The sequence below is a fragment of the Astyanax mexicanus genome, chromosome 4 (genome assembly GCF_023375975.1).
Source record: "Astyanax mexicanus isolate ESR-SI-001 chromosome 4, AstMex3_surface, whole genome shotgun sequence".
Lineage (NCBI taxonomy): Eukaryota > Metazoa > Chordata > Actinopteri > Characiformes > Acestrorhamphidae > Astyanax > Astyanax mexicanus.
Window position 1 is genome coordinate 55247501 of NC_064411.1, and position 222500 is coordinate 55470000.

Sequence of the window (222500 nt, forward strand, 5' to 3'; positions counted from 1 at the left end):
GCATCAAAGGGAAGATGGTTAAAATTGATGGGAAGATGGTCGGAGTCAAATACAGGAGCATTCTGGAAGAAGAAAACATGTTGGAGTCTGTAAAAGACCTGAGACTGGGGCGGAGATTTACCTTCCAGCAAGACAATGACCCAAGACATAAAGCTAAATCTACAATGGATCGGTTCACAAATAAACGTATCCAGGTGTTCGAATGGTCAAGTCAAAGTTCAGACCTGAATCCAGTGGAGAATCTGTGGAAAGAGCTAAAAAAAAAACTGCTTTTCACAAACCAAAGCTCTCCATCCAACCTTCCTGAGCTCCAGCCTGTTTTATAAGGAAGAATGGGCAAAAAGTTTAGTTTCTTGATGTGCAAAACTGATGGAGACAAACTACAAGCGACTTGCAGCTGTAATCGCAGCAAAAAGTGGCGCTACAAAGTATTACTTGTCACTTTTACCTACCACATGTTAGGGTTAGCTTGTGCTAAAAAGCAAAACACAAACAAACTAGATCATACTCAACTGCAATAGAAACACAAAACTCTCAAATTATTTCAAAGTACTAAAATCTCCCTCATCTGCTGACTTCCTACCAACAGTAGGTACAGATGCCTCCCTCAGACGAAGTCTGCTGGCTAATCCTCCTGTGTACTTTCTGAGGTTCGCATCCAGCAGACTAAAATGGCGTTTTACTATAATTTGACCTTGCCCTTTTTAATACATGTTAATACATGTTTTATTTTACCATAGTTAAAAGTAAAGACCTGCTCCTCCAGAGCAGAGTGAACTTGTTTTTTCACTAATAGCAGAACCTTCAGGCCTGGAAGTAGAAAACACGCTGATCTGACCTCCGCTGATCTTAGTTTGTAGCTCACATGCTCTTTCTGCTTCTTTAACTGGGGCTGCTCACAGCTAAATGGGACAATAATAGTGTGTATTATAAGTGTGCACTCGAGGGTAGCCGACTTTTCCAGCTGTACATTTTATATAAAGAATGATCTAAAAGGACTCATTCATTGTTTTGTGCACTTGAGTTCTGAAGAACAGTCATCCTGTTGGCTTTATATGTTAAATACTAGTGCATCTCAAAAAAATTAAATATCATTAAAACGTTAACTCATATATTATATAGATGTATTTGGAAGGGACTGTAAACTGTATGCTGGAATCTGTAACCACAATTTTATTGACTATATACATTTACCTAAAATATAGTTTCAGCATTACAGATGCAATAAACTACTGTAAGTAATTGAGTAAGTCATGGAAATCTTTACTGATTACCCTTTTATGAAATATGCCACACCAACAAATTGCTTTTCACCACATGTATGAATTATTATGGCCTTTGTAGCCTTTGTAGTAATCTACTTTGCAGTCAGTAGATTAATTGATCAAAACCCTACAAACCAGAGGTTATTTTCATGAGATTCTACACTACTCAAATATGTCTTAAAGGGTAACTACAGTCGAATACATTTTACATAAATTGCTGAAATAAACTGCTCTGTAATAATAAAGTATACCAGCCCTGCTTATAACACCTAATATTAAAGAAATATTAACAGAATTTAGATATCTGGCCATATTTGGATCAACAGTTTGGTCTAAATAATACTAAAAAAGATTTATTTATAATTTTAGTCAATACAATCTTTGATTTAAATGTAAAATATTTTAATGTATATCTGCCCTGGGGTTTTTATTATAAAGCCCAAAACGGTAGGATAGCAATTAAAGCCCATATGTTCTTTACTATTACTTTTTGTTAATACAATCATTGATTTTAGTAAGCATATCATCTGCCCTGGGGGCTTTTATTATGAAGGCCAAAATGGTGGAATAACAATTAGACCTGTATGTTCTTTACTAAAATCAATAACTGTATTGACTAAAATTGTAAACAAATTTTTTTTCATTTATATTTTCTGCCCAGGGGCTTTTATTATGAAGCCCAAAATGGTAAATGCTAACTGTAACTGTGCTGGTTAGAAAACATAAGATAAGTCCGGCTGTTTGATGTGATATGTGTGATATCTGTACATTACTGTACATTATGAGAAGAAATTACACAAATTAGAATATAGCACATTAGACCAACTGGTACTTTTGGCAGTGTGGGCAGTGTGCCAAGTCCTGCTGGAAAATGAAATGAAATGCTGAAAATGATAATATAACACAGTGGATCAACACCAGCAGATGATCTGAAGTAGGTTAACCTGAAACAGTAGCCAAGGGTTGTTTACTGTAATTTATTAAACAGCAAACAGACAGACAGTCAGACAGACAGATGTGTTTATTTATGTATTAATAGAATGATTCATCGAATGAATGGAGCCTCTCAGGTCTGCAGAAAGATCTGGAGATAATGTGACCTGTTTCCTGCTTTAGGTATCTCAGCTGGAGCGGGAGCGCTCTGCCCGGATGGAGGAGCTGAGGAAGAAGGAGGAGGAGGTGGAGGAGGTCCGGCAGGAGGTGCAGAAGAAGCAGAAACAGGCCACTGAATTCTCTTCATCTATAACGTAAGAGTATTTCATACTGTACTGTGGCTTACAGACGTATTCATTAGGGCTGGGGCGGTATTGATTTTTTATAACCGCGGTAAAAAACTGACGCATCACCGCGATATTGCGGTTAACCGCGAGACCCCAAAACAAAAACAAAAACAAAAACAAAAAAAAAAAAAAAAAACACCACAAATTTATTGGTAACAAATCTTTATTCTTCAAACCATACAGCCTACACACAACCTCTACATAAACCATAAATACAGCATAACAAGTGAACATATGCTGCCTGTATAATTCGTCATTGTACAGCTAACCTGTCTTTTTCCGAGCAGACTTTTTGAAGGAGGAGCTTGTCCGCCTCCCCCTTCTCCATCCATAGATCTATTTTAGGGCTGGCCCGAATAGCGGTTTTGAGCTCAGGATATTCGGCAGTAATTGGTAGCGAATATTCTAATATTCGTTTAAAAAAAAAAGACGAATTAATCCACAGCAAAATTTTCCACTGACCCCCGGCCCCGAAAAAAATATATTTCTCACCCCTTTCCTCGGGCCGTTCGGGCTCAAGGCTCAAGAAGTCTGTGATAGGCGTCTGTTTTTTTTTTATTCACACTCTTCTTATTTCTCATTAAATATCTACTAGATACAGATTATATCTGTACAGTATCATTTATTTCACTTCCCTCCTGAATATTTGGAGTGCATTATGTCTCCTTATGTTGTGTAGTTATGTAGTTTTCACCCCAGAATTTCTGCTGCCTCACACCAGGCTTCGGCTGCATCGCAGGGCAGGAGCGCAGCTGCGTTACGGCTATTTCGTTTGAATTGTGCAGTGCAGAGTATTACAGATTTTGTATTTTTGCACTTGGGCTATTAGCTCAATATTAAATATTTCGTTTGTTTATAAATTATTTTATATTCTTAAACCATGTTAAATTATATTCGATTGGAGGAAATTAATTCAGACATCATTTCTTTTTTGTCCCGTTACCGTTCCGCAAAAAAAATCCCGCATCAGCCCGCCACATACACAGTTTTGCCGCACCTGCCCCGCGGTCCTAAATAAATTTAATAAATTACATTTAGTGCTTAAAATTAAAAAAAAATATTTATTAAAACCGCGCTGAATAGTGCGGTCACGTTTCTTACCACATTACAAAAAAAAATCGGTGTGTGTGTGCGCGTGTCGGTCCATTCTCCGCTCCTTTTTTGTGCTTAGGGTTTTTTTGTTGCGTGCATGAGAATCACTGCGTGATTATTACAATTTTCTTAACTATTTATTAATGTGCTCCCACATCCTCTGGATTGATTAAACTCCTGTTCCCGCCAATAACAATTCAGTTCTGTCTGTGCCGCAAGATATCCTGACGGGACCCGCGTCATATAATATGTTGATTAAAATGTCGTGACGTTAAGAAATCGGCTCGCAAGAGACAACCGACCAAAAAAATACATTAGTTCCATTTTAAAATAATAGAAACCTGTCCTTTATGTTTGACAATTTTTGTTTCACTTTACGTGTCCTTACTCATCTGAAGTTTATTTATCTGAACTGAGTTTTATATGGTTATATTTGTAGCGGTTCTGAACTCAGTTCAGCGTGCTGTGAAAGAGACAAGGCGCAGCGCACTTTACCTCAGACTTGGTCAGATAACAACATTTCAGTAAAGATGGTGGTTATAGTTTTATATCATTGCTTTGCTGTTTGAACTACACTTCAACCAACCTTACTATTTTTTACCAAGACTGAGGCGCAATGCCGCGCGTTCTCCGCGGTGCTCACGCAGAACAGCCAGCAGCCAGACAATGAATTAATATATTTTACTTTCTCAAAATGTGACCACGGAACACCTTACATGGCTCTATGGTTTACTTTGAGGTGGGTGAATTAGTTTGATGTGTTGGCGAGAGGTGCAGACACCACTTTCCGGCAAATCTTGCAGATGATTCTCTTCTGTTCTGAGTCTTTTTCTTCCTTTTTTCTCAACTTACTGAGCCTGCCCTGTAGCTTCCATTTCCGAGCCAATATTAGTGCTGCTAATCTTCACTCTCTTCAGCAGCCTCAATGGAGACGAAGTGAGCAGGAGACTCCAGAGCTGTTCTGGCCTCAATGAGTACCACGCACCGCGTTTTGCTTAACCCATTCGCCGCCGCGCCAGTGCAGCGGCAGCACAGATAAATGACAAAAAATTTTATATTCGATATTATGAATTTTGAGATCGTTTGACACCAATATCTATCGCGATCAAAATGTATTTGATATATTGCACAGCCCTATAGTGTAGGACTTACACTTGACATATTAATACTGAATTCACCACAGTTGTGCTTATATGGAGCATTTTACTACCGCTCAAAACGCAGTCAATCAGATTTGACAGCCATAAAAAAATGCGGTAATGACGGTAATGAGCTCATCACCGCGGTGACGTCCCATAACCGCGGTATTGCGGTAATAAAATTATCGTCACAGCCCTAGTATTCATACAACTCTAACTGCTCCAAATGAAGGACCATCCGGCAAGACGATGACCCTATACATACAGCCAGAGCTACAGTGGAATGCCTTAAGATTAAGGAATATTCATGTGTTCATGTGATTTTTTTTGTTTGTTTTTTTTTTTGCTCAAAGTGGCTTAGATCTGATTTTTTTCATGGCTGTGTGAATGTGCCAAATCAGATTTTTTCAAATCATATTTGAAACTCTTTCATATAAATCGGATATGTATCCAATCCATAGACATGCGACATGAATGTGAACGGTCAAATCTGAATTCATGCGTCTTTTTGCTTTTACGCATTAGCATTAGCAATACGTGTTTCTCTCTCGTACCCACACTGTATCTCTTGGTGCAGCTGTGCAGCTATAGCTGCAAAAAAACAGCAAAAGCAAACCGCCTGGCCATTTTTACACCTCCTCAACCTGAGCATGAACTTCAGATCAGCTGTTTACTCTCCACTCCAGCAAAAGATGCTCCACATATGAGCTGCTAACTCATCCATTTATAACCCTTTATAAAGCTACGAGTCTCTCCTCTCTCTAATATGAGGGTTTTTGTTGGTGGTGAAGAAGGAGACGTTTATACAGGTATCAATGTGCAGCATGTGAAACGATTCAGTGACAGATTCGTTCACATTACACACAGATACAGATACAAATCTCATCTGAGCTAACAATAGGATTCAAGCAATGTGGCTTGTAATGTAAACTTAGCCAAAATTATTATCTGGGTTCTTTTGTGAACTCCTGGATGAGTTGTTCATGCCCTTTTGGAGTAATTTCCATTAGTGAATAATAGCTCTTACTGTGGTTCCCTGGAGTCCCAAAGCTTTAGAAATAACTTTATAACCTTTTCCAGACTGAGAGATGATTAATGTCTTTGTTTTCTCATCTGTTATTGAATTTCTTCAGATGAGGGTATAATAATGTGCTGCTTTTTGAGATCTTTTATCTGCTTTATGCTGTCAAACAGGTTCTATTTAAGTGATTTCTTGATTCGACAGGTCTGGTAGCCTGGTTGTGGTTAGTAGTGAAACACACCTTTTCTTGCACAGGGCTACATTGGTTTGGATAGTTTTTCTTCCCTTAATAAATTAAATGGCCGTTCTGTTGGGAATTTGTCCAGTGAAAGGTCAGAATTGTACCAGGGTTCCTGTGGGTCCTTAAAAAGTCTTAAATTGTCTTAAATGTACTGTAAATGTGCTGTAGGAATTACATTTTTGGACTTTAGCAGCGAGTTAGCTAACATACTAACTGTAGCTAGCTTAAACAAGCTAGCTAACATTACTAGGGATAGAACTAAGAAAATAATAACTATTAATAACTAATTAATAACTAATAATACCTAATAAATAATAATAGCTACTAACCCTAGCGGCAAACATTTTAGTGGCGAGTTAGCTAACATATTAACTTTTTGGAGCAAGCTAGCTAACCTACTAAGTTTAGCTAGCTTAAACGAGCTAACTAACATTACCAGGGATAGAACTAAGGCTGGCAAGCTAGCTAACAATAGCAGTGAGTTAGCTAACATACTAGACATACTAGTGTTACCCAGGAGAGAAGTAAAGAAATTATGAGTACATTTTTGGGTCTTAAATGATATTTATTGAGGCATTTAAAGCATTAAATTTGACTTTTTAAAAGTGGTGCAGGAACCCTGTGTAGATTGATTGAGTTCTGAGGGTGAGGATGTTCTGAACCGGACATATTTAGGTCTCTGAGAGTGTGTTTTATCCTCAGGGTGTTCCAGACTGAGTCTTATGACTGTGTGAGAAGATCTGGAGCTGATGACCCTTTGTATCCACAGCCAGTCCCTCCCCTGTTCTCCTTCTTCCTCTGCTGTACTGTGGGCTGCTATAAATACAGAGCTGTTCACTGATGTGCTATGGTATTCTGACTTGTACAGCGCTTGGAGAGGCTTTACAGGTTCCTTTAAGGGTTCTCCACAGGTTCTCCACAGTTTCTGGACCTTCTAACCTGGACTGACTTGTTATACCTTCAGCTGCAAACCTGGAGATCTTTAGAGCCGTGTTCTTTAGGTGCTGAAACTGATCAGCAAAGAGTGAAATATAGTGATTAAATGATTATATTATATATATTATTATATATATGTATATATGTGTGTGTGTGTTCTGCAGGCAGCTGAGCTCGGAGATGAATACGTGTCGAGGGGAGCTCTCGGAGATGGAGAAGGAGCTGCTGAGACTGAGGAGAGACAGCAGTGCTAAAGCCTCTCAGCTCAGCCAGATGGAGGAGGTGCTGCAGGAGACCAGGGGGCTGCTGGACAAGAAGAGCGAAATGGGTATAAATCATTTATTACACAGCTTATAAACATGCTACTTATTACTCACCAGAAGATTTGGAAAGTGTGGGATTGCAGTGATATGCAGAAGGTAGATAAAAGTTTACAGGAACTAATAAATTACCGTATTTATCGCACTTAAAATCGTTTAATTTTCCCAAAAATCATCAGTGCTCCTTATGTAAGAATTCTATCAGTCAGGTATTAAGGAGCAGTAAAGCCACTCCACTGAAGTACAGAGTTATACAGGACTTTCAGTAAAGTTTCTCCAGCACCGAGACTAAAGCAGTATTAGCATTAGCCGCTAACCACGCTAAGCGCTATCTCTTTTGCCGTTAAGAGATGTCACCCTGGCTTACTGTAACACTCAAGATTCCTCAGTGTAGTGCCATTGGGCAGCATTAGCTGCTAACTGTGGCTAGCGCTAGCAGTTAGTTAGCAACGCTAATGCAAATGCGAATGCTGCTGCACCCAGCCTTAGTGTTAATCTGGAAATCTAAGGTTACTGTAAATAAAGAGAAGCACTTTACTCACCCAAATAAATTGTTTAGTTTACCAGCGGCAAGACCTGCTAAATTAGAAGGGAAACATGGTGACACCCTTGTTCCTTACTATTGTCGCTACAATTGACAACTTCATGGAGATGGAGATTTTGTTTTCCAGCAGGAAAATGTTAAATTTCTGCGATCTGAGTGGTCCAGCGATCTAAAGCGTTGCCGCTATGATCGAGAGATCGCTGTTTTTCCTTTAATAAATAAAATAATCATTTAAAAAATGTGGTCAGATAAATTAATTCTGTTGGGAATTTGTCTAGTAAAAGGTCAGAATGGTACCAGGGTTCCTGCGGGTCCTAAATGTCTTAAAAATGTCTTAATTTACCTATAAATTTTCGTTAAATTGCATTAAATTTCATCAGTTGGTGCATTTTTAATGCCAGTGGGAGAAAACATTGGCCCACCGTCAACTTTTATGGAGATCGCATTTTCAATTTCATTTTCCAGCAGAAAAATTTTGAATTCGGAATCCCACATAGTGCAGCGGTCTAAAGCTCTGCGACTACAATTAGTAGATTTCTGGTTCGAATCCCAGTCATGCAGCTTGCCATCATCAGCTACCTGAGCCCTGAGAAAGCATGATGGGTCTTACTCTCTCTGGGTGGGTACAGTAGATGGCGCTCTTTCTTTCCCCTCATCACTCCTAGGGTGATGTGGATCAGCACAAGGCTGCGTCTGTGAGCTGCTGTATCGGAACCTAGTCGCTGCGCTTTGCATTTTACTCTCAAAATCTCTCTAAATCAGATCTTAAAGGTTTAAATCTGGGCTGTAAATGTATCTCCTGTGTGTGTTTGATTGATTGTTTTATATGAATCAGTGAATGATCTGGAGGAGAAGCTCCACCGCAGTGAGATGGACCGGAGGAACTCCCTGCAGAGGGCGCAGCTGCTGGAGGGGCAGCTGCAGACGGTGCGAGGGGAGCTGGTGGACACCATGGATCACCTGCAGGAGCTGCGAGACGTCCTGCAGCGAACCCAGCTGACCTCAGAGCAGCGGCAGACCACCATCGACCAGCTCGCTGCTGAGCTCAGGTGAGGCCCCACCCCTTTAGCATCTGGGGGAGGAGCATGTGAGCCAAGCTGAAATCACTGTGTGAAATAATTTGTGTGAATGGGTGGGGCTAAGCTGTTATTTAAAGTGACATCACAGTCATTATCTTTTTTTTTTATTTGTGGACTGAATGGATTGAATGAAGAGTGGAATAATATTATATAGATATAATAATCATACAGTATTGTGAAAAGGTGTATTTCCCTTTCATGATTTCTTTTTTTTTATATATATATATACATGTTTCTCACTCTTACATCTTTCAGATCATCAAACTAACTTAAATATTAATCGAAAAAAACACAACTACACACAAAATGCAGTTTTTAAATGAAAGTTTTCATTAGTAAGAGAGAAAAACAATCCAAACCTACATCATTCTATGTGAAAAAGTGTTTAAAACATAACTTAACTTTGTTTTTATCACACCTGAGTTAAATTTCTTTAACCGTGCCCACAGACCACAGACCTGATTACTGCCACACCTGTTCTTAATAAAAAAAAAAAATAAAAAAAATATGTTTTCTTCCTTAATAATAATAACCTTCATTGAAAAAAAAATATATATTTACTTCTTTTGTCTTTGATTAATATTTACACTTGTTTGACGAACTGAAACATTTAAAAGACAAATATGTAAAAAAAAAAAAAAAAAAAAGAAATCATGAAGGGACAAACACGTTTTTTAATAATTTTATGATGAGCACTTTATGATTTTAGTAATATAAGCTACAATAATTGATATTTTTCAGTGTTAAGAATCATAGGTGTTTATATAGTGCACTGAAGCAACTGTGGTAATGATGATTATTATTAATATTTTAAATTATGACTGTTATAATACTATTATTGTGTCTTTATTTCTGTGTTTTGTATTTCGTTTGACCTGAACAGATTGTAATAAGTTGTAATATTTCATTTAAAATGCATAAATGTGTATTTTCTATAAATGTGAGGTTTTCTTTTTTATGCTGATGAAGATAAACCATCAGTTATTATTATTTTTTTAACTGTTACTGGATTGTATTTTGAGTTATTTTAGTTGTTTTTTATTACAGCTTTTCCAGCTGCAGCACTGCAATAGTTCTTCACACTGATGTACAAAAAAGCACATTTTCTCACTGATGCCCATAAATATTCCCAATAATACCACTAGCATTGTGGCCTGTTGGGAGCATTGAATAAAAGCACTGTATTTCTGAATGCTGGGGGAGAATGGAGAAAAGCTATTTAACAAAAGTTCATATTCATCATAATATTGAACTACAACCCACCCTTATTTCCCTTCAGTGGACTGTTCATTAATTTAATTCCCATATAAAACAACCAATCAATAATAAAAACGCAGTAGAGACTTCAACAACTAAATCTAATATCAGAAATATTGCTGCTATATATTTTGGTGGCGGAAAAAAACACAGGTGCTCCACTGACTGATTAAAACCCTGACAAGAGTCCATTCTTATATTATTAAACACACACACAAACATGGATGCTCTGCAAACTCAACTATAAACTCAACAATAAACAGAATAAAGAATAAAATAACGTTGCTGTTCCCTTAAATGAGCTGCTGGTGTTTCTTCACAGTGTAAAGCCGCTCAGTATCTGTCTCTGCTGAGACGCACAAAAGCGCCGCGCTGTTAAGATGCAGACGTGCCAAAGTCAGAGCTCACCCGGCTCTTAAAGGGAATGACAACTGGCACACTGATTGGTTTATTATTTTATGTTGCGCATAAAAAATTAACCACACCCATGATGATTAATTAAGAGAATTAGTACATGAGTTTTGCTCATTTTGAGCTGCACAAGGTGTATTTTTTATTTTTTTATTATTATTATTTTTTGTGCCCTCAGGATACCAAAAATGCACCGACACGCCCTAAATCAAGCTGCACGATATGCAATTGACCAGAGCGCTATAGATCACTAAAATAGGACCCCTGATCTTTTCTGGAAGATCTCCTGACAACTTAAAAAAACAGCTTTTTTTTTAAATGGTCGTATTTAGAAGAAAGTAGGGTAATAAGAAGAAATATTGGAAAAAACTGTTAACAAATACAAACATTTTCTTCTAAAATGCAGGATATTTAGGCAGAAATCGGTCTTGAGTCATAATATTAAGAATGCAATCTTTATATATGTGTATATATACTCATTGATTAGAGTATAGAAAATGATACTGGGTGTATACACTTCCTGGCCAAAAAAAAAGGTCACACACTAATATTTGGTTGGACCACCTTTAGCTTTAAGGAAAAAAAAAAACATTAGAATGTAATCATGTAAGATGTAAGTTGGTCACAAGCCATCACACCAATCTGAACTGCTTGAATTTTTGCACCAGGAGTAAAGCAGCATAAAGTCATCCAAAAGCAGTGTGTAAGACTGGTGGAGGAGAACATGATGCCAAGATGCATGAAAAAAAACTGTGATTAAAAACCATCAGGGTTATTCCACCAAATATTTCTGGATTTCTGACTCTTAAAACTTTATGAATATGAACTTGTTTGTTTTTGTTTGCATTATTTGAGGTCTGAAAGCTCTGCATCTTTTTTTGTTTGTTATTTCAGCCATTTCTCATTTTCTGTAAATAAATGCTCTAAATGAGAATATTCTTATGTGGAAATTGGGAGAAATGTTGTTCGTAGTTTATAGAAGAATAATATATATATATATATATATATATATATATATATATATATATATAAAATCGTGTGTGTATGTGTGTTGGCAGGGAGAGTAAGAGGGAGCTGGAGGAGAGGAATAATGAAGTGTTGGATATGGACACTGCACTAAAGGAACGACAGGGGGAGCTGCAGCAGAGAGCACAGCTGGTATCAACACACACACACACACACACACACACACACAACGAGCATGTATAATGCTTAATGTGTAATATGTATACAGAAATAACCATTTTAAGGACATTTCTCAGAGGCACATGCTCACTTTACTGCAAGTTTACTGAAGTTTTTGCACTTTTTTCATATTCCACTGCTGTAGATAATCATGTACTTACTTGTAAGTAATATCCATGACACATTACTCTTATCATGTATATATTTCCATCCTGGATGCAAATTTAACACCAATTTAATATTTATATTTTGTTAGTGTATTTCTTTCTTTATGTATATTTTCTACTTTTATCTTTGTGGTATACTTGACGAGGAGCAAAGAAAGAATTTCATTGTACGAGGAAACTTGTTTCTTACTGTGCACAAGACTCTTTGAATCTTGAATCTTGTACCACTCAAACGTTTGGACACAGCTCCTTCAATTTAGTGTGTTTTCTTTATTTTTATGATTTTTTACATTGTACATTTAATATTGAAGATCTACAGGAACACATGCTGAATTACTTATTACATTACATTACATTACATTACATTACATTACATTACATTACATTACATTTGGCAGACGCTTTTGTCCAAAGCGACTTACAATATTGAAGTGCAAATAATAGAAGAGGTTAAGTACAAAAATAATAGAAGTTAAAAATAAAGCATCTATAGATAGGGCCTTAAGGAGGTCAGAGGGAAATAATAGGATAGAGGAGTGAAGGAGGGGAAGAAGGAAATGAGGTTAGAAGTAGTTAGTGTGTTAGAGGTGTTAGGAGAGTAAGTGCTCTTTGAAGAGCTCTGTCTTCAGGAGTTTATTAAAGATATTGAGAGATTCTCCTGATCTGGTAGTAGAAGGTAGTTAGTTAGAGGTGTTAGGAGAGTAAGTGCTCTTTGAAGAGCTCAGTCTTCAGGAGTTTATTAAAGATAGTGAGAGATTCTCCTGATCTGGTAGTAGAAGGTAGTTAGTTAGAGGTGTTAGGAGAGTAGGTGCTCTTTGAAGAGCTCTGTCTTCAGGAGTTTATTAAAGATAGTGAGAGATTCTCCTGATCTGGTAGTAGAAGGTAGTTAGTTAGAGGTGTTAGGAGAGTAAGAGCTCTTTGAAGAGCTCTGTCTTCAGGAGTTTATTAAAGATAGTGAGAGATTCTCCTGATCTGGTAGTAGAAGGTAGTTAGTTAGAGGTGTTAGGAGAGTAAGTGCTCTTTGAAGAGCTCTGTCTTCAGGAGTTTATTAAAGATAGCGAGAGATTCTCCTGATCTGGTAGTAGAAGGTAGTTTGGAACAAACTACCATTTAACACTGTTTTTAAACAAAGAGTGTTAAATAAACCAGAATCTCTTTTATTCTACTTTAGATTCTTCTAAGTACCACATTAATCTTTGAGGACAGATCTGAAGACTCTTGGTTTTTAATTATTTTAATCTCAGTGCCTTCATGAGGGAGAGTCACCTGGAATAGTTTTCTCAGCATCTTGAAGGAAGGAGTTCCTGGAGGTGCTGAACAATAGTTGCTGCTTTTCCTTCACACTGTGAAAGAAGCTCCAGCTCATCCCAATTAAATCACCTCAAATCACCATCTCAGTTCATCAGGTTTAGATCAGGGGATTAATGTGGAGGAAAAACACACTTTTATTTACTGTTTAATACATAAATCCGTATGTGTCCCTTAACTGTGTCCATGTCTTTAATATTAATCTACAATGTAGAAAATACATTAAATAAAGAAATAGAGAGAAAAACTTTTGTGTGTTTTGTTTGTGTGATCTCCTCCTTTAGCTGGGGCAGCTGGACGTGGCCATTAAGGAGAAAAAGCTGGAGATGGACAGGAAGGTGGAGCATCTGCAGGACATTCTGGAGAAGACGGAGAAAAAGCTTAAAGATAAAGATAAAGAGGTATACTCCCACAAGTCTCCTATGTGTGTAATGTGTTATTCATATAACCCTAGTTGCCTATATGCAATTAAATTCAATTTTTTTCCATGTTTACAGCTGGGAGATATGATAAAAAGTGTGTTTTATTCAGTATATTAAAATGTTTTCACCATACTATATATTTATTGTGATTTTTTAAAGAGGAATCTACTGCCATAGTGACTTTTATACAAAATTTGCTGCTCTAAACTTAATTATGCAATAAATTAACATAACGGGCCCTATCTTACACCCTGCACAAGGTGTGTCATGATGCTCATTGCTAACTTACACCCCACCAACAGTCTATTTTCACACCTTCCACCTGCTTGGTTTAAATAGCAACAGTGCTTCTGAATACCTTTTATTGCACTATAAGGCACACCGGATTATAAGGCGACACTAGTAAGGAACAGGGGTGTCGCATTGTTCCCCTTCTAATTCAGGAACTTATTCAAAGCTAAGCTTAATAAATAAAACCGTAAGTCAAACAAGTGTAGATGTTAATCTACACACATTTCTCTCCTTATTTACAGTAAGCTTAGATTTCCAGATTTACACTAAGGCTGGGTTCAGCAGCATTAGCGTCTAGTCGCGGTTAACGCTAGGAACACTGACCGTTCCGGTAAGCCAGAGCGGTATAAGCTAGCGGTTCGTCCCACGTAGCTTGTTCTAACACTGTAAACGTGCAGACTAAAGTCCGATATACTCTCCTCTGAATGACGAAAGACCTAGACTTTAGCGCAGTTAGTGGGTAATGCTAATGCTGCTCCAGCAGTGCTAGCTGGGGTTAGCAGCAGGCTACAGTCCGATATACTCACCTCCAAACAGCGAAAGAGTAGTGATTTATGTGTGTGTGTGTGTGTGTGTGTGTGTGTGCAGGTGGAGTTCCTGAGCGAGAGTCTGGATGTAGTGAAATCTCAGCTGCAGGGGAAGGAGGATCTGGAGAAGGTTAGTTATGAGCTGGGTGTGATATGTGCACTTTAAAACCTGAAATACAACCCGCTAGTGCTGGGCGGTATACCTGTTCACCTGTTCATCTGTTATACCGGAGGCTAAACTAAAACTGGTATGCATTTTTCACATACCTTCATACCACCATACCACTAGAGGCACTGCGGAGCTCTGCATAGAACAGCACCACCAAAGAAGCAGACGCAGCTCACTAACTAATGCAAGCCAGTTATCGTAACAAGCTAACTCACTGGAGTAAAACACTCATCCCGCTCCGTCCTGCCTGGAAAAAAATTAGAACAGAACTTTATCTGAGGAGCTCCTGCTGCTGTTCCTCACTATATGAGTGTTTTTATCCGAACTGGAAACTTCAAGAGTAGTAACTATAGCCTGAAATCTCAGCTGCACCAAACCACTAGAGGCGCTGCGGAGAACCGTGTAGAACAGTGCCGCCAAAGAAGCAGATACAGCTCACTAGCTAATGCTAGCCAGTTAGAATTACAAGCTAACACACTGGAGTGATCGTAGATCAGCTCTGTCCTGCCTAGAGAAAAATAAGAAGAGCACTTTATCTGAGGAGCTCCTGCTGCTGTTTCTCACTGTATGAGTGTTTTTATCTGAGTAAAATAGAAAATCCACAGCAAACAGCAATTATTTACTTTTTTTTTTAGAGAGAAAGAGAGGAAAGGATTTTTTGCAATCAATCCACAAGCGATAAAACTCCCTAAAACTCTGGATATGAGGTGCAAAAAACTTAAAGAGCAGTAACTATATCCTTGTTTAAATATATTAATACTGTATATATATATTAATAATTGTGGACTCTAATGTTTTTTTCAATAATAAAATATTGTAACTTGATATTAAGATTGTCTTACTTGTGCAGTAGATCTTATGAGAAATATCTCTTTTAAATACTTAAATATTAAGTATTTTAGGTCTATTTATAGTGTTTAAGGAACTATTTAAAGAATATTAGTTTTGTAAAGAAAGTCATGTTAAAGTTGTTAAAGACGTATCTCTTTAAAGTCTATTGTTTACGTTCTTTAGCTGTTTTTATGATAATAAAGTCTGATTTCTTCATATATTGTGTATATATTTTGTGGGACAAAGTAAATCCAATAGTAATAAAAGTCTTAATTTGAAGCCTTAGTGTTTTATATTATATGTTCTTCTAACAGTACAGTAACTCACAAACCTATATTAAAGCCCAGTCATGCAGAAAAAAAAAAGAAAATAAATAAATAAATAAAATAATAAATAAATAAATAATAAAAATACTGTGATATACTGTAAAACCTTCAGAATTAAAAAAAAAATACTGTAATATACATTTTTGGTCGTACCACCCAGCACTACAACCTGCTAAAGGTGAGATGTGGGCGGAGCTACAGTGTTGGGTAACGCTTTTCCTGCAGTATTTCTGTTGTAATCAGTGTGGTTTCTGTATTTAATGTGAGGTTTGAGGAGCAGCAGAGGGTCAGAGGCATTATATTCGTTTTTGATTAATCATTAATAGGGAAATAGGGATTTCTATTTACCTGTGAGGAGGTAGTGTGTGCTGTAGAGGCTGCAAGAAAATTATTAGCTATGTCGTAAGTCAGTGTGTAAATGTTTACTTACCTAGTGCTTCTGTTTTTATAGCTTTTACAGGTGCATCGCAAAATATATATATATATATAATTCTAATATACCTCTTCTCATTTATTGTTTTTTTTTTTATATATTCTTTTCTTACATAGTAAAGGAATAGTAAAATGATGCAGATTATGAAGAAATATATAAGGAATCATGTAAAAACTTAAAACTACTGTTAAACAAACCAAAATACTCTGTGGAGAAGCATTTAGGTGCTCTTATTTATCTGGGGAGCTTTTAACTTGCAGTTTCTGAGGCTGGCAACTCTTGCTCTTCCTTTTCTAAAGCGTTTCTGATGAGTGCCAGTTTCATCATTATAATGATGAAGCTAATACACTGGATTATTATCTGAGGAGCTCCTGCTGCTGTTCCTCACTGTATGAGTGCTGTTGTTTTTCTATTTTGCTTGTATAAAAACAAACAGCAAAACTCCAGATACGTAGCAGAGCAGTAACTATAGGCCTTTTTAAATATATTAATAATGTAGCTTGAAGGACAATTTTGTTGATGGTCTTTGTGGTGACTGCACTTGAAATTCTTCTTTTTCGGATTGACTGACCTTCATTTTTTCTCATAATATGGATTAGAACATTACTCAAATAGAGCTATTCACTGTATACCACAGATTTTAATAATCCACTATGAATTATACAAAATCTATTATAATCTACTATGTATAATTCAAGTTTTACTATGGATTATTCTGTATCTACAATACATTATTCAGTATCTATTTACTTTCAAATATGTATTAGCTTTGCACAATTTAGTGTTGAATATGCATTATTTACTACCCACTGTAAAGTATGTGTGCGTGTGTGGTTCTGTGCGTGTGCGTTCAGGCTGCTGTGGAGTACAGTCAGCAGCTGCGTGTGTGTGGTGAGCAGCTGCAGAAGACTGCGCAGGAGCTGCAGGACGCTCTCGCTCGCTGTGATTGGCTGAGCAGGCAGCTGAATGATGTCACTCAGCAGACCAGGAACAAGGTCAGATACACACAGGCATAAATACACATATATTTTACTGCACATGCTCATTCTGCCATTTATACTGTAGGCTTTTATTCCACCCGCACTGTCTTAAAACTTTTTTAATACTTTATTAAAGTTAATAGTTTATTATTCAGCCTGCTATGAATTCAGTATCTTCTATGGAGTAAATTATTCAGTGTTAAGTTAGTTACTCAATATCTGCTACTGCTTCTGTATCTATGACTGAATGAATTGTTTATTGTCCACTATGAATAATTTATCTACCATTAATTGATTCATTTTTACTATACATTATATAGAATAAACTGAATTTTTAAGGATCTACTATGTATTATTCAGTATCTACTAGAAATGAATAAGTATCCACTATGAATAGTTTAGTATCCATTATGAATTATTCAGTTTCCACTATGAATTGTGCAGTATCTTCCATGAATTATTCAGCATCCGCTATGAATCATTCAGTATGTACTATGCGTTATCCAGCATCCACTATGAATTATCCAGCATACATTGTGGATTATTCAGTATCTACTATAATTTATTCAGTATCCATTATAAATTGTTCAATATCTACTATTAATTATTTTGTATCCACTATACATTATTCAGTATCCACTATGAATTGTCCAGTATCTTCTGTGAATTATTTAGTATCTACTATTAATTTTTCAGTATCCACTATACCATTTCCAGGATCCACCTTGAGTTATTCAATATCCATTATGAATTATCCAGCATCCACCATGAATTATGCAGTATCTACTATAAATAGTTCACCACCCACTATTAACTGCTCAGTATCTGTTATAAATTATTTAGTTTCTACTATGAACTATCCAGCCTCCACTATTAGTTACTCAGTATCTACTCTGAATTATTGAGTATCCACTCGGAATTATTCAACATTCACTATGAATTATTCAGTATCCACTATGAATTATTCAATATCTAGTATAAAATTTTTAGTTTTCTCTTTGAATAATTCAGTATCCAGTATGAAATGTTCAGTATTGCTGTGTTAGTATGTTGTAAGTGTATTTTCTCGCTGTTGAAAGTTAAATTAATATAAAATGTTATTGTGTAGGAAGCTGAGCTGCAGCGTCTGCAGGATCAGGTGAGCGCAGGTGAGCAGCGGCGGCTGCAGGACGAGGCTCGGCTGCAGGCGACGGTCAGCGCTCTACAGCAGCAGCTGCAGCAGCAGAGTGACCAGCACCATACTGAGGTACATCTACAGCTTCTATAGCAGCAGAGTCAAAACTTTATATCTCACCTTGCTGCTTTAGACTGTGGTTTCTCACTTAATATCACACCATCTCTATCATATCTCTATAAACATCATCTCACACCATCTCTCTCTCTTATCTATATAAACTGATATTCTGAGAGCTGTAGAGCATCTTAAAACAGCAGCAGCAGACCCTCCAAACCTACATACCATTAACTGTATATGTTTAGTACATTAATAACAAAATAATAATAAATAAATAAGAGGTTTTGCTTGAATACATGTGGTTTAGTTAAGAGGAAATATGTACTACATATAGTGTCCCATGACTTTTGCCATTCCCCATGGAAGCTAAAGAACCATGCTTATCCAACATCCAGAATATGTTTCATATTTTATGTTCTACAAATCAGCACCTCTTGTTCAGATAGAGACAGTTTTGCACATCTTGGCATTAATTGTCTCAGTCAGTTTTATGAGGTAGAGTCACCTGGAATTCAGGCTTTCAGTTAACAGCTGTGCTGAACTCATCAAGAGTTAATTACTTGAACTACTTGTCTCTTAATAAAGTGTTTAAGAGCATCAGTTCTAAAGTAGTGAAGAGGTAGAGTTTAAGCTCTTTGAAAGTATCCTCAAGTGCAGTCGCCACAAAGACCATCAAAAGCATTATAATGGTGGAACTGGCACTCATCAGGACCGCTCCAGGAAAGGAAGAGCAATAGTATTTTTCATTTTCAGCCAGTCATTTCCACACAGATATAGTATTTCATGCTTTATTTATTATTGAGACCGCACTGCGCTGCTCAGGCTGCAGTACAGAGTGGTGATGGAGGAAGTTAATGCACTTTGAGCTCTATAAGCCTTTGGCCGATTGCCATCTGATGTTTTCTCTGATCAGGGTTCGATCTGACGGGCTGAGGATTAGAGTGCAGCTGCTGTTACAGTTAGACAGTGTTCAGTAGCTTACCGTAAAACTCCCAGCCTCTCTGCTGCTGACCACTCCTTCCTGTCTGCTCTCCGTGATCCTGCTGATCCTTACATCTACTGACAGAGGAAGCGCCATTATGGTCCACATTTGGAGAACCAGATCAGCACAATCTGAGGGTGTTTTCACACCAGCACTATTTGGTCCGGTTTAAACAGACTCTTGTTCGTTTGTACCCTTAGACCATTTTCACCTCTGTAGTTCAGTGAACTGATGCCAGATCCATGAACTTCAATGTGCAGATGACACAGACTCCATGCAGCATGCTTTAGATACCATATCCAGCTTATATCAATCTTTAGGTCTACAAGTTAACATTAAGAAAAGTCATGACTCAATTCTGCACCCAACCTTTCACACCACCCAGCTTTCATATGATGGGAAGTCCACTCAGTCATGTCCACCAGTTCACCTATCTTGGCTCGACACTCTTCTGAACTCTTCTGACTGTTCTCTATATGCCTCAGCGACTTTTGGCCGGCTCCGCAAAACGGTGTTTAACGACAACCATCTAAAAGTCAGCACCAAAATTGCAGTGTACATATATGTGTGTATATATATACCATGACGTGCAGCCCCGGTCTGTCCCAGCTGGCTCGCATTGGACCAGCATAAAGACTTTGCCTCAGCCCTTACTCGAGAGATACGCAAAGGTGAATGAAAGGCTGAAGCAACACGAACCTCATAGACACGAAAGTTAAGCAACTAGAGCCGCACTGGGCCGTTACTATGTTTCTTTAAGTTAGTTTAAATAAAGGTATTAAGTTCATTTACTCCCTGTGTCTGTGTCTCGCTGTGCTTCCGCACTACCAAGTCACTGCAGCCACGCCCTCAGTCACAATATATGTAAATGCATTTTGTAAGTGCAAATACAATAGACGATATCACGATTATTAAAAAGATTGAAGTTAGCAATTTATTGAACGATAAGTCGATAATTTGATTATTGTGACAAGCCTGTACATAATAGACCAGGGGTGTCCAAACTACAGCCCGCGGGCCATTTGCGGCCCGTTTCCTTTTTTGGAGCGGCCCGCGAGGTATTTTAGAAATGGAATGAAAGTTGGCCCGCTGTTAAGCAGGTTTTTATAATGTGAGATTCAAAGTTTGAACGCTAGGTGTCAGAAACGGGCCTAAAAGCGGAGAGAGTGTGCATTTCTAGCGCAGAAAAACGGGCCAAAGAGTCTAAAAGCGGAGAGGGTGCGCATTTCTAGAGCAGAAAAACGGGCCAAAGAGTCTAAAAGCGGAGAGGGTGCGCATTTCTAGAGCAGAAAAACGGGCCAAAGAGTCTAAAAAAAGCGGAGAGAGTGCGCATTTCTAGCGCAGAAAAACGGGCCAAAGAGTCTAAAAGCGGAGAGGGTGCGCATTTCTAGAGCAGAAAAACGGGCCAAAGAGTCTAAAAAAAGCGGAGAGAGTGCGCATTTCTAGCGCAGAAAAACGGGCCAAAGAGTCTAAAAAAAGCGGAGAGAGTGCGCATTTCTAGCGCAGAAAAACGGGCCAAAGAGTCTAAAAGCGGAGAGGGTGCGCATTTCTAGAGCAGAAAAACGGGCCAAAGAGTCTAAAAGCGGAGAGGGTGCGCATTTCTAGAGCAGAAAAACGGGCCAAAGAGTCTAAAAGCGGAGAGAGTGCGCATTTCTAGCACAGAAAAACAGAGTCTAAAAGTTGGCGTAATTAAGGAGTTTAATATTAAGAGACATCATGAAATGAAACATCAATTTGAAAAATCTTAGTTTACACAACGCTGTCAAAGATAAAGATAGTAAGTCAAGTAAAATGGTGTGTAAATGAAATAATCAGGAAAAAAGTGTTATTTAAAGTGGTATATTTCATTATTTGTTTTATTACAGAGTCTGTGGTCCGTGACTTCAAATATATTTCTCCTTCTGGCCCCCAACAAAAAAAGTTTGGACACCCCTTTAATAGACCTTTTCATTCCAACCTTTATAGATTAATACAACCCTACGGCCTCATATAGCCCATGCAGTATATAAGTATATAAGTGTAAATGCTCTGAATGGTGGGGTCTACAAAAGTATACAAACAACGCATATGTACATCTATGTATGCATGTTAATATTTTTTATATATATGCATGTATTGTTCATGTTCATTGTTCCCATCATTGTCAAATTACACAAAAAGTTTATAATACTACTTAAAGTATCCATTATAAATTGTTCAATATCTACTATTAATTATTTTGTATCCACTATACATTATTCAGTATCCACTATGAATTGTTCAGTATCTTCTGTGAATTATTTAGTATCTACTATTAATTATTCAGTATCCACTATACCATTTCCAGGATCCACCTTGAATTATTCAATATCCATTATGAATTATCCAGCATCCACCATGAATTATGCAGTATCTACTATAAATAGTTCACCACCCACTATTAACTGCTCAGTATCTGTTATAAATTATTTAGTTTCTACTATGAACTATCCAGCCTCCACTATTAGTTACTCAGTATCTACTCTGAATTATTGAGTATCCACTCTGAATTATTCAACATTCACTATGAATTATTCAGTATCCACTATGAATTATTCAATATCTAGTATAAAATTTTTAGTTTTCTCTTTGAATAATTCAGTATCCAGTATGAAATGTTCAGTATTGCTGTGTTAGTATGTTGTAAGTGTATTTTCTCGCTGTTGAAAGTTAAATTAATATAAAATGTTATTGTGTAGGAAGCTGAGCTGCAGCGTCTGCAGGATCAGGTGAGCGCAGGTGAGCAGCGGCGGCTGCAGGACGAGGCTCGGCTGCAGGCGACGGTCAGCGCTCTACAGCAGCAGCTGCAGCAGCAGAGTGACCAGCACCATACTGAGGTACATCTACAGCTTCTATAGCAGCAGAGTCAAAACTTTATATCTCACCTTGCTGCTTTAGACTGTGGTTTCTCACTTAATATCACACCATCTCTATCATATCTCTATAAACATCATCTCACACCATCTCTCTCTCTTATCTATATAAACTGATATTCTGAGAGCTGTAGAGCATCTTAAAACAGCAGCAGCAGACCCTCCAAACCTACATACCTACGTACATTAATAACAATATAATAATAAATAAATAAGAGTTTTTGCTTGAATACATGTGGTTTAGTTAAGAGGAAATATGTACTACATATAGTGTCCCATGACTTTTGCCATTTCCCATGGAAGCTAAAGAACCATGCTTATCCAACATCCAGAATATGTTTCATATTTTATGTTCTACAAATCAGCACCTCTTGTTCAACAACTAGTTAAGCAACTAGAGCCGCACTGGGCCGTTACTATCTTTACTTAAGTTAGTTTAAATAAAGGTATTAAGTTCATTTACTCGTAAATGAACGAGTAAACTCGTTCATCAAGTAGTACTACTTACTACTTACTAGTAGTAAGTAGTAAGCATCGTGAAGCATAAGCATAGTGATGTGTGCATGCGCAATAGTCACATTGCAGGACGTGCTACGTCATTTAAGACAAATAAAACAAACACGTCATATTGCAGTGGTTTGATTCTTGATAGAAGTAGTAGATACACATCGCTGTCTCTGTGTCTGTGTGAGTGACAGGCTGCTGCTGCCTGAGAAGTGCAAGGGGGAGGTAACTGCATGGCCTCCACCCACATGGTTGGGCACGTGGCACGTGCTTGTAAACGTGAGCACGTGTGGAAAGCTGTGCACCTCAGTGCAGCCCAGTTTAGCAGCGCAGATATTTCCATTTACAGCTGAATTCACACTTTTAATCCCAGAAAAACCTATTTGCGCTCTTTTTTACCTTTTTAAAAAGCCATTTAAACATCCGATTAAAGGGAAGATTACTGTTGTTTTGCTGTTTGTTTTTCTTGGGTTTTGAGTTGAGCTCGGCGCTGACTCAGCTCTTGATTGGTCCGGATGCGAAACAGTGCACGGTTGGGGGAGGGGCCTGTGACATGAACCCTGCATTGTTTAATATCACGATATATATCATTGTTGCAATGTAAAAATTTGCCAATATCATGCAGCCCTAATATTTACGGTATTACCGAAAACTTAATGCAGTTGTATGGATACAGTATGAATGCATTTTGGGTATAAAAAATAAAAAATGACTATTGTCCTGTGTTCCTCTTGTCCTCCCCCAGCTCTCCGCTCTGCAGCAGACCCGAGGGCAGCTCCTGAAGGTCTCGGATCAGATCTCCAGCAGTCTGCGCAGCTCCCAGGAGCAGCTGACCCAGCGTCTGCAGCTGACCAGAGAACAGCTGGACCAATCCAAAGCTGAAGCTGCTAAACTCAGAGCCCAACTTTCATCCACTGAGCAGCTCCTGCAGGACGCTAACGAGACCCTGCTCATTAAGGTACTGCATAAGTCAATACTAGTCAGTGCTATCTAAAAAAAAATTAATAAATAAAAACAAAATTGAAATTCATATATTATATAGATGTATTTAGATGTATTATGGCTTGCTGCTAATAAAAACCCAAAAATCAGTGTCTCAGAAAATTAGAATATTACATAAGACCAACTGGTAGAGTTTTGGAAGAGTGGGCAGTGTGCCAAGTCCTGCTGGAAAATGAAGTTTCCACAATCAGTGATGGTTTGGAGAGTCGTGTCATCTGCTGGTGTTGGTCTACTGTGTAATATCAAGTCCAAAGTCAGTTGGGAGATGCAGATTTCATTTTCCAGCAGGACTTGGCTTTACACTGCCCACACTGCCAAAAGTACCAATTGATCTTTATATAATATTCACATTTTCTGAGACACTGATTTTTGGATTTTCACATTTTCAACTGAATTACTTAACTACTAATTACTAACTAATATTTTTTTTTTTTTTTTTTTTTGATCCTATAAGGATTCAAATAGCCTTAAAAACAAGGGACACATTAAAAATACAGTGTACTTTTGGAAAAAGTGCATCTAAAGTGCTTAAGAAAAGATATTTAAGTAAATAAAAAGTGCAGTGTTTATAGAGCACATCTCCTCAATAAACTTTCTCCATCCCGAACTTGCATAGATCTGATTGGCTGATGAGCATCTTTGGTAATATTTGCAGGCATGTGATTGGGCTGTGAGTTTCCTGCACTGTAAAGTCTCCATTGTAAAGGCTAGTAAAGTTACGCATCTCCAAATAAATCCTGTGGAAATTAACTTTTTCTTAGTAGTTCCTCAGTCTGGGCAACATCTAGGTCTGGACTCTGATCGATTAGTGACCATCTGCTCAGAACATCTTATTCTGCTTCTCATCTGACACTCTAAATCCCAACCATCTCCATTTAATCGAGCCGTTGGTTTTCTCCATTAGTGCCTGGCTAGTTTACAATCATTGATGAGAAGATGAATTCCCAAGTCTATCAACGTACTCTGCAGAATATTGAGTGTAATGAGTGTCTGTACTGAAGAGCTGTAACTCTGTAGAAGTTGGGTTATGCAACAGGACAATGACCCAAAACACCGGAGCAAGTCTGCACCATAATTTTGTGTAAAGAAAAACTCAGAACCGTAAAATATTCATCCCAACCGTAAAGCATGGTGGAAGGAGCATCATGATTTGGGCCTACTTTGCTGCATTATTGCATGGCCAACTTACAAAAATTTAGGGTAAAATAAGTTCCCAACTTTGCAGAATAATGTGTGTAATGAGTGTCTGTACTGCAGCTAAAACTCTACTGCAGAAGTTGGGTCATGCAACAGGACAATGACCCGAAACAATGGAGCAAGTCTACAGCATAATATTGTGTAAAGAAAAACTAAATCTGACTTTTGGAGTGTCCATATCTTAAAAAAGAGAGAGAGATGTACACTTGATGTCCAAGGAATATGTTTTGTGGACATGTGGCTATAAGATTGAACTATTGCTGCATTACATATAGCATTTAAAAAAAAGACACTGCACATCACCATTAAATCATTATCATCCCAACCGTAAAGCATGGTGGAGGGAGCATCGTGATTTGGGCCCACTTTGCTGCATTATTGCATGGCTTGCTTAAAATCATCGAGGAGAAGATCAATTTTAGACCTACAATAATTAATTTTAATTATAGTTTAAGTTGATTTTTGGTTTTGTTCATTGGTCTGTGCTGAAAATTTGCCTTGAAGGCATGGGAAAGTCATTAAAAAATCATGGAAATTTATTGGTTAAAAGATACCATTTCTGTTTATAATTTAGCTGTAACTCTGCAAAAGTTGGGTCATGCAACAGGACAATGACCCAAACACTGGAGCAAGCTCACACCAGAATGTTGTGTAAACAAATCTGACTTTCTGAGTGGCCAAATCAAAGCCCAGATCATAAATGCTATGAATTGACTTGTAGAAAGAGACCTTCACTTGAGTTTTCAAGTAATAAAACAGAGCTAAAGTAGTTTTGTTCAAGGTCAGAACTCATTATTCCTTCACCTTCGGAACGAACTGGCTGAGACGGTTCCCTCTCCGCAGGCCATAAATTACAGGGTGTGCCCGTGCGGCGTTAACAAACATTTTCTCATTTGTGTTGAGTAAATAAAGCATTATTAATGAGCAGCTGCCAGAGCTACACACCTGAACCTGTTCATCTGGCTGCTTCAGGGGGGCATAGGTTATATTCATTAATGTTAGAGTGAAAGTAGCAGAGGAAAGGTTTTCTATACTAGATTTGCTCACAGCGTTGCTTTATTGCTAATTAAATGGCAAAGTATTATTTTTAAAAGTATTAAAATTTTAGTACCATATTTTTCACACTATAAGATGCACTTAAAAATCCTTTAATTTCCCCAAAAATCATCAGTGCACCTTATAATCCGGTGCTCCTTATGTAAGAATTCTATCAGTCAGGAATTAAGGAGCAGTAAAGCCACTCCACTGAAGTACAGAGTTATACAGGAGATTCAGTTTAGTTCTCCAGCAGTATTAGCATTAGCCGCTAACCGTGCTTAGCGCTAGCTCTTTCGCTGTTCAGTGGCAAGTATATTAGACTGTAGTCTGAGTGTTTACCGTGTTAAAGCAAGCTACATGAGATGAACCGCTAGCTTGTATCACTCTGGCTTACCAGAACACTTAGGGTTCTCTCAGTGTAGCGCTGTCGGGCAGTTTTTAGCTAGCTGCTAATGCTAATGCTGCTGCACCCAGCCTTAATGGAAATCTAAAATTCTAAGCTAAGCAATGAACTAAAGCACTTAACTCACCCAAATAAACAGTTTTCAGAAGAGAAATCTGTGTAGATTAACATCTAGCACTCGTTTGACTTTTAAAGAATTACTGTTTTGTTTCCTTAGCTTGAATATTGTTGCTTTTTTTTCTATCAATTCAAGACATTTCTTCCAAATTCCAAATAAAACTATTGTCATTTAGAGCATGTATTTGTAGAAAATGAAAAATGGATGAAATAACAAAAAAAAAAGATGCAGAGCTTTCAGACCTCAAATAATTCAAAAAAAAAAAAACAAGTTCATTTTTATAAAGTTTTAAGAGTTCAGAAATAATCAATATTTGGTGGAATAACCCTGGTTTTAATCACAGTTTTTTTATGCATCTTGGCATCATGTTCTTCTCCACCAGTCTTACACACTGCTTTTGGATAACTTTATGCTGCTTTACTCCTGGTGCAAAAAATATATATATATGGTACCACTTTAAAATAAGACTACCTTTATAAAGGGTTTATAAATGGTTTACAATTAGTTTATTAATGGTTACTAATTAGGTTGTAAATGCCTTAAAAATCATTGATAATCAGTTATAACACATACTGTACATAGAAAAAGGGCAACAATATAGATGGCTGTGGGTTCACTAATTGCCAAACAACAGGTCATTGTTGCCCTTTCTACGTACAGTATGTGTTATAACTGATTATTAATGATTTTTAAGGCATTTACAACCTAATTAGTAACCATTAATAAACTAATTGTAAACCATTTATAAACCCTTTATAAAGGTAGTCTTATTTTAAAGTGGTACCAAAAATAAATATATATAAAATAGTCCAAGTCCAGGGGTACCGCCCTGAAATACATTTTTACAACTTCTGATGTCTGTTTCTGTGTAAATATATTATGTTATATAATATGGACAACTTATAGTTGTGTGGCCTGTAATTATGGTATATTATAAAGGCATTGTCTAGCAGTCACTGATCTTTCACCAGGAGGTGCACTACCCAACAGTAACCTCCAGAAACCTTTTTATAATGCAGTGTGGAAGCTCTTGTGTCTCTGTAACACCAGTATCTATCTTCTCTTTTCTTTCTCTCTGTCAGGAGTCTGAGATCACACGCCTCCAAGCCAAGATCTCCAGCTTAGAAAGAGCCACCGATCTCCACAACGCCACCCTCCACCACGAGTCCAGCTCCTTTCCCTCCATCTCTTCCTCTTTCAAAGAGCTCCAGCCGTACTTCACCTCCCACAAGCACCACCACGACCACCTCAGCAGCCGCTCCAGCCTCTGCTCCTCCACCTCCTGGAGGAACGCCTCCTCAGACTCCTCCCTGGAGCTCTCGGAGAGCGTGAAGGCCGGCGTACAGGCGGCGCTCAGGTGCCCCAGTTCTGTAGCTGCAGACTGGCAGGGCCTGAGTAACCCTGACCTCAGCGCTACTTCAGATACCACCTTTAACCCCCTCACCTACATGCTGGACGGAGGAGAGGCGGAGGAACCGGATATGGAGACGCTCTCCGGCATGTTGAAGTTCGTTAACCAGACGCTCGCCCTGCAGGAGCAGCACTCGCTCAGCAGCTCACACTTACAGGTGAGTGCACCATCAACCACTGATTTTACAGCCAATGAAAACCCAAACTGTTGCAGTGTTGGCAGTGTGCCAAGTCCTGCTGGAAAATGAAATCCTCATCTCCATAAAAGTTGTTATCAGCAGAGGGAAGCATGAAGTGCTGTAAAACTTTGACTTTGGACTTGATATAACACTGTGGATCAACACCAGCAGACGACATGGATTTCATTTTCCAGCAGGACTTGGCACACTGCCCACACTGCAAAAAGTACCAATTGGTCTAATTATATAATGTTCTAATTTTCTGAGATACTGATTTTTAAGTTTTCATTGGCCGTAAGCCATAATCACAGCTAACCAACTATCAACCACACTTTACAGCAGTGTATGAATATATTGTTATATTGTTCTAATATATTTTTATAACCCTTTGTAGCACTTTTATTTGTAGTTATTTTATTCATCCGTTTGAACCAGGCTTGTTTGTTTTATTTATTATCTAAAAAAAGATGTTTTTTTTTTTCTCTATATAGGACCATAATCAAGACGGATGCCGTTTTAAAGAAGACGTATCTTGACGAGCTAATTTCGAAAGATTTGAAGACTACAGAGTGAACTGTGGACTGTGATTGGTCAACATGTACATATAGTCCTGATAGATACTTGAATATAATCTTAAATTTTCTTTTTATATTTGTTTTTGTGTGTTTTTGTATTTTGTAGCAACATTTTATATGTAAAGTTTTAATAAATTAAATTAGAGTTAATGAATTTTGTTGGTTCTGTTCGTTTATATCAGTACTAACTCTTAGTACTGTATCCAACCCCAAGTCAATAGCATTTTAGCTCCACCCACTGAGCTTTCAGCATTTAAGCTCCACCCACTGAGCTTTCAGCATTTAAGCTCCACCCACTGAGCTTTCAGCATTTAAGCTCCACCCACTGAGCTTTCAGCATTTAAGCTCCACCCACTGAGCTTTCAGCATTTAAGCTCCACCCACTTAGCTTTTAGCATTTGTAGCTCCACCCACTGAGCCTATAGAATTTTAGCCCCACCCACTAAGCCTACAGCATTTTTGGCCCCACCCACTCAGGCTCTGCCAGTTTTGCTCCACCCACTGAGCATATAGCTTTTTAGCTCCACCCACTAAGCCTACAGCATTTTTGCTCCACCCACTGAGCCTGTAGCATTTTAGCTCCACCCACTGAGCCTGTAGCATTTTAGCTCCACCCACTGAGCCTATAGTATTTTAGCTCCACCCACTGTGCCTACAAAGATCTAGCTCCATTCAGCCAATAGCATTTTAGATTCACCATTTTAGCCTACAAAGATTTAGCTCCACCCATTTAGCCTACAAAGATTTAGCTCCACCCATTTAGCCTACAAAGATCTAGTTCTACTCATACTCATTCAGCCTGTGGCATTTTAGCCCCACCCACTGAGGCTATAGCATTTTAGCTCCACCTACTGAGCTTATGGCTGTTTAGCACCATCCATTCTGGCTCTGATAGACTGGATAATAAAACACGGTGGATCAACACCAGCAGATGACATGTCTCTCCTCTAAACCATCACTGATTGGTGGAAACTTCACACTAGACCTCGAGCAGCTTGGACTGTGTGTCTCTCCACTCTTCCTCCAGACTCTGCTCCCTTAATTTACTTAAAATGAAATGTAAAATGTACTGATGATCAGTGATGGTTTGGAGAGACATGTCATCTGCTGGTGTTGATCCACTGTGTTTTATTATCAAGTCTAAAGTCAGTGCAGTTTTGTTTTCCCACAAAATCTTACAGCACTTCATGCTTCTCTCTGCTACTGACAACTTTTATAGAGATGCAGATTTCATTTTCCAGCAGGACTTGGCACACTGCCCACAGTACTGCCAAAAAGTACAAATTAGTCTTATATAACTCTGTGTGTAATACATCTATATAATATATCAGATTCACATTTTAAACTGAATTACTGAAATAAAGTAACTTTTCAATGATACATTTTTTTTAAGATGCACCTGTAGTTTATGAGGTCAGTATGAATTAGTGTAAATATGGATTAGTAAAGATAATATTAGAGATATCAGACAATCCTGTGTGTTTTTACCACACAGAGAATCAACCCGTACATCAGCTGTTCTTCTGCAGAGCAAACAGCACCACCTCCCCCTTTACCTCCACCTCCTCCTCCACCACGCCCTGTTTACTCATCAACCACAATGACCCAGAACAAACAGGCCTGTTTAAACATGAGCTGATACATATACACACACACACACTTATACACACACATTATTAGACAGATGGAAGCCCCGCCCACAGTGTGAGAGACCATGATGTACCTTTTTAAGATGATCAGTCTGATCCAGGCTGCATTATAATACAGTATATTACTGTAATTCTACTATCATTATATTAATAGGTTATCCACAGTATTCACAGTGCTGTGCTCTGATTGGTCGATCTCATTTAGTCTCATGTATTTAAAAGGTGAAAGCCAGGTTTAGAAACAAGGCCAAATTTAGAAGAACACCCTGTAACAGCCTGACTGTAAAACACTGGTGGGATTAAATGCAATGCAGACGCAGTTCTCTGGAATGATGGTCGAGCTCCATCCTATAATTTTCGTAAACTAAACAGATAAATAAAATATAATAAAATAAAGTTCTAACTTGTATCAAAGCAGATTTCTCTTTTCTGCTGTTTAACAACACTGCAAACTGTGCACTGCTCAAAATGTACCCTCTGAAAGCCATTTTATAGGCTAATACCTGCCCTCATAAACTGTTAATATGAGCCCGAACCCGATTTAAACCCCACATTTTTTTTTCTTTAGTAAGTAGACTGTAGTTAAATCTGAGCTTTTTAAAAACATTTTCAGGCTGTTTGAATGAACAAAAATCTGTTCAGAATGATGTAAATTAATTAAGATTGCAACACTGAAGAAGCATAGACCTATTATTTAATACAAATACTTATTAAGAACAAGATCTCTGAAAGATTAAAACACCAACAATGTGAGCAATGATGCCAGGGTTGCCAGAGCTTTTCCGCCAAATTGGGCTTTTTTGAAAATCAAGTCGCGGGTGAAAATTCAATTAAAAAGAGATTTTTTTGCTAATTATGTTATTATTAAATGTTGACTGAAATATAAAACTGTTATAAAGGAACTAAAAGAACACTAATGTTACAATATTATGAATGACTTAAAGAAAAATAGCAATACTGATAATAAATCCCTCATGAACAAAATACTAAATCATACCCTCATAGATGTTTTGCCATTTGCTTTAAACGCGTGACAGACATATATTTTGGGCTAGTTTGAGCTAGTAGCACTTTAGCTCCACCCACTGATACTATAATATTTTAGCTCCACCCACTGAGACTATAGCATTTTAGCTCCATCCATTGAGACTATAGTATTTAAGGCACACCCACTGAGACTATAGTATTTAAGCCACACCCACTGAGACTATAGCATTTTAGCTCCACCCACTGAGACTATAGCATTTTAGCCTCAACCATTTAGCCTTTTGCAGTTTAGCCCCTCCCACTGAACCTGTAGCATTTTAGCTCCACCCACTGAGATTATATCAGTTTAGCTCCACCAACTAGAGCCACCCACTGAGCTTATAGCATTTTAACTCCAACCACTGAGACTATAGCAGTTTAGCTCAACCCACTGAGACTATAGCTGTGTAGCTCCACCCTCTGAAAGTATATCAGTTTAGCTCCACCAACTAGAGCCACCCACTGAGCCTATAGCATTTTAGCTCCACTTTCTGAGACTATAGCAGTTTAGCTCCACCCATTGATCGTATAGCATTTTAGCCTCAACCATTCAGCCTTTCGCATTTTAGCCCCTCCCACTGAGCCTGTAGCATTTTAGCTCCACCCACTGAGATTATAGCTGTTTAGCTCCACCCTCTAAAAAAAAAAAAAAGTATATCAGTTTAGCTCCACCAACTAGAGCCACCCACTGAGCTTATAGCATTTTAGCTCCACCCACTGAGACTATAGCAGTTTAGCTCCACCCACTGAGACTATAGCATTTTAGCCTCAACCATTCAGCCTTTTGCAGTTTAGCTGCACCCACTGAGCCTATAGCATTTTAGCTCCACCCACTGAGACTATAGCATTTTAGCTGCACCCACTGAGCCTATAGCATTTTAGCTCCACCCACTGAGCCTATAGCATTTTAGCTGCACCCACTGAGCCTATAGCATTTTAGCTGCACCCACTGAGCCTATAGCATTTTAGCTGCACCCACTGAGCCTATAGCATTTTAGCTCCACCTTCTGAGACTATAGCAGTTTAGCTCCACCCACTGAGACTAGCATTTTAGCTCCACCCACTGAGACTAGCATTTTAGCTCCACCCACTGAGACTATAGCATTTTAGCTCCACCCACTGAGACTACAATATTTGAGCTCCATCCACTGATCTTATAGCATTTTAGGCTCCACCGTTCAGCCTTTTTCAGTTTAGCCCCTCCCACTGAGCCTGTAGCATTTTAGCTCCACCTTCTGAGACTATAGCATTTTAGCTCCACCTACTGAGATTATAGCTGTGTAGCTCCACCCTCTGAAAGTATAACGATTTAGCTCCACCAACTAGAGCCACCCACTGAGCCTATAGCAGTTTAGCCCCACCAACTCAGGCTATATCAGATTAGCTCTACCCATTCAGTTTACAGCAGTTTAGCTCCACCCACTAAGACTATAGCATTTTAGCCCAGTCATTTGACCTTATGCATCTTAGCCCCACCCACTCAAAAACACAAAAAACAGCAATAACAACACTGAACATTGAACAACTTGCTCATGGCAAGGCCAGAGGTCTGAAAGTGGGTGTGGCCAGATGAATAGGACACTTTTACCATTCTCCGATCCACAGTGTCACATGTGCACCAGGAATACATCATAGAAGGCTAATATTACCACTGGGTGGTAACGATGGTGACCGGCGGCTTCTGGATTGAATTGTCCATGCATACAGACAGTAATTTCTGTATGCATGGCAATTTTCGCATTCACATTAAATGCAGGAGACTCCACAAACATATCCCACATGGTGCGTGACAAAACTCATGGGACGTGACAGTTGATGTTGTGAGAAATGCAGATGTTGCAGTTTCCTCTATTTAATTTAGAAATCTTTAGATTGTGAGAATACTCACTTCTGTTTTCAGTAAAGAGGAAAAGTGTACAGACACAGAGTCGACCTGTAGCAGGAAGCTTTGATTGACATTTTATTATTTTTCATGACATACAGATTGATAGGTGGAATGTATTGAGTCTTTTTAAGTGGGAATATATTGATATATTGGGGGTTTGTTTGGGAAAACTGTTCTGTAATTGAAAGAAGGCTCTAATTTAGAGTTGGTTGTGTATGTTTGAGGTGTACTTTTGTCAAGTCCTGCTGGAAAATGAAATCCGCATCTCTATAAAAGTTGTCAGTAGCAGAGGGAAGCTGTAAGATATGAAGTGCTGTAAGATTTTGTGGGGAAAAAAAACTGCACTGACTTTAGACTTGATAATAAAACACAGTGGATCAACACCAGCAGATGACAGACATGACTCTCCAAACCATCACTGATCATTACGAGAACTCCACATTAAAGCATCACAAAATGATTGCTTTGTCGAGAGCCCGATTTGCTTATGACCCACTTACTGCGTGCCACTCGCGCTAGTTTGCATATGCCCGCTGTCGCGTGTGATGGAGATGATGTGGTTTAGATGTGGGAGTTGATGTTTCGAGCAGGATGTGGGTTTTTGGGCACGCTTTGTACATTTTGTCTGAATCTGTTGTAGCTCAGATCTATAATCTATAGGCACAAGATGTGAATCAACATATAGAATCTACTGTAGGTGGATATAGAAGCAACAAGATGAGCTTGCTTAGTTTGAGTAGAATTTAAAACCATATTTTTTGAGTCATTTTTATTAACTATTAACATTTCTTAATGCATTACACAATAAAACATGTATTATTTTGTTTATTCACATTTCTTTCTGCCAGACGATTAGATTACATTAACATTACATAAATTGCAGTTCTCAGTCAGTATGAAATATCACACTTTGCAGTAAAGAGAATTGTAACTTGCTCTTTCGGCCTACAACACTGTGTTCAGGCCATTGTCAACCATTATAGGGTAGATTCCTAGCCAATCAGCTCACCCTCCTGCCCCGCCCCTAAACCCATACATCACCCAATGCTCCATCAACAGTTTATTTTTCTGCCACACTGTTAGTTCTTGATATTTTTATTTTAATACAGTTTCACTGCTGTACATTTGCCTTTGTTTTAGATTTTAGAATGAATGCAATAAAGAACATCATTCTTGCAAAATGTGTTCAAAATTTATTAAACTTGTCTGTATCAAAAATAACTGCACAATAAGACAAAGAAGTGCAAAATAAAAAAAATAACTTTAAATATAAAAATTAAAAACCATATAAGGCATATTGTACCACAGTTAGTTCTGACCCTGCAATGTGATTGGCTGAAAGGCGGTCTATGTGTGCCGTTATCAGCCGGTAATGCACCATAACTGAAGCTCTCCATGTATTACTCCGCCACATACAGGTAACCTAGCAACGATGCAGCACTTACAAGCCAAACAGCGCAGCTACAAACAGAGCAGCAATGGAAATATTTTAACTGACGGAGTTTTTATAACCAAAAGGATTCCTCCTTACGTTTCTCAGAGGACGTCTGAGAAAATTACAGGCTGAATTATCTACTGTTTTTCTCTGAACTCCGTGCTCCTCCGGTAATTTTAGTCTCTGAGTTTCGTCTCCTCACGTTTAATAAAATAGCTATTTGTCCACCGCCGCGCACCGTAATTACACTTCGGGCACATGTTTCCACAGAGATCCACGTTAAAAACACAACAGCGAGTGGAAATGGAGGAGCTACTGAACTGACCGTGATGTCATGTAACCGAAAACAAAAAAACAAGCCTAAAAATTCACTGGTCCTCCTGTTTTTGTTTTCAATTGCAGTTTGGATGCAGGAGTTTTATCACTCAGGAGTAAAAGTGTGCTAAGCGGTTGCTATGGTATCTGTGGTGGTTGCTATTGTGTTGCTAAGTGGTTGCTGAGGTGTTTCTAAGTGGTTGCTAAGGTGTTGCTAAGGTATCCCTGGTGGTTGCTAAGCAGTTGCTAGGTGGTTGCTAAGCAGTTGCTAGGTGGTCACTAAGGTGTTGCTATGGTGTCTGTGGTGGTTGCTATGGTGTTGATAAGTGGTTGCTAGGTGGCTCCTAGGTAATGTATTTGCATAAATGAGATTGCTAAAGCAATGCGCAACCATAATAATAAGACTTAAGAAGAAGAATACCATATTCCAACCACATTTTAACGTTGAATGTTGGTTGGGTGCCGGCTGGGTTACGATTAATATTAAACACAGTTGATTTTATCTGAACGCAGGACGAGAAAAAGCCTGACTTAAACTTTTAATCCAAAAAAAACACCTTACACTAAACCATTGAGATGACGCAACCGCAATTCAACTGTAGCAAGACTCTCGTGATTTTATCCTGACTCTGGAAAATTGTCTGCAACACATTAGGCGTAAGTTTGTCATTAGTTAAATCCAGTTAGTTACATTTTTTGTGTATTTTTTCTAGTTTTTGCCGATGGATTTAGTAGGAGGTGATACTAGTAATGGGGAAATAAGTGGATTGGGTAATTGGCTTTCAAATTGGGAAGAAAATTAAAATTGGCTAAATTTAAAATTAAATGATTACTTTAAAAAAAAAAACAATGAAACATTAATCACAGAGTAGTTTGGTTAGTTTTGATGTTTAGATACAGAAGATCTGAGGCTCTGTTTTGCTCAATCCCATCCCCCACCCCCCCAAACATTCGAGCATACTGCAGCTCTACATGCTTTACAATTCAAATCTGTCCGGCTCTGAAGCTTATCTCCTGCTGCGGCTGCTCTGTTCAGATTATCACCCTCCGCCCGCGGCTACGCTAATACGCTAATCTACACCTCTGTTTACCTCGTGATTCTTTACTCCTCTTACAGAGAGAGACGCTGCTGCTGTGAAATACGTCTCAATGTATCTGACCTGTCCGTTTCTATAGCAGCGGTTGCCAGGTTGGGCGAGGTGTTGACCTACTGTAAATCCCATTCAGTTAAACTGTGAGAGACTGTTTTCTGTAGTCGACCAAAGGAGGATGGGTCCTTTTGGGTTGCTGTTTTTATATATTAGATTTATTTCTATACATTCGAGCATAGATTGGGCTTAAAGTTAATTCAGTTTAAAATAAATTGAAACTCCTGTGTAACACTAAGCGGTTAGACACTAATGCTAATGCTAAAGCTGCTGAAATGTAAGCTTTACTGTAAATTAACAGAAGCTCTGTACTCATCCAAATAAACAGTGTGTAGATTAACATCCAGCACTCGTTTAACTTTAAAAGAAAATCTTTTATTACAGTTTTGTTTACTTAGCTTAGCTTTAAATAAGTTCCTGAATTAGTAAGGGTTCCTTACTAGTGTCGCCTTATAATCCGGTGTGCCTTATAGTGCATAAAATAAGGTATTCAGAAGCAAAAATAGACTGTTGGTGGGGTGTAAGATTGCAATAAGCATCATGACACACCTTGTGCAGGGTGTAAGATAGAGCTCATTATGCTAATTTATTGCATAATGAGCATTTTATAAATATTGTTAATACTGTTTATTGCGCTGATAACCCAACCGGGGCAGAAAAAATAATTATTAAGCAAAATATGCCTTAATAGAAGTGATATATATAAAAAAATAGAATTGAAATGATATTAAAAAAAAATCATTTTGCCATTTACTTGTTTCAAAAATACAAATATTCTCTTTTTTACCTCCTGCGCTGCATGCAAGATCCGGTGCACCTTAGGCCCAATCCGGTACCACTTTAAAATAAGATTACCTTTATAAAGGGTTTATAAATGGTTTACAATTAGTTTATTAATGGTTACTAATTAGGTTGTAAATGCCTTAAAAATCAATAATAATCAGTTACAACACATAATTAGAAAGGGCAATGATATGGATGGCTGTGGGTTCACTATTTGGCAACCAACAGGTCATTGTTGCCCTTTCTATGTATGTGTTATAACTGATTATTAATGATTTTTAAGGCATTTACAACCTAATTAATAACCATTAATAAACTAATTGTAAACCATTTATAAACGCTTTATGAAGGTAGTCTTATTTTAAAGTGGAACCCCAATCCCCTTTGCTGATTTTTGTTAGGCTAGAGGGGTAGGTTAGGGGAAAGGGATAGCACCATATTACCATAATTTAATGTGTAGTTTCAACGATTTATGGTCAAATTCTTCATAACAAGCATAAAAAATACTGCTAGTAGTTTGTCTCAGTAGCTAGATAGCTAGCTAACTTTCACACTCCACCTTAAATGGTACTAAAGACAGCAGAAGCTGCAGAATTTAAGGTGGAGCGGAAAAATAAAATAAAACAAAAGCTAATCAAAGCTTCATATTTCAGCTCCCCATCAATTAATAATTAATTTTTGCATCATATCACCCCTCCCTTTCTGAAGACATATAATAAAATAAGCCCTAAAGTTAACTAGTTAAACACAGCATCAGCAGCAGCAGTTAGGTTGCTGAACTTTAGCCCTACTCATGATTTCACCCCTTCCTGTTCTAACTCTGTTCTAAGGGGAAGAGTTACACTAATAAACAAGGGGTATGGGTAAGTGCTAGAACCAAGGGGTGAAACAGGACTGGGACTTTTACTGTGAAAAATACAGGAGCACAAATCTAATACCAAGAGTTTCGAGTGTTATGTTGTTCTATTATTTCTGCAAACATAAAAGGGGAGGAATGTTTTCTGTTTGCATACTTCTGCATTATTTTTTTTGGCGTATCTGATACTACTTGTGCTCTGTTCTGGTTTGGGGTTGTAGCTCTGTTTCTAATCTTCAGATTTTAAGGTCAGAGTTACGCGGCGGTGGAAGCAGATGCTCTTATCTGCTGGTGGTCTTTTGTCGTTCTCTACACGTGTTTAACATGTTAAACCAGCCGTTGCAGGAAAGGCATCTCCAGTGGGCGTTGCCGGCGCCGTTCAGAGAGAAGTAGAGAGAAGTGGTCTCACTGACTCGTCTGTCTGCAGGATCAGTGAACTCCTGAATTCCTGAATTACTTTCACTTCTCTACAGACAGACAGAACCGAGAGATAGTTCCTCTAAAACACTACTGTATTAATAATAATAATACACTCAGTTCTGTTCCTCTATTTTATTTTTTTGAAGTGTATCCAGAACAGTATCCAGAGAGAGCCTAACTACACATCACTCTGTGGAACTAAGGACCAGGAAGTGTTTGGTCCATAGTAGCTTGCAAAAGTATTCATACCCCTTGAATACTTTTCACAATTTGTTACCTAACAACCACTGCAAAGGCCATACCTGTCAAGTTTTGGACTTAAAAATAAGGGATTTTTCCGCCGCCCCAACAGCCCAAACGAGGGGGAAAAAAAACAATATATATATATATATATATATATATATATTTTTTTTTATATATATATTTTTAATTATTTTATAGATTTAAAATTGAAATTGAAGGGTGCACAAATTTACAAAAAGGACATGGATCAGATATATTCCATAAGTAAATAATAGTCCTAAGGGGCCTACACAATTAATAATCTTTCATTAATACTTCTTTCTATCGTTCAGTCCACTCCTGATCAGTTCAGTTAATTTCAGCCCTCTCCACATTTTCTCTCTCTCCAGCTCAACCATCTCTTCTACCCCTTCTAAATAATACATTACATTACATTATAATACATTACCACAATACTTGAGATTTAAACAAATTCTAACAAACCCTAAAACTAGCCCTGAACTAATAGAGTTTGGAAATGATAGTTATTGGCTGATCAGGCACATCAGGGCAGGGCATTATATATATATGTAGATTTTTCTCAAACCCTGAATATCTATCTAGCTAATTTTAAAGTTAAGCTAACTGAGTCACAAGCTGGATTTTATTAAACACACAGTGGGTTTAATTTATGTTTTGATTCAGAGAAGAGTCTTTTTAACCAGCTATCAGAAACAATCTCATCACAGTTTACATGGTTAATTACCTTTCTTTTAGAAAAATCTCCGTATATCCAGATTAGTTTTAACGACAGCTGCTCCGACTAGCTGCCTGAGCTCACAGCGAGGGGAGGGGCGGGGCTTCCCGCACACTAAACTGCGCTCCGCAAAACCAGCTAGCTGATTGGCTGTTTCTCCTGAAAGGCGGGACTTTCTCCTTGAACCGGCACCACGATTGGTTAAGAGACACACAGCGGTCAGTGCATTGTCGCCTGTGGCCTATATATTTTTTTATTTAGTATAATACGGGAAATTTACGGGAAAATACTAATACGGGAGGACGGCGGGAAAGAGGAGTAAAATACGGTAGTTTCCCGGCCAAAACGGGAGACTTGACAGGTATGGCAAAGGCTCAATAAGACTGAGAAAGTCTTCAAGACTTTGACTGGGCCATTCTAACACATGAGTATTCTATGATCTAAACCAGGGGTCGGCAATAGGCATAAAAAAACAAACATGAAACATCTGGTCCGTATAATAAACGATAATAAAAAAATATATAAAATAAAATAAAATGCAAAATTAATTGCAGACCCCCGATCTAAACCATTCCACCGTAGCTCCGGCTGTATGTTCAGGGTCATTGTCTTGCCGGAAGGTCCATCTCAATCCTAGTCTCTTACAGTCTTTTACAGCGTCCAACAGGTTTTCTCTTCCAGGATTGCACATAAAACATCTGGCCCGTGAGGTTGTTTAAACTATAATGAATGATAATTAAAATAAATATATAAAATGCTTCTCTGGGGAGCTTTTGTTTACATCCCTCCCCTGTCTTTCTCTCTCTGTCGTGCTCGGCGTGACTTTAGTTTCCGCCTGTTCTCGTTTTTTTCCTTATAAGGGTGTTTTTTTCCCCGGCCGTGTCCCAATTCACTAGCCGGGGCAGCAGTAGTGTATTGGAGCGTGACCCTGAAGACGCGGGTTCGATCCCGCGTGAGGAGCGGTGTGTTTATTTATTTATTTATTTATTAATTAATCTGTAGCACTCCATCCCATTACGCTTAATTTTCCAAAACAGATTTTTTTTTCGTGGCCCGCCATGTAATGGCTTGGAAAATGTCTGGCCCGCGGCCAAACTTAATTGCCAACCCCTGATCTAATCCATTCCACTGTAGCTCTGGCTAGGTATGTTTAGGGTCATCGTCTTGACGGAAGGTCAATGTTAACCCCGGTGTCAAGTCTTCTAAAGCCACAAACAGGTTTTCTCTTCCAGGATTGTCCTGTATTTATCTCCATCCATCTTACATCCATCAACTCTGACCAGCTTCCTAACTAAGGACCAAGAAGCGTTTGGGGAGCTCCCTAAATGCTGGGAGTGTTTGGTCTATAGAAGCTTGCAAAAGTATTCATACCCTTCGAAATTTTTCACAATTTATCACTTTACAACCACTGCAATTTTCACGTCTTTCCACAAAAGCTCAACTGGATTAGGGTCAGGCCATTCTAACATATGAATATTCTCTGATCTAAACCATTCCATTGTAGCTCTGGCTGTATGTTTAGGGTCATCGTCTTGACGGAAGGTCAATGTTAACCCCAGTCTCAAGTTTTTTAAAGCCACAAACAGGTTTTCTTTTCCAGGATTGTCCTGTATTTATCTCCATCCGTCTTACATCCATCAACTCTGTCCAGCTTCCTAACTCTGTCCCTGCTGAAGAAAAGCATTCAAAGAGCATGATGCTGCCACCACCATGTTTCACAGTGCAAATCTGCTTCTCTACATGGAACACCACCAGCAAAGTACAATTGAGGTGTTAAGATGTTTAGAACAGTTCTGTTTACACTAGTTAAAAGTACCTCCGTGTGTAAATAACTATAGGTTTAAATAGGATCTCCGGTGGATTTGGTGTTTTACAGAGACTCTAAGACTAGGCCAGTGGCTGAACTGCACTTAGCAGGGCATTATTACACATGTTATAAAGTAACATATGACATTGCAAAAAACTGCTATAAGTGTAAAAATGCCTCCTGGTGTCGCAGTGCTGTTAACCAATCAGAGGTGATATGTTTGCATGTATAAATATTCATGAGCAAGAGCCGAAATCCTACTGTTTTTTTGTCCCCTCCCGCTCCTCGACCGGACTAAAGCAGTATTATACCGGATCACCGGAGCATTCATACTAGAGATTTAGTTGTAGATTGTCTACAACTAGACATTTTAAAATGAATGAAAAAACGATGATTGAATGATTTCAGAAGGCAGTTGATTGCACTGATACCGCAGCATCAGACCATAGCAACTTCTCAACTTCTTTAGGCCTCCTAAGCTACTAAACCTTTCTACTTGCTATTTTTGGTAAAATATTGACAGTCCAAAGAAGCTCCTGGCTGCTGTAGAGAACAGTTGATTGTATACAGCGAGAATAATGTCCTTGCTGTTGTCCTTCAAAGCCCAGAGGTGGAAATTAGAGAGGTGGTGTAAGTGTTGTGTTTCGACACAGCTGCTGAGGACATTGCCTAGATATTGCTAAATAAAGCCCATATCGTATTCAGTTACGCAGTTACAAAACCTTACGTTTTCTTCTGTGAACATCAAATACTTCTGCTAAACAAAGAAAACATGAAGGTTTTCATTATTTTAAGCAGATGGACGGTGCAGTGGTCCAGCGGTCTAAAGCGCTGCCACTATGATCAGGAGTTTGAATCCCGGTCATGCAGCTTGCCATCAACTGCCGGAGCCCTGAGAGAGCACAGTTGGTCTTGCTCTTTCTCTGGGTGGGTACAGTACAGTAGATGGTGCTCTTTCCCCTCATCACTCCAAAAGGGTGATGTGGATCAGCACAAGGCTGCGTCTGTGAGCTGATGTATCAGAACCGAGTCGCTGCGCTTTCCTCCAAGCGTTAGCGCTGTGATGCTACTCGGTCAGTTCAAAAAGAGGCGGAGTCTGACTTCACATGTATGGGAGGAGGCGTGTGTTAGTCTTCACCCTCCTGGTGTGTTGGGGCATCACTAGTGATAGGGGAAGTCCTAATCAGTGGGTTGGGCAATTGGCCATGTAAGTTGGGAAGAAAATGAGATAAAAATTTACCCCTAAACTCACTCCTAAACCTTGTTACAGCTGTTATAGCTGTAAAGCTTGGGCTGACATTGTATTAAACTCTATGGATTATATATATATATATATATATATATATTATATTTATCCTAAATTAAACATCAAATATCTAAAACAGCTCAGTTAAAGAAAGCCCTGTGTATCTGCTGCCCTGATTCCTGCAAAGATTCCTCGTGAATTAAATTGAGTTAAATGTAAATTTGTGCCAAACGACATTAAACTCTTTCCCAGCTTAATGACTTCCAGTCCTCCACCAGTCGTCATCTGACACCAGTATAAAAGAGCTTTCATGTCTGGAGGATTACTGCAAACATATGGTGCTGCAGTCCAGCAAGAGAGAACCAGAACACTACACCATTTCTGTGCTTTAAAAACCAAAAATCAGTGTACCTTTCTTTTATTTAAAGCACTTATATATTATGAAAATTCTAAAACAATACTTTTGAATTTAAAAGGTTAATAAAAGGTTTTAAATAAAAATATCATAATTTAGAGCATTTATTTACAGAAAATGAGAAATGGCTGAAATAACAAAAAAGAAATGCAGAGCTTTCAGACCTCAAATAATAAATAATAAAAATAATCAATAATACTGTAATACTGTAATTTTCTTTGAATCTTGAGCAGTGGGTCACGCTTCTCCATCTTTCAATCTGATGTATGAGTTTGGTTATGGTGGTTGCCAGTAGAACGGTGGGCTCATTGTCTGACATCATTGTGCCAAGTGTAAAGTTTGGTAGAGGGGGGAATATGGTACGGGGTTGTTTTTCAGTTCCATTAGTTCCAGTGAAACAAACTCTTAATGCTTCATATTACCAAGAGATTTTGTGCACCAGTGCACCTCTGAAAGAATGCTCACACACTAATTCCCATAAACACTCTCCTAAACCTTGTGGAAAGCCTTCCCAGAAGAGCTGAACCTGTTACAATCCGGTTTAACACCCGAACATCCCTTTCAGACAGCTTCCTCTTACAGCGTCCACAGTTAATCCTGTTGGATGTGGTTGGTTCTTCTTGGTGGTATCTCGCTGACATTACCCTGGATACCGTGGCTCTTGATGCATCACAAAGACTTGCTGTCTTGGTCACAGATGCTCCAGCAAGACGTGCACCAACAATTTGTCCTCTTTTGAACTCTGGTATGTCTCCCATAATGTTGTGTGCATTGCAATATTTAGAGCAGAACTGTGCTCTTACCCTGCTAATTGAACCTTCACACTCTTAAAGCTCTTACTGGTGCAATAATGTGCAATTAATGAAGATTGAACACCAGGCTGCTCCAATTTAGACATGAAACCTAAAATCCCACACTAAAATGATGACCGGTGTTTCAGTTTTATTGTCCAGCCCCTTTATATCCAGGGTTTAGCTCAATCAATTTAAACTGTAGAGAATAAAGCACAGCTATAAACAGAACAGCAGATTAATAAGTCATCTATGTATGTCATTTTAAGGGCTAGTTGAACTATGGTCATATAAAGGTAAATTAGTAAGTGACTTTTGGTAAAAAATTAAAGAACAAAGTCACAAGAAGCCTTTTGGATGGAGGTGGAATTGATTGGATGAGTATGATAAGCTCTTTAATGCCATTTAGTCATATTCTGTAGATCTTAAAAAACCTCTGTGAATTTACCAAATTAAACCACTTAAAAATGATGAGTTTCTTTGATTTTACCAAATTGAAAACTTCTGGAATATAATCAAGAGGAAGATGGATGATCACAAGCCATCAAACCACCAAACTGAACTGCTTGAATTTTTTACCAGGAGTAAAGCAGCATAAAGTTATCCAAAAGCAGTGTGTAAGACTGGTGGAGGAGGAGAACATGATGCCAAGATGCATGAAAAAAAAACTGTGATTAAAAACCACCAGGGTTATTCCACCAAATATGGATTTTTGAACTCTTAAATTTTATTAATATGAACTTTTATTTATTTCAACCATTTCTCATTTTCTGTAAATAAATGCTCTAAATCAGAATATTTTTATTTGGAATTTGGGAGAAATGTTGTCTGTAGTTTATAGAATAAAACAACACTGTTCATTTTACTCAAACATAAACCTATAAAAAAAATTTTCATGTTTGCATGAATGCAATGCTCTTTTCTGAATGTCCTGAGGACGTGTAGAACTTGTTAGATCACTAAAACAGTTCTCGGTTCTTTAAGAGAACACTCCCCTCTGTGATTAGAGATTATTCAGCCGCTCTGAGAGAATGCTAACGTTAGAGAAGTGTTCTGCTGTTTGTTTAGAGGTGGAGTGACATAAGTGCCAGGCATACCCGAGCATGATTACCTTTATATGCATTCTGCGTGCCAGCATAAATTACATACACTGGCTGAACACTTCATTATTATATAAACTATATATATATTTATATACAGCTCTGGAAAAAATGAAGAGAGCGCTTCAGTTTCTGAATCAGTTTCTCTGATTTAGCTATTTATAGGTTTATGTTTGAGTAAAATTAAAATGTTGGTTTATTCTATAAACTACAGACAACATTTCTCCCAAATTACAAATAAACATATTTTAGTCATTTAGAGCATTTATTTACATTTTTTATAAAGTTTTAAGAGTTCAGAAATCAATATTTGGTAAAACAACCCAATAATCCAAATTCTTGTCATTTTAACATCAGTTTTACTGGTGAACGCTTGTTTATTGTTTTGCTTTTTTTTGGTTGTTTGTTTCTTTCCACAATATAGTCTATCTATAATATAATCAGCAATGTGTTTATATGCTCTACATCAGGGGTGTACAAACTACGGCCCGCGGGCCATTTGCATCCCGTTTCCTTTTTTGGAGCGGCCCACGAGGTATTTTAGAAATAGAATGAAAGTTGGCCCGCTGTTAAGCAGGTTTTTATAATGTGACATTCAAAGTTTGAACGCTAGGTGTCAGAAACGGGCCAAAGATTCTAAAATCGGAGAGAGTGTGCATTTCTAGCGCAGAAAAACGGGCCAAAGAGTCTAAAAGCGGAGAGAGTGCGCATTTCTAGTGCGGAAAAACGGGCCAAAGAGTCTAAAAGCGGAGAGAGTGCGCATTTCTAGCGCAGAAAAACGGGCCAAAGAGTCTAAAAGCGGAGAGAGTGTGCAGTTGTAGTGCAGAAAAACGGGCCAAAGAGTCTAAAAGCGGAGAGAGTGCGCATTTCTCGCACAGAAAAACGGGCCAAAGAGTCTAAAAGCTGAGAGAGTGTGCAGTTGTAGTGCAGAAAAACGGGCCAAAGAGTCTAAAAGCGGAGAGAGTGCGCATTTCTGGAGCAGAAAAACGGGCCAAAGAGTCTAAAAGCTGAGAGAGTGTGCATTTCTAACGCAGAAAAACACGCTAAAGAGTCAAAAAGCGGAGAGAGTGCGCATTTCTAGCGCAGAAAAACAGACCAAAGAGTCTAAAAGCGGAGAGAGTGCGCATTTCTAGCGCAGAAAAACGGGCCGAAGAGTCTAAAAGTTGCCGTAAGGAGTTTAATATTAAGAGACATCATGAAATAAAACATCAATTTGAAAAATCTTAGTTTACACAACACTGTAAAAGATAAAGATAGTAAGTCAAGTAAAATGGTGTGTAAATGAAAGTAATCAGGAAAATGTATTATTTAAAGTGGTATATTTCATTATTTGTTTTATTACAGAGTCTGTGGCCCGTGACTTCAAATATATTTCTCCTTCTGGCCCCCAACCAAAAAAAGTTTGGACACCGCTGCTCTAAAGAGTATCACCTTGGCCTGCATTAATGATTATTTTGGTAGTCGATTATTCTGACGCTTTTTCTTTTTTTTGAGATTAGTCGATTAGTCGACTATTTGTACCATGCACTTAAAAACCAAAACTAAAGTTGGTATTTAAATGCCATTTAAACACCCAGAAAACATTTAAATGCAAGTAAATCTTTAGTGAGTATATATAAATATATACATTGCATACTGTAGTTAAAAACTAACGTTTAGTCAACACTTTTACTAATACTTTTATTTATGAACACTTTTTATTCAAATTTTATGGACAGTTTTTTCCAAAACTAAAAGCCAACTAAAAGTGATTGTTAAAAAAAAACAAAGAAATAATTGATAAATTCCACTCATTTATTATAAGCTTTCAGACCTCAAATAATGCAAAGAATACAACAAGTTCATATTCATAAAGTTTTAAGAGTTCAGAAATCAATATTTGGTGGAATAACCCTGGTTTTTAATCACAGTTTTTTTCATGCATCTTGGCATCATGTTCTCCTCCACCAGTCTTACACACTGCTTTTGGATAACTTTATGCTGCTTTACTCCTGGTGCAAAAATTCAAGCAGTTCAGTTTGGTGGTTTGATGGTTTGTGATCATCCATCTTCCTCTTGATTATATTCCAGAGGTTTTTAATTTGGTAAAATCAAAGAAACTCATCATTTTTAAGTGCTCACAGTACATGCACTACATACAGTATTGTGCAGTGTGCCAAGTCCTGCTGGAAAATGAAATCTCTGCATCTACATTAAAGTTGTCAGTAGCAGGGGGAAGCATGAAGTTCTGTAAGATTTTTCGAAAAAACAAAAAACAAAACTGCACTGCATGCGGATTTTATTTTCCAGCAGGATTTGGCTTCACGCTGCCCACACTGCGTATACCAAAAGCACTAATTGGTCTTTTATATAATATTTTAATGTTCTGAGACACTGATTTCTGGGTTTTCATTGGCTGAAAGAAATAAACGCTTAAAATAGATCAATCTGTGTGTTTTAAACATCTATATAATATATATTTATATATTTTTTTTCAGCTGAATCACTGAAATAAAGTGACTTTTCAGTGATATTCTCATTTTTCGAGATGCACCAGCATATCAGTGAGATGATGCATGAACCGTGCAGCCAGTTCAAACTGTTTACACACACAGACGCTTAGAAGAAATCCACTTGCATGGGTGAAGTGCAGTAAATCAGATGTTTGGCTGGGCCAGGCTATAGCCCCCCCCCCCCCCCCCCCCTTCTAATGACACATCCAGGCCCAACCCCCTTCATCTGAGCTGGAGAGCTTTAAACAAACACACAGGCTCTGCTCTAGCAGCTTGGGCTGGAGGACTGCTGTACTGCTTTACTGCTTCTGCAACCTTCACAAACATCTACAAGTAAGGGTTTTGATTAGTTTTGGGTTGGTTGGGTTGTGTTTTTGTATTATAGATAGACATATATGTGTTTAAATGAATGGAAATGCTGTAAATATGCTCAATATCTGGCAGCTAGGTGATGTTCTTCTCGTGCAGACGTGAAAACTGTTTGAGTCATTACTTTGTATTCTGTGTCTTTTTTCCAGCTTTGTATGGAATTGTCCGTTCCACCTTAAATGCTGCAGCAGTTGCATTCTGGCGCCTCAGAATGGACAATTCCAAAGTGAAACAAAGATTTTATGCATTTAAACCATTTAAAAAAGCATGCAAACAGTTTTTACACACTAAAGAAAAATCGTTTTATCCCAATTTTAGCCAAATTTGACCTATATTTTCTATATTATTTAATTTTAAGCATAGTTTTTCCTAAACCAAAAGCCATCTAAAAGCTATTTTTACTTTTTTTTAATAATAAATTATTGAAATATTTACTTTTTGTGTCCAATTACAATACAATCAGATATCTTTCCTTAAAAATGTGTTTCTACAGGAAAGCTGCATGAAACGTTTTACATTTTTTTTATTTTATACAAATAAAACATATATGTACAGTTATTTATAAATATATTTTTTGTATGTTTTAGTATTCATTTCTTTTAGTTTTAAGGTGCCAGAATGCAACTGCTGCAGCATTTAAGGTGGAACGGCAATTCCAAATTAAAACTAAGATTTTATGCATTTTACCCACTTTAAAATGCATTTTAACAGATTGTACAGACTAAAAATGATTTTTTAGCCAATTTTAGCCAACATGTTACCTATATTTTCTATATTATTTTTATTTATTTTTTAAATAATAAATTATTGAAATTTTTACTTTTAGTATGTTTTAGTATTCTTTTCTTTTAGTTCTAAGGCTCCAGAATGCAACTTCTGCAGCTTTTAAGGTGGAACGGACAATTCCACTTAAACTGCATTTTGACAGATTTTACAGACTAAAAATTATTTTTTAGCCAATTTTAGACACAATTTTGCCTATATCTACTATATTTTACATAATACATAACATATTACATAATATATTTTATGTTAGGCATAGTTTTTCCTAAACTGAATGCCAACTAAAAGCTATTTTTAAGTTTTTTAAATAATTGATAAATTCTTGAATTTTTTACCTTTTGTGTCTATTGTACAACAATACAATCAGATATCTTCCCTTACAAATGTGTTTCTACAAGAAAGCTGCATGAAACGTATTACAGCCTTTGATTATTATTGCTGTTAATAGACACATAAGTAAAAATTTCAAGAATTTATCAATTATTTCTTTTTTTTTTGTTTTAATAGCTTTTAGTTGGCTTTTTTTAGTTAGAAAAACTATGTCTAAAATTTAATATAAGCATTAATAAATTAAATAAAGTAAAAGTGTCGGCTAATAATTAATTTGTAACTGCAGCAAGCAATGTATATACAGCTCTGAAAAAAAAATAATAATAAGAAAGCACCTAAAAATGGTGAGTTTCTTTGATTTTTCCAAATTGAAATCCTCTGGAATATAATCAAGAGGAAGATGGATGATCACAAACCATCAAACCACCAAACTGAACTGCTTGAATTTTTGCACCAGGAGTAAAGCAGCATAAAGTTATCCAAAAGCAGTGTGTAAGACTGGTGGAGGAGAACATGATGCCAAGATTCATGAAAAAAACTGTGACTAAAAGTGAATATGAACAAAAGTGAATATGATAAAAGTGAATGTTTTTCTTTGCATTATTGGATGTCTGAAAGCCCTGTATCTTTTTTGTTGTTATTTCAGCCATGGAATTTATCAATTATTTCTTTGTTTTTTTATAGCTTTAAGTTGGCTTTTAGTTTTGGAAAAACTGTCCTTAAAATTAATTCTAAGTAGCAGTAAAAGTGTCGACTAATTGTAAATTTGTAACTGCAGCATGCAACATATACATATACATGTATGCTGACAGAAAAAAAAATCTGTAAAAATGATAACTTTTAAGTCTGTAATTTATATTTTCTAATAATATTCCCATTTTATACTGATATTTATAAGATTATCAACAGTGCAGTAAATTTGCCAAACTTCAGGGGCTGCGTGGTTAATTATTTGGTGCAACACTTGTTGGGACATTAAACACTTTCATAAGAACTGAAAACAAGAAGTGGAAGCTGAAACCAAAAAAAAAAAAAAATGAGGCAGTATAAAGTTCTAGTAGCTCTAGTTTAGACCCTGTTTGAGCTTCTATTGTTTGGATACTAGAAGAAGTTTAGATATGGTTGGGTTTGGACTAGGGCTGCACGATATATAGTTTAAGCATCATCATCGTGATGTGTGCATGCACAATATCATATCATGTCACATCAAAGGACGTGTGACGTAACTTAAGACAATTAAATTAAATCAAACACGTCATGTTGCAGTGTTTTTGCTTCTTAACACAAGAAGTAGATACACAGTGCTGTCTCTGTGTCTGTGTGAGTGACAGGCTGCTGCTGCCTGAGAAGTGTTTTTTCACATGGTTGGGCTCGTGCTCGTAAACGTGAGCATGTGTGGAAAGCTGTGTATCTCAGTCCAGCACAGTCCAGTTTGCGGCGCAGATATTTCCAGTTACAGCTGAATTCACACTTTTAATCCTCAAAAAAAAAAACGCTCTTATTTACCTTTTAAAAAGACATTTAAATGCTCACTAAAGGGCCGATTACTGTTGTTTTGCTGTTTGTTTTTCTCAGGTTTTGAGTTGAGCTCAGCGCTGACTCAGCTCTTGATTGGTTCAGACGTGAGACGCTGTGCTGGTGGGGGCGGAACTAGTGATGGCATTTTGTGCGGATGATATATCGTCCCAGAAATTATTGCGATACACGATATTGCCGAATAGCCTTATGAAATAGTCATATGAAAAAGTTTGGGCACCCCTATAAATCTTAATCATTTTTAGTTGTAAATATTTGGTCATTTCAGTTTGATATATCTAATAACTGATAGACACAGTAATATTTCAGGATTGAAATGAGGTTTATTGTACTAACAGAAAATGTGCAATATGCATTAAACCAAAATTTGACCGGTGCAAAAGTATGGGCACCCTTATCATTTTATTGATTTGAATACTCCTAACTACTTTTTACTGACTTACTGAAGCACTAAATTGGTTTGGTAACCTCATTGAGCTTTGAGCTTCATAGCCAGGTGTATCCAATCATGAGAAAAGGTATTTAAGGTGGCCAATTGCAAGTTGTTCTCCTATTTGAATCTCCTCTGAAGAGTGGCATCATGGGCTCATCAAAACAACTCTCAAATGATCTAAAAACAAAGATTGTTCAACATAGTTGTTCAGGGGAAGGATACAAAAAGTTGTCTCAGAGATTTAACCTGTCAGTTTCCACTGTGAGGAACATAGTAAGGAAATGGAAGACCACAGGGACAGTTCTTGTGAAGCCCAGAAGTGGCAGGCCAAGAAAAATATCAGAAAGGCAGAGAAGAAGAATGGTGAGAACAGTCAAGGACAATCCACAGACCACCTCCAAAGAGCTGCAGCATCATCTTGCTGCAGATGGTGTCACTGTGCATCGCTCAACAATACTTAGCACTTAGCACAAGGAGAAGCTGTATGGGAGAGTGATGCGAAAGAAGCCATTTCTGCAAGCACGCCACAAACAGAGTTGCAGAAATGGCTTCTTTCGCATCACTCTCCCATACAGCTGACTGTATCACGATTATCAAAAATGATTGAGGTCATGTACATTTATTGTACGATAAATCGAATTTGCAATTATTGTGACAGGCCTAATCTCCACAAAAAACAGTAGTTTGAATTTGACAAGCATGTTCAGGTGCTTTCACTGCCTTTTAACTGTTTAATACAGTTGTTATTATTACAATTTTACAGCTATTAAAGCTTGATTTCTTTTATTTTCCACCAAATATGATCTAACTAAGAGCTGAAAGGCTTGATGGTGGGTGTTGTTAATGAACCTGTGTTCTCTAAACCAGAGATAAAGCTTTTAAAAAGAGAAAGAGAATCTCTTCTCAGTCTGTAAGTAATGGATATGAATACAGGTCTAACTTTCGTGTTATTTTATTGCTTATTGCAATATTGAGTCTTTATTACACACAGTATTACAAAACACTCTAGGTACCCATTTAGTTTATGATGGGCGAATAGAGGCTCATATTCAATATTAGCTCATTAAAATATCCTCAAATGTACTCTTCATTTTCATACCTAGATTTTTTTCTTGATCAGTTGATCAAACTTTAATTTCACTCAGTAACACATTGAGGCTAACCCTCATTTTCAATGCAGCTGAGCATTTACAACTTAAACGGACTGAAAAATAAAAAAAAATAAAATCAAGTACTTATTTAATCAGGTTAAGCTAAAATAATGAACTTCGTAAACAAAACAAAAAAAAATAAATGGTATGACTATTAGAAAAACAAGCAAACAATATGAGATTTAATCAAGACAAATTAAAATGATTTACAGATAAATATAAATATAAGGAGATAAATAATAAGAATAATAAAATATGAACACAAATAAAGACATAGAGGACTTTAAAAATGAAGTAGCTAAAACAACACCAAGATAAACATAAATAAAGTAAGTAAATAAAAGGATGAAATAAATAAAACAAATAAAAAAAGGCAAAAAGTTAAAACAGGAAATTAGATAAATAAAAAAAACACACCTACACCTTTTTTCAGTTTGGATAAATTAGATGCAGTTAATGTAAACAGTAATACAGTCTCGCTTTGATGACAGTAATATAATTGTAATAAATCTGTAATAAACTGTTGTAAAAAAAGCACCTGAAATTAGTATTAATTATACCACAGTTAGTTCTATTCAGTGTTCTATGAGTGCCGTTATCAGCTGGTAATGCACTGTAACTGAAGCTCTCCATGTGTTACTCCGCCACATACAGCACAGGTAACCTAGCAACGATGCAGCAACACTTACAAGCCAAAGAGTTACAGCGCAGCTACAAACAGAGCAGCAATGGAACTATTTTATAGTTTTTTGAGTTTTTATAACCAAACAGATCCTATTTTCTCCTCCTGTTTAACTAAAAATATTTTTAATAAACAGTGATAATGGAACTATAGTGGTATAATCGCAATAATACACTCCAGGTTTGTGCTATAACCTGTAATATTGGCTCTGCTGTGCTGCGGTCGTAGGCATGAGGCTGCAGGCCAATGCCAATATTATAATTTATAGCACGAACCTCGAGTGTATTATTGCTTAAATAGCTCATTTGCTGGATGTGCCAATATTACACTTTAGAGCACTATTCAGACTAGGTAGGTTGGATTTGCCTGTTTTAACCAGCATATGAATCACAGTTTTAATTGATGGATTGTGAGATTTTTCCTAAGTATTTTGGGATGATAAATGGTATAATGGTATAATCCTCTCTCTCCGTGTTTCAGTCATCATGGTGGCCCATAAGGAGTTTGCTACAGCGGGGAAAGCGCCGGGGCTGCAGGTTTGGCGTATTGAGAACATGGACCTGAAGCCGGTTCCCAAGAACCTCTACGGAAACTTCTACACTGGCGACGCCTACCTGCTGCTGCACACCACCGCCGCCCCCTCCTACAGCATTCACATGTGGCTGGGTGAGTTACTCACTGATTACAGATTCAATTACTGATGTACTGATTGATTTAATTCAATATTACAAAATATCCAGTACACACTATGTATGCATCACAAATTATTCTGAATTAATCACAAAATATCCGACTATTTTGAGTTAGTTGAACATTTGTGAGCACATCTCATACTTACATACAAATGAAGATCTTTGAAGATCTTTCTGTTGCTATTGATCATTGCTCCTTTTCTATTGGCCTCTGGCACAATCTATTTGCATATGTAGCGTGTCCCCCCAGTTTCTGGCACTCACTATCAGTTGAAATGAAATAGTTGGAACTTTTTGCAAATGATTCAGTATTTATTACAAATGATCCAGTATCTACTATGTATTATTTGTTTTTTATTACAAAAAAAAATAATATATATATATATATATATATATACATATACATATATATATATGAACACTGTATTAATAACCAGCGTTTTACACACTTTATACACTGAACCACATAGTAAAATACATTAATGTGTCATATTTATGTCAGGTAATGTAATATCCTCTGTGTTTGTGAGGAAGGATGTGGGTTTTCTCTCTGTACAGAATGTTCTGAGCGCTGAACGCACTTCTGCTTATAGATAATCCTGACTTTATACTGACTGCTGAGACCTGAAACTGACAGATACTGATGACTCACTATACACTCAGTATCCACTATTCAGTATCCACTATGAATTATTCAGTATCTACTACAAAATATTTACTATATACTAAAAAATATTCAGTATCTACTTTGAATTGTTCAGTATGCATTCTGTCTGATTCAGTATCCACTAAGAATTATTTAATATCTTCTATGAAGTGTTTGGTATTCACTATAAATTATTCAGTATCCACTATGAATTATTCAGTATCTACTACAAAATATTTACTATATACTAAAAATATTCAATATCTAATATGAATTGTTCAGTATCCACTTTAAATTACTCTGCGTTATTCAATAGGTACTACAAACCTTTCAGTATCCACTATGATTTATTAGCTATGCACTATGAAAAATTCAGTACCTGCTATGAATTATTCCGTTTCCACTATGAATTATTTAGTTTCCACTATGAATTATTCAGTATCAACTATGAATAGTTCAGTATACACTATGAATTATTCAGTATCTACTATTAATTTTTCAGTATACACTATGAATTATTCAGTATCTACTATGATTTATTCAGTATTCGCTATGAATCATTCTCTATCCACTAAAATATTTGATATCACATATTATTTGTTCAAGTAGTTCAAGTATTTAGTATCTACTTTGAATTATTCAGTATCCACTATAAAGTATTTGGTATCCCCTAAATCACTCAGAATCTACTGTGAATTGTTCAGTATCTACTATGATTTATTCAGTACCCACTATGAATTATTGTGCATTATTCAATAACTACTACAAACCTTTCAGTATCTACCGTGATTTTATTTTTACTATCTACAAATCTAATATGAATTTTTAGAATTATTTAGAATCCACTAAGAATACTTCAGTATCCACAGTGAATCATTTTGAACCCAAAATTGTTTAGAATCCACTATGAATTTTTCAGTATCTATTTTTAAACTTTTCAGTTTATGAAATGCTACTATGTGTCTGTCTGCTTGTGTATCTAGTACGATGTGTGTATGCAGTATGAATTATTCAGGATTTCCTCGTGTTAGTTGTAAGTTTTAAGCTGATCAGCTGAGTGTCAGGGTGAGTTGAGGGCATATATGAACCTGCAGGTTTCTACAGCTCTTCCTGAAAGCCCCGCCCAGACATAATTACCCTGCTCATCATCTGCTCATCTTCATTATCTTCCCACGAGATGAGCTTTAACTGTCTTTTGATGTGCAGAACAGAACTGTCCTCCTGACCACAGCCAGTCTGGTCCAGATGGTCCTGATCTACAGCGCTGCTCATTACTGTAGTCATGTGGCTTCAGTGGTTCTGACTGGATTCCAGACTGTTCTAAACTCTTCAGTGTGTATTTTAATATCTCTGGGTCGTTTTGATGATTTTTTAATTAGAATATTTTAATGTGCTGAGATACAGAGTTAAACTGAGAGCTTTAATAGAACAGATAAGTAAAAGTGTAGCTCCATATTCCACACATTCAACAACCTGCCATCAGCCATGTGTGTGAGAGAAAGTCTTCAGCACAGTGACTATCTATCTATCTATCTATCTATCTATCTATCTATCTATCTATCTATCTGTCTGTCTGTCTGTCTGTCTGTCTGTCTGTCTGTCTGTCTGTCTGTCTGTCTGTCTAGCTATCTATCTGTCTATCTATCTGACTGTCGTTCTACCTGTTTGTCTGTCTATATATGTGTCTATCTGTTTGTGTCTGTGCCTCTATCTATCTATCTATCTATCTATCTATCTATCTATCTATCTATCTATCTATCTATCTATCTATCTATCTATCTATCTATCTATCTATATGTCTGTCTGTCTGTCTATCTATCTATCTATCTATCTATCTATCTGTCCATCTATCTGTCTGTCTATCTATCTGACTGTCGTTCTACCTGTTTGTCTGTCTATCTATCAGTCTAAAAATGTGTGGATGAAAGTAGTGGATGGCTCTATAGGCACGTTGTGGTTGGATAAAAACGAAGCACTCTGATTGGCCGAAAGCACTTTGCTTACTGATCAGCAGAGGAATTGATTAGTGAAAACTTGAATATCTATCTATCTATCTATCTATCTATCTATCTATCTATCTATCTATCTATCTATCTATCTATCTATCTATCTATCTATCTATATAATTATATATATATATATATATATATATATATATATATATATATATATATATATACATATACACCTGTCTGTCTGTCTATATATGTGTCTGTCTGTTTGTGTCTGTGCCTCTCTATCTATCTATCTATCTATCTATCTATCTATCTATCTATCTATCTATCTATCTATCTATCTATCTATCTATCTATCTATCTATCTATCCAGATCTTTCAGACTATCTATCTATCTATCTATCTATCTATCTATCTATCTATCTATCTATCTATCTATCTATCTATCTATCTATCTATCTATCAATCTATCTATCAATCTGACTGTCAACTGCATAATAATGGCAGGTCTGCTTTAGTTACATTTTATCCCTAATTTTTAAGCAAATTATAATTAAAATGGGCTAATGGGGGTTCAGATTTTGTAAAAAAAAGAAAAAAAAAAAATATATATAAAATAAAATGTGGGCCAATCAGTGGGCCTCAGTGATTACATAATATTGATAGAGCTACACATATAGAAGTGTTGTATAAAGTGTGTTTAAGTTGCTGTAATGTAGAAGCGCTGCTCTGGGTTTGGGAGATTCATGCTGGATGCATTACTCTCAGTAAACAGGGGGGTGGATGTGGGGGGAAGACTCTTTGTTTCTCATGGTTTCCCGTTGGTTCTGATGGTTCTATAAACAGATTCAGACTGGGTTCTTTCTCGGGAGCGTGCTGGCAGGAGGTTATAGAGAAGTTTCTGTTTTTACTGTCAGAAGAAAAACGTTCCTGTTTCAACAGAATTACAGAACAACAGTGTTACCCTGTATCCACTGTGAATTTTTCAGTATACACCATAAATCACTTCGTATTCTCCATAAATTATTCTGTATCCAGTATGAACTGTTTAGTATATACTATCAATGATTAGTATCTACTATAAATAATTCTGTAACTAGTATCCACTATGAATGATTCAGAATTTATGATGAATGATTCAGTATTTATTATGAATAATTCAATATCCACTATGTATTATTTAGTATCCACTATGAATGATTCAGTATTTATTATGCATTATTCGATATCCACTATGTATTATTTAGTAACTACTATGAACGATTTAGTATATATCATGGTTCAGTATCCACTATGATTAATTCAGTATCCACTATGAATGATTCAGTATTTATCATGAATGATTTGGTATCCATTATGATTAAATCAGTATTTATTATAAAGGATTTAGTATACACTATGATTGATTCAGTATTTATTATGCATTATTCAATATCCACTATGAATTATTTAGTGTCCACTATGAATGTTTCAGTATTCATTATGAATGATTCAGTATCCACTATGTATTATTTAGTAATTACTTTGAATTAGTATGTATTATGAATGATTCAGTATCCACTATGTATTATTTAGTAACTACTATGAATAATTCAGAATCCACTATTATTGATTCAGTATTTATGATAAATGATTCAGTATGTATTATGAATGATTCAGTATCTGCTGAATAGTTGTTAGCATCCACTATGTATTATTTAGCAGCTACAACAAATGATTTCGTATTTACTGTGAATAAATCAGTATCCATTATGAATTATTGAGTATCCAGTATAAAATAAAGTAAACGTATTGTTTTTCTCTGTAGGGGATGAGTGTTCTCAGGATGAAAGCGGAGCGGCTGCCATATTTTCCACTCAGCTGGACGATTTCCTGGGCGGTTCTCCGGTTCAGTACCGCGAGGTCCAGAACAACGAGTCCGTCTCCTTCCTCGGATACTTCAAATCCGGCATTAAGTACAAGGTCTGTTTAAAATCTATATAGATCTATTGTTTTATTTAACCAGTACATTTAATAATGAAGGGTCAAAGCTGTGAACAGTTTGTGTAGGAGTATTCAGGTACATTTCTGGAGTATTGCTATCTTGGAAACGGAAAACACAGGTGCACCACTGACTGAATACAACCTAGACAGACAAAAATAGTCAGACGTTCATTGCTATCTTGGCAAAACAGAACACAAAACAAAATAGATAAATAAATAAATAAAATAGAGAATCATTGGAGGTAGCTCCAGGTAGCTGCGCCATAAAAATAGCAATCTGCCAAAGTCAGAGCTCACCCGGCTCTTAACGGGAATGATGGGCAAACTACACGCTGATTGGTTTATTTTACATTAAGCCCAAAATTAACCACACCTATGATGGTATGAAAACATACCTTTTGCAAATTTTGAGCTGTGCAACGTGTACTTTTCCCATTGTTACGATAGCAAAGACACACTGCCACGCCCTAAATAAAGCTGCACTGTGCACAACAATTGAAGGCCTAAAGTCTTTATTTTAATCACTAAAATAAAGCCCTGAGAGCTGTAGAGGAAAACCATGCTTTAGAACTAGCATGGGGCATTCATTACCTCAGTCATGCTACATTCTTTCCACTACACACACACACATACACACACTTTTATACACACACACACACACACACACACACACACACACACACACACCGCAGTTCCGTTACCACAGGCTGCTTTTAGACTGTGTCTGTTCTCAATTCTCTGCTGGACTGAATCCGGCTGTTTGTAGCAGCGGTTTGTTTCGTGTATATCTACATTTTCAGACTCAGCGTGCAACTCTAACAAACAGCTCATAATCTGTGGGTGTAGTTAGTGCTTTTATAGAAGAGCTCAAGCAGCACTAAAATGAGTCACAGCATTCCTAAAACTAAAAGCAGAAACTTAAAAGTTAATCTTTGATGAGCTGAAAATATTCTTTAAAAAAATCAAAGCAAAATACAGCAGTCTATCTATCTGTCTATCTATCTATCTGTCTATCTATCTATCTGTCTATCTATCTCTCTGTCCGTCTATCTGTCTGTCTGTCTGTCTCTCTGTCTATGTGTCTGTCTCCTAAAACTGAAAGCAGAAACTTAAAAGTTGGTCTTTAATGAGCTAAAAATATTAAAATCCTAAAACAATAAAATAAAAATACAGCAGCCTATCTATCTATCTATCTATCTATCTATCTATCTATCTATCTATCTATCTATCTGTCTGTCTGTCTGTCTGTCTGTCTGTCTGTCTGTCTGTCTGTCTGTCTGTCTGTCTGTCTGTCTGTCTGTCTGTCGATCTATCTATCTATTTATCTATTTATCTATCTATTTCTCTGTATGCATCTGTCTGTCTAGGCATCTGTCTGTGATTGATTTATGCCCCTAAAAACCACCTAGGGCACCACAACAACCACCTAGCCAACAACTAGTCTGGCAATCCCATAGCAACACCACAGCAACCATCGGAAGAGGCATAGCAACCACCTACCAACAACATTACGACCACCAATTAACTTCTTAGCAACATCTTAGTAAACACTTGGGATTCCAGAGCAGCCACGTACTGTACCAACCAGTTAACAACACCAAAGCAACAACCTAGCAAGTTTACACTTGTTTTATTTGATTAAATTGTTATTTCTTTAGTTAACTGCATTGTGGTACTATATAAATCCATTGTGATAAATGGAGTATCTCAGGATCTCAGTATTCTGTGTTTTCTCTCTGCAGAAAGGAGGTGTAGCTTCTGGGTTCCAACATGTGGTGACTAACGACGCTAATGTGAAGCGTCTGCTGCATGTGAAGGGTAGAAGAGCTATCAGAGCCACGGAGGTGGACTTCTCCTGGGGCAGCTTCAACCAGGGAGACTGCTTCATCGTGGATCTGGGAAAGGTACGTAACCTTGTTGTACATTTCCCGTCGTTACGATAGCAAAGACACACTGACACGCCTTAAATCAAGCTGCACATTGCGCAGTTAATGGCTTGCCTACAGATTACTATAATAGGGCCTCCTTATATCCTTCAGATTAGCTCGAAAACAGTAATGTTTAACTGAATGAATGAATGAATGAATGGTGCCAAATGCAAAGTTTGGTGGAGGGGGGATCATTAGTGCAGGGTTGTTTTTCAGAAGTTGGGCTCATTCTCCTCAGTTCCAGTAAAAGTAATTCCCATTAATACACTCCTAAACCTTGTGGAAAGCCTTTCCAGACAATTTCAAGTGAAAGCTCACCTGACACTTAATGGGAATGATGAGCAAGAGACACTCTGATTGGTTTATTTCACGTTACGCCTAAATTTAACCACAACCATGATTAATTAGTAGAATTTGGTACATGCCTTTTGCATTGCGTTTCGAGACTTTTCCCGTCGTTACAATAGCAAAGACACACTGACACGCCCTAAATCAAGCTGCACAATGCTTAAATAGCTTAAATAACTAAAATAGGTCCCTAATACTCTTAATTATGATCATAAAACCCCTTTTTAACTAAAACCCTGTAGAGGTTTTCATCAGTTCTGAAACAGAAATGCTGGATTTCAGTATTTTTTACTGTTTTTTCAGCTGAAACTGAGCAGAAACTGCACAGAAACCACACAATCCAGTCATTTAGAGATTAGTGAGAAGCTTCGCACTGTGGGAGGGGAGTGTGTGATGGTGTGTAAACATGCAGTTTGATGGTAATTGTTGGGTATAAGCTTTCATTACCTTCAGTCCTTTGTAATAAAGGTTCCTAAATGGTCCTTTAGGTGGTTGTACAATTTAAAAGATATTTACAGTACAAGTTAATAGTTAAAAACTGTTACAAATACCACAATATTTAATAGAATGTTTTATATTTTACATTTTTTCAGTCAGCTTTATGAGGTAGAGTCTCCTGGAATTCAGGCTTTCAGTTAACAGCTGTGCTGAACTCATCAAGAGTTAATTACTTGAATTTCTTGTCTCTTAATAAAGTGTTTGAGAGCATCAGTTAAAGTAAAGTAGTGAAGAGGTAGAGTTACAGGTATACAGTGAATAGTGAATATTTGAGTAATGTTCGAATCCACGTTATAAGAAGCAACAACTACTTAACCAAGTAAAGGGAAAAATACCATTAAAAACCTTATAATGATGAAACTGGCACTCATCAGGTGTTACCTCTGTCCTTGGCTCTGTATATACTGTATATAAATATATATGCAACATCTCTTTATATGTCTGTCTATCCATCTATCAAAAAGCAGAGACAGTTTAAGGTTAAAGTGAGAGAATAAGGTGAAAATAAATGATGGGATTTCATTGCCTATTGAGTTTTAAGTAGAATTCTGGGTTATTTGGGTTCACAGCATTCCTAAAACTCTGATCCTATAATTGTCTCTGTAATCTGCACACAGAAATACATTGTTGTTGTCACGCAAAAAAAAAGTTGCTTTCAAAAGAAGAATAGAAGAAAATCTCAAAATATTTTTTTTACTTATGTCATTTTCACAGTAAAATGTAAAAGCTGTATTAGTCAGCTTTACTCAGAGACCAATAAAACGTACTTCTTAATAGCTTTTTTAAGGTCCAGTTAATTGCAGGGTGAAACAATGCAATTACACACATACAGCTCTGGAAAAAATAAGAGAGCACCTAAAAATGATGAGTTTCTTTGATTTTACCAAATTAAAAACCTCTGGAATATAATCAAGAGGAAGATGGATGATCACAAACCATCAAACCACCAAACTGAACTGCTTGAATTATTTCTGCACCAGGAGTAAAGCAGCATAAAGTTATCCAAAAGCAGTGTGTAAGACTGGTGGAGGAGAACATTGTCTATTGAGTTTTAAGTCAATTTCTGGGTTATTTGGGTTCATAGCATTTCTAAAACTTTAATCCTATATTTGTCTCTGTAATCTGCTCACAGAAATACATTGTTGTTGTCACGCAAAAAAAAGTTGCTTTCAATAGAAGAATAGAAAAAATCTCAAAATATTTTTTTTATTTGTCATTTTCACTGTAAAATGTAAAAGCTTTACTCAGATACCAGTAAAACTCACTTCTCCATTTTTAAGGTCAAGTTAATTGCAGGGTGAAACAATGCAATCACACACATACATACACAATACAGCTCTGGAAAAAAATAAGAGGCCACTTAAAAATGATGAATTTCTTTACATTTTACCAAATTGAAAACCTCTGGAATATAATCAAGAGGAAGATGGATGATCACAAACCATCAAACCACCAAACTGAACTGCTTGAATTATTTCTGCACCAGGAGTAAAGCAGCATAAAGTTATCATCCAAAAGCAGTGTGTAAGACTGGTGGAGGAGAACATGATGCCCAGATGCATGGAAAAAATCAGTGATTAAGGTTTAGGATTTTAGGATTGGTTTTAAAACTGGTTTTACTGGTTTATAAATAAATAAATAATCTTTTAATGGGTTAGCACCTCAGACTACATCTCAGACTGTCTGACAGAATATGCTCCACATCGTGTGTTTAGATCATCAGGAGCTGCACAGTGAATCACAAAAAGACGGGGGAATCAGCTTTTTTTGTTTTTATGCCCCAAAAGTATGGAACTCTTATTTCATTTTTATTTGTATCATTTTTGTTTAAATTTATTGTATTCTATATTTTATGTTAATATTAATGTCTTATTTCCTACTTTTTATTAAATTGTTACTTTTTAATTGTTTTATTTGTTTTATATTACTTTTAAATTTTGCTGTTTTATTTAAATGTATTGTAAAGCACTTTGAGCTGCATTTTTATGTATGAAAGGTGCTATATAAATAAAGTTTATTATTATTATTATTATTACCTTAATAAAACAGGGTTATTTCACCACATATTGATTTCTGAACTCTTAAAACTTAATAAATATAAAATGAATTGCTTATTAATTTTATTGTGAAGTTATTGTTTATTATTAATGATAAAATATATATTTTATATATATGTGTGTGTGTCTGTAGGACGTGTATCAGTGGAGTGGCAGTGGGTGTAACCGCTTTGAGAAGCTGAAGGCGTCTGAGGTAGCGATCGATATCCGGGATAACGAGAGGAACGGCAGGGCCAAGCTGCACATGGTGGATGAGGGGGCGGAGCCACAGGCCATTATTGATGTGAGTTTTGAGTAAATTTGACAAAAAACTGCCAGAAAAAAAAAAATGGCTACTGAGTGCTGCTGGTGAACTGAGCAAATGAATGTTTTGCACAACAGCGCCCTCTAGTGTCTGCACTGAGTTAATGACTTTATCACACTTGTGGATGTTATCATACCCACTACAAATTCTTTACTGAGGTACCAAAAGTGGTTGTTTTAGCCACAGCGTCCAATCAGAAGGTCTATTTTCATACTTAAGGCACACTGGATTATAAGGAACATTATGAGACACTAGTAAGGAACAGGGATGTCGCCATGTTTTCCTTCTAATTCAGCTAAATAAAGCTAAGCTAAGTTAAGTAAAAAAAACATTTTCTTATAATGTTAAACGTTACAAACCGTTAAATATTAATCTACACAGATTTCTCCCCAGAAAATTATTATGTTTATTTGGGTGAGTAAAGTGCTTCTGTTTATTTACAGGAAGCTTAGATTTCCAGATTTCCACTAAGGCTGGGTGCAGCAGCATTAGCATTAGCACTACACTGATGAACCCATGGTGTTTCCGTAACCAAGCGTAACGTAGCTTCTTTTAACACAGTAAATGCACAGGCTACAGTCAAATATACTCACCTCTGAACGGTGAAAGAGCTAGTGCTTAGCGCTGTTAGTGGCTCATGCTAATACTGCTCCAGCCTTGGTGCTGGAGAAACTTTGCTGAAACTCCATTATAACTCTGTACTTCAGTAGAGTGGATTTACTGCTCCTTAATACCTGACTGGTAGAATTCATACATAAGGAGCACTGATGATTTTTGGGAAAATTAAAGAATATTACGCCTTATAGAGCGAAAAATACAGAATTTCTACAGCACAGCAGTTGAGTGAGGGGCTGGTCCTGCATGCTGATCAGTCTGAGGGCATTGTGGGACGTTCTGGTTCAGTGTTGAATGAACTGAACTCTAATGTGATTAATCTTCTCCAGGCTCTGGGCGCGAAGCCCGCCATCGCCCCGGCTACTGCGGACGATGAGCAGGTGGACAAGTCCAACAAGACGAAAGGGGCGCTGTACATGGTGAGACCATACTATAGATTAATGTAAAAGAATCAAATCTGTTGTTTTTTGCGTGTTTTACTTTTTTCTTTTACATTTTGACTGTTGTCAGGGTTTTAATCAGTCAGTGGCGCAGTACCAAAATTGACCTGAACACACCTCTCCAATCTTTAAAACAAGCTGTTTGTACGTTGTGTTTCGAGTTGTATAAGGTGTACTTTTCTAATCGTTACTATAGCAAAGGCACACTGGCATGTTCTAAATCAAATTGCACATTGCACGTTTGACAGCTCTCCTATAGATCACTAAAATAGGGCCCAAAATATTTTATTATAATTTTATAAAATTTTATTTATCCGCCTCTTTTTGAGCTGCTGCTGATGCTGTAGCATTGCCGAATAGCATTACAGCGCTAACACTTGAAGGAAATCGCAGCGACTCGGTTCTGATACACCAGCTCACAGATGCAGCCTTGTGCTGATCCACATCACCCTAGGAGTGATGAGGGGAAAGAGAGAGCGCCATCTACTGTACCCACCCAGAGAGAGAGAACAAGACCAACTGTGCTCTCTCAGGGCTCCAGCAGCTGATGGCGAGCTGCATGAACGGGATTCAAACCAATGATCTCTCATTTATTGTTTCTGGTAGCTTTAATCTTTAAACTTTCTGAACACTGTATCAAATCCTCACCTCCTTCTAGGTGCAACTATATTTTTATGTAACAATTAATTTAGAGATGTATTCTCCGGCTCTCCTGCAGATCTCTGATGCCACTGGTTCCATGAAGACGTCGGTGGTTGCCCAGTCCAGCCCGTTTAAGCAGGCCATGCTCTTGGCCGAGGAGTGCTACATCCTGGATAACGGCGCGGATAACAACGTGTTTGTGTGGAAAGGTGCGGCTGGGCGTCGGTTATGGTGTTAAGGGTGGAGTTCATTACCTGACAGAACTTTCCAGTTAGCCGGGTGGAGGGTGGTTTCTGCAGAACCTGCTCCTTTACATTCTGAAGATTTGGTTATGGCAGCGTCACATTTGGAAGTTTTGGTTATGGCAGCGTCAGCGTATATATATATATATATATATATATATAGGTCAGCAACTAAAAAGCTAACAAAACAACAATGGGCTATGCAAAAAGAGTGGTCAAAAATACAAAAAGGGTTGCAAAAACAAAGGAAACGCAGGGTAGAATAATATAATATAAGATGTAATATAGATTCAATACTGGGCACTGAACATGGGAACACAGGAGGTATTTATACAGGGAAAGACAGGTGATGGTGATCTCAGAAGTCAGGTGAGTCTGAACACCGAATCGTCACGTGATCCGGCATTGGTAGGACTGACATCCAGACATTTGACAGATACTATATATGGACCAAAAACAAGATTAAAACAGAATTGCTAAGTTTTTTTTTTTTTCTTAAATTGAAATCAGTGATAATTCTAAATGGGGAGCGGGCAAAATATTATTATTAATAAATAGCATCAGTGTACTTCTGCTACCACTCCTGCAAAGTCATACAGTATGTTTTAATTCTAAAAACAGTGAGGTGCGTATTTCATTTTCCAGCAGGACTGCCGAAAGTACCAGTTGATCTTATATAATTTTCTAATTTTCTAAATAAAATTTAATATTTTAAAAGAGTGGTCAAAAACTACAAAAAGGGTCGATAACAAAAAGGTAACAGCAAAGGAAACGCGGAGTAGAAGAGCTATGTAATAAACTGTATATTCATTACCCGGCACTGTACATGGGAAAACAGGGGGTATTCATACAGGGGAAGACAGGTGATGGCAATCTTAGAAGTCAGGTGAGCCGGACCGCTGAAGCGTTTCATGACCCAGCATGTCCGGGAGGTTGAGTGCAGGGTGCAGGTGAATTCTGGGAGTTGGAGTCTTTGGTTTGTGAAGTAGAGTCTGTGGTGAATTATTGAATTAAAGTAACGTTTCAATGGTATTGTATTTTTTTGAGGTGCACCTATATTGTTTATTAATACTAAAATATATCAAATTTGATTTATTCTCTCCTCTGTTTCTATTCCAGGCCCGAAGGCGAACCCAGACGAGCGCAAGGCCGCCATGAAGGTTGCCCAGGATTTCATTAAATCCAAAAATTACTCCAACAAAACCCAGGTAAAGCGGCACACACCCTCTAAACACTGTTCAATCAGTACTTAAATCATACAGAGAAATTAATCATTCAGATGCTGCTCTGCCTCTGCAGATCCAGGTGATGCCAGCAGGGGGTGAGACCACCCTGTTTAAGCAGTTCTTCTCTGATTGGAGGGATAAAGATCAGACCACAGGTCCCTCTAAAGCCTTTACCATAGGTAAGATCGCCCAGGTGAAGCAGATCCCCTTCGACGCCTCCACCCTGCACTCCAACAACACCATGGCCGCACAGCACAACATGGTGGACGACGGCTCCGGAAAAGTCCAGGTATCAGTACAGAATCAGCCAATCACAACCATCCATTCATCGCTTAAATCAATAACGGTTATTATTTATCAGTTTTTAATAGTGTAATGTTAATATGTTGTAAAGTTAATGTAATGTTGAGATGGGTTCACACTACTTTAGTAACTTCAATTAACACTTTACACATTAGTTTCATACCGGATACTCAGTAATTCATAATGGATACTAAAGATACATACTAATAGTGCATTATAGAAGATACTGAATATTTTATGTTGCTGGATTTCCAATAATTCATACTGGATACTGAATCGTGCGTAAGTGGGTACTGAAGTGTAGATAACAAGTAATTCATAGTGCATACTGAAAAATTATTAGTGGATAATCAATAATTACTTATTTTCTACTGAATCCTTTTATATTTTATACTGAATTATTTAAGATGTTATGCTGAATCATTTCATACTGGATGCTGAATCATTTCTTATTGGATACGGAATCATTTCATATTGTATACTAAATAATTTCATATTTCATACTGAATAATTTTATATTTCATAAATAATTTAATAATTTCTACTGAATCACTTAATAATAGATACTGAATCATTTCGTATTGAATACTGAATCATTTTATATTGGATACTGAATAATTTCATATTTAATACTGAATCCTTTTATATTGGATACTGGATCAGTATATATTTTATATTGAATCACTTCATAATGGATACTGAATCATTTCTTATTGGATACTAAATCATTTCATAGTGGATACTGAATCATTTTATATTAGATACTGAATCATTTTATATTGAATACTGAATCATTTTATATTAGATACTGAATCATTTTATATTAGATACTGAATCATTTCATATTAGATACTGAATCATTTTATATTAGATACTGAATCATTTTATATTAGATACTGAATCATTTTATATTAGATACTGAATCATTTTATATTAGATACTGAATCATTTTATATTGAATACTGAATCATTTTATATTAGATACTGAATCATTTTATATTGAATACTGAATCATTTATATTAGATACTGAATCATTTTATATTAGATACTGAAACATTTTATATTAGATACTGAATCATTTTATATTAGATACTGAATCATTTTATATTAGATACTGAATCATTTTATATTAGATACTGAATCATTTTATATTAGATACTGAATCATTTTATATTAGATACTGAAACATTTTATATTAGATACTGAATCATTTTATATTAGATACTGAATCATTTCATATTAGATACTGAATCATTTCATATTAGATACTGAATCATTTTATATTAGATACTGAAACATTTTATATTAGATACTGAATCATTTTATATTAGATACTGAATCATTTCATATTAGATACTGAATCATTTCATATTAGATACTGAATCATTTTATATTAGATACTGAATCATTTTATATTAGATACTGAATCATTTTATATTGGATACTGAATCATTTTATATTAGATACTAAATCATTTCATATTAGATACTGAATCATTTTATATTGAATACTGAATCATTTTATATTAGATACTGAATCATTTTATATTGAATACTGAATAATTGTATATTAGATACTGAATCATTTTATATTAGATACTGAAACATTTTATATTAGATACTGAATCATTTTATATTAGATACTGAATCATTTTATATTAGATACTGAATCATTTTATATTAGATACTGAATCATTTTATATTAGATACTGAATCATTTTATATTAGATACTGAATAATTGTATATTAGATACTGAATCATTTTATATTAGATACTGAAACATTTTATATTAGATACTGAATCATTTTATATTAGATACTGAATCATTTTATATTAGATACTGAATCATTTTATATTAGATACTGAATCATTTTATATTAGATACTGAATCATTTTATATTAGATACTGAATCATTTTATATTAGATACTGAATAATTGTATATTAGATACTGAAACATTTTATATTAGATACTGAATCATTTTATATTAGATACTGAATCATTTTATATTAGATACTGAAACATTTTATATTAGATACTGAATCATTTTATATTGAATACTGAATCATTTTATATTGAATACTGAATCATTAAATACTTAATCATTTTATATTAGATACTGAATCATTTTATATTGAATACTGAATCATTAAATACTTAATCATTTTATATTAGATACTGAATCATTTTATATTAGATACTGAATCATTTTATATTGAATACTGAATCATTAAATACTTAATCATTTTATATTAGATACTGAATCATTCCACACTTAATCATTTTATAATGGATACTGATTTGTTCATAGTGGATAAGAATCATTCATATTGGATACTGAATAGTTTAAAGTAAATACTAAATAATTAATAGTAGATATTGAATAACTCATAGTGGATATTTAATTATTTATAGTGGATACTGAATAATTCATAGTGGATACTGAATTCCTTCAATCTGTGGTTTAGATTTGGCGTGTGGAGGGAGGAGCCCGTGTCGCGGTTGACCCCGCCTCCCACGGTCAGTTTTACGGTGGAGACTGTTACCTCATTCTGTACAGCTACAAACTGGGCGGCCGGGAACAGCACATCATCTACACCTGGTGAGAGATCCACAAATTCCAGAAAATATACATTATAGATGATCTGTGAAGCATGGTGGTGGTAGTCAGTCACACGGACAGTTTTAACTATGCTAAAACACTATTTATTGTTCTGTGTTTATCAGGCAGGGATTGAAGAGCACGCAGGATGAACTCGCTGCTTCAGCCTTCCTCACTGTTCAGCTGGACGACTCTATGGGCGGAGCTCCTGTCCAGGTGAGAATAACGAGCAGGAGGATGCTGGTTATTCTCTTTATTCTTGTTCTTTTTCTGCACTGTAGATTAATGCTAAAAATCATACAAACTATGAAGAAAAACATACAGAATATTTTAGATTTTTGTTTCAGAATTCAGGCTTTCAGTTAACAGCTGTGCTCATCAAGAGTTAATTACTTGAATTTCTTGTCTCTTGTGTTTGAGAGCATCAGTTAAAGTAAAGTAGTGAAGAGGTAGAGTTACAGGTATACAGTGAATAATAGTGAATATTTACATTGAGGGTAACCCCTTATTTTCAATGTTGCTGAGCTTACATAAAATTAAAGGGATTAAAAATTAAGTTTCAATTATAAAAAAAAACAAGCAAACAATATAAGATTTAATTAAGAAAAATAAATAATTCAAAATGGAAAGATATGCAAACTAAAATGTAGAGCAATAAAACAAAGAGATAAATACGTAACATAATAAAATATAAAATTAGTAAAAAAAAAGGACTAAAATAACCACAATTTAAAAAAAGTAAATTATAATATATATATATATATATATATATATATATATATATATATATATATATATATATATATATATATATATATAAAGGAAGAAAATAAATAAAATAAAAATGTAAAAAGGCCAAAAGTGAAGACAGTAACAAAACAAATAAAAGGATGGAATTAATAAAATAAATAAAATAAAATGGCTAAATGGTAAAACATAACATTAGATAAATAAAAAGACAAAACAATTAAAATAAATAACAAGGTAAAAGAAAAAATCAACTTAAACAGGTACAGACTGTCTGAAGGTGGTTAGATATTAAAAGTTTTAAATAATTTAGTGACACCAGTGAGCTTTAGTGAGTTTTAGCCTCTACCACATAGGCAGATGAGATTTATTGCGATAAAGGAAGATCATTTATATGTATGTTAATCTATATTATGAGTGGCAAGAACTAATCAACTAAGTAAAGATTTAAAAAATTACTTTAAGAAAAAAATGAAGTCAGTCAATCTGAAAAGAAATATTTCAACAACTTTGAAAGTATCAAGAATGCAGTCACAGCAAAAAACGTCAAAAATGATGGAACTGGCACTCATCAGGACCACTACAGAAAAGGAAGAGCAAGAGTAACCACATTACATGATTCCTTATGTGTTCCTTTATAGTCTTTATCTTTTGACTGCTACTGTATATATGTATATGTATATGTATATATGTATATGTATATGTATATATGTATATGTATATGTGTATATGTATATATGTTTATGTATATATGTATATGTATATGTATATATGTATATATGTATATGTATATGTGTATATGTATATATGTATATGTATATGTGTATATGTATATATGTGTATGTATATATGTATATGTATATATGTATATGTATATGTATATATGTATATGTATATATGTATATATGTATATGTATATATGTAAATATGTATATTTGTACCTGTTCAGGTGCGGGTCACTCAGGGTCAGGAGCCGCCCCACCTGATGAGTCTGTTTAAGGGGAAGCCCATGGTGATCCACAGCGGCGGGACGTCCCGGGCAGGAGGGCAGAGCCAGGCAGGCGGCACCCGACTGTTCCACATCCGGACCAGCAGCACCCGGGCCACCCGCGCCGTGGAGGTGAGTACCACTACACACACCACTACACACACCACTACACACACCACTACACACATCACTAAACACACCACTACACACACCACTACACACATCACTACACACATCATTAAACACACCACTACACACATCACTACACACACCACTACACACACCACTACACACACCACTACACACACCACTACACACATCACTACACACATCACTACACACACCACTACACACACCACTACACACATCACTACACACACCACTACACACACCACTACACACATCACTACACACATCATTAAACACACCACTACACACATCACTACACACACCACTACACACACCACTACACACACCACTACACACACCACTACACACATCACTACACACATCATTAAACACACCACTACACACATCACTACACACACCACTACACACACCACTACACACATCACTGCACACACCACTACACACACCACTACACACATCACTACACACACCACTACACACATCACTACACACACCACTACACACACCACTACACACACCACTACACACATCACTACACACATCATTAAACACACCACTAAACACACCACTACACACATCACTAAACACACCACTAAACACACCACTACACACACCACTACACACACCACTACACACACCACTACACACACCACTACACACACCACTACACACACCACTACACACATCACTACACACACCACTACACACACCACTACACACATCACTGCACACACCACTACACACACCACTACACACATCACTACACACACCACTACACACATCACTACACACACCACTACACACACCACTACACACACCACTACACACACCACTACACACATCACTACACACACCACTACACACACCACTACACACACCACTACACACATCACTACACACATCACTAAACACACCACTACACACACCACTACACACACCACTACACACACCACTGCACACACCATTACACACATCACTACACACACCACTACACACACCACTACACACACCACTACACACACCACTGCACACACCACTGCACACACCATTACACACATCACTACACACATCACTACACACACCACTACACACACCACTACACACACCACTACACACATCACTAAACACACCACTACACACACCACTACACACATCACTACACACATCACTGCACACACCACTACACACACCACTACACACACCACTACACACATCACTACACACATCACTGCACACACCACTACACACACCACTACACACATCACTAAACACACCACTACACACACCACTACACACATCACTACACACATCATTAAACACACCACTACACACATCACTACACACACCACTACACACACCACTACACACACCTTTACACACATCACTACACACACCACTACACACACCACTACACACATCACTACACACATCATTAAACACACCACTACACACATCACTACACACACCACTACACACATCACTGCACACACCACTACACACACCACTACACACACCACTACACACACCACTACACACACCACTGCACACATCACTACACACACCACTACACACACCACTACACACACCACTACACACATCACTACACACACCACTACACACACCACTGCACACACCACTGCACACACCATTACACACATCACTACACACATCACTACACACATCACTACACACACCACTACACACAACTTTACTTCAGTTATTTTTACTGAATCAATCCTTTCTTTTAGTAAACTTTACTTCACTTAATCAGTGCCGAATATCCAGAGCTCAAAAAACGCTAATTGGGCCAGCCCCTAGTTATAAGACCTGAAAGAGGAAGTGAGAAAAACAAAGAGAAAAAACAGCCTAGAGTTCAAAGGGTTAATAATAACACTATCACTATATTCCCTGTAGGTCAATCCTTCTGCCTCCAGCCTGAACACCAACGACGTGTTCGTGCTGAAGACCCCCGACTCGCTGTTTGTCTGGAGGGGCGTCGGTGCCAGCGCCGACGAATCAGACGCCGCCAAGCATGTGGTCTCCTTCCTGGGAGGGAAGCCCACCGATGTGGCCGAGGGCAAAGAGCCGGGTAAACAGTTTCTCTTAGATAATATTTCCACACAATCAGTTTAACCTCTCAAGTGCAAAATCAGGATTGAAGACAAAAGAAAGGATTGAATTCTAAAAACATTGTTGAATTGTAAACACAGACTTGTGGTATAGAGGCAGGCTGGGAATAAAAAGACAGTGTTTAGACATAAAGGCAGGATTGAAATACAGAAGCAGAATTAAAGTATAAAGCCAGCATATAAGTATAAATGCAAGATTAAATAATGAAGCTAGGTTTGAAATATAAATGCAGGATTATAGTATAAAAGCAGGATCGATGTATAAAGTCAGGATTAGAGAATAAAGCGAGGATGGAAGAACATAAGTTGTTGAGACATTGTTGAAGTATAAGGATTGAAATATAAAGGACTGAAGTTTTAAGAAATTTAAAATTAAAGATGGGATGGAAATTTTAAAACAGGATTGAAGTATAAAACAGGATTTACATTTTAAGGCAGGATTGTAGTACATAATCAGAATTTAAGTATAAAAGAAGGATTGAAGTTGGAAACCAGGATTAAAGGATAAAGTCAAGATTGAAGTATAAAAGCAGGATTAAAGTATAAAACCAGGATTGTTTTATAAAGCCAGGATTTAAGTATAAAAGCAGGATTGAATTATAAAGCCATCATTGAAATATAAAAGCAAGATTAAAATACACAGCCAGGATTGGAGAATAAAGGCAGAATTGAAGTATAAATGCAGGATTCAAGTATAAAGCAAAGATTGAAACACAAAAGCAGAGTTGAATAATAACGTTTAGTATACAGCCAGGATTTACATTTTAAGGCAGAATTGTAGAATAAAGCCAGGATTGAAGAAATAAAGCCATGATTCTAGTATGAAGCCAGGTTGAAGTATAAAAGCAGGATTAAATAATAAAGCTAGGATTGAAGTATAAATGCAGGATTGAAGTATAAAGTCAGGATTGATGTATAAATACTAAAGGCACAAATCCAAAATTCAGTTTTGCACTTCCGTATCTACAAAACCTTTTTACAGAAATTTTAAATTGCATACGTTTTTGGATCTTATTGAATACAGACATTTTAATGGTGAAATACTGATTATCTGATTTATCTATTTTATGATGTAATTTTAACTGGTTCTTGTTCTGTGTTCAGCTGGGTTTTGGTCGGCTCTGGGAGGAAAGGCGGAATATCAATCCTCCAAAACCCTGCAGAAAGTAGTAAAAACCCCCCGACTGTTCGGCTGCTCCAATAAGACCGGCCGACTCGTGGTAAAATACTCACTTTTAAACTGGATTCATCTGGATTTCTATAATTGGACTTATAATTGGAATATGTTTAATAAAAGACATAAAATAAGAGTAAAAGCTGATCTCTCCTGTTTTTTTTTCTCTCAGGTGGAGGAGGTGCCCGGAGATTTCACCCAATCAGATCTGGCCACTGATGACGTCATGTTGCTGGACACCTGGGATCAGGTGGGTGGAGCTAGAAAAACAAATTATTACTTTTATTACTACAACAGAAATAAAAGAATACAATAAATAAATAAATACATCAAAGTAATCATAAAGTATATATATATAAAAAAAAAGAAACTTTTGTTTTGCTTTTAGTAAAACAGCATCAAATAAATTAATATAATAATTGTATTTTTTTTTGGTACTAAAAAAAAAAACGAAAAAATTTTACTTTTAGTACCACAACAAAAAAAACTGTACTAGTGAAAAATGTTGGTAATAAAAAATGTTTTAAATAATTTTATTTGAAGTACAATAACTAAAAAATTGTAGTACAAAAAATTTTGGTACTAAAAAAATAAATAAAAGAATTGTACATTTAATACAACAAAAAAAACTGTATTACTAAAAATGTTGGTAATAAAAAATAAATAAAAGAATTGTACTTTTAGTACAACAAAAAAAAATTGTCGTACTGAACATTTGGTACAAAAAAAAAATAAAAAAACTTTAACTTTTAGTACAACAAAAAACTAGTAGTAAAAATCTTTGTGACAAAAGAATTAATAAAATAATTGTACTTTTAGTGCAACAATAAAGAAACTGTAGTACTAAAATGTTTGGTGCTAAAACAATAAATTAAATAACATAGAAAATATTTATTTCTTCTAACAAAAAAAAAATAAAACCTAAAAATAAATACAAAAAAAATGTAAATGAATTATTTTTTACAACATTCTTTGTAGTAATGTAGTAATATTTAGTAATATTGTAACTACTGTCAAATATTACAATAATTAGAATTAGAGACATTACTCACATCTACAACTATTTAAGAACTATGTTTATTTATTACTGTTAAAGGTCCTGTTATTTGTGACACTTATCGTAAAATTTTATATATATATATTTATATATATATATATATATATATATATATATATATATACAACCACACAAAATGCATAATACAGAAATTCATAAAAAAGTTTCAGCTACACTAAGGTATAATTTCAGAGGCTAATTGATGATTAAATGATTATAATATGATCTGCAGATCTTCCTGTGGGTCGGAAACGATGCCAACGAAGTGGAAAAGACAGGAGCACCAAAGATAGGTAAGATACCAAAGACCCTATTTTAGTGATCTGTAATTAAACCATTAACTTTGCACCGTGCAGCTTGATTTAGGGCGTATCAGTGTGTCTTTGCTATCATAACGACAGGAAAAGTACACCTTGCGTATCTTGAAACGCAATGCAAAAGTCATGTACTAATTATCTTAATTAATCATGGGTGTGGTTAATTTTGGCCTGTAGCCTGCTGACAACCACGGCTAGCGCTGCTGGAGCAGCATTAGCATTACCTGCTAATCGTGCTAAGCACTAGTTAGCTCTTTTGCCATTCAAAAGCAAGTATTATCAGCATTTAGCGCTCTGCTAACCCTGGCTAGCACTGCTGGAGCAGCCTTTTGTGTTTTGTATCTGTGCTAAGTGCTAGTTAGCTCTTTTAGCATTCAAAGACAAGTATTATCGCACTGTAGTTTGCGTGTTTGCCGTGTTAAAACAAGCTACATGGGACAAACCGCTAGCTAATATCACCCTCCAGGAACACTTAGGGTTCCTCAGTGTAGTGCTGTCGGGCCCCATTAGCTGCTAGCAGTTAGCCACTAATGCCAATGCTAATGCTTCAGCCTTAGTGCTGGAGAACTTTGGGAGTCTAAGCTAACTGTAAATCAATGGAAGTGCTTTACTCTCCCAAATAAACAGTTTTCTGGAGAGAAATCTGTGTAGATTAAGCATTTTTAAGCACTTGTTTGACTTTAATAAAAAGTTTTTTTTAAGAATTACAGTTTTGTTTACTTAACATAGTTAGCCACCACCACCCAGCGGAGAATCCTGCTGAATTCCTTACTAGTGTCACATAAAATGCGCATTATAATCCAGTGCACCTTATAGTGCGAAAAATACAGTAATTGAACTGGCTAGCAATTCTGGAGCAGCATTAGCATTAACTGCTAACTGTGCTAGGTGCTAGTTAGCTCTTTTTACTGTGGTTTACTGTGTTAAAACAAGCTACATGGGACAAACCGCTCGGTGTTGCGCTGTCCTCAGTGTTGCACTGTTGGGCCCCATTAGCCCTGCTAGCATTTAGCCGCTAATGCTAATGCTAATGCTCCAGCCTTAGTGCTGAAGAAACTTGGGAATCTAAGCTTACTGTAAATAAACGGAAGCACTTTACTCACCAAGGAGAGAAATCTGTGTAGATTAAGCATTTTTAAGCATTTGATAGACTATAAAATAAAGTATTTTTTTAAGAATTATTTTGGAAGTCAACGAATCTGATGATTATTTTTTCGATTAATCGATTAGTCAACGATTATTTTTGCCTTATCCTTCATCTCTAAAAACATAGAAACAGCTGATCATGAGATTTAAAAGGTATTTAAATGACTGGATGTTGCTTAAACATAAAAAATATATATATTTAATAAATTAAATATGTAATAATAATATGTAGTGTTTGGGCACTTTTGGAGACTAAGACAGACTGAGTAAAGTGTAATCTGTGTAATCTGCTCTCGAAAATAAAATTTGTAGTCGACAAATTTAAATAATCAACAATGACGATTATATCGACTAATCGTTTAAGCCCTAATACGGTGCAACTTATAGTGCGAAAAATATAGTAATTAAACTTTTTAATGATCAACAGTGAGTGAATGTTATAAATTAAGGTTATATATCGTTTTCTGTTTTACAGCTAAAGAGTATGTGGACTCGGACCCGTCCGGTCGCCGCGGTATTCCCATCACTACCATTAAGCAGGGGGCGGAGCCTCCCACCTTCACCGGCTGGTTCCAGGCCTGGGACAGTAAGATGTGGGACAGCGATCCGCTGGACCGGATCCGAGCCCGGTTTTAATCCCCGCGCTCGAGCTCGTTTACTTGCGCTTACGTCTTCTTCCTTACGTTTTTACACTTTTACGATTTTATCGTTTCGTACTTTCGTACGCTCCTCAGCAATGCTGCGGTTTATCAGGTTGCACAGAGTGGCTTTATTTTCCAAAAGCACTGACGAGTATAGAGCATTTATAAATGTGCACAAAAAATAACTTACATTTAAAGTACATTTTATTATTAAGCGTAGTGTCTTGTGCTTAATTGACGTAATTGCAAAAGAAAGACATGTAATTAAAAACATGAATAAAAACTACTTATAACACTGAAAAAATAGCATTTGTTACCTGTTGTGTTTCACTCAGTCCTGTTACCATAACACATTGCCCCATCTAAAACATCTGGAACATTCTACAACAGGAAGTCACATCTACAACAGGAAGTGACATCAGCTGGTTCTTCTGAAGATCATGGGAAGACTAAAATTCCCAAAGCTTATTGTAACGATGACTGAGGGGCTCAATTTCAACACTCAGTCCTGTTACCTAAATTAGTTCTTAGATCTTATTGGATTATTGAAAGCTATTTTCATGTTTTTGCTAATTCTATGCTAAAAACTAATTTCTGTTACTTTTATTCCTGTTACTCAAAACATAAAAAGTAACAGGAGTGAGTGCCAGTAACAGGAGTAAGGTTCCAGTAACAGGATTGAGTTCCATTAACAGGAGTGAGTTTCAGTAACAGGAGTAAGTTCCAGTAACAGGAGTGAGTTCCAGTAACAGGAGTCAGTTCCAGTAACAGGAGTAAGTTCCAGTGACAGGAGAGAGTTCCAGTAACAGGATTAAGTTCCAGTAACAGGAATGAGTGCCAGTAACAGGAGTGAGTTTCAGTAACAGGAGTAAGTTCCAGTAACAGGAGTGAGTTTCAGTAACAGGAGTAAGTTCCAGTAACAGGAGTGAGTTTCAGTAACAGGAGTAAGTTCCAGTAACAGGAGTGAGTTCCAGTAACAGGAGTGAGTTTCAGTAACAGGAGTAAGTTCCAGTAACAGGAGTGAGTTCCAGTAACAGGAGTGAGTTCCAGTAACAGGAATGAGTGCCAGTAACAGGAGTGAGTTTCAGTAACAGGAGTAAGTTCCAGTAACAGGAGTGAGTTCCAGTAACAGGAGTGAGTTCCAGTAACAGGAGTGAGTTCCAGTAACAGGAGTGAGTTCCAGTAACAGAAGTAAGTTCCAGTAACAGGAGTGAGTTCCAGTAACAGGAGTGAGTTCCAGTAACAGGAGTGAGTTCCAGTAACAGGAGTGAGTGCTATTAACACGAGTGATTTTGTTTGTCATAATAACTATAAATTATTTGAACATGCAGTCAAACATTTCTTTAAAATAAAGACTTTCTAGTAATTTCCCCACAGTGTCTCTATTAAAACCTATTTTAGTCTGTGATACTTGCCAGCCTTCAATGTTTGAGGCTGTAAGAGCAAGTTACAGGATTACTGGGTAAATTTTCAGAGAGTCTAATCTATATAAGTTTAGTAAGTATCAGCATATTTATAGTCATGCATTAAAAACACACAATTTAGTCCTTATTTTAGTCTAGAAGTAGTTTTTTTACATTGCGTCCAAATGTCATGGTATAGGGACCAGTGGAAATACTCTAAAATACTTTTAAATACATTGATTTTTTTATCATGGTAAAAGTAGCCAGTAGTCACTGCCGATGTATTGATAAGTATTTACGATTAATTGATTTAATCATTACAACCCTACGGTTAAAAGTAATTTTTTAAATGCCTTTTAAATGCAGTGCTTTTGGGAAACTGGCCATTAATTACTATTTTACAATACTGTTGCATTGACTAGAGCTTGAATAATAATAAAAGTTAATAGTTGTAGTAATATTAAAGTGTTTATGCCTTTAATTCACAGTCATATTAATCAGAGAATATATATAATTTTTAGTTTTACCCATCATCAGTCTTAATTTTTGATATATGTTTTATAGGCTGTGTCTTAAACGTAATAAATGCTGTCTACTTAGGCAGTATTCGAAGGCAGGAAGGTATCAAGCCAAGTATGATCGTAAAAAAAAGGTATTTACAAATCTCAAATTTGCATATTATCATTTATAATAGCCAAAAATTGGCTTTTTTGAATTATTTTAATTTTAATTTTAATTAGTTACACAACCAACTGTTCAGGAGTCTTCATATCTTGGCAAGATCATCATCAAGTGCATCTCAAACGCATTTTGGTTGTAGGTAACTTCATCACAATGCTGCCTATCAAGGTATCAAGGCATCAAGGGAGCTGCCTTCCGTTTGGGACACAGCCCATAGCCTAAAAGTGGCCTAAAAATGGACCAAAGCCAAAAACAGAAATGACGAAAATTACCTCCTGTTTATTCTTCATCTGTGCTATCCATATACATTCTTCTTATATAGACACAAACACAAGACCAGATTTAGCATAGCATAGCATATAGCATTTAGCATGTGATTGGTCTGTTCAGTGAGTACTCCAACCAATAGCAGGCCAGGGAACTGTGTAAAAAAAAAAGAAAGAAAGATAAAATTCCTCTGTTTACATACTGCTAGTTTTGTTTACTGCTGTGTTTACCGCTGTTACATCATCTGTATGTACGGATTAATTGATTGGTGGGATTATGGGATGATTTTTTTTTTTTTTAGGCATGTTTTTACACACTGCAATACTGTGTGATTTTTGTTCTGCATTTAATAAAATTCCTCTATTTAAAAACACGAGTGACTCTGATTTAAAGAATTATAAAGTACAATATATTCAGTACCATACACTGATCAAACATAACTTAATGATGATTATGATTCTGCTATTTATAGGTTTATGTTTGAGTAAAATGAACATTGTTGTTTTATTCTATAAACTACAAACAACATTTCTCCCAAATTCCAAATAAAAATACTGTAATTTAGAGCATTTATTTACAGAAAATGAGAAATGGTTGAAATAACAAAAAAAGATTCAGAGGTTTCAGACCTCAAATAATGCAAAGAAAAAAACAAGTTCATATTCATAACGTTCATAGAGTTCAGAAATCAATATTTGGTGGAATAACCCTGGTTTTTAATCACCAGTCTTACACACTGCTTTTGGATAACTTTATTGAGAGAGATACAGAGAAAAAGAGAGATACACAAAGAGAGAGAAAGAGTGAGATACAGAGAAAAAGAAAGAGGGAAAGAAAGAGATAAAAAGAGAGAGAGGGAAAGAGGGAGATATAGAGAAAAATAATTGACTTTTAACAACACTTTATTATAACCACATTGTGTTATAATATCTTAAAAGTCAATTTTAGGCCATCTCGGCCATTAAAATAATCATTTTAAAAACAGAGGATCATAACAGCATACGGGTAAATAAAGAAACAAATAAATAAATAAATAACAGTAAATCATTTTAAAACTGAGGTTTTGATGCATCTTGGCATCATGTTCTCCTCCACCAGTCTTACACACTGCTTTTGGATAACTTTAGAGAGAAAGGGGGAAATAGAGAGATACAGAGGGGAAAAGAGAGATACCGAGAAAGAGAGACAGATGGAAATAAAGAGATACAGAGAAAGAGAGACAGATGGAAAGAGAGATACAGAGAGAGAGAGACAGATGGAAAGAGAGATACAGAGAAAGAGAGACAGATGGAAAGAGAGATACAGAGAGAGAGAGATGAAGAGAAAGAGGGAAAGAGAGAGAAAGAGAGATACAGAGAAAGAGAGAGAGATGAAGAGAAAGAGGGAAAGAGAGAGAAAGAGAGATACAGAGAAAGAGAGAGAGATGAAGAGAAAGAGGGAAAGAGAGAGAAAGAGAGATACAGAGAAAGAGAGAGAGATGAAGAGAAAGAGGGAAAGAGAGAGAAAGAGAGATACAGAGAAAGAGAGAGAGATGAAGAGAAAGAGGGAAAGAGAGAGAAAGAGAGATACAGAGAAAGAGAGAGAGATGAAGAGAAAGAGGGAAAGAGAGAGAAAGAGAGATACAGAGAAAGAGAGAGAGATGGAAAGAGAGATACAGAGAAAGAGAGAGAGATGAAGAGAAAGAGGGAAAGAGAGAGATACAGAGAAAGAGATAAAAAAGAAAGAGAGAGAGAGATGCAGAGAAAGAGAGAGAGATAAAGAGAAAGAAGGAAAGAGAGAGAGAGAAGAAGAGAGAGAGAGTGATGGATGTTGAACTCAAAAGAGCCATCAATTATTCATTGGATTTACACAGAGAATCAATTTCACACACACACACACACACACACACACACACACACACACACACACACACACACACACACTCTAGTGTGAAACCTGCTGTAGAGGTCGGTGAGTACTGAATACGTTTCTTTATCTAATGTATTTTCTACATTATAGATTAATATTAAAGACATAAAAACGATTAAGAGACACATATAGAATCATGTAGTAAAGAGTAAACAGGAACTCCTTCCTTCAAGACGCTGAGAAAACTATTCCAGGTGATTCTCCCTCATGAAGATACTGAGATTAAAATACCAAGAGTGTGCAGATCTGTCCTAAAGTAGCTATAAAGCATATTCTGGTTTGTTTTAACATTAACTTTTAGTTTACAGAAAAAAACTCTGAATGAGAAGAAGAGGTGTGTTCAAACTTGTACTGTATGATATCATTAAGTATTTTGTCCAGCAGGTGGCGAAACAGGTCTAATATTGGAGAGTAAAAGTGTGATTTAATAGAGATTCAGGCTCTGGATCTGGTGGGGTGCTCTCCTGCTCATCCATAAACCAGTACAGCTTCCCATTAAGGAGTGAAGAGGTGATAATGGACCAGTAGAGTCATCCTCAGCTTTATATAGAGCAGCTTTACAGCTGAAACCAGGTGAAACCTGTCAGCCTGGACTCTTACAGCCTTTCAGCCAATGAGAATCTCTGAAATTTATCAGAGCATAGGCCACCAGTTAAAAGTGCTTCCTTGGGTTTGGGGTGAGCTTGGGTTGAGTGGTGGATGACTTTGGGAGGAATTTGGGATGGGTTCAGAATGAGATTGGAATAAGATTGGGATAAGTTTGGGATGAGTTTGGGACCTGGTGGAGATTAGCCAGGGATGAGTTTGGGATGTGGTTAGAATGAGTTTGGAATGAGATAGGGATGAGTTTGAGATGGTTTTTTTCGGTTGTGTGGTGAATGACTTTGAAACAAATTTAGTATGGGTTTTTTTGAGACCAGGTGGAGATTGGCTGGAGATAAGTTTGGTGTGAGTTTGGCATGAGGTGGGGATTAGTTTGGGTTGAGTTGGGGATGAGTTTATGAGTTTAACATGTGAATGGAATTAGTTTGGGATGAGTTTGGCATGATATGGGGGTTAGTTTGGGGTGAGCTGGGAATAAGTTTGGCATGCGATGGGGATTAGTTTGGGTTAAGTTGGGGGTGAGTTTGGGTGAGTTCTGGATGATCTTGGCATGAGATGGGGATTAGATTGGGTTGAGTTGGGGTGAGTTTGGGTGAGTTTTGGGTGAGCTTGGTAGGAGATGGGGATTAGTTTGGGTTAAGTTGGGGATGACTGTGGGGTAAGCTTGGGTTGAGTGTAGGATGAGTGTGGTTTGAATGTGGAATGAGTTCGGGATAAATTTGATATGGATTTAGGGTGTATTTGAGAAGTTTGGGATAAAGTGGAGATTATCTGAGGATTATGTTGGGTTGAGCTGGGAATGAGTTTGGGGATAAATTGGGCCGAGTTGGGGATAAGTTTGGGGTGAGCTTTGGTTGAGTGTGGGATGAGATGGGGATAAATTGGGCCGAGTTGGGGATAAGTTTGGGGTGAGCTTTGGTTGAGTGTGGGATGAGATGGGGATGGGTTTGGACTGAGTTGGGGATAAGTTTGGGGTGAGCCAGGGTTGAGTGTGGGATAAGATGGGAATAAATTTTGGCTGAATATGGGATGACTTTGGGATGGATTTAGGGTGTTTTTGAGATGAGGTGGAGATTATCAGGGGATGAATTTGGGGTGAGTTTGGCATGAGGTGGGGATTCATTTGGGATAAGTTTAGATTGAGTTTGGGGTTGGTTCAGTTAGGGAGTGTTTGGAATGAGTTTGGGGTGTTTGGTATGAATTTGGGTTGAGTTGGGGACCAGGTAGAGATTAGCTAGGGATGAGTTTGGGGTGGGTTTAGCATGAGATTGGGATTCATTTGGGTTGAGTTGGGGATGAGTTTGGTATGCGAGGGGGTTTGTTTGGGTTTTAGGGTGAGCTAGGGTTGAGTGTGGGATGAGTTTGGACTGAATGTGGGATGAATGTGGTATGAATTTTGTGTGTTTTTGAGATGAGTTTGAGTTGAGTTAGGGTGTGTTTGGGATGAGTTTGGAGTGGATTGAGTTTAGGATGAGTTTGGGGTGGGTTCAGTTAGGGTGTGTTTGTGTTATTGTTATGTTTGAGTCACATTTGGGGTGAGTTTGGGATACTTTTGGGATGGGTTGAGTTTAGGGTGTGCTTGGGATGAGTTTTGGGTGGGTTTGGCATGAGTTTGGGGTGGGTTGAGGGATGAATGTGTTTGGGATGAGTTTGTGGTGAGCTTTGGGTCATTTTGGATATGTGAAAATCAGCAACAAGAGCTCATCACCTCTGGCAAAACAGCAAAAAATGCTAATTTAAAGAATCTAAAGTACAAAACTGGTTTCATTCTGATATTTTAACACCTTTTATGGTTGTGTTGTTTTGGCCCAGAGCTGAAGTGAAGGATGTCCCTGACTGGATCGGTGCCAGCTGTCTAACCACCACAGACTCACAGCTAAACAATTTATAGTACAGCATAATTTTAGCCCTGAGTACTAAGCCAGCTTTTTAGCTCTTATGCTGCTTATTTAAGATGGAAAATGTCTATGCAATAAATATCTTTGTGTGTGTGTGTGTGCGTCAGATTTTGGTTTTTAATTCAGCGAAGACGGGATCCACAAGACAGGGAGTAGTGTTGACCACTGCACCACACCAACCATGTAGACCAGATAATTCGAGAAAATCATTAAAAAGTTACCTTATTTCAGTAATTCTGTTCATATGTGAAACTCATATATTATATAGATGTATTAAATACAGAGTGATCTATTTTAAGCCTTTATTTATTTTATTGTTGATGGTTATTATGGCTTAAAGCCAATAAAAAAAAACCCAAAAGTTAGTGTCTCAAAAAATTTAAATATTATATAAGACCAATTGCTACTTTTGTCAGTGTGGGCAGTGTGCCAATCCTGCAGGAAAATGAAATCCACATCTCCTTAAAAGTTGTCAGTAGCAGAGGGAAGCATAAAGTGCTGTATGGATTTCCAGGAAAACAAAACTGCACTGACTTTAGACTTGATAATAAAACACAGTGGATCAACACCAGCAGATGACATGTCTCACTGATCCAGCCATCACTGATTGGTGGAAACTTCACACTAGACCTCGAGCAGTTTGGACTGTGTGTCTCTCCACTCTTCCTCCAGACTCTGCTCCCTAGATTTACAAATGAAATGTAAAATTTACTGATGATCAGTGATGGTTTGGAGAGTCATGTCTGTCATCTGCTGGTGTTGATCCACTGTGTTTTATTATCAAGTCTAAAGTCAGTGCAGTTTTGTTTTCCCACAAAATCTTACAGCACTTCATATCTTACAGCTTCCCTCTGCTGATAACAAATTTTAAAGAGATCCGGATTTCATTTTCCAGCAGGATTTGGCACACTGCCCACACTGCCAAAAAAAGTACCGATTGGTCTTATATACGTAGTATTGCAATTTTCTGAGACACTGATTAAAGTAAGTTTTCAATGATATTCTAATTTACATACACATAGATAGGTGCCCACCGGCTGGTCATGTGTTCCCTCCCCCCTCCTTGATCTCCTCCTCCTCCCCCAGAGCTTGGAGCTCAGAGCTGGGAGAAGAAAGGCACCCCTGCACTCCTCCTTCTCCTCCTCCTCTTTCTATCCTAACTATCACCCAATACCTGGATGCGTACACTTCCATTCCCCCTCCTCCTCTCCTCTCTTCTTTTTCCCTAACTTTCCTCCCTCTTTCTCGGCTGGACTCGACGGATTGAGGAGCAGAACCATGGCTGGGGCTATAATCGAGAACATGAGCACCAAAAAGTTGGTGATCCTGGGAGTTCTGCTGCTTTTATTCCAGGCGTTCTCCTTCATGGTCGGGGGGCTGATCGGTGAGTGTGCGGCTATTTCTGGAGCTTTTGTTCGCGGTTGACCACTGTTTTAGTGCTGTGATAATAGTGAAAATCCAGTCCAGGATTTCCTTCCAACCCACTGGAAGGCTTAATGTGTAGCCCAGCTTCTGTAGAGCCTTTCAGGCGGTTGGAAGGAAATCCTGGAACGGATTTGAAGGTTCTGGACCTGGATTACATTCAACTACCTTCAACTATGGAAAGTTGCGACTTTGTTTCCCAGCTAGTTAGTTGTTAACCAGGTGTTAACCAGGTGATTTCCGCACCAAATAGATACTCTACAGACTTTTCCCAAACCTCTGTCACTTAATTTCCTTTATTTCCTTTCTTTTCTTTCCTTCCTGCTTTCTGCTTTGATTTATCTCCCCACTGTTCTTTTCCTGAACTTCCAGCTCCTGCAGACAAACATGGAAGTTCCCTCAACTCAACCTGGTCATGTTTTTCCCAAATACTGCCGGTTACTGTTGGTTTTGGTTTGGCAGATGTAGGAATTAACAACTTTACAACACATTTAAAATGTGTTTTTTTTCTCCCTAACTTTATATATTTCTAGAATCAACCATGGTGGTGGGTAACTAGCTTGTATTTTTGGTAATGCTGCTCAACTAGCTTGGTCTTTTTGGTCTTGCTAGTTAACCAACTTGGTCTGACCATGTTGGTCTTGTTGGTCAACTAACTGGGTCTTCTTGGTCTTGCTGGTCAACCAGCTTGGTCTTTTTGGTCAACCAGACTGACCATGTTGGTCTTGTTGGTCAACTAACTTGGACTTTTTGGTCTTGCTGGTCAACCAACTTGGTCTTCTTGGTCTTGCTGGTCAACCAGCTTGGTCTTTTTGGTCTTGCTGGTCAACCAGTTTTGCCATATTAGTCTTGCTGGTCAACCAGTTTGGCCATGTTGGTCTTGGTGGTGAACCATCTTGGACTTTTTGGTTAACTAGCTTGGCCCTGTTGGACTTGCTGGTTAATCAGTTTGGTCGTGTTGGTCTTGCTAGTCAACCAGCTTATTTTATTGATCATGTTGGTCAACCAGCTTAGCCTTGTTGGTCTTGCTGGTCAACCAGCTTTGTCATATTGGTCTTTTTATTCAAACAACTTAGTATTTTTGGTCAACCAGTTTGGCCATGTTGGTCTTGCTGGGCAACAAACTTGGCCCAGCTTGGTCATACACGTTATTTAGTTTGGTCAAGCTTGGTCACACTAGTTGTCTAGCTCTATCCAAAATACAAAACGACTTTAACTCAAACAAATGGCTTTCTATCAATTGGCTCACCTGAAGCTAATCTTTTTAACGATATTCCCACTTTATTTAGTGTGATGTTCTTATTCAAAACCAGAAGCATGGGGGCTAATGAGCTAAAAGGATTATTAACTCATGCATAGCTCATATATTCCAAATACTATGTACTTTGTGTTTAATCCAGCACAACCCTGGAAACCGAATAAGTGTTAAATATTAGGGGTGTTAGAAAATATATATAAGTATCGCGATTATGGATCGATTTTTTTTTTCTTTCTTTTTTCAAATACAGTATTGATCCTTAATTGTTGTTATTATTAGCATAGATATAAAGATTGGTGTCAGAAGTGGTTCATTTTGTGTTGTGATTAAACTGTGACCACTATATAGCAGTGTTGTACTCTATTGCTAGTTGGATTCATCCACTGTTCTGACTGGATGGAAAAAGTAAACTCTCCTTTAATTCTTTAATTTATACTATAAGATTTTGCAATAACTGCAATATATTGTGATATATTGAATCGTAACCCCCTGTGTTGTGATACACATCCCATCGCTACATTTTTGCCAATACACAGCCCTGTTAAATATACTTGTTTTATCATTTTTTACTGATATAATGAATGGGTTAAATGCTGGTGATGTTTCAGCAGCTCCACTAAATAGTTAACTACAGAGACCCAGCTCATCTCCAGCCTTCAGTCTGATCTCACCTCAGCCAGACAAAAGCCCCCCTCCCCTCCTTATTCCTCTCCTTTCTGTCTGTTCTGGCCCTGGAGGCAGTTTTCCAGAATCTTCTGCTCTCAGATCTCCAGCCTGTGTTCCTACACCCCTCATTAGCTTTGTTCTGATGGCCAGGGAGCTGTCAGGGAGCTATCTTGTCCTGTGGCTATATCTGCTGCTTCTTCTTCTTCATGTCCTGGGTTTCTCTGAAGCTCTGGAGGATGTAAAGAACTTTTAAAAAACCCTAAAAAAAAGTCTCTTTCTGGGTTTTTGCATGTTGAGTTTTTGTATGGGAGTTCGAGTGCTGCTCGAGTGTATGAAATCTGTTGAATTTATTTCCCCAAATTCAGTATTTTCCTCTATTTAGGGAGGATTTAAAAAAATTATATGAATAATAGCTTAATTAAAACTGATTTGTATTTAATACTAAAATGTAACCAATTATACTAGTTTGTCTAAAAACTGAGCGCAGAAGTATCACTCATAGCTTTTGTGTGCACCCTTTTTAAAAGTGAGTGAAATACACCAAGGGGACTTTGATTTAACTCCTTAATCTAAGAAATTAGAAGTGATTTTCATGTCTTGTCTATGGTGTTTTGGTTAAACTGAGAGGAAAAAGTGTTTACTTGTTTCATAAAATACTTGTTATTCCTAAAATATGATGGTCCTGGTGAACCAGCTTGGTTATGTTGGTCCTGGTGAACCAGCTTGGTTATGTTGGTCATGGTGAACCAGCTTGGTTATGTAGGCCATGGTGAACCAGCTTGGTTATGTTGGTCATGGTGAACAAGCTTGGTTATGTTGGCCATGGTGAACCAGCTTGGTTATGTTGGTCATGGTGAACCAGCTTGGTTATGTTGGTCATGGTGAACAAGTTTGGTTATGTTGGTCATGGTGAACCAGCTTGGTTATGTTGGTCATGGTGAACCAGCTTGGTTATGTTGGCCATGGTGAACCAGCTTGGTTATGTTGGTCATGGTGAACCAGCTTGGTTATGTTGGTCATGGCCAACCAACTTGTTTTTCTTGATCCTAAAGGGTCAAACGGCTTGGTCTTACTGGTCAGGGAAAACCATAAGGGGTAAACCAGCTTGGATTATTGATCTTGTTAGTCAACCAGCTTGATCAAACTATTTACACTGAATTATTATGAACGTGCTGTCTAAACGTGAGGCACTTCCTTTTTTTACCATTGTGGATCTAAAATATGTTTTAAAAGCCATTTGTAGCGGTGGGGGTACATGAAGGGTGAAGGGTGCAATATTCAAGATGCATAAAAACAAGGTAAATGTTTGGCTGGAGGCAGAATGCCAAACATGGATTTTTGCAGGCTTTAAGTAAAAAAAAAAAAAAAAAGCAGAGCTTTTCTAATCAAGCATTTTCCTCAGCAGTAATGCACAAGTCACGTGTGAGTGAAATTTACAATATAAATGTATGCAGCAAGTCTTGTAAATATCCATTTAGAGTAGATAGTAAGTGTTGAGCTTAATGAGTGAAACAGAATGCTAGTAGAGTGTAAACATGAACTTAAACATGCTGTTTGTCTGGTTGCCAAATATTCAGTGCAGCCCATATTCCATATAAAGCTCAGAAGACACGTCAGGACAACTTCCTGACATTTTTAAGGATCTCTTAAGTTCTGTCTTGTTCTGTAAAAGAATGGGGGATGCTGGGCTCTGCAGGAGGAGGGTGGTGTGTGGTTAATGAGCTTGTTGGGTTGGGATTGGTTTAATGAAGAGGGATTGCTTTGTGTTTGGTCGGTGGTCCGGGTGGTCTGGGGGCAGTCGGGGGATAATTGAGTAGAAAGGCTGGACTGGATGATTTTAACAGGGTGTGAGGGCGCTGGCCCTGAGCCCAGAGTGTTTGTTCTGGGGTCTTCGGGTTACTGGGTACGAGACCTCAGCGTGGTTCGGTATGGCTAATTTGGTTGGTTTTGGCTGGGATTGACCATTTTTTTTTTGACAGATTTCATTGATTTTGCCACTTTATCACCAATTTACTGGGCTGAGGTGGTTTAGATCAGGGGTTCTCAACTGGTCTCAGCCTGGAAACCCCTTGTTTTCTCAGGATCATTAAGGCTACGTTCACATTACCAGACTGATGTGGCTCAGATCTGATTTTTTTTCATGGCTGTGTGAACGGATGTTTTCAAATTAGATTTGAGTCACTTTCATATGTGGTCCTAAATCGGATATATATCCGATCCATGGACATGCAACATGAATTTTTCGCTTTTTTTTTGCTTTTACGCATTAGCATTAGCATTAGCATTAGTGCTACGTGCTTCTGTCTCGTACCCACACATCTCTTGGTCCAGCTATAGCAACCCACTTTTGGCTCCCGACCCACCAGTTGAGAATCGCTTGTTAAGACTAAACTATTAAATAATTAAGTTATCAGTATGAGTTATTCTGCCTTTTCACTTATTCTAGCAAATATTTGTAGACTCCAAAATATTTGGCAACCAAAAATTTATTTTATTTTTTGGGGGGGAGGAAATAAATTCTGCCTTTTGATTAGGAAGTGACTTGAATTTTAATTGTCCTAGGGATGCTCCGAATGTTTGGCAACCAAAAATATTTGGCAAAAAAAAAAAAAAAAAGAAAAACCCTACAAAAACAACACATTTGAGTCTGTAGGGATTCAACAAAATTAGATTAAATGCTGGTGATTCTGTATCTACTGTAACTGTAGATTAATTACAGAGCAGTATGGGTACAACAGATTACAGTGCTGGTGATTCTGTATCTACTGTAACTGTAGATTAATTACAGAGCAGTATGGGTACAACAGATTACAGTGCTGGTGATTCTGTATCTACTGTAACTGTAGATTAATTACAGAGCAGTACGGGTACAACAGATTACAGTGCTGGTGATTCTGTATCTACTGTAACTGTAGATTAATTACAGAGCAGTATGGGTACAACAGATTACAGTGCTGGTGATTCTGTATCTACTGTAACTGTAGATTAATTACAGAGCAGTATGGGTACAACAGATTACAGTGCTGGTGATTCTGTATCTACTGTAACTGTAGATTAATTACAGAGCAGTATGGGTACAACAGATTACGGTGCTGGTGATTCTGTATCTACTGTAACTGTAGATTAATTACAGAGCAGTACGGGTACAACAGATTACGGTGCTGGTGATTATGTATCTACTGTAACTGTAGATTAATTACAGAGCAGTACGGGTACAACAGATTACGGTGCTGGTGATTCTGTATCTACTGTAACTGTAGATTAATTACAGAGCAGTACGGGTACAACAGATTACAGTGCTGGTGATTCTGTATCTACTGTAACTGTAGATTAATTACAGAGCAGTACGGGTACAACAGATTACAGTGCTGGTGATTCTGTATCTACTGTAACTGTATATTATCTCGTGCTACCTGCTGATTTATAGACTGTAGGTGTGATGGGAAGAGATCCAGGAGGAGATGTATTATCTGGAACTTCACACCACTGTGTCCTGCTTTATAATGCTAATCACAACATAACTGCTAACAACTCTACTGTCACTGGGGGATTCACTGATTTCCTGTGTAGGAAAATAGTGTTTGTTAAATATTTAATATTTTTTTTACATTTACTGTATTGTACATGTACAATAAGAACAAAAAAGAAAAGCCAATTAATTTTAAGTAATATGTTAAATTAGTTTAAAACCACTCAATGCACGGTTTTAAGGGTTGTTTTGTTTCTTTATTATATCTAAGTAATATGAAGTATATTAAATTTTGATTTGATTTTCAATTTTAGAAATGTCCCAGGTATATTCCACATTTCTTAAAACATATAATACATATAAAAATATGTGTTAGTGATGCATGGAAAATATATATAATTTTAGCTAACTTTTAAAATGTTGGTTTGTTTTTAGCTGTTTTTTTGTTTCATTTCTTTTATAGTAGTAGTTTTATTTTAATTCTTTTATTGTTTGTACCTTATGCTTATTATATATTTTAGACTTGTACATATTTATTTCATTATGTGCTTTAGTTTTATTTATTCACCTGTAGTTGCATTCTTATAGTTTTTGTTTGCAATTTATTTTATTTATTTATTTTATTTTCTAGTTATCTTTTTTATTTTTATTTTATTTTTTTTTTTACCTTTTTTAGAGTTTATTTTATTATTTATGTATATATTTATTTTACTCCTTAGTTGCATTTTTATATTTTTTTTATTTTTAACTTTGATTTTTTTTTTTCTACCTATGATTTTATGATTCTTACTAAATGTTTATTTTTTTCATATTTGTTTTATATCTTTTTTTTAAATCAGTGTGTAGTTAAATTACACTTACATTTTTCTCGTTTTATTCCAAAATCTTTGTATTTATTTCTGACCGCCATCATTTTCTCTCCACCCACAGCTCCCAGTCCCACCACCGCCATCCACTACATGGCGACGAAGTGTGTGGATAACGTGAAGGGCCACCACCAGGCCAAGAAGTGGTTCGTGCCCTGGGGTCCCAAAAAGTGCGATAAGATCCGGGACTTTGAGGAAGCCATGGCCAAGAGGATCGAGGCCAATAACATCGTATTCGCCGTTCACATCCCCATGCCCGACAAAGAGATGAGCCCCTGGTTCCAGTTCATGCTGGTCATCCTCCAGTTCGACATCGCCTTCAAAATGCACAATCAGATCGGTAAGTTCTGCGTTCTTAGTTATGAAACTACCTCCACCATGTTTGAAAGTTGTGTAATTTATTCTGACTGGTTCTCACTGTAAGTTGTAGATGGTTAAACTACCTCCACCATGTTTGAAAGCTGTACTTTATACTGGCTAGCTCTTATTATAGCTCTTATTATGAGTTGTAGATAATGGAGCTACATCCACCATGTTTGGAAGCTGTGTACATTATCCTGGCTAGCTCTTATAGTGAGTTGTAGATGGTTAAAACTACCTCCACCATGTTTGAAAGCTGAACTTTATACTGACTAGCTCTTATTATGAGTTAAAGATAGAACTACCTCCACCTTGTTTGGAAGCTCTGTACTTTAGCCTGTTTAGTTGTAGATGGTTAAATTACCACCACCATGTTTAAAAGCTGTACTTAAATCTGGCTTGCTCTTATTATGAGTTGTAGATTAAGGAGCTATCTCCACCATGTTTGGAAGCTGTACTTTATCCTGGCTAGCTATCACTGTGAGTTGTAGATAAAGAAGCTACCTACACCAAGTTTTGAAGCTGAACTTAAGTCTGGCTAGCTCTTATTGAGAGTTGTAGATGATTAAACTACCTCCACCATGTTTGAAAGCTGTACTGTAACCATCTACAACTCTTAATAAGAGCTAGCCAGGATAAAGTACACAGCTTTTAAGCACGGTGGAGGTAGTTTAACCATCTACAACTCTCACTAGCACTCACTGTGAGTTGTAGATTGTGAAACTACCTCCACCATGCTTAAAAGCTGTTCTTTACTCAGGCTAGCTCAGATTTAAGGTAGTATATGTAGTTTTTGAGTTGTATTGAAACCCCCAGCATGGTCAGAATGAATGGAGGAGGTGGGCGGGTTCTTCGTCTGTGGTTTGGTGTTGGTCAGTTGGATTATCAGAAGGAATGCATGACTGACCAGAAGAATGTCCGTCCTCCAATCAGCTCAGAGCAGATTGAGTTTCTCACCCACTGGGGGACCAGTAACAATGATGGATCTGCTGGTTTCACTGGGATGCAGCAGCTTGGGGTTCCTCAGTTCCTCAGGGGTATTTAAGCCCTGTGAGCTTCAGTGCTGCATCATGTTAGAGCTTAATACTGTTTTATTGCTGTATTTAACTCTAATGAATAACAAAGAGTAAAAATGATTAAACAGGAAATCCTGAAACGGTGTTGGAGTGAATTGAGTGCAGAGATCTTTACAGAAGTGCACAGTAAACTGACCTGTTCTCTGCATCACTGAGTTACAGGAATTTTTAGTTGAGGGCAGTTTTCAGAAATGTAGCAAGATTCTGAGAAACATCCAGTATCACAACATGCTGTTGAATTTTTATTGCCCATATTACCCCATACTACCCTGTATTAGCATATACTACCCCATACTACCCTAAACATCTTATACTCCCTATAATATCTGTATTAGCATATACTATACCATATTACCCTGTACTACCCTATACATCTTATACTCCCTATACCAGTGGTTCCCAACCTATGGGTCGCGACCCAACCTATGGGTCGCCAAAGATCCACGATGGGTCGCGAAGCCCTCTTGATTTTAAGGGGTTTAATTTTAATACTATATATAGTCTAGGGTAAGCAAAATTCGCCGCGCTGCGCTGCGCTCTCTCTGTCTCTCTCTCTCTCTCTCTGGCGCGCGCGCGGGCGCTCTCTCTCCGGCAGCGCGGAGCTGAATTCAGCGCGAGGCTGAATATAATAATATAATAATATAAGAATATAAAACTCAGTTTAGTTAAATAAATGAAAATGAGTGAGGGCCTGTAAAGTTAATCAATTATTGTCCAATATTTGGACAGGTTGAGGTTTTGGTGAGCTGTTTTACTGATTTGAAACTGAAACTGAAACTGATATTATTCTTTTTTTGTTTGTTTGTTTTTATTTTATATAAATTATTTTTTATTCATTTTAAATAGTTGTATTATTTTATTGATCTAATTATTTTTTTCTTCATAAGATAAAAATTCCTTATGTTTTATGTATCAATTTTTCCTTTTTTACGTGTTTATTTTATTAATCTATAGTAAATGCCAGTTTTTATTTGTCATTTCTAACCCCCCCCCCCCCCCTTTTACATTTGGGGGGGGGGGGGGTTATGTTGGGTCACCAAAGCTTACAATGGTTAAAATATGGGTCCCTGAAGAAAAAGGTTGGGAACCACTGCCCTATACTACCCTATATTAGCATATACTATCCTATACTGCCACATACTATCCTATAGTACCTTATATTAACCTATACTGTCGTATACTACCCTATATTACCCTATACATTTTATACTCCCTATACTACCCTATTATAGCATATACTATCCTATACTACTCCATATTACCCTATACATCTTATACTTCATATACTACCCTGTATTAGCATATACTATCCTATACTACCCCATACTACATCTTATACTCCCTATATTACCCTATTTTAGCATATATTACCCCACACTGCCCTATTCATCTTATACTCCCTGTATTAGCATATACTATCCTATACTACCCCAAACTACCATATACATCTTATGCTCCTTATACTACCCAGTATTAGCATAAACCTCCCGATACTACCCTATACTACCCTTTATTAGCATATACTACCCTATACTACCATATATATATATATATATATCTTATATTTACTATACTACCCTATACATGTTATACCCCTATACTACCCAAGGTTAGCATACACTATCCTATACTACCCTATATCTTATACTGCCTATACTACCCTATACTACCCTGTGTATCTTATTTATACTCTTTATCTGTATCTTTAATTTATACTGCTCTGCTTTAGCATATACTATATCTTATACTACCCCATACTACCCTTTACTGCCCTGTATTAACATATACTACCCTATATATCTTTTACTGCCTTAATAATCTTATAATCTGTATAGTACCTTATACACCTTATACTCTCTATATTGCTCTGTATTAGCATATACTATCCTATACTATCCTATTTTAGCATGTTTTACCTTACCCCAAAACTACCCTATACTCCCTATACTTCACCATATTAGCATATACTATCCCCTGTGCTACCCTACCTTACCCCACAACTACGCTATACTACCCCACAACTATCCTATACTACCTTATTCACCTTATACACCCTATACTAAATTATTAGTGTATACTTCTCTGTAGTTCTCTATATACTACCCTACACTACCCTATACCTTTTTTCATTCATTAGTTGCAGAGGTGTTAACATACTTTTACGTGTTAAGTGTACTTTCAGCTCCTGTACACTGTGTGTGTTAGAGCTGCCTTGACTTTGTGTGGGCGGAGTCTTGATTTTGAGCTGAGACGGTCGTGTGAATGGAGGGATTAAAGGGATAACACTGCTCAGTAATGAAGAGTTATTGTTGGATCTGGGAAAGTAACCGGTGAGCTGAGTGCTTTTCTTTTGCTCTGGAAACAAAAAATGTGTATCTACAGTACTGTAAAATATTTTAGACATTGGTGCGGCTGACTCTTTAAAAGCTATTTAGTTATATTTACAGTATTTATGGCATTTAACTGATGCACTTATCCAGCATGAATTACAATCCTTGTTCGTAGAAAAGAAATGGACCAATTTAATGTTCATAAAGCTAAACAGTAAAAATAATATATGTATATCTAAATGTATAAAACAATTACGAAGAAGAGTGTGAAGATTTGCTCATCTCCAACCACACCCTTTAGTAACACTTTGTTAGTGATAGGCCCAGGTGCAGACACTGGTATGACCAAAAATGTATACCACTGTGCGTTTTTCAACTCGTACAGTGAGGAACAGCAGCAGGAGCTCCTCAGATAAAGTGTTGCTCTCATTTTTCTCCAGGCAGGACAGAGAAGGAAAGATTGGAGCAGATCTTCAGGACTTTTTTTTTGTAGAGTTGAGTGTTTGGATGCTTCATCATTTTTTCCAAGAAGCTCCTCCCCTCCAGATGCTGATGTTTACTGAGCGTGTCTGAGTGATGAGAGTGAAGACCTCTGATCTCCTGCCAGATCTTCCCTTCGGAGGTTCAGCTGATGTTTACGGCATGCGTAATTAGTTTGAGGTGGTGGTTCATAAATATGAGATGGTTTGTTCTGAAAATGGGTCAGATTGTGAAATTAGCAGAAAGATTCTGCTTTGGTTTTACATTTTATATATATGTTTTTTGTTAGATTTTTTTCACACTATAAGGTGCACTGGATTATAAGACACGTTATGCGACACTAGTAAGGAACAGGGGTGTCGCCATGTTTTTATTCTAATTCAGCAGGTAAAGCTAAGCTAGTAAAATGCTCTTCTGTTTATTTACAGTTAAGCTTAGATTTCCAGATTTCCACTAAGGCTGGGTGCAGCAGCTAACCACTAGCGCTAGCAGTGGTTAACAGCTAATGCCACCAGACGGTGCTACATTGAGGATTTGAGTGTTAATTTAAATACTAGTATATATTTGTATGTTTGAGGGGAGATAAAGTCCTGCACGTGGGCACTGGAATAAAGAATGCATGATTAATTGTATAGAGGAAACTTTTTTTAATGCTTTATTATAAACATCTCCGCTTGGTTGTAAAGATTTCTGAATTAGAACTTAATTAGCTGAGTATAAAAGAGCGATTTCACTACTGTAGTTGTGAAAGTTTCTATGATCCGGATCAGTTGATGAGTTTGTTATTTGAAGCGTTTCTTCCTCTGTTTGGTTTATTTTCACACAGGCATAAAAAAACTAAACGCACCAAAATGCGCACCAATAAACCATGCGAGCACTTCGTCTCCTCTGATTGGTCAGAGCTGGCTGGTGTGAAAGCAAGAAAGTAAATATAATGAGAAGTTATTATATAATTATTCCAGCTTGTATATCTGTGACGCTGCGCTTTTAAACACAGCGTTTTTAATGGGACGTATAGCACAGATGTGAGCAGTGCAGTGAACGCTGCACGTTACTGTGCTCTTAGTGTGTAAACAGCATGGTGGAGCAGCAGAGACAGTGTTTGATCATAGCAGTATATTATCTAGCTTATATATCAGATTAATCTGCGTCTTATCAGCAGTTTAGCTCAATCAAAAAAGAGTATATTTGATAGCTGGGTAGGATCGGAGGTTCTGTGGTTAGAGTTTTAACAGTTGTTAATGATTAAACTACCTCCACCATGTTTGAAAGCTGTACTTTAGTCTGGCAAGCGCTCATTGTGAATGAGAAAACACAGTGTTTTCAATGGGATGTGCAGCACAGATGTAGTAATAAACGCAGTGTCGTAGCTGCAAGCAGTGAACGCTGCACATTACTGTGCTCTTAGTGTGTAAACAGCATAGTGGAGCAGCAGAGATTTTTATAGCAGTATGTTATCTGGCTAATATATCAGATTAAACTGCATCTCATTAGCAGTTCAGCTCAATTAAAAGAAGAATATCTCGCTGCTAGCTCTCACTGAGCCTTATCAGGAGTTTAGCTCAAATAAAAAAAAGTATATTTAATAGCTGGTTCGAGACCAGGTCATGGGCAGGGCAGATTATGGCAGAAGTTGGGGTCAAACTTGGCGGCGTAATAATTTGCCTAAAAAAATCCAAATTAACGCATAACTGATTCAAAATTACTTTTAAAATGAATATTAAAATTGGATTAAATTATTCTCCATTTTGGGATTGGATCAGTTTCTCATTTTTAACCTCAACCAGCTTGTGGTCACATGATTCATAAGTGCTGGGCGATATGGGAAAAATCATATATCACGATATGGAATTTTTTTAATATATATAATTTTTAATATATATAATTTTTAACAATATATATCATGATATACCACATTTGAGTATGTTTTTAGTTATTCTTCGAAAAATATGACAATAATATTATTGCTTACTTTTTTAAACTTTATTTCAAAGTGACATTAAACCAAACTTTCACAAATGAGAATTACTGCCTTTTAGTGCAGCAATATATATATATATATATATATATATATATATATATATATATATATATGTATCAAAAGAAACTGTAGCCTACTTTATATGTTTGCATGAATAATTGATGAAAATACTGTAGAAACGATAGGGACGATAGAAGGTAAGTAGAATGATAGACACTTTTCTATCATCCTCACGATATTTATCATCATATCGCACAGCACTGTGACTCCTAGATCAGGGGTGTCCAAACTTTTTTTGTTGGGGGCCAGAAGGAGAAATATATTTGAAGTCACACAGACTCTGTAATAAAACAAATAATTAAATATAGCACTTTAAATAATACATTTTCCTGATTATTTCATTTACACACCATTTTGACTTACTATCTTTATCTTTGACAGTGTTGTGTAAACTAAGATTTTTCAAATTGATGTTTAATTTCATGATGTCTCTTAATATTAAACTCCTTAATTATGGCAACTTTTAGACTCTTTGGCCCGTTTTTCTGCTCTAGAAATGTGCACTCTCTCCGCTTTTAGACTCTTTGGCCCGTTTTTCTGCGCTAGAAATGTGCACCCTCTCCGCTTTTAGACTCTTTGGCCCGTTTTTCTGTGCTAGAAATGCGCGCACTCTCCTCTTTTAGACTCTTTAGCCCGTTTTTCTGTGCTAGAAATGCGCACTCTCTCCGCTTTTAGACTCTTTAGCCCGTTTTTCTGTGCTAGAAATGCGCACTCTCTCCGCTTTTAGACTCTTTGGCCTGTTTTTCTGCGCTAGAAATGCGCACTCTCCGCTTTTAGACTCTTTGGCCCGTTTTTCTGCGCTAGAAATGCGCACTCTCTCCGCTTTTAGACTCTTTAGCCCGTTTTTCTGTGCTAGAAATGCGCACTCTCCGCTTTTAGACTCTTTGGCCTGTTTTTCTGCGCTAGAAATGCGCACTCTCCGCTTTTAGACTCTTTGGCCCGTTTTTCTGCGCTAGAAATGCGCACTCTCTCCGCTTTTAGACTCTTTAGCCCGTTTTTCTGTGCTAGAAATGCGCACTCTCCGCTTTTAGACTCTTTGGCCTGTTTTTCTGTGCTAGAAATGCGCACTCTCCGCTTTTAGACTCTTTGGCCTGTTTTTCTGCGCTAGAAATGCGCACTCTCCGCTTTTAGACTCTTTGGCCCGTTTTTCTGTGCTAGAAATGCGCACTCTCTCCGCTTTTAGACTCTTTAGCCCGTTTTTCTGTGCTAGAAATGCGCACTCTCCGCTTTTAGACTCTTTGGCCCGTTTTTCTGCGCTAGAAATGCGCACCCTCTCCACTTTTAGACTCTTTGGCCCGTTTTTCTGCTCTAGAAATGCGCACCCTCTCCGCTTTTAGAATCTTAGTTTAGACACCTCTGTCCTAGAGCATGCCCCTCCCACATTCCCAGTGTTTTATCTCAGTAGTCTAATAAAGTAGGATCTTGCTGTGAACCCACCGCCCCATCCACCCCTCTGGCTGGTCCCGGTGGTCTGGGCTGGCTGGGCTCCAGCAATAACACAGCTGTTGAAAGGGCTTAGTCTCCTGGGTGACGCCAGCGTGTTCGGGGGGAATGTTTGTGTGCGCTAAGCTAATATTCAGAGACGGAGGGGGCAGTGCCAACTCAGAGAGAGAGAGAGAGAAAAAGAGGGAGAGAGAGAGAGAGAAAACACAGTTAATAATGCATCTCGCTCAACCACAGCCCGACTAGAGCTGCAGCATTAGCGTCTGAGCTCTTCAGCTCGTTTCATAACACCACGAGAGGCCTCTTCAGGAGGCCTGAGGAGCTCCGAGAGCCTGCTGACCTGATCTAAACCCAGACTTCACAACTTCAGCCTCAAAAAATATAATAAAATCTCAAAAAACTAGAATATCATTAAAAAAAAAGTTACTTTATTTCAGTAATTCAGTTCAAAATGTAAAACTCCTACAGTTACCACTTTAAAATAAGGCTCCTTCATAAAGGGTTTATAAATAGATTATAAAGGAGTTTATAAATGTTATTAATTAGGTTGTAAATGCTTCCCAAACTATTAATAACCTGTAAATGATTAGATTATTTATATCATTTGTCCAAAAATCATAACCTGCTTTTATATGTATATTAACATATAAAATAACCTTAATTAACTATAATTTAAACTGATTTTCTGTATTATTATTCTATTAGATTTGATATTAATGCTGATTGATTGAAAATAACAAAGCAGGATACGTTTTGTACATGTTGTAACTACTTATTAATGGTTTGTAAAGTATTTACAAACTAATTATTAATCATTAATAAACTCCCTCATAGACTATTTATAAACCCTTTTAAAGGAGCCCTCATATGTTATATAGATGTATAACCTGCAAAGTGATCTTTTCTAAGCGTTTATTTCTTTTAATGTTAAAGATTATGGCAAAATTACAATATTATATAACATTATTATATAAATTGGTACTTTTTTTGGAAGTGTGGTCAGTGTTCCAAGTCCTGCTGGAAAATGAAATCTGCATCTCTATAAAAGTTGTCAGCAGCAGAGGGAAGCTGTAAGATATGAAGTGCTGTAAGATTTTGTGGGAAAACAAAACTGCACTGACTTTAGACTTGATAATAAAACACAGTGGATCAACACCAGCAGATGACAGACATGACTCTCCAAACCATCACTGATTGGTGGAAACTTCACACTAGACACTAGATGTGCGATGTCCCCTAAGGCAGTTAAATTCAACACGGCACAGTTTAGCAGCGCAGATATTTCCACTTACAGCTGAATTCAGGCTTTTAATCCCAGAAAAAACAAACAAACGCACTTATTTACCTTTTAAAAAAGCCATTTAAATGCCTGATTAAAGGGCCGATTACTGTTGTTTTGCTGTTTTCCTTTGGTTTTGAGCTCTCTTGTTGGTCCGGATCTCTGATGCCAGACAGCGTGTGGGTGGGGGCGGGGCTTATATTATAATATTTGTGTTTAGTATTGCGATTATATATATATTGTCGGGGGAAAAAAAATAACATTGCAATATAAATGTTTCCAATATTGTTCAGCCCTAGCTCTCCACTCTTCCTCCATACTCTGGTCCCTTGATCTCCAAATTAAATAAGACGCAAAAGTGTTTTTTTCCCATTTTCCGATTTTAAAAAGCCTCTCAGAAGCTACTCTTGGGTAGTAAACCTCCTTGGTCTTCCTTTTCTGGGGCGATTCTAATGAGTGCCAGTTTCATCATAACATTTTTGATGGTCTTTGTGATTGTGATGTGGATTTAGAACATTACTCAAATAGGGCTATTCTCTGTATACCAGCTCTACCTTTTGGATCACTACACTCACTACCTCATATTCAAATTATTCCATAGAAAAGTATTGGATGGAGCTCCATCATTCCATTAGCATTAGGCTATGTGCTGCCAGGTTCATGTTTACTTATTGATCTGCTTCAGAGTCCTGTAGTGTATACTATACTGTATGACGTATTTTTTATTTTTTTGGACTATACAGCGCATTATAAGAGACACTAGTAAGGAACAGGGGTGTCGCCATGCTTTTCCTCTAATTTAGCAGGACTTGCTGCTTGTTAAAACTAAACTAAGTTAGGTAAAAAATAAAAAATACTAAAGTTAAATGAGGAAAAACATGGCGACACCCCTGTTCCTTACTAGTGTCTCTTATAATGCGCTTTATAGTCCAAAAAATACGTAGTTTAGTTTTAACCAGCAGCAAGACCTGCTAAACTAGAGGAAAAATAGGGCTATTCTCTGTATACCAGCTCTACCTTTTGGATCACTACACTCACTACCTCATATTCAAATTATTCTATAGAAAAGTATTGGATGGAGCTCCATCATTCCATTAGCATTAGGCTTTGTGCTGCCAGGTTCATGTTTACTTATTTATCTGCTCCAGAGTCCTGTAGTGTATACTATACTGTATAATACTGTATTTTTTGGACTATAAAGCGACACTAGTAAGGAACAGGGGTCTCGCCATGTTTTCCCTCTAATTTAGCAGGACTTGCTGCTGGTATAAACTAAACTAAGTTAGGTAAAAAAATAAAAAATACTAAAGTTAAATAAGTGCTGGATGTTAATCTACACAGATTTCTCTCCTGAAAAATAAACTCCTGTTTATTTTGGTGATTAAAGCGCTTCTGTTTATTTTACAGTAAGCTTAGATTTCTACACTTCCACTAAGGCGGTTCGCAGACTACAATCTAGCACGTAGCATAGTTAGCAGGCAATGCTAATGCTGCTCCAGCAGAGCTAGCCAGGGTTAGCAGCCGGCTACAGACTGATTATACTCACCTCTGAACAGCCAAAGAGCTAGCGCTCGGTGCGACTAGCAGCTAATGCTAATGATGCTCCAGTCTTGGTGCTGGAGAAACTTTACTGAAAGGAGCTCTGATGATTTTTGGTGCGAAAAATACGATACTATTCTGTGTATGATGACTCCAGATGACTCCAGGTGACTCTGTTTGATGAATTTGGAGCAGTGATAACTAGGTTTCATCGTGAACGTTTTCTTTCACCGGTTGCTGATCTCTGAAGTCCTCTGAAATTTGTACATCAGTCATCAAATATTCATTATATCTCTCAGATGTTACAGAATTCCTCCAGCATGTTTTTCCTCCTAATCTCAATCTGCCGCAGCTGTGAGGTAAAGTAAGAAACCCTCATTATAGAGGTTCGTGAGCAGGTGCCACGTGAGTACCAGATCAGCAGAACCTAGGAGAGGATTGTTCTGGAAAGTATTGGGACGCAGCCGGCCATCAGCGGCTTTCTCCTCTCTTATTTCTCGTTTTAAGTTCTAGTTTTTAATTTTTATTTAGCCACATTGAAGGGATGCTACAGCATCTCAAATTAAGTGAATATTAAGTTTAAGTTTCTTCATTTTGCAGGTCTGGCAGTAACCAGATCAGCTCTTAAAAAAAATGTAGTTTTTTTTTCCCTTAATAAATGAAATAATTTTAAAAACTGCTTTTTATATTTACTCGGGTTTAGGGCTGCAGCTAAACTTTATTAATCAAGTACTCTATACTAAAAAAAATCAATTCGATTAATCGAGAAACATCGGATAAAACATATATTTGCTTGCTTAAGGAGCAATTAAAAATACACGAGAGAAAACGATATTAGATATTTCACATAATAATGAATGACCAATTGATTTCCTTTTTTTAGATAAAGTTATATTTCTAAATTCACAACATGCATTTCCAAATTGCGAACAAAAATAAAACACAAAATAGAAATAAATACAAGTAATAATTTAATAATTAATAATTTTAAAAAGTAGGTAAAATTATTTTCAACAATAAATTTTAGTAAATTTTATTAATCAATTAATCAATTAATCAAAAATGGCATGAACATTTGGCTTAATTATGTTGTGCATCTCAGCTTCTCAACAGCAGAGACGTTGCCAGATCTGTCAGTGTTGGATAAGCTCGCTTCATCCTTTTCTTTAATCACTGAGTCAGAAGATTCTCCTTCTTGGATATGTTCTCCAAAATACATTTTTACTGACTTACTGAAGCACAAAATTGGTTTGGTAACCTCATTGAGCTTTGAGCTTCATAGCCAGGTGTATCCAATCATGAGAAAAGGTATTTAAGGTGGCCAATTGCAAGTTGTTCTCCTATTTGAATCTCCTCTGAAGAGTGACATCATGGGCTCATCAAAACAACTCTCAAATGATCTAAAAACAAAGATTGTTCAACATAGTTGTTCAGGGGAAGGATAGAAAAAGTTGTCTCAGAGATTTAACCTGTCAGTTTCCACTGTGAGGAACATAGTAAGGAAATGGAAGAGCACAGGGACAGTTCTTGTTAAGCCCAGAAGTGGCAGAACAAGAAAAATATCAGAAAGGCAGAGAAGAAGAATGGTGAGAACAGTCAAGGACAATCCACAGACCACCTCCAAAGAGCTGCAGCATCATCTTGCTGCAGATGGTGTCACTGTGCATCGCTCAACAATACAGCTCACTTTGCACAAGGAGAAGCTGTATGGGAGAGTGATGCAAAAGAAGCAAAAGCATACCTCATGCGACTCAGAAATGGCTTCATACAGCTTCTCCTTGTGCAAAGTGCGCTGTATTGTTGACCGACTCGATTTACTCAAATTACTTAAATAATCATGTCACCCCCTACTCAGATTGTATCTGTTTAATGTAATTTGATAAAGTTTGTTTGATAATCTGAAAAATGTAATTATAACAAAAAAGCATAACATCTAGAAATCTGTACATTTTGCTCTGTATGTATTTACTAAAACAGCATTTCAATTCAACAGTTTCCAGTGAAAACTACTCCAATCAGGGGTATTTTTAAAAGTGTGTTTATGTTTCTATATATGTGTAGAGGACGGAGCGATGGTGACTGTAGACGTGGGTCTGGCGTACAGAGACAGCACTGTGAGCGAGTGGACGGAGATGGCTCACTCTGTGGAGCTGAGGAAGCTCAGCTGCAACTTCACCACAGCCAAGGTAAACTAACACACTTCCAGATTCAGAGCTTACAAACAAGATGTGGATTTCTTTTTCCAGCAGGACTTGGCACACTGCCCACACTGCAGAAAGTACCAATTGGTCTTATATAATATTCTGATTTTCTGAGACACTGATTTTTGGGTTTTTATTGCCTGTAATTCATAATCATCAACAATAAAATAAACACTTAAAATAGATCACTCTGTGTTTAATACATTTACAGACCACTTAAAAATGATGTGTTTCTTTGATTTTACCAAATTGAAAACCTCTGGAATAAAATCAAGAGGAAGATGGATGATCACAAGCCATCAAGCCATCAAACCACCAAACTGAACTGCTTGAATTTTTGCACCAGGAGTAAAGCAGCATAAAGTTATCCAAAAGCAGTGTGTAAGACTGGTGGAGGGAGGAAAAGATGATGCCAAGATGCGTTCAAGGATTCAAGGAGATTTTATTGTCATTCGCATCACGTGGTACATGAGGTGAAACGAAATTGTGATCTCACGATCCAGTTTACACCCAAGAGCTGTTGTTGAAATAGATATATAGATAAAATAGATGACAAAATAAAAGAATACAATTCAAATAGAATGTAACAAAATAGATAAAGATAAATACCCTATAAGTAGACAGGTAGCAGCAACATGAAATCCAAAGTAGGGGTGGGCGATATGGCTCTAAAATAATATCACGATATTTCAGGGTATTTTTGCGATAACGATATACTTGGCGATATAGGAAAACTAAAATAATTAATTCATTTCAGGAATATAGTATAATAGTATAACAGTATAATCATAATGTGGTAAAATAAATAATATAGCATAAAATAATATAATGCAGCAAAAAATATAGCAGAATATTTAGTGCATGCATATAAACTGCAAACTAAAACAATTATACAATAAATACACCTAAAGCTTCACAGTAAATAATAGACTACTTTTAAGACAGAACAGCCCTGTTATCACGATATGGATTTTTAATATCATGATATTTCTGTGTCACAATATATTGTATACGATATAATATTGCCCACCCCTAGTCCAGAGTGCAAGTTTTGCTATAGCAAGGCAAGTTTATTTATATAGCACCTTTCATACACAACGGTCATTCAAAGTGCTTTACAAATTAGAAAATACACAGAGAAGTCAAAATAAAAAACATGTAAAAGAATAACAGTAAAAATGGGAATAAAAAATAAAATAAGAATAAAGCATGCAAACATGATTAAAAACAAAGAGAAGTAAAATTAAAAACATGTAAAAGAACAACAAGGAATTAAAAATAAAAATAAAATAAGAATAAAGCATGAATAAAACATGATATAAAAGTGCCGTTACAGAATAAAAGTGGGTGGAGCTGCAGTGTTTTAAGCTGAGCTAAAGGCCTGATCAAACATGTAGGTTTTTAGTCTGAATTTAAAAGTGTTTAGTGTTGGAGCTCTTCTAATGCTCTCTGTTAACTGGTTCCATTTAAGAACAGCGTAGTAGCTAAACGCTAAACGCTGCCTCTCCATGTTTAGTTTTTACTTTAGGGAGCATGATAATGGAATTAGAGCAGTAAAGATGAAGTGTCTTAGTGCGGTTTAAGAAAAAAAAATTGTGATTAAAAATCAGGGTTATTCCAACAAATATTGCTTTCTGAACTTTTTATGAATATGAACTTTGTTTTCTTTGCATTATTTGAGGTCTGAAAGCTCTGCATCTTTTTTATTTCAGTCATTTCTCATTTTCTGTAAATAAATGTAATCTAAATAATCTAAATTACAATTTTGATTTGGAATTTGGGAGAAATGTTGTCTGTAGTTTATAGAATAAAACAACAATGTTAATTTTATTCAAACATAACTAATAAACTGATTCAGAAACTGAAGTGGTCTCTTAATGTTTTCCAGACCTGAATATTACATTTTGAACTGAATTACTGAAATAAAGTAACTTTTCAATTATATTCAATTTTTTTGAGATGCACTAGTATATTAATATATATGTGAAATAATATATTAATATTATTGTGGCCTTTGAGACCTGCTTTGAGCACAGTTTAATAAAACGAATTGATTTCAGAAATCTGGGCTGCTGAATGTCCTACTGATCTACAGGAAAAATAAACAGATCTGCTCCGTTTTCTCGTTTCTAGACGATTGAGAACGAGGGCAGACATTACGAGTGTGATGTTTTACCCTTCATGGAAATCGGCAGCGTCTTTCACAAGTACTACCTCCTCAACATCCGGCTGCCTGTTAACGAGCGCAAGAAGGTGAACGTGGGAATCGGAGAGATAAAGGACATCCGGCTGGTGGTGAGAAAACCGTGCAATATTTACCGATTTCTGCTGCAGTCTCCTGTCTGTTTCCATTTTAAGCAGATTCTAGTCAAGGCCAAGAAAACCAAGACCAAGATTAAGATTTAAAAATAAAAATTCAAATTCCATTGATTTTTATTCTAAAATGTAAAAAGACAATCACAATTTGCCCTCAAACAGCTTGCCACTAAGGTTGTCTAGCTCATTGCTAGCTTTAGTTCTATTCCTGGTAACATTAGTATGTAATTTAGCTTGTCGCTAAAGTTAGCTAGCTCATAAATAATTGTAGTTCTCTCCCTGGTAGCATTAGTATTTTAGCTAGCTCGTCGCTAAGCTTAGGTAGCTCTTCGCTAGCTTCAGTTCACTTCCTGGTAACATTAGTGTGTAATTTAGCTTGTCGCTAAGGTTAGCTAGCTCTTCACTAGCTTCCGTTTATTTCCCAGTAACATTAGTGTGTAAATTAGCTTGTTGCTAAGGTTAGCTAGCTCTTTGCTAGCTTCAGTTCATTTCCCGGTAACATTAGTGTGTAAATTAGCTTGTTGATAAGGTTAGATAGCTCATTGCTAGCTTCAGTTCATTTCCCGGTAACATTAGTGTGAAATTTAACTTGTTGCTAAGGTTAGCTAGCTATTCACTAATGGTAGTTTTTTTCCCCGGTAGCATTAGTATTTTAGCTAGCTCGTCGCTACGGTTAGGTAGCTCATCGCTAGCTTTAGTTCTATTCCTGGTAACATTAGTGTGTAATTTAGCTCATCGCTAAAGTTAGCTAGCTTCTCACTAGCTTTAGTTCCCCTTCCAGTAACATTAGTGTGTAATTTAACTTGTCGCTAAAGTTAGCTAGCTCATCAATAATTGAAGTTCTCTCCCTGGTAGCATTAGTATTTTAGCTAGCTCATCGCTAAGATTAGGTAGCTCTTTTGCTAGCTTTAGTTCATTTCCTGGTAACATTAGTGTGTAATTTAGCTTGTTGCTAAGGTTAGCTAGCTCTTTGCCATATTTCTTTGTTTTTATCTTCCTGGTAACATTAGTGTGTAATTTAGCTCGTCGCTAAGGTTAGCTAGCTTCTCACTAGCTTCAGTTCCCCTCCCAGTAACATTAGTGTGTAATTTAGCTTGTCGCTAAGTTTAGCTAGCTCTTCAATTGCTTTAATTCTCTCCCTGGTAGCATTAGTATTTTAGCTAGCTCGTCGCTAAGGTTAGGTAGCTCTTTGCTAGCTTTAGTTCTCTTCTTGGTAACATTAGTGTGATTTAGCTTGTCGCTAAGGTAACTGGCTTGTCGCTAAGTTTAGCTAGCTCTTCAATTGCTTTAGTTCTCTCCCTGGTAGCATTAGTATTTTAACTAGCTTGTCGCTAAGGTTAGTTAGCTCATTGCTAAGGTTAGATAGCTTTAACTTGTCAATAATGGTAGTTCTCTACCCAGTCTTTAGTATTTTACCTAGCCCGTCGCTAAGGTTAGCTAGCTCATCACTAAGGTTAGCTAGCTCATTGCTAGCTTTAGTTCTCTTCTCTGTAACATTAGATTGTAATTTAGCTTGTTGCTAAGCTTAGCTAGCTCGTCAATAAAGGTAGTTCTCTCCCCGGTAGCATTAGTATTTTAACTAGCTCGTCACCAAGGTTAGCTAGCTCATTGCTAAGGTTAGATAGCTCATTGCTAAGGTTAGATAGCTCATTGCTAGCTTTAGTTCTGTTCTTGGAAACATTACTGTGTAATTTAGCTTGTCTCTAAGGTAGCTGGCTTGTCGTTAAGGTTAGCTAGCTCGACTATAACGGTAGTTCTCTACCCGGTAACATTAGTATTTTAGCTAGCTTGTCAATAAGGTTGGCTAGCTTGTCGCTAAGGTTAGGTAGCTCTTCAATTGCTTTAGTTCTCTTCCTGGTAGCATTAGAATTTTAGCTCGTCGCTAAGGTTAGCTAGCTCATTGCTAGCTTTAGTTCTGTTCCCGTTAACATTAGTGTGTAATGTAGGCTCTGAGACTGTTCTCTCCTATGACTCTACTTTTTCAGGATATCCATCAGAACGGCGGTTTTACAAAGGTCTGGTTTGCCATGAAGACCTTCCTCACACCCAGCATCCTCATCATCATGATCTGGTACTGGAGGAGGATCACCATGATGTCCAGACCCCCGGTTCTTCTCGAGAAGTAAGACCCTGATTTAGAAATGTCCTAGATAAGCCCTGGATTTAGAGTTAAATTCAGTTATCTTCATCGTGGTGGAGGGTACTGTAAACTGCAAGTGTAATTGCAGTGCTTATTCGTGGCTGGTTGCCATGGTGTTGCTATGGTGTTATCCAAAAGCAGTGTGTAAGACTGGTGGAGGAGAACATGATGCCAAGATGCATGAAAAAAACTTTGATTAAAAACCAAAAAGGGTTGTTCCACCAAATATTGATTTCTGAACTCTTAAAACTTTATGAATATTGAGGTCTGAAAGCTCTGCATCTTTTTTGTTATTTCAGTCATTTCTTATTTTCTGTAAATAAATGCTCTAAATGACAATATTTTTATCTGGAATTTGGGAGAAATGTTGTCCGTAGTTTATAGAATAAAACAATGTTCATTTTACTCAAACATAAACTGAAATGATCTCTTATTTTTTTAGTAGCCTTTCAATGATATTCATTTTTTTTTATATGCACTAGTATATTAATATTTCTGTAAAATAATATATTGATACTTATGTGATACTTGACTCCAGTCTGAGCCTGGTTTTGCTATGGTGTCTCTGCTGGTTGCTTAGCGGTTGCTAAGCTGTTGCTAGGTGGCTGCTAGGGTGTAGCTATGGTGTCCATGGTGGTTGCTATTGTGTTGCTAAGTGGTTGCTAGGTAGTTGCGCAACATAGCAACACATGTCGCAGCTATGGATGCTAGGCTCCTCTGGATGCGTGGGGTGTTCAAACTTTTGACCAGTAGCTGCTTATTTATTTGCTTATTTTATCCAGTAGAGATGCTGTTAAGTATCGTAGAGAATTTAAGTCTTGTGATATATATAGAGTATTGTAGAATCAGAGTATCGTATCTATGAGAAATGAATATTATTTGTTGTCTTTATTTTAAAGTACGATAATTGAGTAACTGTGGAAAGATGTTCCGATATTTCCATCCTATTCTCCACTCCAGCTCTTAACTTTCCTTCTCCTCCACCTGGTCCAGTCTGATCCTGTAGCCGCCGCCGGCGCTCCCGGGGGGCCGGGGGCTCTCAGGCAGTGGCAGCAGAAGCGATAATTATTTTTTCATGTTATAAAAGCTTGGGCGAGCTGACTTGCATGCTATTCTCCTGTGGATTCAGGATGTAAATCGCATCCCTTTTTACACGTACTGTGGGAATGCTGTCAAGGTAATGCCTCGCTTCAGTGGAGCTGACGAAGAACATCCTCCTAAAAATAATCACTAAAAAAGCGAAGAAAACAATTTTTTTTTTTAAATGCCGAGACACATTTATACTTTATACTGGTTCGAATCCTGGACATGCAGCTTGCCCTCAGCTGCCAGAGCCCCGGGAGAGCACAGATGGCCTTGCTCTCTCTGGGTGGGTACAGTAGATGGCACTCTTCTTTCCCCTCATCACTCCTAGGGTGATGTGGATCAGCACAAGGCTGCATCTGTGAGCTGATATGCGCTATGTTAGCGCTATGATGCTACTCAAAAAGAGGCGGAGTCTGACTTCACATGTGTCGGAGGAGGCGTGTGCGAGTCTTCACCCTCCTGGTGTGTTGGGGCATCACTAGTGATGGGGATATAGCTGAATGGGTGGATAGGGAGAAAAAGGGGTGAAAATTAGAAATAAAAAATAAAAATATATGTATTTCTTGAATTATCATGTAATCTGTGTGGCACTTACACTCATCGTTTAAGTTTCTCAAACAGTCTAGAGTCTGTTTAATGCAGAGAATGCATTAAGAGAATCAGTTCACAAATGGATTGCAAATTCGAATCAATGATTCAAGACTCCTAAAAACTTACACTTAGAGTTGCTTGTTTCCTGTCTTCTTTTTGCATTTTCACCAATGTTATTTGATTTAATCTAATCTAGCGAGAGCAAAAGTGTAAAAGCTCCTCAAAGAACCGAATGAGATTGTCTCAGTCCAGATCAATTGAACTGTGGGCCAGTTCCTCACTCTCTAGATGCTTCAAACTTTATTCAGACCAATTACAAGAAAGTTAAAGTCAAGTAATGAAGTACAAATACTCTGTAACGTTACTAACGTTAACGAAATGTAGTTTATCTATAATTCTTCTCATCTTTTAGTAAAACCCCTATCTAGATAAATCTCTCCATCCACTATAGGACTATGTGGGTGTGGCCTAAGCTTTTGTTCTTAATGGCTTTATTAATTTTTTTCACCTTACATTACTTTTACTTTTATACTTTAAATAGTTTTGAAACCAGTACTTTTATAAAACACTTTTACTTAAAGAGTAAAAAGCTTGAGTTGATACTTTTTCAACTTCTACAGAAGTATTTTATTAAACCCTAGTATCTACAATATAATTCTACTTACAGCATATCATTTGTTTTGCTGTGTGTTTTTTGGGTGTGTAACAAGCAGGGGTGTACATACGTTGGGGATGTGCCTGTGTTGCCAAGATAGCGATGAACGTCTGACTGTTGGCTTCTGTCTAGGTTGTATTCAGTCAGTGGTGCACCTGTGTTTTCTGTTACCAAGATAAACAAGCAAAACTCCAGAAATGTACCTCCAGAAAACATGTAAATTCCAGAACGCCACGCCCATCAGTGTAGATATATTCAGAAGCAGGCAGGGGGAAGGTGTGAAAATACACTCTGATTGTGCTTTTGTTCAGCCACCTATTGAATACACACACTTGTGCACTGAGCTCATTCAGAGTCCTACAGCATTCCCTGCATTCCAGCCCGGTGTGGCTCCTCTGTGTTGCCGTAGCCGGAGGTGCCGGGGCTGTTCGGGGGGGGGTGGAGCTGCTGGAATTCACCCCCTTTGCCAGTTTAGCCTTTGATCTAGTCTGGGCATGTGACCGCCCGAGAGACAGGAAGCTCACTATCTAAAATCTGTTCATTTAATTTGAATAAGTCTGCAACTTTCACTGTGTTGAGAGGTTATATATATATAATCTACATTCTTCCTAATGTCAGTATCTATAAATCTGCATATAGTAATTCATCTTTAAGTCTATATTATCATTGTCCAATAGAAAACAAGTATCTCCAAAACAGCAACTTTACAGGAGAGAGATAAAACCTTCTAAACTTTCAGTGGAAGTCAATGTAAAAAGAGTTTATTTCAGGTCATTTTGAAGTATTTCTATTGGTCCGTTCATCAAGAAATTTTTGCAGAGTGTAAGGTACAGTTTGTCTGTTCAAATTATGTAGAAAACTAAAAATCGACAAAAATGGAGATACTTGTTTTTATTTATTGTACAGCGACGATATGTTCTGTACTTGTCAACTTCATGACAAGTAGAACAATAGACATGCTCTCAAAACGGCAATTCACAAAAGGTGGGTTTGGATTAAAAAGTTGTAATATATGCAATAAAAAAGAAAAAATAATTAATGCTCATCTGATTTTGTACTCATATTTTATATTTCTTCTCTGCATATCTCTGCATTTAGAGTACATTAGTAGGAAACTCTCTAATTTTGTGGCCTTATTTACTTAGTGCAGTTTTTGATATTTAATTTTATCGTAGTAACTTTTTTACATGTAGTTGTCAAAAAATGTTATGATGGTGAAACTGGCACTCATCAGGATAGCTTAAGAAAAAGAGAAGCGCTAGTTAACAGCACCACAGCAGAGCTTTTAGACCTCAGATAATGCAAAGAACAAAACAAATTCATATTCATAACGTTTTAAGAGTTCAGAAATCAATATTTGGTGCATCTTGGCATCATGTTCTCCTCCACCAGTCTTACACACTGCTTTTGTATAACTTTATGCTGCTTTACTCCTGGTGCAAAAATTCAAGAAGTTCATTTTGGTTTGATGGTTTGTGATCATCCATCTTCCTCTTGATTATATTCCAGAGGTTTTCAATTCAGTAAAATCAAAGAAACTCATAATTTTTAAGTGTCTAATGCATGTTGATTGATGCTTTATTAGGGTTATCTTTGCACTGGGAATCTCCATGACCTTCATCAACATCCCGGTGGAGTGGTTCTCGGTTGGGTTCGAGTGGACGTGGATGCTGCTCTTCAGTGATATCCGTCAGGGAATCTTTTACGCCATGTTGCTGTCCTTCTGGATCATCTTCTGTGGAGAACATCTAATGGTTAGTTCAGAGTTTTAATTTATTAACAGTTAGAGTTTTAATGGAAGAACTTTGTGTTTAAAAACTGCAGACTGTGTTTATCTATAGGTATTGATCTGTTTAGGATTAAGATGCACTGAATTTTCGACAAAAAGTGTCTTAAAAACTCTTTAATTTTCGCTGGAAATCAGCTTAACAATCTGGCAACCCTGAAAGATTAAAAACGTGTCCATTACACTTGCTATCAGTTTTTTACTTTCTTCACAAATTGTCTGTTTCCCATCTGAAAGATCCGAGCTTTAAAGGACTAGGATAGTAACGTAGCTTAGCGTTTTGATTGACGGTGCTCTCGATACCGCTTTAATAGGATGTAGTAAAATTAAACTAAAAAAAACAAAAACTTAATGTTAGCTAGTTTAATCCACCTTAAGACTCTTTTTTAACTGCTGCTGATGTAGCATTGCTGAGTAGCATCACAGCGCTAACGCTCGGAGGAAAGCTTAGCGACTCGGTTCTGATACATCAGCTCACAGACGCAGCCTTTGCTGATCTACATCACCCTAGGAGTGATGAGGGGAAAGAGAGCCATCTACTGTACCCAAGACCAACTGTGCTCTCTCAGGGCTCCGGCAGCAGATGGCAAGCTGCATGAACTGGATGCGAACCAGCAGACTTCCAATCATAGTGGCATAGTGGCATAGTATATTTCTGTATCATGGGATAACACTGAATATATAAACATAGTGATAGCAGTCGTCTTGTATCAACAGTTCATTCGTTTCTTACATATTCAGAGAGTTCTTTGCCATGAGTTGGCTTGATGAATATCCAGTGAACAGTAGGGGAGAATTGATCCCCAAACACCAAATTTACATTCACAAGACACCAAGGAGGGGAAAAAGGCTTTTTGGGTACTATTTAACCATTTTTACATTTTCCCTGCCACTGGTTTAGACATTAATGGCTGTGTGTTGTTTAAAATCAGTGATGTCAGTAACGCTAATCTGACCATTTTTTTTAGTTATCAGATTAAAGGTAATTATCCAAGTCACTGTGCATTACTATTTTTGTCATTTTTCTTAGTAAAAAGATATTGTAGCATCCGGCTGGACAAGTTGAAAGCATGGACGAGAAAGCCGCTTACAGTCGTTGCTTTATTGCTGGAACGGTCGGCCACAACCATGCCAAAATAACAACAGGCTAGCAAGCTAACAAGCTAACAGGCTAACAGGCAAAAACTAGTATTCGGCAAACAGATGCCATGCAAACAGAGCACCACCTGAACCAAACAAGTTTATCTTGGTCTTGTTAGACCAGAGGAAACAGCTCAAGTAATCCATGAGCGTTTGTGGGATTTATTGTGCGTCAGCTTCAGAAGAGGCTTTAGCCATGCAAACAGAGTTTTGTTAGATACTAGCTGGAAATACAGACACTATTCTGATTTTGTATCAGCTAAAGATGATCAATATCAAGGTTGGTTGTTCACTCTGTGCTGCGACAAAGTGCTTCTAAGCCTCAAAAACATGACGTCAAATTTAAAAAGAAACGTTTGGAGTCCCAAAGATGGAGTGAAGATTCCAGTAAATTAGTTATTTTTTTGGCAAAACTGTTACATTCAAGCGGCAGCAAATTAAATTACTTTTAAAATCAAGTAATCCATAAAGTAAGTAAGTTAATTTTTAAAGAGGTAATTAGTAATCAGATTACTTTTTAAAGTAACTATGCCATCACTGTTTAAAATATAATGTACAATGCATTGTCTACATGTAAAAACTAAAAAATGTACCCAGCTCCAGCATTAAAATCCGTTTATAATCTGATATTCTGTGTCGTTCTGTTTGCTGCCAGGATCAGACGGAGAGGAACCGGTTCTCTATGTACTGGAAGCAGGTTGGACCCATCGTCTTTGGCTCCTTCTGCCTCTTCATCTTCGATATGTGTGAGAGGTGAGCCAAGCGCCCGCTGAGATCTTTCCTGGCACAGAGAGAGACCGTGCCATCCAGCCCTGCCCACGGCCTCGTCCCATTTCACTACTTACCACTGAGTCCTATTCTTGTCAGGCTAGAGGGGTAGGTTAGGGGAAGTGCTAGTGCTCCTTATGTATGAATTCTACCAGGTATTAAAGAGCACTAAAGCCACTCAACTGAAGTACAGAAAGTTATAAGGTCGAGTTTTCAGTGAAGTTTCTCCAGCACTAAGGCTGGAGCAGCATTAGCTACGGCGCAGCTCTTTAGCCGTTCGGAGGTGAGTAAATCGGACTATAGTCTGTGTAGTTGCTGTGTTAAAACAAGCTTTGTGTGACAAACTGCTAGCAAATATCGCGCTGGTTTACCAGGACACTCAGGGCATTTACTAGCATGGCTAAACGCAGGCTAAGCGGCTAGCGCTCACTCTTAGACAAAGCACTGGAAATCTAAGCTAATCTAAACAGTAGTCAACCCAATTCAGCTCAGCTCAACTTTAGTTATAAAGCACTTAAAACATAAAACAAACATTAAAATGATAAGACAAGATAAGACAAATAAAACAATAAGCAAAAAACAAAAACCTACCAAAACAAGATCAAATCTTAGTTTGGGTCAAAAGCCAACATAAATAAGCTGAAGTGCTTTACTCACCCAAATAAACCTAAAGTTTTCAGGTAGAAAATCTGTCTAGATTAATGTGCTTTATAATCTGGTGCTCCTGAAAATAAACCATAAAATAAGAAAAACAATTGCCAATAGTTAAATAAAAAAATAAAAAAAGAATTGCTAGTAGTTTGTCTCAGTTCTTCAGACTTTTTCGCTCCACCTTAACTGATGCAGCAGACGACACAGGCTGCAGCATTTAAGGTGGAATGGGAAAATTTTAAGAAAATAAAAGATAATTTCAGTTTGGAATTGATAATAATAATGAATTGCTGCTCCACCTGCCCCTCCTTTCTGAAGGGGCATATGATAAAATACGCCCTAAAGTTAATATTGAGCTGCAGTTAGGTTGCTGAACTTCAGCGCTCCACAGCTAAAGCTATATCTATATCTGTATCGGGTTTTTGAGGGTTTGTCCCAATTCTTTTATTAAGGGACGGATTTGACCCCTTTCTATTACAACTCTGTTCCAAGGGGAAGGGTACACTCAAAAACAAGGGGTACTGGTAGAAAGGAGAAATTGGATTGGGCCTAAATCTACTCTAAATCTGATTGAGTGTGTGCAATTGAGCTTGAAGTTGGTTTTGTTGATTTGATTGATTGGTTGATTGATTGATTGATTGATTGTTTTTCTCTGGTTTCTAAAAGAGGAGTGCAGTTAACCAATCCGTTCTTCAGTATCTGGGCGTCGGATGTTGGGACTGAGTTGGCTGTATCCTTTACAGTACTGCACAGTGCTGGTCTAGAAGTTTATATCAGCTGATTATCATGAATTATGCCTTTTTTTTTTTTTTTTTTTTTTTTACAGATAATGTCTTTTATTTTCCATGTGGGGAAACTTTGGCTTGTTTTCAATGGTCACACCGCAGATTAATGTGGCCCTTATCTGATCTTTATCATTAAAAAGTAAATTTACTGTATTTTTCGCACTATAAGGTGCACTTAAAATTCTTTAATTTTCCCAAAAATCATCAGTGTTCCTAATAATCCGGTGCTCCTTATGTATAAATTCTATCAGTCAGGTATTAAGGAACACTTTGCTGAAGTACAGAGTTATACAGGAGTTTCAGTTTAGTTCTCTAGAACCGAGACTGGAGCAGTATTAGCATTAGCCGCTAATCGCGCTAAGCACTAGCTCTTTCACTATTCAGAGGTGAGTATATCGGCCTGTAGGCTGAATGTTTACCGTGTTAAAACAAGCTACGCTAGCTAATATCGCCCTGGTTTAGCATTAGCGCTAATCTTCGCTTCCTCCTGTGATTTCTTTCTCTTAATGTAAAGGAAGTTTTTCCTTGCCACTTTTGTCACCACAATTATTATTGTTTTCTCTGTAAAGCTGCTTTGTGACAACTTTTTTTTGTAAAAAAAAAAAATAAATAAATAATGAATTAATGCTAATGCTGCTGCACCTTGCCTTAGTGTAAATCTGTAAATCTAAGCTTACAGTAAATAAACAGAAGCACTTTACTCACCCAAATCAACAGATTTCAAGAAAGAAAAGAAAGTTTCAGTTCATTCTTAATTGATTTTCCTTGATTGATGATGTTCAGATGGCCTTCATCATCGTAGCAGGAATCTGCGCCTGCCTCTACTTCCTGTTCCTGTGCTTCATGGTGTACCAGGTGTTCAGGAACATCAGCGGGAAGAGATCGTCCCTGCCGGCCATGACTAAAGCTCGCCGGCTGCATTACGAGGTGAACAGCTCGTCTGATACTGATATCTAATACTCTAAAAGTTCTTCTTTATGCTGAACTTTATCTGGTTTCCTCTTCAGGGGCTGATCTTCCGCTTTAAGTTCCTGATGCTGGTGACTCTGGCGTGTGCAGCCATGACCGTCATCTTCTTCATCATCAGCCAGGTGAGTTTCTGCAGGTCCTGCAGCCCCTGATCTGGAGGCTATCTGCCCAGGTAGTGTATGTTGAGCTTCTTCATTAGGAAATTCCTGATTAATAAACAGTTCAGTTAGTAAAAAGCCTGTTTCAAAAATGTACCGAGTACAAGAACAGAATTTTTGTGGCAAATATCATAAGTAAAAATACTACATTTTTATGTTAAATATCACAAGTATAGATTTTTTGTGGGAAACAAAAAAAAAAGATTTTTGATGTTAATATTGCTAGTATCAAATTTTTGTGGGTAGTATTGCTAGTACCGAATTTTTTGCCGGAAATGTTGCAAATACAGAATTATTGCGGGAAACGAAACATAAGTGCATACGTAAAAGTACAACGTTTTTGTGGGAAATATCACTAGTACAGAATTTATATCAGAAATATTTTTATTATATAATTTTTATTGGAATTTCTTATACGAAATATTGCTAGTACAGTTTTTTGTGGGAAATATCTCTAGTAAAAGATTTCGTGGAAAATATTGCTAGTACTGAATTGTTGTGGGAAATATTGCTAGTAGAGAAAATTTAGTAGGAATTATTGAGTAAATGCACCAAATTTGTGGGATATATTAGTAAAAATACAGATTTTTATTTTTTATTTTTGTGAAAAACACTGTGAACAGAATTTTCGTGAGAAATATTGTAAGTAAATGTAACAAATGTTTGGCAAATATTGTAAGTAAAAATACACAATTTTTTGTAGGAAATATTGCTAGATGTTTTGTGTGATTGTGTGTTCAGGTGAACGAGGGACACTGGCACTGGGGAGATTACACTGTTCAGGTGAACAGCGCTTTCTTCACTGGGATTTACGGCATGTGGAACCTCTACGTCTTCGCCCTGATGTTCCTCTACGCACCGTCCCACAAACGCTACGGAGACGAGCAGTCCAGCGGTAAGAATCCTCCTAAACACTGTTTTTAAACACAAAACGCACAAAAACTAGCCGAATCAAATTTTGTAATGTGTCAGAATTTTATGAGTTGTAGAGGTTCCTAATGCAGATCCAGTATTCTCATACAGTTTCTGCAGAAATCCTAGTGTTACTTTATTCTCGTAATATTACGACTTTATTCTCAAAATATAACAACTTTACTCTCGTACTGTTACGACTTTATTCTCGTAATATTACGACTTTATTCTCAAAATATAACAACTTTACTCTCGTACTGTTACGACTTTATTCTCGTAATATTGCAACTTTATTCTGGACATATTACGACTTTATTATCATAATACTACAACTTTATTCTCCTAATATTACAACTTTATTCTCAAAGTCAACTAAAAGGGAAATGCAGGCTAACTACTTACTACTTCTACTGTAGTTTAAGAAGCTTGGAGGGAAAGGAGCATTGCTAATGCAATGTAAATTATTTATACATTCTTCAATTGATCAATTTTGAACCTTTAGAGGGCGCACTATCCAGGTTTGGAACAGCAAAATTGTTATTTATGTGCATTAAATGTTTTTTTGCCTGATAAATCACTTTTAACACAATACAAAAAAATAATTTTCCTCATTATTTACCTTAAAAACTTACTTCACAAAAATAACCTGTATTTGATCATTTACGCCCTCTCTGTCCAGTTCTAATAGTCCAGTTCTAATAGTCCAGTTCTGAAGGTCCGGTGTGAGGCGTTCTCTCAGATTGGGCACAGGCAGTGTGTGATGGTGCCAGGAAAGGGCGGGGCTTGTTTTTTCCCATGGGGAAGCTGGGCCTCCTTGGCTGGGGTTTGTGTGTTTAATGGATACCAGGCTTTCTTCCAGGACTGGCGTAATGAAAGCCATCCGTCTCCTGACGTCAGACTTTTAACTTTCTTCTTCTCCTTTTCTTTTTTTAAATAAAGTGGTCACACATTGGTCCCCAGATGTCTCCTTACCATCGACCATTTGACCAACATACTTCCTATTTACTATTGGTCCTTCTCTTAAGTTCACATGTGGGTCATTTGCCCCTATTTACGAAAGAAAAAGTTATTGGAAGCTTATTTGGTGACTAAAGCGAGACTCTGAGCCACTGAGACTCTGGTTAGTCACAATGACCTTTAGAGGACTAATTAGGCTAGATGAGTGATTGTAGAGATAGCAGCCAGTAAAACATCCTGTCTTAATCTGTTATTGTATCTTTTATTACGTACCGTTACAAATGTTATGCAGTTAAATCTTTACAGCAGATATGTAAATGGTAACAGGTGTAGTTTAATTTATGTGAATATAGAATTCTCATGGGAAACATTGCTAGTACAGATAATTATGGTAAATATTGTGTAAGTATTGTGGGATTTTTGTGGGAAAATTGATTGTACAGAATTTTCATGGGAAATATCGCTTGTACAGAATTTCTCTGGTAAATTGCAAGTACTTATATTGCGAGTATTGCTATCACAGGAAATATTTTTGTGGGAAACATCGCTAAAACAGAATTTTCTGAGAAATATTGTGAGTGCAAAACTCTACACGCAGTTATTTCTTTACAGCAGATATGTAAATGGATACAGGTGTAGTTTAATTAACACCAGGTTCTGCCACAAGAGGGTGTAAAAGTGCTTTCAGTAGTTCACTATTTAAAAAAAAAAGGACTCACTGAGACTTTGTTTTGGTAGTGCACCTCCTGGTGAGAGATCGGTAACTGCTAGACAGGTTTTGCGACAGAGAAACCTGGACTACTATGGGCTAGAACTGTGTTTTCTTTAGTAACGAGTCCAGATTATGTTTGGGATCCAATGACCATCAGGGTTTGAGTATGGATGCCTCTTCTTGAGATCCTCAGAATACAGAATAATCATGAGAAATATTGTGAATACAGAATTCTCATAGGAATCATTGCTAGTACAGACTTTTCATGGTAAATATAGTGAGTATAGATTTTTTGTGGTAAATATTGGAAGTAAATGTACACCATTTTCATTAGAAATATTGTGAGAAATGCACAGAAAATCACAAGTACAATGTTTTTTTTGTGGGAAATCTTGCAAGTACAGAATATTTGTTGAAAACATTGTGAGTAAAATTACAGAATTTTCATGGAAAAAATTGCAAGTACTGAATTTTGTGGGGAATATTGTAAGTACAGAATTGCTATGGAAAACATTGCTAATACAGATTTTCATGGGAAATATTGCTAGTACCAATGTTTTTTGTAGTAAATATTGCAAGTACAGGATTTTTGTGGGAAATATTGTGAGAAATATACAGAATGTTTATAAGGAAAATTGCTAGTACAGAATTTTGGTAGGAAATTTAATGAGTACAGAATTTTGTGGGAAATATTGATGGACTGAAATTTGTATTAATTGCAAGTACTAAAATTACAAGTATTGCTACTACAGAAAAACATTGCTAGTGCAGAATTTTATGGGAAATGAAAAAAAAGAGATTAGAAGTAAAAGGTATTAAAGTTATTAAACTAACAGCTCTAAAATATGTGCTCAACATCCTGCGGCCACATGTGTTGCTGCCTCTCATGGCAGGACTTCCAGCTCGCATTTTCCAGCAGATTTTAAAACATTAGTAAAACATCCTGTCATAATCTGTTATTGTATCTTTTGTTACCTACCATTACAAATGTTTGTGAATCTGTACATGCAGTTTTGTCTTTACAGCAGATACATAAATGGTTACAGGTGCAGTTTAATTAATTCTAGGTTCTGCCACAAGAGGGCATAAAAACGTTCCATACTTCACTATAAAAAAGACTCTCTGAGGCATTGTGTGGGTAGTGCACCTCCTGGTGAGAGATCGTTGACTGCTAGACTCAAATTTGTTTGCTCGGTTGATCGTAAAGTCTTTAAAAGGGGCTCATCACTGTACATTTGCCTTTGAATGCAAAGTGTCTTGGTATTGTGACCGAGAAAATTCACTAGTGCAGCATTTCTGTGGAAAACAAACATTTCGTAAGAAGTATTGCGAGTAAAAGTGAGAAATATACAGAATTTTTGGGGGAAAACTGCTAGTTCAGAATTTTCATGGGAAAGATTGCTAGTACAGACATTTCATGGTAAATATTGCGACTACCCAATTTTTGTGGTAAATATTGCAAGTACAAAAATTTTGAGGGAAGTATTGCGAGAAATATACAGCATTTTTTGGGGGAAAAAAGCTAGTTTATAATTTTTGCGGAAAGCAATGTGAGTAAAAGTACAAATTTTATGATGAATATTGCTTGTACTGTATTTCCGTGGGAAATCTTGCGAGTAAACGTACAACATTTTCATGGGAAAATGGGGAAATACACAGATTTTTTGGGGGGTAATTGCTAGTACATAATGTTGTGGGAAACAGAGTGTGTAAAGAATTTTAATGGAAAACTTTGCTCATACAGATTTTCATGATATATATTTCTAGTATAGATTTTTGGTGCTAAATATTGCAAGTACAGAATGTTTGTGGGAAATATTGCGACTAAAGGTTCAACATTTTTGTGGGAAATATGAGTACAATGTGTATTTTGAATACAGAATTTTTATGGAAATCACTGTTTCTGACTTTCATCAGAGCTTCCAACTAGGATTTTTCAGCAGGATAATGCTCACCCACACACAGCAAGAAATGACATTTTTCCAGGAACGTCTCCACCAGATTACTACACTTCTTTGTCCTGGCAGGACTCCATATTCCGCTCCTGGTTTTCTTAATTACATTTTTGCTTTGTTTCCTGTTACAGGAGACCAGGTTGGGAACAGTGGTGAGGACATCCAGCTGACCACCACCATCACCCACGTGGACGGACCCACAGAGGTCTACAAGATGATGGGCAAGGAGGCTCAGGAGTAGCCCCGCCCCCAGAACCATCGCTCTGGAACCAAACCAATGCCTGTACTTCCAATCCACCACACCTCATAGAACCATCATAGAACCAAATCACCACTTTATTAGATACACCTACTTTTATTTCTACTGTTACTGCCAGTTTGATCAGAAACACCCCATAGGTTTGTTAAATAGGAACACCATAGAACTACTGGAGGTTACACTACTACATCATAGAATGTGAGGTTTCTGATAAAGTGGACACCATTTAATGGTTCCAAAAATATATATATATATAGGAGTGCACTGAATATTTGGCAACCAAAATATTACAACTAACAAAAAACTTTTGACTTGAGTATTTTGTGCCCTCACAACTCAAAAGAACAGTTTAACTTAAGTAAATTGTGCCATCACAACTCAAAAGAACCATTTAATTCGAGTATATTGTGCCCTCACAACTCAAAAGAACCATTTAATTCGAGTATATTGTGCCCTCACAACTCAAAAGAACCATTTAATTCGAGTATATTGTGCCCTCACAACTCAAAAGAACCATTTAATTCGAGTATATTGTGCCCTCACAACTCAAAAGAACCATTTAATTCGAGTATATTGTGCCCTCACAACTCAAAAGAACCATTTAATTCGAGTATATTGTGCCCTCACAACTCAAAAGAACCATTTAATTCGAGTATATTGTGCCCTCACAACTCAAAAGAACCATTTAATTCAAGTATATTGTGCCCTCACAACTCAAAAGAACCATTTAATTCGAGTATATTGTGCCCTCACAACTTAAACAAACCATTTGATTTGAGTATTTGTGCCATCACAACTCAAACGATACAAAAGGTACAAAAGAACCCCTTTAACTCAAGTATATTTTGCTATCACAACTCAAAAGAACTATTTATCTTGACTATTTTCTGCCTGCACAACTCAAAAGAACCCTTTAACTTAAGTATTTGTGCCAAAAAGTACAAAAGAACCCCTTGACCTGAGTATATTGTGCTATCAAAACTCAAAAGAACCATTTTATCGGTACTATGTAACATCAGGTACAGTTCCAGTGTTGCTGTAATGAAAAGAACCTTTTTTGCTTGAAGTTTATAGACTGGTATATAATAACAATAATGAATATATTCTTTTTATTCAATGTGCCATACACAAATGGTTCTTCACAATAGGAAAGAACCATTTAAACAGTGAGATAGTTATATTAATAAGGTTCTTTATTTTAGAATCATATAAAATAAGCATTTAAAAACTGTAAATGTCTGTATATCCAGGCAGGCCAGACATGCTTTATTATTTGAGTTAGGAGTGCATAAAGCTCTCGCTTATATGGCAGGTGTTTCCGATAAAGTGGCCAGTGGGTGTAGGTATAAAGAAGTGTACAGATGTTCCTCATCTTGAATATTCTCAATAGAGAAACTGCTTTTACAGAATTTGGGTTTGTATAGTGCGCCACCTAGTGGAGAGTGGTGGATTTAAGGTGGAAATTTGGCATATTATTTATCATAACTATATCTTCTTCTCAGCAGTGTTTCTATATATCTTCAGCTATAACACTAAACATTTATATCCCGTCTGTTACTTTGGTCAGTTTATTTCAGTTTCATTTTTTTTTAATAAAACAAAAAATAAATCAGATGACTTCAACATGACAGATTGTAGCAGATTATAGCAGAAAACATAAGCATTTTGTATATATATTTTTCTTTTTTTTCCTTCAGGATTGTCTGTATGACTACATATATATATATATAGTGTATAGTGCATCTCAAAAATTTGTCAAAGAATATCATTGAAAAGTTACTTTATTTTAGTAATTTAGTTTAAAATGTAAAACTCATATATATTATATAAAATAGATAAATATATCTATTTTAAGCGTTTATTACTTTTATTGTTGATGATTATGAAGAAAATTAGAATATTATATAAGACCAGTTGGTACTTTTGGCAGTGTGGTCAGTGTGAAGCCAAGTCCTGCTGAAAAATGAAATCCACATGTCGTTTGAGAGTCATGTCTGTCATCTGCTGCTGTTGATCCACTGTGTTTTATTATCAAGTCTAAAGTCAGTGCAGTTTTGTTTTCCCACAAAATCTTACAGCACTTCATATCTTACAGCTTCCCTCTGCTACTGACAACTTTTATAGAGATGCAGATTTCATTTTCCAGCAGGACTTGGCACACTGCCAAAATCACCAAATTTTGTTTTTTCATTGGCTGTAATCCATAATAAAAGCTTAAAATAGATCACTCTGTGTTTAATACATCTATATAATACATACGTTTCACATTTGGAAATGAATTACTGACATAAAGTAACATTTCACTGATATATATTTTTATGATGCACTAATATATATTTATATATATATATATCTGACTCTCCTGCTATTTACTTCTATAAACACTCCCTATACCCAGCCTACACACACTTGTATCACACTTTCTTCACTGTAAGTTCTGGGTCGGCTGGGTGTTAAAGACACTAAGTGTGTAATGTGTTATGATGATTATGATGTAGATATATTTTTATAAGGAGCTCATGATCGGCTGTACGGAAGAAGCATTAGATGTGTCACTGCTATGTTTTTCGTTTCTCAGAACGATTGTACTGTTGTATCACGTATGGGTTTTTGTTTTCGTGCTTTTTAATCTAATTTGAATAATAATAAAAGCGACTTTTACATCACTACCTGGTTTAATTTCTTACTGTGTGAAAAGTGAAACGTATTATTCATTCGTTACTCTGTAGGTAGAATTATACTGTAGATACTAGTGTTTAATAAAATACTTCTGTAGAAGCTGAAAAAGTATCAACTCAAGCTTTTTACTCTTTAAGTAAAAGTGTTTTATAAAAGTACTGGTTTTAAAACTACCTAAAATATAAAAGTGAAAGTAATGTAAGAGAAAAAAAATAAAGACATTAACAACAAAAGCTTAGGCCACACCCACAGAGTCCTATAGTGCACTACCCCTCCCCAAAACACATTTTTTAAAAGCCATAATGACTATAATGCTAAAATATTAAAATGTTAATGTTGATAATATAATTTGGAATGCACTAGGCTCCTCCCTAGTGTTTCAGCTGCATATATAATTTTTTTAATTGAATGTATTTTACATACAGAATGCTGTAAATATATTAAAGAAGCTTAGTTGGACTGGAGTTTGGGGGGGGAGCGGAATGGTAAATGTTTATACTTCTCTTCATCCAATCACAATCAGATTCACTCTATCTGGATGGAGAGATTTATCTGGATAGGGGTTTCGTTGAACGACGAGAAGCCGGTGTTGTGCTGAATTCAGCCCCCCCGCCAGGAAAAGCACCCCCTCTTGGGGAACGCGTTTCTAATTAAAGTTAGCTAAAGCAATTATCTCCACTTTTATCAGAAAGATGGGGTGCTTTTCATGGTGGGGTGCAGATCTAGGCACTACTATGGTGCTGAATTCAGCACCCCCGCCAGGAAAAGCACCCCCTCTCAAAAGCGTGCATACATCGTCTTGGCTTTAACTTTTTTTTCTTTTTTAGAAAATGGAATTACCGAAGACTCTAATGGCTCTCATTAAGAAATAAGGAGAAAGAAACATGTCACCTGCGGCCTCTTCTGAGAGAGGGTGCTTTTCCTGGCAGGGGTGCTGAATTCAGCACCGTAGTAGTGCCTAAATCTGCACCCCCCCATGAAAAGCACCTCCTCTTCCTGATAAAATCAGAGATAACTGCTTTAGCTAACTTCAATTAAAACACGCTTTCAAGAGAGGGTGCTTTACATGGCGGGGGTGCTGATTTCGACATGCTTTCAAAATAAAAGTTTATTTTAAAATAAGTTCTACTTTTTCTGCGGCATCATTTTTAGGGGGGACAAATCCACCTATTTCTGATATTAGGTGGGACACCCTCCAGTTCCTACACCAATGACTATGCTCATCAGTATAGACATATATTTAGAAGCACGGTTGCTATTTAAACAGAAGGCAGAAGGTGTAAAAATAGACTGTTGGTAGGGTATAAGATAGCAATGAGCATCTATCTATGACGTTACTACTTTATCTAAAAGGTGAAGAAGTGCTAGGTAGCAATGTCTAATTGATAGAGTGAAATGAGGATAATACTAATTAAGTATGCAGAGAAACAGATACAGGACTACAGTCTGTAATTATAATTATTATAGGACTACAGACCCCAGCACTGCTCTGAGATCAGTATTAAAGGGTGATCATCTCCAGAACCCATGTTGGTATGCTGCTGTCCTCTTCCTCAGACTCATCTCCACAGACACAATCGCTCTTTCATTTTCCATTAAAGGGCTAATCCCCTCAGAAACAGACCCCCGCTGTCTTCTTTCTCCAGGTGCGGGTTGGTGACACACTGCAGCCATTTGTGTGAGCATGCAGCTCTTTTACGGCTGTAGATGTTCCCAAAAGATACGATCTAACGTGCTGCAGAATCACTCTGGAATCACTATGTACCATCTTATTCTGCAGTCGCACCTTTGTAATGTGTGCAGCATGTGGTTTAGCATTGTCTTGTTGGAAAGATGCAGCATAAATGCATTAAAATTACTCTGAAATTAAATCCCACCTACTTAAATTTAAAAAATGTTTTGGAAATATCATAAATGCCAATGGGAAACTCTGATTTTAGATAAGCTCAGTTTCCCAGTTGGGGGAAGTTCTATTTTTAGTTTTATTGCTACAACACTTCAACATCTACAGGTTGTTATTAGCTAACTAATAAAATCACTAGCATTATGTGAAAAAACTTAAAAAAAAAAAAAGTCTAGTATGATTCATGGTTCTAATGGGATTAAAACATCACTCAACTAATAGTAAGACAAAATAAACCTCCGTTTTTTTTTTATAATTATAGACCAAAAGTATAAATAAAAGGATTTTCTTAATGGTGTCCATTTCCACCCGACCAAACCCCTCCTACTTATCAGCTGTTTAAACTGTAATTATGTAACATGTTCTATTATTCTGCAGTCGCACCTTTGTAATGTGTGCAGTGTGTGGTTTAGCATTGTCTTGTTGGAAAGATACAGCATAAATGCATTAAAATCACTCTGAAATTGAACCCCACCTACTTATTAAAAAAATTAATTATTGCTGCATTCAAGTCATTTTGGAAATATCGGATTTACGAGATAAGAGCACATGAACGCCACCACAAACTCGTATTTACCAGTAAGAAATGCAGATGTTTAGATAAGCTCAGTTTCCCAGTTGGGGGAAATTTTATTTTTAATTTTATTGCTACAACACTTCAACATCTACAGGTTGTTATTAGCTAACTAATAAAATCACTAGCATTACGTGAAAAAACGTAAAAAAAAAAAGTCTAGTATGATTCATGGTTCTAATAGGATAAGAACATCACTCAACTAATAGTAGGGCAAAATAAACCTCCTGTTTTTTTTTATAATTATAGACCAAAAGTATAAATAAAAGGATTTTCCTAATTGTGTCCATTTCCACTCGGCCAAAAAACACCCGAACGCATATCAAGTCATAATTACGACCTCCAACTTCATAAGTAAAATTTTCCAAGGAGGACTTAAAGGAAGCATTTGTACCCTTTGTTCTGTTCATCTGCAGTCGCGCCTTTGTAATGTGTGCAGCATATGGATTAGCATTGATTAGTCTTGTTGAAAAAAAAAGACATTTCAAAGGCATGACTGCAGACGAATAAAAGAATATGTCACATAATTACAGTTTAAACTACTGATAAGTAGGCGGGGTTTAATTTCAGAGTGATTTTACTAAATATTTGCTACATCTTTTCAACAAAACAATGCAAAACCACACACTGTACAGATTACAAAGATGCGACCGCAGAAGAATATGCTACATAATTACAGTTTCAACAGCTGACAAGTAGGTTCTGTGGTTTTTACTTTGTCTTGTTGGAAAGACACAGCATATATACATTAAAATCACTCTGAAATTAAACCCCACCTGTAATTACATTCCCAATCCTTCTATTCTATGTAGTTGCGCCTTTGTAATGTGTTTAGCATGTGGTTTAGCATTGTCTTGTTGGAAAGATGTAGCAAATATGCAATAAAATCACTCTGAAAATAAACCCCACCTACTTATAGAAGTTGGAACTGTAATTATGTATCCTATTATTCTGCAGTCGCACCTTTGTAATGTGTGCAGTGTGTGGTTTAGCATAATCTTGCTGAAAAGATGCAGCATACATGCAGTAATATCACTCTGAAATGAAACCCCGTCTACTTATCAGCTGTTGAACCTGTAGAAATGTAACCTCTTCTTCTATTCCTCTGCAGTCGCGCCTTTGTAATGTTGCTGAAAAGATGCAGCAAATGCACTGTAAAATCACTCTGAAATTAAACCTGCCTACTTATTAGAAGTTGGAATTGTAATTATGTTTCCTATTGTTTTGCAGTCGCACCTTTGTAATGTGTGTAGCGTGTGGTTTAGCATCGTCTTGTTGAAAAGATGCAGCATATTTTGCATAAGATTTTAAAGTAGTGTTCTGCAGGCTGTGTGTTTGGAATGAATGTGTAATTGTTGTAAAGTAAGAGAGGAAGAGGCATTATCATCTTCATTGATGCGAGCTCTTGAGAAGCCCATTCACATTCCAGTAGAGAGAAAGCTCTCCAACACTGTTGGAGATGAAGTGAATGAGGGGAGTGGAGCTGCTCAGCTGTTGTACTCGAGGTCACAGGCAGGGGGCGCCAGAACGAGTGTGAGAAAAGACCAAAAATGCTGGAGTTTCATTCCAAAGTGCTTCCTTGCCTGTACCCTACACCCTATTCCCTACGAGACTGAGAGAGAGTGATCAGTTATACCTATAAAAGATCTTCTGCTAGTCTTCTGGAGATTATCACTTGTTTATTCATGAGGTCTTAAACCCTATTTGGACTGCATTAGGTTTTCATGGTGATGTGTAAATTTTTTAATAAACTTTTGAATAAACTTGAAATATTTTACATTACAATTCGTGAATCTGAATTTCAATATTTTATGTTTTGAATTTTGCAAGGCAGTAAAATTTGCTGTTGAAATTTAAAATTATTGTTTCTAGATTTAAGTTTGAGGAGATGTTTTTTTTTATCTTAAAATGTATCAAACAGTTTTTTTTATTGGAAAGCAATGATTTTTAAAAAATCTAATAAAGTTAAATATTTCTTTTTTTAAAAAGCATTTTCATAAGACAATTTATGAAAGTGAATTTTATAAATCTGAAAAATTATGAAAGTTATTTTTTTTATCTACAAATTACAAAAAGTTTTTTTTTTTTTTTTTTTTTTTTTTTTTTTTTTAAAGGGACAGAACAAATCAGAACATTTATGCAAGTGATTTTTGATTTTGATTTTCTAAATTTTTTTCTAAAGTTTGGCCCACTCACAAGTTCAGAACACAAAGGAATCATTGTTAAAATTAAAATATATGTAATTAAATGTTGAATTAATTTGAAAAAAACTATTCTTAAAAAAGCGATTCTTTAAACATTCTTTAATTTTTTTTCCCAAACAAACTCTTTTCACATTTATTGAAAGTCAAGTAAATCTTGAAAAAATTATTGTTACAGTGTTTATATGAAATTTAGACAAGTATGCTCCAACACAAAATACATTATATTAAAAAAGTACCTGTATTATATCACACCACAACTAAAATTCAGAAATACATTACCAGTCTAAAATTTGGACACACTTTCTCATTTAATTATTTTATTTTTATTTTTATCCTACATAGTAAATGAATAGTGAAGTGATCTATCAGATTATGAAGGAGCACATAAGGAATCATGTAGTAACTTAAAAACAGTGTTAAACAAACCAAAAAATACTCTGTACTTTTTATCTTTCTTTTCTGGGGCAGACCTAATGAGTGCCAGTTTCATCATTATAATGTTATTGATAGTATTTGCGGTTACTGCACATGAAGATACTGTCAAAGTTCTTAAAAATTCTGCTTTTCAAATGAATTGATCTTTTTGAAGTCATTTTTAAAGGTATTTTTTTTACTTTGTTGTATATTTTTTTCTTGCAACAATAGGGATTAGAACATTACTCAGATAGGGCTATTTACTGTATACACTTGTTATGCTCCCTTTCGAGTGTCCCTCGGTAGTGCGTATCTCTGCGGATTGGAGCGCGGCCTGGTTTCTGCACTTGGCTGGCTGCGGAAGGTCGCTGGTTTGGTTGGCTGGTGGAAGTGAAACTCTACAGTAATTCTACAGTAAAAGATTCGGTTCTACAGTAAAGCGGATCGCGGATCGGTTCGGAGGCGGTGCCGCTGATTCGGTTCTGTGGTTCTGTGGTTCTGGAGGAGGTTCTGTTCTCGGATCAGTCCGGACTGAAGCTGAATCTACAGGTACTGAAAACTTTACTCTAATAAACTGGAGCAGAGTTCAGCCCAGTTTAAACAGCAGCGCTTCTGTACTGGTTCTGATTCTGATCCGGTTCTGATTCTGGTTCTGATTCTGGTTCTGGTGTAACTTTATGATTTTATCGGTTTATTCTGCTTTAATTTCTCTAGCTGAAAAAGTTCACTTCTTTACTGAACTAGATATCAACAGCTGCACTGAGTTATTTATTCTTATTTATTTTCTAATTAGAGGAAAATATAAATATAGGAAAATATAAAAACATACAAATAGAGTCAAACATGAATAGATAAAGAATACAATGTAGGAAAATATAAATATAAGAAATATAAAAGATAAATAGAGAAAAAAGAAAGAAAGAAAAAACTAAATAGAGAATAATATAAATAGATGAACATATACATTTAAGTAAATGTAAATTTAGGAAAATATGAAAAAAATAGAAATGTAGGAAAATATGAATAGAGAAAGATATAAATATAGGAAAATATAAATATAGCAAAATATTAATATATAGGAACATATAAATATAGCAAAATAGTAATATATAGGAAAATATAAATATAGGAAAATATAAATATAGCAAAATATTAATATATAGGAAAATATAAATATAGCAAAATATAAATATAGCAAAATATTAATATATAGGAAAATATAAATATAGCAAAATATAAATATAGCAAAATATTAATAGAGTAGAATATAAGAATACAGAAGTGATTAGCTGCAAATCAATAAATAGTACATGTTCTTTTCACTTTCTGTTAAAAATCCAAAATTGAAAAAAAATGTTGTTTGAGCTCTTCCACTGATAGATCATATATCTACTATAGGTCACTTTTTAACTTTTAAAAAATAACAAAAAAATCCTTTATTTATACTGTTCTGACTGAAGTGAACTGACTGTTCAATTACTGCCTAATATATCCACAGAAAACGGATCATCAATATTACTTACTTCAGTTATCAGTGGTTTTAATGTTATGGCTGATTGGTAGACACTCTTTTGAATAAAGGGTTTGAAAGTATGAAGAAAAAAAAACAGTATTGATATCGTGTTGTGATATTTTGTTTAGCAACGCTGCATCAATTTTAATCGTATTATAGTTTTAATTATTAGTTAAAATTAGTAAAGATTGGTGTCAGAAGTGGTTTATTTAGTGATGTGTTTAAACCCTGGCCACTAGATCCTGATTGGATAAAAAGTCAACTTTTTTAAATATGATACAAAATTTTGATGTAAGCAATCGGTATGAATCAGATGTGATAAATGGTATTCAATATGATATATTGAATCAGAACGCCTGTACTCAGCTCTGTTCAGTAACCCAGCTCTCTGATATCAGCGTCTCTGTGCTGGACGCTGTTTTTAAAGTGAAATTATTGAAACATGATGGAACAGGTTTCTTTAGATTCCTCAGTAAAAGCTGAACGCTGTTTAGTTTTAATGAAGCTGTAGAAAAAATGAGCTTGGTTTATATAGGAGGTGTAAACTCCAGATTCTGGATCTGATCATCAGGAACTGAACTCTGTATTTGGACTAGGGGTGGGCAATATGGCCCTAAAATAATATCACGATATTTCATGGTATTTTCACGATAACGATACTCTTGGCGATACTCTATGACAAAACACTGAATTCTTTTTTTTTTTTTTTTACAAGAATACACTACTGCAACAAAATGAAAATTAAGTTGTATTACTGCATACAATATGATATATGTATATAAAAAATACAAGAATTTGATCAGAAGTCAATTTTCCAGAATGTCATGATACTAATAATAATAATAAAGCTCTCCAAATATCTCCATATTTCCAGGATTAAAGTAAAATAAATGATACTGGACAGATATAATCTGTCTCTAGTAGATAAATAATGGGAAATGAGAACAGTGTGAATTTTTATTTTACTAAAAACAGTAAAAAAGTAGAACTCTGATGTGATAATTAGGGGTGGTAGGGGTGATATGTCACCATATTTCAAAAATGTTCAAAAATGTGATATTATTGCGTACAATACGATATGGCAGAACCCTTAATTTGGACGAAATGACTTATCCCATCATTATATCTATTATAAAATAATTTGTAATGTAGATTAATACTTAATTCATCCAAACTATAAAGAACAACATATGGAATTATTTGCTAAACAATAAAGTGTTAAATAAACCAGAATATGTTGTATATTTTACATTCTTTAAAAAGTAGCACGTCTCTGCTGGATTTTTCTCAGTCAGTTTTATGAGGTAGAGTCTCCTGGAATTCAGGCTTTCAGTTAACAGCTGTGCTGAACTCATCAAGAGTTATTACTTGAATTTCTTGTCTCTTAATAAAGTGTTTGAGAGCATCAGTTAAAGTAAAGTAGTGAAGAGGTAGAGTTCAAATCAAATCAAATCAAATTTATTTGTATAGAGCTTTTTACAACAGGTGTTGGCACAAAGCAGCTTTACAGAAACATGATTACAGGACAAATAATCAGGCAAAACATTAAACATAGAAAATACAGAATACAGAACCCCCAGTGAGCGCGGAGGCAAGGAAAAACTCCCTCAGAGCTGCAGGAGGAGGAAGAAACCTTGGGGGGACCAAGACTCACATTTGAGGGGGGACCATCCTACCACTGGTCAAACGGCTTTTAAATTAAAATTTAAAAAGTATTTTATACATCTATATAGGTTTTATGTACTCAGGAGTGTAATAGCGCCACTAATGGCTTGGATGTAATCTGTAGTGGAGAATAAACTGGATGATGAGCAGTTGATCTGTGGTGGTGGTGGAGAAGAGCTGACTTCAGAAACTTCCATCAGTCTGGCCGGACAGGAGACGCGAGAGCCTGAGGGTCCAACATCGGTATCGGGTCAGACAGGTGGGCAGTCAGTAACTCGGAGGAAAGCAGAGAGATGGAATTAGTTTTTACTGGATTTATGTAAAACAGAGAATATAAAACATTATCAGAGTGTGGCAAATGACTCCGGCAGAACTGAATAAAACAGCCTAACTAAAGGCAGAGAGCCAGAAGGTAACATAGACATGGAGGCACCCTGAAACACCAGCATCCACCCACTCCACCGTCCACAAACCTGAGTGACCGTGTGCAGTGGGAGAACAACAGCACCAGCATCTCAGTTTACCACAATTTCCTCTGTCCATGAACCCCTGAATCTGCAGCCTTATCTAAAGGGAAAAACATTAATTACCAAAAGCTAAACTAAACAAGTAAGTTTTCAGTCTAGACTTAAAGATTGAGACTGTGTCTGAGTCCCGAACATATTCGGGGAGATTATTCCAGAGTTGAGGCGCTTTATAAGAGAAAGCTCTTCAGTTACAGGTATACAGTGAATAGACTTGCAAAAGAAAACTATATATTTTAAAAAGTATATTTAACATAGAATAATACCTACTTTTAGCATTAAAATGAATACATACTTAAATTCATACTAAATGTACTATTTTTCAATTTCAATTGTAATTAGGCTATATTTAAACACAACATGAAATCATTAGGTTGTGCTTTTGAGAGCTTTTTTCATATATATTCTGTGAACTTAAGTAGACTTAAATTTGTGTTTTTTTTAAACATATTTTTTAATACAATTGAATTATTTTGTATATTGTATATTAAAGTATATTTTATATATATATAATTTTCTTTCTAATTTGTTCCCATTTTCTCCCCAATTTACACGGCCAATTACCCAAACCACTCGTTAGGACTCCTCCCCCTATCACTAGTGATGCCCCCCCAACACACCAGGAGGGTTAAGAAGACTAGCACATGCCTCCTCCGATACATGTGAAGTTAGACTCCGCCTCTTTTTTAACTGCTGCTGATGCTGTAGCATTACCGAGTAGCATCACAGCGCTAACACTCGGAGGAAAGTCCAGGAAGCGACTCGGTTCTGATACATCAGCTCACAGACGCAGCCTTGTGCTGATCCACGTCACCCTAGAAGTGATGAGGGGAAAGAGGAGTGCCATCTACTGTACTGTACCCACCCAGAGAGAGCAAGACCAACTGTGCTCTCTCAGGGCTCCGGCAGCTGATGGCAAGCTTCATGTACGATATTTTTAACAATGATCAAAATGTAGATTTCAGATAAATGAATGAGGCTGAAGCCTGTGTTCTCCACACCGCTGTGGTTAGAAGGGTAAATCTGATCTTCATTGGTGATGATGCACCGCACTGTCGTAATCTCTCTGCTGTTCTGTGGTGATGATTAGTCACAGGAAGTGAGTGATGCTTCAGATCTTCCACAGCCAATCGCACGGTGACCTCAGGGCTGTTCAGTCTTGTCAGATGTTTATACTCTTCCATAGAAGCACTAAAGAACTTTACTACACCCTGTCATCATCACATAAGTGGGCGGAGCCTCCTTTATACTTCACACTGATTGGTTTGTACAGTTTCGTTAGAATCCATCCACCCCCATGCTTAACAGTTGGAGAGGGTTTTTTTTTTTTTACATTTAATTCTACCCCTATATTTATCCAAACCTGCCTTTTTCCTAATAACCAGAAATATATTTTTTTCTTGTGTCACTGGATGCAACACAAACATACAGTAAGCATGATCCATCCACCCCCATGTTTAACAGTTGGAGAGGTGTTCTTTACATTTAATTCTATCTACATGTTTATCCAAACGTTCCAAAATGCACCAGGCTTAGGACAGCACTGTGTAAAGTTAATTGATACCTTAGATCAGGGGTGTCCAAACTTTTTTTGTTGGGGGACAGAAGGAGAAATATATTTGAAGTCACGGGCCACAGACTCTGTAATAAAACAAATAATGAAATATATCACTTTAAATAATACTTTTTACTGATAATTTCATTTACACACCATTTTACTTGACTTACTATCTTTATCTGTCTTTGACAGTGTTGTGTAAACTAAGATTTTTCTAATTGATGTTTAATTTCATGATGTCTCTTAATATTAAACTCCTTAATTACGGCAACTTTTAGACTCTTTGGCCCGTTTTTCTGCGCTAGAAATGCGCACCCTCTCCGCTTTTAGACTCATTGGCCCGTTTTTCTGCGCTAGAAATGCGCACTCTCTCCGCTTTTAGACTCTTTGGCCGTTTTTCTGCGCTAGAAATGCGCACTCTCTCCGCTTTTAGACTCTTTGGCTCGTTTTTCTGCGCTAGAAATGTGCATGCTCTCCACTTTTAGACTCTTTGGTCCGTTTTTCTGCGCTAGAAATGCGCACCCTCTCCGCTTTTAGACTCTTTGGTCTGTTTTTCTGCGCTAGAAATGCACACTCTCTCCGCTTTTAGACTCTTTGGCTCATTTTCTGCTCTAGAAATGCGCATGCTCTCCGCTTTTAGACTCTTTGGCCCGTTTTTCTGCGCTAGAAATGTGCACCCTCTCTGCTTTTAGACTCTTTGGCCCGTTTTTCTGCGCTAGAAATGCGCACTCTCTCCGCTTTTAGACTCTTTGGCCGTTTTTCTGCGCTAGAAATGCGCACTCTCTCCGCTTTTAGACTCTTTGGCTCGTTTTTCTGCGCTAGAAATGTGCATGCTCTCCACTTTTAGACTCTTTGGTCCGTTTTTCTGCGCTAGAAATGCGCACCCTCTCCGCTTTTAGACTCTTTGGTCTGTTTTTCTGCGCTAGAAATGCACACTCTCTCCGCTTTTAGACTCTTTGGCTCATTTTCTGCTCTAGAAATGCGCATGCTCTCCGCTTTTAGACTCTTTGGCCCGTTTTTCTGCGCTAGAAATGTGCACCCTCTCTGCTTTTAGACTCTTTGGCCCGTTTTTCTGCGCTAGAAATGCGCACTCTCTTCGCTTTTAGACTCTTTGGCCCGTTTCTGACACCTAGCGTTCAAACTTTGAATCTCTCATTATAAAAACCTGCTTAACAGCGGGCCAACTTTCATTCTATTTCTAAAATACCTCGCGGGCCGCTCCAAAAAAGGAAACGGGCCGCAAATGACCCGCGGGCCGTAGTTTGGACACCCCTGCCTTAGAGGATGGCTTGGGAATGCCCACTCCTGTGTAAGTTGTGAGGTGCTATCTTGTTATCGAGGCTGATTAAACACTGTTCAGTTGCTGAAACGATGCTGTATCAGATCTTTTGTATCTGATGCAATACTGTGCATCCTCTGAGATTATTGTGAAACTCAGGATTTCACCACAGTCATTTCCCCGAGTTCAGATAGATGTTTGTGCAAGAACTTGTCGCTTTTTAAAAACCAGAATAAACTAAATGTCCTTTAAATCTCAGACTAAAGGTGAGCTACACTATAAAGTATCTGCTACAGAGAGCCCTATAATAGATCACTCTGTGTTTAATACATCTATATAATATATGAGTTTCATATTTTAAACTGAATTTCTTTTTTGTCTCTCTCTTTCTGTCTGTCTGTCTTTCTCTCTCTGTATCTCTCTTCCTGTCATTTTTTATCGCTCTCTCTCTCGCTCTCTCTCTCTCTCTCTCTCTTGTTCTCCCTCTCTCTTTCTGTGTCTCTCTCTCTCCCTCTCTCTGTATCATTTTCCCTCTCACTCTCTTTTTCTGTGTCTCTCTTTGTATCTGTCTCTCTGTTTTTCGCTCTGTTTCTCCCTCTCTCTTTCTGTCTCTCCCCTTCTTTCTTTCTTTCTTTCCCTGTATCTCTCACTCATTCTCCCTCTCGTTTTCTCACTCTCTAGTTCTGTGTTTCTTTCTTTCTGTATATCTCTCTCTCTTTTCCTCTTTCTCCGTCTTTTTTCCCTGTTTCTGTATATTGCTCGCTTTCTCCATCTCTTTTTCTCCCCCTCTCTCTTTCTGTATCTTTCTCTCTCTTTCTTTGTCTCTTACTCCCCTTCTTTCCTTATCTCTCTCTATCTTTCTCTCTCGCTCTTTCTCTATTGCCTCTCTTTCTGTGTCTGTCTCTCTCTTTCTCTCTTCCTCTCTTTAGGGCTTTATTATATGGCTTTATTATAGGGTTTTATTATAGGGTTTTATTATAGGGCTTTATTATAGGGTTTTATTATAGGGTTTTATTATAGGGCTTTATTATAGGGTTTTATTATAGGGTTTTATTATAGGGTTTTATTATAGGGCTTTATTATAGGGTTTTATTATAGGGTTTTATTATAGGGCTTTATTATAGGGTTTTATTATAGGGTTTTATTATAGGGCTTTATTATAGGGTTTTATTATAGGGCTTTATTATAGGGCTTTATTATAGGGTTTTATTATAGGGCTTTATTATAGGGTTTTATTATAGGGTTTTATTATAGGGTTTTATTATAGGGTTTTATTATAGGGCTTTATTATAGGGTTTTATTATAGGGTTTTATTATAGGGCTTTATTATAGGGTTTTATTATAGGGCTTTATTATAGGGCTTTATTATAGGGTTTTATTATAGGGCTTTATTATAGGGTTTTATTATAGGGTTTTATTATAGGGCTTTATTATAGGGTTTTATTATAGGGTTTTATTATAGGGTTTTATTATAGGGTTTTATTATAGGGCTTTATTATAGGGTTTTATTATAGGGTTTTATTATAGGGCTTTATTATAGGGTTTTATTATAGGGTTTTATTATAGGGCTTTATTATAGGGTTTTATTATAGGGCTTTATTATAGGGCTTTATTATAGGGTTTTATTATAGGGTTTTATTATAGGGTTTTATTATAGGGTTTTATTATAGGGCTTTATTATAGGGCTTTATTATAGGGTTTTATTATAGGGTTTTATTATAGGGTTTTATTATAGGGCTTTATTATAGGGTTTTATTATAGGGCTTTATTATAGGGTTTTATTATAGGGTTTTATTATAGGGTTTTATTATAGGGCTTTATTATAGGGCTTTATTATAGGGTTTTATTATAGGGTTTTATTATAGGGTTTTATTATAGGGTTTTATTATAGGGCTTTATTATAGGGTTTTATTATAGGGCTTTATTATAGGGTTTTATTATAGGGCTTTATTATAGGGTTTTATTATAGGGCTTTATTATAGGGCTTTATTATAGGGCTTTACTATAGGGTTTTATTATAGGGCTTTATTATAGGGTTTTATTATAGGGCTTTATTATAGAGTTTTATTATAGGGCTTATTATAGGGCTTTATTATAGGGTTTTATTATAGGGCTTTACTATAGAGTTTTATTATAGGGTTTTATTATAGGGCTTTATTATAGGGCTTTATTATAGGGCTTTATTATAGGGTTTTATTATAGGGCTTTATTATAGGGTTTTATTATAGGGATTTATTATAGGGCTTTATTATAGGGTTTTATTATAGGGTTTTATTATAGGGCTTTATTATAGGGTTTTATTATAGGGTTTTATGTAATGGTGTGGAAATGCATGCTAGTCTTTATTCTCCCAGAGGGAATAGGAAATTAGTGCATCATTGTGAAGAATGGAGGTGATGTGGGCCAGATCGTGTTAATAAAAAGATATAATAAAATAATAAAAAACTGCAAGAATATACTGTATTTTTTGGACTATAAGGCACACCGGAGGTGCAATATCAATGAATGTTTTCTGTTCTGTTTTCAAACATAAAGCACACAGGCAGTATTACCCAGTGGTTTGTCCCATGTAGCTTGTTTTAAAAATGTTAAGTTATCGTAACTAAATGAAAAGGGTCTGGTTTAAAACAGGCTTTAAATTCAGCATTTCTCTCAAACTGTATTATTCTGGTTTTATGTGAAGAATCAGCACATTTAATGTAAATGTAATACACTAGAATTAATATTTTTATTTTATTTATTATTATTTTATATTATTAATAATGAACCTAGATAAATGTGAACCTGTTGGATGTTTTGTTTTGAGATGAGTTCGGTATTACTTTTTCATCACGTTTGATTAAATACAGTCAAATTCTCACAGCAATGCTGCACTTAAATCTAGTAGAAACCCTTTTTAGGTCAGTAGAGACAGTTACTCCAACAAAAGCAGGATACACTCTTTTTAATACCCTTCATTTCAGAAAAAAACAAAGAACCAACAGGTGTCCCAACACTTTTGTCCATGTATTCAGCATTTCTCTGTATTAACTGTATTATTCTGTTTTTATGTGAAAAATCAGCACATTTAATGTAAATGTAATACACTAGAATTAGTATTTTTATTTTATTTATGATTATTTTTATAGTCACCCAAGTGCTTGTACCTCTTTTTCTGTCCAAGAGGTGGCGCCAGAGGATGCTTTATTGGATTATAACAGGGTGAACAAATTAAGTAATGGATGGAAACATTTAATAATTTTAAATTAAAAGAAAATTTAAAATAACAGTGAATAAAATAGAAAAATAGAAAAAAGTAAAACTCTCTCTCTCTCTTTCTGTATCTTTCTCTCTTCCTTTATCTATGTCTCTGTTTTTCTGTCTCTTTCTTTCTGTCTCTTTTGATCACTCTCTCTTTCTCACTCCCTCTTTCTTTCTCTCTCTCTCTCTTTCTCTCTCATTCTCCTATTCTCTTTCTGTATGTGTGTGTGTGAATAAAAAATAAAAATAGAAAAAAGTAAAACTTGAGTTTTAATCGATAGTTACAGTGCAGTACTGTACTGTATTACATAGTACAATAATAAATAATAATAATAATAATAATAATAATACTGATAAAATAATTAAATAAAAATAAGTTAAAAATACAAAACTATTTAAAATATATAAAAAATAATGAAAGAAATAAAGAACTAAGAGAAAATCTAAAATAAGAAGTGTTTGACAACGACTGATTTAAACTATTTAAACTACGTTTCAACACAAAAAAACACATTATATTGAAAATATTGACCCATTTACGATGTATATTTATGCCTGCAGCAATGTATTTTTATTTTTTATTTTGCAATGTGCGATCTCATTTATGCTGTTAACTATTTTTTTTTTATAAATCCATAATATTTTAGTTAAAATGCGCCTTTTATTTATGTTTGGTGGCCTGTGATGACCGTGTGTTTAATAACAGTGAGGTAACTCTGTTATTATGGGATGTCATCATACAGTAACCCTTGCCCTGAATCTGCAGTTCCAGGCTCCTGCAGAAGGTGGCGCTGTGTGATTGGTGCGCTGTGTAACTTGTGGTCTGTATAATTTGTGGACATTGATCTTCAGTCACTCTAGCTGAGGTTAGGATGACTTGCAGTAATTTCAGCACGTGCTGTTCTCCTGCAGAACTGTGGGTAAATCAGTGCTAGTGTTGTGACTGGGATTTTTACTTAAAAATGATGAGTTTCTTTGATTTTACCATTTTTTTTACCTTTTACCAATTAAAAACCTCTGGAATATAATCAAGAGGAACTGCTTGAATTTTTGCACCAGGAGTAAAGCAGCATAAAGTTATCCAAAAGCAGTGTGTAAGACTGGTGGAGGAGAACATGATGCCAAGATGCATAAAAACTGTGATTAAAAAAACAACCAGGGTTTTTCCACCAAATATTTCTGGATTTCTGAACTCTTAAAACTTTATGAATATGAACTTGTTTTCTTTGCATTATTTGAGGTCTGTTATAATGCATTATAGACTATATTTTGAGGCTAATTAAACTATTTTTATTTTTACTACTTGCATGATGTATTGCCATAGAATTAACCTCAATAATAAAATTATGCATTGCACATTTAACACTTTTAAAGATTATTGACATTTTATTGATAAGAACATTTGTGTATTGGGTATTTGGAATATAAAAATGATATTCTAAATAAATGAAAAAAATAAATAAAAGGAAAACACTATCTTAATTTTTTTTTTTTTATTAATGCCAGGACTTTAATTTGGCCCCATTCCAAAACATTAACTTTATTATTATTATTCTTAAACCATTCTTTAGTAGAACAAATTGAGTGTTATGGGTCATTGTCCTGCTGCATGACCCACCCTCTCTACAGATTCATCTCATAGGATGTTTATATAAATATATATATATTTTATATATATTAGGTTTATAGGTTTATATATATATATAATACATTATAAACCTAATTTTGAGGATAATTAGGCTAAAAAAAGTGAGAACTTATTTTTAAGCTATTTTTATTTATTTTTATTTTTTGCGTGATGTATTATCCCAGAATTAACCGCAATAATAAAATAATGTATTTTGGGATTGTATCATAATAATGTTTAAAACTCCTGAATAACTAAAACACGAATAAAATAATAAAAAAAAAAACATTTACACACTATAAATTGTTCAAGAAATAATAAATATATTTATATATAAATATATAAATTATATATAAATAAATTAAATATAAATATAATAGAATCATTATTTATTATTATTTATTAATTATTAATTATAGGACTTTTTGGAGCAGGTCAATTATTATATATAAATCTATTGGATAGAGTAGATGGGTATTAAAAAACTAGTACTTTTAGTTTTGAATGAGTTGAGGATTATTTTTTCATCTCATATCACTGAATACGATCAAATCCTCACAGCAATGCTCCCTTAAATCAAGTAGAAAGTCTTTTTTTTTCAGGTCAGTAGAGTAGGATAAACTCTTTTGTAATAGCCTTCATACAGTGTATATAGCATTTCACAATCCCAGCATGCAACAGTGTTATTGTTTGTTATTGTAACTCTATTATTCTGATCATATCTCACAGTCTTATTGTACGGTTTCTGTGTATCTGTGTCACAATACAGCAAAACAAACACCTCAATCTCAGTTCAACAACTTGTTCCTCGATTACCTGCTGCTGTAATCGATTATTAAATGCCGCTAACGCAACCCGGCACAGGCTGGCAGCGGCGATGACATCCTCACTCGCGTGCCAGCTCACCTAGCGGCTGCCGCCTGGCATCAGTGGCAGCGCGGCATGTTGATTTGTGTCGCTGTGAATGAAAGATTTCTTTGGAAACAGACTGAGAAATCCTGCCGACTATGCCAATCAGCCAAAGAACCAATTAGCATTAGCTAATAAGACGTAAGACATTATCTGATAATATGTTGATGTAAATCGAACGTTAATCGCTATCTGTGCCATTCCCAAACTGCTGGCAGTCCAGAGACAAATTTCAACTGGTCCAGGATCAGATAAACCCTGCACATACTATGTAATATGGCCATGCCTTTGTATGTTAGTCTTGGTGTTCCAATTATTACAGGACACTTTTAGAGGTCTTGTAAAGTCCATGCTTCAGATTAAATCAAGAAGAATAGACCACTGTAGTCGTCTCGTCATTTTGATTTTGTAGTGGGCACCATGTTGTTTATGCCCGTATTTGGGCTTCCGTGTCTAAGAGGTTGAGCAGTGTGAGTCATTATGGTCATTAGTTTATTATAGCACACCTGACACAAATAAACAACTAACAACTAACTAATCAACGAACTATCTGCCCTCGCTAAGAGAAGCTAAGTGATACAGCAGGACATTAGCAGGACAGAGCTACTCCAAAACCAAAGAGTCTTAAGAACCATAGAGTCTAAAATACTTAATGTAAAAAGGCTTAATGTGTGTGTTTTTTCTTCCACAGAAAGCTATCATAAGGACAAATCTTAACGTGGCTTAATGTACTAAATCAACGAGTCAGAAACACCAAACATCTCTAATTCATTTCACTGGATAATAAAGACAGTAATTATTAAAACGTGCTACAGAGTTTAAAGCTGGTTCTCGGGTAATTCTGTGCTGCTGGGTTAGTGAGTTTCTGCTGTAACACTCTCAGCTCTCTTTAGAGAGGGCAGTTAGTTCATTAGTTGGATCAGCTGTGTTTAATACGCTGTAAACTTTCGGCCGGAGTTCTCTGGTGTTGCGCCGAAAAGAGTCCCCTGCCGATCTCTGCAGCTGCGCTGTGAGGTCAGTTCACTGCAGCGCTGTAGCATTAGCTCAAAATTAGCATTTTTCTCATCACGACTCTTAAACGATCTCATAATTCAGAGGATCCAGTGATGTTCAGGAGGTAAATGTACACAGAATAAAACGTACAGAGGTCTGAACAGATTTATTTACCACAGACAGAGGCAGGTTTTTAAAAACCCTATTCATTTTTCTCATAGAGAAAAAACGCTTAAACGTACGAGGACTACAGAATGACGCACGACTTCAGTCGTCTATTTGTGGCACAATAGGAGTATTGACCTGTACCATCTTCTTCCTCTGCAGCCATGCCTTTGTAATGTGTGCAGCATGTGATTTTGCATTGTCTTGTCAAAAAACAATTTTAATGTTACGGCTGGTCGAGGTATTGTGTATCCTCCTAGGTCCTGTGTGGACATCACATTTTGGGTTGTCTAGACACTAAATTTCGCTCTACGAGAGCCTGGTGTCCTCATATGAGGCCATTATACTGTCACCTAGTGGTGGCAGAAGAGTTCAGCACGTTACAGTTTTGATTTTGGTTTAGACATTTAAATGAAGAGTAAATACAGTAAATGTTTATGTTTTCACTTTGTTATGTCTTTGTGTTGAAGCAGCACTTCTTATTAATTCCATACTGCGCGAAGGGGCACAATGGTGGTTTCTATTTTTTTTTTTTGCACTCATTTTTTGCACTAAAGTCCTCAAGTTCTTATATGTGGACAGCATTTTTCTTAGAAACTACATCATGTAAAAAAATATATATTTTTTGTTCTACACTAAAGGCCCTGTCCCACTGCGATTGCGTCTAAATATCCACTAAAGTACGTCCAAATTTATCAGAAAACACTGCGTCCACTGAGTGAACGCGCTGCGTCCAAAATATAGACGTCCATATTCCGTCTAAATTGAAGTTGGACGTCGACGTCCACTCTTTGGACGTCGACTTCCAACTAGATATGGTTGTTTTTTCTAGTGAATCATCGTTTCTTCTTGAGCTACAAGAGAGAGCACATCTATTCTCTTCTACACAACCATGGACCACAGATTCCTTGCAGTGATGGTGCAGCAGCAGAACATACTCCTGCATGGTTCCTCGGGGGCTGGAACTGCCTCCTCGGAAAATCGCTTGGCGGCGGCCGTCTTAGCGGAACCCTTCCTCTTGGCTGGCATCTTGGAAAGTGTGGAAAAGCGATGGACGCCAGAAAAATATTTTTATGGACGTCGACGTCCACCTGTACGTGCCGTCCAAACATCCACTAAAATACGTCCGTACTGCGTCTAAATATCCACTAAATTACGTCCATATTAGTCGCCGTCTATTCCGAAAATTTTGGGAGGTACCAAAACCACTTTTGCGTCTAAAGTGGACGGCAACGTCTAAACTACGTCCACTTGGACGGTGCCGTCCAAATATCCACTAAACTACGTCCAGATTGCATCTAAATATCCACTAAATATCCACTAAACTGCGTCCACTGAAATTTGGACGTACTTTAGTGGATATTTAGACGCAATCGCAGTGGGACAGGGCCTTAATCATTTGCCAATTAACCCAAATAGCATAGTAGAGTAGAGTTATGCAAGAGTTCAGGTCTTAGGAGGATATGATAAAGATCTTGTGTGGAATGAGTGGAATGCTACAGTAGATGTAGGTGTTGGTGATTTATTAGGTTAACAGCATGTTTAAACCTTATTAATTCATATTAAATTAATGTGTAATCAGTGCAGCAGTGATTAGACCGGGTCTGATAAGGATTTCTTCACCTGCCGTCACCCTGCAGCGTTTCATAACCCGATGCTCTAATATGGGCATCGCTTCCTTATTTATACAGGCCGAACCTGCTGCCGCCGCACTTCCTGCCAGCCAGGTACAGCCTGTATCACTTCCTCTGGGAGGAAGGGTGGGCGGGGCCTGGGGGAAGGTGATGTGGGTGTGAACAGGCTGGAGATTGCTTTGGATTTCAGTGCTGAAAATGAGCTGGAAGAATTCCTCATTGTGGGTCAGAAGCTCTCAGGTGGCCCAAATTCAGTAACTACAGTTCCTTTATGATGATCTGTGGGGACTTTCAGGGTTTTCCGGAAGTTCCTGAAGGTTCCTTGCTAAAAAAAATGCATAGAAACAAAGGTTTATAGGAATAGTTTGGCTCTAGAAATGTTATTTCTAGTGTCTAAAGTTAACTTAAGGTTTATTTAGTTTTGCATTAGAGCTTTGAGGGCTAATCTAAAGTACTGTAGATCAGAAAAAGGTTGATATAATTTGGAAATGCAGCATTTATTTCATTTACTATGGCTTTTATTTGATTGTAGACAGTATAAACCCAATATAGTTTTTATTTGTTTTATGCCATTTATACGATTTTAAACCATTTAGCCACCTGATTGGTGGAAACTTCACACTAGACCTCGAGCAGTTTGGACTGTGTGTCTCTCCACTCTTCCTCCAGACTCTGATCCCTTGATTTACTTTAAATGAAATGTAAAATTTACTGATGATCAGTGATGGTTTGTAGAGTCATGTCTGTCATCTGCTGGTGTTGATCCACTGTGTTTTATTATCAAGTCTAAAGTCAGTGCAGTTTTGTTTTCCCACAAAATCTTACAGCACTTCATATCTTACAGCTTCCCTCTGCTACTGACAACTTTTATAGAGATGCAGATTTCATTTTCCAGCAGGATTTGGCACACTGCCCACACTGTAGCCAAAAGTACCAATTGGTCTTATTATATAATATTCTAATTTTCTGAGACACTGATTTTTTTTTTTTTTTTGGCTGATATCCATAACCATCAACAATAAAATAAATAAACACTTAAAATAGATCAATACAGATTAATACATCTATATAATATATGAGTTTCACATTTTCGACTGCTAGTGGATGAAATATAAACTACATTAGCCTTTTTTAAAGAAGCTAACTTAAGACAGCAAACAATTCTTGGTCCATTGACTACATTTAGGGTACAGAGGGGTCTGTGTGAGCTACTCCTATTGGCTCTACTAAAGGATCTGATGTTTGGGTGAGTGTTGTCAGTGTTGGAGTGAAAGAAAGGGATTGTTAAATAAAGAAATAAAGAAATAAAAAGCCCCCTGCCCCTAAAGTCGCCCCCCAGGACCCCCAGAAGTTGTAAGGCTGAGTCTGCAGGTGCTGATGTTCAGCATTGTTGCTGTAGGTCTGAATATTCATGAGCGCTTGTGGATTCAGATGATCTGAAAAGAGTTCGCTTTACACATTTTATTAATGTCTCTTAATGATCACCAGCCTGAGGCACAGGTGTGGTCTGAACAAATACTGCCTGAAAGGTCCAAATTATTTAAATTAATAATTATTTAATTTATGATTTGTACTTTTTTAAATCAAATAAATAGACGTAACTATGTAACTTTTACTCTTGAGTAAAAACTTGAGTACTTTTTTACTTTTTAGATAGGTACTTTTACTTGAGTAGAATTTTAGCCAAGTAAAGGTAATTTTACCTAATTACAATTTTTCAGTACTTTTTCCACATCTGGGATGCATCAGTAGAGAAATTGTGGGCAGATATGCAAATTTATAGGCATTCCTGGTCAAAATGTATGACTTTTAAAAATTACGGCATGAAATTAAAGTGATATTATGTGGACAAATGCATTGGAATACCTAAAGAAGCATGTATATAACATCGTATTCAACACCTTACATTACATTACATTACATTACATTACATTTGGCAGACGCTTTTGTCCAAAGCAACTTACAATATTGAAGTGCAAATAATAGAAGAGGTTAAGTACAAAAATAATAGAAGTTAAAAATAAAGCATCTATAGATAGGGCCTTAAGGAGGTCAGAGGGAAATAATGGGATAGAGGAGTAGAGAAGAGGAAGAAGGGGATGAGGTTATAATTAGTTAGTTTGTTAGAGGTGTTAGGAGAGTAAGTGCTCTTTGAAGAGCTCTGTCTTCAGGAGTTTATTAAAGATAGTGAGAGATTCTCCTGATCTGGTAGTAGAAGGTAGTTAGTTAGAGGTGTTAGGAGAGTAAGTGCTCTTTGAAGAGCTCTGTCTTCAGGAGTTTATTAAAGATAGCGAGAGATTCTCCTGATCTTGTAGTGGAAGGTAGTTTGTTCCACCATTGGGGAACTCTGTATGAGAACAGTCTGGATTGCTTTGTGTGAGTGTTTGGCAAAGCGTTCATTGGAGGAGCGCAGCGGGCGGGAGGTAGCGTAAGCCTTCAGGAGCGAGTGCAGGTAGGAAGGAGCCTGTACTGTCATCACCTTGTAGGCGATTGTAAGCACTTTGAATTTGATGCGAGCAGCAACTGGTAGCCAGTGGAGCTCAATGAGCAGCGGGGTGACATGTGCCCGTTTTGGCTGGTTGAAGACCAGACGTGCTGCTGCATTCTGAATCATCTGTAGTGGTTTTACTACACAGGCCCGGAGGCCAGTTAGTACGGCATTGCAGTAGTCGAGGCGTGAGATTACCACAGCTTGTACCAGGAGTTGGGTGGCCTGTTGCGTCAGAAACGGTCAAATTTTTCCAATGTTGTAAAGCGCAAAGTGGCAGGACCGAGCAACTGAGGCCACATGGTGCGTGAAGAGAAGCTGGTCATCAACCAGAACACCCAGGTTCCTAGCAACCTTTGTCGGTAACACCTATAGTCATTATTGTGGAATCGGTCCCCCTTTGTAGCTATAGTACATTGACAAAAGTATTGGGACACACACAGGAGCTTTTATGGCATCCTGTTGTAAACTTACCGTATTTTTTGCACTATAAGGCTCACCGGATTATAAGGCCGATATTAATAAATGTCTAAGAAACTATAATTCTTAATAAAACATTTTCAGACAAGTCAGACAGGTCAAACTAGCGCTGGATGTTAATCTACACAGATTCCTCTCCTGAAAACTGTTTATTTGGATGAGAAAAGTGCTTCCGTTCATTTACAGTAAGTTTAGATTTCCAGATTTCCCCTAAAGTTGGAGCATTAGCATTAGCAGCTAACCGCTAATGCCACCTAACTGCTGCCCGACAGCGCTACTCTGAGGAACCCGGTGAGCACGGTTAGAGGGTAATGCTAATGCTGCTCCCACAGTGATAGCCATGGCTAGCAGCAGACTACAGTCCAGTCATACTCAGCTCTGAAAGACCAAAAAGCTAGCTTAGCTTAGCAGGTAATGCTAACAATGTTAAACAGAAAGTCCTGTATAACCCTGCACTGTGGAGTTGTGTGTGTGGAGTCTGTCAGGAGAGACAGGAGCTTGTATATAACATTTTAGTTGAAATTCATAGTCATTAGTGTGGAGTCGGTCCCCTTTTGCCACTATACTACATAGGCAAATATATTGGGACACCAACAAAAGCAAATCTGACATCTCATTCCAAATCCATTATTATTAATGTGGAGTCGGTCCCCCTTTCCAGCTACACGATATGGACAGAAGTTTTGGGACACATACATGAGCTTTAATGGCATCCTATTGTAAAACATACCTTATTTTCTCCACTATAAGGCACACTATCAATAAATGTCTATTTTCTGGTCTATTTTCATACGTGAGGCGCAGTGGATAATAAGGCGCATATTAAGCAGCACTTGTTAGGAACAGGGGTGTCGCCATGTTTCCCCACTAATTTAAAGCTAAGCTAAGGTAAGTAAAAAAAACTGTAATTCTTAAAAAAACACTTTCTTTTGAAGATTTCTTTTTTTTTTATTTGTTTATTTAGGTGAAAAAACAGATTAGATTAGATTTCCAGATTTTCGCTAAAGTTGGAGCATTAGCATTAGCATTAGCGGCTAACTGCTACACTGAGGAACCCTGAGTGTTCCGGTATGTCGGGGCAACATTAGCTAGCAGTTTGTCTCACGTAGCTTGTTTTAACATAGTAAACACGCTTAATACAGTCCCATAATACTCTCCTCTGAACAACGAAATGGCTAGCACAGTTAGCGGGAAATGCTAATGCTGCTTCCACAGTGATAGCCATGGCTAGCAGCAGACTACAGTCCGATAATACTCAGCTCTGAAGGGCCAAAAAGTTAGTGCTTAGCGGGTAATGCTAACAATGTTAAACAGAAACACCTGTATAACGCTGCAGTGTGGAGTTGTGTGTGTGGAGTTGGTCCCCTTTTGCAGCTATAATATATGGGCAAAAGTATTGGGACACCTACAGGGGCATGTAAATAACATCTTATTCTAAATCCATAGACATTAGTATGGAGTCAGTCCCCCTTTGTAGCTACACTACATTATTCACAAGTTATTCACAAAATTCACATAGTTAATCACAAAAAAACTAAATGCAATAAATGTCTGTTTATTATTAGTTAAATCCAACTAAAGGGTCACTTTACAACCTAAACGTGTTACTCCACATTACATTTACTATTGTTAGACAAACATTATGCATGCAATGTCTGAATTATATACATATGACACAAACTGATCATTTATCACCTAATATTTAAAATAATATAACAAATTGCATTATTATTATTATTATTATTATTATTATTATTATTATTATTATTATGTATTGACATGTCAATTCTGTTGTATATTTACATTTTCTCCACTCTTTTTCAAAACTCACTTATCAGCTTGTTCTGTGTTTTTTAATTTTTTCTACTGAAAGCACTTTTTACGATTGTGTTTTTATATTTAAAGAATGTAATTTTACGTTTTATAGAGATTTTTGGCTGCAGTTAATATAAATGTTAGCTAACCCAAATCCTCCCATTCTGTTATCAAAACCCGTTTTTATTACAGTATATTGTTATATATTGTGATTTAAAACAATTTCTGCTTTTTCTGCGGTATTTGAATTTTGTTGGGGGGACTGATTCACCTATTTCTAATTTACCCATCTAATACGCCAATGTTTGCAGCTACACTATATGGGCAAAAGTATTGGAACCCATAGACATTAGCATGGAGTCGGTCCCCCTTTCCAGCTACACTATATGGGCAAAAGCATATTCCCCATATAAGAGTTTTTATGCAGTCTGATTCTAAATCCAAAGGCATTAGTAAAATATGTATTCACATGCCAAAAATCATGGGACAGCAGCATGTACATTCAACGTGAAGTGTTACTTTAGGAGATGGCTTGGGGCCGCCCACACCTGTATACGTTGTGAGGTGTTATCTTCTAAGTGAGGTTAAATTCTGGCATTCATTATGATCCACAATGGACAGCTATATATATATATATATATTTTTTTTTTGTATATGCAGTTTGCTTCAGTTGTTTGCTACATTAACCTTCTAGGAATTTTCCCTGGAAATATTGCTCAGAATTCCCCCAGACTGTTCTGGGTGATTCCAGTGTAAAGTACAGGTCTGGGTCAGGTGTTTTTATTCAGCTCTGTGATGAAGAGTTTAGATATTCAGAGTATTTCTCTTTCACTTTCCTCCTCCTCCTCCTCCTCTTCTCTTCACCACACTTTCTCATGAAGTCATGTGATCTGAGGGAGCGTGCCCTTGAACCCAGTGTACGGCTCATGTGCTGTAATATCATGTGATGATCATCACAGCACGGGTTTATTTATAGTCACTAGTGATTACGCTGCGTAATCGAGTAACCTGCCGCCTGTTTGAGGAATGTCTTACTTTCTAGGGTTAAACAATTAAAATAGAATAAAACAGGACAATATTTTTGTTGCTTTTCTTTGAATTTTATTTTAATTTTAATTTTACTTGTTTGATCAGTTTTAGTAGTGTCTATTTACAACTGATATAGAGTGATATTTTTTAATAGTACATATTAATGTAGGATCAACACAATTATATTTTATTTATATTCATATATGTTTGTTTAACTGTATCTTTTAACCCTATATAGCATAGGTTTGCCCTCCGCCAAAAAAGAACACATTTTTAGTTGTTAGTCCATTTTATACCATACTGTATCTTATTTTTTTATGTATTTTTTTTTATATTTATTTTAAATATATTGGTACAAGGCATATCTATGTCCAGTACAATAAGACGTACAAGGCCTGATCTAGATTTTAAACACAACAAAGACTCCAATTCCCAGCATGCACCTACACCGGACTTTCCTGACTCTGCTGATCTTGCTGACTCTATTGCGCTCCCGCTCTCTCAGTTACTGATTGTTTCCACCTGGCCTGTCTAGTATGAATACCCCTTATGTTTCTCTGTTCCTTGCCAAGTATTTTTCTCTAGTTCTCTAGTTATCTAGCTCTTCTAAACATTTTTCCTTTGTTTATTGCTTTTGTTACCGACTTGTTTTTGTTTCCAACTATCGATTGTTGCCTTGCCCTCTCTATTGTTTATTTCCGTTGCCATGCTATTTTTTATTTCTGACTACTCTTTTGAGAACCACGGGTCCAAATCGCATCCCCTGCATTACTCTAGAGGGAGCTGTGAGTGAGTCCTCTATGAATGGGGGGAATGGAGCTAAAAGCTAAAACTTTAAATGAATAATAATAATAAACTACTTGTTCTGAGTATTCCTTTAATTGTAGAAAGTAGAATAATGTATTTTACTAAAAAAAAAAACAAAGAAAGTGTTCCTGTATATTTTAGTTTATCTACAGAAAACAGATTTTACACTGTAAAGCACTAGCATTACTGCTACTGTCCACTCAATATCGAAAATAGTATATAGTATATAGTAACTAACAATATACTGCAATAAAAACTAAAAACTGCTGCCAAAAATCACTATAAAACGTAAAGTTACATTATTTTAACAAAAGGACACCATTGTAAGAAGTGCTTTCAGTAAACAAAATTAAAAACACAGAATACAATGCTACTGAGCTTTTTTTTTATGTAAATATACAACAGAATTGACATGCCAATACATAATAATAATAATAATAATAATAATAATAATAATAATAATAATAATAATTAAAAAATATATATAATAAAATAATAATAATAATAATAATATGTATATATAGTTTTTTATCCAAACATACTTCAATAGCACTTAGTAATGTGTTGTCATAATTAATTGCTGCATTAATGTGTTCATGTGAAGCGTTAGCACCATGCTAATTCACTTTAGCTACACTTTAGCCTTGTAACCCCAGTTAAAAACAGCAGAAATAAGTGGGATAATTCCAGTTTTTGTACAAATTTACTTTAATTTGACTTGTATTTTGTTGTTTTAGAGCATTGCTACATGTATTATTACACAACTTATGTATTCAGAACATAAACTACGCTCTCAAAAAACACAATAATCCTTTGCCTTTCTACCCTTTTGCTGTTTTTATGGTATGCCATTTTTTCTTAGGATGCAGTTTGCAGTAGCTCCAGTGCAGAAATAAACAACTTATACATATTTGGGGGGGAAAAAATCAGTACACTTTTGTCTAAACTTACTCTGATAGCAATTAATAGTTTTTGTCATAGTTAATTGCTGCATTAATGTATTAATGTGAAGCGTTAGCGCCATGCTAATTCACTTTAGCTACATTAGCCTTGCAACCACAGTTTAGAACGGCAAAAGTATTTGGGAAAATTACAGTACATTTTTGTCCAAACATACTTTAATAGCAATTAGTAGTGTGTTGTCATAGTTAATTGCTGCATTAATGTATTATTGTGAAGCATTAGCACCATGCTAATTCACTTTAGCTACATTAGCCTTGTAACCCCAGGCAAAAACAGCAGAAATAAGTGGGATAATTCCATTTTTTGTACAAATTTACTTTAATTTGACTTGATTTTATTGTTTTAGAGCTTTGCTATGTGTGTTATTACACATCGTATGTATTCAGAACCTAAACTATGCTCTCAAAAAACACAATTATCCTTCGCTTTTTGCCCTTTAGCTCATTTTTTGTTTTTACATTACAGGGAATCCTGTAATCAAACCGGCCTTCCTGCAGTTCAGCATTAATGAGGGTATTGTGTAGAAACACAGGGGGCTTGTTTAGCCGGACCACCAGAAAGCGCAGCAGGAGTTAACCAGGGACTTTTAACCCTGCGGAGTGCAGCGCTGTGATGGAGCGATGTGTGGTTAAATGAGCTCTGTGTTGTGGGGTGTTGTGGTGGTTTTAGTGGGGGGGCTGCAGATTGTTTCAGGGGGTGAAGAGTTTTGCACGCCTTGGCTGTGAGATGAATGGGGGTATTTAGTGGGTGACGGACGCTCTGAGCACAATGGCCCCGGGTTTTACTGCACGGCTGTTGGGTTAAATCGTGCGAAAGTGTTGCTGCACTCACAGCTGCATGCTATTAATACTGTAGTGCTCTTACACACTCTCGCGCCAACACACACTCTCACTTTCTCCTCACAGTGCAGTTGCAGCGCAGTCCTGCTTAAATGATATATTTATGTTGTGTTTTAGCAATGATTTATTGGTTTTATTGAACAGAAGTCACATTTTATGCAATTTTTTTTTATGCACTACTAATGCAATACTTTGTTTCTGGTTGCTTGCTGAATTTTGCGTATATTATTGCATGGTATGTTGATACTAGAAAAGTATCTCAGTACTCCAGTAGCTGGTGGGCGATATGGCCCTACAATAGTATCACAATATTTCAGTGTATTTTTGACAAAACATAAAAAAAAATTAAAAAAAATCAGGAAAATACTACTGCAACAAATCAAATTGAAATTAATAGACATGAATATAAATGTTTTATTTAGTAAATAAATGTTATTTTTTCCATATAATGGTTCAAAATACATTTAAAACATATCTCAATACTTCATCATTAAAAACGATACAATAAAATATAATATCACGGTATTTCAGGGTATTTTTGCAATATTAACTATATTCTCTGCAATATGACAAAAACGTTGTTTTTTCCCAGAATTTAAAAAATATACGACTGCAGCAAAATGAATAGAACTGTTTAATAAAGTAAATTAATTTTGCATATATTGATGCAAATACAGCAACAAATATGGCATGAAGTGTTGCACGGTACCAATACTAGAAAAGTATCTCAATACTTTGCCATCACTTTATTTCAGGGTATTTTTGCAATGTGACAAAAAATAATTGTTATTAAACAATAAAATATACAACTACAATAAAACAAATAGCAGTCATTAAAAATGAATAAAATGTTTTTAGTAAATAAATAAATGTTATTAAATAAAACATTTAATGCAAATTGTTTTTAATGCACTACTGTTTGTTTCTGGTTGTTTGCTGAATTTTGCATATATTGGTGCAAATACAGCAACAAATATGGCAAGCAGTGTTGCACGGTACCAAGACTAGAAAAATATCTCAATACTCCATTTAGGGCTGGGCAATATGGCCTTAAAATAATATCACAATATTTCAGTGTATTTATGCGATATATATATATATATATATATCGCAAAAATACACTGATATATTGTTCTTGGTGATATGTGACAAAATATTGATTGAAAAAATATTTACTACTACAACAAAACAATCAAAATGAGTAGAAATAAAAATAATTTCTGCACATTTTAATGCACTACTGTTTGTTACGGGATGTTGGCTTAATTTAGCGTATATTACTATATACACTTTATTTTACATGTGCCTTCAGCCAATCACTGCCGGTATTCCTCATTAACCAGCTTCACTATGTTCCAACTTTTTGCTATTTATAGGTTTATGTTTGAGTAAAATGAACATTGTTGTTTTATTCTATAAACTACAGACAACATTTCTCCCAAATTCCTAATAAAATTGCGTCATTTATTGTCATTTGAGCATTTATTCGCAGAAAATGAGAAATGACCTCAAATAATGCAAAGAAAACAAGTTCATATTCATAAAGTTTTAAGAGTTCAGAAATAATCAATATTTGGTGGAATAACCCTGGTGGTTTTTAATCACAATTTTTAATCATGCATCTTGGCATCATGTTCTCCTCCTCCACCAGTCTTACACACTGCTTTTAGATAACTTTATGCTGCTTTACTCCTGGTGCAAAAAATTCAAGCAGTTCAGTTTGGTGGTTTGATGGTTTGTGATCATCCATCTTCCTCTTGATTATATTCCAGAGGTTTTCAATTTGGTAAAATCAAAGAAACTCATCATTTTTGATTGTTCTCTACAAGGCTAGGATAGTTTTTGATAAAATTATGAAGCAGTTTCTGATGTTATGCAGTGTTGTTCGTAACTATGAGTACAGCAGTGAGTCAGCAGTGTGTATAGTGTGTGTATAGTGTGTGTGTGTGTTTATGTATTAGTGCATTAGTGAAGGTCAGTGTGGTGCAGCCGGTTTTCTCTACAATGGCGTTTGTTGTTTGGGAGGAGTGTTAAAGTCCTGCAGCCGGGGCTGCTGCGTCTGCGCTGACGTATGCAGGACATTATCTGCAGGACCTGCTGTTTGTTCAGGACGGGGTGCTGACTGATAAAGGGCCATTATGGCCCCGCCGGCCCCTCACTATTCTCAGGACCCCTGGGGTGGGGTGGGGGTGGGGGGGCTATTTCTGACACGGCTGCTAATACAGAGTGTGTGACATCACCTCGCTCTGAGTGTGTGTTACTGAGGGATGAATGCTCCACAGTGCATTGTGTGTGTGTGTGTGTGTGTGTGTGTGTGTGTTTTGGCCTACTGACTGCAGCAGTCAAGCATGTGTTAAATGGTTTGTTTTAACCAAATTATTGACTTTTATTGGATTATACACCAATCAAGCGTAATAACCCATATAACTTCACCCATATAATTCACTTTTTTTATTTATTTTTCATTTTTTGCCAAGTCATCTATTAATGCATTTTTCCATTGGTTGATAGTGATGCTGTTATTTAACTTCTAGTTCACAAGGATAGTTTTCGTTATTCACTTTTAATCATATAGGACTATATTATAGTTCTATAAAAATTATAGACTTTAGTTCTGTATCTGTTTCTCTATTCTTCTTCCCTAGTGAAAAAAATAACTTTTAAAGTATATTAAGCATTATTATGCTTGCACTAAAGTGTTTTCTTGTGGCCACATTATTATTAATCTGTATATTTAAAGAGTGCTAAAATTTAACAACTTTTTTTGCTTTAATTACAGTATAAAAATAGTACAAAAATCTATTTTAAATATACTATAAAGTTAATGTATTATAATTTTAATTATAGTCGTAGTCATAATCTTTAATGATTATGAAACTCAAGTGCAAGAAGTTCTCTGGAATGTAAACTCGGCCTTTGTTTACTCTCTCTCTCTCTCTCTCTCTCTGTATGTCTCTCTCTCTCTCTGTATCTCTCTCTCTCTCTCTCTCTCTCTCTCTCTCTCTCTGTTCTGGAGTCAGTTTTTATTATGTAACTCTTCCTGATGTTCCCGGTTCTTATCGAACATCTTCCTCCTGCATCATGTTTCAGTTCCTCCTCTTTTCTCTAAAGGAAGAAGGACGGGATGAGTTTATTACTGGGAATCACCCTGTGGATTAAACACTCTTCCCTGTGTTACATCACCTCCAGTAACCCCCCCCCCCCCCCCCCACACACACACACACTGAGGCTGAGCAGGAAGTGTGTATGTAGGTCAATTCAGATCCCAGAATGTGAATCTGAGAGTATCAGAGCAGCTCTGAGCTTCAGAAATCTGAGTAACAGTGTTAAATATCAGGATTTACCTTTAATTACGACTCTTTCAGGCATTCAGAGTATTCACGATATTTCATGGTATTTTTGCTATAACGATACTCTTGGCGATACTCTATGGCAGGGGTGTCCAAACTTTTTTTGTTGGGGGCCAGAAGAAGAAATATATTTGAAGTCACGGGCCAAAGACTCTATAATAAAACAAATAATGAAATATACCACTTTAAATAATACATTTTCCTGATAATTTTAAGCGCACCCTCTCCGCTTCTCTTTGGCCCGTTTTTCTGTGCTATAACTGAGCACTCTCTCCGCTTTTAGACTCTTTGGTCCGTTTTTCTGCGCTAGAAATGCGCACCCTCTCCGCTTTTGGACTCTTTGGCCCGTTTTCCTGCGCTATAACTGTGCACTCTCTCCGCTTTTAGCCTCTTTGGCCCGTTTTCCTGCGCTAGAAATGCGCACTCTCTCCGCTTTTAGACTCTTTGGCCCGTTTTCCTGCGCTATAACTGTGCACTCTCTCCGCTTTTAGCCTCTTTGGCCCGTTTTTCTGCGCTATAACTGTGCACTCTCTCCGCTTTTAGCCTCTTTGGCCCGTTTTTCTGCGCTATAACTGTGCACTCTCTCCGCTTTTAGACTCTTTGGCCCGTTTTTCTGCGCTAGAAATGCGCACTCTCTCCGCTTTTAGACTCTTTGGCCCGTTTTCCTGCGCTATAACTGTGCACTCTCTCCGCTTTTAGACTCTTTGGCCCGTTTTTCTGCGCTATAACTGTGCACTCTCTCCGCTTTTAGACTCTTTGGCCCGTTTTTCTGCGCTATAACTGTGCACTCTCTCCGCTTTTAGACTCTTTGGCCCGTTTTTCTGCGCTAGAAATGCGCACCCTCTCCGCTTTTAGACTCTTTTGCCCATTTCTGACACCTAGCGTTCAAACTTTGAATCTCACATTATAAAAACCTGCTTAACAGCGGGCCAACTTTCATTCTATTTCTAAAATACCTCGCGGGCCGCTCCAAAAAAGGAAACGGGCCGCAAATGACCCGCGGGCAGTAGTTTGGACACCCCTGCTCTATGACAAAACACTGAATTAAAAAAAAGTATTTCAAGAGTACACTACTGCAACAAAATGAATTAAATGTTATTATTGCATATATGATATAATATGACACACCCCTAATAACTGAGATATTAAAAAAATACATATTTTTTATCAGATTTGCAACAGAAGTCAGTAATCCAGGTGGTATCAGTTTACTCAGTTTACTATTATTTCATACACTGGCTGTTTTCCAGCTGTACAGGGCTAGGATAGTTTTTCATAAAATGAATAAAAATGAAGCATCATTGGCAAATATGCAGCAGAAACACTACAGTAATTTTTGCTTCTGTAGTTTGTGTTTTGCTTATAGGCATATCATACTTTATTACTGTAGCTTGAAGGATGATATTAATGCACACTAAAAACTGGAGAACCAAGGCAAAGCTAGAAAACGGCATGTTTAAAATAATGTATATATGTATATGCATATATAGGGAATACTAATATATACACACTAGTGCATGTAAAAAAAAATATTATAAAACTATATATTTACAAAAAGAAATATTTTGAATAGTTACATAAAAACTAACTTTATAAACTGACCTAAAATACTCAGAATGTTACAGAGTACAGTGTCCTCATGCTGTTAGCATAGCTGCCATGTAGCTATTTTTCATGTTTTTGCCAATTCTATGCTAAAAGCTCATTCCTGTTACTTTCATTCCTGTTACTCATAACATAAAAAGTAACAGGACTGAGTGCCAGTAACAGGAGGGATTTCTTTTGTCATAAATATCAATTATTTGAACATGCAGTCTATAACCATTTCTTTAAAATAAAGACTTTCTTGAGAGAAAATTAAATTAAAGGAATTAGTGAACTTAAAACATACTTTTATAATGTCACATGAGTTTTGTAACCATATTCAGATTAGAAACCCTGTAAAAAATTAAGTAAAGCTGCCTGAGTTTGACCAGTACATGTTTTGAATGTATATATATATATACAGTGAGTCCAAGAAGTATTTGATCCCTTGCTGATTTTCTTTGTTTGCCCACTAATAAAGACACTATCCTTCTGCACTTTTAATGGTAGATATATTCTAACATGGAGAGACAGAATATCAAGACAAAAATCCAGAATATAATTTTAAAGAATATATTTTAATTAATTTGTATTTCAATGAGGAAAATAAGTATTTGATCCCTCTTGCCAAACACACTCAATACTTAGTGGCAAAGCCTTTGTTTGCAAGCACAGCGGTGAGACGTTTGTTGTAGTTAACCACAAGTTTAGCACACACACCAGGGGGAATTTTGGCCCACTCTTCTTTGCAGATCCTCTCTAAATCATGAAGGTTGGTGGGCTGTCGCTTGGCAACTCTGACCTTCAGCTCCCTCCATAGATTTTCGATCGGATTGAGGTCTGGCGACTGGCTGGGCCACTCCATGACCTTAATGTGATTTTTCTTGAGCCAATCCTTTGTTGCCTTTGCTGTATGTTTAGGGTCGTTATCATGTTGGAAGACCCAACCACGGCCCATTCTCAGATCCCTGGCAGAGGGGAGGAGGTTGTCCCTCAGGATTGTGCGGTACATGGCTCCATCCATCTTCCCAGTGATGCGGTGAAGTAGCCCTGTACCCTTGGCAGAGAAACACCCCCAAAACATTATGCTTCCACCTCCATGCTTGACGGTGGGCACAGTGTTCTTGGGGTCATAGGCAGCATATTTCTTCCTCCACACATGGCGGGTGGAGTTGAGGCCAAAAAGTTAAATTTTGGTCTCGTCTGACCACAAAACCTTCTCCCAATAACTTGGTTCATCTTTCAAATGATCATTGGCATACTTGAGGCGCGCCTCCACATGTGCTCTCTTCAGCAGGGGTACCTTTCAGGCACTGCAGGATGTGAATCCATTGTTGCGCAAAGTGTTGCCAATTGTTTCCTTGCAAACTGTGGTCCCAGCTGCCTTCAGGTCATTTGCTAACTCCTGCCGAGTGGTTGCAGGACGATTTCTGACCGTTCTCAGCATCATTGCCACCCCACGAGGCGAAATCTTCTTTGGAGCACCGGGCCGAGGTCTGTTGATTGTCATGTTATACTCTTTAAACTTTCTGATAATTGCACCAATAGTTGTTACTTTCACATCCAACACCTTACTAATCTTTTTGTAGCCCATTCCAGCTTTGTGAAGGTCAACAATTCTGACTCTGAGGTCCTGTGACAGCTCTTTGGTTTTACCCATGTTGGAGACTTGAAATCTGTGTGATCTGTCTGATTCTGTGGACAGGTGTTTTTCACACAAGTGATTAGTGAGAACAGGTGGCTTCAGGTCAGGTAACAAGTTGATTGGGAGTGTCTAACTGGTCTGTAAAAGCCAGAACTGCTAATGAATACTAAGGGATCAAATACTTATTTCACTCCATGAAATACAAATCAATTAATATATATTCCTTAGATTTATTTTCTGGATTTTCTTTTTAATATTCTGTCTCTCCATGTAAGAATACATCTACCATTAAAAGTATAGAATGATCATGTCTTTATTAGTGGGCCAACGAAGAAAATCAACAAGGGATCAAATACTTCTTGGACTCACTGTATATATATATATATATATATATATATATATATATATATATATATATATATATATATATATGTTTGGGTGTGCAGTGTATCATACTGTACACAATAATATCGCCAACATTTTTGAATATCGTGATTATACCATTATATTTATACCATTTATATTTCCTATTATATATCTATATCTAGAGACTATATCTGTCCAGTATCATTTATGTTTCTTTAATCCTGTATAAAGTATATGGAGATATTTAAAGTGTATTATTAGGATTATTAGTATCATGACATTCTGGATCATTGAATTCTATTATAAATCTGATCCAATTCTTATATTTTTTTATGTCTGTATCTGCAATAATAGAATTTAATTTTAATTTAGTTGCAGTAGTGTATTCTCGAAATAGTATCTTTTTTTAATTCAGTATTTTCAGTACTTTCATTCCTGTTACTCATAACATAAAAAGTAACAGGACTGAGTGCCAGTAACAGGAGGGATTTTTTTTGTCATAAATATCAATTATTTGAACATGCAGTCTATAACCATTTCTTTAAAATAAAGACTTTGAGAGAAAATCAAATTAAAGGAATTAGTGAACTTGCTTTTAAACATGCTTTTAAAATGTCACATGAGTTTTGTAACCATATTCAGATTAGAAACCCTGTAAAAATTACAAAAAATTGTAAAGCTGCTTTAGTTTGACCGGTACATGTTTTGAATGTATATATATATATATATATATATATATTTGTTTGGGTGTGCAGTGTATCATACTGTACACAATAATATCGCCAACATTTTTGAATTTCGTGAAATCGTGATTATACCATTATATTTATACCATTTATATTTCCTATTATATATCTATATCTAGAGACTATATCTGTCCAGTATCATTTATGTTACATTAATCCTGTATAAAGTATATGGAGATATAAATATGTTATAAATCTGATCAAATTCTTGTATTTTTTATGTCTATATATGCAATAATAGAATTTAATTTGAATTTAGTTTCAGTAGTGTATTCTCGAAATAATATATTTTTTTAATTCAGTGTTTTGTCATATTGCCCAGAGTATCGTTATCGCGAAATTCCATGAAATATCGTGATATTATTTTAGGGCCATATCGCCCACTGCTAATATATATATAAATATATAAATATATATATATATATATATATATATATGCAGGGGCCTCGTCTGTCTCTGGTGCTGCCGCTGTGTGGTGGGTGTGTAAGCTGTGTGAGACACAGGCGCTGGGTGTTTACAGAGTTAATAAGGGCTGTGTTGGTTGCGGTGGTGCTGTCCTGCGTCAGTAATGTCCTGTTCTGCAGCGTCGGGACGCAGGATGCAGCGCCGCACCCTGAAGCATTATTCACGCTCCATTAAACACCACTGTCCCTCTAATGTGGACAAAATACTCATCATTCCTCTGGATTTTCAGATAAAGCTCCGAAACTTCAGCTAAAAATAAACGCCTTAACTTTCAATTGACTTAAGTGTGAAAAAAGTCATTTTAGAGCATCTCTACAATAATGATAATACAAAAATCGCCTTATTATACAAGTTTCTTATGTAGTTTCTCTGATTTTGCTATTTATAGGTTTATGTTTGAGTAAAATGAACATTGTTGTTTTATTCTATAAACTACAGACAACATTTCTCCCAAATTCCAAATAAAAATATTCTCATTTAGAGTATTTATTTACAGAAATGAGAAAAACAACAAGCTCATATTCATAAAGTTTTAACAGTTCAGAAATAATCAATATTTGGTGGAATAACCCTGGTGGTTTTTAATCACAGTTTTTTTCATGCATCTTGGCATCATGTTCTCCTCCACCAGTCTTACACACTGCTTTTGGATAACTTTATGCTGCTTTACTCCTGGTGCAAAAATTCAAGCAGTTCAGTTTGGTGGTTTGATGGTTTGTGATCATCCATCTTCCTCTTGATTATATTCCAGAATTGTTTTATTTTAATTTGGTAAAATAAAAAAACTCATAATTTTAAGTTGTTTCTTTTTGCCAGTGCTGTATATGCATAGTATTGCCCAATATTGCCCAATATGCTTGCTTTCAAAAATTGTGTTTTTGTTATAATTCTATTTTATCTCAATATGTTTTTCTTAGGATTTCTTTTTCTTTTTTTTTGCGAAGAGTTTTATTTTTTCACTCTCACTTTTTTGCCTGTTATTATACGCAAAATGACCACAGAAACTATAATATAATGTGTATATACTATAAAGTGTGCATGTGGGTGTATGCAAAAATACATAAAAACATAAAAAGCGTTTAAATTTCCAAAATGTTTTTGAGTTGTAATTTCTTGTAAATCTTGTAAAATGAATGTATTTAATGTACGCTGTGTTTCTGCAGGTTTATGTTGGTGGAAATGTCTTCTAAGATGACGAGCTCAAATAACTTGGCTCAGGCGAGACGGACGGTCCAGCAGCTGAGAGTAGAGGCCGGGATCGAGAGGATAAAGGTCTGTTCTGATACTGATCATCATTAAATTCAGTACATTAAAGATTTCACGAGGCATCACTGAATTAATCAGTTCCTAAAGAGACATTCAGAATTCAGATTGTAGTTCAATTTGAGATATAATATTTTATTGATTCATTTTAAATCTAAGATTTTAAAACATCTGTTATAGAATCAGGTTGAATCAGGGTGGAATTTAAGATTTTCATGATTTACTGAATCATTTGCTGTAGAATCAAATGGAATCGTGATGAAATTTGAGATTTCATGATGCACTAAATCATTTTGTCATGATGCACTGAATCATTTGCTATAGAATTAAATTGAATCATAATGAAATTATATATTTCATGATGCACTGAATCATTTGCTATAGAATCAAATGGAATCGTGATGAAATGATATATTTCATGATGCACTGAATCATTTTGTGATGATGCACTGAATCATTTGCTACAGAATTAAATTAAATCATGATGAAATTATATATTTCATGATGCACTGAATCATTTTGTCATGATGCACTGAATCATTTTGTCATGATGCACTGAATCATGTTGTCATGATACACTGAATCATTTTGTCATGATGCACTGAATCATTTTGTGATGATGCACTGAATCATTTGCTACAAAATTAAATTAAATCATGATGAAATTATATATTTCATGATGCACTGAATCATTTTGTCATGATGCACTGAATCATTTTGTCATGATGCACTGAATCATTTTGTCATGATTCACTGAATCATTTTGTCATGGTGCACTGAATCATTTTGTCATGGTGCACTGAATCATTTTGTCATGGTGCACTGAATCATTTTGTCATGATGCACTGAATCATTTGTTATATAATTACATTAAATCATGATGAAATTAGAGATTCCATGATGCACTGAATCATTTTGTCATGATTCACTGAATCATTTTGTCATGATGCACTGAATCATTTTGTCATGATACACTGAATCATTTTGTTATGATGCACTGAATCATTTTGTCATGATACACTGAATCATTTTGTTATGATGCACTGAATCATTTTGTTATGATGCACTGAATCATTTTGTCATGATGCACTGAATCATTTGTTATATAATTAAATTAAATCATGATGAAATTAGAGATTCCATGATGCACTGAATCATTTGCAATATAATCAAATTGAATAGTGAAGAAATGAAAGATTTTCACTGAATGAATCAGTTCCCAAAGTAAAGTAAATTCAGATTGGAGTTCATTTGAGATATAATGATTTATTTTTTTTTTTTTAAATCTAAGATTTTATAAATCACTGAAACATATATAGAATCAGGTTAAATCAATTTTGGGATTTCATGATTTACTGAATCATTATCTAAGAAGTCAAATCGAGTTGTGTAATTTGCTGTAGAATCAAATTGAATCGTGATAAAAATTGAGATTTCATGATGCACTGAATCATTTCCTAAAGAGTCAGATTAAGATTTGTTTGAATATGAGATTTCTCAATCGGAATAATTTGGTAACAAATACAATTTAATTGTATAAAATGTGAGATAATTTGCTATAAAAGATTAAATCAGATGAAATTAGAGATTTCATGATGCACTAAATCATTTGCTATAGAATCAAATTAAATGGTCACTGAATAAATCAGTTCCCAAAGAGTAAATTCAGATTGTACTTAATGATTTATTGATTCCTTTAAAATCGAAGATTTTATGATGCAGTGATATATCTGTTATAGAAACAAATTGAATCAGGGTGGAGTTTAAGATTCTATCATTTACTGAAGGAGTCAGATAAAGTTGTGTAATTTGCCCTTGAATCAAATTTAATTGCATGAAATGTGATATTTCATAATGAAATGTGTCACATCCAAAGAGTCAATTTAAATTGCGGTCACATGTGAGATTTCACGATTAACTAAATCATTTGCTATAGTATCAAATTGAATCATGATGAAATTACAGATTTTATGATGCACTGCATATTTCCCTAAAGTATCATATCAAGATTTTTTTGAATATGAGATTTATCAATCAGAACAGGCTCCTTCCTACCTGCACTCGCTCCTGAAGGCTTACGCTACCTCCCGGCCGCTGCACTCCTCCAATGAACGTCACCTCGCTTTACCAAACAAACATTCACACAAAGCAATCCAGACTGTTCTCATACAGAGCTCCCCAATGGTGGAACAAACTACCTTCCACTACCAGATCAGGAGAATCTCTCACTATCTTTAATAAACTCCTGAAGACAGAGCTCTTCAAAGAGCACTTACTCTCCTAACACCTCTAACTAACTACCTTCTACTACCAGATCAGGAGAATCTCTCACTATCTTTAATAAACTCCTGAAGACAGAGCTCTTCAAAGAGCACTTACTCTCTTAACACCTCTAACACACTAACTACTTCTAACCTCATCTCCTTCTTCCCCTCCTTCACTCCTCTATCCTATTATTCCCCTTTGACCTCCTTTAATCCCTATCCAAAGATTTTTTACCTTTAAACTTATTTTACATTGTACTTGACTATTGTAAGTCGCTTTGGACAAAAGCGTCTGCCAAATGTAATGTAATGTAATGTAATGTAATGTAATGTAATGTAATGAATAATTTGAATTGCATAAAATGAAAGATTATTTGCTATGGAGCCGAATTGAATAATTCTGAAATTAAAGATGTTATAATGCACTGAATCATTTGCTATAGAATCAAATTAAATTGTGATGAATTTCGAAATTTCACGAAGCACTGAATCATTTGCTATAAAATCAGATTAAATTGTTATGAAATTAGATGTCGTAATGCACTAATTCATGTGCTATAGAATCAATTTAAATCAATATAAAATTAGATGTCATACTCTAGTAGTTTTAGAGGGTTAGGGTCAAGTTGTGTTTGAATATTTGCCAACAAATCAAATTAAATGTAAGATTTCTTGATGCATTTATATCCAACGAGTCTAACTGAGTTGGTTGCGTTTGAAATTTCATGGTTTACTGAATCGTTTACTATGGAATCATATTAAGTCTTGTGAAATTATAGATTTAATGATTCATTAAATCATTTCAATCAGATGTCATATTGAGTTTGGTTAAATTCTTGATTTCATTCATTAAACAGTTGTATATCGAATCTATATATATCTTTATATTTAAGTCGAATTGAATTGTGATGAAATTAAAGAGATTTCATGATTCACTAATTCATTTTTTTAAAGAATCAGTCAAGTTGTGTTTTAATGTCAGATTTATAATTCATTTTAACATTTGCTATCGAATCAGACTGAACTGTGGTCAATCAGAGTACCTGACCCTGTGGCAGTAATTCTGTAAGTAATTCTATTTTTCTTGATTTCTGTTTTTCTAATCAGGTGTCGAAGGCTTCAGCTGATCTGATGCGGTACTGCAGTGAACACGCTAAATACGACCCGCTGCTGACGGGCATCCCGGCCTCAGAAAACCCCTTTAAGGATAAAAAGCCCTGTATTATACTGTAGTGGAGCTTCTTCACATTTTCATTATTATTTAATTAATTCCACTCAACACTGCCTTAAAGCCCAGATCTAGAGAGGAATGTGTAGATCCAGTATGTATTACTGTAAATCAGTGTCAATCAGTACTAATCTCTTAATGATTAGCATCGTTGTGCATTTAATGCATATTTTTTTGTTAATGTTATAGTGTTATGTTTTTAATAATAGCATATATCACAAATATATAAATTAACTTGTGTACTTAACTGAAGCATTCCAGGGAATGACCGACCGTAACTGTCCTTAACTCCAGAAAATAAAGTGTTAAAAATATTATATATATTTTTTTGTGGGTTATGCAAATAGATAGATATATACTGTATAAATATATATAGAGATAATAATGAATAATGAATAGAATAATGTAGTAACCAGTGATTTCAATGGTCATGGTCAATGCTCCAATGGTTAATTATTATTAAAAATCATGTTTTATGATATATTTTTTCCCCTTCATAAGTCCTTATGGGTTAATCAAAAGATAACAGTGCTGGTGATTCTGTATCTACTGTAACTGTAGATTAATTACAGAGCAGTATGGGTACAACAGATTACAGTGCTGGTGATTCTGTATCTACTGTAACTGTAGATTAATTACAGAGCAGTACGGGTACAACAGATTACGGTGCTGGTGATTCTGTATCTACTGTAACTGTAGATTAATTACAGAGCAGTACGGGTACAACAGATTACGGTGCTGGTGATTCTGTATCTACTGTAACTGTAGATTAATTACAGAGCAGTACGGGTACAACAGATTACGGTGCTGGTGATTCTGTATCTACTGTAACTGTAGATTAATTACAGAGCAGTATGGGTACAACAGATTACAGTGCTGGTGATTCTGTATCTACTGTAACTGTAGATTAATTACAGAGCAGTACGGGTACAACAGATTACAGTGCTGGTGATTCTGTATCTACTGTAACTGTAGATTAATTACAGAGCAGTACGGGTACAACAGATTACAGTGCTGGTGATTCTGTATCTACTGTAACTGTAGATTAATTACAGAGCAGTATGGGTACAACAGATTACAGTGCTGGTGATTCTGTATCTACTGTAACTGTAGATTAATTACAGAGCAGTACGGGTACAACAGATTACGGTGCTGGTGATTCTGTATCTACTGTAACTGTAGATTAATTACAGAGCAGTATGGGTACAACAGATTACAGTGCTGGTGATTCTGTATCTACTGTAACTGTAGATTAGTTACAGAGCAGTACGGGTACAACAGATTACGGTGCTGGTGATTCTGTATCTACTGTAACTGTAGATTAATTACAGAGCAGTACGGGTACAACAGATTACGGTGCTGGTGATTCTGTATCTACTGTAACTGTAGATTAATTACAGAGCAGTATGGGTACAACAGATTACAGTGCTGGTGATTCTGTATCTACTGTAACTGTAGATTAATTACAGAGCAGTACGGGTACAACAGATTACAGTGCTGGTGATTCTGTATCTACTGTAACTGTAGATTAATTACAGAGCAGTACGGGTACAACAGATTACAGTGCTGGTGATTCTGTATCTACTGTAACTGTAGATTAATTACAGAGCAGTATGGGTACAACAGATTACAGTGCTGGTGATTCTGTATCTACTGTAACTGTAGATTAATTACAGAGCAGTACGGGTACAACAGATTACAGTGCTGGTGATTCTGTATCTACTGTAACTGTAGATTAATTACAGAGCAGTATGGGTACAACAGATTACAGTGCTGGTGATTCTGTATCTAATGTAACTGTAGATTAATTACAGAGACTCTGCCCACTAACTGCACTAAACTGCAGTGTGAAACCGAAACTAAACGTGCAGAATACAATGTGGACAACTTTTAGACGTGGAATTGCCATAAAAGCTGATCAGTATATTTGACTTATTGTTATTAATTTATATTGAAAGTCTTAAAGTATATAATTGATCTTTACATTAAAGGGACCTTTATAGAACATAGTGAGGGAGTCTAGATGTTTTTTAATGTTTTCTGTGGACTGAAATACTGTGGTCATGATTAACTTTCCATTGTTAACTCTAGTATTCAGGAGAACAATCAGCCGTAACATTAAAACCACTGAAATATAAGTGAAGCAAATATATAATGTTCTGTATTGTGGATTAATACTAAAGTCACCCAAACTATGAAGAATTGGAATGGAATTAAATGTTAGACAAACCAGAATATGTTCAGGCTTTCAGTTAACAGCTGTGCTGAACTCGTAAAGACCCTTGTAAAAGAAAAGTGTATTAAGTGTATATTTTAAAAGTGTACTTAACATAGAAAAGTACATGCTTTTTTAAAATTAAAATATGGACTTAAATACATACTAAATTTACTATTTTGGAACAACGTATGGCAACTTAAATATATTTCAGTTGTAATTAAGTTATATTTAAACACAACTTAAAAGCTTTAGTGATTTGTGCATTTAATGCGTCTAAATCAACAGAATGTTAAAATGTTAAAACATATTGCTTAAAATGCATTTTATGGAAATACAGAGAAAGTATATTTAATGTGTATTTTCATAGTATAATTCTATTAAATTGAAAATGCACTTTTAGTATTCTTTACCTAATTGTTTCACTCAGGAATCATTTACAATGTTGCCGAGCATTTACAGCGTCAAAGGGATTAAAAACTTAAATTTAATAAGAAATTAGAACAATTATGAATTAAAATAAAAAATACTTAAAAAATACTAATTTTAAATCAACATTTAATATATATGAATAAAATATATATGTAAAATAGAAAAAAAAAATCTAAAAGACCATGAAAAAAAACTGATTGACACAAAAAAGTAAAGAATTTATAAAATATAAAATAAAGAAAAAGATAATAGTAAAAGTGAAGTAAAATGATAAGAAGGACAAAAAATGATAAAATGAATAATAATGAACAAAATAATCAAAATATAAAACATTGGAATAAAAAATAAAAAAGTAATAATAAAAATAACAAATTATATATTTTTTAATGATAAGAGAAAGATAAGAAAAAAAAACTTATGTAAAACAGTCAACCAATTTTCTGGTGGTGTTTAGAAACTAAAAGTTTAAAAAAAGAAAGAAAAGAAAGATCCAAAAAGAACTTTAAAAGTATCCTCAAGTGCAGCCACCGCAAAAACCATCAGAAACATTTTAATGATAGAACTGGCACTAATCAGGACCACGAATCAGAAAACTTTTAACTTTTACTACATGATTCCTTATGTGTTCCTTCATAGTCTGATAGATCACTTCACTATTCATTTTCTCGTTTCAGTCCAGGACAGGTGAAATAATAGTGCATTCAGAAAAGGTAGATCCACAGGTGCGCAGGTGGTTTTAATGTTATGGCTGATTGGTGTATTAGTGAACAGATATCAGTATACCTTATGTCTTAATATATACACTTTAATTTACACATGCCTTACAGCCAATCACTGCCAATATTCCTCATTAACCAGCTTCACTATGTGCCAACTTTTTACTATTTATAGGTTTATATTTGAGTAAAATGAACATTTCAAATAAAAGTATTTAATTTAGAGCATTTATTTGCAGAAAATGAGAAACCTCAAAATAATGCAAAGAAAACAAGTTCATATTCATAAAGTTTTAAGAGTTCAGAAATAATCAATATTTGGTGGAATAACCCTGGTTGGTTTTTAATCACAGTTTTTTTTTCATGCATCTTGGTATCATGTTCTCCTCCACCAGTCTTACACACTGCTTTTGGATAACTTTATGCTGCTTTACTCCTGGTGCAAAAATTCAAGCAGTTCAGTTTGGTGGTTTGATGGCTTGTGATCATCCATCTTCCTCTTGATTATATTCCAGAGGTTTTCAATTTGGTACATATATTAAATATATATGGTATATATTTGGTATATATATTAAAATATAAAAAATAATTTAAAAATTCAAATCTACTTGATTCAAAACTGAATTTATGCCACAGGTGAGACATTCTGGAAAGTAACTTTTTTTATGAAAATGTATCGATCTTAAATACTAAAATGAGAAAATTGTCAGTTATTTTAAAATGTTTTTTATTTTTATTTCATAAAACAGCTAATTTTACAGAAAAAAACATGAATTATGCCTTTAAATATTTAATTAAAGTTGATTAAAATCATTGAAACATACAAAATACAGATTTAAATACGTCGGTTAACTTTTAATTATGTTTTAGCAAACACAGTATAAAAATAGATTTAAAAAGTATTTTTACCTTCCTGTTCAGATGTCATTTTAAAAATATATTTTTTGTTTAACAGTATCAGCCTTTCAACAGCTTAGTGTACGATTTATCTCTGCTTGCCATTGCAAAAGTTCGTAAACTTCTCGTAAACTTGTCTTGTTTGTGTAGTTTCAGTGTCCTCAACCTGGCAACCCATGTTTGCTTCATGTCTAGGGAGGAAGTGGGCGGGGCAGGGCGGTACATTGTTTTAATATTGGACTGCAGTAGTTATTTTACATACTTACTGTCATTTAGTACATATAATTCCTTTCCAATTGAATTTTATAGAAAATAAAAGTTCAGAAAACGATGTTTTTGCCTTGAAATTATTGATTTTATCCCCCAAAAATATACAGTTTGTTATTGTAATTGTTTTATTGTATTATATGTTGTTCTACATTCATACAGAAACCCCCAGGTGGATATGTTGCCTAATTGTCAATCAATTTTTAATAAATTTGTGTAATATTGACTTTTTACAGTTTGAAGAAATCTTATTTTTCACATTAAATTTGGACATTAAATATGCCTACTAAATGTTGTTAACAAACACCTAAAAACAATAGTCCCAAATTGCTTCCTGAATTAATATGAATATATGAAAAATGTTTGATTTCTCAAAATAATATAAACATATTTGTAAAATCGAGTTAAAACACCAAAATAGAGTTAACAAGATTCATAATCCAAATATCACATGAAACCAACTTCATTATTTTCACAAACATACTAAGTTTTAGACCATTCTTGGGAAAATCCCTTAATTCTTTTTAAAAATGCCTTGAGATAGTTTATCATATTTAATAAAAAAAAAAAAATTAAGACTTTTTTTTAACAGAAAATGTATTATGTGGACATTATTGAAGTGTCTTAATTGGCTGGAAAAATCAATTTTGTTTCAAAATGTCCAAGTTATCATCTTCAATTAAATTAATTTTCTTTGTAAAAATTGATACATTTGGACTTTTATATTTTGACCACAACTGACAAAATACATAATTTAATATTTTGGCCACTTTTGAAATGTTGTCTGTGTGGTGTTTTTACCTAGTTTTTTGTCCAAAATTGAGATATTTTTAAGTGTCTTTTTTTCTAATAAAAATAACTGATTTCTGTTTTAAAAAGTGTCTGCATGGTGCAGGGTCTTTAATAAAATTCATTTACTTTCTAAAAACTGACTTTTTTTGGACTTTTTCTTTTTGGCCCAAAGTACAAAATACGTAAGGCTATAGTCTTACCTTCATGAGCATTTTGGCCAATTTTAAAGTGTCCTAATTTCTAATAAAAATGTTGAAAATGTGTCTGTATGATTTGTCATCTTTAATAAACACATTTTCTTCTTTTTTGGACTTTTAATTTTTGACTAACAGAGACAAAATGCGTAAGACTATAGTCTTACCTTTATGAGCATTTTGGAAAAATTTTGAAGTGTCCTATATTTTGATAAAAAATACTGATTACTTCTCTAAAATGTGTCTGCATGGTGCCTAACCTACCAGAAAATGCATTTTCTTCTTAAAAACTGCCTTTTTTTGGACTTTTGGTTTTTGGCCAAAACTGACAAAATACGTAAGGCTTACCTTCATGAGCATTTCGGCCGATTCTAAAGTGTCTTAATTTCTAATAAAAATCACCTATTTATGTTTTAAAATGTGTCTGCATAGTGATCAATAATAAAATGTGTTTACTTTCTAAAAACTGACTTTTTTGTTTTTTTTGTTTTTGGCCCAAAATGAACAAAATACGTAAGGCTATATAGTCTTACTGTTAAGAGCATTTTGGCCAATTTTAGAAATGTCTTAATTTCTAATAAAAATGGTCCAAATGGTGTCTCACCCACCAGAAAATGCATTTTCTTCGTAAAAACAGACTTTTTTGGACTTTTCCTTTTTGGCCCAAAGTAATAAAATACGTAAGGCTATATAGTCTTACCTTCAAGAGCATATTGGCCAATTTCGAAGTGTCTTAATTCCTGGAAAAAATTACTGATTGCTGCTTTAAAATGTTTTCGCGCGGTGTCTCACCTACGAGAAAAGGCATTTTCTTCTTAAAAACTGACTTTTTTGGACTTTTGCTTTTTGGCCAAAAAGAGACAAAATACGGTCTTACCTTCATGAGTATATTTTTCTGTGTATTAATTTCTGATAAAAAAATATTTATTTATGCTTTAAAAAGTGTCTGCATGGTGTCTAACATAACAGAAAATGCATTTTCTTCTTAAAAACTGACTTTTTTGGACTTTTGGCTTTTGGCCAAAATGTATAAAACAGGTAAGACTATATAGTCTTACCTTCATGAGCATTTCGGCCAATTTAGAAGTCCCTTATTTCTGTTTTAAAATATGTCTGCATGGCGTGTGATCATTAATAAAATGCATTTACTTTCTAAAAACTGACTTTTTTTTTCTTCTTTTTGGCCCAAAATAACAAAATACGTAAGGTCTTACTTTCATGAGCATTTTGCCAATTTTTGAAGTGTCTTAATTTTTAATGAAACTTACTGATTGTTGTTTTAAAATGTGTTTGCATGGTGCTCCATCTTTAATAAAATGCATTTTCTTCTTAAAAACAGATTTTCTTTTGACTTTTGTTTTAATTACTAAATAAGTAAGGCTATATAGTCTTACCTTCATAATTATTTAAGTCAATTTAGAAGTGTCTTAATTTCTGATAAAACTCACACATTACTGACATAAAATGTGTTTGCCTGGTAAATTATCTGTAATAAAATGTTCTTTTTAAAAACTGACTTTTTTTGAATTTTGTTTTTTGACCAAAATTGACAAAATATGTAAGGCCTTACCTTCATGAGCAAATTTTGAAGTGTGTCAATTTCTGAGAAAACTCATTGATTGCTGCTATAAAAAGTGTCTGCATGGTATCTCACCCACCAGAAAATGCATTTTCTTTTTTGGACTTTTTTTTTTTGGCACAAATGACAAAAAACATAAGACTATAGTTGTATCTTCATGAGTATTTTAAACAATTTTAAAGTGTCTTAATTTCTAATGAAAATCACTTATTTCTGTTTTAAAACGTGTCTGCATGATGTGTGATCATTAATAAAATGCATTTTCTTCTTAAAAACAAACTTTAAAAAAAATTTGTTTTTGGGCCAAAACTGACAAAATACATAAGGCTTACTGTTAAGAGCATTTTGGTCAATTTAAAATTGGCCCAAATTGTCCAAATAGGTAAGGCTATATAGTCGTACCTTCATGAGCATCTTGCCCAATTTTTAAGTGTTTTAATTTCTAATAAAAATCATTTCTGTTTTAAAATGTTTGTCTGTAATGTGTGTGAGCTTTAATAAAATGCATTTTTTTTCTTCAAAATGTACTTTTTTGGACTTTAGATTTTTGTCCCAAAGTTACAAAATACATAAGGCTATATAGTCTTACCTTCATGAGCATTTTGGCCAATTTTGAAATATCTTAATTTTTAATAAAAATGTTGAAATGTTGAAAATGTGTATGTATGATTTGTCACCTTTAATAAAACACATTTTCATCTTAAAACCTAACTTTTTTTTTAAATCTTATTTTTTGACCAAAAGGGACAAAATACGTAAGGCTATATAGTCTTACCTTTATGAGCATTTTGGCCAATTTTGAAGTGTATTAATTTCTGATAGAAATTACATATTTATGCTTGAAAATGTGTATGTATGATATCTAACGTACCAGAAAATGCATTTTCTTCTTAAAAACTGACTTTTTTGGACTTTTGCTTTTTGGCCAAAACTGACAAAATACATAAGGCCTTCATGAGCATTTTGGCCAATTTTAAAATGTGTTAATTTCTGATGATAATCCTTGATTACTTCTCAAAAAAGTGTCTGCATGGTGTGTGATCTTTAATAAAATGCGTTTTCTTTTTAAAAACTGACTTTTTTGGACTTTTGTTTTTTGACAAAAATTGTCAAAATACGTAAATATAGTATAGTCTTACCTTCTTTAGCATTTTTGCCAATTTTGAAGTGTCTTAATAAAAAAAAAAATACTGATTACTTCTCTAAAAAGTGTCTGCATGGTGTCTAACCAACCAGAAAAGGCATTTTCTTCTTAAAAACTTTTTTGGACTTTTGGTTTTTGGCCAAAACTGACAAAATACGTAAGGCTACGCAAGTCTTACTGTTATGAGCATTTTGGCCAATTTTGAAGTGTCTTAATTTCTAATGAAAATCACTTATTTCTGTTTTAAAATGTGTCTGCATGGTGTGTGATCATTAATAAAATGCATTTACTTTCTAAAAACTGATTAATCATTCATGATGTTGCATCATGTTCAATAAAATGTGTTTTCTTCTTCAAAAATTGAGGAATAATTGACTATAGTTAAGTATTTTCATTTTTTAAAGCAGGTTTTGATATGATGAGAACTATAAAGTTTTTTGAAAATTAATAGAAGCTATAAAAACAAAGAGCAGAGAATATCCACACAGATATTCAGAGGCGTGGCCTCATTTACTCCTCTGCACTGTGTGTTATCATTACTTCCAAGAAAGATCCAATCATCCCCTGTATGTCCTTATTTGGGCATGTCTCCGCCCACAGTATGATGCATGACCTCAGAGGCTCTCTGCAGTCAGTAGTGTTTTATTATTCAGTATAAAGATAAACATCAGAATCAGATTTACTGCAGCCTAAAATAATCTAAACCAGCCTGAAGAGTCTGGAAACATACAGAAAATTAAGAGAGCACTTCAGTTTCTGAATCAGTTTCTCTGATTTTGCTATTTATAGGTTTATGTTTGAGTAAAATGAACATTGTAGTTTTATTCTATAAACTACAGACAACATTTCTCCCAAATTCCAAATAAAAATATTCTCATTTAGAGCATTTATTTACAGAAAATGAGAAATGGCTGAAATAAGAAATAAAAAAGATGCAGAGCTTTCAGACCTCAAATAATGCAAAGAAAACAAGTTCATATTCATAAAGTTTTAAGAGTTCAGAAATAAATTTAAATTCAATCACAGTTTTTATGCATCTTGGCATCATGTTCTCCTCCACCAGTCTTACACACTGCTTTTAGATAACTTTACACCACTCCTGGGCATGTGGGCGTGTTCTGCATTATATGGGTGTGTTCTGCAGCCTGTGGACGGGATGTGTGGAATGTGCTGATGTTGGGTTTATCCCAGCATGCATCTCTCTGGCTCCTCAGACTCTGATATGATATTATACACAGTTAAGGTGAGGTTGGGGAAATGTTGCAGTATTTCAGCTGCAGAACAATAATAATAAAAGATGTATTAATGCAGGAAGATCTCACACCCTGTGAGTCACAAGAGCAATAGATCAAAAGTCCAAAGAGATCCAAACTCCTACCTCTCTTTATTTGCTCTTAGTAATGTTAAGACTTCCTATTCCATATCCACTATGAATTATTCAGTAATTATTATTAATAATTCAGTAGCCACTCTAGCTATTGCATAATCCACTATGGATTATTCAGTATTTTTTTTACAAAAATACTCTAGCTAATGCATTATCCATTATGAATAATTTAGTATATACCATGAATTATTCAATAACTTTGATTAATTATTCAATAAATTATATTATTTATTTACTAGCCACTCTAGTTATTGCATTATCCATTATGAAGTATTTAATTACCATTTATGAATTATTCCATTACTACTGTGCATTATTCAGTAGCCATAGCTATTGTATTGTCCACAATGAATTATTCAGTAACCGCTATAAATGATCTAACAACTTTGATTATTTATTATTATTATTATTATTATTAATATGTTATAATTTATTTACTAGCCACTACAGTTCTTGCATTATCCACTATAAATTATTCAGTAGCTGCTAAGTATTATTCAACAACTACTATGAATTATTTAGTAGTTGTTATGAATTATTCAGGATACAGTATATTATAGAGTTTATTATCTACTATGTGTCGTTCAGTAGGTACTATAATTTTTTTGTTGTTGCAAAAACTGTGTTATTAGCCACTATCAATTATTCAGCATCCACTATGAATTATTCTGAAATCAGTATTAATATTTCTGCAACTGCTTTGGAAGTGCTATTCATAGCCACTATGAATACTTTAGGTGTTAATAATTATCAGTTACTCTGCATTTTGCTTAGAATAATTCACGACATGATTCAGTGTATGTTAAGTTGTATATACTGTATATGCACATGTCTCAGTTTTTGAATGCTCATTTATAGCGCAGAAAACGGACCAAAGAGTCTAAAAGCGGCGAGAATGCGCAGTTGTAGCGCAGAAAAATGGGCCAAAGAATCTAAAAGCAGAGAGGGTGCTCAGTTGTAGCGCAGAAAACGGGCCAAAGAGTCTAAAAGCAGAGAGTGTGCTCAGTTGTAGCGCAGAAAACGGGCCAAAGAGTCTAAAAGCAGAGAGGGTGCTTAGTTGTAGCGCAGAAAACGGGCTTAAGAGACTAAAAGTGGCGAGAATGCTTAGTTATAGTGCAGAAAATGGGCCAAAGAGTCTAAAAGCGGCGAGAATGTGCAGTTGTAGCGCAGAAAACGAGCCAAAGAGTCTATATTCGGCGAGAATGCTCAGTTATAGCGCAGAAAATAGTGCAGGAAACGGACCGAAGAGTCTAAAAGTGACGAGAATGCGCAGTTGTAGAGCAGAAAATGAAACAAAGAGTCTAACAGCAGTGAGAATGCTTAGTTATAGCGCAGAAAACAGGACAAAGAGTCTAAAAATGGAGAGGGTGCTCAGTTGTAGCGCAGAAAACGGACCAAAGAGTCTAAAAGCGGAGAGAATGCTTAGTTATAGTGCAGAAAACGGGCCAAAGAGTCTAAAAGCGGAGAGAATGTGCAGTTGTAGTGCAGAAAACGGGCCAAAAAGTCTATATGCGGCGAGAATGCACAGTTATAGTGCAGAAAACGAGCCAAAGAGTCTATATGCGGCGAGAATGCTCAGTTATAGCGCAGAAAATAGTGCAGAAAACGGACCGAAGAGTCTAAAAGTGACAAGAATGCGCAGTTGTAGCGCCGAAAACGGACCAAAGAGTCTAAAAGTGACGAGAATGCGCAGTTGTAGTGCAGAAAACGGACCGAAGAGTCTAAAAGTGACGAGAATGCGCAGTTGTAGAGCAGAAAACGAAACAAAGAGTCTAACAGCAGTGAGAATGCTTAGTTATAGCGCAGAAAAAGGACCAAAGAGTCTAAAAGCGGAGAGAATGCTTAGTTATAGCACAGAAAACGGGCCAAAGAGTCTAAAAGCGGAGAGAATGTGCAGTTGTAGCGCAGAAAACGGGCCAAAAAGTCTATAAGCGGCGAGAATGCGCAGTTATAGTGCAGAAAACGAGCCAAAGAGTCTAAAAGCGGCGAGAGTGTGCAGTTGTAGTGCAGAAAACGAGCCAAAGAGTCTAAAAGCAGCGAGAATGCACAGTTGTAGCGCAGAAAACAGACCGAAGAGTCTAAAAGCGGAGAGAGTGCGCAGTTGTAATGCAGAAAAACAGGCCAAAGAGTCTAAAAGCAGCGAGAATGCACACTTGTAGCGCAGAAAACAGACCGAAGAGTCTAAAAGCGGAGAGAGTGCGCAGTTGTAATGCAGAAAAACAGGCCAAAGAGTCTAAAAGCGGAGAGAGTGCGCAGTTTTAATGCAGAAAACGGGCCAAAGAGTCTAAAAGCGGAGAGAGTGCGCAGTTGTAGCGCAGAAAACAGGCCAAAGAGTCTAAAAGCAGCGAGAATGCACAGTTGTAGCGCAGAAAACAGACCGAAGAGTCTAAAAGCGGAAAGAGTGCGCAGTTGTAATGCAGAAAAACAGGCCAAAGAGTCTAAAAGCAGCGAGAATGCACACTTGTAGCGCAGAAAACAGACCGAAGAGTCTAAAAGCGGAGAGAGTGCGCAGTTGTAATGCAGAAAAACAGGCCAAAGAGTCTAAAAGCGGAGAGAGTGCGCAGTTTTAATGCAGAAAACGGGCCAAAGAGTCTAAAAGCGGAGAGAGTGCGCAGTTGTAGCGCAGAAAACAGGCCAAAGAGTCTAAAAGCGGCGAGAATGCACAGTTGTAGCGCAGGAAACGAGACAAAGAGTCTAAAAGCGGAGAGAGTGTGCAGTTGTAATGCAGAAAAACGGGACAAAGAGTCTAAAAGCGGAGAGAGTGCACAGTTGTAGCGTAGAAAACGGGCCAAAGAGTCTAAAAGCGGAGAGAGTGCGCAGTTGTACCTCAGAAAATGGACCAAAGAGTCTAAAGAAATGCATTATTATAAGTAGTATATTTCATTATTTATTTTAGAGTCTGTGGCCCGTGACTGCACATATATTTCTCCTTCTGGCCCCCAACAAAAAGTTTATATAATATATATAATATGCCCGTATTACACTGAATATTAAATATAATTTTCATTATTTGAGCCCTTTAAGCTCAAAATTTAACCCAAACGCATTGATTTAACACTGAAACTCTGCTCTTATGTTTACCAGAGCATTAAAAATTCAGAGCTACAGGTATGCAGAGCATGCTGGGAAATAGGCCGCGGTGCGGTACACCCTGCACTGAGCTCAGTACACTCCGAGCTCAGCGTACTCACAATAGATACTCCTGAATCACCTGCTGCAGCTTGTGATACCTGTGGGCTAAAAATAGCCCTTTCAGAAGACAATGACATCAGAAAACTGGATTTTTCCACGTTAGGCCGGGTGTTGGCTTTCATACTGCTGCCTACAAACCAGAGACACTGGTGGAAAAACACTGATACTGACGCCAGCGCACTATTACACCAGCAGCACTGTTGTTTATAATGATCACTGACAAACGTGCACTCACAAAAAACACATGGAAAAAAAATAACAATAGACAAAAGGTATTCTTTTGTCTCCTCAGATTTACACAGCTTTAAATTGTGCCAGGAGCAGCGTAAGCAAAAAGCACCTAAAAGCAGTGTGTAAGACTGGTGGAGGGCATGCAAGCATGCATGAAATCAGGTTTTTTTCAACAAATAATAAGTGCAAAAAAATGCTCTAAATGACGATGTTTTAATTTGGAATTTGGGATGAGTGTTGTCAGTAGTTCACAGGTTACACAACAATGCTACTAAACAATTTTACTCAAACATTAACCCATAAATAGTCACATTTAATTTAAACTGATCATAATCTTGATGATGTTTTTCCTTGATTTTACCAAATTGAAAACCTCTGGAATATAATCAAGAGGAAGATGGATGATCACAAGCCATCAAACCACCAAACTGAACTGCTTGAATTTTTGCACCAGGAGTAAAGCAGCATAAAGTTATCCAAAAGCAGTGTGTAAGACTGGTGGAGGAGAACATGATGCCAAGATGCATGAAAAAAAACTGTGATTAAAAACCATCAGGATTATTCCACCAAATATTGATTTCTGATCTCTTAAAACTTTATGAATATGAACTTGTTTTCGTTGCATTATTTGAGGTCTGAAAGCTCTGCATCTTTTTCTTTTTTTTTGTAAATTATTCTGCAAATAAATGCTCTAAATGAGAATATTTTATTTGGATTTTGGGATAAATGTTGTCTTTAGTTTATAGAATAAAACAACAATGCTATTAAACAATTTTACTCAAACATAAACCTATAAATAGAAAAAAAAAAAAATTTAACCTGATCATTTTGAAGTAGTCTCTTGAATCGTGCACAGCATACTCTCAACCGGAAACCACCGTCCACCTGGAGGATCGAATAAAAGTGCTTCCTCCACTGACCTATAAAAAAGTGTGTAAGACTGGTGGAGGGCAGGCAAAGACGCATGAAATCAGGGTTATTCCACCAAATATTGAGTTAAAACAACTTTTATTTTAAATCACACTCAAAAACTCGAATTTACCCAGTTGATAGACTTTAAGAGAGGGCAATTTGTTGAATCAAGAGAAGCAGGATGGAAACCACCGTCCACCTGGAGGACTGAATAAAAGTGCTTCCTCTATTGCCCTATGAAAAAAAAAGTGTGTAAGACTGGTGGAGGGCATGCAAAGACGCCTGAAATTAGGGTTAAGTCCACCAAATATTGAGTTAAAACATTAGTATTTTAACTCTTTACGACACACTCAAAGACTCAGATTTGCCCACTTGGTAGACTTTGATTAACAGGATGGTATTTTTGATAAATTGCTTTTGTTTGCACTGCTGAGGACTGGAGCCAATCGTGTACAGCGTAATCTCAACCGGAATCCTCCGTCCACCTGGAGGACTGCATCGGGCACTGAGGAATTGATCCAGCACAGAGTGCCAATTCATACAAGGGCAGTTAAGAGTATCCAATTAACCTGATCTTCATGTTTTTGTAATTCGAATACTATAATTGTAACTATTGCAACTTTGCACTAAAGTTGAGGCATGTTTTCTGGCTGGATATTTAATTCTAAATTATGAGGTACAAAATTCAGCAGCCAAACATTAATCGCCTTAGAAACACAAGCAAAATGGAAATCTTCCTTTCTCTTTTTTCTTTTCTGGATTTTTTGATGGATATCTCCTTCATAATTCATGACTGCTGAAGTTTCATATTTTGCCGGCTGCAGGAATGACAAACCTGGCTGGCTGGCTACTTTCAGCAACTAGTGGGAGGAGCCAACTTGAGAGGGATTCTGATGCAGTTGTAGTCTGCCCGTGCCCTACCCGATCTGCCCCATAGTCTTCCATAGTCTTTGTGAGCCCGAGCCCAAGCACGATTTAAACCCAACATTTTTTTTAGTAAGGAGGGGGTTAAAACTGAGCTTTAAAAAAACATTTCCGAGATGTTTGAATGAGCGATATCTGTTCAGAATGATGTTAATTAACATTGCAACACTGAAGAAGCATAGACCTATTATTTTTTTTTTTTGAAGAACAGCTAAACACTGCGAGTGGAGGAGCTCATGGTCATAACATTCTGACTTGTGCAGTTTGTATTTAAAACACAATTTGTTAGAGATTTTAGATAATTATAGATTATTATACCATAGCTTTATTTATAAAAAACGCCCACATCACAGGAATGCGGTGGGAAACCTTGGGTCGGGATCAGGCAGAGAATCTAAGCTCTACTGACCGTCACAGAATTTAAAAAGGGGCGCTCATGCAGTTTATCGTTGCATTCAGTTCTTAACCAGCTCATGGCTCTAGGCCAGGGGTGTCCAAACTACGGCCCGCGGGTCATTTCTAGCGCAGAAAAACGGGGCAAAGAGTCTAAAAGCGGAGACGGTGCGCATTTCTAGCACAGAAAAATGGGGCAAAGAGTCTAAAAGCAGAGTGGGTGCGCATTTCTAGTGCAGAAAAACGGGCCAAAGAGTCTAAAAGTGGAGAGGGTGTGCATTTCTAGCGCAGAAAAATGGGGCAAAGAGACTAAAAGCGGAGTGGGTGCGCATTTCTAGCTCAGGAAAACGGGGCAAAGAGTCTAAAAGCGGAGAGGGTGCGCATTTCTAGCACAGAAAAATGGGGCAAAGAGTCTAAAAGCAGAGTGGGTGCGCATTTCTAGTGCAGAAAAACGGGGCAAAGAGTCTAAAAGTGGAGAGGGTGCGCATTTCTAGCGCAGAAAAATGGGGCAAAGAGACTAAAAGCGGAGTGGGTGCGCATTTCTAGCTCAGGAAAACGGGGCAAAGAGTCTAAAAGCGGAGAGGGTGCGCATTTCTAGCACAGAAAAACGGGCCAAAGAGTCTAAAAGCAGAGAGAGTGCGCATTTCTAGCGCAGAAAAACAGGCCAAAGAGTCTAAAAGCGGAGAGAGTGCGCATTTGTAGCACAGAAAAACGGGCCAAAGAGTCTAAAAGCGGAGAGGGTGCGCATTTCTAGCGCAGAAAAACGGGGCAAAGAGTCTAAAAGCGGAGAGGGTGCGCATTTCTAGCGCAGAAAAATGGGGCAAAGAGTCAAAAAAGCGGAGTGGGTGCGCATTTCTAGCTCAGAAAAACGGGGCAAAGAGTCTAAAAGCGGAGAGGGTGCGCATTTCTAGCACAGAAAAACGGGCCAAAGAGTCTAAAAGCGGAGAGAGTGCGCATTTCTAGCGCAGAAAAACAGGCCAAAGAGTCTAAAAGCGGAGAGAGTGCGCATTTCTAGCACAGAAAAACGGGCCAAAGAGTCTAAAAGCGGAGAGAGTGCGCATTTCTAGCGCAGAAAATCGGGCCAAAGAGTCTAAAAGCGGAGAGAGTGCGCATTTCTAGCGCAGAAAAACGGGCCAAAGAGTCTAAAAGCGGAGAGGGTGCGCATTTCTAGCGCAGAAAAACGGGGCAAAGAGTCTAAAAGCGGAGAGAGTGCGCATTTCTAGCACAGAAAAACGGGCCAAAGAGTCTAAAAGCGGAGAGAGTGCGCATTTCTAGCGCAGAAAAACGGGCCAAAGAGTTTAAGTTTAAGGAGTTTAATATTAAGAGACATCTTGAAATGAAACATCATTTTGAAAAATCTTAGTTTACACAACACTGTAAAAGATAAAGATAGTAAGTCAAGTAAAATGGTGTGTAAATGAAAGTAATCAGGAAAATGTATTATTTAAAGTGGTATATTTCATTATTTATTGTTCATTATAGAGTCTGTGGCCCATCACTTCAAATATATTTCTCCCTCTGGCCCCAAACAAAAAAAGAAGTTTGGACACCCCTGATCTAGGCGATGGATTGGTTTGCTTGCCTTGTTGAAACGGGGTCTGATTCCTGGAAATAATATTTGTACAATTTGTACAAATGAATTTGGCAAATAAAACCACACATATATGTCATCATTAGACCTCCAGGCCTCTTTACTCCAGTACTAGGCCACTTCAGACGAGAGGAGGCGTGGCCTCCTTACTGAAACCCTCCAGCAGAGCCTCTCAGTCTGATCACATGACTCTGGCTCTTTCTACTAAAGCTTAAAGTCCAGGAATTCAGGATGACCAGGTTTCTGTGTATAAAGGTGGCCGGCAGCTCGTGATCATGACTTGCTGCTGCTGCTGCTGTTGGGGATTGCCTGCTTTGCATCAGCTCTGACATCACATCCCATAACCCAACCCACGTCCTGCTGCTGTGGGCGAAAGAGGATTGCACAAGCTTCCCTTCTCCAATTCTCTCTCTCTCTCTCTTTTCATGTAGGTAGAAGTATATTGTAGATACTTGGGTTTAAAAAGCTTTTTACTGTGGTGGAGAACTCTGGTAACACTTTCTATGAACCCTGTATTCATAATGTATTATAAATGCATTCATAATGCATTATTTGACATGCATAACACCTTATAATAAACCTGTTTAATAACTACTTTAATACTTACAGCGACATTCATAACACATTATAAACTGTGTAAGTGTAAGGGTTTATAAAGAAATTGGCTTATAATGCTTTATAATATCTGTTCATAAGAACATTGTACAATGTAGCATTGTAATGCACTATAGCACAGTGTATATGGCACATCAGAAGCTATGATTGTATATTGTATATGTCTGTATATAAGGCTTTATAATGTGTTATGTGCTTATTTAAAAGCTCAATTTGAGAAATCATAGCTGTATACTATAATGCATTATACCAAAATATACCAATGTTATAGTGCATTACAACACTACACTGCACAATGTTCTTATTAACAGATATTATAAGGCATTGTAAGCCCTTTTTTTATTAACCCTTATACTTGTAGTTTATAATGTGTTATAAGTATAATGTTGCTGTAAGTACTTAGGAGTTATTATAAAGGCTTATTACAGTCATTTTAAGGTATTATGCTAAAATCCCCTAAAATCCACAAGATAGTACCTCAAAACCTCAACCTGCAGAAATCAAGCTGATGTGTTGCTGCAATTGTCGGAATAAGCTAATGTTAGCTAATTTTAGCTTGAATAGCTCAAAACAAAAAGCCAGTTTTACATTAGTTGTTCATTCCTGTGTTATTTGTGCGAATAACACATCAGTGTTTATATGCTTTACCCAGTAATTCAGAGATAAGGAACAACTGGTTAGAATTAGTCTATGGAACCTACAGCCTAATACAATTGAGATTTTTACTTTTAACACCAGTTAAAAGTAAAAATCCACCCTGGGGTGTGTGTAAGATACTGTAGGTTTAAATAGGATCTCCGGTGGATTTGGTGTTTTACAGAGACTCTAAGACTAGATCAGTGGCTGAACTGCACTTTATTACACATGTTGTAAAGTAACATATGACATTGCAAAGACTGTTATACATACTGTGCATGTATGAATATTCATGAGCAAAAGCTGAAATTCTGTCGTTTTCTCACAACCCACTTCTTAACCAGACTAAAGCAGCGTTAAACCGGATCACCGGAACACTTTTTTTCACATGGCATTCATTCATACTAGAGATTTACCACAACTAGACTATTTTTAGATTTTAAAATGAATGAAAACACGATGCATTGAGATCTTTAAATAAGTAGTTAAATAGTTCAAAGTTAAAGGTCACAGAAGGCCGTATGTGATGGGAGGCTGCACTACAAAAGCTATATAATACAGCGCTGTGCAGCTGAACCTGCTGAAAAGGGAAGCTGATGTACAGCTGAATGGGTTTGGGGACAGAGTTTCGCTGACTGAAGCAGAATGAGGACCAGAGGCTCGGGGAGGCTTTTGTCTGGACCAATAGGGAGTCACCAAGTTCACCGAGGCCGGAGTGTGATCACACTCCGGTGATTTGTGTGTGTGGAGGTGAAGAGAGTGAGACGTGCTTCCAGAAAGCGGCAGTAGAAAGATCTGCACTGCGAAAAAAAGCATTATACTTTTTTTTTTTGCTTGTTTTTTTCAAAATATACTTTATTGCATCACAAAATACATCAAAAGTACCATTCACAGGCCTGCAGGTTTTAACAGTATAAAAAAGTTTAACTTAAACTTAACATATAAATACTTTTGACTTTTTCTTCTTAAATTAATATTATTTAATACATTTAATAAAATAATAATTTAATGTACTGTGGAAAAAAAATAAAGAAAGAACAATTAAGTTATTTTAAAGTTAAAAGTTAAAGTAAAGCATTTCAGTGGTTCAGTATCTCTTTCCCCTTTTGTTCTACAAAAATTATTATTAACGTTTAAATAATAGTAAAATGTTAACACACTGTATAATAATAATAATAATAATAAATCAACGCTACACTGTATTACAAACAATACAACAAACAATTTCCTGAAAATACAAACAGTGACTTTGCAAAAGTTCATATATATATATTTATATATATTTTTGTATCTTTCATGTTTCATCCAAAACACAAAACACAAAGGCCCCTCTGTGGTGGAGCTCCTTCTAAAGAAGTCCTGAAGAAATCCTGACAAAATCCTGAAGAAATCCTGAGATAATCTCGGAGATTTCTCCGGCTCTGATTCATGATTGGCGGAGTCAGAGTGTTGGCCGAGTTCCTCCACTCTTCGCAAGAAAAGCAAAAACAAAAACCTGCTGAGTCACCTTGACTTTTTTCTTTCGCCGGAGACGAAAAAGCCCCTCCCCCGCGCTGCCGTCCAACTTCCTGGAACCGCGTGCGACCGGAGGGGGCGGGGCCTTTTGGGATTTGCATTTTCAATACATTTTCTCATTTTTTTGAGAGGCTTTTCTTTTTTAAAGTCTCGGTTCTTCATCGTTCTGGAAGGTTGATGATGGGAACCCACTGGTCCCTGTCGCGGCTCTGCTGGCAGAAGTCGTTCACTTTCCAGAGAGACGGGTTCTTCCACGTGGAGGAACGTGGGCTCTGTAGATAAAACACAGAAAAAAGAGAGAAAAAGATAAGATTAAACTCAGATCACACTATAAAAAACTTCACTGTTAAGTTTTAAATCTTGGGTACCCTTGTGAAAAGGAAGTATACTTACTTAAGAGCATTAAAAGTACGTTAAAATTAATTTTTCCATAAAATGTATTTTTAAACAATATATATATTGATAGAAAATATATATGTAGTGGCATTAAATACTGTTTAAAGTGCACTTTAACTTTAGCTTTTAAAGATTTAAAAGGTTACAGAGAGACTACAAAGAGACCCCAGTATGTTAGTTTATAACTTTAAAACTCATAATAACAATTAAAATTAGCTTAAATCAATGAATTTTAAAGGAAAGCAACCAGTGTTGGCTAATTGTAGTAGTGCGGAGAGTGTTGCACAATTAATTCAATATATATATATATATATATATGTGTGTGTTAGCAAGCATCAGTTTGAAATATCCAAACTAATAATAATTTGTACATTTCCAAAGAATTATTCACTGAATTTAACACTTAGTAAATTTATATAGTTTTCTTTTTGGAGCGAATTACTAGATTTAATACGATTATGTAATAAACACGCTATTTTTAGGGCTACTCAGGCTCAAAGTGTTGAGTGTGTTGAGTGTGTTTAGTGTGGGCTCAGTGTTAAAGGACATGTCGGGACATGTTCTGTGCCCTTCAGCCTCCTGCCCTACATTCACACCTGCTCACACTCACAGCTCACACTTATAGTAAGGGTTGGTGTAAGTGTGCGGCTACTCTAAATCTCGCAGTCGCCAATCAATCAATCAATCAATCAATTAATCAATTAATTAGTCAATGAATAAACAAAAAAATAAACAAATAAGCTTTTTTGGTTTACTTTCAAAGGCAGTTTTTACAGTTTTAGTTGTGTACTTCTTGCAAGTGTTGTTAGTTAAATCAATTAACTAACGAATACATCAATCCATCAATTAATCAGTAAATAAGAAATAAAATGGTTTATTTACAAAGACAGTTTAACATTAGTTGTGTTCCTTTTGTAGATGCTGGAAGTTTATAGTTTGCAGACTAGAGCTACCTAGCAACAGGTATCAAGCGATTAATCAATCAATCAATCAATCAATCAATCAATCAATCAATCAATCAATCAGTAATTCAAAAATTAACTGGTTTACTTTAAAAGGCAGTTTTACACTAATTGTGTATTTTTTGTAGATGTTTTTTTTTTTAATGGAAATGTTTGCAGATTAGAGCTGCCTTGCAATACGTATCTGTATATCATAATCAATCAATTAACCATTTAATACCAATCAATCATTCAATAAATAAATACATTAATTACTGAATAAAAAATGTAATGGTTTATTTTTAAACCTTTTGTAGATGTTGGAAATGTATCGTTTGCCGACTAGTGCTACCTGTTAACAGGTATCTATCGATCGATCAATAATAAATTAATCAGTTAATAAAATATTAAATGGTTTATTTTAAAGGCAGTTTCATATTAGTTGTGTACTTTTTGTGGGTGTTAGATGTTTATAGTTTGCTGACTAAAGCTACCTAGCAATATATTGATTAATGAATGAATGAATGAATGAATCAATCAGTAAATTAGTCAGTAAATAAAAAACGTAATCGTTTAACTTTTAAAGGTAGTTTTATGTTACTTTTTGCAGGTGTTTTTTTTTTTTAATGGAAATGTTTGAAGACTAGAGCTACTTTGCAATACATATCTGTCTATTAACCAATCAATTAACCAATTAATACATCAATCAATCATATATTAATTAGTGGATAATTTATTTATTTATTTATTTATTTTTACTTTTAAAGGTAGTTTCACACTTTTTGGAAATTGAAATGTTTGCAAACTAGAGCTACCTTGCAATACATATGTGTCAATCATACCAATTGACCAATCAACCAATTAACCAATTAATACATTAATTAATCAATGGTATTATTACTCACAGTGACCAGGACGCAGTGGAAGTCCATCTGCTCTCCTCCAGGCTTCCCTCCTCCTCCTCCTCCTCCTCCGAGGATCTCGGCCAGGCGTCTGGTGCTCTTCACCCGCAGGATGTCGATGTAGTTCTCACAGCAGAACGCCTGGATTAAAGTGAAGTGAATCTGAAGAGCCACGTCTTTAACGTCCTCGTCGTCGGTGGACAGGATGCAGAGCACCACGTTATCAGGGTCCCTGAGCACCAAACAACAAGCAAACACTCATTTAACATAAACATATCTCTGATTATTACTTTGTAGGTAGAAAAATCTCTGGGAAAAACTGCTTTTAGCTACAGAGCAGCACCAGTAAGCTGGAATTCACTACAGGAATCACTAAAACTCAGCTCACTGGTGTCACTCAATTTTTTTTAGTTAACTTTGTATTTAATCTTGGTTTGTTCCTTTTCTTTTATTTTTTTTTTTAGTTGTTGCTAAATTATAGTTATTTATATTTTAGTATTTTATGTGTTTATGTTTAGTTTTATTTATTCATCTGTCTTATGCTGTTTTTATTTGATTTAATTTTTTCTAATGCTGTTTTTATTTTATGCTGTTTTTATTTTTATCACTGTACTCTGAGTTTAAATAAAGGTTGATTGATTAATGGATTGGTTGAGGTAGAAGTATACTGTAGATACTAGGGTTTAAAATAAAAATACTTCTGTTGAACTTGAAGTATCAACTCAAGCTTTTTACTCTTTAAGTAAAAGTGTTTAAAAAAGTACTGGTTTCAAAACTACTTAAAATATAAAGTGAAAGTAATGTAAGGGGAAAAATGCTAATGCTAACATTAAGAACGAAAGCTTAGGCCATTACATTTATGGGCCTTTCTCGATAAGTAAAATAATTGAGTTTATGCCAATATATTGTACGATAAGTCGTTAATGTAATTATTGTGACAGGCCTAATCGTAACAAAAGAATTAACCCTTTTAAAGACAATAAACTTTCCATTCCTATTTACGCACCTAATTTTGGAACCTAAAACGTTCCAGCTTGTGTACTATATATACATTCACATTGCAAAGTGTGGAGGCAGGGGAAACGTGTCCCCCCCACACCATGACGTGCAGCCCCGGTCTGTCCCAGCTGGCCCGCATTGAACCAGCAAAAAGACCCTGCCTCAGCCTTCACTCGAGAGATACGCTGATGGTGAGAGGAAGGCTGAGGCAACACGAACACTAAAGACACTAAAGTTAAGCAACTAGAGATGCACTGGGCCATTACTATGTTTCTTTAAGTTTGTTTTAGGTCTTGATGGAGGGCATTTTTTTCTCTGCACATAACGAGGCTATTTTTAAATTTAGAAGCTAACCAATAATTACTCCAGTAAAGTGTAGATAGTGTATTTGTATTGAGTTACTTTACAACTCTGTTTATTCCCTTCTAAATCTCAGTTTCTTTATCACTTTATTTGATGCCAACTTACACATTTAGCGACTTCGCCGCTTCATAAACTCCAACTGTGATGCAGCCTTGGAGCAAAGCTGCACTGAGGACCTCCTCCAGAGCTTTGGACACAGAATCCATCCTGAAATAAGAAGATAAAACTGTGAACTTGAGTTATTGTGCAGAAAAAATCAATCCTGAAATACCACAAGCAGAAAGCACAAGATGAGGAACATTGGGGTAATAATTATATAAAAATGCACGTGCACTAGATAGCTTTAACTAGATACATGCTGGAGCACCAATGAGGAACATTACGTCTGATGAAGAAGAAGAAGGAAGCAAGTGCTTTAAATAATTAATCTTAGCTAATAAAAACAAGCCAGTTTATGATTCATGTTACAGTAAATACAGTACATACAGGAAAAACATATTGTTTAGAGCACGTGAGATACTGTATCTCCAACAACTAGAACACTGGATTCTGTTTAACACAACTTCCTTCAAACATTCCTATATATTCCTAGTCAATTTGGTTAAAGATAAATGCTTTTAAAAGGTTAAAAAGATGATGATGTCATAAGGGATGCACCGATGTGGGTATTCTGAGCAGATGCCGATATCGATATTAAACATTTACAGAGAGATTAGACACATTAAAGATAACTTTAAAACTAATACAAATAATTAAAACTAGCTTTTACAATAAATACGTCAGCAAGTATCAGTTTGAAATATCAGCCAAAGAGCTGGGCAATTATGACCTACCGATATATTTTATCATATTGAAAATATGCTTTAATATGCATATTGATGATCGATGCCCCAGCTGTAGATTTCATTAAAGAGTATTAAAAAAAATCTTGTTTAATTAATTTGATGACGTGCAGCAAAAAAAAAGACTATAAATCTCTATGTTTTGCATTAGAAGGTATTTAAATAGCAATTTAAACCTAACGCTAGTAAAACATTTTGTCTGCATGCCAAAATATTGCGATAAATTGTGCATTGTGAAATTTCAATTTTTGAACTTGAGTGCGTGGTCCATATTGATATTCGGAACTATATTGAAAAAATAAAAATAAAAAATAAATAGAATTATATCGCCAATACTGATATAATTCTGATATTATTGTGCATCCCTAATTGTCATGCAGGTAAAATGTGTATAAATACATATATACAGCTATAGCTGCATGCACAATGCAAAAACATAAAAAATGCATAATGCAAAATATAATTTTGTGAACTAACTACAAATTCTAGTTAGTTTTGCAATTAAAAAATTCCCCAAATTACAAAATACATAGCATAGCATAGCATAGTCACCCAGAACGGGAATTGAAACCTAGTCTCCCACATAGTAGCTCACTGTCAGGTGGTGGTGTTATCCACTACACCACACCAACCACCAAAACAGCAAAAAAAAATACCCAACCAAACCTATTGTTTTGCATGCACATAAATATGTAAACTTGCTAATATAAACTTAAGTTAAGTAACTATGGCAACAAGATACCTTAACCAAGGAAACCTGTTATTTTAGCTAACTTTTAGTTAACTAGGTAATAAACTAGGTTGCTAAAGTGGTTAGTTAGCTAAATAACTAGATAGTAATGAAGGTAAAGCAAGTTAAATAGGTTGTAAGTAGCTAAAAGGCTTAAATAAACCTTATTTTTCTAGTAAAAAGCAATACATTTATCTCACAATTTAGAAATATTGATTAATTAGCTTGCTAAACACATTGCACTGCTTTAAAACGGCGCGTGCACGCGAAATATTAACGGAAAAAGACACATTTACTCACTTTTCCACAGGATATTCTCCGTTAAAGTCCTCAAAAGTCATGTTTCTCGTATAATCCAGCACGGATTGAGGTAAATCCGATCTAAAAGGTCCAAACTAGCCGGTAAAATACGCTGTTTTTAGCTCGTTTCTGCTCTTTTCGCCGGTTAGATCGTTCTGTTCCTGCGCGGCTCTGAGAACATACAGATAAAGATCCTTCTCAGAGCTGTCAAAATCTGCATATCTCCCGCTGATTGGCTGTACGCAAATTAGGATCGACGCTCTAAATTTGCATGCTAATCCTGATTGGCTGTATGCAAACAAAGATACCAGAGCAAAAAAGAATATTAATCCTGATTGGATGTATTTAAATCATCTTCAGCTTCAACAGTTTACCGCTTACTCCAGTTTCAGGCTCTGGACTCCTGCGAAGGGCGTATTATAATGAGGGTTTATTTTTTTTTCAAGCGGCGCTGTGATTGGTGGTCGCAGCAAGTCAGCGCGCGTGGCAACAAGAGGAGACGTCTCTCATTGGCTCGTTGCAGTGGTGGGGCGTGACTTGTATCCATGCCCGGTCACGAGCTCTCTGTCTTTGCCCAGGCATGCCGCTTCGCGCTGTTCATTGGTGGGAATAAATCAGTAAAATACAAAAGTTATGATTTAGCATATTTACGCGTTTTAAACGTATTTTGCGTAAATTACAGCTGCCAGATTAAACACAATGCACCACATTTTAGTGCTTTTTACGCTAAGTAAAGTACTGAAGTTATGAAAAGCTGTTTTAAAACACTGAATATATAAACCTAGTTGCACAACACAAGTTCACATAACACAAATGTTACAAATCTAAAAGAAAAATGAAGAAAAAGAATAAAGAATGATAAAACAATAAAGAAATAAAATAAATAAAAATACAAAATGTAGTCAAAAAAATCTTGCAGTAAACTACGATGGCATTTAAGGAAAATAAAAAAAAATAAAAAATATATTTTTTTCGACAAAAAAAAAAATAAATAAAAAATATCATATTGTAAAAGTATATTGTAAAAACACCAAATATTGTTTAAAAAAGAGGGTTAACAGATTAACATCTTAAATAGCCATGAAAACGTGAATATAATATCTGGTGGGTAGTTGCTAAGGCAGTTGCTATAATTTCTGAGGTGGTTGCAAAGGTGTTGCCAGGCAGTTGCTATGGTATACCAGGTCCTTCCTGCCTGGTTGCTATGCTGTTGCTATGGTTTACCAAGTGGTTGCTAAGGAGTTGGTAGGCAGTTGCTATGGAACATGCATGTGTTTCTAACTGGGTGCTATGCTGTTGCTATGGTTTATCAAAAGGGTTGTTAAGGTGTTGTTAAGTTGTGGCTGTGGTATTCCAGGGCATGCCAAGCTGTTGCTAGGTAGTTGCTATAAGATCTGTGGTACTGTCTAAGGTATTGCCAATTAGTTGATTAGTTGCCACTTGCTATGGAATCCCAGGTGGCTGCAGAAGGGGTGCTATGCTGTTGCTTAGGTAATCCAAATGGCTCATAAGGTGTTGCTAAATGGTTGCTAGGCAGTTGCTATAATTTTTGAGGTGGTTGCTAAGGTGTACTGCTAGGCAGATGCTAAGGCATTCCAAATGGCTTATGAGGTGTTGATAATTGGTTGCTAGGCAGTTGCTATAATTTCTGAGGTGGTAACTAAGGTGTTGCTATAAGCAGTTGCTATATAAAGCATAAAGCTATAGGTGCAGACTATTTAGGGGTTATAATTACTAATTAATCTGCTTTAGGTGAATTACAAATATATAGAAATGTAATTTAAGAAAAAATTTAAAATCATAAATATATATTAAAGCATATGAATAAAGGAATGTGTATGATCAATACAGTTACAGAAACATATAAACTATAATTAATGCTTAGCTATTTTTATCTAAAAAAAACTCTTAAACATGTTAATTATGTGCCGTGCATGACATTTTATTGATGAAATGATGAAATCATGTATTTTGATGCCTCATATATGGGTTAAAAGATCATGTCACATGATTTGTCATCAGAGAAACATCAAAGGTCTTTTACACAATGTTTTATAACATAAATCAGCTGCTGTATTTCACATTAAACACTTATGAAACAGTGACACCACGAGGACAAAGTATCTCCTACAGGACCTTTATACTCAGTTCTATTTCTCAGGCCTGGTCACTGTCCTGCACATTTTGGTGCTCTTTCTGCTTTAATCTACAGAAATTAATGATTGCCTGTTATATATGCATGCATGCGTTTACTCAAAACTGCTGATTCTGTGTAAACTAAACCTAAAATATACTAAACATTATAAATAATATTAGTTTACATAAATGAAAGAGGTTTTATGAGGTTATAAATGAATTAATATACTGTATAAATCCATTTACACAACACAACACAACCTAAGCTGTGTTAGTTTATATATTCACCAAAATGTAAAAAAATAGGTGTTAATGATAAATAATAGTTATTTTTATGAATGTAGGGCATTTTAGTGCAGTTTTAGTGAATGTTCAATACTCTACATTATGAAATTGCACTGTTTTATAGTCTGTGGCTGTAACTAATGAAACAGTGACACCGTGTGGTCTCAGCCTGTAGGAATTAAGAAATGAGATCAGAAGTTAAAAAACAAAATGATTAGATAAAAGAGGATAGGCTGCAGAATTATTTCACAAGACAAAGTACTGTCATTTGTGTTCCTCTAATTAAATTAAATTTAATTAAATTAAATAATCAGATTTTATTTCATTTCATTTCATTTTGTCATCTCACTGTATCTAAAACAATTTATTGTAATTTAATCTCCTCTAATCTCCTTTTATCTCATCTAATTTCATCTTATCACACTGTATCTCAAATTGTCTCATTTAATTTAATTAAATTTATTTTAATTTTATTTAAGCCCATTTAATTTAAATTAATTGTATCTTATCTCATCTCATCTTATTTAACCTCCTCTTCTCTCATTTTATCTCATCTCATCTAATTTCATCATATCTCACTGTATTTCAAATATTCTAATTTAATTTAATTTAATTCCATTTAATTTAACTGTATCTTATCTCATCTCATCTCATTTAATCTCCTCTTCCCTCATTTTATCTTATCTCATCTAATTTCATCTCATCTCACTGTATCTTTCTAATTTAATTAAATTAAATTAAATTTAATTTGATTTATTTTAGCATTTCTCATCTAATCTAATTTAATTTCCTCATACCTCATTTAATCTCATTTTATCTCATCTCTTCTCATCTAATTTCATCCCATCTCACTGTATTTCAAATATTCTAATTTAATTTAATTTAATTTAATTTAATTCCATTTAATGAATGTTATACCATTAAATTTACTTTAATTTAAATGTATCTCATCTCATCTCATCTCATTTAATCTCCTCTTCTCTCATTTGATCTAATTTCATCTCATCTCACTGTATCTTTCTAATTTAATTTAATTTAATTTAATTTAATTTTAGCATATCTCACCTAATCTAATTTAATTTCCTCTCATCTCACTGTATCTCCTCTTATTTTATCTAATTTCTCATCTCATTGTTTCCCAAATCATCCCATTTAAGATAATTTAATCTCATCTCATTTAATTTAATCTCCTCCTATCTTATCTAATTTTATTTATTTCATTTAATATCAACTTAATTTAATTTTTTAAATCTCGTCATCATCTCGTCTCGCAGCATCTCATTATATCGTATTAAATTTATTATTAATTGTATTCCTAACAACTGCAGTACATTTTTATATGTATTTAGAAATGCACTAATTTCAGATTTTCCACCTCAGTGAGAGTTTTTATCTTAAAAGCTTTCTGTCTCACAGCTCTATAATACAATGAAGAGAATAACTAACAGTGATTAACAACAATAAACTCTAATCCAAGTTTTTACTAATTTACTAAAACTAACAGAAAGTAGAGTTTAGTGATTTTGTATTAATCCAGCAGAGGGAGACAAAACTCCACAGTACAGAGAACTCCTCCCTCATCCCAGATTACAGATTATATACAGCATCACTACTGCTCAGAGCTATACATATATTAATTATATATAGATAAATATACTCTATATATAACATTATATATGTATATATCATAAATATACGCTATAAAAATCTATTAAACACTATATATATATATAATGTTTATTTATTTAGTGTATGGTTAATACTATTACTTATGTTACTTTTTAAGTTATTGATGTCTTTTTTTTTAAATCAAACTAAGCAAATAAACATCAGTGTTCCTCCATAGATAGATAGATAGATAGATAGATAGATAGATAGACAGACATACAGATAGATAGATAGATAGATAGATAGATAGATAGATAGATAGATAGACAGACATACAGATAGATAGATAGATAGATAGATAGATATATAGATAGATAGATAGATAGATAGATAGATAGATAGATAGATAGACAGACATACAGATAGATAGATAGATAGATAGATAGATAGATAGATAGATAGATAGATAGATAGATAGATAGATATATAGATAGATAGATAGATAGATAGATAGATAGATAGATAGATAGATAGATAGATAGATAGATAGACAGACATACAGATAGATAGATAGATAGATAGATAGATAGATAGATAGATAGACAGACATACAGATAGATAGATAGATAGATAGATAGATAGATAGATAGATAGATAGATAGATAGATAGATAGATAGATAGACAGACATACAGATAGATAGATAGATAGATAGATAGATAGATAGATAGATAGATAGATAGATAGATAGATAAAACTTTAAAACACATACATTATATTATATTTTATTTTATTTTATTATATGTAACTGCAAACTGCATGTACAAGATAAATATATGATGTAAATAAATATATATATATAGAATGTGTATTTATTTATTGTAGGGACAATAATATTAGTATTATTACTTTACAAGTTATTGGTGTTTTATTATTTTTAACCTTATATATAATATATCAAATAAAGCAAATAAACATCAGTGTTCCTCAATAGAACTATAAAACACATTTTATATTATATTGTATTATATTATATTATATTATATTTAACTGCAAACTGTAAGTACACGCCAATGAAATAACAATATAATGAAAATAAAATAATATATAGATAAATATAAGCTGTAAAAGTAATACATAGATGGTTTATTTATTATATGGATAATACAATTACTAATATTACCTTCATAAGTCATTGATGTTTTTTATTTTTCCTAATATATAATATATAAAACAAAGCAAATGAACATTAGTGTTCCTCGATAGAGAGATTTTTCTCTTGTTTGACTAGCCTTTATTTAATGATTACTTTTGGCTAAGAAATTCATTTTCGGCTTGTGATTTTGTTCTGATGTTTAGGTTTAGCCTTTGAGTTCTCTATTTTTGCCCGTTGTATTAAAGCCTTATCCACACTTTTGGCTCAGATAAACTTGCTGGCAGATACTTGTGGATTTGCCTGTCTTACCAGCATATGAGCAGCTCTCCTCAACAGCTTTCTATATGCATTTCATAAGCAAACTTGACTTCCACAGTTCCCCTGAACTGCACTTTCCCAACAGTCCACAACGTAGAAATCTGTAACAGATATAAATAAACCCAAATTAATATGAAGTCAGTGAGAGTATCGTCCTGTGAATCTTGATATAATATTAAAATAATGTAATGAAATAAATTAGGTATCCACAGCTTTCTACATCTTCTACAGCTCTGGAAATAATAAGAGAGCACCTAAAAATGATGAATCTGGAATATAATCAAGAGGAAGATGGATGATCACAAACCATCAAACCACCAAACTGAACTGCTTGAATTTTTACACCAGGAGTAAAGCAGCATAAAGTTATCCAAAAGCAGTGTGTAAGACTGGTGGAGGAGAACATGATGCCAAGATGCATGATTAAAAATTGTGATTAAAAACCAACCAGGACTATTCCACCAAATATTGATTATTTCTGAACTCTTAAAACTTTATGAATATGAACTTGTTTTATTTGCATTATTTGAGGTCTGAAAGTTCTGCATCTTTTTTTTTTGTTATTTCAGACATTTTCTGCAGAAAAATGCTCTAAATGACAATATTTGTATTTGGAATTTGGGAGAAATGTTGTTTGTAGTTTATAGAATAAAAACAACAATGTTCATTTTACTCAAACATAAACCTATAAAAAAGCTGCATATCAAACCTTGACTTCCACAGTTCCCCTGAACTGCTTTTTCCTAACAGTATATAACAAAATATAATATTAAAATAATGGGTACCACTTTAAAACAAGTAAACTACCTTTATAAAGGGGTTATAAATGGTTTACAATGGTTGTAAATGCCTTAAAAATCATTAATAATCAGTTATAACACATACACATAGAAAGGGCAACTGTATGACCTGTTGTTTGCCAAATAGTGAACACACAGCCATCTATATTGTTGCCCTTTTTCTACGTACAGTATGTGTTATAACTGATTATTAATGATTTTAAGGCATTTACAACCTAATTAGTAACCATTAATAAGCTCATTGTAAACCATTTATAAACCCTTTATAAAGGTAGTCTTATTTTAAAGTGGTACCAAGTAATGTATTTAAAAAAAAGTATTTTTTAGTGTAAACTAGACAGAAGCAGTAATTTAAGAGCTGGTGGAGGGCGGTGGACGGCGGTGGACGGTGTGGAGGAGTGCAGGAGCATGTGCGGTGGAGCGACGGCGAGGTTAAGTCTCTGATTTGTTCTAGGCTGTTCTCTTTAATATGGAGAAAGTCATATTTCCTCCTAGATTAGTATAGATACCGGCTGACAGAGCGCACTGCTCAAGGTATTTGGCCGGCATAATTCATTCATAATGCCACAATGCAGCCCATCTATCATCTCATTTTCTCCCTGCCACTTCACTCCCTCTCCAATTCACTGCAGGCTCCTGGCTCTTTACCGAGGGGGGGTCTCGCTGTGTGTGTGTGTGTGGTGTGTGTGTGTACGGTGTGTGTGTGTGTGTGCCGGGGTTGCAGGACAAGGTTGGGGCGTCGTCAGCTTTGCTCCTGCTGATGTATTAGGCCGCATATGCAAGCGATGAATTACCCAGAGAAGGGAGTCAATTATCCAGTGCAGAGACGGAGCCGGGCGCCGGGCCCCGCCATGGCCTAAGGGCCTCTTTTCCAATTGAAGGAACGATTTTTGGGGGACGTGGAGGAAGCAGAGCTGCGGAGAAAGAGAGAGGGATTGAGATTAGAGAGAGAGAGAGAAAAAAAGAGAGAGACAGAGAGAGAGAGAGAAAGAGAGAAAGAGAGGGGACAGGACATGTCCTGCTTCTTCCCTGTGGCTCCCTCTGTCTGTCATCTATCTATCTATCTATCTATCTATCTATCTGTCTGTCTGTCTATCTATCTATAGAGCTGCAGAGAAAGAGATGGATTGAGATTAGAGAGAAAGAGAGAAAGAGAGGGGACAGGACGTGTCCTGCTTCTTCCCTGTGGCTCCCTCTGTCTGTCATCTATCTATCTATCTATCTATCTATCTATCTATCTATCTATCTATCTATCTATCTATCTATCTGTCTATCTGTCTGTCTGTCTATCTGTCTGTCTATCTATCTACCTATAGAGCTGCAGAGAAAGAGATGGATTGAGATTAGAGAGAAAGAGAGAAAGAGAGGGGACAGGACGTGTCCTGCTTCTTCCCTGTGGCTCCCTCTGTCTGTCATCTATCTATCTATCTATCTATCTATCTATCTATCTATCTATCTATCTATCTATCTATCTATCTATAGAGCTGCAGAGAAAGAGAGGGATTGAGATTAGAGAGAGAGAAAGAGAGGGGACAGGACGTGTCCTGCTTCTTCCCTGTAGCTCCCTCTGTCTGTCATCTGTCTATCTACATACCTATCTATCTATTTATCTGTCTGTCTGTCTGTCTATCTATCTATCTATCTATCTATCTATCTATCTATCTATCTATCTGTAGAGCTGCAGATAAAGAGAGGGATTGAGGTTAGAGAGAGAGAAATAAAGAAAGATAGAGAGCACAGGACGTGTCCTGCTTCTTCCCTGTGGCTCCCACTGTCTGTCATCTATCTATCTATCTATCTATCTATCTATCTATCTATCTATCTATCTATCTATCTATCTATAGAGCTGCAGATAAAGAGAGGGATTGAGATTAGATAGAGAGAAAAGAGAGAGAAAGAAAGAGAGGGGACAGGATGTGTCCTGCTTCTTCCCTGTGGCTCCCTCTGTCTGTCATCTATCTATCTATCTATCTATCTATCTATCTATCTATCTATCTATCTATCTATCTATCTGTAGAGCTGCAGATAAAGAGAGGGATTGAGGTTAGAGAGAGAGAAATAAAGAAAGATAGAGAGGACATGACGTGTCCTGCTTCTTCCCCGTGGCTCCCACTGTCTGTCATCTATCTATCTATCTATCTATCTATCTATCTATCTATCTATCTATCTATCTATCTATCTATCTATCTATCTATATGTTAGTCTGTCTATCTATATGTCTGTCTGTCTGTCTGTCTACATATACAGTACAGGCCAAAAGTTTGGACACACCTTCTCTTTTTCAATACGTTTTCTTTATTTTCCCTCTGTCTGTCATCTATCTATCTATCTATCTATCTGTCTGTCTGTCTGTCTGTCTGTCTGTCTGTTGCTATCTCGGCCAACCTCCACTTAGCTGTGCCATTGAAATGGCAATCCACCAAACTCAGAGCACCAGGCTCTGATTGGTTTATTGCATGTTACACCCAAAACAAACACACCCTCAACGCATACTTTTCCCGTCATTCCGATAGCAAAGACACACTGACTAAATCATTGATACAGACTAGAACAGTGCACCATCTTCTTTACTCAGCTAAACTTGCTGGCAAATACTTAGGAATCATACTGGGGTTTGGATTTACCTGTCTTACCAGCATATTGTCTGGTCTTCTATATCCAATCTTGACTTCCACAGTTCCCCTGAACTGTACTTTCCTAACAGTCCACACTGTAGAAATCTGTAAAACATATGAACAAACCCAAATAAACATGAAGTCAGTGCTCAGTGAGAGTATCTAACATTAAAACTATAGAAAATATTAAAATAATGTAGTGAAATAAATAGGATATGGAACAGCTTGGGTTCTAACCTCTTTATCAGCTCCGTGTTCTCTGTCAAACAGAACCGTCAGAACCTGCCCCTGGTTTCAGCACTGCTGCTGTTAGAAGTGGAGGTCAATAGGAATATATAAGTGGCCAATCACAAACCAGCGTCCCAGTCCTCCCAGCGCTGTCACTTCAGAAATGTGTGTGTGTGTGTGTGTGTGTGTGTATGTATTAAGATTTTTGTGGAGTTGATTTGCCTTAGAATGAGGGAAAGAAAAAAAAACATAAAAAGGGTTCTACAAAGTAGAAGTTTAAATCCAGGTGTTTCCAATAAAGTGGCCACTAAGTAGAAGTTCAATGCATCTAGGTGTTTCCAATAAAGTGGCCACTAAGTAGAAGTTCAATGTATATAGGTGTTTCTAATAAAGTGGCCACTAAGTAGAAGTTCAATGTATGTAGGTGTTTCCAATAAAGTGGCCACTAAGTAGAAGTTCAGTGTATGTAGGTGTTTCCAATAAAGTGGCCACTAAGTAGATGTTCAATCTAGGTGTTTCCAATAAAGTGGTCACTTAGTAGAAGTTCAGTGTAGGTGTTTCCAATAAAGTGGCCACTAAGTAGATATTCAATGTAGGTGTTTTCAATAAGTAGAAGTTTAAATACAGGTGTTTCTAGTATTGTGGCCACTAAGTAGAAGTTCAATGTATGTAGGTGTTTCTAATAGAGTGGCCACTAAGAAGAAGTGTGATGTGGATATTTCTAATAAAGTGGCCACTTAGTAGAAGTTCAATGCAGGTGTTTCCAATAAAGTGGCCACTAAGTAGAAGTTTAATGTAGGTGTTTCTAATAAAGTGGCCACTAAGTAGTTCAATGCACGTGTTTCTTATAAAGTGGCCACTAAGTAAAAGTTTAATGTATGTAGGTGTTTCTAATAAAGTGGCCACTAAGTAGAAGTTCATTGTAGGTGTTTTTAATAAGTAGAAGTTCAATGTAGGTGTTTCCAATAAAGTGGCCACTAAGTAGAAGTTCAATATAGGTGTTTTCAATAAGTAGAAGTTCAATGTAGGTGTTTCCAATAAAGTGGCCACTAAGTAGTTCAATGCACGTGTTTCTTATAAAGTGGCCACTGAGTAGAAGTTTAATGTAGGCAGGTGTTTCTAATAAAGTGGCCACTAAGTAGAAGTTTAATGTAGGCAGGTGTTTCTAATAAAGTGGCCACTAAGTAGTTAAATGCACGTGTTTCTTATAAAGTGGCCACTAGGTAGAAGTTCAATGTATGTAGGTGTTTCCAATAAAGTGGCCACTAGGTATAAGTTTAATGTATGTGTTTGCAATAGGTAGAAGTTTAATGTAGGTGTTTCTAATAAAGTGGCCACTTAGTCAAAGTTCAATCTAGGTGTTTCCAATAAAGTGGCCACTGAGAGGACACCTAAGATAAATGTTTCCAATAAAGTGGCCAATGAATAAAATGTGTATAAGTGTGTGTATAATTGTGTATAAGTGTGTGTATAAGTGTGTGTGTGTGTGTGCGCTCACTCTGAACGAGCGAGCGAGCGGCTGGGCAGGCGCTGAGTGACACGGGTGACACTTAGGGAAATGAGGTCATTAGCTGGAATTACAGTGGGTTTTGATGGCTCAGTAATGGGGTTTAATGATGGAATTTAGCAGGAGCCCCACCAGGGACCCCCGGCGAACACCGGCAGACAGGTCATTTAATAAAGAGAGAGAAAGAGACCCTCCGCTATAGGATACGGTGCAGCGCCGGGCCTGTGTGTGTGTATGGGTGTGTGAGGATGGGGGGTGTGTGTGTGTGTGTGAGGATGTGGGGGGTATTTGAGGGAGAATCTAAAAATAAAACCTGAAGCTCGGCTCAGAATCTCGAGACAAAACCTGAAAAACACAAGCGGGTCAATATCAAAATAATACAAATGCTGTGCAACAATACATCATTACAACAGAAAGAGATTAAAAATCAGGGCCTTTTTTTATCAATCTATAGGCCAGCCGTGAACCGTGCAGCTCGATTTAAGGTGTGTCAGTGTGTCTTTGCTATCGTAACGATGGGAAAAGTACACCTTGCGAGGCTCAAAATGCACAAAAGGCATGTAGTAATTCTCTTAATTTCTCTCTTGAGAACCGTTTATGTACAGTAAGCCTAGATTTCCAGATTTCCACTAAGGCTGGGTGCAGCAGCATTAGCATTAGCGGCTAACAGTAAACACCTCACAACAGCACTACACTGAGGAACATTGAGTATTCTGGTAAGCCAGGGCAATATTAGCTAGCGGAATACAGTCTGATGTACTCAATTCTGAACTGTTAAAGAGCTAGAGCTTAGCATGATTAGCGACTGATGCTAATGCTGCTCCAGCAGTGCTAGCCAGGGCTAACAGCAGGCTACAGGCGAATTAATACTCACCTCTGAATGGCGAAAAAGCTAGCGCGGTTAGCTTAGCATGGTTAGCAGCTAAAGCAACTTCCCTGAAATTCACTGACAAATAAAGTATTTTAAAGTACAGCTTATAGTGTGACAAACACGATAATAAAATAGTCAAATATCTTACAAATATGATGTATACTCAAAAGTATTAAAAGTCAAAAATCATATTTGTATATTTTGAGGGCTAAAAAACATTTGCTGTATTGCTACAATCAATAATAAAAATAATTTTACTTAAATATTGATCATATTGTCTCCAAACTCCAAACATGCTCAGAGAGGTGAAGTTTAAAGCTTTAAGTCCACCCTGTCATGGTTAAATATCATGATAAATAATTATTTTGTAATTTTGATAAATTAAAAAAATATATATAGTATTTTCATTACAGAACAAGGTCATGATAAATTACTGTTTTTTTTTTGGGCTAAAATTACAATCAAAATACAATCAAAAGTTTTTGACATTTTTGAAGGCCAAAAAATCACAGTATGCTGATAATTAATGTCATAATGACCTTTGTGCTCTTTCTGCAGTGGAATAAGACTTGAATGATTTTTATTCAGTGTTTTTATTTTTGTATTTTGTTCCTACACAGTAAATAAATAATGAAGTGATCTATTAGACCATGAATGAACACATAAGGAATCATGTAGTAACTTAAAAGTGTAAAAAAAAACAAAAAATACTCTATTTAATCATTTTAAATAATGCTTTTCCGTGCGGTCCTGATGAGTGCCAGTTTCATCATTATAATGTTTTTGATGGTCTCTGTGACTTTGTGATTGCACTTGAGGGTACTTTCAAAGTAAAAAAAATAATTTTGTAATTTTGATAAGTTTTATATATATATATATATATATATATATATATATATATATATATATATAAAGTATCTTCATTACAGAATAAGGTCATGATAATTTTTTTTTTTTTACTAAAATTGCAATCTAAATGACATTTTTTTACATTTTTGGAGTCCAAAAAATAACACTATGCTGATAATGTGATAATGACCCATGCAACTTTTTTTTTCCAAAGCTGGCCTATTTTTCTTTTCATCCTCTTCTTCGTAAATACTCCCAACTTTGGAAACAATGCCCGAACATCCTCGCTAAAACCTCAGAGGCTTAACCGTAATGTTCCTTAACTCCGTCCCGGACCAGCGGGGGGAATTTAATTGGATCTGTGTTCCTCAGCGCCTGGCCCGGTTCTCCTGGATCTGGAACCGAAGCCGGGCGTCTCCAAATCCAAGTCTGCGGCCGTTTTTACCAAACGCCGCTTACGAGGTCAGGCCGGGACGGCGGCGTCGGCTCCCCGGCTCTCAGAAGTATCGTTGACTAAACATCTGTGGAGAAGCACAAAGCAAATCACAAAGCTCTGTGGTTTTAAGCCCTGAAGATTTCAATGGAAGACCTTAATAGCCTTAAATAGAAGGAGTCCCTCATCCCCGGCTTTTAAAAACGCTTAAGAACACAGCTGGCACATGTAACCCAGCAGATCTTAAACAGCACCAGGAAGTAAGGAGATACCAGCAGCTGGCATCAGGCCACTCAGAGTTTAAATCAAGAGGAGTTTTTAAAAGGGTTCGGGTGGGTTTGTGCTCTTTCTGCAGTGGAATAAAGCTTGAATGATTTTCATTCAGTGTTTTTATTTTTATAGTAAATGAATAGTGAAGTGATCTATCAAATTATGAAGGAACACATTAAGAATCATGTAGTAAATTAAAAGTGTTAAAAACTAACCAAAAAAATACTATGTGAGGAATTTAGGTGCATTTAGGTGCTCCTTTTATCTGGGGAGCTGTTAACTTGGGGTTTCTGGCTGATAACTTCTGCTCCTACTGAGCGGTCCTAATGAGTGCCAGTTTCACCATTGTATTTTTTTTCAAAGTTCTTAAAATTCTTCTTTTTTTTCAGATTGACTGACTTTTCCAAAAGTATTTTTATCTTTATTTAAAGATATAAAACATATTCTGGATGGATGGATAGATAAATACTCTATGGAATATCGTGTTTATTCCCGTGAAAATAATTCAATATGTTTTTCTTCATAGTTTTGAATAAACCATAGCAACACTGTTGACATCACCTTGCCAACACCTAAACCACCTGGCAACTCCTTTGCAACTGCCCTAGCAACATCTTACTTGCCACCACCTATATACCACCTACAACTCCTTTGCTACTGCCTAGCAACACCTTAGCAGCCACTACCGAATCCATGTAGTAACTCCTTTGCAAGTGCCTAGCAACATCTTAACAACCAACACCTTTAAAACAGGACACCACCTTCCCAACCAGCTCAACATCAACATCTTAGCAACCAACACCTATACCACCTAGCAACTATTTTGCCACTGCCTAGCAACACCTTAGCAGCCACCACCTATACCACCTACAACTCCTTTGCTACTGCCTAGCAACATCTTACCAGCCACCACCTGTACCATCTAGCAACTTTTTTTGGAAATGCCTAGCAACACCTTTAAAACAGGACACCACCTTCCCAACCAGCTCAACATCAACATCTTAGCAACCAACACATTTAAAACATCTTTACCATATCTAAATCTTCGCAACAACCTTGCAACATCTTAGAAACCAACCGCTCTACCATAGCAACACCTTCACATCTAACTAGTTAGGCTTCCTGTAGTTCTGTAGGATTATATAACATGTCCAGTGTTGGAAGCAGAAGCTGGACGTGTCTACTAAAGGGTCCAGCAGTGGAAATATAAACTGTATTTATTAGAAAAGGCTCCTCTGAGCACGTTTAGCAGTAGGTTCTGGTTCTGGTGAGTCCGGCAGTTGTGCGGTTCTCCGAGGAAACGGGCGGCTGGACTCTGAGCTGGACTTAGCGAGTGGATCCAGCGCTAAGCTGGGGAGCGGAGGCTGTAATGGCTTGTTGAGCCGCGGAGGTGAGGCCTAGGGGTTTGTTCAGCCATATTTCAGCGAGTATCGATCAGGCGCTGCCTATCGCCCCCAGCCCTCCCTCCCCTCCGTCCTTGATCCTGTAAAGTAATAACCGTACGCGTGTCAGGGAGGTAATTATCATTGATCTGCTGGAAAAAAGTGACAAATTTGGCTGTCGCATGGCGGCGTGATTCATACCGGCGCATCGGGTCAACAGTGAAGCGAGGTAACTAGTGGGTGAAACCACCAGGCCTAGAATTTGAGACTTTTGCGTAGGAAACAGAAAAAAAGCATCAGTTCTGCTCACTATGTGAACAAAAGTACTGAGTACTAATAGCTTAGTATTAAAACAAATTGGAGAGTTGTAAGGCCACATTAACCACCATAAACACCATATATGTGTGTATGCATTTGCACATCTGTGTCCACAAATAATTGGGTATATAGGTTAGACTCCCAAAAATTGAAATACTGCCATTTGTTGCGCTAATACTGCAAATAAATGCTTGGCAAGCATAATTTCAATGTCTCGCTAACCAGCCCTGACTAACTTTGATTTACAGGTACCATAGAAACACCTCAGCAACCACCTAGTTACACTTTAGCAACTAACAGCAATATAATAACAACACCTTCTCCACCACCTAGCAATATTTTAGCAAGCAACACTTTTTCCATAGCAACACCTTAGCAACCAAAACCCATACCATAGCAACACTTTCTCAAACAATACCCATATCATCATATGCATCATCTTAGCATCTAACGCCTTTACCACAGCAACACCTTCACAACCAGCTATCAACATCTGAGCAACCAGCTATACCATAGCAACACCTTAGCAACCACCCAGCACGTCAGCAGTGGATGCAGTAGTAGCTGAATGCAACATCTGAGCAACCAATAGCTATACCATAGCAACACCTTGGCAACCACGTAGCAACATTTTAGCAACTAACAGCTATACCATAGTAACATCTTCGCAATCATCTTGCATCATCTTAGCATCTAACGCCTTTACCACAGCAACACCTTCACAACCAGCTATCAACACCATATTAACCAATAGCTATAGTATAGCAGAATCTTAGCAACCATGTAGCAACATCTTAGCAACTAACATCTATACCTTAGTAACATCTTTGCAATCATCTTGCATCATCTTAGCATTTAAGGCCTTTACCACAGCAACACCTTCACAACCATCTTTCAACATCTGAGCAACCAATAGCTAAACCACAGCAGCACCTTAGCAACCGCTTAGCACATCAGCAGTGCTGTTTAAAGTAGGTGAACGCAACATCTGAGCAACCAATAGCTATACCATAGCAACACCTAAACAACCAATTAGCAACACCTTAGCAACAAACACCTATGCAACAGTAACATCTTCGCAATCACCTTGCATCATCTTAGCATTTAATGCCTTTACCACAGCAACACCTTCACAACCAGCTATCAACATCTGAGCAACCAATAGCTATACCATAGCAACACCATGGCAACCACCTAGCACGTCAGCAGTGGGTGCAGTAGGAGCTGAATGCAACATCTGAGCAACCAATAGCTATACCATAGCAACATCTTAGAAAGCATCTAGCACATTAGCAGTGGGTGCAGTAGTATCTGAATGCAACATTTGAGCAACCAATAGCTATACGATAGCAGTACCTTAGCAACCACCTAGCACATTAGCATTAGCATCATCAGTGGGTGCAGCTTTAAGCAGCTAAATGCATTTTCTTCAGTAATGGTGTCCACAAACATGTGGACGTACTGAAACCCAGGCTAACTGTGCTGCACTGACTGGCAGCCTGTGTTCGGTGGAGTCTGCTAAAAAAGTTATCATCCTACTTAGCTAGCAGTCCCCACCGGCTAACGCCGAGCAGCAGCGGCAGCAGCAGCGGCAGCAGCAGTGGCAGGGAGAACGTCAGCTCCTAACAAATGAGCTGGACACGGCGAAGGGCTGGCAGATTGCCACATTCATCATCTCAGGACTCGATGGCATCAGGGGCTTTTAGTGCTTACTGCCAGCACTGCGGCCGCGGCGGCGGCGGGAAGGACAAACCAAAGCCTGAGATCCTATTGAATGTCCTTTTGATTACAGAAATACTCAGTGAGATGCATACGGTACATTCCTGCATCAGTGCAGGGATTATTCTCTTTCTTTCTCTCTTTTTCACTTTCTTTCTATTTCTTTCTCTCTTTTTCTTCAGGAGAACATGCTGGGTTTCAAAAGCCCTAGTCCTGGAGGCTCACGAATCTGCATTTATTAGTGAAATATCTGCTCCAAACACTCCTGATTCAAACAATCAACTCATTAACAGATCATTATTAAGTTATTGAGTTAAAGGTGGCGAGATAAAGCAGGAAAAGCACTAAAACGTGCAGAACAATGGGCCTTCAGGACCTGGATCATTGAGGAAAACCGAATTAGTGTCTTCATTACAGGCTCTAAAACAGTCTAAAGTTACGTTAACAAGGTCCTTTAATCTGTGACCCTACCATACAACAAAAGCTTGCCTGGAAGATGCTACAGAGACTATCTATCCAGATTATCGCAGGACTCCATTAGGAACCTCTACAACTCTCTACATGCTGGGATCTCTGACCAATATCACAGCCAAGATTTTTAACACCCTTGTTTTTTAAGCTATTCCAACAAATGCAAGAACTTCAAAGCAAGAGCTTGCATTGAAGATACTGATGCTATGACATGACCAGCTGCATCACTACTTCTGGAAGTCTAGCCTAATAAACACCATGTTTTGGCCATATCTTCCTTTTAAAAGCATTGTAATCCCACACTTCCTTTTACTAATTTAAAGTAGTAAGACTGTTCTCATACAGAGTTCCCCAATGGTGGAACAATCAACCTTCTTCTACCAGATCAGGAGAATCTCTCACTATCTTTAATAAATTCCTGAAGACAGAGCTCTTCAAAGAGCACTTACTCTCCTAACACCTCTAACTAACTACCTTCTTCTACCAGATCAGGAGAATCTCTCACTATCTTTAATAAACTCCTGAAGACTGAGCTCTTCAAAGAGCACTTACTCTCCTAACACCTCTAACTAACTACCTTCTACTACCAGATCAGGAGAATCTCTCGCTATCTTTAATAAACTCCTGAAGACAGAGCTCTTCAAAGAGCACTTACTCTCCTAAAACCTCTAACTAACTACCTTCTACTACCAGATCAGGAGAATCTCTCACTATCTTTAATAAACTCCTGAAGACTGAGCTCTTCAAAGAGCACTTACTCTCCTAACACCTCTAACTAACTACCTTCTACTACCAGATCAGGAGAATCTCTCGCTATCTTTAATAAACTCCTGAAGACTGAACTCTTCAAAGAGCACTTACTCTCCCAACACCTCTAACACACTAACTACTTCTAACCTCATTTCCTTCTTCCCCTCCTTCACTCCTCTATCCTATTATTTCCCTTTGACCTCCTTTAAGCCCTGTCTAAAGATGTTTTACCTTTAACTTCTATTACTTTTGTATTTGACTATTGTAAGTCGCTTTGGACAAAAGCGTCTGCCAAATGTAATGTAATGTAATGTAATGTAAAAATTATGATGATTTATGATGCTAATTGGTGGTGATTATCTTCTATTGCTCGTAAGCTACATCTAAAGTACTTAAATTCAGGCACCAATCCAAAACCAGAGACTCACATTATTGTGCTTTAGTAGTCCTCAACTCATCTGGACTCAAAAGTTCTGGAGAGTCCCTTGAGTGAATTGGTGTCAAACCAAAACCCTGGCAAAAAATTTCCACATCCAGTTTTTCCAACAGGACAATGCTCGTCCACATACTGTTGCCGTTTTAAGAGTTTTCCATAAAAATGTCCAATGGTTGACCATATATTCCTTTTAAAATCATTGCAAGCCCACACTTCCTATTACTACTCTAAAATAAGATTACAATGCTAATTGGTGGCTGTTATTTTTTAATTGCTCGTTAGCTACATTAGCATCGTAGCTCATAGCAGTGCAAATTCTGACACCAAACCAAAAGCAGAGATTCACACTATCGCTTTAACAGTTCTCTGCTCAGATGTTCTGGATGGTCCACTGAGCAAACTGGTGTCAAACCAATATCCCGGCTAAAAATGACCACATCAAGCTATTCCATAAGGACAATGCTCGTCCACATACTGCTGCCGTCTGAAGAGCTTACACTGAAGACACAGATGCTATGACACGACCAACTGCACCTTTTAATAGCATTGCAATCTCACTTTTCTTGTTACTACTTTCCAGTAAGATTTACGATGTTAATTGGTGGCTGTTATTTTTAATTGCTTGTTAGATACAGGGGTTGGACAATGAAACTGAAACACCTGGTTTTAGATCACAATAATTGATTGTGGTGATGGACAGTTCTGGAGAAAACAGGAGAGTTTAGGTGCACATTGAATTCTGCGTGATTTGATCAGCCGTGGTTTTATGTTTTTTGGATACAATCCGGGTTAGCACCCGAACATTCCTTTCAGACAGCTTCCTCTTACAGCGTCCACAGTTAATCCTGTTGGATGTGGTTGGTCCTTCTTGGTGGTATCTCGCTGACATTACCCTGGATACCGTGGCTCTTGATGCATCACAAAGACTTGCTGTCTTGGTCACAGATGCTCCAGCAAGACGTGCACCAACAATTTGTCCTCTTTTGAACTCTGGTATGTCTCCTATAATGTTGTGTGCATTGCAATACTTAGAGCAGAACTGTGCTCTTACCCTGCTAATTGAACCTTCACACTCTGCTCTTACTGGTGCAATGTGCAATTAATGAAGATTGAACACCAGCCTGCTCCAATTTATCCATGAAACCTAAAATCCCACACTAAAATGATGACAGGTGTTTCAGTTTCATTGTCCAACCCCTGTATATTAGCATCGTAGCTCACAGCAGTGCGAATTCAGACACCAAACCAAAATCAGAGATTCACATTTTTCACTTTAGTAGTCTTCAGCTGATTTGGACTCAGAGGTTCTGGACGCTCCCCTGAGTGAACGGGTGTCAAACCAATATCCCGGCTCAGAATTACGGCATCGGCCGCGGCTCACCCCACTTATAACCTTAATCACAATCTGCGGCCAGAAATCTGCGGACGCTGGGAAGCAGAGCTGTGGGTCGGGCTGGTTAGTCAGAGGATAAGGAGTCACCTCTATCAGGCTTTTCCCCACTAAGTTTATTTTTCCACAGGCCAGTGCGGACCCCCGGGGACCGGGACCGCTGAGATAGGGAGATGAAATTCGGGCCGGTGTGGAATATAGCGGCGTTTTATATTCATATAGGTTATATATTTAGCTCTTATACAGATGGGCACTATGTGGCGCACACTGAGGGTCTCACATATAATCATGTACGGGATAAGAGTTTTGAACCTACACACACACACACTGGTACCGATACACACACACTCGTACCGACACACACACACACTCACACACACATTGAGAATGTTTAGAGCGCCGGGCCCAGGACTGGAAGCCGCAGGTGACCACCGAGCGCTGGATAAACACTAATAAATCTTCCTGTACAGGCAGGCAATCAGTCATCTATCAAAACTCACACACACACACTCACACTCCGAGTGAGGGAGGGGTAAAGAGTTTAGAATATAAAATGTGTGTGTGAGTGTGTTTTTAGCTTTTAGCGAGGACCTTGTTTCCCTTGTAACCTTGTTGTTCTAATAGACTCTAAATTAGGATTCTATTACTTAATAAAAAGACAATTAAACAGCTGATTTTCAGCTGATTCAGAATGCAGCAACCAGAGCTCTCACCAGGAGGAACACATCCTTAAATTAACACTTTCTTAACCCTTGTGTGGTGTTCATATTTTTGTTACTCGTTTACTTTGTTACTTGTATTTAATTCAGCAAAATTAAGCAATTCTACATTAAAATGCTTTACACATGCTCGCTTCACCTAAACTGCAAGCAATATAAACAGCTTACATGGTTAATATTTGCCCTTTACCTTTCTTATGTTACATTTCTTTCAAAAAGTGCTACTCTTTTTTTATTAGTTTTTTAATAAAATGTAAAAGAAAATGAATTAAACTCAAAATATGAGTAGAAAATTTGTTTAGTTTCAAATTTACAAATGAAGCAATGTTTATTAGCCCTTGGCCAATCATACTGTGTGTAATATAAATGGTTGGGGGGGGGGGGGGGGGGGGTACAGTGTGTGTTTATCGAAAATGTGTTTTGATATATGTTTTTCACAAAAAATGAGCCAATGCCAATGAGTTTGAGTTAGAAAAAATATATTTTTTTGTATCATTTGATGAAAAACGAAAACACACAAGGGTTAAAATCCTTAAAACTTAACTTAAAAAGGTTTCATTAAATCCTTTTTTTATTCATTTTAAAATATCTAGTTATGGTCTCTAGTATGAATGAATGCCATGTGACAAAAAAGTGTTTTTTGTGAAAAAAAAAAGTGTTCAGGTGTTTCTATTTAGCCCTGATTTAGATCACTGTTAGTCACAATTAGTGGTCTCTGAAGAAAGACGGGATTTCGGCTCTTGCTCATGAATATTCATACATGCAAACATATCACCTCTGATTGGCTAACAGCATTACAGCAGAAAACATGACCGCTCTATATCATTCAATTCAATGCGAACAGCGCCAAACGCTTTGACCGGTGTTCTGTCGAGTTGTGCTGCCTTGTCAAACCGTGCTTCACTAGTGTATATAGTGTACATTTAAGGTATTGGAAATCAACTGGAGATCCGATTTAAACCTATACTGTAGTTACTTACACAAGATAGCTAAGGCTAACTAGCTAATGTAAACGGAGCTGTGAGCTATTTAACTGACTGTGTCAACTTTGTTAGGGTTAAGATACTGCACCCTCAGAGTGAGACATAAGTGTCTCTCCCTTTTATCATTTGAGATAACTTTCTTTTTTTTCTTTCTGTTAGTCTGTATTTCTACAGCTCTCTCTCTCTTTATCTCTCTACTTTTCTCTCTGTCTATCACTGCCCTCTTTCTCTCTATCTCACTCTCTGTCCATTTCTACCTCTATGCCCCTTTAATGTTCTCTGTCCGTCTGTCTGTCTTTTTCTTTCTCTTTCTGTTAGTCTGTTTTTCTAAATCTCTCTCGCTTTCTAGGAATTCTAAATAGCTGTGATCTGCTGGTGGGTTTAGGCTTCCACTGTAGTGTCTGAATAATAAACTGAAGGGTTTAGGGTTATGAGTGTCTTGCTCTTTTATCATCTTCTTTCTTTCTTTCTTTCTTTCTTTCTTTTTTATGTTTTTCTACAACTCGCTCTCTCTTTGTCTCTCACTCTTTCTCTCGCTTCATCTCTCAACTTTTCTCTCTGCCTGTCTCTCTGCCCTCTTTCTCTCTGTCTCACTCTGTCCATTTCTACCCCTATGCCTCTTTTAAGTGTTCTGTCCATCTGTCTGTCTCTCTATTGGTCTTGCTTTCTCTTTGTCGTCTTCTCTTTCTTTCTTTCTTTCTTTCTGTCTGTTTTTCTACAACTCTCTCTCTCTCTCTCTCTGTTTCTTTCTCACACTTTTCCTCTCTTTATCTCTCTACGTTTCTCTCTGTCTGTCTCTCTCTCAGTCTGTGTCACTCTCTTTGCCCATTTCTACCTCTATGCCCCTTTACTTCTCTCTGTCCTTCTGTCTGTCTCTCTCTATCAGTTTCTCTCTCTGTCGCTTTCTATGAATTCTAAATAGCTGTGAGCTTTCTTTCTTTCTTTTTTTTTCTTTATTTATTTTCTCTCTCTCTCTGTTACTCTGTCTTTCTACATCTCTCTCGCTTTCTAGGAATTCTGAATAGCTGTGAGATGCTGGTGGGTTCAGGCTTCTACTGCAGTGTCTGAATAATAAACTGAAGGGTTTAGAGGTGATATACTGCACTCTCGGAGTGAGACATGAGTGTCTCACCCTTTTATCATATGAGATAACTATCTTTCTTTCTTTCTTTCTTTCTTTCTTTCTTTCTGTTAGTCTGTCTTTCTACATCTCTTTTGCTTTCTAGGAATTCTGCTGGTGGGTTCAGGCTTCCACTGCAGTGTCTGCATAATAAACTGAAGGGTTTAGGTTTAAGATACTGCACTCTCAGAGTGAGACATGAGTGTCTCACCCTTTTATCATCTGAGATAACTTTCTTTCTTTCTTTCTTTCTTTCTTTCTTTCTTTCTTTCTTTCTTTCTGTTAGTCTGTCTTTCTACATCTGTCTTGCTTTCTAGGAATTCTGGTGGTGGGTTTAGGCTTCCACTGCAGTGTCTGAATAATAAACTGAAGGGTTTAGGGTTAAGATACTGCACTCTCAGAGTGAGACATGAGTGTCTCACCCTTTTATCATCTGAGATAACTGTCTTTCTTTCTGTCTTTCTTTCTGTCTTTCTTTTTCTCTTTCTTTCTACGTCTCTCTTGCTTTCTAGGAATTCTGCTGGTGGGTTTAGGCTTCCACTGCAGTGTCTGAATAATAAACTGAAAGGTTTAGGTTTAAGATAATGCACTCTCAGAGTGAGACATGACTGTCTCACCCTTTTATCATCTGAGATAACTTTCTTTCTTTCTTTCTTTCTTTCTGTTAGTCTGTCTTTCTACATCTCTCTTGCTTTCTAGGAATTCTGCTGGTGGATTCAGACTTTCACTGCAGTGTCTGAATAATAAACTGAAGGGTTTAAGGGTGAGATACTGCACTCTCAGAGTGAGACATGAGTGTCTCACCCTTTTATCATCTGAGATAACTTTCTTTCTTTCTTTCTTTCTGTTAGTATTTCTTTCTACATATCTTTTGCTTTCTAGGAATTCTGCTGGTGGGTTCAGGCTTCCACTGCAGTGTCTGAATAATAAACTGAAGGGTTTAAGGGTGAGATACTGCACTCTCAGAGTGAGACATGAGTGTCTCACCCCTTTATCATCTGAGATAACTTTCTTTCTTTCTTTCTTTCTACATCTGTCTTGCTTTCTAGGAATTCTGGTGGTGGGTTTAGGCTTCCACTGCAGTGTCTGAATAATAAATTGAAAGGTTTAGGGTTAAGATACTGCACTCTCAGAGTGAGACATGAGTGTCTCACCCCTTTATCATCTGAGATAACTTTCTTTCTTTCTTTCTTTCTTTCTTTCTTTCTACATCTGTCTTGCTTTCTAGGAATTCTGGTGGTGGGTTTAGGCTTCCACTGCAGTGTCTGCATAATAAACTGAAGGGTTTAGGGTTAAGATACTGCACTCTCAGAGTGAGACATGAGTGTCTCACCCTTTTATCATCTGAGATAACGATGTCCATCAGCGCTGACGGGTGGACTCCAGCGTGTGTGTGCATCCTTTGATGTGTAACACTGGGACAAATCAGCTACATGGTCTCGCTGTGACCTCTGCAGTGTGCCGTGGCGGCGGAGAGATAGATAGAGAGATAGAGATAGAGAGAGAGAGGGACGAGAGAGACAAGTGAGAGAGAGAGAGAGAGAGAGAGAGAGAGAGAGAGAGAGGGAGAGGAAGACAGGCAATCACTCCTCTGGTTGAGGGCAGCGGAGCGCAGAGGCGTGTAGATGAAACCCCATTTTCCTCTGATTAACTCGCCCCAAAATATTCCATCTGTCAGTGCCAGCGCTCCAGCCGGCTGTGTCTGTTGACTATGTAGCGCCCGCCGATTTACATCACTCACTGCCACCCTCATCTACTCACTAATGTCCTCCTCTCACTCTCTATACACTCCACACACACACACACACACACACACACACTCTGAACACACACATTTCCAACACTGCCTTTCCATCTCTTTCTCATTCTTTTATACACACACAGTCCAGTCAGAATATTAGAATAATATTAACACTTTACCTGTAGGTCTCACCCTCACTCTCCACTTTTCTGTCTGTCTGTCTTTCTCTTTCTCCACGTCTCTCTACCTCTCCCTTTATCTCAGTTTAACTTTCATTCTGTCTGTCTCTCTTAGTCTCTCTGTTTCTTTTTCTCTCTTTGTTAGTCTGTATTTCTCTCTCTCTGTCTGTCTCTGCCCTCTCTCTCTCTATCTCTCTCTTTGTCCATTACTACCTTTATACCCCTTTACATTTCTCTGTCCACCTGTCTGTCTGTCTCTCTCCAAGTCTCTTTCTCTCTCTCGCTCTCTTTCTGTTGCACTCTTTCTTTCTTTTCTTTCTGTTAGTCTGTATTTCTACAGGTCTCTCTTTGTCTCTCACTCTTTGTCATCTCTCTGTCTGTCTTTCTATCTGTATCTCTTTCTCTCAGTCTCTCTGCCTCTGTCTGTCTCTGCCCTCTGCTCTCTTTGATCTCTCTCTTTGTCCGTTTCTACCTTTATGCCCCTTTACATTTCTCTTTCTATCTATCTGTCTCTTCACTCTTTCTTTCTTTTGCTTTCTCTCTTTCTACATCTCTCTCTCTTTGTTCCTTACTGTCTCTCTCTTTGACTCTCTCTACTTTTCTCGCTGTCTGTCTTTCTATCTATCTGTATCTCTTTTTTCAGTCTTTCTCACTCTCTCTATTTCTGTCTCTCTCTCTATCTCACTCTATGTGTCCATTTCTCTCTATTGTCCATTATTTCTCTCTGTCCATCTCTCTCTCTCACGTCCTCACTCTTTTTCATTATCTCTCTCTTTCTGTTAGTCTTTATTTCTACATGTCTCTCTTTGTCTCCCACTCTACTTTTCTCCCTGTATCTCTTTCTTTCAGTCGCTCTCACTCTCTCTATTTCTGTCTCTCTCCCTGCCCTCTTTCTCTGTCTCACTCTATTTGTCAATTTCTACCCCATTCCCCTTTATTTCTCTCTGTCCATTTGTCTGTCTCTCTCTAAGTCTCTTTCTCTTGCTCTTGTTCTGTCACACTCTTTCTTTCTTTATCCCTCTCTCTTTATCTCTCCTTTCTTCTCGCTCCCTCTATTTCTGTCTCTCTCCCTCTGTCTGTCTCTACCCTCTCTCTCACTCTCTTTGTCCATTTTTACCTCTATGCCCCTTTATTATCGCTCTCCATCCTTTTATCTCTTCATCTCATCATCAGTGTGTAGTCATTCCCCACAGGCTGCTGCTGCTTCTATTGGAATTTATATACTGTATGTAATACATAATAGTTAATAACTGCCTGGTCTCAGTGTTCTAGGCTGTAAGAGCAAGTTACTATAGTTGTTTTGTGTTGCTGAGTGTCTATAGACTATATGCTGGCCGGGTCCAGCTAGTCACATTTGCATTAATGCAAGCTTATATCTATCTATCTCTGTCTATCTGTCTCTCACCCTATCTCTGTATTTCACTCTCTCTCTCTCTACATCTCTTTTTATCTCTCTCTACTTTCTCTCTGTCTTTATTCTCTCTCTTTTGCTCTATCTCTACATCCCTATCTTTCTGTATATCTTTCTATTGCCCTCTCTCTCTTTTTTTATCCATTTCTTCCTCCATGTCTCTCTACTTCACTTTCTTTCTCTCTTTTCTCTGTTCTAGACTTTATTCATCTCTACGACTTTCTAATGTATTTTTTTCTTTCTTTCTCTGTCTCTCTCTTTGTCTCAGTTTTCTTTCTTAATTCACCTCTATCTTTTTCCCCTCTCTCTCCAACTCTTTTACCATCCTTTCATCCTTTCTCCTGTTGTCTCTCTCCATCACCTGTTCTCTATCTCTCTCTTTCTCTGAGTCTGTAGCCTATTTTACAGTGATCTGCCCTCATTGCAAGGTTGACTGGTGCGATTTCCTCGCTTTAAGAGAAAGGAGAGAGAGAAAGCGAGGGAGAAAGAGAGAGATAGAGAGATACAGAGATGAAGAAAGAGAGAGAGAGAGAGAGAGGTAGAGCAGGGCCGTGTCTGTCAGCGTCGCTCTCAATGTCATAAATTTCAATTTCCAATCTCCTCTTTTTTGCACCTCCGACGCTCGCTCCTGCCCTCCGCTCTCCGGGGAATAGTGTTCTTCTCCTCAGAGTGTGTGTGTGTGTTACTTGTGTGTGTGTGTGTGTGTGTGTCTATTAAGTGTGTGTGTGTGTGTGTGTTTTCGTACCTCGTCCAAGCCTCACGGCCCTCAGCCTCGTTCTCCTGCTCTCTACACATATTACCCATTACTGTCGCGCACTTTCTCAGCTTTCACCAAATAGGATGCAATCTCGCCCCTCGCTCGCCCCTCTCGCGCCCCTCTCGCGCCTCTCGCTCGCCTGGTGATGAGACACAAATGAAAGATCATTAATATTTTGTTTAAAACACACACACACACTTATACACACATATATATACACACACAAGAGCTGATATTGGAATGGAAGGTGCAATTGTTTGTAACTGTGTGTGTGTGTGTGTGTGTGTTTTAGTGTGTTTGTGTGTTTTAGTGTGTGTGTGTGTGTGTGTGTGTGTGTGTGTGATGACACCCTCTTACACCTTTGTGCGTTTGTCTCTCAGCCGGCTAATGACGACGCCGCCGCGCTCCCACAGCCTCCCAGACTGAAATGAAGCCAGCGGTGGAAACAAGGTTGTGTGTGTGTGTGTGAGTGTGTATAAGTGTGTGTGTGTATATAAGTGTGTATAAGTGTGTGTGTAAGTGTGTATAAGTGTGTGTAAGTGTGTGTGTGGTGAGGTGGGGGGGGGGGGGTGGATTTCCAATTTGTCAGGTCAGAAGACAGAGTGGCAACATTAGTGCCCCAGACAAACCCACACCACGGCCCAGTCCGTCATCTATACATGTGGAGGAGAGTGACAAGTTGATGAGGTGTCTTTCTCTCTGTCTGTCTTTCACCCATTCTCTCTCTCTGTCTCTCTACATCTCTTTATATCTCTCTTTCTCATGCTGTCAGTCTGTCTTTTTACCTCTCTATCCATCTGTTGCTCTCTCTCTTTCTGTCTCTCATTCTCTTTCTCTCTCTCTCTTTCTGTCTGTCTTTCTCTGTCTTTACCTCTCTGTCTCGCCCTCTCTTTCTCTCTCTACATCTCTCTCTCTCATGTCCTCTGCCTATCTACCTCTGTCTGTCTCTCTCTGTCTTGCCCTCTCTTTTTGTCTCTACATCTCTATCTGTCTCTCTCGTGTTCTTTCTGTCAGTCTGTCTTTCCACATCTCTCTCCGTCTGCCTGTCACTCTCTCTCTCTCTCTCTCTCTCTCTCTCTCATCCCCTCTCTCTCTCTATCTGCCTCTCATCCTCTCTGTCAGTCTGTCTTTCTACCTCTTTATCCGTCTGTTGCTCTCTCTCTTTTTGTCTCTCATTCTCTCTCTCTCTCTCTTTCTGTCTGTTCTTACCTCTCTGTCTTGCCCCCTCTTTCTGTCTCTACATCTCTCGCTGTCTGTCTCTCTACATCTCTCTCTCTCATGTCCTCTCTGTCAGCCTGCCTATCTACCTCTATCTGTCTGCCTGTCGCTCTCTCTCTCTCTCTGTCTTGCCCTCTCTTTTTGCCTCTACATCTCTCTCTCTCTCTTTCATGTTCTTTCTGTAAGTCTGTCTTTCTACCTCTCTCTCTTTCCATCTGCCAGTAATTCTCTCTTTTGGTCTTTCCCCCTTTCTCTCTCTCTCTCTCTCTCTCTCTCTCTCTATACATCTCTCTCTATCTGCCTCTTTTTTCTTGTCTTTTCTGTCTGTCACTCTCTTTTTTTCTATCTCTCTCGCCTTCTCTTTTGGTCTCTCACCTTCTCTCTCTATCTCTGAATCTCTTTGTCTGTCTGTCTTTATCTCTGTCTCTTTCATTATATCAGTCTGTCTTTCTCCTTCCCTACGTCTCTCTACCTCCTTCTTTATCTCACTTTACTTTTCACTGTCTGTCTCTCTCTTTCTCTACATCTCTCTCTCTATCTGTCTGTCTCTCTCCCTCTCCTTCTGTCTTTTACTCTACATCTCTTTATGTCTCTCTCTCTCACTCCCTCTCTCATCCTCTCTGTCAGTCTGTCTTTCTACCTCTCTATCCGTCTGTTGCTCTCTCTTTCTGTCTCTCATTCTCTTTCTCTCTCTCTCTCTTTCTGTCTGTCTTTCTCTGTCTTTACCTCCCTGTCTCACCCTCTCTTTCTATCTCTATATCTCTCGCTGTCTGTATCTCTACATCTCACTCTCTCTCATGTCCTCTCTGTCAGCCTGCCTTTCTACCTCTATCCGTCTGCCTGTCGCTCTCTCTCTCTCTGTCTTGCCCTCTCTTTTTGCCTCTACATCTCTATCTCTCTCTTTCATGTTCTTTCTGTCAGTCTGTCTTTCTACCTCTCTCTCCATCTGCCTGTCACTCTCTCTTTTGGTCTCTCATCCCCTCTCTCTCTCTATCTGCCTCTTTTTTCTTGTCTTCTCTGTCTGTCTGTCGCTCTCTCTTTTTCTATCTCTCTCGCCTTCTCTTTCGGTCTCTCACCCTCTCTCTCTATCTCTAAATCTCTTTGTCTGTCTGTCTTTCTCTCTGTCTCTGTCTCTATATCAGTCTTTCTTTCTACCTCTCTCTTTGCCTGTCTGCCTCCCTCTCCACTGTTCTATCTGTCTGTCTTTCTCCTTCCCTATGTCTCTCTACCTCCTTCTTTATCTCACTTTACTTTTCACTGTCTGTCTGTCTCTCTCTTTTAGTCTTATTAGATTTCTCTCTCTCTCTTAGTCTCTCTCTCCCTCTGTCTGTCTCTGCCCTCTCTCTCCTATTTCTACCTATATGCCTTTTTACTTCTTTCTGTTTGCCTTTCTGTATGTATGTTTCTCTCTCTCTCTTTCTCTCTCTCCCTCCTTCTCTTTTTATCTCTCAATATCTGTCATTATTTCTGTCTCTCTCTTGCCCCCTCTAACTATTTCTCTCTATAATTGTTTGTCTGTCACCCTCTCTCTCTCTCTCTCTCTATCTCACTCTCTTCGTCTATTTCTACCTCTGCACTCTAAGAAATATAAGTACAGATTTGTACTTAAAAGAGTACAAAGCTTGTCGCTGGGGCTGTACCTTATATTGAGGCACAAAAAAGTACCTTTCAGTGAAAGTCCTTTTTTGTACCCATGGTTTTTGTGGCAGTAAAGATTATAAAGATTATAAACATTATCATCAACTAAATATGGCTCAAAAACTTGATGATACAAAATTGTCTGGCTTTCAAATAAAAAAATGTGCAATTTAAATATATATAGTTTATTAGTGCAGTGATACAGAATACTGAATGTACCCTTTGGCTGCAGGTTAAATGGTACAAATTTGTACTTATTGCTGTTAGAAATGACTTTGTACTTCAGAGGGAACAAATCTGACCCTGTAAAGACCAATATTGTACCTTTGAGGGTACAATTATGAAGAGTGTACCTTTGAGTACAAAAAAGTACTCGTATCATACCTCTGTTTTTTAGAGTGTGTCTCTCTACTTTTTTCTCTCTGTCCCTATAATTGTCTGTATGTCTCTGTCTCTCTCTGTCTCTCTCTCTCTCTCTCACTCTTTCTTATCTGTGATTTAAATATAATAATATTAATTCAGCTATACTTTATGGACAAAATTGTTGGGCCACTTATTCATTCATTGTTTTTTCTGAAATCGTAGGTATTAAAAAAGTGTTTATCCTGCTTTTGTTGGAGTAACTGATTTATACACCAGCATTTCAAGTGATTCTCATATTATACTTCACACTAAGAAAAGTAAGTACAGATTTGTACTCAAAAGAGTATAAAGTTTGTCTCTGGGGCTGTAGTTTATATTGAGGTACAAAAAAGTACCTTTTAATGAAAGTCCTTTTTTGTACCCATGGTTTTTGTGGCAGTAAAGATGATAAAGATTATAAACATTATCATCAACTAAATATGGCTCAAAAACATGATGATCCAAAATTGTCTGGCTTTCAAATAAAAAATGTGCAGTTAAAATATATATAGTTTATTAGTACAGTGATACAGAATACTGAATGTACCCTTTGGCTGCAGGTTAAATGGTACAAATTTGTACTTATTGCTGCTAGAAATGACTTTGTACTTCAGAGGGAACAAATCTGACCCTGTAAAGACCAATATTGTACCTTTGAGGGTACAATTATGAAGAGTGTACCTTTGAGTACAAAAAAAGTACTCATATCATACCTCTGTTTTTTAGAGTGTTGGAAGCCAAAGTTAAAACAAGCAGTTTGGTGTCACACAGCCTTGTTCTCCTTCCACACTACCGGACTCCATTTCTCAGAATTCCGCTGGTGATGACATCAATAATAACCTTTCACCTTCACCCAATCGCGTTACGCTCCGACGCTCTGATTCACCTGTATTCTGAATTACTTCCGGTTCATTCTTGTCTAGCTCATGTATTTAAGGCATCCGTTTGTAAACAAACACCGCGAGGTATTGTCGACTCATGTTGCATACTAAGCGTTTTCCTATGTTCTGTTTTTGCTTTCTTGTTACGACCCTGTTTTCGGATTATCGGTTTATGTCTTTTGTTTTGCCCTTATTGGATTTGTTGTACGGTTGGACTGTTTCTCGGTTTCGAACTCGGACTGTATTTTTGACTACGTCTTCTGGTATCGGTGAGACCGCTGTTTGCCTGGCTTTTCTGTTAGCAGTATCTGTTAGCTTGCCTGCTAATAAACCTGTTTGTACT

The 222500-nt window shown here is 36.6% G+C and overlaps 5 protein-coding genes and 1 long non-coding RNA gene across 9 annotated transcripts in view; 5 read left to right on the forward strand and 1 right to left on the reverse strand.

Annotated features, from left to right (window-relative positions):
- The window catches only part of ccdc18 (coiled-coil domain containing 18), a 51810-nt gene extending 22901 nt beyond the window's left edge, over positions 1 to 28909 (forward strand). Inside the window, exons 18-29 of one of the 3 annotated variants that reach the window (XM_049476623.1) lie at positions 2382 to 2512; positions 7139 to 7302; positions 8674 to 8887; positions 11644 to 11743; positions 13530 to 13646; positions 14547 to 14615; positions 17099 to 17239; positions 18333 to 18470; positions 22158 to 22295; positions 23581 to 23793; positions 27676 to 28161; positions 28674 to 28909. In XM_049476623.1, the coding sequence (XP_049332580.1) occupies positions 2382 to 2512; positions 7139 to 7302; positions 8674 to 8887; positions 11644 to 11743; positions 13530 to 13646; positions 14547 to 14615; positions 17099 to 17239; positions 18333 to 18470; positions 22158 to 22295; positions 23581 to 23793; positions 27676 to 28161; positions 28674 to 28718 (1956 nt within the window). In that variant the 3' untranslated portion in view covers positions 28719 to 28909. The remainder of the gene's footprint in view (positions 1 to 2381; positions 2513 to 7138; positions 7303 to 8673; positions 8888 to 11643; positions 11744 to 13529; positions 13647 to 14546; positions 14616 to 17098; positions 17240 to 18332; positions 18471 to 22157; positions 22296 to 23580; positions 23794 to 27675; positions 28162 to 28673) is intronic. The other 2 variants (XM_022678589.2, XM_049476624.1) reach the window with 2 other exon arrangements.
- Positions 28910 to 46452: 17543 nt separating this feature from the next.
- Positions 46453 to 171222, forward strand: LOC125801079 (uncharacterized). Of its 2 annotated transcripts, none has more exons than XR_007438575.1 (2): positions 46453 to 46684; positions 170343 to 171222. It is a non-coding gene; the product is annotated as an uncharacterized LOC125801079 (long non-coding RNA). The 2 variants fall into 2 exon arrangements; XR_007438574.1 differs by lacking the exon at positions 46453 to 46684 and adding an exon at positions 155234 to 155325.
- scinlb (scinderin like b) lies at positions 47342 to 79943 on the forward strand. The gene is made up of 17 exons (XM_049476628.1): positions 47342 to 47437; positions 52869 to 53054; positions 57489 to 57643; positions 59407 to 59568; positions 62629 to 62778; positions 63744 to 63833; positions 64573 to 64705; positions 65858 to 65946; positions 66038 to 66253; positions 68737 to 68870; positions 68996 to 69086; positions 70567 to 70737; positions 72670 to 72844; positions 73989 to 74104; positions 74231 to 74308; positions 75348 to 75408; positions 77054 to 79943. The coding sequence occupies exons 2-17, from the start codon at positions 52874 to 52876 to the stop codon at positions 77212 to 77214; spliced, it is 2163 nt and encodes a 720-aa protein (XP_049332585.1). The 5' UTR covers positions 47342 to 47437; positions 52869 to 52873; the 3' UTR covers positions 77215 to 79943.
- Positions 85065 to 124915, forward strand: wls (Wnt ligand secretion mediator). The gene is made up of 12 exons (XM_022678588.2): positions 85065 to 85363; positions 91725 to 92000; positions 104270 to 104394; positions 106543 to 106704; positions 108711 to 108847; positions 112783 to 112951; positions 114779 to 114876; positions 116209 to 116272; positions 117111 to 117254; positions 117335 to 117418; positions 118196 to 118349; positions 122122 to 124915. Exons 1-12 carry the CDS (start codon positions 85258 to 85260, stop codon positions 122229 to 122231), a joined length of 1629 nt encoding a protein of 542 aa, XP_022534309.2. The 5' UTR covers positions 85065 to 85257; the 3' UTR covers positions 122232 to 124915.
- On the forward strand, positions 130346 to 168946 carry gng12a (guanine nucleotide binding protein (G protein), gamma 12a). Its single transcript, XM_049476717.1, has 3 exons — positions 130346 to 130572; positions 162871 to 162979; positions 166342 to 168946. Exons 2-3 carry the CDS (start codon positions 162875 to 162877, stop codon positions 166465 to 166467), a joined length of 231 nt encoding a protein of 76 aa, XP_049332674.1. The 5' UTR covers positions 130346 to 130572; positions 162871 to 162874; the 3' UTR covers positions 166468 to 168946.
- A 13557-nt stretch (positions 171223 to 184779) lies between the features above and the next one.
- gadd45aa (growth arrest and DNA-damage-inducible, alpha, a) lies at positions 184780 to 191816 on the reverse strand. The gene is made up of 4 exons (XM_049476716.1): positions 191568 to 191816; positions 189801 to 189902; positions 188337 to 188565; positions 184780 to 186366 (listed from the first exon to the last, which is right to left on the reverse strand). The coding sequence occupies exons 1-4, from the start codon at positions 191606 to 191608 to the stop codon at positions 186253 to 186255; spliced, it is 486 nt and encodes a 161-aa protein (XP_049332673.1). The 5' UTR covers positions 191609 to 191816; the 3' UTR covers positions 184780 to 186252.
- Between the last annotated feature and the right edge of the window lie 30684 nt (positions 191817 to 222500).

Excerpts from the sequence above, each read along its gene's own strand:
- gadd45aa (XM_049476716.1), bottom strand. The coding sequence starts at position 191,608 with ATGACTTTTGAGGACTTTAACGGAGAATATCCTGTGGAAAA. Across the intron at positions 188,566-189,800 it reads GCGGCGAAGTCGCTAAATGT|GGACCCTGATAACGTGGTGC; the intron begins GTAAGTTGGCAT and ends TTTGGTGCTCAG. Across the intron at positions 186,367-188,336 it reads TCCACTGCGTCCTGGTCACT|AGCCCACGTTCCTCCACGTG; the intron begins GTGAGTAATAAT and ends TTTTATCTACAG.
- scinlb (XM_049476628.1), top strand. The coding sequence starts at position 52,874 with ATGGTGGCCCATAAGGAGTTTGCTACAGCGGGGAAAGCGCCGGGGCTG. Across the intron at positions 68,871-68,995 it reads CAGCACATCATCTACACCTG|GCAGGGATTGAAGAGCACGC; the intron begins GTGAGAGATCCA and ends TGTGTTTATCAG. Across the intron at positions 74,105-74,230 it reads ATAAGACCGGCCGACTCGTG|GTGGAGGAGGTGCCCGGAGA; the intron begins GTAAAATACTCA and ends TTTTTCTCTCAG.
- gng12a (XM_049476717.1), top strand. The coding sequence starts at position 162,875 with ATGTTGGTGGAAATGTCTTCTAAGATGACGAGCTCAAATAACTTGGCT. Across the intron at positions 162,980-166,341 it reads CCGGGATCGAGAGGATAAAG|GTGTCGAAGGCTTCAGCTGA; the intron begins GTCTGTTCTGAT and ends TTTTCTAATCAG.
- wls (XM_022678588.2), top strand. The coding sequence starts at position 85,258 with ATGGCTGGGGCTATAATCGAGAACATGAGCACCAAAAAGTTGGTGATC. Across the intron at positions 92,001-104,269 it reads CAAAATGCACAATCAGATCG|AGGACGGAGCGATGGTGACT; the intron begins GTAAGTTCTGCG and ends ATATATGTGTAG. Across the intron at positions 117,419-118,195 it reads TCTTCTTCATCATCAGCCAG|GTGAACGAGGGACACTGGCA; the intron begins GTGAGTTTCTGC and ends TTGTGTGTTCAG.